Source organism: Anopheles nili, chromosome 2 (assembly GCF_943737925.1).
Source record: "Anopheles nili chromosome 2, idAnoNiliSN_F5_01, whole genome shotgun sequence".
In the NCBI taxonomy this organism is placed as follows: Eukaryota; Metazoa; Arthropoda; class Insecta; order Diptera; family Culicidae; genus Anopheles; species Anopheles nili.
The window spans coordinates 42,811,978-43,037,500 of record NC_071291.1 but is presented as its reverse complement, the minus strand read 5'-3'; the positions used below and the strand labels follow the sequence as shown (position 1 = coordinate 43,037,500).

At 46.4% G+C, this 225,523-nt stretch overlaps 36 protein-coding genes and 2 non-coding genes across 40 annotated transcripts in view; 19 read left to right on the top strand and 19 right to left on the bottom strand.

Moving 5' to 3' along the window:
* Positions 1-574, bottom strand: part of LOC128731752 (putative mediator of RNA polymerase II transcription subunit 26) — a 6,235-nt gene extending 5,661 nt beyond the window's left edge. The window contains exon 1 of the mRNA XM_053824890.1: positions 482-574. Coding sequence (XP_053680865.1) covers positions 482-574 — 93 coding nt within the window. The remainder of the gene's footprint in view (positions 1-481) is intronic.
* A 4,515-nt stretch (positions 575-5,089) lies between these two features.
* Positions 5,090-12,100, bottom strand: LOC128720655 (glycerol-3-phosphate dehydrogenase, mitochondrial). 2 transcript variants are annotated; one of them, XM_053814339.1, is made up of 8 exons: positions 11,918-12,100; positions 9,628-9,764; positions 9,279-9,545; positions 9,086-9,198; positions 7,452-9,012; positions 7,237-7,360; positions 6,299-6,980; positions 5,090-5,775 (listed from the first exon to the last, which is right to left on the bottom strand). In XM_053814339.1, the coding sequence occupies exons 2-7, from the start codon at positions 9,730-9,732 to the stop codon at positions 6,961-6,963; spliced, it is 2,190 nt and encodes a 729-aa protein (XP_053670314.1). In that variant the 5' UTR covers positions 9,733-9,764; positions 11,918-12,100; the 3' UTR covers positions 5,090-5,775; positions 6,299-6,960. The 2 variants fall into 2 exon arrangements, with proteins under 2 accessions (XP_053670314.1, XP_053670315.1); XM_053814340.1 differs by lacking the exon at positions 6,299-6,980 and having other exon boundaries at positions 7,049-7,360; positions 11,918-12,099.
* A 2,377-nt stretch (positions 12,101-14,477) lies between these two features.
* Trnae-uuc (transfer RNA glutamic acid (anticodon UUC)) lies at positions 14,478-14,549 on the top strand. The gene has a single exon. It is a non-coding gene; the product is annotated as a tRNA-Glu (tRNA).
* Positions 14,550-14,884: 335 nt separating this feature from the next.
* LOC128731877 (lipid droplet-associated hydrolase) lies at positions 14,885-15,879 on the bottom strand. The gene is made up of 2 exons (XM_053825029.1): positions 15,681-15,879; positions 14,885-15,617 (listed from the first exon to the last, which is right to left on the bottom strand). Exons 1-2 carry the CDS (start codon positions 15,877-15,879, stop codon positions 14,890-14,892), a joined length of 927 nt encoding a protein of 308 aa, XP_053681004.1. The 3' UTR covers positions 14,885-14,889.
* Positions 15,880-16,373: 494 nt separating this feature from the next.
* On the top strand, positions 16,374-19,613 carry LOC128731382 (histone acetyltransferase KAT2A). The gene is made up of 7 exons (XM_053824498.1): positions 16,374-16,511; positions 16,598-17,043; positions 17,123-17,929; positions 18,008-18,288; positions 18,364-18,814; positions 18,889-18,981; positions 19,056-19,613. Exons 1-7 carry the CDS (start codon positions 16,374-16,376, stop codon positions 19,120-19,122), a joined length of 2,283 nt encoding a protein of 760 aa, XP_053680473.1. The 3' UTR covers positions 19,123-19,613.
* An 810-nt stretch (positions 19,614-20,423) lies between these two features.
* Positions 20,424-28,742, bottom strand: LOC128723564 (uncharacterized). The gene is made up of 10 exons (XM_053817323.1): positions 28,358-28,742; positions 28,031-28,296; positions 27,852-27,978; positions 27,125-27,768; positions 26,560-27,046; positions 22,249-22,605; positions 21,922-22,187; positions 21,743-21,869; positions 21,016-21,659; positions 20,424-20,939 (listed from the first exon to the last, which is right to left on the bottom strand). The coding sequence occupies exons 1-10, from the start codon at positions 28,740-28,742 to the stop codon at positions 20,424-20,426; spliced, it is 3,819 nt and encodes a 1,272-aa protein (XP_053673298.1).
* Positions 28,743-30,023: 1,281 nt separating this feature from the next.
* LOC128723554 (general odorant-binding protein 72-like) lies at positions 30,024-30,673 on the bottom strand. The gene is made up of 4 exons (XM_053817311.1): positions 30,596-30,673; positions 30,363-30,530; positions 30,187-30,298; positions 30,024-30,109 (listed from the first exon to the last, which is right to left on the bottom strand). Exons 1-4 carry the CDS (start codon positions 30,671-30,673, stop codon positions 30,024-30,026), a joined length of 444 nt encoding a protein of 147 aa, XP_053673286.1.
* Positions 30,674-30,957: 284 nt separating this feature from the next.
* LOC128730297 (glycosylated lysosomal membrane protein B-like) lies at positions 30,958-33,129 on the bottom strand. The gene is made up of 4 exons (XM_053823336.1): positions 33,022-33,129; positions 32,668-32,928; positions 32,413-32,574; positions 30,958-31,901 (listed from the first exon to the last, which is right to left on the bottom strand). Exons 1-4 carry the CDS (start codon positions 33,127-33,129, stop codon positions 31,218-31,220), a joined length of 1,215 nt encoding a protein of 404 aa, XP_053679311.1. The 3' UTR covers positions 30,958-31,217.
* Positions 33,130-33,860: 731 nt separating this feature from the next.
* LOC128723543 (5'-3' exoribonuclease 1) lies at positions 33,861-39,805 on the bottom strand. Its single transcript, XM_053817299.1, has 9 exons — positions 39,731-39,805; positions 39,163-39,603; positions 38,519-39,106; positions 38,212-38,444; positions 37,484-38,141; positions 37,070-37,347; positions 36,856-37,003; positions 34,142-36,781; positions 33,861-34,050 (listed from the first exon to the last, which is right to left on the bottom strand). Exons 1-9 carry the CDS (start codon positions 39,803-39,805, stop codon positions 33,994-33,996), a joined length of 5,118 nt encoding a protein of 1,705 aa, XP_053673274.1. The 3' UTR covers positions 33,861-33,993.
* Positions 39,806-40,466: 661 nt separating this feature from the next.
* On the top strand, positions 40,467-42,761 carry LOC128730838 (polypeptide N-acetylgalactosaminyltransferase 35A). Its single transcript, XM_053823918.1, has 3 exons — positions 40,467-40,587; positions 40,681-42,484; positions 42,555-42,761. Exons 1-3 carry the CDS (start codon positions 40,559-40,561, stop codon positions 42,684-42,686), a joined length of 1,965 nt encoding a protein of 654 aa, XP_053679893.1. The 5' UTR covers positions 40,467-40,558; the 3' UTR covers positions 42,687-42,761.
* Positions 42,762-42,941: 180 nt separating this feature from the next.
* LOC128720915 (periostin) lies at positions 42,942-52,697 on the bottom strand. 2 transcript variants are annotated; one of them, XM_053814616.1, is made up of 9 exons: positions 52,430-52,697; positions 50,978-51,246; positions 50,058-50,355; positions 46,473-46,655; positions 46,122-46,389; positions 45,504-46,035; positions 43,966-44,576; positions 43,772-43,897; positions 42,942-43,697 (listed from the first exon to the last, which is right to left on the bottom strand). In XM_053814616.1, the coding sequence occupies exons 1-9, from the start codon at positions 52,534-52,536 to the stop codon at positions 43,197-43,199; spliced, it is 2,895 nt and encodes a 964-aa protein (XP_053670591.1). In that variant the 5' UTR covers positions 52,537-52,697; the 3' UTR covers positions 42,942-43,196. The 2 variants fall into 2 exon arrangements, with proteins under 2 accessions (XP_053670591.1, XP_053670592.1); XM_053814617.1 differs by having other exon boundaries at positions 50,978-51,078; positions 52,430-52,696.
* A 4,857-nt stretch (positions 52,698-57,554) lies between these two features.
* Positions 57,555-59,124, bottom strand: LOC128731789 (dephospho-CoA kinase domain-containing protein). The gene is made up of 4 exons (XM_053824930.1): positions 59,013-59,124; positions 58,501-58,792; positions 58,271-58,404; positions 57,555-58,201 (listed from the first exon to the last, which is right to left on the bottom strand). Exons 1-4 carry the CDS (start codon positions 59,122-59,124, stop codon positions 58,035-58,037), a joined length of 705 nt encoding a protein of 234 aa, XP_053680905.1. The 3' UTR covers positions 57,555-58,034.
* A 530-nt stretch (positions 59,125-59,654) lies between these two features.
* Positions 59,655-61,818, top strand: LOC128723532 (gastrula zinc finger protein xFG20-1-like). The gene is made up of 2 exons (XM_053817289.1): positions 59,655-59,807; positions 59,872-61,818. The coding sequence occupies exons 1-2, from the start codon at positions 59,655-59,657 to the stop codon at positions 61,816-61,818; spliced, it is 2,100 nt and encodes a 699-aa protein (XP_053673264.1).
* A 2,728-nt stretch (positions 61,819-64,546) lies between these two features.
* Positions 64,547-70,946, bottom strand: LOC128720006 (uncharacterized). Its single transcript, XM_053813652.1, has 10 exons — positions 70,706-70,946; positions 70,352-70,640; positions 69,722-69,793; positions 68,661-68,896; positions 68,484-68,569; positions 67,963-68,402; positions 67,640-67,886; positions 66,445-67,536; positions 65,696-66,360; positions 64,547-65,582 (listed from the first exon to the last, which is right to left on the bottom strand). Exons 1-10 carry the CDS (start codon positions 70,944-70,946, stop codon positions 64,547-64,549), a joined length of 4,404 nt encoding a protein of 1,467 aa, XP_053669627.1.
* A 1,654-nt stretch (positions 70,947-72,600) lies between these two features.
* LOC128721596 (60S ribosomal protein L19) lies at positions 72,601-73,866 on the top strand. Its single transcript, XM_053815365.1, has 3 exons — positions 72,601-72,620; positions 73,128-73,234; positions 73,317-73,866. Exons 1-3 carry the CDS (start codon positions 72,616-72,618, stop codon positions 73,817-73,819), a joined length of 615 nt encoding a protein of 204 aa, XP_053671340.1. The 5' UTR covers positions 72,601-72,615; the 3' UTR covers positions 73,820-73,866.
* Positions 73,867-85,183: 11,317 nt separating this feature from the next.
* Positions 85,184-87,601, top strand: LOC128730298 (DCN1-like protein 1). The gene is made up of 3 exons (XM_053823337.1): positions 85,184-85,253; positions 85,436-86,020; positions 86,103-87,601. The coding sequence occupies exons 1-3, from the start codon at positions 85,251-85,253 to the stop codon at positions 86,481-86,483; spliced, it is 969 nt and encodes a 322-aa protein (XP_053679312.1). The 5' UTR covers positions 85,184-85,250; the 3' UTR covers positions 86,484-87,601.
* Positions 87,602-87,829: 228 nt separating this feature from the next.
* LOC128732267 (protein RFT1 homolog) lies at positions 87,830-90,042 on the bottom strand. Its single transcript, XM_053825448.1, has 4 exons — positions 89,908-90,042; positions 89,630-89,838; positions 89,066-89,561; positions 87,830-88,958 (listed from the first exon to the last, which is right to left on the bottom strand). The coding sequence occupies exons 1-4, from the start codon at positions 89,965-89,967 to the stop codon at positions 88,035-88,037; spliced, it is 1,689 nt and encodes a 562-aa protein (XP_053681423.1). The 5' UTR covers positions 89,968-90,042; the 3' UTR covers positions 87,830-88,034.
* A 560-nt stretch (positions 90,043-90,602) lies between these two features.
* On the top strand, positions 90,603-92,486 carry LOC128731192 (uncharacterized). The gene is made up of 3 exons (XM_053824297.1): positions 90,603-90,911; positions 91,278-91,835; positions 91,903-92,486. Exons 1-3 carry the CDS (start codon positions 90,795-90,797, stop codon positions 92,140-92,142), a joined length of 915 nt encoding a protein of 304 aa, XP_053680272.1. The 5' UTR covers positions 90,603-90,794; the 3' UTR covers positions 92,143-92,486.
* Positions 92,487-92,860: 374 nt separating this feature from the next.
* On the top strand, positions 92,861-94,406 carry LOC128731698 (zinc finger protein ZPR1). The gene is made up of 2 exons (XM_053824829.1): positions 92,861-92,997; positions 93,090-94,406. The coding sequence occupies exons 1-2, from the start codon at positions 92,887-92,889 to the stop codon at positions 94,404-94,406; spliced, it is 1,428 nt and encodes a 475-aa protein (XP_053680804.1). The 5' UTR covers positions 92,861-92,886.
* A 98-nt stretch (positions 94,407-94,504) lies between these two features.
* Positions 94,505-95,176, bottom strand: LOC128732167 (dynein axonemal light chain 1). The gene is made up of 2 exons (XM_053825337.1): positions 95,025-95,176; positions 94,505-94,949 (listed from the first exon to the last, which is right to left on the bottom strand). The coding sequence occupies exons 1-2, from the start codon at positions 95,174-95,176 to the stop codon at positions 94,505-94,507; spliced, it is 597 nt and encodes a 198-aa protein (XP_053681312.1).
* Positions 95,177-95,407: 231 nt separating this feature from the next.
* On the bottom strand, positions 95,408-95,480 carry Trnar-ucg (transfer RNA arginine (anticodon UCG)). Its single transcript has one exon. It is a non-coding gene; the product is annotated as a tRNA-Arg (tRNA).
* Positions 95,481-95,799: 319 nt separating this feature from the next.
* Positions 95,800-97,043, bottom strand: LOC128731667 (cleavage stimulation factor subunit 2 tau variant-like). Its single transcript, XM_053824800.1, has 2 exons — positions 96,907-97,043; positions 95,800-96,835 (listed from the first exon to the last, which is right to left on the bottom strand). Exons 1-2 carry the CDS (start codon positions 97,041-97,043, stop codon positions 95,800-95,802), a joined length of 1,173 nt encoding a protein of 390 aa, XP_053680775.1.
* Positions 97,044-99,445: 2,402 nt separating this feature from the next.
* On the bottom strand, positions 99,446-101,134 carry LOC128723520 (probable tubulin polyglutamylase ttll-15). Its single transcript, XM_053817278.1, has 2 exons — positions 101,102-101,134; positions 99,446-101,029 (listed from the first exon to the last, which is right to left on the bottom strand). Exons 1-2 carry the CDS (start codon positions 101,132-101,134, stop codon positions 99,446-99,448), a joined length of 1,617 nt encoding a protein of 538 aa, XP_053673253.1.
* Positions 101,135-101,728: 594 nt separating this feature from the next.
* LOC128723510 (diphthine methyl ester synthase) lies at positions 101,729-102,648 on the top strand. The gene is made up of 2 exons (XM_053817266.1): positions 101,729-101,863; positions 101,929-102,648. The coding sequence occupies exons 1-2, from the start codon at positions 101,729-101,731 to the stop codon at positions 102,646-102,648; spliced, it is 855 nt and encodes a 284-aa protein (XP_053673241.1).
* A 1,569-nt stretch (positions 102,649-104,217) lies between these two features.
* On the top strand, positions 104,218-109,726 carry LOC128723501 (uncharacterized). Its single transcript, XM_053817253.1, has 2 exons — positions 104,218-109,294; positions 109,516-109,726. The coding sequence occupies exons 1-2, from the start codon at positions 104,218-104,220 to the stop codon at positions 109,695-109,697; spliced, it is 5,259 nt and encodes a 1,752-aa protein (XP_053673228.1). The 3' UTR covers positions 109,698-109,726.
* An 8,139-nt stretch (positions 109,727-117,865) lies between these two features.
* LOC128721656 (IQ domain-containing protein N) lies at positions 117,866-119,986 on the top strand. Its single transcript, XM_053815431.1, has one exon. It carries the CDS (start codon positions 118,012-118,014, stop codon positions 118,351-118,353), a length of 342 nt encoding a protein of 113 aa, XP_053671406.1. The 5' UTR covers positions 117,866-118,011; the 3' UTR covers positions 118,354-119,986.
* A 1,465-nt stretch (positions 119,987-121,451) lies between these two features.
* Positions 121,452-123,302, top strand: LOC128731010 (protein max). The gene is made up of 6 exons (XM_053824105.1): positions 121,452-121,537; positions 121,674-121,848; positions 121,938-122,006; positions 122,078-122,185; positions 122,266-122,389; positions 122,629-123,302. The coding sequence occupies exons 2-6, from the start codon at positions 121,750-121,752 to the stop codon at positions 122,808-122,810; spliced, it is 582 nt and encodes a 193-aa protein (XP_053680080.1). The 5' UTR covers positions 121,452-121,537; positions 121,674-121,749; the 3' UTR covers positions 122,811-123,302.
* Positions 123,303-124,158: 856 nt separating this feature from the next.
* Positions 124,159-127,606, top strand: LOC128726052 (solute carrier family 23 member 2). The gene is made up of 3 exons (XM_053820212.1): positions 124,159-124,310; positions 125,643-127,153; positions 127,232-127,606. Exons 1-3 carry the CDS (start codon positions 124,182-124,184, stop codon positions 127,284-127,286), a joined length of 1,695 nt encoding a protein of 564 aa, XP_053676187.1. The 5' UTR covers positions 124,159-124,181; the 3' UTR covers positions 127,287-127,606.
* Positions 127,607-129,604: 1,998 nt separating this feature from the next.
* LOC128723491 (serine-rich adhesin for platelets) lies at positions 129,605-147,210 on the bottom strand. The gene is made up of 13 exons (XM_053817242.1): positions 147,056-147,210; positions 146,579-146,778; positions 143,405-145,744; positions 143,198-143,340; positions 142,493-143,118; positions 142,288-142,416; positions 142,087-142,213; positions 141,886-142,013; positions 141,116-141,228; positions 135,069-135,971; positions 130,583-131,654; positions 129,989-130,075; positions 129,605-129,659 (listed from the first exon to the last, which is right to left on the bottom strand). The coding sequence occupies exons 1-13, from the start codon at positions 147,208-147,210 to the stop codon at positions 129,605-129,607; spliced, it is 6,078 nt and encodes a 2,025-aa protein (XP_053673217.1).
* A 12,806-nt stretch (positions 147,211-160,016) lies between these two features.
* On the bottom strand, positions 160,017-161,540 carry LOC128723482 (RNA-binding protein 34-like). The gene is made up of 3 exons (XM_053817230.1): positions 160,991-161,540; positions 160,592-160,921; positions 160,017-160,527 (listed from the first exon to the last, which is right to left on the bottom strand). Exons 1-3 carry the CDS (start codon positions 161,538-161,540, stop codon positions 160,097-160,099), a joined length of 1,311 nt encoding a protein of 436 aa, XP_053673205.1. The 3' UTR covers positions 160,017-160,096.
* Positions 161,541-162,033: 493 nt separating this feature from the next.
* Positions 162,034-163,539, top strand: LOC128720402 (uncharacterized). Its single transcript, XM_053814070.1, has 4 exons — positions 162,034-162,271; positions 162,335-162,610; positions 162,671-162,961; positions 163,037-163,539. Exons 1-4 carry the CDS (start codon positions 162,034-162,036, stop codon positions 163,537-163,539), a joined length of 1,308 nt encoding a protein of 435 aa, XP_053670045.1.
* A 153-nt stretch (positions 163,540-163,692) lies between these two features.
* LOC128721345 (isocitrate dehydrogenase [NADP], mitochondrial-like) lies at positions 163,693-166,398 on the bottom strand. The gene is made up of 6 exons (XM_053815089.1): positions 166,171-166,398; positions 165,869-166,002; positions 165,098-165,210; positions 164,439-165,022; positions 164,107-164,358; positions 163,693-164,034 (listed from the first exon to the last, which is right to left on the bottom strand). The coding sequence occupies exons 2-6, from the start codon at positions 165,969-165,971 to the stop codon at positions 163,749-163,751; spliced, it is 1,338 nt and encodes a 445-aa protein (XP_053671064.1). The 5' UTR covers positions 165,972-166,002; positions 166,171-166,398; the 3' UTR covers positions 163,693-163,748.
* A 4,668-nt stretch (positions 166,399-171,066) lies between these two features.
* On the top strand, positions 171,067-175,770 carry LOC128727838 (NAD(P) transhydrogenase, mitochondrial-like). The gene is made up of 8 exons (XM_053821788.1): positions 171,067-171,198; positions 171,347-171,565; positions 171,660-171,771; positions 172,123-172,277; positions 172,351-172,491; positions 172,561-173,014; positions 173,271-175,377; positions 175,457-175,770. The coding sequence occupies exons 2-8, from the start codon at positions 171,475-171,477 to the stop codon at positions 175,598-175,600; spliced, it is 3,204 nt and encodes a 1,067-aa protein (XP_053677763.1). The 5' UTR covers positions 171,067-171,198; positions 171,347-171,474; the 3' UTR covers positions 175,601-175,770.
* A 236-nt stretch (positions 175,771-176,006) lies between these two features.
* Positions 176,007-181,658, top strand: LOC128723471 (cilia- and flagella-associated protein 43). Its single transcript, XM_053817220.1, has 13 exons — positions 176,007-176,035; positions 176,111-176,379; positions 176,462-176,835; positions 176,902-178,094; positions 178,161-178,557; positions 178,634-178,758; positions 178,828-179,173; positions 179,247-179,684; positions 179,750-180,252; positions 180,333-180,579; positions 180,652-180,780; positions 180,836-181,251; positions 181,325-181,658. The coding sequence occupies exons 1-13, from the start codon at positions 176,007-176,009 to the stop codon at positions 181,656-181,658; spliced, it is 4,800 nt and encodes a 1,599-aa protein (XP_053673195.1).
* Positions 181,659-194,098: 12,440 nt separating this feature from the next.
* On the top strand, positions 194,099-205,205 carry LOC128723460 (protein unc-13 homolog 4B). The gene is made up of 10 exons (XM_053817208.1): positions 194,099-194,181; positions 197,686-197,953; positions 200,585-200,925; positions 201,608-201,815; positions 201,901-202,718; positions 202,789-203,302; positions 203,381-203,914; positions 203,981-204,429; positions 204,510-204,703; positions 204,776-205,205. Exons 1-10 carry the CDS (start codon positions 194,099-194,101, stop codon positions 204,865-204,867), a joined length of 3,501 nt encoding a protein of 1,166 aa, XP_053673183.1. The 3' UTR covers positions 204,868-205,205.
* LOC128721081 (succinate-semialdehyde dehydrogenase [NADP(+)] GabD) lies at positions 195,611-197,482 on the top strand. Its single transcript, XM_053814795.1, has 2 exons — positions 195,611-195,925; positions 196,037-197,482. Exons 1-2 carry the CDS (start codon positions 195,611-195,613, stop codon positions 197,270-197,272), a joined length of 1,551 nt encoding a protein of 516 aa, XP_053670770.1. The 3' UTR covers positions 197,273-197,482.
* A 1,553-nt stretch (positions 205,206-206,758) lies between the features above and the next one.
* Positions 206,759-217,085, top strand: LOC128723450 (protein unc-13 homolog 4B-like). Its single transcript, XM_053817196.1, has 11 exons — positions 206,759-206,850; positions 210,719-210,932; positions 212,697-213,049; positions 213,144-213,315; positions 213,575-214,167; positions 214,245-214,472; positions 214,549-215,065; positions 215,133-215,753; positions 215,844-216,271; positions 216,340-216,539; positions 216,629-217,085. The coding sequence occupies exons 1-11, from the start codon at positions 206,759-206,761 to the stop codon at positions 216,748-216,750; spliced, it is 3,540 nt and encodes a 1,179-aa protein (XP_053673171.1). The 3' UTR covers positions 216,751-217,085.
* Positions 217,086-217,239: 154 nt separating this feature from the next.
* LOC128723439 (uncharacterized) lies at positions 217,240-219,520 on the bottom strand. The gene is made up of 4 exons (XM_053817185.1): positions 219,082-219,520; positions 217,678-218,142; positions 217,455-217,614; positions 217,240-217,369 (listed from the first exon to the last, which is right to left on the bottom strand). The coding sequence occupies exons 1-4, from the start codon at positions 219,224-219,226 to the stop codon at positions 217,240-217,242; spliced, it is 900 nt and encodes a 299-aa protein (XP_053673160.1). The 5' UTR covers positions 219,227-219,520.
* Positions 219,521-225,523: the final 6,003 nt, after the last annotated feature.

Here is a 225,523-nt window from a genome sequence, read left to right as displayed (position 1 = left end):
AGTAATATGCAACAAAACATTATACCAACAGAAAGATAAAACGTGTTCGAAAATAATGCGAAATGTGAATCCAAATTGATAATACCAGTCAGTCAGTAAGTCAGTCAGTCAGCGCTCCGAGAGGATCCTCGGAATTTTTTGTAACAGAAAGCAATACAAATTATAAACCTTTTTAGAAACGCAATCCATCCACGTACAACTGATTGTTAGCGAAGTAAAGAGAAATGTGCTAGTGCAAAACAACCCTGTTCGTCATTAGTGTTGATTCTGGCGTTATATTTGTCAAATGAATGTACATAGGAGTATGTACATAGGAGTAACAGTTTTAACATTTAAACCAAAGAAATAGAGAAATACAAAAGTATGAATCAGCAAACAAAACATAAAACAAACACAAAGTTAGAACCTAATTCAACCGAAAATGAAGAGCAATGTTGAAAGAAAATTGCGAAGTGTATAAACGCCTCGTTGTTTAACGGACCTGCAATCCTTGGGCCTGCAAATGTGCAACCACCGAGGCACTGACGATTCGTATTTCTTGCCCCGGTGCTAATGCACCCTGGCCGGTATCCATCGCTTCAGCCTACACTTGGTCAGGATGTCGTATGTTGCACTTGTCCATTATATACGTTTAGACGTTTACCGTTCCCCAGGGTCTTTATGTGTTCGTAAAGGTTATCTTCTTTTTCAGTAGACTTTTTAGCAACGTCTTGTTCAACAATTTACTATAATTTTACAATACTTCTAGGGAAAACTCTAGTCCTAGGAATTGCAAGTCCGAGAGCAAGTCACTGCAAAGAGTAATAAAATGAAACAGTTAAGGTATGCTGATAGACCTTGGTTTGTTAACGAATTGGACGGTATTGTAAAAGCATTGAACACGGACAGTTCAATACATTTTATGATATTATAAAATTATGTTTAACGATATTGGATTCAAACACTATTTTTTTTTTTTGGAAACACGAACTTAACCCTTCAATGCATGAGCCATATAAACAAATCTTTCGAGAGGGGGGGGGGGGAGGTGTAACCAGCAAAAAGCACAGTAGAGACGTTCTTCAGCGGAAAATCGTTTGTTTTTGTAGAAAGGATGACGGTGTTGTTGGTGTGCGTGTTATCCAGGCGCGCACATGGACCTAACAGGACGAATGGTTCCGAAAGCGTAGCGTTTTACTACGTTGCCTCTCTCCCTCACACACTTCTTCGCTCTTTCTCTTGTTCCAGCGTGCTATGCTTGCAGGGCTACTGCGATGCTTACGCACGATATGAGTGGGAAAACCTTACCGAGGGGAAAATATTGTACCCGTAAAATTTTCGAAAACCCGTAAACAAGCATCCTAAATTTTCGTAGTCTGACGTAAGAAATGATGATGAGGCTTGGACTTCAATCGGGGAGGGACGTAGCCATTACGGGGAAGCTACCAGGTTGCTTAGCCAGGGACATCCGGAGTGAAACGGAGCGAATAACAATAAAACAACCCCCGAAGATATCTCAGGTACGTAAAGGATATGATGACGATGGTGAAGGTATTGTCACGTAAAGAGGCGGGAATACACCGCGATGCGCCCGAATTTAGAAGATCATTCTATTCTCAGCTCCTATGGAAGAGCAATCGTAGGGTGGGCGAAAAGTGACGGTATTGGTGACGATGCAACGGAGCCCCTCCATTTTTATACTATGATGCTATGTCATTCAGGATCCCTCATCAGCACGATAAGCGAGAGCGGAACGGCCGTCTTTGTTATGCCGGGCAGGATAGAAGCGTTGCCATGAAAACGACGATTTCTCTCATCTTTACCACACAAGCACATCAAGAGGCATATCGAAGGGGCTAAGGAACAGCCACAGAAGGAATGGTTTTTACTCTCCCAGGGTGAAGCGGAATAAACGGATCACAGCAGCATCCCGGTTACTTGGTTTCTATTTCACTGTTGGGCTATTCTTTGTCCTCGGCTATTCTAGACTAATATTTCTGCTCCAACGACGATCCGCGTAGGTCCTTGGAAGAAAATGCTATGTTATGTGGTACCGTGTGCCGTACCGTCGTACCTTTGTGAAGACGCTCTCGGATTTACACACTGCATCCAGCGAATAGGCCGATTCGCCAGGTTCATCTTTTATTTTTATCTTTTTCGGCATCTTTAAAACGATGATTGCACCAACTAGTTCACATTGGCAGTCCGTCTCCTTCTGCGATGCTATACACTAATCATCCTTCGCTACTAGTTTACGATGCACTTCGTTTACAACGCGAAACACTTTCTTCTCTACCACACATCTTGATTGGCCCGAGCTTCGGTTGAGAAACATCGTGGAAATGCACATGCAAATGCAAAGCAGCACACAGTACACTCGATCACTTAAACTCGTAGTCGCAACATAACCGAAATGTTGATGTAAAATTGCTTTATGCGCGAATTGTTTTCGTTTTCTCCGTGTCCACTGCTATTGCAACGCTCGCCCAATTCTTTCGCCAAGTGACAGCTAAATAATACACAGCAATTGTGACGGCTCGTACGCACACCACGGCGCAGCGTTTACGAAAGCGGGTGCAGTGTTTGACCGTGCACATTCATCCCGCTGCCAGCGCTCGGTTGTCGGATTATATGCATCCGTTTCGCACCCACCGAATGCACCGTTGGTGGTGCAGGTGTACGAAAAGCCTAGCCAATGGTTAGCCCTTGTAAATAGCACTGTTTTTGTTCGTACTTCGAGCCGCGAATGCACCGCAATTAACTGACCACTGACGAGATGAGCACGCACGACGAGCGTCTCCTTCGAGAGCGTGAAAAGAAATGAGATTTCACACACTCGCACGGTACGGGGCCGCCCTACTACGCACACACGCTCAGCAGAATTACACCTAAAACCGTTAACGAAAGAAGGGAACGGAACATCCCCTAGGTTCTCCCTTTCGCCGAAGGGAGGGTGCTTTGTACGCCCATCATTCCCATGCACACGCACCCTAAGCTTATGCTGTGATGCGGCTAAGCATTGGATTTATGCTGCACGAGAGCAGCGTTGGTCAGTGAACGCCCCAGGCACCAAGAAACGGTGGTAGTGAGGGAGCACACCTCCTTTTTTTTTGCTATGGCTCACGCAACTCACAGCCCTGCCCTTGTATGGAAGGGCCCAACGTTACGGGAAAAGGATAGCTGTCCTCGCAGCTGCCTCACAATTGATCAAACGCATCGGGAACCGTGTCAGGCTCGGTGTAGCAGTTCAGAATTGATTCGAGTTGGCAACGGATGGCAAGGCGGAGTAAAAGAGAAGCAAACAACAGAGAATTCGTGATACACGCTGCAACATAGCACATGTGCGTACATTATGATTTTAACCATACTGAAACCCTTATGCCAGCGCAAGGACGAAAAAAAAAACAAAATATAAATGAACCTTCATCGAGAGCTGAATTTTACGGCTTTTAGTTAGGCAATAAAAATGATACATTTTTAAATCAGGAAACAGAAAGGATACGAAAAACTTCGATTATTCCACCATGCAATCTTCACCTTTTCGAACAATTGTAACAGTTTCATCTATAAATTATATTGGATGCGGCCTTGTGGTGTAGTTATAAAATGAAAAAAAATCTTTTCCTCATATATTAGCCGCTCTATGAAATATTTCCCCCGAAGGCCAACATACAACAATCAAACACAGCGCTCTTCCCGTGAGGTATGCTTGAGCCACTATTCAAAATGTAAAATTAAGGTCGTCCTCCCGAGAACGCGCGCACATGCCAATGTGCGTCTGTGCGTTTGAGTATGCAAGACCTCCTAGTTTTTGGTTTTCAAATCAAACCTTTCCTTCAGAACGAGTGGTTTCGGCCTGTACCCGCAGGAAGGCATACAGCATCAAGCATAAACAAGAGAGCAGATGCAGCAGCCATAAGCACCCTTGTGAGTCGGGCAACGTTGCCGTTGTTTCGGATCATGCACATTCACCCGTCTCCAGTGGGGGATTCGTCCTGTCTCTTTCACACGTGCGATTGCCGCTGCCACACACAAGGAAACGAGATGCAGCAGCATTATGCAGCTGTCTCATGTAGTCCTCGTTCGAGGGCGTCCTTTTTGGACAAGCCCTCCGGACGACGCGGTAGGCCTAGGCAGCATCGAATGGCATTGGCACCCTCCTATTTGTAATTTTGCACCGACACGGAAGGGGGCACGGCCAAATTCTCCCCATTCGGCGCGTGCTATCACCCTCTTGTTTTCGAGGCCCGCGGAGTTTTAAGACTCTCTGTCGAACCGCCTGCTTAAAATAGCTCGTTCCGCCTGGAGGATGGTTGAAACATTCTCCACTTGTCGCTATTACTCGACTCTGCGTTGGACGCGATCGTTTCAGCCAATGATAATTGTTTCTAACAACCCCTGGGAAAGGGCGCTTTTAAATAGTTTTTCTCCTGTTAAGGATATATGGTTTCAATTATCCAAGCGAGCCGCGGTTAGCTTTGTTTTAGAACATCGAAAAATGTCTTAACGAAGCAAGCTATTGGATAGTCTGAGACTTGTTGAACAAAATCCATTGAAGAAAAAAACACCAATGAAACTTTTTAGTCAATCGAAACTCGAAATGTAGCCTAACGAAACGAAGAGCAACGCGAAGGATAAAAGGGCGATGCCTGTGTTGCTTTTGATTATAATTTCTAAGAGAGAAATGGCCAACGGGATGTAGATAGAAAGTCCATGCGAGGGGCGTGGTAGAGCCAACTGCACAATGTTTAGTCGCATTTAATGAAATGCTAGTACTAGTTATAAAAATAGACCACGAATGTTTTACTTTGATTGGTTTTAAGTGAAAGAGTTTTTTTTCACCAATACTATAAAAACAACATATTTTAAAGGCACAATCCTTAACTTCATTAGCTTTCAAGACCTTTGTTAATACAAAACATTCAGATCTATGGTCAATAACATTGAAGCACCAAAATCTATAATCAATAAGACCGAACATTTTAAATAGGTTGGGAAAATAGTATGAAAGTTTGAATGTAAAAGTAGAATTGTTCTTATCATTATCTAAACCTGTGCAATAAAAAGTTTCTCAAACCAATTTTACGCAATTAAAAAATAAACTGAAATGTAGAGTTTGGTTGGAATTTATTTATCATAGCAATTACTGTGACATTTCATTCAATTATTTCTTATCGATAACAAATAAATCCTTTTGCAACATAATGAAAAAGGATACAGAAACCAAAAACGAGCACTTTTGTTCGTACTTTTTGTTTTGTTTAAACACATTTTCAAGCATGATTGCGAAATAAGAAAACAATCATTTTGTTTCCAACGATTATTTAGCGCTAGATAATAATTTAATTACTTATCATCGTTCATCGTCCTTCGTGATCGATTGTTTCGTACCGATGAATGAGCTTTTGCAGGATGAGGCCAATGAAAGGGGGCGTGAGGTTCTTGTTTGCTTAATCGATCTGCTTCAATTTTCACCCAAAAACCGAACAGCAACAGAATGAAGATGATTTTGAGATACAATTGGCAGCACAAAGATATGATGGCACAATCGACAATCAAGTTGGTTAGCGAGAACCATCTTTCGGTATTGCGAATAACTTTTCTGTTACATATTCATTTTATCCCAACACGCACTGGGTGGCATACCGTCGATCATTTTCAAAAACTAACTCGAGGTTGAGTCGGTTCATGTAGTTCCCAGCATTTTCCAGCGTTTTATGCTCTCCGATGAACATCAATAGATGTGCTGGTAACCTTACGAGAACGGACGCATTTAGACAGGAATATTCGTGGGTGCTAACATCGTTTAGAATAGACAATTGGAAAGAAAATATACAGCAAAAAATTAGAATTGATAGACAACTTAATAAAAATACACACAAAATAAACCCCAACACAACTAATTTAAAACTAAACCAATAAGAACACACAAACACACAGCGTCAGAGATGGTATTCAAAGGATGAAACTATTAATCATAAAAATATAAGGACAGCACACGGGGATACAACACAACAATGAGACATTTAAACACACATACATACGGCAACAATGAGATTTTTAAACAAAAATATAAACACACATGTTTGAATTATAGAATAAACAAGCAAGTAATATAACTGAAACCAATGGTGATAAAGAAACCAATCGTTGTTAAATATTTTCCAACGTATTTCAAACACAAACAACAAAACAAAAAAATGTGTGAATGTTTTTTCTTGCTTTGTTGTCCATTCTTGGAACAAAATAATTTAGATAAATATTGCATTTCAGAAAAAAATAAGCCTTTAAACGTTTAATATAGTACCAAACGATTTACCTATAAATATTTGCATTAAACGATCTTCGATCCACAGATGAAACATGGAACTTCTCTGTTTCTTACTAGTATTAATTACCGATGATCGATTGCATACTATAAATCGGTAAAATGTGCACAAAACTACCGACGTTACTGCTTTCACCGTGTGCTTATGCAGGTGCAGGTGCAGATTTTGTAAGCGTTTTAAACATACGTTTTCGTTTAGTTTCTTTGTCTTTTGTACGAGTTTCTCTCTCGGAGGGTTGAGTTGCCTTGTTGAGTGAAACAGCATTCAGAAAAATGAACATATCGAAGAATTGAGCTAGTTAAATTAACGCGCATGACTTACAACAATTATGTACATTGGTAATAACAAAAAAAGTAGTGTAATTTGGTCGCCTGTTTCGAGCGCACATCAGCAAGGACGACACGCAACAAACCAGACCAGCCTACCGGCACAATACACATGTACAAACAACGCGCTCAAATGCGAGCAGGTTAACGACAGCATGTTCGCGACGAGCACGTGGGGTTTGCGTTATAGGAGTTTTGGGACAACTTTGGTTTTCAAAGATGCAATACACGAAGGCTGCACGTGTAGCCTAGCGTGGATGTTTGGGGATGGATAGGGCATGCTTTAGTCGCGATAGTTGGGAGCTAAATCGCACAGAGTTTTAGTTTTACTTTCGTTGACTAGTGGCTGTGAACGGATAAAAAGAGAGAAAAAAAAGGATCCATTAGTGCGATCCCGCGTTCGATTGCAATTACCTTCAGGACTGAAGCTAGCTTGTGTTCGGTTTGACCAGACCGGGTGACTTCAGTAGCGTATCGATTCGCAAAAAAGCGGTAGTAAGGTCGTGGGATGATAATATGATTGCTTGATCAAATTATGAAGTATTTCCCGAAGCCAACCGGTCTCGGTCAACCGATTCGTCGGTTGAACATTTATAAGCCACCTCCGGAGCGTTCGATGGTGATCTGCTTCTTGAGGCGCTCCTGTTCCTTGCGGATCTCTTCCTGTTCCGCCACGGCTGCGAACCGCGAGTGCGACACAAATCCGGACTTTATCGCCGACATCATCTGCAAAGAGGCAAAGAGTTTCATTAGTTTTGTTCAACTTTAGATTTAAATTTCCCCAACAGTCTCTTTAAGATGCTTTTTGCCTGCATACCTGTAGGTACTCCTCCAGCTCGACTTGGCCGTTCATGTTGGTGTCGATTTCCTTCAGGATGTCGTGCAGTTCCTCTCCGGTGACCTCGGCGTCACCGAACGACTTCATGGCGCGCTTGATGTCGGTGATCGACACATAACCCTTCTTCTCTTTGTCGATCGTCTCGAAACGCTTGACGTACATGTCTGCTTCCTGCTTGGACAGGTTGATCGGTACCTTCTCCTTAAGCGACCGGTTCGCCTGGTGGCCCATCTGCGTCTGCAGGAAGTGCTCGCAATTCTTGATCTGGCGCTCCTTCTCGTCCTTCGACCACTTCAGCTCCTCCGCCATGATGTCGGCGATCATTGGCAAAGCCTCTATGGCGGCCTGCACGTTCAGGAACGACAGCCGGAGTCGGCGCGAGATCATATCCACGCACGTACAAGCGTATTCGCGAATGCCGTACCGTACTTCCGCATCAATGTACGGGAACTCCGGGTGCAGCTTCTTACCGATGATAGGCCAACGTTTGCCGGTGAGCGTAGCGAGCTTGGCAACGGCAAAAGCGCGATCACCGTACGAAATCGCCAGATGTTTGGCGACTTCCACCTCCAAACCCAGATCCTGCACCAACCGGATGTACATGGTCGGCGTCCAGCCCTGAGCACCTTCGATCCACAGACCGTCGGTGACACAACCACGTTCGGGCTTCAAGTCACACGCCTTAATTGCGGCATCGATCGTGTGTTCCGCCATGGCACGGAACGTCGTCCACTTGCCACCAGCGATCGTTACCAGCTTCGAGTCGCTTACGTGCACGATGTGGTTGCGGGCCAGCGACTGCGTGTCCTCCTTGTTCGGGTCGGACACGAGCGGACGGATGCCACTCCACGCGGACAGGACATCACCGCGGCGCACGTCAACGTCCTTGTTGAGATAGTTCTTGATTTCGCTCAGGATGAACTGGATCTCGTCCTCACTGGGGGTCGGTGTACGCGTCACATCACACGGCGAATCGGTCGTACCGGCGATCGTTCCATTCAACCACGGCAGGAAGAAGATCACGCGACCGTCGGAGGTGTCCGGATCAAGCAGACCCATCTGCTGGGGGCTGTAGTAACCCGGCAGCACGATATGCACACCCGAGCTGGGACAACAGATTTCCTTCACCGTCGGATTGTCCATCTTGCGGATCGAGTCGGTGAACGGACCGGTGGCATTGATCACGCACTTCGCTTTGATCGTCCACTCCTTCTTGCTGATGTTGTCGCGCACCTTCGCACCACACAGCACCTCCTTGCCCGCGGTGTCCTTCTTCTTCAGTAGCTCCAGCACCTCGACATGGTTCGTGATGGAAGCACCATGACGGGCCGCGGTTAACGCGATCGCCAGGTTCATGCGGGCATCATCCTGCTGCCCATCGTAGTACACGATGGCACCGCACAGTTTGTCACCGCGCAGCATAGGGAACAGCTCAAGAGCGTCCGCTCGCGACAGGTAGTACGAGCTCTTAACGTTGCGATCACCAGCGACGAAATCGTACGCCTTGATGCCTACCCAGAAGTACGGAATCTGCCACCATCTACAGGAAGATGAAGAGATAGAATTGAGCGTCAAAATGAACTAACAAAACAAACTCCAAACGCGGTACTCACGTGTACACCGGTAGCATGATTGGTAGCGGTCTCGTGAGATGAGGAGCCGATCGCAACATCGAGGCTCGCTCGTGCAGGGCCTCCTTCACCATCCGGTACTGCTCAATATCCAGCTGTGGAAGCACACACGAAAAGAGCAACTCGGTTATACTCGAGGAGGTATCGATTATACACCGGACTTTTTACGCCTTACACCGAGAATAGCCTTCTGCAGATATCGCACGCCACCGTGAATCAGCTTAGTCGACCGGGACGATGTGCCACTGGCAAAGTCATCCGCCTCCACCAGTGCCGTCTTGAGACCACGTGTTACAGAATCAAGCGCACAACCAGCACCCGTCGCACCACCGCCAATGATCAGCACGTCATACTCATCTCCACTTTGGAGGGCCTTGATTTGCTCCGATCGTGGTGGAAGAGTGCGCTTACGCCGTACGCGTTGCATTTCCTCCATTTGGACCTAGCATTTCAAGCGAGAGAAGACAGCATTAGTTTTGAGAGGGAATAATTGTGACTAAAATCGGCTTTTTGCCAGCCTCTACCTGGTACTGTGGGGTGTCTTTGTGCTGAAGGGCATAGGTGGATAGGGCGGCACCAAGCGCAATGCCGGCTGCTGTCACGCCGAACTTTCGAAATCTCGAAGCCATGGCTAATTAGCGGGTTTGTGCAAATGTCTGTTCTGGGGGAGATAAAAAACAATACACGATTTTGAAATAAAAACACCATTAACCTCAAGAAGGCCTTTTTATCCCTCTAGAATTTTCCAATCCAGATCTAATGATCATAAGGATTGAACTTCTGGTCCCCACATTAGGAGATGCATCGTTTAAGTGCAGCGCTTCTGCGTTATAGTAACAAATGCACTTGGGTAGGAAAATTTATAAGAGAATTGTACACTAAAAAGCAAGCAAGTTTCGCTAAGTTCATCTCGTGCATACGGTACTACGATCTGGTGCATACAAAAGTGCATTTCTTATATGCACGGTGGCACTTTAATAACACAACTAACGCTAACACTTGAACTTCAGCCTCGATCGTCATCAATCGTACCGACGTTCCGGCTATCTGAATCACAACAACAATTCATGCCCCAAACGCTCTCCAGACACGACGAGATGCAGTTAAAAGGCATCTAAACGGCCTCTGCCGCTTCAACACATCACACTAATGGCATGTGGAAGCATTGCCTCATCGGTTCTAAATTGTACGCTCATTTTATGATCACCGGGTGCCAGTAAAAGAGCGATAAATGACAACACCGATAGCTCCTTTTCGTGGCGTGGAGGGCAATACTCAGTGCTCAATGGCCGTGATACAGAATGCACGTGATAAGCGCGTGACCACCGCGTTTCGATATCCTCGCGGGGCAACCGTAATGATAGACTGTCATAGCACCTCAACAGCGAGCCGAGCCGTTAGAGGTCATGTAGAGGAGAAATCGTCAAGAGGGAAGCAAAAACTTCTCATTCCGACACACGCACCCATTCCCATCGCTCATAGTCGTGCCTTTTCAGTCCGGTCGGTTGGGTTGGGTCTCGCGCATTTTTTTTCATGTTCTTGTTTGGCCCTGAACATATCCAAAGCGATTCGCGAAGAACCAAAAAGAAGCGAGGCCGGTTCTCGTGCCGTTTTACTACGATATCGGGATTTTTTTTCTTCTTTTACAATCGCTTCCTTTTATGTTGGGAAGCTGGCAAACGAAGCGGAATGTTTACGCTTCCATCGCGTTCATTCGCGGAGCGGATGAGGCCACGCGTGAAACGTTTTGCGACGCGCGAAACAATCGCCAAAGCAATTCGGTGAAGCGAAAAGTGACATCATCGCGACTCCGCTGACTCATTGATGATGCCTGGAGGCGTCCGGCATGATACCACTCGACGAGGACGCATTCCAATTACGCTTATTGCGCGGGAAATAAAAGGCTAACTGGGGTGAAACAAAACACGGCAATTCTTCGCAAAACGTGATCACGCGATCGTCGCGGAACGATCCTTGCGTTCACATGCAAATGGCGAAGGGAATCAGCTGATCGTGTGCATTATGCGCCTGCTGCAAGTGGCGTCTCGCGTAATCGATTAGCGTGACGTTTAACGAAACCAAAAACACGAAAGTAAAGCGGGCAATCTCTTGCGACAGTTCACTTGCCTTTATTCAGGCTTGTCGATCAGTTCAATCGAATACTTTGAGGTAGGGTGGATGTGTAATGGGAGGACAAAAGTACCTCTCATACCTCTATTGCTCCCTCCTCGACGCCCAAGCAGATGCCGGTCGATCGCCGGCTAATTAAGAGACGGAATATATCAACCATACATATATCCCCCCGGTGGCGGTGAACGGAAACATTCCGTTCTATTAATACGTGCACCGACGGGCAGTGGGAGATATATCGTTCGATTCGGTCACAGCACAGAGGGGTTAGAGTGTCACCATTGTCTAGTTGGTTGTCGCGATTATGTAAAGAGATCACTCGAGCCCTACTTGAGCTGCGATGCTCTGTAAGCACTCTTCATTTCACACGCATCCGGAACGATGATGGAAGACCATTTTTTTTCTGTCTTAGTGTTGATCTCCATCGTCCTGATGATCACTCACATGACGTATCACTGCAAGGCACACGTGGCACTCACACTCACTCACATTTCGCACTTGGATGCATTCTACGCCTTGGGAAGCATCATTACATAAGCGAAACGGATCATCTCCGTTTCGAACATTGATCATAAACCTGCACCGTCCTCGACCATATCGAACCGATCCGGTTCTCCCGATCTGGTCCTCTTACGGTGCCCTTCTCCTCACAAGAGACAGGGACATCCTCGACGACCTTGTTACCTTGTTGACTGCTGGACGATGCCCACACCTTGATGCTGCACTGTGCGCGATCACCTACTCGAGCGGTTTGATCTTGTGAACGCTGCTAAAATCCGGCACCAAACGACGGAGCCTTTTTTTCAGCGAGAGCAGTAGATCGCGATCGTGCCCGTGTGGATCAGCGGTCCGCAGCTAAAAAAAACGACTCGAAACGACCAGGTTACGACCAAGAGTGAGCAACTGATCGTGGGTACATCGTCGCTGACACCGAAATCCCTCCCACCAACCACCAGCTGGTGTTGGATTGCCATTCGCGCCCCGTGTGTCTGTGTCCGTGTGGTGCCGTGGTTTGGTTCCGCTCTTGCACTAGCACGCGCCGTCCGATGCCGGATCCGAGCGAACGCCCGAACGGTGGTTTTAGAACCATTCGACGGACACTTCTCCCACCGAAAGCGTGCTGCGCGGTTATATCATATCAAACGGGCGTGCCAAAAGGCCGCCAGCCCCGAATTGGATGCACTCGAATGGATGCTGGCAAATGACAGGTGGGATTTACTATAAATAAGCTGGCGGAGATGGTCCGGCCCGTCCGGAAAGCAGGCAGGAGTACTGGTGCGGGAATTGGTACGATCGCTTCCACAAGCTATGATCGATTCGTACGGACGAGCTTCATTCCTGTTGAATGCACTCGCAGATCGTATTGCACAGAGATATTGGCACCCAACCCAACGGAGGACCTGTAAGGACCTATTTAAAGGATGGAATTAAATACGCGTGCCAGGTAGCTCTCGAAAATTGGGCTCATTGGCGTCAGTAAATGTTACCGAACGGCAGGGCGAACAGTTTCATAATGATTTTTTTGTGCTATCCGAGCTTAAATAAATTCTAAAGCTAAAAAATCGGAATAATGAAACTGCACCCATACGTAAGCATATACGTGATTGCATCTAGCATCTGTTTCCGAATGGATCGCAACCACCGACAAGCTTGTTTTTCTCCCGTTGTGCAGCTGACCGTGAATTAGAAAATGCTTCCCTCGGATGCACCGTTGCACGTGCGTGTGTCGGTGGCGCATCCAGTGGTGACTTCTGTTCATACCCTCCCCATCGTACGGAATCATGTTATCGTGTAGCGTGATTACGATGAGCCGAGTTTGCAGTACTGCACTATAAGTGCATCCATTCTTATGTACTTACGTTTCTCGCCCGGACAGGGCTTTGAATACTAAGGCGCTGAAATGGCGACACGGGAGCGTACGAAACTGCAGTCGCAGTATCGGTTGTGCAATCGTAATGACGCTGTATTCGCTCTGTATTTACCCCCGATACAAGTTTTATCGATAAGAGAGTTAAACACAAGCCGGAACTAAACGACCTGTGAAGTGTTTATTTTTTTCCTATTGTATTTTACAATACAAAATCCCAGGCTGCGAAAATCTTTCAATGTCACCCTTAATGATACTTGAAGTGGTTGATATTTTCGTAGGGCAGGTATTGTCCTGGTATTGTACGAATGGAATTATGGTTTCAAAAGAAACAAAATTCTGTCGGCGTGATTACGCGCACAAGATGCTCGAGAGCTAGACTAACCGTTTAGCGCCGTAATACCAACGTCTCCTGGTGGGTAGACGATCAATAATAAACGTTTCCCACGCATCTCCTTTCCCTGCTACTGCTGGGGTTACGAGGAGCGAACGATACCAGGGTGTGCGATATTAACCATGGGCACACTTTTCTGGGTTGTAGCAAAATGTTCCTACCACGCTTTGTACCAAAAATAGAACCAATTCCACGAGTTGACGCGAGAAGCGAAAACAGCCGAATAATATCAAACGCATCGAAATGGCGAAAAATTATCGCAGCAGTTTTGTTGGCAGCGTACGCGAAATAATAGGGACGAAATGAACCAAGTGACAATTTTATTTCCATTCCACTCACTATACGTAGTGCAAGTGCTGTTTGTTTTGATTTGAGAACGCTTGCACAACACAGCCTACTCTTTTGATTTGTGAGGAAGGGCGAATTGATTATAAAACACAGCACCACACTTGCCTTTGCCCTGTGGAAAGGCAAATCGCTACCAACCGAAACGGGAAACCTGCTGTTCTTCTGCAATGTAGTTTCTGTGTGGCATTTGCAGAAGGATAACTTCACGAAGAACAATTAAATGTTGACATAATTCATCCACAAATTGACATTGAAACACTCCCTATCCTCACCGTCGGTCGTTGGAGGAGTTTATAGTTTCTGGCCACACCAAAGGATCTCTCGCGACTGTCGTATCCATCCATACGCTTGGTGCCTTCAGAGTGTATTCACAAATGGTAAACAGTGCGCATGGTAGATGAACCTGCTTCGTGAGAGCGAGGTGTTCATGAGGTACACTACTATTGTTGTTCATCCAAACAATACTGCGATATCGGCTGGCTGTTTGGAGCAGATACTCAACTGTTGTGGAGCAGATAAAGGAGCTTTTCTGGAACTTAGTTTGACACGCCAGGGAATAATCGTAATACGAGAGAAATATTATTCTTCTGATTTGTACGTCATCCAGCCGTATTTCGTACATCCTTAAACAAGCCTCCCATATGGTCTAGTGGCTAGGATATCTGGCTTTCACCCAGAAGGCCCGGGTTCGATTCCCGGTATGGGAAAATATTTTTGCTGATTTTCATCACCACAATTGGCTTGTATAATATTGAAGTTATTTGCAACAACCATGCAAGTTAACTGTCTTAATTTTAATTCCTGACACGTAAACGAATGATTTAGGCAGCAGAAACAACAGCTTTTTTAGAAACGATTGTTCTTCGTTTCGCATACCTCAATCAAATAAAATTAAATATTATTGATCAAACAATATTCAAGATCAAATGAAAGTCTAAATTATGGGATTTTCTTTCATCTAATGATTGTTGACGTGTAGATCAAACATTCCCAAACCTACGATCACGTTATTATTTTCCTAATATCAAACGTTGTTATAGCTCGTTTTTAAACACGATACTTTAAGATCCACTCACCAACAGAATAGCCCATCTGAGCTGCAGATCGGAGCACAAAGGCGTGTTGGTATTTCCTGGTACAAAGCTCGGCATCAACATCTGGAATTCGTTGTTTCAGTTCGTGATAGTATTTTACCGGTACCCATCCATCCGTGGTGCCATAATACAGCTTGATGCGCTGTTTGTTCTTGACCAGTGTATCGATGTCCAATTGCTTTACCTTTTCCATTTCGTCAATAGCGAGAAACCAAATCTTATCGATGACGTTAGGATTCATGTACTTGAGCCCGGTTCCGAGGTAATGTTTTGGAATGCCGTCTACCAGATAGTACATGTAAATAATCCAAGTACGGACAAACAACGGTAGCATTGCAAACATTCGATAGAACCATTGCAACACAAACCACACCGGATTGATCAATCTGGTGACAATAAAACCGTTTTTCGATTCAGCCATTCGTTCTAGCGTAGGAAACAGAAAATAGCAATGTTGCACGCGGTCGCTTATGTCGGGAATTTTAAGCAATTCTAGTGCCATATATGCTCCGATGGAATGGCCGATCAAATGAATTTTTACTCCCTCGGGAACATATTTCCTTATGAATGCAACTTTGTGTTCAAGCTGCCCATTCAAATTGAAGAGAGGCTCGTTTCCCCTAAGAGGAGGAACAGGTTTTTTGTATGGACTTTCATCTGCTTCATCGTGACCCGCTTGGCCTGCGAAGAAGAAAAAACAGATGCAATTCTAAACACGATACACATTACAGACATTCTACATACCGATCACCCATACTGGTAATTCTTTGTTCAAACATTCATAGACTGTGGATAGGAATTGAGTGTAAAATCCAGGAAGTCCTGGATTGCCGGTGATACACAAGACAATCTCTTTGCTATCTCCCAGCGACTCCTCGATCCATTTACCCCAAGTAAGAATATGTGTGGGCACTTTGGCGATTACTGGATACGACTCTTGCATGGCTAACGATCTACAAAACAGCTTATGAGGCAGGTAAATCGAACGAATTATCGAATAACATCTATTTGCAGCTACACTAGCGAGATTACAAAACATGAGCAATTATAACGCAAAATGCAACGATTTAACCAACTGTCAAGACAACACGCCCAAGATGTAGATAAAAAAATAAACCGTTTTCAAATAATAATCATTTAAAAGAAGTGTTAGATTTGAAAATAGAAAACATTTTGTGTATCATTACAAATATGGTTTATGTACATCATATTTCAAAACATTCTTTTCAAAGGTATATTTTCAAATTTGAGGTACAACTTATTTCCTTAAGCAGGATATCTTTGCACTACATATCTTATGTCGTTGGTGATTGTCAGTGGTGTCTCTCGAAATAATAAATAAACCCCGAATTGTTTGTTTCTATCTCGTATCTCTAAATCAATCAATCTCGTTCAGATCGCCCTGCGACTAAAATAAAACTAGCTAAACAAAAAGATATGAGCGACAACACAAAAACCCAAAACGGAGAAGTGAAGCAAGAGAGGACCGACTCCAATCATGCCAATAATGGTGGTGGATCACAGGAAACAACCCGTCAGGATAGTATCGAGCGGATCATGCAGCGCAAGCAAAAGGTAAGCCTCTGTCTGAATCTGTTACTCTACCAATGATTTAGCATCATCCTTTTGAAATAATGTAATTTTTCCACATTGAACCTTAGGTGTACCAGCTTCCCCGTAATCAAAAGCTGACAAAGCTTTCCATGTACTCATCCTGCCAGGCAAACGAGTGCCGTTGCAGTGGATGGAAAACGCCGGAGGAGAATCGTCATAAGGATGTGGAGGTGGATTATTGTCCCGATTTCGGTGAAGAATGCCGAAATCCAAACTGCAAACACAGCCTGGAAACGCACATCCAGCATTTGGGTGACATCACCGAAGATCAGATGAACGAATTGTTGGGCGCAATAGTTGATGTAGAAAATCTCTACATGAGCATGTTGCGGGAAACAGATACCGACACGAAGAAAGTTTACGCTTATTTGTTTCGTTTGTTGCGGCAGTGCATCCTAACACGTACACAGGCAGTCATTCGCGGTCCTTTGGGAGATCCTCCTTTTGAGCAACCTTCGATATCGAAAGCGGTTACCAATTTTGTGCTGCATAAGTAAATAGTGCTTTGTTCAACCGATCAATTAAAATAACAGAATTTTTAACTGATTTCTTCCAATTTGTTCCGTTCACAGGTATGGTCATCTATCTTCGTCCGAATTGGACACCATGACGGATGTCGCTAAGACATTTCTTCACTGTCTCAATCACTGGAATTTCGAAGCACCAAGTGCACGCCAGGATCTGGTCAATCAAGAGGATGTCTCAAACTATAAAATTAATTATACGCGCTGGTTGGTGTTCTGCCACGTGCCAGCATTCTGCAGCTCGTTACGCCATTTCGAAACCTCGATCGTGTTTGGGCGTACATTACTGAAAGCCGTTTATCAGTATGTATACCAGCAACTGCTGTCACGGTGTAAAACCGAACACGACCGTATGCCGCCGGAGAAGCGCGTCATGATTCTGCAATTGCCAAAATTCCTCGAAGCGCTCAAGCAAGAAGTGGTGAACGAAGATTCTCCCATCTGGTCGTCTAACTTTAAGCCTCCTGCATCGCTCCTGCTGCATAAAAGCAAGCGCCAACACGATGGATCGACTTTGTCAGGGAGTGGCAAAAAGCTGGGAGATGCGAAGCGCTACAAAAAGGAATCCGATTGTGAAGATCTGTCAGACGAGGTTGTAGGGCGTGCGTTGAAACGAATTAACGATTCCAACTACATAAGCCGTGCGGAGGTTGTTTTTCCACCAAACGCGCCCCGCGATGAAGCGGCCAAAGCGGAGGAAAATCGTCGGGAGATTGAATTTCATGTAGTTGGAAATTCGCTTACCAAGCCGGTGACAAAGCAATCGATGCTATGGTTGCTCGGGTTGCACAGTGTATTTGCACATCAGCTTCCAGGGATGCCGAGGGAATATATAAGCCAGCTAGTGTTTGATCCGTACGTCCATAATCGATATGCTGAAGGATTATAACAAATAATTTTTAAATGTCTGTTTCTGATACTTCCACATTGCAGGAAACATAAAACTTTAGCCCTAATCAAGGAGGGCCGACCTATCGGAGGCATATGTTTTCGTACGTTTGTATCGCAAGGTTTTACTGAAATTGTTTTTTGTGCCGTTACCAGCAGCGAACAGGTGAAAGGATACGGGACTCACCTTATGAATCATCTAAAGGATTACAGCACTCAGCGTGGTATCAAACACTTTCTCACGTACGCGGACGAGTTCGCGATTGGATACTTTAAAAAGCAAGGATTTTCCAAAGACATTAAGGTTGCACGTCACGTGTACGGTGGTACGTGCATCAATTTTAAATTTTTTGTAGAGCCGTCCACTGAAATGTGTTGTCTCATGGTCGCTTTTTTCTTAGGATTCATAAAAGAATATGAAGGAGCAACCCTTATGCATTGTGAATTACATCCCAGCTTGATCTACACGCAATTCAGCTCAGTGATTCGGAAGCAGAAAGAGATCGTAAAGGAATTGATCACGCAACGGCAACAAGAAGTACAAAAGGTGCATCCAGGATTGACCTGCTTCAAAGAAGGTGTCCGTAGCATCCCAATCGAGTCGATACCGGGCTTACGGGAGGTAGGATGGCGTCCTACGTTCCGAGCCCAGCGAACGGCACGTCCCCTCGAAGAGTCAGCCGATCCAGATAAACTGGCAAATTCACTGAGCGGAGTGTTGCTTGCTGTGCGGCAACACACAGCCGCTTGGCCCTTCCTGAAACCGGTCAACCAGGCTGAGGTACCAGATTACTACGATCACATAAAATACCCGATGGATCTAAAGACGATGACGGAGCGGTTGAAAAACAAGTGAGTTATGGATGGTTGAAAGCAAACATGCACTGAATGTGCTAATTTCAACTGCATCATATGTCTTTCCATAGGTATTACGTCACGCGACGGCTTTTTATGGCCGACATGGCACGTATTTTTACCAATTGTCGATTGTACAATTCTCCTGAGACAGAATATTACCGGTAAGATTGATGATCACGGACAACCCCGCTTATCAACAGTGTGAAAAAAAAAATGTCTTAATGTATTTCGTCAGGTGCGCCAACACCTTAGAGCGCTACTTTCAAACCAAGATGAAAGAAATTGGCTTATGGGATAAATGATGTCCGCTTAACAAGCTCGATCGCGCAAATCTTCGCACCGCCGGGAAGGATGGAGACGATGACGACGATGATCGCTCCGAGGATGATGAAGATGATGAAAATACCGTAGACGACAGAGACACAGATTGTGATGGTGGTATCGGAACCACGGAAGAAACGGTCACTGATGGCAACAGTAAACGGGAATCGAGTAAGAAACCTTCTGGATCGGTCGGTGATCATCGTAAAACGTACAAAAAAGTCTCCAGTACAGACGAACGTCGTTACGTTTACCAGACGTACGGAAATATTTACAATGCTCCGGATGGCAAAGTAAGTTATGGGAGAAAAAGTGTTCCAGGAGCTGTAGCACGACATCTCAGCTCTGTGGCCACCAGTAACGTGCAGGCTAAAGAAGATGTGGCCATTCTGACCACATCCGACAGCGACAGTGTCCTCGATCGGGGAAATCATAGGGCACAGTAGAAAATTGAAATTTTGTGTTGATTCATAAGGTGAGAAAAACGGAAAATGAAATACAACAAAAGATATGTACAGTAGAAATTGGTGTAAAGTTGACCTAGAAGTCAGACAGAAATAAACAAGCTTACTAAAGTTATTTTATGGTGATCGTTCAGTCAGAATCGTATTCTCATTTTCATGAGCAAAATAACCAAAATAAAGTTCTTCAAATATCAGAATAATACATCATTGCTAGTAATCACAGTTGACATACTAATAACTATCATTCGTTATACAGTCATCTAGACAAACAGAAAAATAATTGCGGACTAGGTGCATCCGGTGGGACAATGTGCCATGTCACGCTAAATCGGTTATATTTCTTCGAATTGATTGAGCCATCATCGAGCCATCGCGATCGTTTAATTACCCTTGTCAACACTATAATTTTTTCCGATGAGGTGTAAATTAGTGTGTTTCATGTGTACGGTACGGTTTACATTGGTAGATTTGTAGTAGAAATGTACCTAATGTCTTGCTCTATAAAAACAACTCGTACAACTCTGTGGAACTCTTAGTCGAGTCTTAGTGAGAATTGCACACACTGTACAAGAAATTAATGAACAAGAAGTTATGTCGTGAGTTGCGCTAATAAACCGCCGAACAGAATGTCCTTTTTAAGGAAGGTACCAACGATACTAGGGAGCATTGTCTTGTTCGCCTTTTTGCTGCAACAAACGCAAGTAAGTACGTTTTGCAATATTACTCCTCATTTCCAGATCCACCTTCAACGGTGTGTGGTGTTCATATTTAATGATAGCACAAAAAACAACATGAATAAGCTCAAAGTCTACTATCACTTAAGAGTAAAAAATTGTCCTGCATTTACTACTGATCGTAAAGCCCCATCTTTCTACGACAAACACAAGAGCAGCGATCAACAACCCATACCCAAGTATAAGGAATGCACCCAAAAAGTGTCCTATCTCGAGCTTTACTGCACCACCGTCTCCGTGCTGCTGATGAAGCCTGGCATTTTCGATGTTCCGTAGCACATCCGTTGGCAAGTACCGGATCGCAGCCATAGTACCCAAATGGTACAGGATACCAGCCTGTTGCATACGCAGAATATATTCGTTCAGATTCGCACGAAGCGGGTTAGTTTTTGTGATAAGAGCAGCGCAATTTTGAAAATAGATATCATCTTTGAGCGGCTGCAGCATAGTTGAAGACTCCCGGTCAAGAAAATCGCTCGGTGCAAAGTTCCCATGTTGTGCTTGTTCGATGATAAATCCGCAGTCTCCTGTATGACTGTGTTGCCTTGCTTCTTCTGGTGGGGCAGCAATATACGTCGTAATGATTTTCTGCAAGTATGGCTATCGAGACGGAATAAAAAAATGTGTGGAATAAGCAATGCAGATAATGAGACACATTCCCAACACTCTACCATACCTCAGTGGCATCAAAAATCTCCGAAAGACAGTATGGTGTCGGTCCGTACCACGTCATCCCCGTGGCGGCAAAATCGACTACGGTGTCGATGGATTTTTCGTACTGCGGGATGGTCATCACGCTAGCAAGCCCTCCACTGTACAGATTGCTCACCATAAATCCAGCCAAAAGCAATGAAGCGAACAGAAAAACACAGGACCACAAATCGTTCCGTACAGGTGATGATTGAGCCACGAAAAAGCCCACCATCATTAAAGCTGCATCACTCAATGTTAGTTGTTCTGCGGTCAGATCTGCATGATCAGCACCACCAAAGTTGCCGTTTTGGAACAGCAACTGATAACGTACTCTTCCGGCAATCCAAGCCGCCGCGATCCCGGCAAAGAAGGTGACTATAACGGCCATCCACAGCAGCATAGAAAACGAGAGAAAAGGTGTCCGCCAGAAGGGAAGCATCTTCGGTTTCGGTACCAGAACGGTCACACCGGATCGGCTGATGGTTGCAGTGTAGGTGGAAAAGTTGTATGGTTTAAGCCAGAGGTAAAATGCTCCAAAAGCAATATCCGTGTGCCGCATGGCTACGCTACCCATCAGGCCGTTACCGGTTCCGTTGGGATACACGTCACCCCACGTGTCTATGTCCTCTATGTCGATGCAAACGAGAATTAGAACATAAAACACTTGTAGCATATTAGCGTATATTGATGGTTGGTTATAACAAACGGACCTGGAATGGTTAATATATTACAATTCCGTCGTTCGCAAAAGGAAACGAGCAATTGCAGCTCTGTACCGTCCAACCAGATGGATCTCGAACCCGTCTCCCCATCATAGGCATTTCCAGCGTCTACTGCCTGGTTTTTAAGGATAAGAAAAGACTTCAGTTTGATGTTATGCATCATCAACGGGATCCAATTTACGTACCACACGCTCGTAACCCGTAAATGGCATGTAGTTTACCACGGATGTACGCAGGACGTATCCATTGAGGTCGCTTGTTTTGTCCGGGAAAAAGGTGTAACTCTCCCAATCCTCCCAATCGATTGATAATGGTTCAAGTGTCACATTGTACGATCGATCGAGCACTCCCGAGTAAGTCAATGCGGTGGTATAGAGACCTACGGCTGTTTCTGTTGCATCGTTGTACACAATCACAAGTACGCTCGGTAGTTCTGCAAGGAAAAAGGACTTATCAGTAGGGCGTGTCACAGATGCAATCAAAAATAAACTAACCACGAAAAACGTCATGTAAAACAAGGCGAGCAAAGAGATCCTCGTGATTGCGTTCCGTTACCAGCAAGATGACGCTTTTATCCAACGATCGCTGAAGTTCCTCATCGTGCACTGGAATGAAGAGATCCAGAAACGCTTCCACACCCGGTTCGTCCACTATAAACGCTTGGCATCCGAGGGAGACAGCGCGATGCAATTGTGCCTCCAGGCGATCATCGGCCGACAACAGAATTCTACCTAACGGGACGTCGTCGAGAAAATCCTGCCCGATAGTACAGAAGCCGTAATATTGCGAGTAGTACTTTAAAACAAGGAAACGCAACAGGATGCCGAGGTTTGGTAACGTCGTGAAAGCGGCTCCATTCGATCCAAGATTTGCAAGCATGCTACCGATTTGCTTGAAGGCTTCCAACTACTCTCACGTAAATGATGTTTGCAGATAGCATGCGCTTTATTTACATGCTTTTATATCGGATTCCAATCGCATAGACCAAGTAATCGAAGAAAAAATATCATTAGATGGTGCATTGATGGTCTGATCAATATGGTATTTAAATTTCATTAGGCTAATTTACTATCATGATCACCGTTGTCATTTCAATTCCTACACTCGTTATTTTCTGTTTTTTGTTTTATTGGTACACTTCATAAGACGTGTTGATAAAATCATGATTCTATCTGTTTACACTGATGATAGGTAAATGTTTGATGAGCACGTGCTTGCAAAGAATTGCCAGAGTTTAGAACAAGAAACGTTGTTCTGCTTCCCATTGATTTGATTTTTTTTTTAAATTTTGTCATGACGGTCGATGGGGGAACATCGTTTGTTCGAGATAAATAGGCACAATTTGCAAAAACCAAAGCGTATTTCCTCCCATTTCTGACCTTATGCCGAGCATACTCGATGAATAAAATCTAAATATTCCATACATTAATCATCAGCAATTATCTGCCACGAATGATTTTGCAGGGTATCAGCCAGGAGCAGCTGGAAAAGACGGCAAAAACATTCAGGCAGGTTTGCCAACCGAAGCACAAAATATCCGACGGTAACGGAGTGATGATGCGCAGTGTGGGGTTGAGAATTAATTCGATTCTAACATTTCTGGGTTATTAATAATTCCATCACCAGCCGTTGCGGACGCCGTCAATCAGGGCATTTTTGCGGAAACGAAAGAGTTCAAGTGCTACGTTAGCTGCTTGCTGGACATCATGCAGGTGGCACGTAAGGGAAAGGTGAACTACGAAAAGTCACTGAAACAAATCGACACCATGCTCCCGGACAACATGAAACCGGCATTCCGGGCCGGACTGGAAGCATGCAAAGCGGCCGGTAAGAAGTTCAAGCGAGTCTGCCACCTATCACGGCCTAATTCTGTTCTCTTACCCATCCGGGACCAGCACATGGAGTCAAGGATCACTGTGAGGCAGCAGCAATATTGCTTCAATGTTTTTATCAGAATAATCCCATGTTTGTGTTCCCGTAAGGCACGGCAATGCAAATGCACCGGTTCCAGATCAAATCACGAAGATTTTAAGGTTCATTGCGTATTCAACAAAACATAAAAAATAAACATCAGCTTTTAATACATCTTTACATCTTTATTTCGTCGTACAATTTACTATGATAGTTGTTTATATAAGGTTCGTTTCCTCATATTCTACCACTACTTCAGCTATGTAGCCGTCTATGATCTTTCGACAGGACATTTTCGCAAAGTTGTAGCATGTTAATTCTTTTGTATCTAATAATACTACTTTCGGATTTGTGATTACTTTTACCTTCCTACTTTTCTGTTTTTTTTTGTAGTTTTTTTGTACACCTTTCAAAAGGAACCTATTCGACAAAAAAATAAGTTACATTAAAAACAAGTCGATTAGTATAATATTTGGCTTGTTTGGTTTTTCTTACGGATCCCCCGGATGGAAACCACCCAGTAAGACACCCCTCCGTCTTCGTTCGTCCGGGACTTTTCACTCCCGGCTCACGAAATCATATGTTCATCAGATCCTCGAGATCAGATCCACGAGGCTGTAGTCCACCGAAACAATTCCTTTTCGATTCCACGCATTTGTCGTATATGATTGTTGTCTCGTGCGTATTCAATTCATATCATCGATCTCTTCGGTGCGTGTATTTCTGTGTCCTACCTTTGTTGCCCTAGATCGATTTTGTTCTAATCACACTGTGGGATATTGGTGAGTATAAATCACGAGATTTCAATTGATCTTGAATCACTTAGCTCCGTATATAAATATCAATTACTACGCAAAACAACAAAGAAAGTTGTGTGTGGCAAACTTCTCGTTCGTGTAATCGTTACTTTATTATCCCTATTCAGTAAGTTTTTTTTGTATGACGTTAAATTATACAAAGTCATAAAATCGATTAATCGGTGTGCATTCAACACACATTCGCTCTATAATGCAGTGATAATCGATCAATCCAATCGCGTTCGCTCTGAGAGAGAGATTTGAGAGAGCGAGCAAGAGAGCATATTTTTCTATTTTTTGGCGCGAACGTCCACGTGTCTGCCGTATTATTTCACGGACACGTGATAGCTGGTATTTCTAAAATAATCTTTTTAAAATACTAACATATCTAATTATCTCTTGGTGTCAATTTGGTGCAAAGCTTGCTTCAAATCTCAACTAAATTAGTACAGCTGAGACACACTGGGTATTCATCTTAAGTGTTGTTATGGACTTGGAGAGACAGACGTTGACTCTTTAAGTTGTTAAATAGTAACTAGCAAACATATGGGTTTTGAACTAAAAGGTAAGGGCCGTTAAGGTCGCGCTCTAACTAATTAAAATTTTCCGATTCAGATGCCCGTGATGTCCAGCCGTAAAATTAACCGTACCACAGCTACTTGAGCGTTTAGATTTGGGTGTTTATTTTTTTTTTGATTCAATGAAATGTTGACATAATTCGCCCAAAATCGTCTTGAATTGTTTGTTTGTACAAGCGGAAACGGCCTTAAGGTTGAAAAAAAAATAGCGCGTGTTCCAACATCGTGCAAAGAGAGCCAGCTCAATCGTGAGTATTTTGAGATCGAAGCAGGCTGTAATACTAACAGCAAATCATGCGACAAAGTGGAAGAGGATCGTATCGGCAAGGGGACTGTTCTGCTCCGTCATTAATACGCCAGCCGCAAATGTTCACTGCTCCGATAAGCCGATCGACCATGATACTTCACGAAAGTAACCTCCTCCTACTTATTGTGCAAAAAAAAGCACTAAGCAGGAGTGAGGCCGCTAGTGCCTATGACGACTAGTAAAGGCACCAATACTGCGTTCTGTAGACCCTATTACAAATATTGACAATTTTTGCCTCTCTCGTTTATTCAGCGGACTCATCTTTTTTCGTTTCGTTTTTCAGCGGACTTCACCGTGTTGAAAACCAAATTGGAGCTAAAACCGGGTTGAAACGGGAAACGAGAAGGAGGTTGCAAGTACGATGGGAAAGGGATTCAGAAAATCCTGGTCAATTGTAGTTGCTCCTTCTTTTAATAAAGCTGTGTTGAGATCTGGAAGGAGGTTAACCGCGTAAAATGGATGCGAATAAGTGGTACCTATTATTGGAAGGGATAAGTATAGCGATAGATATGTAACATAAACGGAAAATATACAGATCAACGTTATTTCCAATATGAAGTTACCTTTGTATTTTATTTCCAATCATATATCTAATCATTACACATACCTAAGCTAAAAAAGAGTGCGGTCATATGGTCATATTAGGAGTGAATCATCATAAAAAGAAGTAGAAAGCTATATAGCATGCTAAAACGTTAGTGTTTCTTCAAACTGATCGAGCGATCGTGGTATTTTATTTGCTTTTATTTACACTCCGACTTATCTGATGACGTTTTTTCGTGTGTCGCAGACAATTTCGAGTGTTTGATTCGTGTGCTTGGCGCCTTTTAATACGCCCTCTAGGTACCTGCAAAAAATTAAGTAGGATTGTGCAGTTGTATACACAGCTAAACGTTATTTGTACAAATGTTGAAGCGTAGCTTAAAAGTGTAACTCCCGGTTCGAAGCAATCAGTTTCGTCGAGCGATACGGTGTCAAACGGTCGAACGGAATGGCTTCCTCAAGAATTACAGCAACGATACTAGGGAGCATCATCTTGCTCGCCTTGGTGCTGCAACAAACGCAAGTAAGTACGTTTTGCAATATTACTTCTCATTTCCAGATCTACCTTCAACGGTGTGTGGTGTTCATATTTAATGATAGCACAAAAAACAACATGAATAAGCTCAAAGTCTACTATCACTTAAGAGCAAAAAATTGTCCTGCATTTACGACTGATCGTAAAGCCCCATCTTTCTACGACAAACACAAGAGCAGCGATCAACAACCCATACCCAAGTATAAGGAATGCTCCCAAAAAGTGTCCTATCTCGAGCTTTACTGCACCACCGTCTCCGTGCTGCTGATGAAGCCTGGCATTTTCGATGTTCCGTAGCACATCCGTTGGCAAGTACCGGATCGCAGCCATAGTACCCAAATGGTACAGGATACCAGCCTGTTGCATTCGCAGAATATATTCGTTCAGATTCGCACGAAGCGGGTTAGTTTTTGTGATGAGAGCAGCGCAATTTTGAAAATAGACATCATCTTTTAATGGCTGCAGCATGGTTGAAGACTCCCGGTCAAGAAAATCGCTTGGTGCAAAGTTCCCATGTTGTGCTTGTTCGATGATAAATCCGCTGACACCGCTACGAGTGTACTCCTTCGTCTCTTCTGACTGGGCAACAACGAAAGTTTTTTGGATCTGTTGTAAGTATGGCTGGTTAAAAGAAGCATGAGAAAAAACATGAGCATGAACAATACCAGAGAAACGATAGTACACCCTGGACCAATATACCTCGGTAGCGTTCCAGATCTCCGACAAACAGTACGGTGTCGGTCCGTACCACATCATACCGGAAGCAGCAAAATCGACTACACTGTCGATTGATTTTTCAAACTGAGGAATTGTCATCACGCTAGCAAGCCCTCCACTGTACAGATTGCTCACCATAAATCCAGCCAAAAGCAATGAAGCGAACAGGAAAACACAGGACCACAAATCGTTCCGTACAGGTGATGATTGAGCCACGAAAAAGCCGACCATCATAAGGGCAGCATCACTCAATGTTAGTTGTTCTGCGGTCAGATCTACATGATCAGCACCACCAAAGTTGCCGTTTTGGAACAGCAACTGATAACGTACTCTTCCGGCAATCCAAGCCGCCGCGATCCCGGCAAAGAAGGTGACTATAACGGCCATCCACAGCAGCATAGAAAACGAGAGAAAAGGTGTCCGCCAGAAGGGAAGCATCTTCGGTTTCGGTACCAGAACGGTCACACCGGATCGGCTGATGGTTGCGGTGTAGGTGGAAAAGTTGTATGGTTTAAGCCAGAGGTAAAATGCTCCAAAAGCAATATCCGTGTGCCGCATGGCTACGCTACCCATCAGGCCGTTACCGGTTCCGTTGGGATACACGTCACCCCACGTGTCTATGTCCTCTATGTCGATGCAAACGAGAATTAGAACATAAAACACTTGTAGCATATTAGCGTATATTGATGGTTGGTTATAACAAACGGACCTGGAATGGTTAATATATTACAATTCCGTCGTTCGCAAAAGGAAACGAGCAATTGCAGCTCTGTACCGTCCAACCAGATGGATCTCGAACCCGTCTCCCCATCATAGGCATTTCCAGCGTCTACTGCCTGGTTTTTAAGGATAAGAAAAGACTTCAGTTTGATGTTATGCATCATCAACGGGATCCAATTTACGTACCACACGCTCGTAACCCGTAAATGGCATGTAGTTTACCACGGATGTACGCAGGACATATCCATTGAGGTCGCTTGTTTTGTCCGGGAAAAAAGTGTAACTCTCCCAATCCTCCCAATCGATTGATAATGGTTCAAGTGTCACATTGTACGATCGATCGAGCACTCCCGTGTAAGTCAATGTGGTAGTATAGAGTCCTACGGCTGTTTCTGTTGCATCGTCGTACACAATCACAAGTACGCTTGGTAGTTCTGCAAGGAAAAAGGACTTATCAGTAGGGCGTGTCACAGATGCAATCAAAAATAAACTAACCACGAAAAACGTCATGTAAAACAAGGCGAGCAAAGAGATCCTCGTGGTTGCGTTCCGTTACCAGCAAGATGACGCTTTTATCCAACGATCGCTGAAGTTCCTCATCGTGCACTGGAATGAAGAGATCCAGAAACGCTTCCACGCCCGGTTCGTCCACTATAAACGCTTGGCATCCGAGGGAGACAGCGCGATGCAATTGTGCCTCCAGGCGATCATCGGCCGACAACAGAATTCTACCAAACGGGACATCGTCAAAAAAGTCCTGCCCGATAGTACAGAAGCCGTAATATTGCGAGTAGTAATTTAAAACAAGGAAATGCAACAGGATGCCGAGCTTTGATAGCGTCGTGGAAGCGGCCCCGTGTGGACCATAGGCCGCCCACATATCTCGAATTGTGTGAGATATTCAAACTCCGTTGTCGCGAATGATGTTTGACGATAAAAATGCGCTTTATTTATTTGCTTGTTTATTGCTCCCGTGTTTGATTATCCCTGCCGCATAATCACATATCTCCGCGCTGTGTACCAATTGTCGATAATGTTATCAGCTAGAGCAATGAAGTATCCATAAGCAGGGTATTTTGATTTGATTGAGTCAATTTAGTTTTGTGATTGCCCCCATGGTACAATGACTTATCTCATTGCCATCAGCATACTCATGCAAATCATATAATTTGTTGAAACAATCATGCTTCCGCTCGCTTACACCCATCGTAGGTAAATGTTTGATGAGAAAGTGTTTGCATAATATTGGCAGCGTTGGAGAACAGCGAGCTTCAGCGGCCTCAACGGTCCACGTCTATTGGGTCGGCATACGGCAATGTAATTTTATATTATAGTAATTGCAAAGTGCACCTACTTATCGATAGGTCGGTTTGCAATCAAAACGACTCAATACGTTCTGTCAAACTCGAAAGAACTATCACCAACTCTCTCCGCTTCATACAAACTCACAGGGCATGCATGTGGACTCGCTGAAGAAGATAACAAGAAGATACCGGCAGGTTTGTCAATCTAAGCACCAAATATCCGATGGTAATGGGAAATTTTGAAGGGCGTATGTATGCTACTGCATTCTAACATGTCTACGGGATACAAATTCCAACTTTCAGCCGTTGCGAACGACGCGAAAAAGGGGATTTTTGCGGATACGAAAGAGTTCAAATGCTACGTGAGCTGCTTGCTCAAATTTATGAAAATAACACACAACGGAGAGCTGGACTACGAAAAGTCAGTGCATCAAATCGACACCATACTCCCGGACGATTGGAAACTAGCATTCCGGGGAGGACTGGATGCATGCGAAAGGGCCGGTAAGAACTTCAAACAAAACATTCTACCTTGCCACGCGTTAATAATTGTTCATTTACCTTTATTGGATTAGCGCAAGGTGTCAATGATCACTGTGAGGCGGCAGCAATAATGCTCCAATGTTTTTACAAGAATAATATCATGTATATGTTCCCGTAAAACATGGTAAGCAATGGACTAAAAAATGGGACAGAGAATATTAAAACCTCAATAAATAAACCCTGATTTGGGATTGCAGAATTTATTATCTTTAACTAAATTCATGTAAAATTAAACCTTTGGCGTACAGAACTCACTACAGCGATATTTCGAAGACCATTTATTGGAGAATGTGTCTAGACTTAATTAATTTTTGTTAAGCGAAAAAATACTTCGGATTATTTGCATGCAAACACTTGAGTAAAACGTACGCTGCCTCGCAGGAATTCTTGATACCGTTTGCTGGAAAAGTGTAATCAAAATTAGATACAGAAATAGGATGAACGTTACAACAAGGGCGTATTCAAATTGTTTCTAACCCGAATCGCGGCAGATATTAAAAGCTTTAATTGTCGGTACGGCTATCTCTTCCGGGATAAGCAAATCCACTTGCCTAATGGCGCTATCCGCAGTGATTTTCCCTTTTTTCATCTAGAATTGAGATCAATATTTATTCATTTTCATATTTGTGATATAGTAAAACTTGTAAAATTACCGCTTGCATCATTTCTAGCACGCAGTTTGTGTAGCACTTTAAATCCTTGTTATCAGGGAATTCTCCCAGACCTAGCATGTTGACTTGGTCCTCGCTGGCTTTGTGTTTTCCAATGCACACCGATCGCATCATGGCGCTGGTTTTAGCCATTTGATCCAATGTGGCTCTCTGAAAGGTAGATGCGATACTATCGATTCACCATGAAAGCGAGCCAAAAACAGCAATTTATTTACGGTCCAACAGCTATCCATCCGTAAGGCACAAATCAGCAGGAATACGAAACCGAATGAGCCCAGCAGCCTCGTTGACATGATGTTGAAAAAATACCTTGCCACTCGTGGAATCGAAAAACATACACTGCCCGCCGGAGGTAATGATGAAATCGATTTTATATCGATGCATGAAACTGCATTTGTCAATCAAAATCGCACCTGCTCGTCTCCACAAGCGGCTATACGCTCCACTCCGACCGGAAGTGTTAAAGTTTTCGCCGTATCATCTCGAAACCTGCTATTAAATTGGGCACACACGCACAAGTTATGCTAATAGACGAGATTCGGAATTTTAATGATTGTTTGCATCTTTCTCGTTTCTATCCCACCGGTTATTTGGTAAATTTTGCTACAAAATTAAACTATTTTATTAGATTAACACAGCTACATACTTTCATTTAGTGAAGGCAAAACAAACTGGTGGCCACTGACACACCGTGTTGTGGTGCATCAACGTGTTCTACCAATTCACGTGTGTTTGGTGTTATTTCAAGGGGATGGACTCGTTATCGTGTTGCACATTTGTGCGAGAGAACCACGGAATGCAAGAGCTTTGCTAAACGAACCAGACAAACAACACATCCTAGAGACGCTGTTGCTGAAACCGGTCCTGATTGCGAAGTTTTTTCGCACATACATAAATCACGCTTGCTACCAGCACAACCAGCGGTATACCGATGCCGATACCAGCCACAATAAGGACGAAGGCGGACAGCTCCTCAACCGGAGGCATACCGTAACCAACCTGGAACGTCATGGTGGTATAGTTCGTCTTTCGATAGAACCCATCCTCGCTGACACCGAATGAAACGTTCATGCCTTGCACGAGAAAGCTGTCCAGTCTTGTGCCATACAATGCGTAGGCAAGAGTCGTGTTGAGGGCCGCAGACGGATATTGCACAGTGACTGGTTGACTTTGGCGGGTTTCCGTCGACGTGGCAACATCACGCTCCGGGTGAGTGTACGATACCGGACGGTATTCGATGTAACCACCAGCAGAAAACGTGAAAGCTCCAGGTGACAGTACGTCAATGATTTCAAAAATCCCGGGTGTATGTTCGTCGTCAAGGGTTTTGCGTTTGGTGACCTCGAACTCCGAACCCACCACAGCCTGCTCCGATACAACAAACAGTAGCTCGACGGCAAATCGGGGATGTACGAATCGGTTCGTAATGTTGTTGAACACGATGTCGATTTGGGTTGAATTGGATGAATGCAATAGATGGGGAAAGTTCATCCCATGATCCTTAGTTGAATATGCATTAAGCTGTAAAATAATCGTAAAAATAGAAAATGTTTTACCAGATTGGAAAACAATTTTGCTTTGACTTAGAGTTCATCTATTTTTTTTTTCTTTTACAACCACTTAGCAAATTGTAGCATTGACTGTAAGAGAATTAAAAACATTACTTGAAAAACAGACAGAACTACTTGAGAAACAGAAACGGGCATGTAATCTTCACGAGGCTTCGAATCCTAACCCAGTGTTCATTTGGCATAAATTAAAAAAATATCGATGCATGCCTTGAAGACCCAGAATATTGATTGGTAGACGATTGCGCTTCTTCAGTAGATCAAGAGCGCTAACCGGTTTGGAACTAGAGATAATTTGGTAATCAATTGATAAATTGTGGCTATGATCTTTACATATTGTGGCTCAGATCAAATACAAATCCCACAACGTGATAAATAACGAACGAAGCAAATGTTAATCTTAAATAAATAAATACAATGCTTAAACAAATGCCTAGGTTAATGGACTACGTTTTATAGCATACCTTGAACAGAAAATTTTCGCCAGCATTAATTGCCATCATCACATCCTTTTCATTCGACCAAAGCAGGCTGCGATTCCAGGTGAAATTGTGTGGATCGTAAACGAATGCGTTTGAGCTCTCGTTCAAAACAGCACGGTCATCACTATCATCGTACTGGAAAATCTGCTCCACATGAAAAAACAATAAAGAACAATGATATAGTGAAAAAAAAATCAGTGAACCCTATACGCCCCCAACTTTACTTTGTTCACGTACCCGATTTATAATCGCCAAAAAAGTGTACTGCGGTACTTCGCTGAACTGTACCGACTGTGGGGTAACGTCCATAAATTGCGACCAATTAATCTGGAATTGGGCATGCTTGCTTGTAAGTGCAACCAGGATGGTGGGTTTACTCGTAAAATCCCACACGTAGTGAATCGTGTCCGTGTCCGACTCCGCTGCAATGTGCACCAGCGTGATGGACGGATCATTTTCGCACTGATCCTTGCAACCCGGGTTTAGTGTAGCCGTTAGCTAGAAATTAAACAAAGAAAAAATATGAATCATAACCTCTGGCTGTGATTCCGATAATTGCCAACGTTGTGACAATTTTTCCAAACGTCCTACTTTTCGATGTAGTTTGCTGGGCTCATCACAAAAGGCTCCGCATAAAAACAGCATCGAAATAACAAAGCTTAATGCTGATAATGGTGCTGAACTGTTTTGCGAGCCCATCGTTATGATGAATACAGCTAGTGCATTGAAGGTTACTTTAGATGAATCTTATGTCGTATTACAAAACTTCTCTACAGATTCTATGTTTCCTTATGCTTAAGGCACTTTAGTTTCGCACTGAATAGAACACAAAGTAACAGAGGCTATTTTTCCTTTAAAAGATTGTATCAAGATTCAAGTAAGTACACTGATCCTCACAGATCATTAGGTGCCTTTCTAACCCAATGTAATACTTCAATAGTGCAGTTGTTGCTGCTAAACGTAACAGACTGATAAAGTTAGCAGTTATAATGAAAGTGCAGCAAACAACTTTTTGTTTTGTTTTGGTATACTTATTGACGTTTGTGACATTCCTCTATAAAAATGTCACATTTAAAATTCACGTTGCTGCCGAGTAGTTTTACGTATATCATAAAAACTAAGGCTCTCACCGGCTGTTGGGAGGAAATGCCTTTCAGCTCAAAAATAACTCTACAAACTTAAATACAGTCTGTCCCTACTTGAATAAATAATAATAATCAAAAAAAGATGCAACGTGCAGCGTTCTTGCTAATTAAAATGTATCAATTTTGTACGTTCCACTACAAGACGAATCAGACTTTCGTATTTGAGGTACAGCATGGAAAGATTTGTTTATCATCCTATAAAATAAATGGCTTGTGATAGTCAACCAATGACGATTAACGCTTGATAATCAAACATGAATGAAAATCATTGTACATAGTGTGGTTTATTTTAACTCTAGTCTTATCGACCGTGAACAGCCGTGTTTGAAACATTAAACCTTAAAGTATATCGAAAGCAATTTACATATTAATTCAAGATTCAAGTTACTATTTTACATATCATGATGGCCGTTAAAACCTAAGACTCAGTGCCAAACTTGGCGGCTATGCGAGTCTTTGGTTTAATTGCGTCATTCTGAAAAATATACATAGAACATGTTGCGTTAGTGATAAATTAAAATAATATTTTACAGCTCAATTGGCTTCATACTGAAGATAACATTTACCTTAACAATAACGATGTCCTTTTTTTCATCTCTGGTTAGTGCATTTTTATTAGATGTATTGTTGTGTCTATTCTTTTGTGATAGAAAGGTGGTGAATCCTTGCTTCATTTCGGCTTGTTTGAGTTCAACTTCTTGTCTTCGACGAGCATTTTTTTCATTAAAGCTGTTCCCATTTTTCGCAGGCGTAGATGAGATCGTTTGTGCAGTCGGAGGCAGAGTCGTTTTGGTGTTCGAACTAGACGGAAGTCCATCGCTTTGTGCTCTATCAACTAAACTTTTATCCATCAGTCCGTCGACATTTGTAACGCTGCCACCGGTTGTCACATTTCCTGTCCTACCAGTCTTTTTCATCACTTGAAGAGGCACAAACGCCCCATTACCGGCAGGATTGTTACGGTTGTAGCTTAAATTCTGAGGACCTTTTGGACCCCGAGAAGTGGTGGGATACTGTTGCATCGTCATTATTTCAGTTTCCCGAGCGTTTCCGAGATGTTGTTGGAATGGAACACTTTGAGTCCCAACATATGGTGGTCTAGGTATGGGTTCGTTTCGGTTGGAAAATGGCATCGGAGGTCGTATGTGATTTCTTGCTGTCGGCGGCGCTATCATCGTAGGTGGCTGAAATGCACCAAACGCCGAATGGTGCATGTTCGGCACGGCAGGTACGAACGCGGATTGCGCGCTCATCACACTAAACGGTTGTTGTTGTTGCGACACATGTGACGGAGCACGCATTAAGGGTGACCTAAAACCAACGGGTTGCAGTGGATTTGCCATCATAGATGCGACTTGCTGCTGGGCCGCATTGGCAAACTGCGCAAAAAATACGCTCGGGTTTAAGCTGCCATTCATTTGTGTCGGTGCTTTTGAAATGTCGTTGTTTTTGAAAGGGCTTGTTTCGACCGCTGGTCCAGCACATTGATCCATCCTTTGCCATTGCAGCGGTGGTTTTGGGAGACTGGTCGGGGCAGGTACAATAATGCTAGACAGTTGACTAGTTTCACTAATGGGCAACATTTGTGTTGAAACCTCATTTCGATTGTCCCCACTTCTTGTCCTAGCATACTCTCGATTGTTGTCCTGTATAATTCTGTTATTTGAAGAGATTTGTTGCGCTTCTTCTGGTGTAGTTGCTTCCAAATTCGATTTTGAACACTGATATTCAACCAATTGCTTAGTTTGCTGGCCGGTGCGTTGGCGTGGGACTTGCACAAAATTTTGGATATCACGCTCATCAAACAGACCACCGGACGAATTCTTCGAGGTTTCCTTCATCTTCTTCCATAATTTTTCGAATTCAATCTTGTTCACTTGATCTTCGTTGTTCAGTTGTCCTTTGTTCAAATTGCTTTCTGCTATAGCTTGTTTGTGTATTCCCGCTGGTGTTTCAGCAGGTCCTTTTGGAATTCTCCAAATGTTGTCCCGTTTACTGATTCGCTCGCTTATACGCTGTTGAATCGATTCCGCAGTCGCAGTGGACTGCTTGTTGTGGCTGCCTGTTGCCGTTATTGTGGCGCTCTGTTGACTGCTAGAACTATTAACCGAGGGTTGTATTTTGTACCGGTGCCCTGCTGCCATTTTCCCATACGAAATATTCAAAACATCGCTCTGCGCTAAACGCAACACCCGTTTCTCGGTGCTGGGAATATTATAAATATTCACCCCTTTGCAGAAGGGTTGGTCAAATAAAATTTCAAAATACTTATCCGCCTGAGTGATCGCTTCTCGTCGCACCGGGTTCGGATCGGTTACGCGATGAATTCCTACGATTGTACCGCGAGCACCAACGGGTACGTTTTCCGTTTCCTTCACCACGGTTACACGATCGAGCAGCTCAAATGTGGCGGCAGGATCAATAACATTCGCCTGTTTCATGCCGGGTCGATACAGCTCTTTCGGATCAACAAACATCGTTTGAACTTTCGGTTTGTGAGTGTCTCGATAACCATCTATGATGTCTACGAGTGTTTCTATTGCCTTCTCATCCAGCATGATGATTCCACAGCTACGACGTTCGGTATTCATGTGGCCCTGCTTTTTGAGCCAGTCTTGCAGTTCCTGCAATTTTCCTTTACTTGTCTCGCCAAACAGATCCGTTTCAAAATGTATGTTTGTTTTACGAGAACATTCCAGCTTTTCGAACAGATTTGGAAAGTGCGCAGCGTACTCTTGCACAAGAGCTACCGTTTTATCAGAAAATAACCAAGTTTTGTTGATTTTGCGACAATAGCCTACGGCTTCCTCGTCCTTAGATACTGCCCGTAACCGCAAACCAATGTTGAAAGTTTGCTCGTCCGTATTCATCGCACGGTGACCACCCGGAGCAACAAGTATGGAGCCGGTCAGCTGCAATAGCAGGCCTACGGATATACCTAGCATGGCAGCAGTATCGTTAGCGTTGCGGTAGCTTGAACACGACTGTTTGTATACTTGAAACACGTTTTGCAAATTAGGCTCTTCGTATACGAGAAACCGAACCTGCACGCGCATTGTTGAGCCTGAAACGTCGGCCACTTTTCCCATGCTACCGTAGAATTCTGTTGCACGCATAAATACTGTAGATTCTTGCGGAAACATTTCATTCATCGAAAGATATGGTTTTTGTTTCTTCATAACATCTTGCAAGCTCCTTACAATAGCCTAAGAGAATGAATAAAATACGTATTGCATCAATGCACTAATATTAATAAACAAAATACACCAGAAAATCTCACCTGAGCGGGGTAAGCTGTTTCGATGTTGTTCCAAATCCTGTTTAATATAAATCCATTATCCTTCAATACGTATTCTGTTCCAATAGAATTTCTAACATGGACCAGCGTTTGAATCGGTCCAACATCTATCGCCAGGCGATTTTTGTTACTATGGAAACAGGAAACAACGCACCATGAAGTCGTAAGATAATTTTACGCTAGTACTCCTACTTACTGTTCGGTAATAGATCCGCACCACATGTTAAAGGATTTTTCATCTGTTTGAAGCGGTTTGCTATTGCGTTCGTATGTTTTTGTTCGGTCGGAGACCCGCACAACTATCGCCTCCATTAGATGAGGCCAACTGACGTGAACGATTTGCCCTAATAATTTATTCGCAAACTCAGACGTATCGGGAGATGAATTTTCTTCTGTCGAGTCCAACATAACCATCATACTGTCATTTTTAGACGGAAAATTGAAAATCTTAACACGAAGCGTCTTAAGCTCGCCCTGCAATGTGAAGAAGATGATTATATAAATAGAATCAATTGGTAACAAACGTAACAGCAGCTTGAAGTAACTCATCATGGGTTGATGCACCACTGCACACAACATTTATTACTAGAGGTGTTAGCGAGCTACTCACATGGTATGACAAATGTTTGAACGTAGGGAATCCTTTTGCATAGCCATGCCAAATGGCCCCCTTAGAAGGGCCGAGTACCAATTTGCGCTCATCCACGTACAGCTCATCGCGCCATATTTCTTGCCTTCTTACTGGCAACATATCAATACGCGCAAATCCATATTTAGCCTCCAACGGTTCGGTTTGTCTGCTGTCGTACCGATATTGCAGCATTGGTCCATGGACGTTTCGCCGTTTTTCTTCATCAGTGAGAAATTGATCACATGGGCCCATCGCCTTGAGCAAGCGCTTCTCATCAATGAACGGAATCAACACGACCGCTTCCCAGGACTGCTGTTTGCCATTCAAATCGGTATTGAATTCAGGGGGATAGAAATCGTACACCGGACTGTCTGGATCAGTCATTAGTTGATGATAGGCAGCTGGCAAATGTTGCTTGCTCGCAGCGGGCAACACACTCAGCAGTTGCTGGAATGGCAGGAAAGGGCTTGCTAACTCGTAGTCAAGCTTGAGGTCGGCGAAATTGTCAATGTCACTTATGAAAGGCGCATAGTGGTGCGGATAGTACCACGACCACGACTGCACACCACGGTAATAATAGTGGAGAGTCCACTGAAGCGCTCGAATGTAGCATTCGGTCTGCTCCGCACGCACCTCTCTGTATTGGGGCAAAGAAAAAAACTATCAATACGCCTGACGCTGATTTGATGATTTACATGGCAACATACTCTGTAAAGTCTGCGTATCCCATCTTAGTCATGTAATAGTTCCGCTTGTAGCTATGAAATTCTTTCTCAAACAGCTCCGGATCATTCTCGAGATCATCGATGGAAACAGGTGCATCTTCTTCATCATCTTCTGCAGCGTTGAGCATTGCCGTCGACATTATAAGTGCCATCAAATCTTTATCCATATCGGCCGAGCCTGCAATTTCTTCCGCAGTTACATCGAAAGCATCTAACTGAGCATAAAAAAGAATGAAATTTAAACCAATCCTATTCCCAAAAGTAGTGGGGTAGAGAAAAGTCGGCGTACGTTATCTTTGCCGCATTTTGCTTCCAAATACTTGAGGTCGGTATAGCGATCTAAGAACACCTCGCGATCGAAGGATGACATTCGCTTCATCAGGAGTTGTAATCGCGGCAAGTTCAGGATTCCTCCTTCGTTTATGTATCCATCCATTTCAGGTAACACATCCATATACGCATTGTACAATGTAGGTAGCGCGTTTTCATTGATATGCAAGTGTGGCAGGTGCGGAATGAAATCGTTCCCCACCAAATAAACCAGCAGAATCCAATCGTCGATAAGTTTTTGTACTTCGAACGGAAACCGTAGTCGATCACGGATGCCTGCAAATTCCAGCTCAAGATACTCGCTCAGTAACGTGAGATGCAACAAGTAGAACCGAATATCCTTCAGGCCGGTTGCTTTTTCGTTTGTTTTTCCAAATTTTACTTCCTCACGGAGCAGCGAGAAGTACCGTTCGTGAGTACACAATCCAAGCATAATTAAATCGGCATCCAAACCGTAAAGGCAGTGTCGTGAATTGGGATTAAACCCCGGCTGCGCTTTTGCGTGTCGGATATACTCCATGATTTTGTGTTCACCCTCACCGGGGGTCTGTAAATAGAATGGATATCAATTTTCAACCATTGCTAAATGTACTTGCAACTCACCTCATGACCGCTGAGGATGACGGTGCATGCTTTCCATAGAAGATCGGTTGCAATTTTCACTTGAATAAAGTGTTCTAGTGCTTTTTGCAGCCGCACCATGAAGGCAGTGCCAGGGGTAATGCAATTACTGTCGAATCTATCGTCCGATGGAACCGCTTCCCCTTTGGCTATGGCTTTGTTAAGCAACTCCTGCGCTTCGAAGGCTGAGCGGAATCGTCTTCCCCGTTGCTGATTCATTTTTGCTCTTGGAGCTACCCCATCGACGGCGATGAAGAAAACTTTTTGTGGTCGGATTAATTTAAAAAGGTACTCCACGTACAAAAAAATGCCTTCGAATATCATTTCCTCGGAAATTCGAAAATTAACATCCGCATCGTTGGGATGTGAACAGTTGTGTATAATACCGTTCATATCGAGATATAAGTTGTCGAATTCTGGCACCTGGCAGTTGACCATCAACGATGATGATGCAAACAAAGAAAGAAAGAAAATGCATGAGTAAATCTCACCTTCCAAGCGATTTCACAATCAGTTGCAGCTGCTGCGCTTGGCGCGCACGGAAGTTTACCTGATTTTCGCGCAGAAGCTCACTCAAGCAAGGATAACGCTCGCTCATGTAGCGGAAGAACTTTGGAACACCCATGGCGAGACTTTGGCAATGATGCTCGTGCTACACCGTGAAAATAAAAGCCTTAATCACTATTTTGGTAAAAAGGCAGAAAGAAAATGGCGATGGTGTCAAACAAAATCTATCAGGTATCAGGCATGAAGAGTGTATTGAAGTTGAGTCTGACGTCAAACTGTCAGTGTGCATCCACTGTTCATCGCTACTCGTGCCAGATTCTCTCAGTGTCAGTAGATAAAGCGATTTATTTATATTTTTGAACCACTTGTTTGAACCACTAGCGAATTTTACTCAACAAATCATATCCAGCACTCTAATCAACAAAACACAATTCGCACTTAAAACGTGTTCGAAAGAAACGAAATGTGCCTACACAATCGGTTGAATTAATCTGTTGTTCGTACAATATTGATAAAATGTACATTTTATAGCGATAGCGTGTCTTCTTGTGAAGCAGTTGTAAAATAAACATTCCAATGATTTCTAAGGGTAGGATTAATTGGCTTCAATTATTGTGTTATTAAATGTGCCGTAACGTCTAGTACCCTATTAAGATTTCCCCATCCATTATGTTTGAATGTTATGTTATGAATCAAGAATTGTCAATTTTGTTGAACTCTTCTTCTTGCAGTGTCAAAACATTCCAATAACAACGGCAGCTATCGGCTAGCAAGGTGTTGAAATACGTGCCGAAATCGGGTGTATCTCATTAATAAAATGCTAATTTCCTAGAGGACGTGGTATTCGGTTGCCGTGCGGCATACGGATGCCATGAGTGAAAAGAGTAGTGCCAAGAAAAGGTAAGTTTCGAAGGTGTACCACTATCTTATGCGCCACCTGTTGATAACATTGCATGACCTTCTTGTTGCGATTGCTGCTTTCGTGTAATACAGAAGCCCCAAGATGACGAGCAAATCATTCTTATGGGGCGTCATAGCGGCTTCACTAACGTGGTCTATCAGCCTCTACTTATACTGGAATCTCATTAACTCCCCGACGAATGACACCGGCGGATCGCGGTCGGTAAAAATCCCGTCATCGGCCAACGGAGTCCAGAGCGATCTGCTGCATTCTGCGTTATTTCATAACAGCATTTTGGACGCACAGGATGAAAAACAACAATACAAAAATGGCAAGCTGATGGAGAAAAGCAAAAGCCTTTTTAAGGAAAAGTACGCGCGCTTTGTCAACGAGAAGGAGAAACGACGCATCAGTCACCGGCTGATCGGGCAATTGCAACCTATCTTACCGAACGGAACAGACGAATTTGGCATGGTGCAAAACTCGGAGGAGCAGTTCATCAGGGACATTGGCTATAGGAAGCACGCGTTCAACGTGCTCGTGAGTAATAAACTTGGCCCGTTCCGGCCAATACCGGACACGCGGCACAAACTCTGCCCGGCACAGGTCTACGACAAGGATTTACCGGTCGCTTCCGTCGTGATGTGCTTCTACAACGAGCATCTCGAAACACTGATACGATCGATTCACACGGTGCTAAATCGCACACCCGCGGACCTATTGAAAGAATTGATTCTCGTGGACGATTGCAGTGACTTCGAAGAGCTAAAGGAAGGCCTAGACGAGGCGCTGCATAAATTGAATGCGCCGAAGGTGCGGCTGTTAAGAAACGGCGACCGCGAGGGTTTGATGCGTTCGCGTGTATACGGTGCCAGAAACGCCACCGGTGATGTGTTAATTTTTCTCGACAGCCACATCGAGGTAAACGTCGATTGGATCGAACCGCTGCTGGCGAGAATCAAGCACGATCATACCATCCTCGCAATGCCGGTGATCGACATCATCAACTCGGACACGTTCGCGTACACGGCCAGCCCACTGGTGCGGGGTGGGTTCAACTGGGGTCTGCACTTCAAGTGGGACAATCTTCCCAAAGGTAGCCTCGAGCGGGAGGAAAACTTCGTAGGCCCGTTCCGTTCGCCGACGATGGCCGGCGGATTGTTTGCGATTAATCGAGCCTACTTTGTCGAGCTGGGCGAGTACGACATGGGAATGGATGTGTGGGGTGGAGAAAATTTGGAAATCTCCTTCCGAGCTTGGCAGTGCGGTGGTTCAATCGAACTACTACCCTGTTCCCGCATCGGGCACGTTTTCCGTAAGCGACGCCCGTACGGTTCACCCGATGGCCAGGACACGATGGTACGAAATTCTCTGCGTCTCGCGCACGTCTGGATGGACGATCACATACGTTATTTCCTCGAGCAGCAACCACAGGCGCGACACGTCGCGTACGGGGACGTCAGCGAAAGGCGCGAGTTGCGCGAACGACTCGGTTGCAAACCCTTCCGATGGTACCTAGACAACATTTATCCCCAGCTCCGCGTACCCGGTGAAAAATCGGCCAACGAAGCCGAGGCGACGCAACCAAAATTTGAACCGTGGCATTCTCGGAAGCGAAACTACGTGGCAAGCTTCCAGATCCGTCTGTCAAACACGACCTTCTGCTTGTCGACCGAGCTGGACAGTGAGAAAAGCCTGTGGAAGAAGGGTTCCGGACTGGCATTGCAACCGTGTCTGCGTGTTAAGCATCAGACGTGGTACGAAACGGAACGATCTGAGCTGGTGCTTGGACAGCTGCTTTGCTTGGATGCACCATCTAGCGCGACTAAGGGTCGCCCGAAGCTGAACAAATGCCACGAAATGGGTGGCGACCAGGCTTGGAAACATCGCAAAACGGTAAGCGATATGATCTCTGGCACAAACAGCCGTAGCTAAGAAGCTAATTTTGCTTTCCATTTCGTTCCAGTCCGGCACACCCATCTACAATATTGCCTCCGGCAGCTGTTTGACTGTGAAAGATATCCGCAAGGGATCTCCTGTGGGGCTGGACCTATGTGTCAGCTCACCACGCAGCACTTGGGATCTGATCATCTCGTGACAATGGGACTGAAGATAAGTTATTTTTGTTTTGTATTGTGAACGTATTTTGATTTTTGGTTCGTTTGGCCAACTTAGCGAATAATACCTTAGATAGGAATTGAAATCAATGAATCACATTCTTTGTGTAACTTACCTCCGTCGTGTATATCATGTTTTCATATTGTTTCGCACTTGATGATTAATGTTTAGAGCTTCCCTCTAAAACGCCAGTTCCATAATTCCCATAAAGTAAAGCCTTCGACACTTTTGTCGTTTAATGCTAACACGTTCGCGTTAAGAGCGAAACGCCAGCAGCTTTTTACTTTTCGTTGTATAAATACAGTAATGTTAGACATATCGTAAAACTATGGCCTTCCTGTGGGGGTTCAGGCGTGCTTGGGTGCACGTTCTGCGCTGCCATCGGGTGGTTCATTGAAATAATTAACGAAACCACCCGCATCGCCTTCGTTTGCCCCAAGTGAAGTGCCTAAAACACTCCTGCTGGATCAGGGTGCACTACCAGCGACGCTTACTTGAACCAGAACGTCAACGGGCGCGTAATGCTACCGAAGCCTTCGAACGGATGGCCACCGTTGGCCCCAGCTGCATCGGTACGTTGCGGCTGCACGTTAATCACGTCATTAATCTCGTGAATGATACCATTTTGGGCCACGATGTCGCACTTGGTGATACCCGCATTCTGCACCTGCGGCCGACGGTTGCGGTTCAGCTTCAGCTGCTGGCCACCGACGGTTTCGGTGGTACGCACAAACGGCCACTCCGACGGGACGATGCCGGTGCAGCAAATCACGTTCGGTAGTACGTGCGCGCGGATGATACGCTCCAGCTCGTCCTGCTGTTGGAGCGTTTCCTGGTACCAGGCGTTCACCTCAAGGAAGACGTCGTTCTTTGGCACCAGCAGGGTTAGACCAGCTTCCGGTGATGCCAGCAACTCCGTCAGGTTGGTCAGACTGACCAACCGCAGGAACATGCTGTACTCTGGGTTAGAGCTTAGCGCTTCCATGAGATTCTGGAAGCGGAATCGAAGGAGATACAGAACGTTTTTTTTTGTGAAACCTCTACTTCACGCCATTAGAAGCTTACCATATTCGGTACGTCCAACACCTTATCGATTTCGTGCACGACCGAACCGCATGTTTCCTCGTCGAAGTGTACCAACCGTGCGCAGTTCACTGTGGCCCGGTTCATCACCGTCTTAAAAACAGGATTCTAAAACACACGAACAAAAGTAGTGGGTCAATGTGCTTAGCTTAAGCTAAAAAACACCCAACCCATACCGTAGTGTACAGATTGACGCGGAGAGTCCGACCGGCCTTGGTGGGAACGGACGTTTCTTCCAGGGCGCACGTTTTGATCAGCGGTTCCGCCACGTGGTACTCGAGGAATTCCTTCAGCGCCGCGTTGCCTCGTAAATTCTCGGGGTGTTCCTTCAGCTGGCGGATCCAGTAGCGTCCTGTTTCCGTCTGCTCGAACGCCTCGTCCGTCGGTACGAAGAACGTCCGGTTCGATAGCCCATCGAATTCGTCCTCCATGCCGGCGTCGGTAATGAGCTGCTTGAACACGGTCAAATTGTGGCTCGCGAGTGTGTTCGAGATCGGCATGCCGCTGTCCGTCGGAAGAACCGTATCGATCACGTGCAGTACACCGTTACTGGCAACCACATCGCTCTCCTCGATCGCTGCCAGCCCGTTAATACGGATGCGCTGGGTCTTTTTGCCTTCGTCGGGAAGTTCGGCCACTTCGCTTTCGGTTGGGACGTGCGTTTTACCGACCATCGCGTACTCGAACTCGAGCCGTTCGTTCAGCATGTTGTACGTCGACGTTTTGACGCCGTTAACGGCGGCCAGCGAGCAGAACGTAATGTCCAGGATGTGATTCTTCAGAATATCTGCGTGATAAACCAAGCGAGGGAGGGGACTGTAATAAAATGGCGTTAATGGCCCCCGGAAAGTAAATTCGGAATTCATATGCACTCGTGATACTCGCTTCTCCCAGTCATTGGAGGGTTTCCTTCAAATGTGTGTGGCTAAAATGGGCCGTGTTGTGCATGCACAAGCACCACACAACGCCCTTGAAAACGAGCCGTGGTAGATGATGTGCGATTTTAAATCGACAGAATTCCAAAACCCACCTGGACTGGAAGCTTATTGGGTGTGCCATATCGGCTGCATTAATCGTTCTTAATTTTATTGAGCCTCAGTGATCGCGTCTCAGTGCAATGGCATTCCAGGGAAGATTTTTGCGTTCACGAAACGAACGACAGTAAAGCATTCTTATGCTCTGTCCAGCACGATCGCGTACATCATCAATCCCTCACACGAATAACAGAATTCGCCGTGGCACTCTACGGCACAAGGGATATGAATTTGATGAAAAATTTACCGGTTTTACGCCATTGTCTCATTACCTACTCGCGCCTGTAAAGCTAATAGAATTAAACGCTCTTATTGTTCGAAGAGCTGGCGACGATCGCGGATCGTGGCGTGGTTGATTTATGCAATTGGCAACAATTGCCTATCCGCCCTCGGTCCTGCCATCCGGACACGGTGGCACGGTCGTCGACAGAACAACTGCACCACGGGGTGCGGTTAGTCACGTTCATTCCGCTCACGTCCAGGCCGGCCGGCAAAACACAATGTGACCCGTAATTGACGTGACGCAAACGCAAAAAGATCCAAAAAAAAGGAAGAACTCCACCCCCTCCTTCGCCATTTAGCCAGCGAGGTGTAAAGAATCGATTTCATCCGGGGAGCACATGCGAGCGATCATTTTGGAGGCAGTGGGTGCCCAACACACACCACACAGAACAACTTACTCATCGCGCAGCCATTACCCGCCTTCAGCTTACGGCGGATGTCTTTGTCGAGCTTTAGGAAAGCGTCATCGTTCGGGGCGAAGACGGTGAAATGCTTGTCATCGCCCTGTTCCCGCAGCAACCGGTCCAGTCCGGTCATCTCAAGGAACGTGCGCATCAGCGTCATATCCTCGCGGGTTTCCACTATGTCCATCAGGGTGGACCGGGCCGGAACGAGCACCCGATCGACGACATGCACGATACCCCGATCGGACACACGGTTCAGCTTCACGAGCGGTGCACAGTTGGCAGTGTACCGGTACGGATGTTCACCATGGGACAAACCCATCATGCTGGCCGGTGGTCCACGCGGGTAGATGTTGATGCGAATGTTCGCCCCCGGCAGGTCCGTCTGGAGCAGCTGCTCGTTGCTCACGTCCTCGATGTGGTACGTCCCATTGACGGTGTGCGCCAGGATCACGTCCCGTGCGGTCATACTCGCGAAATCGATCGCACGCTTAGCACGGGCCATCGGATCGTACGCTACCAGGTTCTGCAAAAGGACAGGCGAAACACACACACACCCATGGCGTCAGCACGCTGGCAAAAGGATCGAGAAATTAGGAACCCCGCACTTACGTTCTCCCACATCTGCTCGGCGAACGCGCTGTACGCTTTGTCCGGGACGACAAACAGCGTCACCTCGTTGTCGAGGGTGGCCTCGAGTCCGCTTTTCTTGAGCGTCCGCAGGAACTCCTTGGCACCGAGCCGATCGACCGTTTCCTCCATCGGGAACAGCTCCAGCTTCTGGCAGTGTGCGTTCGGTGGTCCATTCCGGGGGCGGCCAAATCCGTGACAACACTGTCGCGTAATTTTCTCCGTGCGTTTACGACCGTTGATGTTTTTGCTGATTTTGACGGAAACGAAACCCCGTAAGTACGCGTCAGAGTAACACCTTGTCAGATGGCCTGTGGCTTTTGTTTTACTCACATCGAGGTGCAGATGTATTTGTGTTGCTTTTCGGCACACGACTGTACGTTCAGATTGAACGTGCTGAATCCGTGGAACCCAAAGTTGCTGGATGCACCGGTGCCTTCGTTGACCGACACCTCCTCGTTGTCGTCTGAGTTGAGGTCCTCCTCTTTTTCCTCGCGCTCCGTGCACACGTTATCGCTGCCGCAGGAAAAAAAAGGACATCGGGTGATTTGGTGTTTGAGACTTTAAAAATAATGCAAATTTGTTCTTCCATTTTAACGCAAGAATCAGTGAATGCCCGTATTTCATTCCTTGAGCAGAATTCAGACGAATCAGGACGAGACATTTGCCTGGTTCTGAGATCAGCCTCAAAACCAAAAAAACTCCAGAACGTTAGTGCTGGCCACAAAATTAGCAACCAAACGTGCGTGGCAACGATAAACACAGTAATTCGCTGATTAACGCGCACTTTCCCGCAACACACGCAAGGTTGCGTTGCGGTTGCGGATTTGCATTGTTGTGCTTTTTTGTCTGTTTCTTCTTATTTCTCGACTGTTTGTTAATGTATGCACCTTTACCGGGAAAAACGGCATCAACCCGCTGCGCGTGCTGTTTGCCTTTTGCAAACGTAACGTAACCTGGAACGGGCATAAAACCCCCTCTCGCATCGCTTCACCAGCGAAATCGGGCTAATTTGCGGCATCAAATCCACCCCCGACCGACACGATCTCCAGTTTAAATGCGCTCAAAAACAAAAAAAAGCACCGCCATTTTGTTTCCAGCACACCCCGACAGGGGGCTGCTCTGCTCTGAAAAGCAACAAAGCGTTGCAGTGGTTCGTATCGTGGGAAAATATCTGTCCATTTCCATCCCCTGGGCGGGGGTGCGATAAGCAAACGGCACGACCCGGCCATGGATTTCGAGAAAAACGCGCTCTCAAATCTCAATGCCACACTTTTTGGTGGGTGCATCCGCAAAATGGGGTGCTCAAAGATGTTTTAGAATTGTTGAACCGAACCTTCCGGGCAGCCGGTTGATGGATACCTCACGACTCCAAGGATGACCTGGCCGAGTGCAAGGTGCGATACAAAAAAAAAGCAATCCAAAAAGAACAAATTATACACCTCTAACGCGCGTTTTGATTGCATTCTCAGACGACCGGATGGTGGATTGTTAATTTTTTTTTCTCTCTCTAATGTATTATGCTTCTCCACCAAAAACCACCCCGTAAAGAAGAGGCCGCTCGATCGCTTCATTGGCATCCTTTTGAGGAACAAACCAAAAAAAAACGCGATTCAAAAAGAAGATGAAAACAATGAACAAAGTGGCTCGAGAGAAGCGCTGCTAGTTGTGCATAATTCACGGACATTGCATTACAGCTAATGAAATTCAAACCAATTCGCTCGCGCGTAAATCATCGTCAGCGTGCATTTGCGTCGCGAATACGATTACCAGCAAAGGGTTTGTTGAAGCAGAAGGGAGGTCAGCAGACAACCGATAAGCGCGATGGCGGCGACACCGAATGGGGGATGAATGCGTACTTTGACACGCTGAGAAGCTGCATTTTCTCGTGCACTGATGAGCAGATGAAACGTTTCTCGCTTGCGACCTCGATCTAACCGGCGAAGGATCGTCAGACACACACACACATGTTCTGAATGAGAATCATGGAGTTGTTTTTCTAAGCTTGACATCCGGATCACAAGATGGCCGTTTTGATCTCCAGCGCATAGCAACGTGATTTGCGCCCCTGAAGGGATCGAAGCAAGCGTGATGATTTATTCACCATGCTAAGGAGACAAACCGCATGGACGGTAACATCTATTTAACCTTCTGCTTCGTTTTCGGATTGCGACAACCATTGGATATGCGAGGGATGCTCGAAGAGCCTGGGAAGGAAAGGGTCAATTTGTCTGCACGAGAATGGCCTCTTTTGAATGCGATCGTGCAACGCGATCGACATAGAATTCGGAACGGGGTCTTATCAATAGGGTTGACAAGCGTTTGTTAAGGTTTTTGTCGCTGAGCACCGGTGCCGTAATGCGGAGAACTACAATGTCCGACCCTGACACAAGGGGGATCTGATCTGATAACTTTGCAACAGCGTTTTGCAGTGTTTTTAATGATGGGATCTACAATCTCCGGTGATCGTTCAATGAAAGGACAAGGATAAACCCTCTTGCTTGGCAAAGAAATCCACAAAACGCTCCACTGAAACATATGCCGCCGAAGATCGAAAGAAGTAGTACATCAGCCGCTGGCTAGCTGGCGCGACTTGCATCAAATTAAATTAGATTCCAGAGCGCAACGGAAAGCCCCCGACACTTGCAACACCAGTATCTCGGGCGTAAATGTGCGATCGCGAAAACTGCGCTTTACACATAATTATCTGCTTGTGAAAGCAGGGCTGTTTGGGCCGCAGCTACGACATGTAACGACTAATTGTGGTCTCATAAACCGACCTGTGTGTTGTATCTAAAACCAACCACCCATCGATAGCTGGCACAATAGACCTTTACGTGGGTGTTTTGTTATGGCCAAAAGAGGGGCAAAACGGAAGATGTAAAAAAAAAGAAACCCCCGTCAAAATTCGTATCAACGGCGAGTTTTCTCATGAACGTTTCTGGTTGTAGAGTGACCTTCCCACGGGCTCGAAAATGCGATACGATCGGAAGTACGCCGGAACACAATGGTGTAAGGTCGAATATACATATTTTCCATTTTTTTTAGGGGAACAAACGAACTCAAACTAGCTCAAACCCTCTACCGACCTACAATCCGGTTTTTTTTTGTCTGAGTTGGAATGTTTTGTGCAAATTTCTCTCGCCTTAGCATAAACCCAGAACCTCGTTAATGTTTGATGTGGTTCGGTTGATGAGCAGGTCATTTAGGTGTCATTGTTTTCCCGACGTCCAATGACTCACCAGCACCGGTCCCTTACCATCAGGGGATTAGTGATCAGGTAAAGAGCCTGGTACACTTTCTACCTATTCGGAGAGAGTCCGATAACCGGCTAATGACGTCTAGACACCTAGGTCATTTCGAGCGTTTTATAAAACCACCACAAAACTGATGAGTGAGTCAGCAGCCATCACCCGTTTGGCTGGATTCTGCCCTTTTTGAGCGAAAACCCCACGAACCGATCGATCGAATAGAAAAGGGAAGTCGCCGGAAAGTGAAACGCCTTTCACCCCCGTGACACTTGGCATGCTGACGAATCGAACAAACATTTAAACAGCAACCAGAACAAACACACCCACGTTGCTGGGAGATGTTCCACATGGCGAGTTTTTGTGTGCACTTGCAACGGTTGCAGTTCTTGCAATGTGCACCGGAGGTGTCCAAAGATGCACCGAGCATTGGCCGTAACCGTGTCAACTGTACGCATTCAACCAACCATGGCGGCACCTACTTTGATGCAAATGATATTGATGTCGACGCATGGTCGCCTATGTCGACTCGCGATGGATGAATGTCGACACAGTTTATGCTTTCAGACGTCAGACGCTACGATTCTCATCTCGGAGTGTTCTGAGCCTTTTTTACCTATCCCTGCAACATCACTTTCGTCTTGCACGCTATCATAAACCCAGGACTTACCCTTTCCACCACGGACGGTTAGCTTGGGTGTCGAAAAATCCGAATCCTGGCAGTCCACCGGCACCTCCAAAGAAGCTCGTCTCAAGCGGCGTGTTGAAGAACGAGTTGAAATGATGATGGAACAGCGAACTCGCATCAAAAGCCGGAGGTTGCGATCCATCATCAATCTGCTCCACGTCCGGATGGGGATGACCGGCCGATGGTGGTCGGTAGGGTGGCGTTAAACCTGGCCGATGGGGGTGTTGTCGATCATCCGGATTGGGATCCAACACGTCCACGAGCGTCTCGGCGTCGGATTCTGCGAATGGAATGCAAGCGGCAATGAGCAATCGAACCCTCAAACGAAGGAGAGGCACCCCTTTCGAGAACATGGCACGATTTATGAACCGCAACCCTCCATCGGTCGTCATATTTCACCGCAGAATGGAACGCTTTGTACTGACCGGGCTATTGAGGGTTGGATGTCACGTTGAACGGGGATATTTATGGGCGCTACTTATTAGCCTCGGTTGTGCATCGTGCTTATATAATCCACCGATGTCCTCTTACGTGGGTGCGGGTTCACAGACAGTGTATTTTCAGCGCAATAAAACCACATAAACCTTTTCAACCTCTACTGCTCGTGTTCCGTGTTACAACGGCAAACGGAAAAAAGAGCCCATATTCGGAAAAGTGGTTGTTGTTTTTTTTTAGAAGAAAAATAAAACCAAAAGCTTCATTTAAAACCTCACACAAGTTCAATGCCCATCGAAGGGCACTGAAGCGTAACGAAAGGTTTCCACCGTGCTTGACCGCTGAAAAACCCGCCGTTAATCAACACCTTGCGAGCTGCGAGTGGAAAGGCTGGGTGAAAAATCTCAAAAACAGGAGCCTCGGAACCCCACCTTAAAGCTATTGACGCCCCCCGAAACGTTACTTACCCAACGATTCGCGGTTTTGGGCATGGTCGAGCCCAACCACGCCATCGATCGTTGCTGTTTCCCGATCCGGACCGGCGTACGATCCGATACCCGCCGGTACCCTGGAACGGCGATGAGGATTGATACGGTCAGGGTCATCGATATGATGCAGCATCCGAAGGAACGGGTTGACATCGGTCGCAACTCGCGACAGTTTGAATTGTGCCGGCCAATCGGCCTCACTATCGGCGAAATATCCCGGCAATCGGAAAATTTCATCCCCTAGCGCACTATGGGCACACAGGGGTGTGGTGGCGAGGGGGGTGGGAGAGGGTCATGTCCGTTGGCCACGGCATCCGGTTTAGTGTGTCGGGTGTGAGTTTTGCGTATATATGTGTGTGTGTGTGTGTTCGTGTGTGCGAATGCAGGTGTTTTATTTACGTTTTTCCAACCCAACCCCAAGAAGCCACGTTTGTTGGTGTTAGGTGAAACGAAAATATAATAAAAAAAAAGAAGGAAGAAACAAAAAACCAAAACCATTTACAACAATTACACATTTAGTTGCGACCGGCGATGGCCGCTTGGTTAAACAAACTCCTCTTGGTTAAATGACCCCCCCCCCTCCCCCTGCGGGAATGAACGGGAAGGATGTGTTAAAATTTGGGAAATTCCAAACCATTTCCGGGACAGGTTTAAGCATTGGGTGGAATTTTGGAGAACGCACAGCAGAGGTAAGAGTTTTCGCGTTTACAAAATGGAGACGGTTTGGGAGGGGCACACTTTCGCGTCGCGGACGTGGGATTGATGCTAGGCTTTTTTTCTGTTTGTTTTACCAATCGCCATTTGTTTTACCCTCTTCTCGCAAATTTCTATTCAAAACCGCTCCAGAACAAATTCATGCCTTGCCTTGCCAACGAGCGCAACTCGGTCCCGGGTCGCCATTGCTATGATTGAATAATGAGGCCTCTTTTTAACATTTCGTCGATCGGGGTGGGGGCGGAGAGAGGATGTGCATCTTCCATCACCTCCAGTGGCTATCCACTCGCGGCCACGATCGTGTCAACCACGTTACCAGTTAAAGCTTCTCGAGCAATTGAATTCCCGAGGGCACGCGCGCGGTTCTGGCCACCGGAGGAACTTCTACGCAGAAACTTCTAGAAACCTGCGGGCAAATCTTCCCAACTCGAAACAGTGGAGTAACGATCGTTAGAAGCAATAGTCTCCCAGGGACCGACGCTCAACGCACACGGCAATTACAGAGCAACAATTAACGTTCGCTCAAACGATCGCTTCGACTGGATCGACGATCGACGATAATTTGTTTCCACCACCGCACGCGAAGGAATAGCACGATCGAGAAGAACAAGATGAGGCGATGGCGGGTTAGCAGGGTTGCAGGTTAAGGATGGCAAGGATAGCTTCCGCCTAACGGTACACCGGTGGCAAAAGGAGGAAAAAGAGAGCTCAGCTTACTCGAAACAGGTCACCGAACGGGCGGTGGCGATCGTCAGCAACACCAGCAGCAATCCGAATGGAACCCTTGCCAGGGGGCGGCGCGGGATGGTGGTGTGTTCCACCATCGCGGTGATCGTAAGCGATGCGTTCGGTGGAGTTAAAAAACACAAAACTTAAACAAAAACAACCACACAGTTTGCACTTATTTGCTCGTGCACAAACAGCTGAGCGCAAGCGATCGTATCTTCACACTACGCACTCTTCCCTGACGAGGCGATCGCGTCAGCGTCGCGGTTTCTGTGCTTTTCCGTCCTGACGGGAACGGCGGCTACGACGAAACTAACGATGGGCCCTGCGGGTGCACCCGTATTTATAAGTTCCCACCCCGTTGGTCCGTTAACTGACGCGCGGCGGTTCGCGATCAATGGCGGCGGTCGCGATCGGTACCCGAAGGAAGCACACACGGTCACGTCTCGGTTGGTGGTTGTTTGGCCATCGTAAACACCGCAACAGATGTTATTAGTATTGCTATTATTATTATGATTGAGTTTGTGGACGTAGCCGGTGCGGTAGGGCGTGCGGGAAGCGCAAAAGGGGGAACGATCAGTGATCGCGACGAAACCGCGAGAAGAAGAGCATAACGATCCCGGTTTACCAACACAGTCGCAACTTTCGCTTGCTGGCTCTACGGCACTGAGAAATTGCTTTTTCCATGCGCGGTCTGAAGTGGGAAGAGAAAAGAAATACTAACCAACAAACTGTGCTGCTTTTTTTTCTGGAAATTTCACCCTCTTTCAGGGCGTATGGTCACCACCGTCGCGCAGGATGCTACGTGCGAGGGTCCGTGCCTTTCTCCGGTGCGTTGCGATTTGTTGTTCTACGGCGCTTCTGATAAGCCCAAGAAGAGAAGAACGACGAAGCAGAGGAGCGAAAGCCAAATTTTGTTTTTATTTTGTTTTTTATTTTTTGGGGAATGTAGCTGACGTTTGGGCCGGTAGGAAGTGGAACACTTGCAACAGGTTGACTACCGGAGAATGGCCGTTGAGTTGCTAACGAATGGAGAAATTCTTTTACTCGAGATATTCACTTCGCTGTACGTTCGAAGATAAGAAGTGTAGCATTTTCTTGCTTCGAGTGCGTTCTTTTCAGGACAAGTCAGCTGTAATGTGGTGAAACTTTACCTTTGCATCAAATAGCACATGCATTGACATTAATGCATCAATAGTCGATAATATCACATCGAGCGATCATATCACATTGGTTTGATCATTTGGAGCAAGTAAGTATATACAAAAAGATGGCTGTTTGGCAAAATTGGATTAGGAAGGATCCAATATTCTAGTAGTCGATGAATCATTTGAAACGTATCACTATGGCAATGGATCGGAACATATCACTATGGTAATGTGATTGTTTTCTTTTCTTTTATGCCATCCAAAGCGAGGCTCTCGTACAATATCCTCAAAAAGGGACATAAAATTGGGTCCATATCTAGTAACAGATTCAGGAGCAACCCTTGCGTGATCTCGCTTAGCTGGAGGAGGATTATCAAATTTTGCTAACCAACACCGTCCAAAACTAACAAACGAGCATGAGCCAAAGATGCTGCATTCAGTCGGAGCAGCTCCACGCATCCTTCTCGCTTCCACGCATTTACCAAAGCTGATCGCTCTCTCTCTTTATCATTTAGCGTTATCATTCCATATCGATACTCTTTTTGGTGCTTGGTTATCTGCATTTTATCTCCCTTGCTCTCGATCGCTTTTGTTCTAACCGCACTATGGGATCTTCTGTGATGGGTAATCGATCTTAAATCATGTAACTCCATACATAAACTTCGTTTTCAACAAAACAAGAAGAAAGTTTGCGCGTGATAAACTTCTGTTTAATATAGTAATCTTTCTCATGGCGTAACTTAGTAAGAGGCATAACTGAGTAACTTTGTTCTACGAAATCATCTGGTAAGAAAGCGTTGAATAAAACCTTTGTCAGTTTATCACACATTCTTTCATAGTTCAGTGATAATCAATAGATCCAGTCGCATTGCTCGCCCATGAACAGGTGAGAGAGTATCCTTTCTCTTTGTTTTGGCGCCAACCTTGTTTCACCCACACACAGTGGGCACTCCCATGCAAGCACTGCACGTTGGGCATTTAGCGGGATAAACGTGAGAAATCCAAAATCGGACATTTATTAAAAAAAACATGATTTTACATGGTTTTTTTTTTCATACGTTCGCATTTTTTTGATAACGTAATCGTTAAAAAATTGAAACATGTTTAATTTTATAACAACAACAACTGAATTAACTTTCCCAAACAGTAATGGTTATAAGTTTTTGATTTTTAGTAAAGGAGAAAGAAATATTAAAGTTAGCACTCGTAAATATTTGTGGCTTTGAAACATGAAGAAAGATCATATGGCGGCTATAGGTTGTAAGAATTTGAGTCTACCGTTTTAGACGTTTTCTTAAGCATGAATTCCTTCAGATTATACCGAGCAATGAATGAATCCGTTCAAGAAGACATCAGGGTCCGCAAGGTTTGACCGTGCCTAAAGATAGGCGATACATTTATGATAGGTAACCAGACAAACTAAACAAGGAGCACGGTTATTGTTTCATCTTGCTGTAAGTCTTCCAAATCATAGATAGTTTTTTCAATGTTCGAAACGATATATACGTTGGACTCGTGGGATAGGTGATATGAATGGGGTACATGTATTGCTTTATGATTATTGTTGATAGGATAAATGTGAACTTTCTTATACATTTCTTGTTTTAGCCGTGGAATGCTTATTATTAGTATTGGTTCGTTATTACTTCTTGCAAATTTTGTTTTGGTATACGTTAGTGCTTCGATAGCGGTATGTGCAGGAAGCTTATTTTTCTGAATATCTATCATTATTGTATCCAGTTCAGTTCGACTTAATAATCGTATATTAGTTACGCCTAATTTTGCTTTGTGTTGAACTGTTTGTTTCTGTTGTGTTTTGTGATATCAACTTCCATGGGGACTGGTAAGTTGTTTATTGATACTTGTAGAAAATGATTAGATTGAGGAAAACGGTAGTTTGGATTGTAATTTGGAATTCGTGGATGATACATATTTTAAGGAATGTTTTGTGGGACTCTGTTTTCTGGTTGCACAACTTGTCTCGGATGTGTGAAATGTGTTGGTTTGAATTGATTAACGCGATGTTGGGCAGGTGGGTTGTATATGTCCAGATCTACAGGTTTTGGAATTTTCAATATTCTCTTGTCCCAAAAGGGGACTGATCTCATGTCCATTTTATAATAATCTAGACAATATTGAAAAGCACTGCTCAATGATTTGGGGTTGTAGTTTTTCAATAAGAGGCTAAGCGTTTTTTCTAGTCCTCTAATGAAACAGCCATAAGTTTTTTTTAGAAAAAGCATTAATGTTTTGCACTATTTGAAGCATACTTGGGGTCAAAATGAATTTGAGTTACTATGCCAGTTTGGAGGTCATTGACTCTACTGAAATAGCTACTAAGCGATTTAGAAGCTCTTTTTCTGATTATTGTTAGTTCGTGATCAAGTGTCTTAAGGTCTCTCTCATCTTTATAATAAAGGAGGAGGAGAGTCCGTTTTATCGAATTCCAATCGCCTGCTAGACAGTTGGAATTTAAAACATCCGCTGCTTCACCCCTGCTAAATTTATATACTCCTCACGAGTCATAGGATTCGGAACTTGGGTCGTGTTCAACATTCTGTTTTTAGGATTGTCGGTTGCTATAAGAATTTTGCTTTCTGCTAACTACCTGTTAATTTCTTTCGATATTTCTTTTTGATTCTTGCTAACTTTAACTTTTTTAGAACTTGAACTCGTCTAAATACTTATGTTTAAATCACTAACTTACAGATTCGATAGCAGCAAACAGTAGTTCAACAGCATTATCTGGTTAAACTCCGATCGCTGGATCCGTCTACGAGAAGTGTGTTGTTTCTTGTTGTACGTCCAATCTTCAGGTTTTCCTTTTTGGAGTGGTGATCTCCTACTGGGAGCCATTGGCTTGATCCGAAAGAGATGTTCCGAATTTGTTCCGTATCGTTGTATGAAATTTTTTCGCTATCCCACAGACACAGCTTGTGCAGGTTTCACCTCACTTTTTATTCGGGTCCCACTGAATCGGGAACACACTGAATGACAGTTAAAGAATGATTCTTTATTGAACATAGCTTCTGTTTTATACGAAGAAGGTGGGAAGGGAATTGATGAGCCGGTAGAATAGATTTGGGTTCGCGCAAATATGCAGCCAAAGAGCCATCGAAATCGTGTGGATTTTGAGACCGTAGCGAGCAATGATACTAACAGGCGATCATGCGGCAAAGAGGCTGCATGCGTTCGATCTTATCGGCGATCAGGCTGTCCTGTTCCCTCATCGACAGGCCATCGGCCATGGCTCATCACACCGATAAGCCGATCGGCCATGATACTTCCCCCAAGTCTCCTCCCTCTTCACATTGTGCGGCAAAAACATTGCACCGAGCAGAAGTGAGACCGCTAGTACCCCTTCACGACTAGTAACTACTACCTCTTCGGTGTTCTGCGATCCTGTTACAAATCTCAACACTTTTAGCTCGTTTCGTTCGTTCGGTGGATTCAACTTTTTCCGCGTTCTCTTCCAAACCATGTTTAAACCGAGATTTATTCAATCGAATATGGACTGTTCTCACTTTTACCAGTAATCAACAAGCGGTGAATGGAAATAGTTTAGGTTTTGATGAGAAAAGGATTTAAAAAAACCTTTTCTAACAGAATTATCAAAAAAAACAATCAAAAACCTTTGACTACCGTTTTAGTGTTATAATTTTAGTATATTGATCCCAAAACTAATGATCTCAGAATTACCGAAAAAAAACTCGATCCGGATAAAACTGCTATTAGTAATTATTAAAACTTTGGTTTTCAATTGGCATTATATATTTCATTTTCGTTTCTTATTTCAAATTCTTGCAGTTCTTGTTCTAGTTCTACTAATAATCAATGAATCCAGTAGCGTTCCGTGTCTCGCAGTTTGATGGCGGTCGAAAACGTTTAATAAGGTTCTTAAAATTAAAGTTTCCTTCACCATTGGTGGAATATAAATGATAAACACACTAATGATTTTGTACGGCTTATGTAAACCCTTATTTTTTATTGTATTTCGTTTTCTTTGCTTCGCAACACCGAACAGTCGGAGGCGAATGAAAAGCGTGCATTTTTAGATGCATTTTACACACATATACCACGTACCCGTGCAACGCGAACACATAAGTTGTCTTCTTCTTCACTATTCGATCTGCAAATGCGATTTGTCTTTCTGCATCTTCCTAGGGAAGACGCGCGTACTACTATACTGATTGCTCTATAAATCTCATCGGGGAGCGGGCAAGATATTTACACGCGACATTAAAAGTTGCGTAGGTAACAGGATAAAAAAGCTGAAAATGTAAGCACTACACAATAATCACCGGGGGCCAACGCGAGGATGAAAACATTAAACAAAACAATACGATACATTAAAACATCGGAACCCTATGGGTGTGGGAGGATCGAGAGGTATGAGACCGAAATCGGTCAACCGGATGTTGATCACAAGCTGGGCATGCGCGAGGCGATCAGTTTGCAGCGAACCACTTGTACTTGTAGTTCAGCAGCCACGCGATGCTGGACACGAGCAGAGCCGCAGTGGCGAAGATAACACCCCGAATTTTCCAGTGCTGGTTGCTGTCCTGCAGGATGGAGAGGATTTTAAGCGTTTGCTCCTCGGTATCCCTCAGCGTGCCTGCGGGTCAGAGAAGAAAGCAAATGGGGGTAAAACGTACTACTTTTGCAAACGGAACTGGCGACCAACCTGAGTTTTCAATCACGAAGTGAGATTGCTCACATTTCAGCTCTAGTGGCATCTGTGCTTTGATGCGTTTTTTTGCTTCTGCCTCGCTGTAGTGACTGCGGTCCATCAGTCGAGTGACCTGAATATCTTCCTCGCTAGAACGAATCAGCGAACATTGAGATTAGTTAACGATTTTTTGATTTTATTGTAACGTCCTGTAGGCAGTGGATTCCTGCAACCGCAATACGCACCAAGTGACGGTTATGATTTTGTGGATGTAGCTCAACATCACCCGAATTTCGAACAGCAGCGGAAGATCAAGTACTACAAAGTTGTGCCCTAGAAAGAAACTCTTAATGACCTCCTTATAGATGCAGCGATGAATTTCGGGATGCGTGATTTCGTTCAACAGTCTTCGTTTCTCTACGTCATCGAAAATAATGCGCCCCAGCGCCTCTCGGTTCAGCTCGCCGCTGTCGTGGAACACGGTGTCCCCGAAGGTGGCCTTTATTTTATGCCACGCCGGTCGCCCCGGTTCGACAACTGGAATATATATGCGTAAAAAAGGAAAACAAATCATCAGCTTCCGGCTTTGTGTCGCTGGAACAGAAGTGGACGATCGGGACTGGCGAGCGACCACTTATTTGCTTATGCAACTGATATGCTAAACGAAACGCCCATCAACCCCACGCTGGCCCTCACTGGGCTAGTGCGCTCGGTGTCAACGGCCCGCGTAGCGTTCCGCTGGAAACCGATAGTGTACCTTGGCGGGCGATGGCATCGGCATCGATGACCGGAACACCGTTATCACGGAATATCTTCGTAACCGTGCTCTTTCCGGAGGCTATGCCACCGGTCAGACCGACGAGAAACATTTCACACCGTCTGACGCGTAGATATTACCACCCGATCCAACAACTGTGTAATGTTGGTGGTTCGAAACGTGGCTATTTGCGTTGGTTGGACGGAAACGGTACAAGCACGGGGTAAGCTATTTCCTAAAAACCCCCTAGTTGCTCGCAGTTTGCTATTGCGATTCACTAGCCGATAATTACTTTAGTTAAGTGGAAAATTGGACAAAAAGAATTCACTAGCCAACCCCACAACACACTTGCTTCCAAAATCCGCGTGAAGGCTGCTGTCAGTTGACAGATGTGGGCAATCGTGTGACAATAAGCAGAAATATAATCAAAACAAAATCAGCTGTCAAAACAAGGATAACTGCGGTTTGTGTACATTTTTTTTCTTCTATGCTCGGTAAAAATGTTTACTTTCAACTGCGATTCAATTTATGTATATAAGAGCAAATTCTGAAGCTAGTCAGAGCCACTAAGCGGTGTATAATGAACAGAAAAATTGTACTAAAGTTGATCTTAACATAAAGTGTCTGTTTTTAAACTGCAACATGTGTCCCAAGGATAAAATGCAGTTAGACGCGAGGCGGTGCAAATGTTGCGGCGAATGCACAAACGACTTGCGAACCATCAATCAGTGCGTAACCGTTGCCGGAAAGAATATTGCCATTTGGAAAATGATGGAAATTTTCCAGCTCCCAGAGGTATGTAAAAAACGAAAAAATCTCACCATACATCTAAAACTTAACCTTCTACCGACGCTTACAGGACTTTAGTGTGGCTCAGGATGAAGACATATGTGCAAAATGTTTGGAGAAGCTTATATGTTGTTATCACTTCTACGATATTTTCGTTGCTGCTATGGTCCAAATGAAGGAGACCACCGACAATTCCATCCCTGTACAGGTTACTGTCTGTCACTGCAGCTTCTGCGAAATGTCGTTCACAACCAAGCAGGAATACGAGAAGCACCTAAAATTGCAACATCCCTCCAGCTCAACGTACCTGTTCTGTGTGCCATGCCAGCGGTCGTTTAAAACCACTCGCGGGTTATTGCAGCATAATGCAATGTACCATGAGTCGAAGGAAACATACACGTGCCACATTTGCAATCGGTTGTTTATCACCCAGACCAACTATCAAAATCACATGCGCTATCATCAGGACTATGTTTGCAGCTTTTGCAATGGTGGATGGAATGGAGAACCGAAACTGCTCGATCACGTGCGTACCGTTCACGCAGATAGGCAATTTGTTTGTCGATTCTGCGACAAAACGGAGCGACTGAAGAAATGTCTCAACAGACACCTCCGCTCAGTGCACCGCCAGATGGCTAATCCGTATTTTTGTGGCCACTGCGGGAAGGACAGCTCATCTTTCGAAAGCTACGAGTTGCTTAAAGATCACTTGCAAGGGCAACACGCCGAGGACGAGAATAGCACTCCGGAGAAAGATTCATACGAGACGTTGCTGAACGATTCTCTGTTCGCGAAAGAGCTAGTACCGCTGGAGTTTCATGAAGCGGATGGAATCGATAAAGAGCAGGATCTGTTCCTTCAAAATTTTCATCTCATCCGTAGCATCCATGAAAAACACGGAACATCCACGCCACACACGGAACAGCGTATCGATCGTAGGATGGTGCTGGAGGACTTTCTTGATGAGGCATTCGAAAATGATGAAATATGGAAAAAGTACATCGAAATTGGAGAGGAATACTTGATAGACGATTACGATTTCTGCCTTAAGGGAATTGTGGGAAATTCGCAACAAGAACCGTACAAATATCGATGCCCTAACTGCCAACAAGGCTTTCAAAAGCAGCTTCATTTGACCGTGCACCTTGCGGAGAGCCACAACGTAGCCAGTTTGGTGTGCAATGATTGTGGTGCTAGCTTTACACACGTCCAAAATTATCGCACCCACCGAAAGGAACACATGAAAGAGAATGTGCGCTTCCGCGAGAATAACATTCCCGAAGTGGAGGAGGCGCTATCGCTTGTTCAAAGCACCCCACTGGGCTACACGATCCGCGAGGAGGAAAATGGGTATCGATTTACTTGCTGCTATTGCGATCGAAGCTTCCAACGAAAGCACAACCTCGAAAAGCATAAATGTCGGTCGAACAAACGCCATGGACCAACTGGGGCCGGAATCGATGGCGAAACGTCCCAGATCCAGTGTGCACACTGCCAGTTCCGAACGTTTTCGGCCGAGGAGTTAGACAAACACCAGCGATCGCACCAGTCGGAAGTATCGCCAGTGGATGAGCAGGAAACCATCTACTGTCTGCTGTGCGATCGTCGATTCAGCACCACCAACGGACTGAAGTATCATCTGAAGCGCCATACCGGGATCAAAGCGTTCACGTGTCTGTACTGTGGAAAAAAATTTACCGCCAACTCGAATCTGAACGCACATATCAGGAACGTGCACAGCGAGCGGAAAGATTACCAGTGCGCCGAATGTACCCAGTCGTTTACGACAAAAGATCACCTCAACAAACACCAACGATCACAGCACCGACAGGAGCGACCATTCGCATGCGGTGAATGCGAAAAAAGCTACATTCAGCGATCGCATTTGAACGAACACGTGGCCGCGTGCCATCGGCAGGATCGGTACCTCTGTAACACCTGCAATGTTTCGTACGGTTGCAGAAGCTCCTTGAAACGTCATCACCAGCAGAAACACGGCGCATCCAGCATGGCTTGAAGATGAAAAAAGAAAAGAAGTGTTCAAAATAAATTGGTTCATTTTTCATGTACGTAATGGAGAGCGTTGATTCCACGGCATGGTACATTCACACACAAAAAGCTTGTCTTTCTTTCCTCCGCATTAACCGACGCATCAGAGAGTGCAGTAGTATATTGCGCTAGACAAACGAGTGTTGCGTTAAATTCATTATATTTATGCGTTCTTATACTCATTCATTTTATGGTTCTCTGGGTTAAATAGTTTATTTTAAATTACGGAAATGGTTTTCTGGTTGCAATAGCATAAACAAAATGCCGCCGGGCACGCATTCCTTTGCAATCTGCTCCATTCGTTCGTAACCACTTGTTCACTGCATTATATTTTCGCGCAACGTTTGCTATACATCTCGAATGACTACGTTTTGTTTTATCGTGAACATTTCAATAATCGTTGAATAACCTAGTAGTAAGCAAACTTTGCGAACGGTTCCGTGTTTCCTCGCAGCAGAAATATTAGTATTTACGAAACACACTAATTTGAGCGATTCACTTGCTTACTGGATTCTTGGATTGAGATGATTTGCCGGTGATGCCGGCGTATTGTTATGCCTACGAGATTTTGCTTTTTCACAAACACGAATGCCACAATGTGTCGCTTGGAAAGCTCAGGAAGAGCAGATGCATGATTTATATACAGTGAATCTACTTTCATAGAAAATATTTCGGGCCGGCCTGGAACATGAAAAGGGGTTTTGTTCAACGCATAAACATCTTTTTAAAAATTACACAACAATAAAAGATTTAAAAGAGATTATTAAGACGATTTAAAAGCAACGGAGATACTTTGTTCATAAATGATCATATAACTATGGTTGTTTTTCTCTTTTATGCTATAAAATATTAGGTACCGTAGGAGTAATAATCAACGAACGTTTGAAACTGAATTCGGCAAAAGGGACTTGCAGTAGGGTGTTAATTCCACCCTTACTGAGAGGCAAAATGATCTACACAATATAGCAAAATAGAGAGTCGGTTGTTCAAATATGATCGTTTCCTCTTTTCTTTGGTTTGTGTAGAGGTTGCATTGGAGCCAGTATATATTATAGCTGCTTTAGTCTGCCGTTAATTGCCGTAAAAATGATATAATTTACGTAGGATAAAATCGATAAAGGACATTACGGTGAACAAATAAAAGAACATACAAAAGGCAAGTGAACGTAGAAATTCACTATGAAATAAATTTAGCCCAAGATTCGATCTGTTTCATTTGAAATGATCCAAAATGGATTCGAGCTGTATATATATATCACAACAAATACACATGGAATAATAGCAATTGATACTTAAACTAATCATTAACCGAATTTAGATGGTTATGTTAATCAAAACGTAAGCATTGTGGAACGGGATGCAGGAGCATCATAGATATACATATTGTACCATTACGCGACGATTTCGTTCGAATAAAAAGTGAGCAAACTAAAAAAAAGGTGGATTATTTCGAATCATTTGAACGCGATAGCTTGTTTGTGAATGCTAACGATATGAATTAAATTATCGTCAATATCTTTGGCTGGAAGGTTTTTGCCTGTTGTTCTGCAGCTCGTTTGATCTGTTCATGTTTCTGCTATTGTGCATTATGTAATCCCTGTAATATGTAAAAATAAGTTTCCAAGTGTTTGCAAGCTATGCAAGCATTCAATCAAGAGAGCACAAAATGTCGCTAAACGTCCGTATCTTGCCCGTTTTTTTCAAACTGTAAATGCATTACTTTCTATGCGTGTATCTAATGCGGTTGGAGAATTTGATTCCTCAACCGTCTGCTTCTTCTTCTCCTGTCCTTGATGTGAGGGTGAACAATCAAAAGTATTGTTTTGTTAATTTGGTTCTTGCTTGGTTGCATCGATTTGTTAATGAATATATATGTATATATAAAACTCTATTCGGGATTCAATCGGTGTGCTATAATAATCTGCTAACGTTAGACGACTTCCTACTGGGTAGTAAGTATTAGAGTTGGTATATGTTTTTCGTTACAACAATGCAGTAAACGAGATAAGACCGATAGAAATCTCAATGAGGAAAATAGAAAAACACAATATAAATACATTCATTGGTCTAATTCTCTCAATTTACCCTTGAATGCTCTGATATGTGACGAATATTTTTCGATTTTTTACCTACATTCACTGCCATATTCCACCACTGTTTTTTTGGCTGCATCATTGTGAGCGGTATCTTTCAGACACGAATCAATTCGTCACATCTCTTTATCATCATTCCAACTATCTCTTATGAAATTCACCATCGTAGGATTGACAATTAGTATCCTAGATGAAAAAATTAATTGCTGCATACATAGAAATGCGTATTTGTATAAATAGGAAGAAAAGCTATGATTACATCCTGACGAGATGCACTTTTGGGTGTTCTATCTGAAGCAAGTTAAAAAAAAACCACGACTCAGACGAACAACGTTAACTCCGATAAAACAAATCATAACGTAACAAAAGTAGTAGAACCTGCTAAAAAGAATGCGACTAGACACAATTAAAATATTACGTAATAAAGCAAAATCAAGCCTATTTACCAACTAACGACACTGAGTGCGTTTGTTACTGTACAGCGTATGTAATGCAAGAAATATGCATCGTACGCTCGTATCGTAAATGTAAACATAGTGTGAAAACGCAATGCTCACCTTTCGCTTCCGTTTTCCCACAAAATGTGCTGCCTAAGGCATCCGCTCAAACGGATGTACCATACGCAGCGGTAAACATCGCCCGGGAGCTGTCCGTATCAAGCGAAATGTCCTCGGGGCTAGCTAAGTCAACGCGAATTTGATCCAGCTGGCTATCGTTGGCCGAATTATTGCCGCTACCGCTGTTGAGCTGGCCAGCTCCTCCGCCACCGCTAGTCGTGGTGGCGCTGCTGAACGTGTAGCTGGTATTTCGTCGGCGATTTCCTTGCGCCCCCGTCTGTCCATTTCCTCCGCCCCAGTTCCGCAACGTCCAGTGGAAATGCGTCGGTCCGGTGGTGGCAGATGACGGCGTCGATGCTCCTCCGGTGCCTCCACCGACATTAGCGACCGTCGTCGTCGTTACGCTGCCAGATCCGTTTGTCGAGGGCATCATCACGACGGTCGTATTAGTGGTACCGAGTTGCGTTATATCACCGCCAGTATCTGTTCGTCCTCGACCATCAGCGCCAACGACATCATCATCGTCGTCATCCACTCCGAGTACGGTCGTAGGCATGATGATTGTTACCTCGCGGTTCGTGCACGGTAGCGTTTCCGTTGCGCCCGCCATCATGTCCATGCTGTCCTTTGTGCCAGAGTTGGATGAGTTCTGCGAGTCGAGCGAATCGATGCTGCTATCTATAGCCGCCAATCCATCCACACTGATTCCCACCGAACGATTCGGGTGGGAATGATGGTGGAGATGGTGATGATGGTGATGTCCACCATCAATGCGATCGCCAAGCTCTCGGAAACGCACGATCGCCTCTTGATCTCCCTGGCATTCTTCGATGGAACGTAGAATTTCCCAGCACAGATCTGACTCGACCGGAATCGGTTGATCCGAATCGCGGTTGTAGATTGATATGGCAATGTGTACCGGGTGCGGAATTGGCAGCGGAATGAGCATTTTATCTGCCGCATGCTTCGGTTGCTGTTTCCGCTTCCAGGGCTTCCAGCTCTGGGTTTTTTGCTTCGGCGATGGCATTGGCGAACGACGTGCTCGCACGCGTGGCGTTGTCAATCCGGAGGAGGACGTATCACTGCGTACGAAACAAATGCAAAAGAGAAATCGAAATTATTCATCAATTCATTACCGCGAAGGTTTTTCTCGGACTCGTGACATTTTCCGCTCCAACAAAAAAGATTTACTTACTTGCGTTTTTCTGCTCGGCGTGAGTTTATCATGACACGCGAGCGAGGATTGAATGCGGACACCTCCAGGTACGGCGAGTGTACCTGAATATTGCCACGGGGCGCATACACATTTCCTAGCAAATCCGGTCCATTGATGCCCATGATGTCACTCGTGTTTTGCACCATTTCGTTGTACCGGTTTAGATCTAGCTGCGCGTGCGGTTCCAGCTTGAACTGAGTGTCCGTATCGGTGAGAGGTGTCAAGAAATCCAAACTGAAAATGTCTGCGTACAACATGCCGGCCAGGCCAGCCCAATCTCCCACCGAAAGACCCTTGGCATCCCAAAACTCCTCCTCGCCGATCGACAGGCGTGCTATAACATGCGAAGGGTAGAATTTCTCTAGCATGTACGCCGATTGCTGGATGACGATCTTCAGCTCCATTGTGTTCAGCTTGATACGCGATTTAACCGCCGTCGTGAGCCCTGTCTGCAGATCCCGACGACGCTTTTCGAGTTTTTCGTGCAACGACGTCATCAGGTCTTGACCCTCGCGCTCTAGCTGACGGTACGGACCAACACTTTTCGATAGCTGTGCCGAGAACGGTCCAAAGCAAGCTTCCACAAACTGACTAAAGTCCTTCTGTGGTTGGCAGATAATCGTCTCCATCGAATGCTGGAACGCCTGAGATTGCAAAAGGGAGAACGAAATAAAGTCATTTCTAACAACTGGTATTCCTTTATCTGTCATAATGGACGTTTTTCTTACCTGCAACTCGTCGAGCTCCATCTTGGCTTCAAATGCGGCTAGTGCTTGTTCCGGTTTGATTGAAAAGTAATAATCTAGTGCCAACCCAGGACCAGCTATACGACGAACAGCAAAGCTGTCGCTCGCCGGCACGCGACCGCACTTTTTGATGAACAAATGAAAGGTGGCCGCGTCCCAAAACAGCCTTACCCAATATCGAACAATGCCGACAAAGAACACTAACACGGCTATTAACGGGCATACGACGGACGCAACCAGCACGGCTGCCAGCGGTTGCAGCAATCCTTGCACACCGATGTTCCAGCCAACGGCCTCGAGAAATATGCAGTATCGATTGCGCCGGCTCTCGTCTGGACAATCCAAATCATAGACCAGCATCATATACAGATGCAGCGTAACGGTAATGAAGGGCATCCAAAGCGGTGCGGTGATGGCCAGTGCCATGCTAAACGCGCTCACCGTGAAGCAGAGCAGCGGAAACAACACCAATATCGCAAGCGTACCGAGGAAACCCTTTATGAAATAATTATACAGCCGGTTCAAGTGGCGCGTCATCCCCTTGCCGATAAAACCCGTGTCCGGTTCGGTTTCGAAATGTGTTCGTGCTTTCGAAATGTGCCGCCACAGTTCCATAAGACGCGAAATCATAGTCTGCGTGATGCTGGTTTTACGTGGAAATAGTGTCCCATTAACCTGCGATAGTTCGAGGTCCGCCATGAACGGTTTCTTGCAAAATAATGCACGCAAACCTAACGGGCTACACCACGGCACTATAACGCCGAGCAGAAACATTATGTTCCATGTCCAGGTCCAAGTGCGCTGGAAGAGATTCAACAGCCTCCACATGGGCCATCGGGTGCTCGTTGACCGGATCAGCTCCTTTTCGACGAGAAACACCGGTTGGCTGGGATCCGACCGCGGCGTAACGATGGAGGTGGCCTGCTGACAGATCACGGTCGGTATCACTTCCGAGTGTCCCTGAAAACTGCGGCGAATGATCCACGATTTCGGTGACCAGATGCGGCACGCCCACTGGAAGTTTCGTGTTGGTGCTTTGGCATTTTTCAACTCCTTCAGCAGAACCGGTTCACGCTGCAAGCAATGAGAAAATCAAGAGAGGAAAAAAAAGAAGGATATCAGCACAAACCACAATATCTTGATCTTCGGCGAGCATTAATTGCAAAATCATAGCTACCTCTTTCATGAAAGCCAAATCTCGGTTGAGAAAGTAAACGGTTTGATGCAAATTGTGTCTTTGCGCGGCGCGCAACGCTTCTTCATGTGCACCCCAGGTGATTTTCGACAATTTCGCCTGCTCACCGGCATTGAGTTTCGCGCGTAACCATGGAAAGACACGCGACAGCACAGGATGTTGCTCCTGCAGCGTCTTCTCCATTTCTTCACGAGACTTTTTCAGCTCCTTTTGTATTTTATCTGCCGCCCTACAACGACAGGGACAGAGAACCGGAATATTTACCAAACCCCATCCACCGAATGACAAACTCGTGTGGTGCTTACTTGTGCATAATGACCACGGATTGGGCTTGCTGCACAAGCAGTTGTGGTATTCCTTCGCCCAACTCGGTCAGCTCCGGATTAGACAGGATGGACGTGTAGACGCGTTGCAGATACTCTTTCATGACCGCTTCGTTCACTTCTTCCTCGATTTCGGCATCCGACATCTTACGCTCACGCAGCTCGGCAATAAGCCGCTCGCGGAAGTGCAAAAACCAGCCGCGTGTTTCCTTCTCCAGGATACCGACCAATATCGGCAGAGCGCGACGCATCGTGTCCTTCGAAAACAAGCGTAGATCGATGTCCTGACCGTTGGGCGTCAGGTACAGATAGGGGATCGGTTGCGCTTGGTTGCAGTTAACGTCGAATTTTTCCATGGTTGCCCGGCGAAGCTGTTGGCGCACGTAGCTGCGCAGCGAATCTAGACAGTCTTCATACTCACTCTGATATGGGAGAACAAAAGAAGATAGCTAAGTTAGTGAATCCTTCATAAATCAGCCGATCATCAATTGTTTATAACTTACTCTACAAACTAGTTCCGCTACCAGAAACCGACAACGCTCTTCTTTAATTTTATTATCTAAATTATGCGCTAGCAACGAGGGAACGCCTGCATGTAGCAAAAAAAAAGTTGGAAATAAATTTAGAACCACAATAAGGGCGAATGCATGGTACAAATGTCTGGAAATGCAAATACTTACCGACAACCATGTCTACCAATTTGATCAATCCGTGTAGCAGTGCACGGATGGCATGGACAACGGAGAAGAAATGACCAGTCAGTCGTCCCTTGGCAGTGATAACAATAAAGCGTGCAGATAACGCTAAATCGCTAAGCAGCGAGTCCCTCGTTCGTTCGGAGCCCTTTTGCAGGAATTGCGATAGTTGCCAGCGGTGTACCTGGCCTGGGAAGTTCAGACTAGGTACTTCAAATTCACTGAAATGGAAGCATTTCACAAAAATTACATATTTGATAAAACTGATCAATGTTCAACATTTGGCATAGCCCATGCAACACATTTGCTTTAAAAAATTACTAAGATAATCTCTAGCCTGATAGGGATGGAACAAAAATCTACCCAGAGATGTTTCAATGATATATGCTACATACGCGTTTTTTATTTATATCTACCAATGCATGGGTGTTTAAAGAAAAAGGCTCGCTAATGTTGCTAACAATCAACAACTACTGGTGAATGAGCATTAGATGTTTGGTAATTTCTTTGTTTCTGATCAATTCCAAAACATGAAAACAATAACGCAATAATGTATAGAAAAATCGTCGTAACATCCCTCTAAAGCAGTAAAAGGTGCTTTTGTATAAGGAATATCAGAATATTCTCTGCACATTTTAAACAGCAGTTTTAAACAAACAAATCAAAATCCTCTGTATCGTTTATAACATTAAACTATTCTAGAAGGGTTTTCGTTACAAGAGATTATTTAACATTAATACACCATAAAAATGACAAACATCAAACAAGCACTATCAAACCGAATCAAACAATCATTATTAGATAAACACAACCTGGTGTGAACTTATAAGAAAGACATTGTGTGATTGTATAAAAAAAAATTGAAAGGAAAACATTACTTTCAGGGAACTAATCCTTTTTCGTCAGTAGCTAAACTATCAAAAATCTTTGGCGATATAAAAGTAAATTATACACGTACATAGGAACATACAAAAAGGGATATGAATAGCACACTATAAGGAAGAGTAGGAGGGAGAAAAACAACAAATTATATCGACTCCATTTACCCAGTACACTGTATCGTTTCCAATTGTTCGCAATTCAATTTCTTCGGTTTTCCAAATTTGTCCTTTTGCAAGCTTTCAATGAAAACATTTACAATTATTGGATTTGTTTTTGTTTGTTTGTTTCGTGGATGCATGATGCCAGCGGTGAAGCTTGTGTGCAAATGAATGTAAGTTGTATAAGGTTATCCACCAGTAAAATAAAAAAAAATACGAGTGTGAAAAAAGTACGAGAGAAATGAACAATAATCGGAACCAATAATGATCATTATGACGATAATGCGAAACACCAATTTATGGTCAAATAAATGCACAGGAAAATTGAGTAAAAAATCAATTGTAAGAAAATTTGTTTCGACCATTTCAAGATACAAGAATCAATCATTTCAAGATGTATCAATGTAAAATATACGATGAAATTAAAATGTTACTCAATTGCAAATGCAATGTTAGAAGCTTTTCTTCGAAAGCAGTAGAGATATGTGCGTTGTCCGAAATTCGTTCGTAATGGTCACTAATAGAAAGCATTTAATCAAGTGTAACATATGACTTAGATGAGAAGCAGAAACACATGAAAACATGAAAAAAAAAGAAATGAACCAAAACTCCCACGGTAATAAACCCTGTACTAACCCACGTTCACGTAATGATCGCAACTGGGCGTTGGTAAGCAACCGTGGCTCTCCACTGCCATCCGCGGCGACAGCGTCAAGCTCGTCAAATGGAGGTGCAATGAACAAATCGCGCAGATTGATAGGACGAGTCTTTCGGTTGCCGACGGCGTTGTTCAGATTGACATTGCTTCCACCACCGCTACCGGGAACTGTTAGAGATGTTGCATTTTGGCCGGTTGCAGCAACGACAGCTGTTCCTCCATTACCAACACCACCGCCAGGTGTCACCGAAAGTGGAGTAGGTAAATCTGAAACAATTAGACGGAATAACTATTTAAACCATAACTTTGAGGTTATACAGGTGTACACTTACTGATAGGAAATGTTTTCCAATGGTACAGAAACTGTTCAGCGACGGATTTTATATGTTCGATGAGCTGTTCCACTTCGGGCGGAGCACCTATGAGATTGATTTGGAAATTCACCGGCTCCCGTTCCGGAGGTTGCAGCGAAGTTGGCCGCACAAGAACGGGTCCTCCGCTATTGTTTGACGAACTGCGAAGCATCGGCTGTGTCGCCGTTCCATCACCATTTCGTACCGCTTCGAGAACCATCTCTTGTCTATTCAATCTTCCGCTTCGTTTGCGAAAGAGTCCAAGCTACTCTCAAATCAGGCGTACGTACACGCACGATCGATGAATGGAGAGATTCTCACGTTCTGTGAAAAGATCTGTGCTTCATAAATTGTGTTGCTCGGAATATATGCTACAATACTATGGCGTTCTGGCTTTGGCCATGTAGTTGACGGCGGCAGTAGCGATAGTAACGGCAATGGTCACGACGGATGGCTGACATTTGTACTCTTTAGTTGTAGTTACAGTATTTCGGCAATGAATTCGTCCTACTAATTAGGAATTGGTTTGCAGCTTTTTATCAAATCTTGTAAAGCATAACCATATGCATCGTAGTGTGGGGACAATATTTTGCAGCCTAGAAAGAGAAAAAACAAGTGTTAAAAAAATGCTCCATTTGTTGAATTTCGTTTCATAAGGTATTCATTTTATTTGAATCATAATACGCGATCATGTATATGAACCACAAAGTCGTCCTTTTCTTATATCTCGCGATAAGCCCCAAAAACATGTACAGGAAAGGCGAAATGAAGGAAGAATTAGCATGCACCACGTCGAGCTTTAGCTGCATTATATTATACAGGTTGCACGCAATTCCTGGTAAATGGAGATTACGCATACCAACCCTTTGAAAAGCAAAAAAACGGAAACAATACAAAAGAAATTATGTTGCTAATGACCTTGAACGGCTCATAATAATAGGTAGGGCTCTTTTATCATACCGCTTACTAAACACTGACTAGTTCAAATGTTCATGAGTGCATCTGCATACAGACCACAAAATATCACTTCAATTGAAAATGATCTAATGATGTTACAAGATCAAAGTTTTACTATCCTAGGATATCAACATTTTTTTTCTATCAACCATATATGTTTGAAGCCCTGATACATACGCGCGGAGTTGTTTAACACTTTCATGCTATAAATTTGTGAAGAATGGAAAACAAAATAAGCCCGAGCAATATGTAGGACATGCGTCTCCGAGAGTTTCGATACCATAATCCATTGGTTTCTTTTCCCGCCTATAACTTAACAGGTTAAAATTGGTTCATCGCGCTGCATTACCTACAAATGTGACGAACAAAGCCCTCCATTGGAATAGTACACATAGCTCTCCTGAATTCTGCTGGCTCTTAAAGATAAATGATGGAGTTGAAAGGTGGAGGGCTGCTTCATGCCACTCGAATATGTGAAGAGTGGAAGATATATCACTATTCGAAGCAATCACTCGATACACAAAGATATTTCTCGCAAATTCTACATTTTGCATCCACAGCAAAGCAGATGCAAACTTCACTTTAGACAGCTGACTGTTTGTACACACCCATGCACACACATTCACTCATTCACGGAACATGCAAAATAAAAACAAATGTCGACTGGTATAACTGGTATGGCTACTCAACGTTACTGAATTAAATACGAGCATTTATATATTTGTTAGTTTTATTGTATTGATTTGCTCAATTATTCGCATTTATTTAAAAAAATCACCAACATGGTATAAATTGGCTGACACATTCGTACCCCCAAGCAGCAATGACAGCTAACGTTCCCACTAGATGGCGCACCGTGCCGATGACAGACGAGCTTCCGCCTGGCAAATCGCAACTCTCTTTCTATTCGATCCGAGGAAACAAGCAGCAGCATGAGGTGCGCTGACCGTCGAAATATCGACGAAAAGACCGGCTTAATGGCTTAAAACGCTTCTTCAAGTGACGAAAAACCGTGCGGCAACGCAGCAGTTAGAGAATGGATCGTGATTTCGTGTGCAATTGGCTTAAAATATTCCAAAATCACATGTGTATGTGGCGCGTCTGCTTTGTATCGATTCCTCGGTCCCTGCAGAGTATGTAGCGAGAGCAGGAAAGCAACACACAGTGACAAGCGACATGGGTCCACTGCCGATAGTGAGCAAAGCATGGCATTTTGCGGTGAAATAATTTACCATCAAATGCTAGCAAATATTTCAAGAGTGGTGTAATGTGTTCCGCGACGGTTCTTCGTCATTTGAACGATGCAGTGTGGGAGATGGAATTCGACGTGGCGCAGACCACTAAGCTTCGTTCACCGTCGAGAAGAAATCAACAACCATATGCGTTGCATGTTTCTGAAGTGCTTTTTCAACTGGTAACAAATGTGATGTGTTTGTACTTTCAGTTCCCTCAAGCTTCAGAAGAGGCTGGCAGCCTCGGTTATGCGATGCGGCAAGAAGAAGGTGTGGTTGGATCCCAATGAAATCAACGAGATCGGAAACACCAACTCGCGTAAGTAATCGTAACTCATAGCCGATGCCCCCGGGAATGTGAATGTAGTGAATGCTAACGTGTTCTGTTTCTCTTTTCACAGGACAAAACATTCGTAAGCTCATCAAGGATGGCTTGATCATCAAGAAGCCGGTGGTAGTGCACTCGCGTTACCGAGTACGCAAAAACACCATCGCTCGTCGCAAGGGCCGTCACTGCGGTTATGGTAAGCGAAAGGGTACGGCTAACGCCCGTATGCCCCAGAAGCTGCTCTGGATGAACCGCATGCGAGTGTTGCGTCGCCTGCTCAAGAAGTACCGAGAGGCCAAGAAGATCGACCGTCATCTGTACCACGATCTGTACATGCGTGCGAAGGGTAACGTATTCAAGAACAAGCGTATCCTGATCGAGCACATCCACAAGCGAAAGGCGGAGAAGGCCCGTACCAAGATGCTGAGCGATCAGGCTGAAGCCAAGCGTACCAAGGTGCGCGAGGCCCGTCGTCGCCGTGAGGAACGCATTGCGACCAAGAGGCAGGAACTTCTGCAGACGATCGCCAAGGAAGAAGAAACCGCACAGCACGTTTCGGCTACCGGAAAGAAATAAATCCATTTAACCTCGTTCAGTATAATTCATCTCGAGGAACGTGAAAATGTAAACCGTGGCTGTGTTATGATTGTGTAAATATTCCTTTTAAGGGATATACATTAGAAAGAAACAAAGTTCTTGTTCAAGGGATTAAAGCGTTACCAAATGTACAAAAGTGTCGCGAACTGTGGCGTTTTGCCCCAACATAAAATAATTTGTTTAGGTCAAGTTTTACTCCAAAATCCTAGCTTGTTTGAAAGAGTAAGAAACAATCTTGTGCACATTGGTTTTTTATTTCTTAATTGAAAGCTGCCATTAAACATCGGCTTTTCATCTTTCAATTGAGAAAATCTGCCCTGGGACGATTTTCATCTTTTTGATACAAAGAATAATTATTCTAACTCTCCTTCGTCAGTTACTAAAACATGTAACACGATATAAATTCGTTGGAAAGGAATACACTTCTAAAAGATCACCAACATGTGTGTCTGTATAAAAACACAGTTTGATTGAACTTAAAAGAAAATAAATTGAGACGCCTATTACCGCAGGCAATATTCTAACATCGTTTTATGAAACATAGAAACGATCCTGAAGACGAAAAAACTAAAATTCAACAATCGAACAATTTATTTGAGTAGATTGTATTGAAGTTACGTTAATTAGCAGAATACTATTCTGTGATTTACTGCCAATCACAAGCTTGGGCAATTATAGCGAAGCCATTTATGATAAGCAATAGATTTTCCGTTGATCTTGAATGTTTGCTTCTACCTTCCAACCAACCCGATTGCCAGAAGGAAGTATTAAACGGAACTAATGGCATATCCGCGAAAAGCATCTTGTTATATTATGCTAAACAAATTAGCTGCTGGGTTGTCTAATTGGGAAAACAAACATATTTCAAACTACCAATAAATGACTCGTACAGTTACTTATTGGTGCTCCTGCCAGGAGGGGTGCACGCTTCCGCTAACTACCGAGTGGTGTCCTCGAAACGTAGCGGAAGGAATGGCTGCACTAGTTTCACTTTGCAAACGATTACAAACGGAAATACAAAAAAAAGTTTCCCACCGCAGCAACACAACTAATTAGACGATTTAAAAGGCTTCCCAGTGGGTGTGAACGGCGAGGAGCAGAAAAGGACTTTGGTCAAGCAGGCACGATGCAAAGCGAGCTATTAGCTGCACCATTTTCCCGGTTGCTGTGATGCTACTAGCACACGACTCCTCCAAAAATGGGTCAGTTGGCAGTGGCAACAGGGAAAATGAATATCACGCACTCAGCCACATGCACAAACTCCAGGCTTATGTTTTCGATTTGGCTGCAGGATTTTCCTCCCTCCAAAGGCGGTGCCGCCAACTGTTGCAGGCAAGTGTGTGTGTGTGTGTGTGTGTGTGGGGGGGGGGGGTGACACGCTTCTGGAAAATTCCACCCATCGTGTGTCTGTAAACAATTGCAAACGGAACGAACTATGCTCGGGTGCCGGACTTGGATGCCATCCATGCATTTTACATCCGCAAACAAACTACTCCAGACCCGTTTTTTCCCCCAAAAGGCAACCCCATTTCCCTCCAACCGTTCTTGTCAATGCGCGTTTTCACACGGCGAGGGATTCCTTCGAGCATCTCGGAATGGCAAGAAGTAGGTCAGAACCGATCAACACATATCTATCCAGCTGGGGTTTGTCTTGCTACACACTCTGCTGAGACCTGCTCTTTGGTTTGATAGCAAACTCGTCCAATCTCCATCGCCCATTCAACCCGTCAAGTCGAGGCGTCATTCACCGTACAACCGGGGCGGTTAGAATTTCAAAACTAAAAGCCACCGTTGAATCTTCCGACAGTGAAGCGAATGGAACAAAACATTCATTATGAAATGCTTCCAACTCTCGCCGTCTTTTTGTCCGCCCCGTTCGAGGTGTGAAAAAAATTTACTTGCAAATTTATATAGAGAAAAATGGAATTCTACCCAAGAACTCTCCTTGGATCGTCGTTCCTTGAATGGACTAGTGATGGGTTTCGGTGGTCCCCACGAGGTCATGAATAAAATTACTCCATTATACAAAAACGGCATGCTTATACCCACACACCTTCGCCGAAAACTAATGGCCAGTGGAAATGTGCGAAACGTTCGCGGCAAAAATCGAGCCGAGGGCCAGACCCTGCCCTGCTCATCTCTCTGGCCACCGTGAAAATGATCGTAGGGGCTAAGCTCTTTTTTTCCACAACAGATAACGAAAAAACAACACCAGACCGTGATCCTCGACGACAATCCGTTCTCCCTCCTCTCAGCAGGATTTGTTCGCGACACAATTGAAGAAGTGTGTCTGCTACCAGTGTGTTTGGGTGTGTTATTGTGCGCCAACCCGGTGATGGCATTCCGGGCCACATTGTCTGCATCAGGCTCGCAGAGCAGCGAGAATGATAGAAACAAATAATAATCCGGACGATTCTGGCCAGAGGTTCGTTTCCCTTCTGTCGCCGGTGGCGGATGTACATTAAAGATAAAGGTGTGCGTGGGAGGGGTGAGTCTCGCCGGGGATTCGTTAAATGGGCTGTGGGAGGATGAAAAGCGTTCATCAAAACCCGCCATTACCCCGCAATTGTCGTCCACCGGACAACAGAGGGAGCAGAGAGAACTCCGGAACCACCGAGTTGCCTAGACCGATGTACGCGGGTGTGTGTCAGTGTTACCGGAAAGGAAAAACTCACCCATTCACTGCCAGAGGGTTCGTCGAACTTTCGGGTGGGTGGACAGGCAAGCGATTCCGTGGTCGTGGCAGTACATGGGCTGAGGAAGCTGGGAATTTCATTTACCAAGTTATAGCACTAATGTAGGCGTTACTCAAGGCGCGACACTGTAGTGCGTGTATTTTTGTAGAAAGGCTTTCTTTTCGGGAATCGGGAATTGACGAAGGACTTTTCTACCATCGGAACTTATATGTTATTGTCCGCCCGTGAGGCTAAAACAGTGGCATTAACCACATTTGAGACAGGGTGTAAAACCAAACCAATACCGATGAACAAAACGTTGTTTTGTTACCTAAGATACGTGCAACTGCAAGTGCAATTGCAAGCAACAATTAGCCATGTCCACAGCACACACTCCCACACCGGGGAATGCAATCCAGGAGAGGGGTCATCACACAGACAGAAGTGAAACATTCCGTAACCGGTCACGTCGATTATCGTTCTGATTTAACGCGAAAAAAGCTAGCGCAAATTCTTCCCGCCTATCGACAACACACGGCAAACGCCCACCACTGCAGAGCTTGGAATGAGACTCACGTGTGTGTTTGTCCGACGCACGGCTAAGATATCCCGTTGGGGCATGCCAGGCGGCGTATAATCCCGTTAATTAATTCCTAACCCATTGCTCGGTTTGGCACCATATTTCTCCCACCGTTCTGTCCCGTACTGGAAGAAGGCGCACACGAACGTGCGTGCCGGATCTTTTGTTGTTTTTATTTTTTTTTTGCATGCGGGACCCTGTTTGATATGAGAGCCGTTGAAGCCACCCATAAAGTGGGAATCGCTTGTCCTGCGCTTTGAGTTAAGTGAAACGACATCGGGAACGGATGGCTCACACGAGGAATGAACGGACGTTGAACAAGCCCTTGCCAAGTGCCAAAGAGTGTCGTATTGCGTTTTAACATTGTTTGAAGTATTAGTTAAGAAGGATGACTACCATGTCTTGTCCTTTCCCAATTATGTTGCTGGTAAAGGTGTAAAAGTAACACGGTACGTTGCTTATGCATACTAAATCTACGTCCCGGAAATGTTGTTAAAAACTCACGAGCTCGTCAGGTCGAAAAAGAGAGATGCACATTTTTTGTGTGGCGAAGATGCATCGCGATTTGGTGTACTAATTTTGTAAAACACCCTACCGCCTTAAAGATTACAGATCAAACGTATAAAATTGGCTTTAATAGACAACCATCGCACGGCACATTTGTCATATTTAATGTTCAAGAATCATCCACAGTATCATTTTTTATTATTCTCTTTTTTTTCATCATAAAATTACATTATACATGCATGAACGTAATGCACCTCCAAATCACTCACAGTTTCACATCCCAAGTGTACAAAGAAGGTCCTGGAAAAGCTGTAATGAAAGCACGATAACGAAGCATTCAAAGTCCATGGCCATTCACAAAATGCCCAGAACAAACAGCACGATCCTTCAGCAGACACAACACTTGATGCTGAACCAGGAGGGCTAGGAGACTTTGCAAATCCACCCAGAAAATGATGCAAACCCATCACCCCCCATTGTGTTCTCAAACGAGGAAGACGAAGCCCTCGGGGGGCCGGTGGCGAGCGATTCACTGGAGTGCTAATGTTCGTTCAGCCCTTGAAGATGGTTCGACTCTTCTTATCTTCGTCTACCATTTACTCATCGAAAGGTGCGCGCGCTTCATCAAAAAACTTCTTGAACATCTGTTCTTCAACTTCATCGTCGATTGGCGGTAGCGGGAATTATTATTTTCATCTTTTTAAACCAGAGGGTGAGTCTCAAAACAGCACGGGGGAAGCGATTTAAACGGAAAATTTCAATCCAATTCCGGACTATTTCCTACCCGAAATGGAAGGAATTAGCATGAGTACACCACCCTACGCACATACGCAGTTTGGAAGCATAAAACAAATACTTCAAACATCATCTCGAATTACTTCCATATCGATTTTTGCAGCATTTTACCGGGCTGCCAGAGCCACGCAAGTGATATGTCGTTGAGATTGTGCATTTCCAGAGAATTCGTACTTCTCCTGCTTCACTGCTTTAAATAACGTGAGGCTATTCACAATATGGTCTTTATGCGCTCATGCTCCTATTGTTCGTGTGTTCATCGTGTGGATCCACGTGGCTGAATCGAAGAACATTCACGTGTGACATAAACGCAGGAAGCATAAGCCAATTCCAAGGCAACCCATCAATATCAGCCAACAGAATGTGATCTGCTGCGGGCGGCAAGAACAAAGCGCATCATTTACCCAAACGCTGATGATCCCAACCCATTGCTAAAATCATCATCAGCCAGAGTTCAGCTAAATTTACCCGATTCAAATGAATAAGGCCTGGTACTTCGTTGACTTATGCCAAGGCGTGCTTATGGCCTGGTATGTTGGAACAAATTTGCGTACAATCATAGCTTTCAACTAAAATAGTTATTTAGTAAGGCAGACCTTTTAGGTCAGGACGATTTTACTATAAAAACTATTCACCTCCAATGGCTGACGCAGCGTGTATTTATGACATGACACATCAGCTAACATTGCTGCTCAGTATTTGATAATTCAATATTTTCGCAAATGTTGTATACAGTGGGTTTATCTTTTCACTACACTTTTTCGAACCAAAAACACAATAACAATAACCGAAATAACAGCGGGGTTTGTAACTTAGAGATTGCGGATAATGATTCACGCTGATTAATGTTGATGAAGTATGGTATATTTTTTAAACAACAATCTACTGACTAACTTACATCCAACTTGTTTTTAAATACGTGAGAGAGATAGAGAGAAGGAAAAAAAACCCATCAAACGTGAACGTGATGTCTGGATCGGGGCTAAAGCCAATCGAGTGAGCAAAAAAAAAATCAAATTGAGCCACCAAACGGGCCAACTTACTTTCCTTAAACTTGCTTTACTTTCCTTTACAGTGTGAAAAGTGCAGTCAATCTAAAACTAATCATGCCGCAAGATGATTAATTCAATTTATTTCGTTGCTTTTTTGCACATTTTTAGCATGTTGTTTTACATTCCGATCATTGCTTACTGCTTATGTACTGTACTGTAGATAACATCATTTTGGAGTGCTTTCGTACAAGTAAGATTGATAAATTGTTGTGCTAGTAAATCAAACACAGCCAATCATCAACGATGACTTATGGCCGGTCACCCAGGACCTAGCGGACGAGAGAACAGACTACAGTCCCGAATCCGAACCGAACTGTCTAACAGACAGCGAAGAGCCAATAATCAGCTGTGCGAATTTGAAGCTGGAAGAAAAATAAACAAACATAAACATTTCTCCCAATTATCTTGCTTTTCGCTCTCTCTCTCTCTCTGACTGTCACTGTCGAATAAATAAAAAACACTGCAGGACAATTGACGCTGGCCAGCGTATCATCAGTAATAAGCCTCGTTGTCGCGTGAAAACCACACACACATAAAACACGACAAGATCAATGCCATAGACATGCCAAAATGGAAGCGAACAGAGGTTACAAAACAACGGAATCGTCGATTCCCTCTGCCATGAGCTAAATCTGGGCGAGCAAAAGAGAGAGAGAGAGAGAGAGAGAGAGAGAGAGAGAGAGAGACGTGTCCCCAAAAATCGGCGAGATATGCTTGACTTTACTTTTCCTTCCTTTTTTTTTCTTTTCTCCGCCAGGCTAGCAGTTTGCTGCATCCGGTGCAGAAGGTCACCGGGTCACATGCCGGTCAGGCGTGTGGCATAAAAGGATGCTTGGAGTGAACAAAAGCAGACGGCAGCACGAAAAAAGAGTCCTTTCGAACGTCACCATCGTATAAACGGCAGGTCCGTTGATGGGAGGCTCTCGGGGATGAGACCGGATGAACATCATTAGCATTCCGGTGTGAGGCACAAACACAGACACGCACGCACGTACATTGCGTGTGCAAATCATTTCACGAGACAGTGGCGACAGTTTGCGTACGGGCTGGGGCAATAGAAGTTGATTCAAACCGTTCCACTGGAAGCTAACAACATTATGCAATCGAGAAAGGTATCCATCTGGATCGAGCAAAAAAAGGGACATTTTCCGTTCCAAAAGCCCTTTCCTTTGGTGAATAGTAGAGTTTAAAGAACAGGCAACGGTATTCTTATGGACAAAAATTATGTTTTTAAATGTCTGCTTTTAAACCTGTACGAGTTTCTAATTGAAAGTGAGTGATTGCTTTCTACTGAAGAGAGAGGGGAGCTACATGTTGCAAAAAAATTCCAGAAACAGAATAAAAACGAAAACAACTCCACAAATACACCATTGGATTCGTTGAAGTAATAAAAGTTTGCTTCATAAATTCCACTCCAAATATGACGAGTCCCTTGTATATTCAATCACACAACGCACAGACGCATTCTTTTACGATTTCTTAGCACTTTCCTTGCTTTCATTCACATCTTCCAAGTATATGGCATTTTTGTGTTATCATGCCCATACATTCGATACGCATTCGAACATATGAAGAGTTTTATGTTGAAACGTTCTTCTCCTTGGCCGTAAAATCGACTCAAACAAAAAAAACACAGAACCCGTTGCTCCGTTTCCTCAAGCTTTTCTCCCACACATTTCGGGACGGGTCGGGAGACCAACATAAAGAGGTTTATTTCGCTAAATGATTAAAACAAGAACAAAAGCAAACTATGCTCGGGATATGTAATCTGTGTCCCGCATTTGTAACGCTCGGTTGGATTTACGCCGTGAGGTTCTGAGATGGATGGAAAGGCGAATAAGGATGGCTCTTTGGTTGAAGGTGTCGTCCTGTGGCACAAGAGTACTAGAAGACTACTCCACAGACCGCAACAAGGCCGCGAAATGAGTGTTGCAAAATAAAACGAATTAAGCGAAGTGTTCCAAACCGCTCGGGAAATAAACCCTCGAAGAACCTCCTGGTCGCTGGTCAAGCAAAAGGAGCCTATCATGGAGTGAGGCGTCAAAAGGCTGATTTGTGATCAATTGCCACAAATTGGCATGCGGTGGCATATACCAACCACAATTAAACGTTCCGCCTCGTGGCAGTTTTTCGCTCATTTGGCGACAAAGTTGGATTTTCATCCATAAGTTTCACGGGGAGGGCCAAACAAATTCGTGTGGGATAATGAATCAGAATGCCAATGAAGGAAATTATCCAAACTTACACTTCCAATCATCAAGGGCGTTTAATTTCCAATCAATAAACACTTCCGTAAGTAAGCATATTTACCGACGCGGGGAGGCAAATGAAACTAACACGTTATCGAAAATGAAAATCCCCCCGCCGAAAGTACCGCTTGCATTTCATGGAATTTTCGTGAAACACCCCCACGTGTTGGTGGGGGCGTGTGAAAAGAGTGAAACTGTAAACACGAAATCGACAAAAGGGAAAGTAAGCAGGGAAAACTGCACCAGGAAATGAATGCATTCCGCCGGCAGATGTTTCGATCGCTTTCGGTCTGAAGAGGTAGTTTTAGCGTTTCGCTTTTTTTTTTTCGACCAACTCGCGTCTATTTATACCTCCCCGTCGGGTGTTTAATTTCCCACCCGAGGGATATGGGAAAAAAGCACAACGTTTGTGACAGTCCAAGCATGAAAATGCACATTGTTAATAATTGTAAGGCCCATCGAGAAACCCGTTTTCAGCCTGGATAATCGACACCCATGCAATGTGCCATGTAATGGTCAGCTAGAACATGAGTTGAGGAGGAAGTTGTATTGCCGATTGGTACAAAAAAGGAACCTGGTGGCGTGGGCAAGCTCACTACTGATGCATATTCTTCCCGCCATGCACCCGATGCACCGGAATGCTGCACACCATGTTATTTTCCGTTTGCTCACGCTCTTCTCAGCAGCGTTTAAAGGGCATTCGCTTGGCAACTAAACGCCTTCCCAGTGCCCTGTATTCAATCGATACCAGCTGTGTGCGGTTTGGATGCCTCCATCGGTATGGCGAGGCAATTAAAAACGGGGAAAACAAATTCACCAGCAGCCAACCCCCCGTTTGGGGTATGACATAGGTGGAATTTTTCGCGGCTTTCTCGCTGGTGGGCCGAAGGAAAACCAGCCACATACATTGAGCCACGGTTTTGAGAGCACACCAATGAAGGGGTGAAATTACTTGAAGAAATCCCCCCGTCCTGATTGATCACCGTTTGATAGCAAAATCACGTTCGATTGCAAAAGGGGAAGGAAAACTAGCGTTGCAATTTTGTGTGTACACTTTCGTTTCAGGCTTCCCGCGGGTCAGTTTGCATTGGGTCGTTTTTTTCTACGAAAATCTTCAACCCCTGCACACGCAACACACACCATGTTCTCCACTGAATGGGGATATTGCCCGAAGCTGAAGGACTGTTTGCTCGTTGGGGATTAGTTTGATTCTCGAGTGAAAAAGGAAATGAAAACACTGACACACACACACACACACACACACACTAACAGATTCGCCATAAAAATGCTTCTTAGGCCATTTGCAGTACTTTTTTTGAAGAGGTTCCTTATGTTGGACTGTGTTTAGAGGCACGACGAGAAAGGACCATCGCTCTGGCACTAGTTCGTGGTCACATTTATCGGTTTTCAACGCCACCTTTTTAGTGCTAATTTTACTGATCTTCTTCTTCTTCTTCATTACGATGTCCAGCTGGGCCTGTGTTGTGAACGACTACAACCATCAATCGACCAAAAATGGTGAAAACAAAGAAGTCGCACCCCGAACGGGTCCCATGTCGCAATGGCCAGAGCATACCGAGCGGAGGGTCTCTTGGGACACGAAATGACCGAAAGTGTAACGAAAGTAGCCGTTGGACGGCGAAAAGGTGCCTACCTTTCGTTCTGCTTATGCTGCACGCTCCAACAGGGTCACCATGGAACTAGGCCGATATGTCCGTGCGTCAGTCCATATTTTAGAGCAAAAAAAAGAAATACCAAAAACCCTGCACAAATTCGGACGAATCCTGTAGAAACCGCTCACTCATTCGCTAGAACCTGCCAGCGGAATGCTATCACGGGCGTTTACACTGACCGCACACTACTGACGGGGTGTTGCTGACGGATTTTTTTCCTCACATTCCAGCCCGACACAGATCGCAGGGAGCGCGCACTGTTTTTTCATCATGGTAGGCCTAAACGCCAACCACCTCCTAACGAAACGATGCGAGACGAGCCAACTTTGATCACTGGGGCAATGCAATGTAAACACTGGGACGCGTTCGAGGTATTGCTTCACGCACTCTCACTTTTTCGATGACAAGATTACGTAGATTAGCCGCATTGCAAGCCCTAGAAAAAACGGGCCCTAGATGCTCAATAATTCTCGGACGAACTCCGAAACAGCGAATCCGTAAATGCTGCGCAGCGATAACTTTCGCGTGTCACGAAACGAGAACTCCCGCGTGCTGCGCGCTCTCGCTCACTCCTTCGCCGAGGCGGGTAAGCCGATACGTTTGCGTGTCTTCCGTGGGTTATCGCTCTCACTCGCGGACTGGCGTGCAAATTTTCTCACTTTCCTGTCGCATTGTTGCGGCGAGTGTAATTCTACAGAATTTTTTCTTTTCTTCTCAAGGGTCGTGACAAATTTCTGAACACACATCCACCACCTTCCGCGCTTCTTTTTTCACTGCGGCAGCTGCACCCTGAGGAAGTGTAGAGCTGCTAGAACTACTTTCAAGTTTTGTTCGTTGATCTCACATGCTGCTTATACTGCACGGCTTTTAGTAATCGATCCATCGCCCGAATGGGGTATAGAAATGATTTGCACTGCACTGTTAAGGGTGTTTCATCGTCAACTGAAGCCACACGTTCAATCAATTGTTAAATGATTTATGCAAAATACTAAAAACAAAACACGCACACGCAGCTCGCGATGGTCGTGTGTCCTTCTTCTGCTTCTTTGTGCATGAGCATGCACTTCAGTCAGACTACAGAAATTGGATTTCTTCTGTTCTACATCTACTAATGAACTGAGATCAAAAGTCCATATGTTATCTTTCTTGTGTGATGATAAATTAATAATTTTAGTTCCAAGAATTTGTAAACAATTTTCAGTTTTGTTTTGAAAATTTGACAATACTGAAAGGGACGGAATATTTTACCCCAAAATACCTCTTTGAAAAATTTATACTATCTGGCCAACGAGTTTAATTCTTCCAAGGAATGTTACATTCGTATTGTTTTGAATCACAAAACCTTGTTGAAATAGGCATAGATAGATTATTTATCTGTTCAGTTAAATTCAGAATTTTTTAAGGCGAGAAGATCTGTGAATTGAATATATATTATAAAACACAACAGAAAAACACCATGTTTTCTCACCACCCCGATGTACATGTTTTGACATTTATTAAACAGTTAGGGCTGCATGTAATGCCTACAATGTAGGGAATTTATTTTATAATTTCGTTTAAGTTGATCCCTTTGTCCGCTTCTGATTCGATCAAATATTGCTTGTTAGATTAAAAGTTGCATATAAAAATGCCCACATCCTATATAAAAAATGTTGCAACCCAAGTTTAACCAATTTCTGCACAAACGTACGCAAACTGGCCGAGATCATTACGAGACGGTGAGTGGCGAGACAGTTCGTGAGCTCCTTATGGCTGTCACATACCGTCCTTGTTTGTTTCTTTCTGGAATCAAAATTAATAGACACACGAAAAAATAGTTTATCGCAGCTAAAAATCATTTCCACCGTGCATCTTGATCATTATTCTGCTGAAATAAGCTATGGTAAGTAGGCGGTTTTAGACAACACGCACGATGACCCAGTAAACATTCTAACGGGGTCGCTGTTTTCGCTGCCACTATTATGATGGAATGTTTTCGTTTTGCGCTGAGAATTCATTCCAAACCAACAAAGTACCACCAGCCCTGGCGGTCTACAGTGCTTACCTTCAATTCGAATTTTACAGAACAAACTAAAGCTCAACCAAAAGGTGAAAGTAAACAAATTCATTTCACTCACACACACCGGAGAGCAAACGGCCATCCGATGCCTTCAGGACAACGAATGGAAGCTCGATCTGTCCTGCGACACGTATTTCCAAAATCCGGATCTATACTATCGCGAGCTGGACAAGAAGAAAATCGAACAGCTGTTCAATGCCTACCGGGACCCGTCAGACCCGAACAAAATTAACTCGGACGGTGTGGAGCGGTTTCTCGAAGATCTGCATCTAAATCCGGAATCTAAGCTGGTACTCATCATTGCCTGGCGATTCAAGGCGGAAGCGCAGTGCGAATTTGCACGGCACGAGTTCATCAACGGGTTCTATGATCTCGGTGTGGATAGTATAGAGAAGCTGAAGGAAAAGTTGCCGCGTATGGAGCAGGAGCTAATGGATCCGGGTCGGTTTAAAGATTTCTATCAGTTCACCTTCAATTACGCCAAAGATCCTGGTCAAAAAGGGCTGGATCTCGAGATGGCGATCGCGTACTGGAACATTGTACTTAAAGATCGATTTAAATTTCTTGATCTTTGGTGCAAGTTTCTGGTGGTATGTAGCTTTATCATGCCTACTCGGATGGAGGTGCTAGTTTAGGTAATATTAATATTTCCCACATCTCTCTCATCGGCAGGAAAACCACAAGCGATCAATCCCGAAGGACACCTGGAACTTGCTCCTCGATTTTGCGACCTATATCGACGACAGCATGTCCAACTACGATGCGGAGGGTGCTTGGCCGGTGCTAATCGATGATTTCGTCGAGTGGTGCCTAAAGCAGAATAAAGTTACTCATCCATCGGTGATTACATCCACAACAGGCGGCCACAGCGGTGGTGGGAGTGGGTTTAGTTCCCACTCTATGCAGCATGTCCCATCCACCTCGGCAATGATGAGCAACGTTCCTGTTCCCGGATCGGCTACGGCAACCTCTACAACTACCAATCCGTACGGCGGAAGCCGGTCGAGCCCATACGGAACAGCGACCGGCAGCACAGCCAATATGTTTTACTAGACACCATCATGTAAGTCAGCTAGTGTGAGTACCAGTTCGTCTCTCTTACTCTCCTCTTTTGCCCACACCACAGCTCTGGTTTTAAGGTGTCGGGAAATTGGATGGACAATGGTGGGTTTCAATATTCATTTTTCATCATTGCTCGCGTTACGTTTGTTCAGGAAAAGCAGGCAAAGAAGTCAAAAAAAGAGCAAAAATCTTAGCAATAATGATATAAACGAGAGAACGGCGAAATAGGAAACCTTTTTCATTCCGATGCAGTTGCAAAGTTTCCACCGTACAACAGAGAAATTGTAGAGAGCTGTCCCATTAAAGCTTAATCGTTTCAACATTCTCGTTCATTTAATCCCTGTTTTCATTACAATCTTCTTCAAAACTATAATCATTTTTTTGCCGCCGTAGCGACCAGAGGGCAAACAGAATGGTTGTTTACGTGTCCGAGTGCAATGTGCTCCCGTTGGCTCGTACCGTCGTACGATCCTCGGAAAGATGAATGAGATATTACTCTAACCCAGGAATGGCAAATGACCGGCCGGTAAACAATTTTGTAAAACATGACACGCTTTTGTGTGTTGCAAAATATTTTCAAATGAGTTATAGTTCAAACGCAAGCCGGACTCCGGACATGTCGAACCTACAATGCATCTAGCGTGTGTAGCGATAGCTCTTGCTGTTCATTGAACAAATATTTAATACAGATATTCCATACCTGGGCCGCATGGCCTGCGAAAAACTACAATGACGCAATGAATAACAAAGTGGCCCGCTAGTAAAATGTGTTTGACAGACCTGCTCTAAGTGATAATGCACCCAAGTGAGCGAACCGGCGCTGGAGCGCGTGTTGAATGAGGGAGGGTTTTCATTTCATCGTTTAGAAAATGTCTTATACAAATTTCGTTATTGCATTACATTGTTGCATTATGCTTCGGTTTGTGTCGGTTCCTCTAGTCAAGAAAAGTGCGAAAGCAGATAAAAAACGAAACTGTGCGAATGGATGGTATAGGAAGAAAAAAAAACATTTCAAAAATAGAAAATGATTCTACAAAAGCAGTAGTGTAATTTTGAACGCAGGAATACAACCAAGAATAACAACCATCAAAGACCCGACTCAAGATGAATTACACCAATAATTAAGTTACATATATAAGATACTGCTCTTCTTGCCTTGTTTGTTTCGTCATTTCTAGTTTCATTACACTCTCTTTCTATCATTCTTTTGCAATCCAAGAACATTTTATTTTCTTACATTCATTCCGATGGAGATGGATTTTAACGTATATGATTCATTACGTTAAAGTACTTTAGTACCTTGCGTCAAGTTTACCATTACGTTCTTATGGTATATGGGACATGTATATCACATTCGTTGCTGGATATGGGCGAAGAGAGGCCAAAGCAAATTCTCTAAACTGCTAGAGGGACGGAATTCTGAGTCGTTTACCAGTTACCTGTGTAAACGAAAAGAATCCCAAGCTTTTCTGATAATTGAGCTGCTACGTCTTTGGTATAGATTCAATATCGGCAAGCGAATCAAAAACAGCGCCAATAAGCTTAGCTTGGCGTTAGGCTCTGTTTCCGAGTACGATACCGTGCCAATCCCGTGCGTAAAAGATCTCGATTTTCAAAGCTCCACGTGCCAATTGATAGGCCGGTACAAATTGCTCCAATCAGCAGGTGACAAAGGATACAGCTATTGCTAAAGTATGCCTCGGACACTTTGCAAACGATCCCACACACAGCCAACATGCTCAGGTACATCGGACCGGGCAGTGCCTTTCGTAGCGGGCTCAATCCAACCGACCGAAAATGCTTGTTGATGTAGAACACGCTGTAGCTGATGCGGAAGCTCATGTTGCAACAATTGGCCAATATGAACCCGACCGGTCCGAACCAGTTGGTAAGCTGATAGGACAGCAGCAGAAACGTAACGGAAAAGAAAGCCATATAGTAGTTGTACGTATCGATCTGCTTGGAGGTGTTGGTCGCAAACATGTATCCCTCTGTGATGCCGTTCGGTGCCAGTAGCACGATCGCCAGGCTGTGCCAGCGGAGCAGCTGCTCCGGCAAGCCACCTTCGACAAAATCTGCTCCACCGTACAAGAGTAGCACGGTTCCCGAGTAGCTCTGAGCGAAGACGAACGCCAGCAAACCGATCGAGGTGACGGTTTTCATCACGTATGCAAGAACGTCAGACGCTTCCTGCACGACTTCACGCTTCTGTTCCGTGAGGGTTGTGTCGCGGGCGATGGACTGCGTGAAGTAGAAATAACTGCTATCCTCTATAGGACGGAATATGAATCGAGCAGCTAGGCTGCCCATATTGTTGACCACATCGTACGTGGCCTGCTCGCTAAACGTAAGCACGGGACTGACGGACATGACGTACTTTTCACCTTCGGTAAGTACCTGTTTAAGTATGCCTTGCTTGGCGAAGCTTAGAACAAGAGTTTGCAGATCGGAGTTAAAGACAGAGTTCTGAAGAGGTAAAATAAAGAGATAAATTAGTAAGAGCGAGAGAGAGAGAGAGAGAGAGAGAGAGAGAGAGAGAAATGCAAAATGTGACTCTGTGCTCGGTAACTTACTGGGTTTGGAAGCACAGCTGGAAGCATTTGTTTGATGGACACAAAGGGAAAATCGTCCATGTTTTCGTAGTTCTGGCCGTACCGCTCGCGTAACACGTATTTATCGTCCACCTTTTTAAGCTCAGCTCGATACCGTAATAATCTCGGTATGTAGAAATAATAGAATGCATAATTGCCGATGATAATAGTGCACGCGCTGGTGATTTGTGCGATTCCGAAGGCATAAATTGTAACGTTTTTGTTTAGCAACACGATTACGATGAAAATAAACGATCGTATGAAGATATGACCGGTGTCGAGAACGACCTTCAGCTTCACAAAACAAAACACTTGCCCCACGAAGATGGGTGTCTCCGCGGTCATCTCTATGATGCATGAAAATGCTATCGCAAAACAACCAAACCGGTACTGTTCGGCGTAGATTGCATCGACCGGCGATAGCCAGTTGAGCCAAATGTACAAACATGGGACGGTTAACGTGAAGCATACCGGAACGCTAAAACAGACAAGCGGTTGGAATTAGTTTTTATTTTTAAAAGAAGAGACAGTTTTTTGCGATGTTACGTTATCCATAGCTGGTTAATAAGCTGCGCCCAGCTGCATTGTTTGTTGTGGCGAGAGCTCAAAGCCGAACGGATTATCGCTTCTTTTGAGAGGAAGAGCAGCGTACTTTCTAACAGAAGAAGTCGTACATTCGTTATGCCTAGTACTTCGCGTCCAACGTTCCTCACTATGAACGCATTAATGGCAAACGTGATACACCGGCAAATTATCTGGCATTACGGCGAGAAATCATGGTTCAGAATATACACAAAATACCTTCAAAAATGCTATTATCCCACCTGGAATATGATGCTAAACGACGCATTCTGCAAGCTACTAACTAGAACATTTCGACCCATAACGATTAAAAAATTGTGCGTATTTGCAGACAACAAACAACAAACAGATAACTCAACACATGAAACGTTTATCACAACTTATGTTGTAAGGGGGAAAGGTGTTTCTAGTTGCACACACGAAAAGCTATTACATTTTCTTAAATCCGTGGCGAACAGGAGAGCCCTTTGAGCCAAAAATGTCTAATTCTACGCAACCTTGAGCGCAAAATTTTTGTCCAACTGAGCGGAGATTATTTGTGTGTATGTTGTTATTTTGCTGCGGCTGGGCCAGCTGATTTGTGCAGGTGTCAATTGTTGTGACGTTGGTATGTTCGAAAATGGTGGATTCGATTCCAATGTCGACTCGACTTTGAAATGGAACATTAATTTCTTCAGTCGCAGAAATAAAGCATGAAAATAAAATAAATGAAAGCGCGAAAGTCTATTTTAACTTCGATCGTTGGTGAGTACATTTTTTACTAAATTACGTTGTAACACTGGATGAGAAGATATGTTTTTATTTGTAACTATGCAGTTCACCATTTGACAGTTTATCAGAATCAAAACATTCACTCTTCTTCCGTTGCTTCCTTTCGTTGTTCCATACCTTCTTTACACATCCCGTCCGGCAAATAGACCGAATCCTGCAAAGTGTTCCTAAAAACGCGTTTGTTGTTGTACTCCGCAAATAGCAGTGATTGTCCAACTCATTATCATTTAATCGAAAATTTTTGCTGATATTGGGCGTTTCAAAAGTAATAATTAGTGGAATTCGCTCAAACGCTAGGTTAGGTTACAACATAAAAAAAAACTAAAAGCTTCAACGCAATCTGCAAAGCTGCATAAAAATGCCTGCAACGGTGGCGCACGTCTCAGGAGATAGCGATAAACACAGCAGTGATACAACGGCGATCCTATTCTTCAATGATCATGTCTTTAGTGCTGGAGGTGATGGGAAAGTTAAGGTAATTAAGTTGATTGAATGTGTTTTCATTTGGTTGGTACTCACTTTAACGCGCTGTTTATGCGTTCTCAATGAAAATGGTTTCTAGAAAAAGATCATTCTAGATGACGAAATCTACAGTCTAAATTTAGTTCTTCATTTTTTGTCATTCATTTCTGATCATCGCAAACAGAGTTCTGCTGATGACGAGGTTGAAAATAAAAACCACATGAATGATTGTACAAAAAAAGCAAAACCCTTTTCGCTGATATGCCTTATCTTTGAAATATATTTTATCTTGCACAGTATTGCATACATAATAAATGTCCTGTGGTGATTTACATTAGTTTACATATCAAAAGTATTTTTAATCGTTTCAATACTACAGATATGGAGCAAAGAGTTACAGCTTGTAAAAGAACTGACACCGCACGAAGGATACATTTATGCCATGGCCATCGATTCAAAAGGTCGGCTTTACACCAGCAGCAGCGACGGTACAATCAAATGCCTTATGAACCCTTTGGTCAGTGATGAATGCAAAGAGCTGCTGAAATGCAACGACGACATCGAATGCCTGTTTGTTGATGGCAAAGATAATATGTACAGCGGTGACGACAAGGGCATCATTACAATGTGGATCGATCAGCGAATCAAGTACAAGTTTAACGTTGTGGAGCAGGTGCGTTCGTTGGCCATACAACACAACATAATCTACTCTATTCGGGATAATGATCTCACCGTGACGGAGATCATCGAAGGTTCCGCTTCTGGACGGTTTATGACAAAGGCTACCATCCCGGGAAGATACCCAGTAACGCTGTGCGGAAGCTGTAGTGAAGATGGGCTTTATAGTAACGTAGCTATACTTACGCGAGATGGTTTTGGTGTTACTATGATCGGTAATAGTCGGAAAGAGCACTATCCCATCATGTGGACCAAAGAGGCATGTTTCACTGTGTAACGAATGTAAAGTAAACCATATCGTAATGATTTTTTATTATTACCAACAGAAAGCGCACGGCATGATCATAAACGCTATGGGAGCAAAGGATGAGTATCTTTACACAGCTGGGTATGACGGTACCGTAAAGCAATGGTCTGGATTAAACGCTCATGAACCTACACTGAAGGGTGAGCTGGCATTGGGTTCTGGTGGAGTTTGCATCAACTCTGTCGCTGTTGGTGCTGACAAAACCGATGTGTACGTGGGATGTAGCGATGGAACTCTTCAATTGGTGAAGTTTGGCTAGGTCTCTTGTGCAACTGACCGGCCTTTGAGGAAAACTCGATTAGAACGTGGATGCCTTGTGCTATCGGGAACTGATGCGAAAGCAACCAGGCTAGATGAGTATATGCTTGCCTACAGATAATCTACCTATCAGAAACAGTTACTATAACCGTCGCTTCCATTATTTAAATGCAGCGAAACGATGGAATGCATTGTGATTGGAAAGCGGTTCGGTTTTAACATTAGTTTATATCGTTTAACTGTCTGAGCCAAAGTAATCGCAAGTACTAGAGGCAAAGAGAACCAAAGTCGAACGGTTTGCTGTGAAAATGTGAAATAAATGCAAACTGATTGATACCATTTTAAAAGATATCTGCAAAGTTTAGTTTTTAAACAAAACTGGCAAAACTGGATACTGTATACTACTGCTGCACTGGCTATTCAGTATGAGCCTTGTTGCTTTTCCTATTTTATTATATTTTTATTTCTATTACTATTTTCATTTCATTTTTACTATCTGAACGTATTATAAGAAGGCCAATCGTAGATACCCATATCTTATGTACGTGTGCATCTAAGTCTTGTAACGTACGCAGCCATTTAGGATTCGAATTGGTGGTGACTTTTTTGACAAGATCATTGACAGATTGTTTTTTGTTTTGGTTTTGCTCCTCGTGCGTGCTAGCGAAGCGATACTATTGTACGAGGACAGCGATATTGTACGTTGCTCATTAAACTTACAGTACTGAACTGATAAAGAACAAAAATGGAAACTATAGCGGAACAGAATGGTATATTTCCGAAGCTAAACGTCGAAGAGGAGCCTGAACTAAGTGCCACGGAGGTGGAGTCCATGTGCATGAATTGTCAGGAGAATGTAAGTGCGCCGGGCGTTCATATAAGTTAGGTTATTCGTTCAAGCCAAAACTCTTGATCTTGTTTACATATCGCATGACGATGATGTTTTAGGGTATCACTCGACTACTGCTTACTCAAATACCGTTCTACAAGGAAGTGGTCATCATGTCTTTTTCCTGCGACAACTGCGGATATGAAAACAATGAAATCCAACCGGGTGGTGAAATCGCCCCAAAAGGGATTGAAATTCGCACCACGATCGCGTGCGCTCGCGACTTGAATAGGCGCGTTGTTAAGTCTGATTATTCCAGCATTCGGATAGAGGAGCTTGATTTCGAGATACCTGCCCAGTCGCAAAAAGGCGAGGTAACTACCGTCGAAGGTATCATTGATCGAGTGGTGCGGGGCCTGGATCAGGATCAGCCCGTACGTCGGATACAGCACCCGGAGGCTGCTGAACAGATCGACAACTTCATCGTAAACCTACAGGGGCTAAAGGAGTTGGATAAGCCGTTCATGCTAACGATTTCGGACATTTCGGGAAACAGCTTCGTTGAAAATCCAAACGCCCCGCAAAAGGATCCGGCGACGACGATATCGTACTTCCAGCGTACTAAGGAGCAAAATCATCTATTGGGCATTTTCACGCACGACGAAGTTGCTGATGAACCCAGTAAATCAGATGAAGCATCATCTAAACGGGAAGCTGATAGTGGGGAAGCAAACAGGCTGCTCAAGCCAATCCAGGAGGGTTCCTGGCCCCTTGAAGAGCTTCAGGGAGAGGTGCTCCAGTTCCAAACCCAGTGTCCCGAGTGTGCTGCTGCATGCGATACCAACATGAAGGTCACCACTGTGCCGCACTTCAAAGAGGTCGTAATTATGGCCACCGTTTGCGATAACTGTGGGTTGCGCACGAACGAAGTGAAACCTGGTGGCGGAATCGAAGAGCAAGGGGTAAAGATTGAAGTTACCGTACGAGGAAAGGTAGATTTTGCACGTGATGTGCTTAAATCCGAGTCCTGCAGCTTGATGATTCGCGAGCTGGAATGTGAGGTTGGAGCTGGAGCTCTTGGGGGACGGTTTACTACGATCGAAGGTTTGCTGACGGCCATGCGGGAACAGCTAGTCGAAAGCACGGGTATGTTCATGGATTCCAACGACGTGGAGACGAAAGAACGGATGGACAAGTTCTTTGGCCAGCTGGACACGGCTATCGCGGGCAATAAGCAGCTGACGATAGTGATGGACGACCCGACGGGTAACAGCTACGTGCAGTCTTTGAATGACGATGGAACTCCGGATACGGCTTTGCGGATAATTCGTTACCATCGATCGTACGACCAGAACGAGGAGCTGGGTTTGAATGATATGAAAACCGAAAACTACGGCGAAGAGGACATCGATAAAACAGAACAAGGTGATTGCTGATTAATCCAGTTGAAATATAATTTAACCTAAACATTTTTAAAGATGATGATAAAATGCCGCAATGCAGTTTTACTCGTGATGCCCGAACGAATGGCATTTCATTTTTCTGGTTGTCCCGCTCCTTGCGGATTCGAGTTTTCGGTATCTTCTCGAATGACCGTTTCACCGTCCAGCTTTTTCAGGGATAGCAATCTCTTGCTTGCCTCCGCTCGCCAGATGCTCTCTTCCATCGATTCCACCAAAGGATTGCCGGCAAACAGCAGATCCTCCAAAATGGGTAGATCGGCAAGCCGATTGAATTCGACCCAATCCTTGACCAGATTGTTGCTCATATACAAAACCTTCAGCTTCTTCAGCACGCTTATGCCTTTTAGTTTCTCCACTAAGTTGTAGCTTATCCAGAGTTCCTCGAGAGTGTCGCTTACTCCCTCCAAACCGGAAATGGCCTTAATATAGTTGCGTCCCAGTGAAAGCACGCGAAGATTCTTCATACCGCTCAGTCCATAGATTTTATCGATCATATTCGTGGACAGCGACAGTTTTCTTTTATTGAAATTGATGAAGAAAGGCTAAACATGTGGTCAGATAGTTTAGTGCGAGTCAACCTCGCATACTTACTGGCAGGCGGTCAGAGTCGAGAAGGTAGTATCCATTTTTTCTATCGGAGGCCACTGGAAGCAGAGGTCGATTTCTTTTTCATCGCAAGAATTTGTTTTTGTACGATCTTCCAGGCGTTTTAACGCTTCTTTGATGGTGGTTGCCTTTGCCATAGTGGCTATAAAAATGTGATTCACTAAGTTTAAGAATAAGCCTTCGTGATAATTCTCAAATAACGGAAGAGAGAAATTTTTACTAGTTACAACCAAAATCAACAAACAAAGTCATGGCAACAAACCCACTCCAAAAATAAAAAAAAGTATCGACACAAAAATGTAAGAACGAGAGAGGAGGCGGAGCTACTTATTTCGTGGCAACTATTCCAAAAAAGTATCGTGAGTGTCCGACCGTGACAGGACTCGAACCTGCAATCTTCGGATCCGAAGTCCGACGCCTTCTCCATTAGGCCACACGGCCAGATTGGTGGGGAGGCGGAACTTACGCTACAAACATTACAAACCTTTTTTCCAGTTTACGAAGTTTTTTTTTCATAATTTTTGTGTTTTATAGGTTTCATGTACCAAGTTAACAATACTTTGTAAATGAAAAAGGGTACAGTTTACAGTATAGGCAAGTGTTTTGTTTGATGAGCCTGTGAAAATCGGCGTATTGTTTAACAAGCTACGAAAATGAGAAGCATACATACATTACTTTTTACACAGATACACAATTTTGTTATGTTTATTTGGAGATATATTTACTTTACGCGTCTCCGGATGCAAATAGTCATTACAATTCATCTTATTTGTGAGCTTCGAACAATTTGTTCCTTCAGCACTAGGATACTGTTGCGTTGCTCCGGTGGTAACAGATTAATCTGCTCATCGGAAAGCTGCAGAACCTGCATGATTAATGCGGCTTTCTCCTGATCAGTGGCATCACTGGGTAGCGGATCAAGATTCAACCCGGATGATGCTGCCGATAACGATGCTGCGCTGGGTGGGAACACTGCTGACCTTCCGGCACCCGCTTGGGGTTGATTTCCATTACCAACGAAGTGGCCACCACTTCCGGAGTTCATTAAACGCGGATCCTTGCCCACGCGGGGATCGATGGGTCGCTGTCTCGGGTCAGACGGGAACGGAGGATTATTTTGCGGAAGTTGCGATGGTCTCTGGGGTGCTGGACCACCCGCTGCAAAACGATTCCTCGGATCGAAATCATTCGCACCCGCAGGCGCTTGTCGTCCGAGTCGGGGATCAACATTTGGACGAAAGTTTTCAGCGTTTCCGTTGGCGCCATACGGTGGCATAAATTGTCCCGCGTTACTCGGCATCCCACCTGGCGCTTGTGAAGCTGCAAACGGTTCGCTGAAGTTCGGCGATGATTGCGTTTTGTACAGGAAAGAGTATGCCGCAGCCGGATCGATTGCTTTGGTAAGCACCTGCACTTGTAGGAGTGCATACGCCAGCTGAGGGTTTTGTACAAGCATATGGCGTGCTTCGAAGGGATTTGTTTGCACTAGTTGCTTCATCTGTAACATCATTTCGTGCAGTCGTTCTGGGGGCAAACTACTGACATGCTTTGTGATAACCTCCGGTGCATGCTGCGGCGAGCAGTGTTCACCGTAAGGGCTTTCAGCGCGCGTCACATGCAACAGAGCAGCCATTTCCATGCGTGATTTTTCCGTACACGCGTTATCTACGCGTAGCGGTCGTCCACCAAAAACATACCCGTTCAAGTTACGCATTGCGCTGAGGGCTGTCTCCTTGTCCTTGTACTCACAAAAGCCGTAGCCCTTTGGTTTACCAGTTTCACGATCGTATACCAACCTAAAATTGATAAAAGTGTTAGGGGTCTACCAGATGGCGTAGAAAATACAACAACTTCATGGTTCGCATACTTCATGGACAGCACCAAGCCAACCTCGCAGAAGATTTCCTTTAAGGCATCCTCGGTCGCATCGTAAGGTATGTTTCCGACAAACACCGAACGCATAGACTTGTCCATAATACCCGGATCATGGTTTCGATCACCCATTGTGGACTATTTAATATAAAATTCGAGTGATGCTGAAAACTCCGCTATTTCGGAACGCTTCTTCTTCTTCTTTTAGCCCCGTGTCGATTGAAGTAGAACCTATCACGAATTCCGCAAAAGGGTTTCGCGATGGATTCACGAACCTATGCAATAGGGAGTCACTTTTCAAGAGATTTCTAAAAACCCGAAACAGGTAAAACAGACTAATCTCAATTTTAAATCAACTTCTCTGCTATGTGCTACGAACGGTACCCAACAAAACAATCTAGCGGAAAACACCATATCGCTTTGACGGATAAACGTCAAACGTCCGTTGTATGTCCCTTGTCACTTTAAAATCTCAGCCTTCAAATTTATGTTCGTTATATTTCCTACTAACAGAGTTGTATTTCAAAACAAGCGAGCTGAATGATAAAAATTTGTAGCAGTATAACAAATTGTACACCTTTTACTAATGCCACCAAATTGGAGTAAAATTAAATGTAACTGGTTCGGCAATGAAAGCAAAATTGAGCGCTGATTGTAAAAACTGCGTATGAACGAGCAATGCAGCAGCGGCTAGAGTATGAGCAGCATACTCAAGTATCACCTATTACCAGTATTACCACGTGTCCAATTATATTCGCAGACGCTAGTGTATTGATTGTTGTAAAATAGTGAGAAAATCTCTTATTTGATTGAATAAATCTCGGTTTTAACACGGTTTGGAAGAGAACGCGAAAAAAGTTGACTCCGCCGAACGAACGAAACGAGCTAAAAGTGTCGAGATTTGTAATAGGGTCGCATAACATAGAAGAGGTAGCAGTTACTAATCGTGAAGGGGTAGTAGCGGTCTCACTTCTGCTCGGTGCAATGTTTTTTTCGCACAATGTGAAAAGGGAGGAGACTTGCGGGAAGTATGATGGACAATCGGCTTATCCGTGTGATGAGCCATGGCTGGTGGCCTGTCGAAGAGGGAACTGGACAGCCTGATCGCCGATAAGATCGAACCCATGCAGCATCCTTGTCGCATGATCTCCTGTTAGTTTCGTTACCAGCTACGGTCTCAAAATCCACACGCTTTCGGTGGTTCTTCAGTGGCTTATTTGCGTAAATCTTTGTGGTCGGAAAACGTCTGCTATGGGTAAAGCATGTCTAGCTATGCCAAAGAAAACAGCAAACACGTGTGTGGAAGAAGATTGAAAAAAAAAACGAAGAGAACGATACCCGATCAGGGCGTACCGCGTAATGTGCTTAATCGATTATCGCTACACTATGGAGCAATGTTTTAACCGGACACTGTTTTCGTTCATCTCTTCCTTCCAATCGGATTCGTACAACAAACTTACTCAATGTTGTGAGGAGCATAGTTTTATATCACAGAGATATATCACACACAGCTTTCTTCTTCGTTTGATGTTGAAAATTAAATTTATAGTAGGAATTAAATGATTTGAGATCTGTTCAAATCTCCTGTCTTATGACTATCAAAATCCCATAATGCGCGTAGAACCATTGGCGATCGAGAGCAGAAGAGAAGGATGGGGATTACCACGCACCCGGGATACCGACAATATGGATTGATAACGCTAGAAGGAGCGATCAAATCTGGCGCTTGCGTGGTGGCGAGAAAGAACTGCTCCGATTGAGCACACCCTCCTTAGCACGTGGTTTCCTGTTATCTAGTTGTTACGCGTGAAAGCTGTAGTAATGCGTAGAAGCGAGAAGAAACTGTTTCGGCTGAATGTAACCTCTTCGATTCATGTTCTCCTGGTATCTTTTGCCGCTGGTAGCAAAATTTGGCGTCGAAAATTCTTTCCGCTCAACGACGCATCGAGGCCTTTTTGGAGTCTGACGTAAATAGGCGCCGTGAATAAGGGGACGAATGGGATTGGAGAGTTTTTGGAGACAACTGGGGAGGACTTTAGGGGTGCTGAGCTTTGGAATTTGCTTTGGTTTTTGTGGATTATTGCAAAAAATTGCATCTTAAAAAGTGCAACAATGCAAGGCAGATGATTTGCGAAGCGATCTTTAATGCTTTTGGTCAATTTTTCTTTCGATTTTCGGTCCAATAAGTGGTCAATCGTTTATCATATCTATTTTTGAATTATTTCGATTTATTCGAGTTTCTTTTTAATTAAAATAGTACTTAACTTAATGTTTTCTTCGAAATTCTACAGGTAAACGTCGTTAAAATGAAATGTTTGTGTAATGACCCTTTCTATGTTACGTCCTCATGTAAACAGCAAATTAAGTTAAACTATTGCCTCAACGCAATATAGTATACTGCTTGTACTATAAACTAATAATAATCAGATAAAATGAAAGGACACAATCACTCATGATTGCAGCAATGAAAAGTGAAATAATTTAAGGCAACCAGCACCATATTTCCATCGTTCACAATGACAATTTTCAACAAACTAACAATACGATGAATCTAATTTGCACTTTTCCTCAAACCATCTGGACATGAATTGATTTTTTGCAGATAGCGTCTCAAAATTCACTCGATGGTTGTCGGCTTTTGGCACAGGAAAAATTCGCTTCATATCACCCCGATTCATGTGTTCGCGGTAAGCCCGTTGCAGATCGTCCAGATCGCTTTCCTCTAGGCAAGTTCTGCACAGTTGGCACTCGACAGGAGCGCAAGATTCCACACAGGGTACGTTTGAGCACTGATTGGCGCCGGTAGCGAGGTTCTTTATCGACGACAGCATCGCTTCCGTGTCCGGGTGACGCTTACGGAACGAATCACGCCGAATGCTCGTTCCCACGCCGATGAGTTGGAAAAGATTGTAGATCACTTGTTCGTACAGCAACCTGTTGGGTTTAAAATGAGCCGACGAAAGATTGGGGCTCATGTTGGCTTCCATTAGATATACCTTGAGGTTATTATCGACCACTAAATCAAAGCGCATCATTTCGAAGAAGTTTCGTCGATTAGCATAACGCGGCAGAAGAGCAGTGAACAAGGGCTCCTTTTTGAGAATCAACAATCGAATTGCATCTTCAACTTGCTCCCATATGACGGAGGGATCCCGACCATTTGCTTTGATGTACGCGTCAAAGGAATCTTTCATTCCAAATCCGTACTTTGAATAGTATTGTTTCAAAGATGGCACTTCCCAGGTCGGCAGATAATCATCACCCACGATGTACTTGTCCACGTTTGATGCATTAAATGGGTAGTAAGGCACAGGACAGTACCGAAATAGGATATCTCCTTTGTAAATATACACACGTAGGGGATCAACAGATGTAATTACGGTGTAAACTCCGATATCAAATTTGAATCCGTCTACCAACAGTGGATCATCGATAAATTCTTGAATGAAAGTTTCATTACTGTTAAAGTCGATCTCCTCGAGGCCTTTGATTTGTATATGGCGGTGTTGGTTATGTTTTTGCACGAACTTTTTATCCGGATTATCAGTGGCATACTCTCGGAAAAGTGCAGTTTCAGCAGGTAGCTTAAATGCGGCCGGTATATACTGTAACTTGGTGGTGGATAAATCCACTTTATTCGTTATGTAACCCGATCCTGGAAAATGGTTCACTAACTGGTGGTGTTTCATGCGTTGCAAACCTATCTTTCGAAAAGGATAATCATGTGCCCAAAGCAAATCCCAGTCATTGGTATTGTTATTCGTTTCCTCCATACCCAGCCGTTGTAGTACATTATGAACATGCACCAAGTGGGCCCCGGTTGGGTTTCGTCCATAAATCCAATACTTTGGGCGTGGCTCATGGGAAATGATTTCCTTCTCAATACGTTGCACTTCGGGTTTACACTGTTGTGAAGGTAATTGCAGGTTCAGTAAAGACTTTAAGGATCCCTTCGGTAGACATTGCACCAGCGTTACGGCAGCTACAGTTACGATGATAAATAGCGCCTGTCCAGTAGATGTGCGCAAATCAAAAAAGCTTCCACGATCTTCTGTTTTTCCTCTGCTGCTCAGAGCTGGCGCTTTAACGTTTTCCGGAGATTTTGTACGATCATCAACCTGAGAAAAGAGCAATAAAACAATAAGACAAACGTAAGTACATCTATTTTGTCTCTACGTACGCTGACCTACCTTTTTCGTGGCCTCTTTTCGTTTATCGGTCATACTTAATATTCAAGGCGCATGCAATTTGAAATTTCTTAGCACTGGATAGAATAATTTTTTGTTACAAGAGATAAATTATTTTTGAATTTCATAAAATCAGTCACTTCACTGAAATTAATTTCTTTTCACTGAAAAAAAATGTGGGGTTCGTCGCTTATGATCGATGCATACAAAGAACATTCTTTTTCGGAATGTCAATTCAACAGTCATGCAAATCCAACCAGTGTTTCTTAACCGGAAACGTCGATGCTACTACATACCTTCTAATACAGCAACCATAAATGAGTGGGGAGGATACGTTGGTTACATAGGAATGTATTTAACAAAATATTCAGATAATTACTCTCACTTCAGAAAGTAACGTTTAGAATTGTTGAATGTTCCAAATTGAGAGCCACTGATGTTTTACACCAAGAGGTATGTAATGTTTGACAGATCTGATGTTATTGTTTTTCGATCAGCTGTCATGCGGCACATGTGTTTTTGTTTATGTTTTTGCCGGTCGTGTATTTACGGGCGGTGAAAAGGATCTGAAATTGTATTTATGCATTAGCGAATTTTGAATCATAAATTAGTGCAAAGCTAAATACAAACATGTTTTATATCATTGGGTTGGGCCTCGGTGATCCGGAAGATATAACCGTGAAGGGATTGAATGTAATTAAACAATGCGATCGTGTTTACTTGGAATCGTATACGTCGATTTTGTGCTGTGGACAAGAAAAATTGGTATGTAACGTTAATATCAATATTGCTCAATAGATAGTGAACTATGTTGATATATCGTTTTACAGGAAGAATTTTATGGCAGAAAACTAATTTTGGCCGATCGAGAAATGGTAGAGCAACGGGCTGATGAAATTCTGGACGGAGCCGACAGTGGAGCGATTGCGTTTTTGGTGGTTGGTGATCCGTTCGGGGCTACCACTCATACCGACCTGTTGCTTCGAGCGAAGGAAAAGGGCATCCAAACGTCTGTAGTTCACAACGCGTCCATCATGAATGCCGTAGGGTGCTGCGGATTACAGCTGTACCATTTCGGCGAGACCGTATCCATTCCCTACTGGGACGACAATTGGAAACCGGACAGTTTTTACGATAAGATTACCGCTAACCTAGAACACGGCCTACATACGCTGTGCCTATTGGACATCAAAGTAAAGGAGCCTACGCTGGAGTCGCTGATGAAGAAGAAACGCGAATACATGCCGCCCCGGTTTATGTCGGTGAGCGAAGCGGCTAGGCAGCTTTTGGAAGTTGTTGAGAAAAAAGCTTCACGCGATGGCGACACGGGGTCATCGAGCGAACACAAACTCAACGCAAATTCGCTAATTGTTGGTCTTGCCCGGGTGGGCCATGAAAGCCAGAAAATTGTAGCCTGTCCATTGAGAGAGATGGAACACATCGATTTAGGGCCCCCCTTGCACTCTCTAATCATTCCAAACGGACGCCTGCATCCTTTGGAGACAGAATTTCTTCAGCAGTTCGCCGAATTGGAACTTCAGAAAGATTAAACAAAGCGGTTTTACCCAATTCCATGGAGACTGTTTATTTCTAATTTGTGTTGCAGCAAAGCAAGAATGCCAAACGAAGGAAATATATGCATGTAAATAACCATCAAATTAACAAAGAAACTGTATCTCCGCAAAGGTGTCTTTATTATGCCCATTTCATTTTTTTGGGCGGGCAACAGAGACGCATTAATCATACGCTGGCAAGATTGTATCGCCAATTCACCCTCGTTGGATCAAGACGGTCAAAGTTCAAGGGTATCGTTTGTTTGGTTGCTTGTCTTAGGTGTCGTGCCTTAAGGCGTGGCGTGCTGGATTAATCATGAAATCTGAACCCACCCCAGTTCAATGACTTTTGATTGGCGTTCGCGAGCCATGAATGGTGTCCTTGAAATCCTGCCAACAGTCGAGGTTGTTAATGCGTCTGGTGGTCAAAGGAAGGTAGTGATAAAACGACCCATAACTAATGCTAACAGTCATGGCATCGCTACGTTTTGAACAAAGCGTTTATTCCATTCGACAAAGAGTATATTCTAACCATTCTTCCACAATGATTATGTTATTTTATAAATAACAAATTTTTTAGCAAAAGCAGCAAGTTATCGTGTAAATTATGTATCAATACGTTGTCCTATCAAATAAGGAATTTCTTTTAGTGGGTCTTGCAAAGAATACACCTGTTCCATGAATTTCATAAGTTCACCAACAAAATGAGTCCCGAATGTTTCTCGGATGTTCGATTCACGGATCCTGTTTAGAAGCTTTGCGATAAATAATTCTAGGCTCGACGTTGGAGCTAGTTTAGCAATGGAACGTAATAATTGTGTTTTGTTACAGTGAAAACCCCGCACTTCAGTACTCTCGTCTAATATCCAAACAAAACAGAGGGGGGAAAATAAACATTGACGCAATGTTGGTATAATGTTTTTACCTTAAACAAAAACAAAATTAGCCACCATTTGTTTGCAGCAACTTTGCACGAAAGACAAACCAAAAACTAGGCACCTCATAGGGGGTTAAACTTGAATCCTAATTTGTATAATAGTGTTATTGTTGGGAGTGCAGCAATTTTCTTGAGCGTTGACCTCTCACGGCTTTTTTTTTATTCTGAGGAACGAAGATTCTTTTTGCTCTTTCTGTTTGGTTAAATTTGGCTGCCGCACGAAGTACGGCCTGTACGGAATGTGGCTTTTTGTTGTACCTCAGCGGTTGCCAGGGCAACACGTGCTTAACCCTTAAAACGGACGGGTGGTGCCGGGGCCTGGTTGGCCTATGTACAAAACCCCGTGCGCCATCAGTAGCGAACCGTAGTGCGGGTCGTAACCTTGCGAACAAGAAAAACACCCTTACCGTAATAGCAGCCAGCCACTCCACACGGTATCGATTGATTCGCCTGGCGTTACACGGGTCCCATTGTTGGCCAACACTTCGGTACAGTACGCAGTCAATGCCGGAGAAACGGTCAGATCTTCCCGAGATCCCGAAACAGAACGTTACGATTGTCGTCTCCTCGGTGTGCAACAACAGTGCAGAGAGTTATCGTGAAGGTGTGATAGTGTCGTTAGCAGCACAATGCCGATTTCTGCGCCCAAAATCCCCGAAGGCTTGCCCGAGCTGATGCGTGGGCTGGCCAAGAGCGTTATCAAGGAAAACCCGGAAAACTTGTACGTACACGCCGCGGAATACTTTGAGAATTTGATCCGCGAACGCGACGGCCAGCTCGGGTTGGGTTATCAGGCGTTCGACGCCTACCAGGTGTACGCGGATCATAAGGAAAGGACCCGCGAAAAGTTGGGCCTCACGAAGGACCCTTCGCTTAGTGACGGTATCGGTGGCGATGGTGATGAGAGCGGCAGTGGTGGAAGTGAGTCGAAATCGCGGGGTCGCAAACGGCGTCGCGCTCGGAAACCATCGTCGAGGGAGAAGGACATTCCGTTGACCATGGTGGGGAAGCCACCGAGCAGTGAGGATGGGGATGCGGGAAAACCCGTGATGTCGCTCTCGGACGAAAGTGTCCCGGTGCCGGTGGTGGAGCAGGAGATTGTGAAGGTACACTATAACCCTCCGGAAGCGCCTCCGACACCGGCCAGGGTTGTGAGCGCACAGTCCATGGAAGCGGAACAGGCCGTTTCCAGCGTCCTGGAGGATGACCAGATACTGGATTCGGAGGGTACGGGTGGTAAGGAGACCGGTGACGAGCTGGCGGATAATGGGGACGAGATTGGAACGGCTCCCAGTACGGCCGAAATTACTGAGCAATCACGTGCCGTGATTAGCGAGGCGGAGCTAAACGAGGCGATGGCCTTGCAGGATATGGAAACGTGTTTCATGCATGCAAACGTGGATGATATATTAGAGAAGGGTCCGGAGGAACCTATGGTTGTGAATGAGGAACCAGAAACGCGAGCAAAAGGGGCAAAATCACCCAACGCTCTCGAGGGAGAGGATATTCCGGAGGGACCTGAGACCGTAGAAGCGCCCGGCGTCAATGTTGCAGCCGATAATGGTATTGCTATCCGTGAGGATGATCCGGAGAAAAGTGTTGGTGATAGTGGCTTACCTGATGATGCGATTCCATCTGAAAAGGTTGCCGATATAACGCCGGAAAGAGATCTCACTCCGACGGCACCGGAGGAAGCCAATGTTGATACCGCAGCGACCACTGCAAGCCTCGAAGAACAGGCTACAGAAGATGTCTCAAAACCTTCCGAGGAAGTAAACGAAGCGGGTGCTGAAATTGCAGAAGCAAGCGATACAAAGGTTGATGAAGTGAGTGAAGAACTACAAGAAATGGGAACGAAAGGTGAACTAAAGGAGGCCGCTGTCGATGAAAGTAGCATAGAAGGCCCACCAGCAGAGGAATTGCTTAAGCCTGTTACTAAACTGGACAACGAAAGTAGCGAAGATCAGCCGCAGTTAGAAGAAACGGTGGAACCAGTGATAACTCCAGTGGCCGTTGAAGACAGTGAAGAGCAATCCGTTTCTACGGAAACGCAAAGGCCAGTAATTCAGGAAGTCGTTGAAGGTGTTAATGAATCGACGTCTGCTGCTGAGGGAGAGAATGCAAAAATACTAGCTGCAACAGTATCCCCGGAAGCAGCTAATCAAGATGAAGAAACAGCTTCAGCTGATCGTGATGATCGGAACGAATCCGATGGGACAATTGTACCAGAACCAGTGATTGATCAACAGGACGCATTGATTGAGAAGGCAGCTGAGGATTCGCCTTCACAACAAGCTGAAGAACCGCTAGTGATCGCTTCAAGGTTAGGAAATGACGAGGAACAGGTTGTTGATGAAACTGAAACAAGTGCATTGCCGACAAACAGCGGTTCTGATCCTGTTGAGGAAGCGGTAGCAATTGTAGAATCACCACTAGGTACCGCTAGACAGGTAACCGAGGAGAGTGAACCTGAACCTGCACAAAATGAACCAGAACCAACTAATGAAGATGAAGGCGATGCAGATACGAATAAAGCAGAGATTGAAACTATTGCTAAAAATAATGAAACTATCGAAGACGCACCACAAGAGAACGCAATCAAATCGAACGATGACGCGATAGCAAACTCGCAAGAAAAACCAACCGATGAAGATGTCGCTACGGCCGATAATGGAGTGGTCAATTCAGGAAGTGATACTTCATCACCAGAGAGCACTTCTGCAGAGAAGAACGAACACGTAGAGCCAGCAAATGCAAACGATGTGGAACAAGACATTAAAAACCCCTCTATTGACGAGGATCCTGAGACAAAAGTGAAAAACGTGACCGGTTCAAAGGAAGAAACCCCCGAAGCAGAAGCTGTCGATGGTGAAAAAGGTGTTGCAGATCCTCCGATCGATTCACCAGTACCTGAAGCAGAGAGGAACATTGCTTCACCTGAAAGTTTAGAAAAACAAAACCTCTCAGAGTCCAAAGACGATGCTACGGTACCGGACGCGGAGTCATCTCAGGCTTTACCCGATCAGCCATTTACTCCCGAGTCGGAACAGTTGGCAGATGAATCGAAGGAGCAACAGGAATCAGGCCATGAAAAAACTGTCGATTTTGAGGCTGTTAGTGACGAAAAGGAAGCTGGTGAGGCTCAGGTGGATCACCAGCGGTCAAACGATGGAGAGGTAATTAAAGATGAAACTGTTAAAGATGGCGATGATTTGCTAACTAAGGCTCGATCTCTTGAAGATTCAGTCCTCGCCGACGGTACAGTAGTTGTGCCTGAGCAGGTGGTTAGCGGGGAACCGAACGGTGAAGAAAAGATACCCGAAACGGTTGGTGGAGATTCGGCTGCTGAGGGCGCGGTGTCTAGCCAGGGAGGCGTCCAGGAGGCAGCAAGCCAGGATGCAACAGCCAAAGAGCCGGAGCAAGAGCAATCTTCAGTGGATGAGACACAACCTGCCGACGATGCTGAAAAGACAGAAGAGGGAACAATCGCGAATGCTACTGACGATGGGGAGAACGTAAACAGCGAAGGACAAGTTGAAGAAATCAAATCAAAGTCCTTAGAACTACTCGATGAACAACCGGCGCTGAATAGTGCTTCATCAGAGCCAGCGTTGAACTCGGAGGAAAAAGTCGAAGACAAACAGGGTGATGAGAAACGTTCAGAATCTCTCAAGGATGTGGATGAAACTCAAGACCAAAGTCCTGCAAGAGACACTGCCACTAGTGCCGCTGAGAGTTTGGCGGATGGAGAAGCTGAAGCAAAAGACTCGAATGAGGTTGTTGTTGAGCGTACAGACGGTAAGGATGTTGAAGATACCCCTGAAGAAGATAAATTAAAGGACAAAGGTACGTCCATCTACGAAGAGGCGAGCCCGGAAAAACCGGCCGATGATGAACAACACGTAACGGATGTCGTAGAAGCGGAAACAAAGGAACCAGTAGCTCAGGATACTTCTAATTCGGAAGGTGCAGATATGCCTGTTACAGATGCGCCTGAAGGTGCAGACAGCCCAAAGGAAGTGGTTGAAGAGCCTTGCGTGAAGCGTGTAGTGACACCCTCGAAAACAGGCCGCCTCGAGCGGGCCGATAGCTCCGACAAGCAGGTGGAGGAGCTGGAAGAAATCAAGAAAGTGGACCTGAGCCAGCTGAGCAAAAATTCGGCGGAAGCGTTGTTCTACAGCCTGAAGAAGAGCGAGCTGGAAAATCAAGACCCAGCCGATGCTGTGGAACCGGAAGAAGCCAAGGGTATGATAGATCCTGAACCCGAAGAAGCCAAGGGTATGATAGATCCTGAACCCGAAAGGCAAGACACCGTTGAAGGTGATGGAGACGATGACAAGGACGTCGTAGTGAAAGAGGAACCACACCCGATCCAGGGCGCAGAAAGTCCGAAACGTGGCTTTACGGATGATTTTTTAGATGAAACCCCCATCACGGAGGTGGCCCCGATGGCAAGTGATGGGGTAGAGCAAGAACCGCAACGGGATGCTCCCGTTGAATCCTCGGTTCTGGAAGCGAGCGAGCGACAGGACGAGTTTAACCCGATGGTAATGGTGTCGATGCGATCGAAGCAATTCCAGGAGCAATTACACGGACGCGCTGTGGCACGGGACACGGATCAAGCAGACACACAGGACATGCAGACAGAGGACTGTACACCGAAACGACCCACAATGCGTCGGTGCATGACCGAGATGTCGGGATTGCAGCGGTTTGACACGCTAGCGATCGAGGACGAACCGGTCGATCCGGATTACGTCGAGGAAGAGGACCAATTCGATGGGTACTACATTGGGCACATCAAGAACAAGATCCTTGCCTCGTCGGTGTCCGTCGCCGATTCGGATTGCTACGATGCGGCTCGCTCATCAGTGGAGTCGGTTGATGAGAACAACGTGCGAACGGCGCTAGAAACGATCGCATCCACTGATACCGAGTCGACGATCGCTTCACAGGCCACCATCCAGCAGGCTGCAGGTCGGCGTAGTTATCTACGGAAGCACTCACAGAACGCGTCCTCCAACATACCGTACGCGTCATTCGGGAATGCCGCCATCGATCGATCGCTGGATGAGTTTATCGAGCGTGAAGAGCGCCACAAACAGGACGAAGCGTTGGCCGAGGCAGCCACCAAGATCCAGCGATCCTACAGAACACACAAGAAGAAGTTGTTGCGAGACTACCACAGCACCATGCGAACCTTTACCGAGGATCAATCGGCTGAGAGTGGGGAAGAGACCGCTGCGAACGTGATCCAGATCAAGCTCGATCAAAGACGCACACCTGGCGGGATCGCGGAGGAGACAACACCCGTGGAGGGTGACGTTGGTGCGGAGAGCGATTCTACGATGGCCACTCTGCCGGTTGGTCCCGGGAAACGCCCGATGTACAGCTTGAACATCGACGAATACGATACGGTAGCTCGACGCATGACGCTAACACGTGGTGTGGCGATGCAACGCAACTCCACACCGGAAGATGACTCGGGTAAATCAGCGAACGTGTCCACCGACCGGAAACCATCGTTGGGTGGTGCTCCAGTAGCTCCAGAAACGCAACCAACCAGTGGTTCCGGTGATGCTCCATCTGGACCCGAACGGAGTTCTTCCGACTCGTCGGAGGAACGACCCGCTGCCGTAGGTCCAACCGGAAGTTCCAGTGACGAGCGAGATACCAAGGACGCAACCCGCAGTTCATCACGATCAAGTTAGTAGGACTTCCGGTGAGCCATCTGACGTGGCTCAAATCCGTTCATCCGTTTTCATCTCTGACATTGCTGCTGGCGCCTTAAATGGCGCTTTCACCCGTGTGCCGAAATTTGAGTGTTTGTTCTCTGTTTTTTTTTTCTGTCTTTCTTTCCCTGCTCTCCCCGTGCCCACCCCCCCTACATTCGTCCACGTGACCTACCGGTGCGTGCGCTTCCGCAGAACCGCTCAGTACCGGCCGGACCACGTACGCCCAGCTGGACGTGCAAAATTTGCTGCTAATCGCGCGGCAACGCACGATGCCAGTGCAGATCGACTCGTCCGTCATCCGGGTGCTGCCGAAGCACATGCGCAAACGGATCAGCAGCGCCGGTATGCTGCCTGGCAATGGCAAACGCAAGTAATCGGAACCGGAAGTTGGTTTCAACTAGTACCCGCAGTATCGCAGTAGGTCGGCTGTTAACAATGGGGCTAAAGACAGAGAGAGAGAGAACCAAAGCACGTGATGTGTAGTTACCTTTGAATAGCAAGAACTAAAAAAAAATACCGTGAACAAATATAATCCGCTACCGGCTAATGACTAGTTTAGTGCACATCGCAATTGTCGAGTTTTTGATTTTTTGCTTTCGCTCGCTCTTTGATTTCGCGTCGGTATTCCGCTTTTCCCCCGGGTACGCTGTCCATTTTTTTTCTTTCATCACGGCCTGCTTGCTGGGTCATCACCGTGCTGCATGGTAACGCTTCCTTTGACATATGCCAGAGTCATTGTTAAACAAAAGTCATCTAGTCGTCTATGCGCTTCGATGGGTGCATTTTATGCATCATCATTGGAGCTACTCGTGCGTGATACCTAGCGATACCGATGCCCAATTGGTTTCTTTGCCGTAGATGTAGATGAACCGGCTTGTAGTTTTGTAAAGTTCACCCTCTGGACTAGATTTAATACAACTTTTCCTTTCTGCTTTAGCATGCAAACTACGCTGCTTACCCTTCGGGACATACCAATCGAGACAATCACATGTAAATGATTTCATCTTTTATCCATCCATTATAGACCAACAGAAATCAAATAACAAAACTATGCCTTAAACTTTACCTCAGACATATAAAAGTTTTACAGATCACATCAAGAAGGTCGAATGCGTTTTCTGGTGATGATTATCCATGGCTTCGAACTAAGGTTATCAAGGCACGAAATTAGGGAGTCACTACAGTGACGGCTATTTTCTGCTGCGCATTGCTTCCGGTGGCCACATTTGGAAACGACCGCCAAGGTCAATGACGTGCACGAGGGAAGGTAAATCTGTAATTGGACATAACCGATGTTGGGTTGCGTTTGAAGGTTTTGGGGTGTCTCTCGTTTCGTTTTTTTTTTGTTATCTACAACTAACCGCTAATGACCGTCCTTCTTCGTCAGGCTGGGTATGTTTGCACGACACAAATTACCGCTCTTCAAACTGATAACGCTGTGCCGTTAGAGGTGGGTCATCATTTTGAATGGGATATTTTTTTCTTTGATAAGACACGATTTACTTGAGCAGGTACAATTATATGGGCATTGCGTAAGAACCATTTCAACTTCAAAACACCACAAGGCCAGAAACGGTAACATGCAGAGCTCGGACAGTGTCCTTGCATGCGCGTTTGTCGAATTTTGTTTACAACTCTTCCCGGTATCGGTGCTGTTTGTACAAAAGCAGCTCTTATTCCCGCCAATTTCTTATCTGCACATTTTATATGCTGGCCTAAGCGCAACACAACCAAACAGGTCACAAAGAACATTTCCATTTCTCTCATGGTTGAGTGATGGGTGGCTTTGTTTCCTTGTTACAATGAAAGTGTTTGCCAGCTTCCACCCGAGCGGGTGTGAGAAATGGGTCAGTTGGCAGCGAACCCTGAACACCTTCGCTAATGCATTCTGACCTATTTTTTTTTGGTGTGTGAACTTATCGAGCTCAACGTGCTCATTTTCATTCGTTCTCTTTAGCCCTTCCGTGCTGCTGTACAAGAAGGGTTATTTGTGAGTAAAACATAAAATCGAATTATTACATATCACCCCCAGAGGTGGGACTCAATTTACGTGCTCCTGGCTTGATTGGGTCCGTGATTTGTTTTCCTTTTTGTCCTTGCTTCTTATCCACGATGTGCTGGATCGTGCACCAAAAAGGGCCGTATTACTCAATCGTTCAAACGACTGGCCGCGAAGGGGGAGCGAAAAAGGTCAATAGAAGCCAAGTGGCGACGGAAGTTCCGTCGTTTGGACGGTCTGCTCTGGTCTGTCTCGTCCATCCGTTGATGCGGTGTACGGACGGATACAAAGTACGCACGCGATCTCGCACTACGAGCGAAAAAAAAACGCAAGCAATGAAAGAAACACCGTCACAGGCCGCGAGAGAAAGAAATGGAGAGACAGAAAAGAGGGAGAGAAAGGCAGGCAAAAGCAAAAAAAAAAACAAAGGACAACCAATGGCTTAAATTCCTCATTTAACATATGACCATCGCCCACCGGACGTCGCACATACGCGAGTTCGTCGCGAGTACTGACGTCAATGCTCTCAATTGGGTACGTTGTGTCGTCCGTCCTGCTGTCAGTTGGAACCCACATTTTGAGTGTCCAAAACACGCCATGGATCTTCTCCACCGTGGTGCATCCGTACTGGTTGGTGTTGTTGTGCCAAAACCCCGGAGCCGTAACCGTGGCCATTTTCCAGGCCAGATTTTCCATCTACCAAACCGAACCGAACCGGGTTTCGACCTTGGCACCTACGAAAAATGTCACCTATCGTTCGTAAGCTGTCCCCCTTTCGTTGCTCTTCCCTCTGGCCCTTCGTTCCACCGACAGGTTGCGGTTTAATGGCGCATTAACCGTACGGTGTCAGATGCTCGCAGAAAACAACTTCATTTCCCGCCAGTTTGCTACCCCTTCTATTTTCCTCCACTCATCGGGTGCGATAGATCGCCAATGACCGATGGTGCGATGGTTCCTCGACTGGCTCGATCCCCAACGCCCTTGCGATGGTCCCAATCGAACGGTGAACCTACTGGCTTGGGCTATTAATAGGTACCACGCGGCAGCAGCTAGCAAACGTCGAGGGCCAACACAATCGGCTGCCCTTGCCCTTAGGGTGTTAGAAGGGACCACAATTGACCCCCCAGGGATTTTGAGCGTCCTTAGGTGGTTTTCACTGTTCTTTTAGGTGCACCTGAGAGCACAATCAATAGCACAATGGGTTACATTTTTGCATCAGACGCCATTTAAGTGAGCCTACATGCGATGAGGCAAAAATTCACGCGAGAAAATAGTCGCAAACAAAAAATTCCCATTCCACAATGCTACAGTTGTGTACCACACTGTGCGTGATCGCAGATGCTCCTGCCATGCCGTGAAATTTATCCCACATAGCGCAGCATCTTACTCATCATCCAAAAACTCCGTGCGTTGCTCGTCCGTCGTGAAGGGGTTTTGCTCAAAATTTTCACGGCCCTTGTCCTTCCACACCCAAGTGCACTTCCGGTTTTGCGTGAACCCAGAGAAGCGTCTCCAATTCGCGGTCAGTCAGCTCTTGCCCCGGAAAGTTCAAGTATAACCGTACAGCACCCTAGGCATCGATCATCGATCTATCTTTACCGTCGGGCGTCGAACCGAGTGGGGCCCTTTCCCCACTGCTTAGGCCAAGGGCCAATGGGAATAGTGAAAATAAACCGACGGGGGCTAGAAAAACTGACAGAATATCGTCGTTGACGACGAGCCTGTGGATGACGATTATGATGGTGCGAAATGCCGATGGACAGGGATGTTTGGTGTCGGTGCATTAATAGTGTGGCAGGTTTTTTCTTATTGCTCTCTCTCTCTCACACACTTGCTTGCATTTCCCGCTCAAACCCCAGTTGACCTTGCGACGATGAGTCCCCCTTCGGGTTGGCATGGATTAGAATTTAGCCGGGTGGAAATAGTCTTCTCTTACACCCAGCGCATACACATGCGGGTTGACTACAAACACATCCGCTCGATTTCGTATGCAACACGCGTGCACACCGGAATGTAGCAACCTTGGTCGTCAAAGTAAGCTAGCAAATAGCGCAACCTCAAGTAGGCTATTTTGGTGACGTTTTTTCGCCACCAAAGTTGCGGAAGCAGCCGTTAATTGTATATTCACTCCGATCCGACTTCCCGTTTGGATGGGTTGCCAAAAAAAAAATACAGATCACTTATTTGAATGCACCCAGTGGTCACAAGTGGCCATTGGGGGGGCGCTTGGCATTCCGAATCCCCTCCCCCCACAACCCATGTAATTAATTACACGTACGAATGAGTGACACACACACACACACACACACACATGCAGCAACATCAGCGTGCGGATGGAATTTTTATGCGCATTTCAGCGGCCGAATTTTGGAGCTCTCGCCCTTCTGTCACTGCCACCGACAGATATTGGCCGGGGTTTATTTTTGTGCCGTGATATAATTTGGACCCTGCTGTGGTGGGTGGGGGGGGGCATCGGGTGCGCAGGTCGAGGAAGGGGGAGGGCACATTAAAACAATTTCATCACGGAGTAAAAAAAAAAAGAACTAACCAGCATGCGTTGTTTGATGATGGTTTATGACAGACGGGCTTTTACAGGCGATAATACCTCGCAGCCATGTGTCGTGTGTGGTGAATGGCTTGATTCACTTGTTGCTGGTGGGTGGGAGGGTTTATTGCTTTGTTCTACTGCAATTGTCGCCATGAAGGAAACAAAAAAATGAACTGCGACTGGTTCGGCGTTTGTGTAGTTGTTTGTTTCTCACGGCCAAAACGGCCGTTTACATTTTTAAGTCGTCATTTTGAGGCACGATAGTAAAGCCGTCATCCGTCCGTTAGATTCGTCGCAGATACCAAGCTCGCTTGATAGATCTTACTGAAAACGATACTAAATTCATTGGAATAAACGTCATTTCCAACCATTGCGTTACGTTTTTTCTCAGATAATCCCCTCCTTCCGGCCGCACAAATAATGCAATCAAGTGAGTGCTTTAAATTAATTCATTAAACTTGCCTGCACGCTCATCAACATCGCTCGCCGAGAGTTGCATTATGCAACACCCTGCACCCCATTTGATGCCCCCCTTCCCGGCGACATTATTCTGACCGCTCACCAAAACCAAACGTTCAGAACGTTCTCCGCTCGAATCGAATTGGATCATCGATTGTGCGATTGTAAAATTGCTCCTCTCGAATTAAAGCCGGAGGCTGGACAATTGACAAAACCCCCCTGCCTCCGGGGAGGATGCTTTCGTAACAGCAGGATTAGATCGAAGGGTATGGGCAATTGAATTATGCAACCTGAAAACACCGTCACCGACGGGCGATTCTGGAGTGCGGTTTTTAAAATAAAACCCATCGATTAGGCCACAAATCTCACGAATGGCAGAGGCTGCGAAAGCGAGTCATTGAAATGTGAAAACAACAAAAAAAACCACCGGAGGTCAGCAAAAGCATTGACGCACCGATGACGTACGTTTTTCAATGGGTTGTTGCTTTTTGTGTTGTTGTTGTTTTCCTTCTTCTTGCATCAACCACACAAACGACTGCTCAACGAACTCAAAACCCCCCCATCGCCCGAACGACGCACGTATCCAATAAAAATGCAATGTCCTCTTTGGGGCAAAAATAGACTCTTCCCTTTGCTCGCGATGGGCTCGTTCTAATCAGTGCCACTTAAGAACGCCATCAGCTCACCTCTCGCGAGACCTGGTCATTGGCTGGCAGTGTGAGTGTTTTGATTAAAAAAAAAATAAAAAGCACTTACAAAAGAACGTCTCTGCCGGCCGTCGGTAGCCTAACAAAAGCCGCACCAATTTAACCATATTTTACCTACCTTTTTGATTGCCGCGCTTCACGAGGGACGTTTCGTTTCGTTTATTCCTTGCGAGCAAAGAAGGGAATTTGAAAAAAACCGCACCAATGCACCGGGATGAGTGCAACAATGCACCACACGCTCTGGATGGGGGATGAAAATTCATCTCGTGTCGTTTTGTTGCAAAGAGCAACGTGGGTTTGATTTTCTCTTCTTCTGCTTCTGGGTTTTGTGACGACGAAGCCATCCAGCCGGTGGTGATGTTCACGTTGCACGTGTTTGGTCGACCATCACATACGAGATTCGACGCATTTCCACCGAGCTCAACACCGAGCTGAGGAAGAGACAAATGGTGAAGCGATCACACAAGGGTCCATTGTTGATGTTGGGATGGGGTAAAAATTGATCGTTACCGAGTTGATAAGGGTGTTTTGTTGGGGCAATAGTAAAAAAAACGATATAGAACCATCCAACAGAGAGTTTTATGTTTGTTCAATTGCCACCCCGCGCGAGATGGTGAAGTTCAATTCCATATTGCAGCTGGGGCGGGAGTTGGGCCTTTATTTTGTTTTCAATTTAAACGCACCATCAAAACCGACGGTTAGTGTGAAATGGGAATGAGTAGAGACCGATTTCAAAACGATACGGGGTAGAGTCGATCAAATCGAATCAAAAAACACTTTTTGTGTTGATCGTTACCTATAACATCTCGGATAGTGTTGCCAGGTACCTAAGTCTCGCGCTGGATGACCGCAGGCCCTTCGCTTAATTAGCCGAAGCCGCCAAAACCAACGCACCAGCCCATATGCCCATAAATAGAGACAACTCGTAAATCAATCGATGAAAGGCAGGAAAAAAATAGCCTAACAGAGAACAACCACCAAATACACAAAAAAAAGCCCCCACACATCTTTGACCCTGACTCAAACCGACAACTGGCCACAACAAGCGGGCTTCCGAGCCAGGTTCATCTAACATGCTTTCGGAAGGCTCTCCGATGGATTCGTTGCATTGGCGCTAAAAAAAAAAAAAAATAAACCACCCCGATGATGTCATGCGCAATTGGATGCATTGACGCCAACGCCGAGAGCTTCCCATTTTCCCCCAGTTTCCCAACGCAAAACCCGATCGTTCCGGGTCGGGCATTCCGGTGGGAATGTTGGAACCACGATGACTGCGTGCCTGCGTATCTTCCCGCGTCAGTGCGTCTGCCAACCGACGGGCGGGCGTTTTTGCTCGGTATTTTTAACTTTTTCCCTCTTTTGGCCTTCGTTTTTGGTAGGGGTTCAGTTATCACTAGCGAGTGGGCCCTTTGCAACGTTTGATAATGGCCGCCCTGTTGCCGTCCCTGAACTCCCTCGGGGCGAAACGTGGTTTGAAAATGGGATCACGAGCGTTTTTCACACGCGGGCTCCGGGTTCCAGCAGTTCGTGAACGTTGGTAAATGGCCTTACGCTGGAAAAGCGAATAGTGACAATTGAAAAAAAAAACCTTCCGTCAAGTTTACTGCGCCTCAGAGCCACGTGACGTAATCGGCCTGCTTCGATTGTCAAGGATGCATAGAAATGATCGATTTGTTTTTGATGGTTAAGGCACGATCTAAGCCGGATTTTGTCTGGAGTTTTAGGTTGCCGGTAACGGTAATACGTACGGCATCGGTTTACGCTTCAGGTTTAAATACCTCCAAAGCGCTGGAGGAACTTCGCTTGGATGAGCATCATTCGTAAACAGCAACCTCCCGCGTTGTTTGTTTGTAGCAATTTTGAACTGCTTTTTTCGGGCATTTTCCGCACTGCATGACGGCAACGATCATCGATCAGATTGGGGTGATTCGCATCCACCCTTTTCGAGCCCTCCCAAAACCTACCCCACGTCTATCCGGATGGCGCACACATGCTTGTTGTTTGTTATTTCTTCGCTTTTTTTCCATTATATACCTACACACATACAGCAGCTTTTCTCACAATTCTCTCCCACAGAACAACGGTGCGGAATGGTCAAGTAAGTGAAGACGCGTTTTTAGGGTGCATATTTTAGTGCACTTACTGATCGCGCTTCCAAACATCCCATTCCCGTTTACCACGATGCTTCCCATGGGGTTGACACGCTTTTCAAAGGCACCTACCACCTCTCGCACGTGTTCTGGCAACTCTGGAGGCATCAACTCGCGGCGTGTCAGCGTGCAAACGAGTCCATGAAAACGAGCATCCTATCGATCGTGCGCAAATGCTGTGGCACACACTGTACGCGCACAGCATCATCTCGCCCAGCAGCCTGTGTCCAGTCCTGTGTTTGCTCTCTCTCTCTCTCTCTCTCTCTCTCGTTCGTGTGATTTTCCTCTCCCGGTATCTTGCGCCCTTGTTCCGATCGCGATCTCGCTCACTCAGGGTGTGTGTGTGTGTGCTTTCCGCGGTTGGGGTATTTTTCTTTTCTTTTTGTTCTTGTTTGTTGTCGTTCGCCTCCTCACAGCTGAGCCATACGCACCCACGACGCGACGACCGGTGGCCCTTAGACCTGGCATCCGCTCAGAGAGTCAGCCAGTCCCAAAGACACCGTTCGGCAGAGCAGACGTGTGCGCGACGACCTCGCCTACAACAAAACGATCCCCTCAAAAGCTCAAGTTTACGCTACACGGAAATTCCATTCCGGAAAAACGCATTCACACCGTGCCTTTGGGCGGCTGGTGTTGACAGTGAAAGTTAAAGGCGGCACACCTTTCGCAAATTGTGTGACCAATTGTTGCAAGCGCACACGCGAAAGAAAAACAAGTGCGCGTGAGCGAGAAAAGAGCGCGAGTGAACGCATCGATCGGATCGCGGACTTTAGCGGGACACTTCGACCGCTTGTGGCAGCCTCCCGAAAACCGGTTCCACACGACATGCACATTCATCCGAGCTCCCCGAACTCGTCCCAATCGGAGGACGACGCGGCCACAAAGATCCAGGCCGGATTCCGTGGTTATCGGGTGCGCAAGCAGATGCGAGGCCAGGATTCGGCCACTTGCCCCCACTCCGGTGGGGTGGGTGGTGGCCCAGGGTCTGGTCCGGTCCCATCCGGTACGGTTGAGGATAAATCCGCCACCAAGATACAGGCGAATGTGCGCGGGTTTCTCGTACGTAAGAAGCAAAAGATGGCCACCGAAGCGGCGACCAAGATTCAGGCCAGCTTTCGGGGTTTCAAGACGCGCAAGGAGCTTAAATCAATCAAAAAGGACAAATAGAACCTCCTCGCAGCTGTGGTGATGGCGGTGGTGATGAACAGGGAAGGGCATAAGCAGCAACAACACACTTGCGCGAGTTGAGGACGACACGAAAAGCTTTCCCTCCTGCTGGGAAAGGTGGAAAAATTCGCCCTTTTTGCAGCTCGAGAACGGTGATGCGGGAATTGATTGTCCCCTCTCGTGCCCTTTGCCCATCGGAACCAGCTCGTGGATGGACGTGTGGTGGAATTTCGTGTGATGGCTCATTGTGTCTGGTGAACTTTTCGTGAACATTCTTCCGGCAAACTGTTTACATACGGTGGGGGCGGCCTCGTGCGTTAGTTTCTATATCCGTACCATCGCCACCGTACCATCCGTCGATCGCTGCATCTAGCGTTCCACCATATCCTTCCGCCTCTAGAGTAAATGTGTAATTCCCCCCCGTCCTTTCAGCTAATGTTTTCCCGCCGAGCGACGGGAAATATGAGCAACGGCGCGCTCGGCGCATCAAAACAAACATCTGCCTCATAACGGTGCAGCTTCGCGCTGTAGCGAGCACGGAACACGCTAACTAGACACGTCTCATCTGCACGCACAAATTAAAACACACGCCAACCCCCGAACGAAGAAGATGGTGGCCAGGAAAAGTGTAGCATTAGTGTCCGGTAGAGGAGGAGCAGGAGAAGGAGGAACAGGGAGAAAACGGGGTACGGTTTGGAGCGGAACACTAAGCGAGAGACCCATCGAAGCATAGGATCATTGGTTTCTGGTGGAAGCCCCGTTCTGGGGGAGAAAGAGAGAGAGAGAAAAAAAAAGGAAAAAATGCCATCCCGGGTGCTAGAGGCAATGGAAAAGAATGAAAAACCATCGCGCGAGCAAGGTAGCAAAGAAAAGTAAGGAAGAAAGATAGAAAGAGAAAGAGAGAGAGAGAGAGTGAGAAAAGAAGAAACAAGAGAAGCAACAAACTGACTGACAGCATCCAGCACGAATGTAAAGGGAGCGAGAAGAAGAATAATCCAACACCCAGGAAAAAAACTCCTCCGTAAACCTAGACGATCCAAATTTTCTCCGGCACTCCACGGGTTCGGCTTGGTACGCGGGAAACTCCTACAAAACTCTGGAACCGGCCGCTCCAGAAAAGTGAAAGCAATTAACTCGGTGGGGCATTCGTCCGGTCACCTTCTCCCATACCCAACACAAACGTCTACAAACCCTGGGTATCGTTTATGCCGACGCGCACCAGAACCAGACCGATCGAGAAAACGCAGGAGGCGGTGCTTTTCAAACAACATCGTAGCGCGTCTTTTTTTTATTTTTGTATAATGTTGCGCTCATAACATTTAGGAGGAATGCTTGGGCACTGGAAGCTCCTTCCTGCTAAAGTGCACCCCCCCGTAGGGTCATCACGTTCGTGTTAAACAGATGCCGATCCGTTCGCGATCGGCAGGGCCGAAAGTATTTTAGAATCGTGCATTGCTACTCTTTTTTAAAACTAGTGATATAGTAATAGATTTTGTTTTCTGTCTTTGGAGAAGTAAGGGCCAGCGAGAAAGGATAGAAACCATAGCCGTAGCGTATGAAGGCGATTCGTGGGAGATGAATATGATATAATACGTTGTTAATAAATGCTACATTATTAGAGAATAAATCTGAATATGAATCAAGCTGACTTTCTGTGCTTCAAAGAGATGCATCCATAACAATTCGTTCTCGTTTCTAGATTAGGAGATGAGTAAATAAATGGTGTTGACTTGATGTTGAAAAAAACACACACACACAGGAGGATGATCATCAACAAGGCGGGGGGGTGTTGTACGTAAAAACTGCGAGGACTACAACGAGAGGATGAGGCTGGCCGGTGATTCTATTTCGATTTCGCATATTTTTGCCTGCTCGAAAATAACTCCCTCATCGCCTGCTTCAATGGAAGGCGAATCCATCTCTCATTTCACCCCGTCGGCAGCTCCCAGCCACCCCTTCCACTCCCCCATTCGCTCCTTGCTGCACACTACAAATGGCCAGGAGAAATTAAGGCCGACAAGAACACTCCCCTACTTTGGTGCCGATTGACGTGTTAATGTGTTTTTTTGCCATTTTTTTTCGTGTTTTTAAAATCTCAAACGAAGTCAATACTAAGCAGACAACTGCCCCCTCTCATGCCGTTTCCGAAATTGGGAAAAACGACGGTGCTTTTTAAAATCCCGAACCATGTCCATGCCTGTGCACACACATACACACACACACAAAAGAAAATATTCAATTTTTGGATTCATTTTGTACAAAAAAAAAGTGTACAGGATGCTCATCTGCTGTGGCGTGTGGGAAAAATATCTTTTTAGAGGGTGTATTTTTGATGCATTAAATCCATCTGAATCGGAAATGATCTGCCGTGAGGAAAGCGAAATTGGCAGACTCAGTGGGTTCAGGATAAGGTTACTGATTGATGATTAAGCCATCCATGATGATCTAAAAATCGATATGCTGCGCTAAAACTAAAATAATTTCTACTAGGATGGTCATTTACGGCTCCGCTTTACGTTTGGATCTTTCTTCAACTATATATTCTGCAATACACATGACTTCATGTTATAATGTAAACTGAACGAAACAAACGTATGTTATAGATTTCTATCAATCTATTGATGATGTTACTACAATATTATTATCATATTTAGTAAGCATCACTTGATTGAACGAAGAATGCATTCTGTTAAGCTACACAGTTCACGTTTATTAGTGATGACTCACAAAGCGTATGCACCAGTATGTTCATAAAAAATAACATTATTCATACAAACCTTTCTACAAACATATAAAACTCGATGACACAAAGCGCACATCCTTTTCACGCGTTTTCGAAAATATTTTTAATTTTATCACGTACAACGGACATTCCGAACTTTTGAAAAGACACTCCATTCGAACGTCATGTTTGACGTAGCGATTGCGACTTGGGTCATGCGAAACGCGTGAAGGACATGCTAGGTCCCCTATCAACTTGCGATAAATAGCCCAACCTTTGCGTTCTCGCGGACAGAAAATAAAAAATAAAGTGTGGTTCACAGGAATTTTGAAGACAGCTTTCAATTGTTATTTTTCCTTCTTCGCTTGGCATACAAGTGAAATCATAACGTGTTGCACTGCACCTGCGCCGCTAAAAGAGGAAGTGCGTGGTGCGTAATTCGGTAATTTATGCTACTCTGAGGTAAGTGTAAACAATACAAAACTCCCTTGGTTTGTTTTTATGTACGGTATCGATGACCGTACTTCAATAACAAACTAAGGAAGGCACGAAAGCTCATTAAGGATGACGCAGTAACCGGAACACATGGTTGGATTAGTTTTGTCAGCTCGATCGACCGCCTTCATCTCGGTTCGCCTGCATTGAGAACCATCGTAGAAAGTAACAGCCCGTGGATGCGCTTGCACGAGGATAACCAAGGACGGAAGCAAAGCACCGGCGAGTGGTACGACAATATGAGTGATGATGACCGGGACATCGACATAGAGAGCGACGTAAGTTTGGGCCTGATAACGAAGCAGCACACAGCTTGTTGGGACCGTTTTTTTTAACCCATTACGAATACCGTACCATTTCATTGCAGGATGGGGATGATTCAGACAACACCAAATCCCAATCTCGCTCTGGCGCCGGCAGTCACTTCTATTCTCAGGTCAGCACCACGACGTACTGGGATTGAGATCCGTTCGGTCCCTAATTCTGTTACTATTTGTTTTTTTGTAGGCAGAAAAACGCGCCCACCACAATGCCCTTGAACGGAAGCGACGTGATCATATCAAGGACAGCTTCACATCGCTGCGAGATTCGGTACCATCGCTGCAGGGTGAAAAGGTACCGTACAAACTGCCTTTACAAGCCATCCGGTGTAAATACAACTTGCTCGTATGGCACATTTCTTCTCATCGTTGCAGGCTAGCCGCGCGCAGATACTGAAAAAAGCTGCAGAATACATTCAATTCATGCGGCGGAAGAATAATGCGCACCAGCAAGACATTGACGACCTGCGTAGGCAAAACGGTATGCTCGAGTCGCAAGGTAAGTTTACATTTCTAAATGGTAGGAAATCGCTCCAGAACGCGTGATGACATCTTCACGTTTGCGCGCGTTTTGCAATACATATTAATGCACGGGCTGTTGGCGCGGCTCATACATATTGCATACGCACGCCGCCTGCGTAGAGTGTTATGCTTTTACGCGCTATTAAAAAAGCCGCATACCCACGTGAATGCACGGACTCTGATTTTAAAATGTACCATCTATCCCCCGCAAACCAGTTCGCCACCTGGAGCAGGCGCGGTCCACTGGGAACTTTGCTGATGGCGCCGATCTGGGCCACGCAATCAACGACAGCTCCCGCGAATCCGACAGCTCCGACATCGACGAGGTTCCGAACAACAACAACAACGGGCTTGGCATGCGACGAAACAAAAAGATGAAGACCAACTCCAATTACTGAGGTTGCTCAGGCGGGCGAAGTTTTGGGCGCAGTTCGAGCGGTGGCATTGTAACAAATCAAGTTACATACGTTTCAACATCGGACGGGTCGCCCCCTCTTTGGAGTAATTTTAAGTGATAGGCAGTTCTCTTTATAGCTCATCGAAAAACTCATTTTCTCTATTGTGTACCGTACCTTAGCAGTACGAGCTCAAATATAGAACTACAGCTGAAGGCTGTTTACTGTATTGTTTACTATACGAACGTTTACTGCGAACTACAACAAAAAGGTTGCTGATTGCAGCGTATCAATCGGATGGATTCGTAAAACAAGTTTCAGTTTTGTGTAAAGTTTGTAAATTTACTTGTGTATTAAGGATTTTTTTGCCACATACTCAGAGACCAGGGAATATATTCTTGTACAACAAAACACGTAATCACAGTGTCAAATAATGTTTATATTTTAAACAGATGCACGCTGGACAAAACAGAAATAAAACGATATTTAGTGATACGAACCAAAACAAAAATTTCTGTGCACAATTTTATCTTATGCAAACGCGTGACTATTATCACATCAAAAGGGATGCACAGGAAGAAAAGCATCGAAGGTACAGAATCAACTTTGCATTCCTACGAATGCGTGAAAGTGACACCAAATTCAGGAGCAAGTTCAAAATTGCTCGCTGTACATAGAACACCCCGGGTGCCGGTAGTATTCCGGTTGGAGCTCGATGCTGGATCCGTCCTTTTATCGTTGATAAGCCCTGGTGGTCTGGAGGAATAATGACATGCAGCATATTGACAGTCGTCTCAACATTTTATGGCCATTGTCGTAAAGCGTAGCAAGTTATTTCTCCTTCCGCATCCAACGTCTAGAACTAGACGGCGGATCGACGCACGAAAGCTGGACGGTGCCCGAGCCGGCGGCCGTGCAACACACTGGTGCCAAATAAAATAAACGGTCTCGGTCCCAACGAGTTAGTTGGGTGCGAAACGTGTTGGCATAAAGAGAAACCACGAGACGATCGGGAGGGACACCGGCAAGGGTGTCTTATCGGAGAAAACCTAGACTGTTGTCTGGAGAGGTTTGGTACTTCTAAACGTTTGCCTTTGAGCTTAAGCGTTTTCTAGCCCCTATTGTGAGCAGTTCAAACTAAACTCGATACTTTGCTCATTCGGTGTTTCTGTGATAGAATTGTGCCACAAGAGTTAAGGCAATCTCCAGTGGAAAAACGGTGCTACTGATGCCGGCCGGTTGTGCGCAGTGTTAGAAAACTGTTTTCTCAATTTCTGTCCTTTTGAATTTACCCATATGACACGCTAATCAGAAGTGTGAGTTTGTCGAACTGCAACTAGTATTCGCCTGCCTTAGTGCAATCAGTAAGTCGTGATGGAACAGAGCCACAACGAACAACCGGAGCAAGAACACAAAAAACCCGAGAAGGCTCGGGGTGCCGACATAAACTATGGCATCGACGATAATCCACCGTGGTATTTTTGCATTATGATGGCGCTGCAGGTGCGTATGATTTAAAATAAAAATGCGTAGCTTTCGAGATAGAACATCAACATGAGATAGCGTTGTAGAAGGTATGTGGTATAGGCAGTACTTGTCCGGTGTAAACTGGAATTTATCAATCAATGTACTATTGCCATAGCGTTCAATAACAATCAGAACAAATTGGCTGAAATGTGCAGGAACAGAATGCATTGATAGTCATTCGCTTATATGCTTTACTTAGTCCGAGTTGATTGGTTAGTAGCAAGTTGTACTTAGTCCGACTAGCTTACAAAATAGAATTAAAAAAACTGATCAGAATGTTTGCGTATCTGAGTACCCTGGCCCCATGTTTTTTAACAATATTTTGTAATATTATAATATAGTTTTCGATAACCCCATTTGTTGATATTGATCAGCGTTAAACGTAGCGTGCAAGAATGTATCAGAGGTTTCCGATGGGATAAACATCCAGAGTTGGTGTACTGGCAAAAGCTTAGCGGGTCATAAGCGACCAGCATCCCATGTTTTTCAGCAGGAAAATGAGCTGACTCACCTTGTTAAGCATATTGCTAGCTTTAACATGTTATCCTCCGACTCCATCTTCGTTGAGATCAATGATGTTTCGTTTGACAGAATGTGCTGCGTTTCGGCTTCCTGTATCCGGAAGTCGCTATTCTGCACGTATTTACAGCCCTGTTCTTTTCTGTTTCACTTCTATGAATACTTTGGGCATATTTTTCTAGCAATTTGATGGACTTTGTTTATCAAACAATCACGAGTTTCACTATGGTTGCGATTGTAAGATATTGCGACCGATTTATAAGAAAAAAAAGCCTGCTTGATCGTATGTTTGATGTGCACGTTTTCTTTTATGATTAGATGCAAACGATCAACATATTTGAAGTAGAATTTCCACAAAGTTTATTAGTTTATTTTGTGTCTTTTTGGATAACACTAACACCTCCCACGCGCACACTAATTGCAAATGGCTTAAAACGAAAACAAACATATTGACAGAGTGCTTCCGTTACAAGGTGATACTATTTTTATTTTGCTCGTATATTCATGAAATGTTCGACTAAAATGTAGAAAGTACACAATAACAAACTTCTAGAATAACTAAAAAGCTTCCAGACAGGTGCTCATACTGAAAATATCCCAATTATAAACATGAAAAACATTGTTAAAACACGTGGTTTTTCTTTTTGTGATAACTTTTTCCTTGGAACGAACCAAAAGCTTGTACATTTCAGACATGCAAGCTTGAGTCATGAACTTGGTTGTAGAAACCCACCTATAGAAGAAGTAGCTGACAAACTGAGTCAATGTAACCTTATCATCCTTTTACAGCACTACCTCACGATGATCGGTGCGATCGTTTCGATACCATTCATCCTAACCCCGGCCTTATGCATGCGCGATGAGGATCCGGCCCGTGGAACCATAATCTCCACCATGATATTCGTGACCGGTCTCGTCACGTACCTACAAGCAACCTGGGGCTGCCGGCTACCAATCGTCCAAGGTGGCACCATCTCCTTCCTGGTGCCGACGCTTGCCATCCTTAATCTGCCCCAATGGAAGTGTCCACCGGCCGAAGTGCTGGACGCGATGAGTGACCCCGACCGGACGGAACTTTGGCAGGTGCGCATGCGCGAATTATCGGGTGCAATTGCCGTTGCAGCCATCTCTCAGTGTGTGTTGGGCTTCAGTGGGCTGGTGGGTAAGGTCCTGCGCATAGTCACGCCACTGACGATTGTGCCGACGGTGGCACTGGTGGGAATAACGCTCTTCCGGCATGCCAGCGAAACGGCCTCGAAGCAGTGGGGCATCGCAATCGGTACAACAGCGTTGTTGACGCTATTCTCCCAGGGTTTGGCCGAAGTATCATGCCCGGGTTTGGTGTACCGGAAAGGACACGGCTTTCACGTGACCTGGTTCCCATTGTTTAAACTATTTCCGGTGCTGCTCACGATCGCGCTCATGTGGACGGTGTGTGGTGTGTTGACGGCAACCGGGGTTTTCCCCGAGGGTCATCCGGCTCGTACCGATGTCCGGTTGCGTGTACTGCAGGACGCACCATGGTTCCGTGTGCCCTATCCGGGTCAGTTCGGGTTACCGACCGTATCGCTGGCCGGTGTGCTCGGTATGCTGGCAGGTGTGATCGCGTGTACGGTCGAATCGATCAGCTACTACCCGACGATCTCTCAAATGTGTGGTGCTCCACCTCCGCCATTGCACGCCATTAACCGGGGCATAGGGATCGAAGGGTTGGGTACGGTGCTAGCCGGACTATGGGGTTCCGGCAACGGAACCAACACGTTCGGTGAGAACGTGGGTGCAATCGGTGTAACGAAGGTGGGTAGCCGGCGGGTGATTCAGTGGGCAGCCGGTGTCATGATTCTGCAGGGTGTCCTGAACAAGTTCGGGGCCGCTTTCATTATGATACCGGATCCGGTGGTCGGAGGCATCTTCTGTGTCATGTTCGGTATGATCACGGCATTCGGGTTGGCCGCACTGCAGTACGTGGATCTACGGTCCGCCCGGAACCTGTACATCCTTGGACTTTCGTTTTTCTTTCCGCTCGTGCTGTGCCCTTGGTTGCAGGAACATCCCGATGCGATCCGGACCGGTAATGAGACGGTCGATTCCACGCTGTCGGTGCTGCTCGGAACCACCATTCTCGTCGGAGGTGTGTTGGGTTGTGCGTTGGACAATCTCATTCCCGGTACGCGGGAAGAGCGTGGGTTGGTCGCGTGGTCGAAAGAAATGGCACTGGAAGTGGATCCTTCCGATGAGGAGTTACCGGGTGAGCAGAGAAACACGTTCGATTTTCCGTACGGAATGGAGCTGCTTCGACGGTGAGTTTACACTGGAGAGGGCACTTTGAATGAGGAATGCGCGTTAATTGTGTTAATTGTGGCGTTCTCTACTTACAGATGGAAGTGGACCCGTCACGTACCGTTCCTTCCGACGTACCGGATGAAACTGTAAAACGACGCTAAATCGCCATTCCGATGAAAGTAAACTTTTCTCACAAACAACAGACATCGCAAACGCATGGTCGAGTCGTTCAATCTACTTTATTTGATAAGTCCACAATACTGCTACCGTTAAATAGCATGCCACCGTGAATAAAGGTACCCACTAACCTGAACGATTAAAACTGGTCAACTCTACTCGATCGAACCAACCCTTACACCGTCGCGTACGGTTTGCTTATCAAAAAACAGGACCAAATAAATATTGCTAGTGTAGTGGTTGCTCGGTGTGGGTGTACATTTTTGGCATCCAATGATTACTACGCTGATACCCGCAAACGCTTTGGCAACTTATTTTTCCCCCTCCCTCTTAAACCCACTCACTGTCTCTCGGCGTGGTAAGGTAACAAATCTTGATCCCGAACGTGCGGACGTTAATTTGAAAACAACTTTCCACCAACAACCTAACGATCCCAGCAGGAAGCTCTAGAGGGTTTCATCGAAACTATCTTGCTACACTCTCCACTAAGACAACGGTTCGCTAACGCCTGTCGCGAATTCTTTGCCGGAAACGAACGGTTAACATTTCCTTTCCTCCCCTGCCATAAATCACAGAACATTCGAAACGTAAAACGTTAACTAGTTTTCACAGACCACCGTGACAGGGCGGTGGTGTCCTTTTTTGATTCGATCGTTGCCTTCCAATTCGCTTGCTAGCGCAAAACGCTCCACCACTTATTGCCGTTGGAAAAAAAACGCTTGTAAAACCATTGTGCCGCTGGAATCTGGTGACGCCTTGGAGCCATCTGCTGTGTGCGTGTGTGTGTTACTGAGCCAGCACGACGGGCTTATAAATTGTAAAAATATTCTACTAATAACAACCACTAACCACCCTTCAGACTTCCATTGTTTTACCAGTCCCTATCCCTATTTTCGTTGGTATCTCAAACTCTACGAATTTCTTCAATTTTTTATTGTATTTCAAATTGGCTAATTGTGCTACAGTTTGACTCGACAGTAATGATTGGGTGTGTGTGCGTGAGTGTGTTTGTTTCCCGCTGTGATCCTTTTCCGAATGGCACAAATTTGATCTATCATTTCACTCCGAATCTGATACGTACCATGGCTTCTATTTAGAGACTAAACAACCGTTGATCGCTGCTTTCGCTTACCGGCGCTTTTGAACGCGCGACGTTCCTTCGACTTTACGATAACTTAACTCCTACACGGGTATAGTGTATCATGAAAAGAAAGGCACCAGAGTGGCGAATACATATGCGAAGTTCTACGTGAGGTTGTAATGAAGCACTCATAGCTGCTCACCGTGTTCCCGGGCCGGGATCATATCGTCGTGACACAGATTGCACCGCCTTACGTGGCGGTGTTGCGCAGAGTGAATCACACCGTCCCCGGGAATCTTTTGCCTTCTGTCCGCAGGACCTTAAATGCGGTGGCTTCAATGCAAAACCGTACCTCAAACGGACGCATCACGGATGCGTCCATTTGCAACGCAACACGTGCACACGAAAAACCGAAAAAACGTGACAGCATGATCGATGCACCATGGAGGCGCCCATGGTGATCGTATGACGTGCACTGCTTTCTCTACTTTAAACTACGCTTCCAACCAAGAGCAAAGGGCTCTTCTCGCCGGTGGTGCGATCGATGGATTCATTTGTGCCCTTCTTTTCCGAGAAAAACAAAATACAATAAACGATAATGGCACCTACGCTTGCAGTCTGTGACACAGGATCTGGCACACAGGCCGATCGTGACACAGGATCTGGCTCCCAATAAGGACACGCAATGGCAATCAAGAGAACGAGGGCAAGACAAACGTGATAAAATACATTTCTTTAAAAATCCTTCCACTGTGCCCGCACAACGTACGATCAACCTTTCTCTCTTGGCCCTTCTTTCTCGCTAACTTACGCTAGGTTCTCAACCTCGGAAGCTTCCTGTGTTTGTTTAAAGTGTTCGTTTGTTCCTACCATTCGCACGTGTGCGAGGAGTAAATTTTTGGCGCTAATGTATATATATATATATATGTTTTGGCATACTCTTCCCTTCACGCTTCATGCTAGTGTACCTGACCTAAATGCAATTTGTTTCTAGTCTGTAACGTTTTCATCTAAAAAGAAAACCGCTGGTTCATTTATATATATTTCATTCTTGATTTTTTGGCTAGACATCTCACACAAACCATGCACCAGAGTTAGCAGGTTTGGGCCCACTGGTTATTATGCTAACTGCTGCCGTAGTTCGCTCAAGGATTCCACTTCGCCGGTTCTACGATACTTCCGGCCACTCACGGGGCCCCTCATCAGACGCCTATGCATTGTCGGTGGATTTGGACGCGGACGTGGTTCTTGTACGATAGGAAGTTCTGTGGGAAGATACGGTGAGATGAGATACGGTGTTAGACGCAAGGACGATCTGCTACAGAACTCTGCTCAAACTCTTGCAAGCTGCTGCCACACCCGTGTACGATCGTTCTGCCCACCCACCCCTACTACATTACCTAACGGTAGCCCTGGCAAAGGGACCGGGATATGGAAAGCAGTGAAGTGCGCATTTTGCAAGGAGAAAGAAGCGAAGGAACGTCTGCCCTAAGCGGGTCACTCTAGCTTAAGGCTCATCATGAAGCACCGATAGAGCGTGGAACGTTGGCAAGATGGTGGGCTGGCGGAGGAGACGCTTCACCATCGGTCGTACGTGTGACGGGGACGTGGGCGATTGTTGACGGTCGAAACCCGAAGCAAGAGGGAATAGAGTCGGCTTTTGATTAGTTGCACTGCTTTGCTAAGGATAAGTGGTGGGGTCAAAAAATAAGGATAACGTTTTTTCTCACTATTTCCGGTACGCTTGGCTGAGTTTGCTGCTTTAGGATACGGGCTTTCGAACGAGCAGGCAATAAGTGACATTGGGAACATTCTGAACCGATTGTTTGGTAGTGTTGGAAGGTGAGTCAAGGATATGCAACGCCAGCAGTCTCAAGGATATGCAATGATTCGCCCGATTGGCCCTCAAATTTAGAGCATTACACGAAGGATCATTGGAGAGTTTTACAAACATCAGCTAACCAAACAAAATGGCAGTCATTGCTTCAGGACATGCGAGTCAGGCTCGAGAACAGAGAGATCTCATGCTACGATAGAGAGTTTGCAAGCATCAACGCCCACGGGAGAGTCACAAAAGGCATGCAGAACGGGCGCAACAAAAACGAAAAAGCAACGCGAGCTCATTTGGGGACATCCTTGGCGTGGGTACGCACCGGACAACCGGGTATTTCCGGTAACATCCACTTACTTGGTGAGTGTGCCACTGTCGTACCGACCGCCGTATCGTCCCGCTTCCCGCAAGGTTGCCGGTGTTAGCAACGAACTGCTGCGTGCCTCGTACGGTCGGATGTTGCGGGATGTGACGCTACTGCTGCTGCCACCGCCACCGGTCACCCCACCGTAGTTCTCCGACGCGGACAGCGTGGTCGAGGAGGAGGAAGATGCCGTCGTGGCGAGATTACCCTGGCTTGCCGACCCATCCCGATCCCGGTGGTCCTTGAGCAGATCTAGTACGATCGACGAAGAGGAGGAAGTGACATTAGACGATCCGTATCCAGTTGCGGCTGCACTGTGGCCAACGAACGACGAGCGACGCCTTGGCGTGTATGTCCCCCCGCCGTACGGTGACGGACCGTTGGTGGTGCTACTGTCGTAGTAGGTGTTGCGCGTGTACTTGTGGCTCATCGTGTTGTTGTTGTTGTTGTTGAGGATGTTACTGTACGCCAAACCGTCGGTTAGCGGATCGTCGTCGGTGGCCAGAAGGCGCGAACCCGTACGCGATAGTGACACCACCGGTTGCTGGTGGTGGTGATGGTGATGGTGATGGTGGTGGTGTGGTTGGTGAAGGTGATGGTGATGGTTCAACACCGGATAGTCAGCACCACCGGGAACCACGTCGAGGCTGCTGTTACGCAATCGAGCTGCTCGATTCGCCCGCCCAAGGCTCACCATTGTCGCGTAACCCCGCGGATGTTCCGTACGCCCGACGGTGGCATAACCTGCCGTATCGTACTTACCACCGCCACCACCACCGCCAAACGATGTGTCCCGGGTGGTCGGACGTTGCAGGATGTACGACGAAGAGCCACCGCGTGAGAGTGACTTTTCGCGCGTTCCAACACCGGCACCATAGTATCCGTAGCCACCCAGATCCTTACCGTGGCCGGATGGGCTGTTGCGACCAGTGCCGGTTCCGCCACTACCGCTCATCAGTGCGCCCAGGTTGCCGGCAGATGCGCGCTTGGCCGGCTTCTTCTCGTTGAACCGCGTGTAGAAGCTCTTGCGCCGGATACGCTCGATGACACTCTCGGCGTCCGGATCTACTGGGGAGACAGAGGAGGGCACCGGTTGGTTCGGGGTTAGTAGTCGTACCGAGTGGCGTCGGGTGACCGGTGACATGGTACCGCCACCGCCACCGGTTCCTGCCAGCTCGTCCGAGCACACCGACCAGCTGTCAAAGTACAGCTCGCGCTCTTCCGACGGTGAAAGGAACGTGCTGGATGAGTTGTCATCGTACGGGCTACTTCGCGAACCAGACGAGTAGTTGGTAATGCTATCGTACGACGGTGTGAGTGTGCTGTAGATGTGATGATGGGTGGCCATGTTGCCACCCCCATTAGCCCCATTGTTGTTGTTGTTGTTCGTGCCTCCCGGCGAAGCGACAATTTCGCTCGGTAGCGGTGGCGGGTAGCTGTAGTTGCTGTTACCGCCGACAGGTGTCGCCACTGGGTTAGGGCTACAGCTTTGGGTGTTGCTGGTGCCGTTCAAGACGGGTGGGATGATCTTAGTACTAGCGCTTAAACTACTATTGCTTGGGTTGTTGATGTAGTTGTTGTTGTTGTTGTGGTTGTTGCTGATGTTGCTAATGTTGTTATTGCTTTGAGGTGGATGTTGGTAGGGGTGTGCCTGTGTCGGTGGTATGTTACTGTAGAGTGGGATGCTGTTGGCCTGCTGGAGGCGTTTCAGCTTCTCCGTCGCCGAATGGACGGCCTGCTCGAGGTCAATGGTGAGGGCACGGGCGCGGCCTCTCCGATCGTGCCCACCACCGTCCACTGCACCCCGGATCTTTCCCGGATCGGGAACCGTCCCATTGCTGCCCGAGCCACAACCGGGACAGCCATACTTGACCGGTATCTGTGACTGGGGTGTGGCCGCCACCCTAAACTTACGCTGCTCACCCTCACCCTCACCGCCCCCATTCGGTAGCAGGGTGTGGTGGTGGGGCACCGGCAAGGCGGTGTCGCTACGTGCCCCACCATACAGCTTCTGGCGTGCCGACGACACCGGCACCGGAAGACCGCCAGCAGCGTGCAACGACGGGGAACCCGCGGCATCGCGTGGGAGGCCTGGATCTCGCGATGGCTGCGTCAGATCGGGCATCACCATCACCGGCAGGCCCTCGTCCGCCGTCCTTCCCCGTCCGCCCGTCAGGATGTGGCTAGATGACTTGGTATTAAGAAGACGGTGGTGGTGGTTATTGCGCGAGTCTTTCTCGATCTTCCTAAACAGACCCAGTACCTTGGTGACGCCGCAGCGGTTGAACGTGCCCGGCATTTCCTCCACGCTGACGGCGCGCTTGATCAGCTTCGATTCCGTCACTTCCGGCAGCTTCGGTACGGTGGACAGCTCGCGCAGGTTCCGTATCACCGTGTCGATGCGCGATTTCCGCTCGCTGCTCGTCGTCTGGCCCGCCTTGTTGGCTGCTTCGCTCGCACCCGCACCCGCAACCGTGTCCGGTGCCGTGCTTTTGCTTTTCTTTTTCTCTTTATCCTTTTTCCCAGTCGTCGGTTGGTCGGTCGAGTTCACCACCAGCACGTCCGGGGTGATGCCCATCCCGTCCAGCCCCGCCGTCACAGGCACCATCGCGGGAACGGCCGTATCCGGGAGGGGGGGTTCGCAGGATGTCACGGTCGCTGCGGTCGTTGCAGCAGCGGATGCCGCAGCCGCTGCAGCTTTCTTCTCTTTGTTGCTTTTGCTGGTGTCACGGAACTTCTCGAACCGCTGGCCAATACTGGCCAGGAAGCCTTGTTTCGGTTTCTTCTCGGGGGATTTAGACTTCTCCTTTGTGGCTGGCTTATCCGCCGGCGACGAACCCGACGTACCGGCCGGGGATGGGGGGTCCTTTACTGTGACCGTCGTTTTGGATGCCGTTTCCTTCGTGCCACTACCACCGTCCTTGGAGGACGATTTTACCTGATCGACAGGGATCGTGGTGGTCGTTACGACCACTTTCCCATTCGAATCCGTCGTTTTCGTCACCTTCTTCACGATGCGAATCACCTTTTTCACCTTCTTCGGTGGGCTGGTGACGGTTGATGTGGGTGTCCCTGTAACCTCCGCGTTCGAAGCGTCCTGTAAGCTGCTAGTTGTCGCGGTCACACTAGCCTCCGCTTTCGCAGGTACGGTTTTATCCACATCCACGTCACTTCCCGGGGACTTCAACAGTTTCAGTTCCTTCGGTGGAGTGAGCTTCGACGATGGAAAACTCTTCGGTCGAGCTATCTTACTCGACGTTGTGCTGACCGCCGCCCCGTTGGTACTTCCACCTACACCGCCATTTGCTTTTTGGACATCGCTCGTGGCCTCGTTAACTGCAGCACCGGGACCCACAACATCGTCCTTCCCATCCAACTCCAGCGAAATGTCACCAACGACGGTTAGCTTCGCATCCTGAACCGCTTCCTTGAACGGGTACGATCGGGGACGCATCAGTTTGGATTCCTTTTTGACCGTCGGTGGCGGATCCACCGTCGTCACCACGTCCACAGTCACGGTCGGTTCCAGTTTCTTTGTCTTTTTCACGGTGACGGTCGCTTCCGGTGGCGCTCCATTCACGGTCGGTTGTTTGTCACCCGGTTCGGACGTTCCCACCGCAGACACCTTTTTGACCACCTTCACCTTCTTCACCTTCACCACCTTCTTGACGGTGGTCGGTGGTTGTACGGTCACATCCTCTTTCACGTTCTCCAACGTGCTCGTACCATTCGTCACAGGTTCCGTGGTTGCTTCGACCGGCTCTTTAACGAACTCTCCACAATCCGTTGCTCCTGGCAACGGTTCGGTGGTGGTGCTCGTGCTGTTGTCACTCTCCCTCAACAACTTCGCTCCCGCCAGCGAACTCATGCTGGTGAGATCCTGCAACTGTTCCTGCAACAAGGATAACGTTTCCGCCGCCGATCGGCTCGCTCCATCCGTGGCCGTTTCACGTGATCGCGAAAGGCTTCGTCTCGTCCGGTCACCGATCAAACCCGGGGGGGTTCGCTCGTGCGGGTCATCTCCGGATTCGGATTTCCCGTACTTCTCTAGGAAATAGCTCAACCGGTCCGTGATCGTGTCATTCGCCAGCTTCTCACGACGCTGCTCCCGTCGCCCGGATGCATCCTCCCGCAGGGTCACTCCACTCGCGAACGGTGACACACGATCGGTGGGCGTTGGAGACAACCCGCCGCCACCGCCACCACTCGGTTCCGTCCGCCCGCTCGATTGCTCCTTCGGTGGATCGAAAAAGTCCGGCCGCAGGAAGCGTGACAAACGCCGGGATGGACCCGTCGTCGGATCGGCCATTGCCCCAGCACCCAGCACGGTGTAACGGTGGTGTGGTGTTGTGCCCGTGTTGTTGTTGTTGTTGTTGTTGCTGCTGCTACTGTTGCCGGAACTCGAGCCGGCACCCGTTACCGACCCCAGCAGGCGTGTCCCAGTGTGTGGCGAACTGCGTCGCCCGAACGAAGACATACCGGAGGAGTCACCGCTGATCGCTGGAATGCTGCTCGATCCGTACGGGGCGTACTTCTCGTACAGGGGCGCTGGTGGTGCTGCTGCCGCACTCTGGTACGCCGGCGGTGGGGACACAATATCCCGCGGTTGGCTACCAGCTCTTCGACGCGCCTCAACACCACTCCCACTCCACACACCGTAATCGCTGGTAGCATCCAACGATCGATTACCGGAACTGTTGCTGTAACTTCGCCGGTAAAGCCGCTGGTTCGCCGCCGAAGGTCCTGTCCCTGCAGGACCAACGCCACCCGCTCCATTCTGCATCGAAAGCGTACGGGACAATTTGCGGGCCTGCTGGGGAGGAAGTTGCGCCAACAGTTGCTCCTGAACACGCTGTGAAAGGGCAGGTGTGATGCTGGACAGTGTCTCGAGATCACGCTTGGATAGACGCAACTGCGATAGATCGAGATCCCGTAGGTCCAGGTTCTCCTCCATCGTACCCGGACCCTCCGTGGCCTCACCCGGGGACGTATGGCGCGTGTGGAAGCCATTACCGTTGAGGGCCGCACTGGTGCTGGTGGCGCTGCTCGATACACTCTCGTCACCCCCACTCGTGGGAGGGCTGGAGCAGCTGGCCTCCCTGCCACCACCACCACCGTTACCGTACGCGGCCAAGGATGCTAGATCCTTGTAGAAGGAGGAGGAGGAGGAGGAGGAGTTGGTTGTGGAGTGGGTTGTTGGGAGGTGGTTAGATGCGGTTGGATGATAGCTATATCTATTGTTATAACTACTACGGATGCTGTTGCTGCTGCTGTTGGGTGGCACTGGTGGCGGTTGCTGATGGTGATGATGGTGGTAGTGGTTTTGGTTGCTGCTGTTATTACTATTCGTTACGTGGTTACTTTGTGTTCTGAGTCTAGTGCCTGGGGAAGAGACAGAGACGGAAATGGTGGAGTTGGTTGGAGGGACACATTTAAAGGACACAGGACGAGGAGCAAAGGATGAAGGAAGGCACGTGTAAAAGGGGGATTAAGGAGGGGGGACAGCCACACACACACACACACAAGCACACACACGTAGGCGCGCGGTGGGGTGATCATCGGCCCAGGGATTGAGAGCATTAGGAAGAGAAAGATAGAGAGAGAGAGAAAGAGAGAGAGAGAGAGAGAGAAAGAGAAAGAGAGAAAAACGAATACAGTTCGCAAACGGGGTAGTACCAAAAAATTTTGCAATAGCCAAAATGTGAGAACTAGATGGAATGTTGTAAATTGGTTATTCCTTTTTGGTTTTGTTTGATTGCTGGTATGTGTGTGTGTGTGTGTGTATGTGTGTTTTTCGATTTTATTTTTGAACTAATAAAAACGGCACTCTTCCAACGACTCTCGACGGATTGGCGGGATGGTCGGCTGTCGCACGGGGGACAGAACACATTAATTGGGCAGCTCTCCAAAGCAGCAACCGATGGCGTCGTCCAGGGAGAAGGGGCAAGAAGGAATCGTGGCCACCAGTGTGGGGGGAAAGGGGAAGATTGGAGATTGTAACATGAACATGGTGGAAATGATGTGAGAAAAGCCATGATCGCATGATCCCGGGCCAAAGGAAGCTTCTGAGAGCACACGGAGCAGCTGCTGGGAAAGGACGAGATCAAGGCTCATACGTACCTGCCTATGTTTCGGGCCTTTGTTTGCTGCTGGACTGCCGATTAACTACCGGCGTTGATAGTACAGTGTGTACCACTTCGTTCGTATCACTATGGTTACTTTCAAACGCAAAAGTTGTGCATGCAAACAACAAGTGTTAGGAAGAGTGGGTTGCAATACAATTGGCTTGACAATGAGTAACACACGCAGGAGATCGTCGAAAGAAGATAAAGTGGCACTTGGGGTGTCTAAATTCTTGCATATTTTTCTTTTAAAACGTTCAAACAAGAAATAAATGTAACATTTTAGGTTTTTTTTTTATTTTTATACTCGCACAATACGGCATCCACTAACGGAAACGATGGAAGCGACAACTGAGGATGAAACTTACGGCCCTCTTTCACACATAAACCTGGGATATAGCTACCATATAGACTACGAGGGACTTTCTTCGCAGTATTTTAAAAGTAGCCTTCAATCGGCAAGCCATGCAACGCTAGCATAATATTAGAGGTTGTAAAGTAAGGTAATGGGAAACAAAAATAAAAATAAACGCAAAATCTGTTACAAACGCATGCTCCACTAATCGACTGAATGACTCTAGGCGTTCGCCAAAGCAAGCTTTGTGTTCTTGTAGTATGACGAAATAAACTTAACAAAATATTTCTTTTTTCTTTGTTTGGTTTTTGATGTTTTTTTTTGTTTCAAATAATTTCAGCCAAATAGTTAACTCAGGCAAAAAGAGTATCTAAGCGTTTCCTTTTTTTGAGTATTTACGAATAATCGGTTGATTCACTAATGAACAACCCAGCACACTATTACCGCGTAGCTAACAGTTAATTGATTACTGATTGTGAGGTTGTTTTTGGTATTCAAACTGTTACCAGCATGTTTCTCTTACATCATACATATCATGTTACATCCATTTTTTCTGCACAATTTCGAACAATTTGCTCTCTGAATAACGCACAATCAAAAGCGTATTAGACGAGACAGTTGTAAGTTCAGCCTCGCTTGCCAATCGAGCAGTAAACGGACAACGGTCGTATCCTGGCACTCTCTGCTTTGGTTAGTTTGCTCATGATCAGCGCTTGGATCAAGTACGAAAGCGTTAGTGCACTACAAGGCATCAAACGGTAAGGCATGGGGGTGCTAGTGATTGTTCTATTCTGTCGTTATAACACTATTCCTATCGTACTACTCTCTCCTGCCTCTTTCTCGCTTGTGTTTCTTTCCCTCTGGGCGCTTTGTTTGCTTTTTTCCAACGCATCGTTGCTTGACGAAATAATAGAAGGCCCATTCGTTTACTTATGAGTTGCTGTTGCTGCTGCTCTTTTTCTTGGATGAAGAAGGATTGGAGTTGGAAGTATTGGTGGTATTGTTGTTGTTGTTGTTGTTGGTAGTGGTGGTGGTGGTTGTAGTAGTCGTTGTCGAAGTTGTACTAGTAGCTAGGTTTTTCGGCAAAGTAGACACCGAGTGGGAGCTACTCGCACTGGATTTGGGTACATGGGATAACGTAACGCGGAAACCCACTGCAATCACATAAAAAAAGAATAACACGCAACCATGAGCACGGAATGGGTAGTACACAAACAGATGCTAAAACGTAAATGTAATGAGACACAGACTTCCCGCAAAACAAAACGGATGGGACGGATACATATTTGTTCACGTTTAGCAGTTTGCAACATAATACGAAGGTAATAACATACTAAATGATAAAAAGATACTGTTGTGGCGCGTGCCATGCTCGAGAGGATATATGAAAATACAATACAATGAATGATCACGATGATCTATTACAGTGAAAAACATTGATGTGATTGCGGTGGAGGCGCATGGTGTTGCACAGGTATTACTTTTCTATGTTTAGCAGCAAGGTTTCGTCCTTTTTGGAGCTATGTTAGTGAGTAGAGCGTTATATGTCGTTACATAGAAGGAGTTAATTACTCTACAGTCAAATTAGCCTACTTGCATTTCGCAAAGTGTCATATACGAATCAGTTTATTTGAAAGCACTGGGAATCTTTTGAATCTAACACAAATTGTTCGAAATTGACGTGTGTAAAGCATTAATAATAGAAAGTTTTATCTATACGCCTTATCGTGCGTAAAAACTATCGTTAAAAGAATACAACGTTTTGATAGCTATGCGCTTGATACTTTGTATAGTAATCTTCACTAATCCGCGTGTACAAAAAACATCAAAAACCAAAATATAATGTTTTGCTCAGAGAAAAATACGATAATAATTAGACATTTTTCCGCACATGTATTGCAAAAATCGGGCTGAGAGTGAGTTTATTTGCATACACAAATTGGCTAGTAAAACACAACACTACGAAAGCTTAATAGTGAACACACAAATAATAATAAAAAAAAGGACCAAAAACACATATTGACAGATGGTTAAAGTTTGACAGAGCTTAGAGGAATGGTGTAGGCGACGTTCGACGCGCTTTCTCAGACGAGGGATAGCGTTTTGGTTCGGAAGTAAAACTTCGCAATCAATCAATCAAAAATATTCCTTTAGTCTACCTCTCAACTGATCGGCAATAGTGACAGAGTTAAGGCAGGAGAAAAAGTTATTTTTGCGATTCGTGGATTCACCAACATTCAGAGTTGCAAAAGTTATTCTTGTGTTGTGTGCTTTTTTTTTGTTCATATATTACTTTCCATTTTCTGAGCAAACTTTAACCATCCTACACGCTATATCTCTGTCTTCCTGTTTGATGAACGCTAGTAAAATGAAAAGAATAATGTTTCCACCATGATCGATTGATTTCGCTATTCATTCGAGCACCGATTGAGTCTTGAGTGCTTGATTTTCTATTTCAAAAGCATACAATAGCAACGTTAACATCTTTGTCGTCTATTATTTAAGTGTGAGAGGAGCACTAAACAAATATTTTAGATTGATACGGGAAAATCGAAACAAGACCAGCGAAGAAGAAAGTAAAACTAGGGAAATGGAACGAACTAGCGCGGAAGGAACAACAGGGCATTAATGCGCACTAATCATAAGATAACAGTAAAAAGAGTCTGAAATTCAACGATTTTTTTTTGAAAAAAACATTTCTACTTTATTTAATTGACATCTATCATCATTTCGTGTATCATTAACTTCCCTCTCATTTTTCATAATTATATTAAGCGATTACCTCAGTTTTCATCAGCACCCTTTCACATTCTTTCCTAAAACATTTTCTTGTTTTTTTTTCTTTTCTTTTTGTGTGTGCCGTAATCATCATTATCATCTGTATTTTTTTTTTATCATATCTCAAGCTACCGATGGGGTTGGAACATTTTTCTTTTCCATTTTTTCTGGTGTTCAATGTGTGCAAGATAACGTAAAAAACAATAGTACACAATACCAAAAAAAACAAAAACAAAGAACACTCTACGAGACTACGATCATCAATCCAGAAACATTAATATTCAATGCTGTGTTTTGTGTTTCGCCAATCACATTGGTCACCGGAGAGTAAGGCACGAGCAGGGCCTTTTAACGCACCGCCTCTTATCTAATTAAGGGTTATTGTTTTTTTTTTATTTCGTTTTTTAAAGACAGTTGTGTGTATGCAATGAAGTAGTGATTGTAATAATAATAGTAATAGAAATAGTAGCAACCGTATAGTGATAATGAATTTTATAATAGAGAAAAACCAAATAACTACCTTCGATCAAATATCCTTCGCCGGTCGGTATAGTAAGAAAATTCTGTGCACATTTTGAAAAGGCAAACTTTAACAATCAACAAGCTAGGGCGCGGAACAAGTAATTTTGAACGCATATAAACAAATACGTATAAATATATAGATAAATAAGCAATCACACTCTGCTCACTCTACAATGAATGATCTCTCATTGGTTCCTGCTAATATTTCCTTTTACTCTTCTCCTACGGCGCGTCGCGTGGAAAGTCTCACAGAAATATAAGGAAATGTCCATACCACGCGGATAATCGAAGCATTCAAAACAAAACTAACAAAAAAAACCATCTTACAAGCTATTTGAATAGCAGGAAAAATTCGTCCCGCGACTTGGCGCTGTTGCTGTCATTCACCTGTGGCGGTTGCGTCTTGCAGTTACTGTTACAGTCAACAGACTTTGCCAGCTGTTCGCTCTACTAAACCGGGTTGCTGAGGTTTTGCTTTGTTTTGCATCAAAGTAAAAATTTAAAGCGATTCTTTGCTTCTTCAGAGTGTGGCGATATATCAATTTGGTGGAAAGTGCAAAAAGTAGGGAAACACATGAGTTTTGAATAACACCATATGTAGCGATAAATGAAAGACGAGCTATCGTTAGGTGAACGGATATGTTGCTGATCGGTACGGAACTCAGAAAAGTGAAGTAAAAAATAGCGGTAGGAGCAAATTGTAATCCTTACTGCTAATGACACCTACTTAAAAAAGCTACGATATTCACCTCTTGGAAGTGTGGCTCCGCTACGTGAAAACATTGAATCGATGTCCGTGCTCAAGTCTCGCGACATACTGTGCCGCCATGCGTTGGCAGCGTTGGTGCCTTCGTTCAAGTGCCTGGTGGTAGATGGAGTAAAGAAAAAAAATTCAAGTAAGAACCCAGATCTAAGATCCTGCCGTACACGAACATATGATGGCTAGTTGATACAGGGACAATTGCCGAGATATTTGTAAACATAAAACAACATATTATTTCAAATCTACAGTTCCAATAAATGGAGCTTGTTCGGCAATCGCTTTAAACTTTACATACAACAAAATTAAATAAAATGGGCAACATATTATATTATTATCGCAACAACAACAATAACAACCACTGATTATTAACAAACCTGTTCCGAACATTATACCTGCATTTCATAGAAGATGCTATTGAAGATACTATGAATATGTTCTAAAAATATCAGTACAATAGTGAATTCAACTTTAAGAATGCTTGTAATGTATACATCATGTAAGCACAACAAAACGAATTTTTCAATTATGCTTTAACAGCTGAGTTCGAAATCATTTTCAATTATTTTACTTAGGAAGATTGCTTTGTTGTTTCATTGGCTGCGTCACGATCGTCAAATTCTACAATATATGATCAACGTCGTTGGACGTTGGGGAAAACTAACGCCAAGATTTAGAATTGCTGAAAGTTTTGTCTTGCTCAGAAGCTCTGAACCTTTTTCCTTTTTAGTTTAAATATTAAATTACATTAAAATCTACCTTCCAAAGGGATCCTGATGTTGCCAGAACGGTGCCTGCGTTTGACGAAGATTGTTCATGAAGCGCGACGCCGGGAATCGCGGTGAGTTCACGTCGTTCACGTTTAAGCGATTAGTAAGTGCACGAACCTGTAGAAATAGCAAAGGAAAGGTAATGTTTCAGCCCACTCTTGTATTTATGCATTTATATGTATGAACTCACCCGCGAGAGAAGAGTGGAGAACAAATTTTCTGCGGTCAGTATTTCGAAACCATCATCGTCGTCCTCTTCACCAGAACTGGCCGACTCATTCGGATCAGCTGTGCCGCGTTTCGATGGCCGTGAGCTCCTACGAGTGTGGAAAAGTGACACAAATGGCGTTTTATTCGTGCTTCCATGTGGAGGTATCGCAAAATTTCCTACCTGAGGCGATGCATCATGTGGAATTTCGGTTCCTCAGAATCGCTTTCCCGTCCCAGCGAAGTGTGCCGGTTCAGTCGTGGGAAAGACGTCATATCGCCCGATTCTCCATCATTCTCCGTCAAAAGCGAGCTACAAATTGCATTAAAAAAGCAAACATTAGCATAACTTCAAGTTAAATTAGATGAACCTTAGTCTCGTGGCTCACCCTAATCGACGTGGCCGTGCTAGGCGTGGTTTCATGCCAAAACCAGCAACTCCAGACACGCCGGATGATGCGTTCGATTCGGACGGTTCCAAACTGTTGGCACGAGGCGTGACAAAACCACCGCCTTCGACGGCGATCGGGATGATAAACTCCCGCGGACTCTTCTTGATCGGCATCGTGGTACTACCGCTGGTGCTGAGTGTGCTGGACATTACGCCCGAGGCGTTCGTTGACATCGGACCCTGTGAGATGGTGTTGTCGGAGTCGTTCGATTCGTTCGTCGACTGGCGGGACAACGTGCCACGGCTAGCCTGTTGACCAGCAGCTGATCCGTATCCGGCACCGTACGCACCGGACATCGTTCGCTGATATGTGGGAGGCTTTTGCTGGCTGGCGTACGCCGATGCAGCCGCTGCTGCCGCCTGTTGGTCCTTGCCCTGTGGTTCTAGGCTATTCGCACGTTGGTGCAAATGCTGCTGGTGTTGATGGGCCATGGGTGCGAAGGCTGGCGGATGTTCACGTCCGATCGGTGCGCTTCGGAGATCCGGCATCTGGTGTTGTATTTCGGTCGAGAACCGCATCGGCGCAAATGCCGGAGGTGGAGGCTGTTGCATACGATGATCGATCTAGAAGCGAAAGAGCAAACTCATTACAAACAGCCTATGGACGGTTTTCGGATTTGCCAGTAGCGGATCCATCACGTACCTTCTGTTGAGCATCACCCAGCAACTCCTGCGGCTTGTTGGACAGCTTCCGCCGGGGAAGAGTGGCCGATTTAAGTGTGATTTCAGCATGCGATGTTTTTGTTTCATCTTTTGGAGGGCTCGGGATGCTTCCAATGGACACTTCTGCAAATAAAATGCACATCTTGTAGTTTCTTCAACATCACAGAGGACCACAGCGTGTACTCACTTCTCGGGATGGACATCGTATCACAACGCGGTTCCGGCGTTTCCGAGCCCAACCGGAACGGTTTGTTGATACCGAGCGTACCCGTCGTCGAGCGCCCGTTGGCACCAAATGGCATCGGTGGTTTCCGCAACCGCCCAATCGGTATGGCGTTCCCGATGATCTCCCGGGCATTCTTAAGCTTTCTCTCGCGCTCGCTGTCCTCCATCATCGAGACACTCTCGGTACGCGCGCACAACTGGTCGATCGATGTCGGCGTGGAAGGAGCGCTCGAATCCGCCGGTTTCGCACGGTTAAGCATCGCGATCGAGTTCTCCATCGAACGGCGGGCATCCTCGAGCGAGAAGCTACCGATCGAGCTTTTCGAGTCGCTTTCCTTCACCTCATCGTCCGACTTCGTTCCGACCAACGGGGATTCCGTCGATCGACCGTGCTCATCGTACGCCTGCTGGAAGCCTGCTAGATTCTTGGAAGAACCGGTGTACGCCGGTGGTGTCCCCGGTGTGGAACCGACCTCTCCTTGATCCGGATCCTGCTCGTAACCCTTCTTCTGCTCCACCGTAACCGTTTGCGGTGGCGGCGGTTTCGTGAAGGTTGCCGATGTGTTTAGACCAGTCTTGCGTTCGAACTCCTTCTTGTAGTTGCCAACGGTCGGGACACCACCGCCCGGTATGACGAACTTCTTGAACTTCTCACCGTTGCCCGCCGTCTGGTTCAGGTTCTGGAACTTCTCAGCCGTTTCGAGAATGCGTGACTTCCGGCGTTCGGCCGTCCGGGCCAGGTTTTCATCGGGCAGGCTGTTTTTACGCTCAACGCTGCTTGCCGAACGGTGTGTCACACCGGCCACGCGTTCTCCGGTCGGTTGGTTTTCATCACCACCACGCCGGGAATGCACCTCGTTAATCGCCGACGTCAGGTCGGTGGTTTTGTTCTTTCCAAACACCTTTCGCATGGCGGGAATGGCCGTGGCGGCCGGTTTCTGCTCCGTGCCTGCTTTCTCCAGCTTTTCCAGCTTCGCTCGAACGCTCGACACTGGCTTAGTTGGGGTTTCCGGCGTTCCAACCTCGGCACTAGCGGCCGGTGTTCCATTAGCAACCGAGCTCTCGGGCTGCACCGATGGAGGATGAGGTTGAGCAGCTGCTTCCAGCAGCAATTCGTCGCACATGTTCTCAAGATTCTGCAAATCATCCAGCACTTCCTGCGCCTGGAATTTGTTCGCTTCGCCGGCCTTAGGTGTCACCGGTTCACCTGGTTTCGCCGCCTCTGCAGCAGTTTGTTTCGACTCGTCCTCACGGTTCTGCTTCTCTGGCTCACCCGCACGCTCAGATCCTTCCAGCTCTTCCACGTCCATATCCTCGGGTATACGCGGTTGTGCCGGTGACGGTGGATCAGCTTTGTCCTTTTTCTTCACCGCACCGGTCGCGTTCTCCGTCGAAACCGTCGTTTCGAGTTTGCGTTTTGCCTGCGCAGGACTTCCGGTGGCGGATGTCTCCGCCGGAGTGATGGTTCGTGTGGGTGATGGCATGAGGGCAGCTTCACCACCTGCCGCCACCATGTCCAGGATACGGCGCTCCGCCTCCGTACCTCCCATGTCTACAATCGAACCCATCGAGTGGCTGCGTTGGATGCGATCTTTCGACTTAGCGTCCTCCTGCCCATTCCCGACAAGTAGCTGATCGGCTGTAACCGAAGGTGGCGCAAGGGATAGCAACACGTCCAACCGCACAGGTGTCTGGTTTGCAAGTTCCTCGGCCAGATCCAGACAGGACTCGTCGTAGCCCTCGTTCACCCACCAATGGTTGCAGATCTGCTCGATGTTCGCTCGGTGCGAAGGACAAACGGTCAACATTTCACGAATCAGTGGTGACGCCCGGGAAGGTTTCTTTGGCTCAAAGTAGTCACCTTGGCTGATCTGTTTCACCAGCCGCTTGAAATTGGCACCGTCGAATGGCATGGCACCGTACACCAGCGTGTAGAGCAGGACACCGAGCGACCAGCAGTCCACTTCCGGTCCCTGGTAGGGCGTACCCTTGACGATTTCCGGTGAGGCGTACAACGGTGAACCGCAGAAGGTGGCCAACAGGCGCTGCTCGTCGAACACGTTCGATAGGCCGAAGTCGGCGATCTTCGCGTTACCATTCTCGTCCAGCAGGATATTCTCGAGCTTGAGATCGCGGTGGCAAATTTTGTGCTTGTGACAGTAGTAGATGGCAGTCGATACCTGGCGGAAGATGCGCCGTGCTTCTTCCTCTGCCAGGACCTTGCGCTCGGAGAGGTAATCGTACAGTTCGCCCCCGGCCGCAAACTCCATGACTAGTACCATTTTTTCACGGTTTTCAAATACTGCGGAAAATTAAACAAAAGAGCACCAGTGTTACATTCGGCATGTAAAGATATCGACATTCCCTTTACAGTAAGCTTGAGGTCAGTTAGAATCCCTATGCTTCTTCAATACCGATGTCCAAGTGTGATCAGTGTTTCTAAAACAATCCCAAATTCCTGCTAGAAGAACCAAGTACTAAAGATCTTAGAAGTAACTCACAAAACAAAACGATTTAGCGAGAGCATCAGTCTACATTCCGTGCTACCAGAAAGCTTCGGCTGTATAGAAACGACTGATTACCATACTCTAATTATAATCGCTTCTGATTATATCATAGCACCCAGACATCGCGGGAACTATCTCCTCGAGCGTCTTGTCACGGTTGCGTTCCATCAAAGCCAAAGCGCTATGCCCTAAATGAATTTGGACGATAAAATATTCCATATCTCTGACGCCCACTCCATTCTTCTCTCTCTCTCTCGATCTCTGTCTGCTAATCATAGACCGGTTCAATGTTGAGTGGATTTCCCCCAACGCGGCGGGCGAATTCCATTCGCAACGGTTCGCAATTTAATTATGTTTCGTCCTCGCAAATAGCTCCAAGGCCCATGAAGTGCCCTAGATTGGGAGGCTTATGGTGTACAGCCTCTCCGGTGACCTTCCGGTGAGCTTGGACTGTCTCGCCGTTGGCAAAAACAAAGAAAAAACCTATAAAAAAAAGCTACACCCAAAACTGACTACCAAACACACATGAGTTTAGGCTGCCCGACGATGGTTACACAAGTTGTACACGACTCGCAAGGCCAACCGCCTCTGGTGAAAAGCAATGTAGACAATCCTCCCACGTAACGTACCTTCGTAAATGTGTATTATGTTGGGATGCTGGACCGAGCTCATGATCTGCACCTCGCGCCGTATCCGTATGAGATCAGCTTCCGTCTCGATTTTGCTCTTCTTAATTGTTTTGATCGCAACCTCCTGGCCGGTTTCCTTGTTGATGCCCAGCTGCACCTTGCCGTACGTGCCTTGACCGAGCTTTTTTATTATGTCGAATCTGCGGTCACCCATTTAGCGGATCGGGGGTGGTTGTTGGGTGCGCGACAAGTCATGGAATTGAGAGTATAAACCAAAAAGAAGGAAACAAATAAATCCCTCCATACGAGAGCGTGTACATTCGTGTAAAGAGAGAGAGAGGGCACAAATAAAATACCAGGCAAGTTTGCGAAAATTAAATCAACATTTCCCTCCTCTCCCCCTCCTCCTTCCCACCCACGCCGGGTGGGAGAAAAAGTTGTTCGACTTTTCCCAACCACGGGCGCTATACTACTAACCTCTGGCGAAGTTTTTTCCTATGATTGTTCATCCTAACCGCGCCCGTGTTTTCGATGCCGCTCATGATGTTCTCGATCGTTGCCTTCTGTGGTGGGTACTGTTGAGGGGATGGAGGCGTCGCCTCCCCACCTTCGACCTGCTCGCCTATCACCATTTTGTGTTATGCACTATATATATATATATTTATTTTTTCTAATTCCTAAATTCCTCCCACACACGCACGCACGCACACACGAACACACACACACACGCACAATGTTCTTCACTTTGATCGGCTATCTCAGCGATCAGCACACGTTGGCTTTGTATGACCGAACGATGGGTTGTGGAGGGGCAGGGGGGCACTTAAATTAAAAACTTTCCTCCCAGCTCTCCCGATCGAAGGGTGTGCACACGCCCGAAAAAAATGTCTATTTCACGTTTCATAAGCACCGTCACACACATACGCACACACTTCACGTAGCGCTTTTCACGAAGGAAAAACCCGTGGCCGTTTCACTTCTGTGGTGCTAAAATGGCTGTTGGAAAGGCGAAGGAAATTATGAAAAATTGCGAAGGTCAAATCTGCAAACACCGCGATGGGTTGAGAAGTATAATCCTCTTAATAGCTGGTGGCATTTTTTTTGTCATAAATATTAACGCATATTCTGGCACAAAATTTCACTAATTTTTTTTTCTGTCTATCCATCACTTCACTTTACAATCTGGATGAATTCCAGATATCCGATCCAGTAATTTGTATTTCTACATTTTAATTTAATGTTACCACTCTGTCCATTGTGCTGCGAAGTTGTTCAATGTCCCATAACTTTTGACATGAGATGACGAATTCCACTTCAGTCATTTATGTTCCTGCATTTCAATTTTATGCTTTCATACACTTTTGCTGTATTGTTGTGGTATTGCACAATAGTTGTAAACTCTTCACACAAGTTGACGAATATTCAAAACTATAGATAAAGCATAAGGTGGCACGTGTACGTTTGGGGGGTGCGACTAAAAATTGTGACGTTTCGCGATCTATCAAGCAAACTATTCTTCTAGCGATCGATTGGAACCTCAGTCCCCGGGTCAGCCAAACCCAAGCATGATCGATCAAATAACCTCCACAACCCCGTACGGAGGAGGTAAATTGAATTGATTCCCAAAAATGACCTTAACAAAAAAAAATGGAAACCACCCATTTCGGGCTTGCCATTTCCATGGCACTGACAAAACGGAGGAAAATCCAACCGAAACCGTGAAGAAGCTGTGCCTCGGCACACGCCATACGAGGGACGACGGTGAAGAAGAGTCAGGCTTGAATTTCGACCACGACAAAGATGACGACGAAGACGACGAAAACGACGACAACGACGACGATGGCAATGTATGCATGGTCTCGCCGTCGCAGTGTTACTAACTACGGTATAAATAGATCGGTTTCATCGCTTACGGCGAAAGCTTTTGCGTGACCGCGGCGCCGAGAATGGCCCCTACTGTACCACCCTCACCAGGCCCCAGGCGTTCCAAACGTCCTGCGTGTCCTCTTCTCCGTGTGTTCTGAAGGGGTATGCGCGCTCGCAAACACTTCCCACATATTTTGCTGCAACTCTGATTCGAATGTCACACGCTGTCGTCCTCAGGCGATGGGAGAAGAATTTTCACGAAACCACCCCCTCGCACGCACACACCCACGCATGCACGCACGCACAGTTTCTTCAACATGAAAGGCTTCAACTCGGTATCGCACAACAATCTGAGCGATGTTTCACAAAATAGTATCTCCTCAGTAGGTCTTTCCACGACTCTACGGCACAGGATCTTTCCCTACACACGCATACACGCATCGAGCAATGCCAAAAAATGCCAAGAGGGGTCACCAAACGCACCGAACGAAACGAAAATACACCCGAGGAAATAGGATGGGCGAACGAAAGGGAGACATATTTGAGTTGTTCTTTTTTTTTGTTCTCTCCCCTTTTTGCAACAACACACCGCGCGCGCGACCGCCATTTTGTGACACGAAATTTTGCATGCACCGCACAACCCATCGCATTTTCAGCATCGCCCCGCGATCACCGATCGCCGCGAGGATGAACGGGTGTCCATTTTCTTCTCCACCATCTTGAACACACACACAGACAGAGAGAGAGTTTAATCGCACCTTTAAGGGACGCTTGCGTGATACACACACGTGGTCCACGATCGAGTGATAACGAGGCACCTTCGGGTGGAGAGACACAAAAAAAAGCGTGCTTCGAACTGTGCAACGGAAGGGCGGGAAGGTTTCGTTCCACACCCTTCCCCTCCTTTCCACAACCGGCTGTTAATGACACCGAATCACGCTCCGTGCCGTGCCGTGCCGTGCAACCCGACGGTTGAAGGACTTGTGCACGCAAAGAAGTGTGTCGCGCGCTCGAGCTCGTGTGCTCCGAGTTGCTCCCGGTGTAGAGGATTATCTTCGATCTGATGCGTAGGATGCACACGCACACACACACACACGGGGGGTTGTGGAAATGAGCGCAAAGTCACCGCGAGCGGGCGAGCCCCGCATCGGGAAAATATTTTAAGCGAATCAACCAAAAGCGCGAGATCGAGAGAATGAGAGAGTCGAATGCCGTCGCGATCCGGTACGCTCACACGCAATGGGGCTCGATCATCACTACCACCATCACAGCCGCAGTGATCGTGTGTCGGGTTTTTTTTTGGGGTGGAAAACGTGCATTCAATTGGGGTTTGAAAGAAAATTTAGGTTCCACTTAAAATGATGGAAAATCTTCCAAAATGATTTCGAGTGAGACGAGCTTCAGCATCACTAACCGAAGGAATAGAGGCCCCCTCAGACAGCACCACAAATTCCACTCTTCGACGGGTATTTTCGCGGAATTATTGAGCACAGTAAAGAGGGGAAAAAATCTCAACACTACCCATCACACAAATGATCCTGTGGCCGTTCATTTACGGCCACTACAAAGTAATGGGAATTTAAAACGCAGTTAAATCTTTCTCGTAGGCGTGCGACAAACCCAACGTAGGCGTGCCAACGTCGTTGTTGCTAGTGTTCGTTACGACAGTTTTGAACCACCGCTAGACTTGAGCCGTTCATCGGCACATATTTCAACGTTGTCAAAATAGAGCTACAATTACAGCCAGCATCGGGGGAGGGGGGGCGCAGCAGATCAGCTCTAACAGGTCAGCAAAATTGTCAAACATTTTCTCGCACGATAACAAATACGCGCACTTTTCAAATTGATCACGGTGGCCATATTTCAGGAACTTTCGCACTAAATAACCGATGAACCGACCGATCGGGACCTGTGAAACGGTGAAAGTGCATGCAACACCATGCGCCTCCATCGGGGCCATCGTTGGACAAATCTGTTTTCCATGGTGGGCGAAAACTTTCCCAATGTGACCACCATAATCACCGGCGTGATGAATGGGAGTTTGGGAAAATTGTTTCAATCCCCAATATCACCAGCCGAATGGGGTTGAGAACGCGTCCCGGGCCATCCCACGAGGAGCTTTTCGCTTATTGCAACAGGATTACGCCGCCATCAAACGATAATTAAATTCAACTGACCAAGAGTGCACCCGTGATGGCTTGGGAAAGCGCTTAAGCGCAGGAAAAGTTTCTTGGCCATCGTTGGGGCACGGATTCACATTCCATCGGGATTAACCCTTCTCATGCAATTAAAGTGCAGCTTTAAGCCGTAAAACGGAGCGTATATACTTTTTTAGCAGGGGATGGATTTAGGCAAAAGTGTGCAATAATGAAGAATAAAAAATCCACTATTATTTTATCATTTTTTGAGAGCACTTTAGATAGACACATGCGTTCCTGTGCCGTAGAAAATTGCAGCTCAATCCGATCAGCGCTGCGTGGTTATTAAAATCACATCCACCGCGATTCCCAGCGATAATCAACGTTACCAAAACGAACCTCGAGAATTAGGTTACGCTGCTGTGTTGTGCTGTTTTATTATCGTTGTTTTTCTAGCCCCTCTTCTTCCTGCACACACTTTTCAGCCACATTGACGCGAAAACGCGTGGTAGTCTAACTGAAATTTCCCGATTGCATAATGGGGCTTTACGTTTTGAAAGAAGAAGAAAAAAAATCAACAAAAAAAAACCATCCCACGTTCGCCGATGGTGTTGGGGTGGTGCTTTACTTTTGTCTCTCATCGAAACCGTCCATCCCCTTTACCCTGGCCCTTCGGTACCACGTACCTTTACCCTTCGCCTGGCAGGGAGCCCAATGTCGATGTCATTAGTGACGCGTGAGCATCACATGAAAGAGGTTTACGCGCGAGCACGCCTCCCAGAGTGCTGTTTTTTGGGGGGTGTGCATTTCTTTTTTTTTTCGCACTCTCTCATCAGTTCATTTCCGCCTTCAGTTACCCCATTTTAATCGTTTGATCGTGTTCAGGTGGTCGGTGGAGTTTGCAGAGACGAGAAAAAAATAACATCCGAGCCCGAAACCTACCATGTGGTTCATTTTTGGTACTTCGACAAATGCTGTGTCGAGCCCACTTCCTTACGAGACCGCTACATGCTACAGTTAAGTTCCATGAATAAGCAAAATGAGCTACAAATTACAGCCCAGCAGTGCGCGAACGAGCGGCAGAAAATATTTACTTCCACACAAAACCTACCGAGAATTCGTCCTTCACCGAGCGAGTTTAATTAATTCATGCAATTTCGGTTCGTTCAGTTTGGCTAATGAAATTGTTTGGTAAACAGGTACGCTGCTGCGCCCCAATTAAGTCGAGGATCACACCGCACCGCAGCAAAAGTCGGTGCCATAGATATTTGTCTTTTTTTTTGCTTCCTTTTTTCATTCGCTCTCCCGACCGACCGCACCTTGAGGCGTTAATTATTTGCGCTACTTTCTCACCCGCCCGAAACTCGAGGATCCTCTGTGACACGCATCCCGATGGGTGGGGTGTTTTTCCGGAAAACAAGGATCACAACGCCCACCCCCAAAGGCGTGTGCCTGTCGCGTGAGGTTTTCAATCAAATTGAAAAGCTCCCATCACCACACTGCGTTTCTGTGCCGTTTCCCTATCAAGTTATTTCAGGGCATTTTAAAGCTCGCCTTTTTTTTGTTCCACTTGAGCAAAGCAACCGACAACAAGCGTGGCTGAATAAGCAACCGATACTAACGAGAGCTGGAAGGGGGCCTCGATTGCGTGGCCATGATTGAGAGACCGCAGCGTTCCAGCAAGGGATGATTTGACCAAGGCCACGATGAGAGTTTGGTACAAACAACAAGCGCAAATAAACAACCACATCCGGTCAGGCGAACGAGATGAAACGCCTTCAAGCAATCGCTCTTCTTGCAATTCGTTCTTTCTGACACAAAGAAATTGTTATTTTGACTACTTATTTATTCGCGAGACTGAGCTGGAGCTGGAACTGCAAAAAGGGTACGCTTTCAGGCTTCAAATCGAATGAGAAAGCCAACGCTAAGTTGTGCAAATCGAAGGGGCATTTGAGCAGAAACAGGAAGCCGTTAGAGATTGATCTCCTGCATTGTGCGCGGATAGTATTACAATCAAATTTAATTTGCAAACCGTCAAGCCGTTCACAGCAGGGCGAAATAACGTCCCTGAAACCGTGTACACAATCGTACGATTTCACGCACCCACGGCGATGGTCTCCTACGCGAAATTCACAGCCCCATTCACCAGCATCCTTGTGCTGGGACGCTGGCCTTGGCTTGAGGGACGGCGAGTTTTTGTGCACATTTTGTGTGGGTGGGTTTCAGTGAAATTCCCTCGCCAGAGCGTCGAAATGACGCTGGAAGTAGGGAGAGTGAAGAAAAAAAAACGCCCAATGCAAGCAACGCCTGATTATAAAATAATCGCTTAGCGTCTTCGCGAATGATAACAGCGTGTAGATTAACGGAGGAGAAAAGAAATAATTAACACACACACACAGGCACTCACACCCTCTCCACTTCGAGCCCAAACAAGGATTAGCAATTCCGGCCCCGTTCGGGCGAAATACGAGCCGAGACAGGACGATAAGCTGAACGGCAAACAGCGCGAGAGAGATTGTGGAATTTTATCAGCAAATAAATTCACCACACGGCAGTTGTGCTGGCGCATCGAAACAAAGGCACCAATCAGCCCTAGCACACAAGCACACAATCGCCAGCGCCAGCAATGTTTGCCAGCAGTCTGAGCTTTGGGTTTTGAGTCCCAGCTACGCGCACGTTCGGGTTGCATTTTGCACGTAAATTGCATCGCGAGGAAAAGTGCATCGAGCTGAGCAGCGAGCGTCAGCGCTTTTCCACTTTCCGGTGGGTGGATGACTAAATTGGATAAACGATAAATTCACCAGGGATTGCCAGACGCCACAAAAAGGATCTCCCCCCTATTGGGTGTGGGTGCGCGAGCTGGCAATCATTAATCGTAGTCTTGGATGCGAGATTTGTGAAAAAGTGATTTTCTCCCTCGGCTCAAAATTGAGTTCACGACGTTAGGGAAGCAGTTGCATAAGTTTTCCACCGAAGCTGGGCGCTTTTGCCGCCATTCGTGTGCACCACCGCCAGACGCGTCCGGTGGAGCGTGGAAAATTGCTTTCAACAAATGCACTCGGAAAATCAGTATTGAACCCACGGTGGGAGGAGGGGGGGGGTGTAGTGGCGCGTGATGGCACGCGCTTCGAGGGTGTGCTTTTCCATTCCTTACCCCACCCGGTGTCCTTGCGCTTCCACGGGAGTTTGATATCGCGTGCTTCCTTCCTGCGATAAGGCACGATTTTTCCATGCGAATCGGAAGCACAACTATTCGCAGCTCCACCAGACTGGGTGCTACTTCGGGGTTGTTAACAAACCCTCCCAAATAGCTGGTTAATAGCCAAATAGATTGCAAATTGAAGCGCACAAATCCTCACCCTAGAAGCGACGACACTACGAATTTTCCACACGACACAAAACCGGACCTGATCCTTACATTTCTCGACGAGGTTTTCTACGAACTCAACGCAGCTAAGCAGCAGGCCTTGCAGGATGGGCCGGTTATAATTAGCGAATTCCAAGTCCAGACAAGCACGCTCGTGATCGCAGCAGGCGGAAAATGGACCATTTTCCTCGAGCCCTTGGTTGTCAATTGGATAGACTACACATTCGGTTTGTATGCCTGCCAAGAATTAGTTCTATATTTGAGCTCGTGAATCGCGCAGCGTGGCGGGAATTTTGTCGCAATCCTGCTTTTGCTGTACCTTTACTGGGATCGGTACAGTAGCGTGCTTATTTTTTTCGCCACAAAAAACACCAACGAATTGCGTCCATCGAAAGCAGTTCGCAACAAATTTTGCTTGTAATTCCAATCATCTAACCCAAAACAAACATTCATCGAAAGTTTCCCAATTTAATTGACCGACCCGTCAGAATCGTGACTACATCGAGCAATGTATCACACCAAATGGATAATAAACTGACGTTCTCTCTCTCTATCTCTCATTTTTCTCTCTTTTTCTCTAACATTCGCTCTCACACACCTAAGTTCATAAAAGTTGTATTAATGTAGTGCAATTGCGTTTATTGCTATCCTAGTATCCTGGCGCGACCACTACTACGAACGCCGCCAGGACATGCCCGGACGACGCCGCTTATGCAAAAAGAGAGCGAAGAGCGCGATCGAATCGAGGGTGTGAGGAATTTTCATTTAATTAATCTCCATCATTAGCAGACAGGCAGCTTCTTGCAGAGCTTGCAGCTAAAAGTACGCTTCCACGCAGGACAAATTATTCAAACTATCACGGCTGCCGGGACCCATCTCGTGCCGCCCATTAAAATGGCCACCCAGGCCCACCCACGGTCGTAGGACCTCGAGACGCCAACGGAAACGAAAGTTTAACGATCATATCTCGGTAACTTTGGTCCGCTGTAGCCCAAACGGCGTCTGAAGGGCTTGATTATGAGTTCATTATGGGCTCAAGGGTGCCTTCCGTTTGGGGTTGGTCCGGCGCCAGAATGTAAACTACTAGCTTGCCTGCAAACGCGCCAGGGAATCGATTTTGTTCACAATTTCATGGAGCAGTTAGTTTAAATTGCTTCGACGTGTTGAGTATCACGAGCAAGGCATGAAGTTAGGCTGAATTTAAACAGATAAACTAACTATTGAACGTTAGCATTTTGATCGAACAAGGAGCATTTTAGATGAGCAAACATTACAATTTATGAAAGTTCGTTGCCAGCTCACGAAAACCGACAAATAACACCATTCCCTCATTTACTCCAACTCAAACTAGCTCAAGATCCTCCAACACCCGAGGGCTTAAATGAGAAAAAAAAAGAAAACTCGAGCGTGAAAAAGGGACACTAATTTATCTTTCCGGTTTGATAGTGGCTAATTAATTACTTGATTATTTTTGCCCCTTTTTTCTTGTCTCTCTTTCCCTCTCTGGAGGTGGGAGTTTTCCCGACGGCCCATCATACGGGTGCTGGGTGCAACCGCTTCGGAAAAAGGGTCATTATTTATCTGCTTTACGAGGGACTTATCGTGCACCACCCACCACCCATCGGTCGGTGCTCTTATCAGCCCTGCACGAACCGGAACCGTGACAAGGGCGCCCGGGTGCAGTTTCGAGCTGAAAAGCCGGAGAACCCGCCCCGCTCCTCTAGGACCCCGCGTCTTGTCCCTCGGTACAATAAGGGTCTCGTCTAGGAGAGCCTCTAGAGCTCATCTTCCCCCCTGGGTTTGGGGAGCCGACACAGGGAGTGACGGGTGTTTCTCGCTCGAAAAGAAACACTCTGGCGTAAAGCCTGGTTCGCCCTGGTTGTGGGAAATCATGAATCGAGAGCTTGTGGGCCTCCAATGAAAGTGCACTAACGTCCTGCCGGGACACTCCGTGTGATGTCACTTCCGTTTTTTTACCTTCCTTCTCCTCGGATCATCACACACCCCTGAAAGGGCCTAGTTTTCTGATGACCACGGGGTTGTACAGATTTTCCAATTTTCCCTCTTCACACGAGCGGCACTTCTGGCAAGGGAACGTTGATGAGAGAGTTGGCTTTCTCGTTTGATTTTTTTTTCGTTTCGTTTCGTCACTCAACACGATCTTCTTGCACTTTCCATTCCATTTTCCTTGTTGTTGCGTTCACTCACTTCAACACATACCGACGCACGAACGATTTAGAGACCCTCCTTGTCAAAGGGAGGAAGCACGACCGTTGGTAAAAGCAAAAAGAAAAACCCGCCACAAGGGTAGTTCCGTTCGTTCGAGGGGCCCCGTTTTCCTAGGAGGAAATGGATGGGCGGGGGGGGGGGGGGCACTAACACTCGCACCACCGGTTCCGAACCACATGCACACAAACACAGCCACAGCTCCACGCTACTGGGAGAACCTAAGGATTTCTAGGGACCAGACCCTTTTATTCACAGTGCGCACGAAAACGTGCCTTCTACCCCGTTCCCCACGAGTTGCCTTGGATTTCCCGGCATTTTTTATTGGGATCCCACCGGCATTAGCATGTGTGTGTGTGCGTGGGTGTGTGTGAGCGAGTTTTCCTTTCCATCCTACAGGCGTTGGTGTTCGATTCACGGTACGGAAAAGCCCTGCTAAGGAAATTATCACACGCACGTACGCAGGCACGCACAGACAAGGACACGCACACACACACACACACGCCCGCATTCACACGATCCGGCTTCTGGTTCCGGCGGGGTGTGTGTCTCGATTGCAAGTGACACACCACGAATAAACCACGGGGAAAAACATGCACAGCACCAGCGGGCCGTGGTCTGGCGCTCGCGCAGCTCGAAGAAAGAAGCGAAGCAAAGAAAACAACATTTCCAAAAATAAACGTGAAGAAAAATGAGTTTTCCACCCATTTCCTGCCGAAAGGCGATGTCCGCGAGAGCGCCGTCTCTCCTTTTGGTGTTTTTCCCGGCAGCCTCTCGATTTCAGATTCCGATGAACGACCGAACACCATCACGCTTGCTCTTTCACACACTCTCTCGCGGCGAGATATCTCGCTTGCACACTCAATGCATCTCGCTCTTGCACCGAGGGCGTCGAATTTCCACTGGTCGAAGACGACCCCAGAATGATTATTCTATTTCGTCTTCAAACCACACGTGCATACACGGCTCCTGTGCTCATTGTACCCGTCTATTGCTCCTTCACACATGGCTCTCCTTCCCCAGTCCCTTTGCGATGCACCTATTTTCCCTCATCAAAAGAAAATTCGCCCGAAAACCCACGGTCCCGGCAGATGTTCGTTATTTTCTCACCCAGCATCACGTCCTATTTGCGATCGCTCGGAAGATGGTGCACTAATAACTTCCGAGAATGGCCATTATCTTGTTTGCAAAGCCTCCTGCGGTCGTCCTGATGTCTGTATACAAAACAGCTCAAACTTTTCCGCAGAACGCCTACTGGGATAACTCGATGGGGGCGTTCTCAAGCGTCTCAAGCTTCTCAAGTGTGACGGTACAACACCCTAAAGCGAAGGGCATGAATATTTCATCCAATTCAGCCACAACCCAGTTTCGACTTTGACGACCCTGTTTGACTTTGCTCCATCGAATTACGTGTCCTGGTTTTGCTCTTTGTGGATGGGTAAGCATCCTTACAGCACACACAAAAACAAGCCATTGGGCAGGACCAAGGAGTCGTTTCCTCGTCGCTACGATCGAGCAGCTGCTTTGTGCTATTATTCCCCTGAAACAGCCGGAGTTCGTTACCCACACGCGACCCTTCGAAAGTGCAGCATCATCACTGCCGTCGTTGTCTCTAGGGAAAGGAGGCTAACTTCTTATCACCTGTCGTTTGCAAAAACAAAAGAACACCAAAATGCAACGCTTTCTCGTGGCTATTTTGCATCTAACGGCACTAGAACATTCTATCGCTCCTCCGGGAGGCTTAATTTCGCTTTTCGTTGCACAGTTGCACCAACACACGTCGCGGACACATCTGATGTCGTTTGCTTCTTCTTCTTCTTCTTCTGGTTGTTTTCATTTTCTTCGCCTCTTCACTCTGGCGCCGCGCAGTGACGGGCGCACGGATCACGCACGCACGAAGCACACGCACTAGTATTCACTGGCACACGACGGTAGTGCTTATCCACGCTATTTGTGACAACGCGTACACGGCAACGGCGGTGTGTTGGAAGCGCAAAGAAGCGGCTGTCGGCCATTAAACCAGCGGGTCTTGTGGGCGCGCGTGCCGGACGGGTGGGTTGAAAATCTCTGTGACGCGCACATACATATGCGTAGGCATGTATTTTTAGCACGAGCAACTGCTTTCGTTTCACCCAAAGCGAGTCGGGGGCGATCGCTGTGATTTCGGTTCGGCCCATGTGCGCGCAAGATGGTGGTTAATGGCGGCGATCCGCGCGGTGATCGGTGTGCTATTTTATGCAACTGGCCAGAACCGTCGCACACCACCACGGGGCCACGGATGATCATGTCCACAGCGAGAATGTAGCACGATACGCGCGTGCACATCGGAAGCTTAGAAACCGACGGTGAACAACCGTTTGCGATTGGGGGTTCCAGTTGGAGAACTAAATCTTACCGTATAACCACCACAGGGAAGACGAACACGGGTATCGTGCACCGTACTGATCTCACGCGCGAACGAATGGGCGCTAATAGACCGCAACGGGCTGATGGGGTTAGCGCGGAAGCCGTTTGGAGGGAAGTGCAAAATCAATCAAAACTTTTTATGAACAGCGTATTTTGTGTGCACACACCGCCTACCACGATTGGGCGCGACCTAGTACTGGCACTTTTACCACCACCAGCTCGCGATACCGGCCACGGAAACGGTCCGTGTGCGTGTTTTACGGCTTTTCTCGCCCAAAACGCAACCAGACGTCGCCACCGGAAACGCACGACTAGTAGCACAACCGGACCGCACCACAAACTCACACTCGCTCTCTCTCTCTCTCTCTCTCACTTTCGATGACGGATGTGTGCGCGCTCTTGACGCGAGATTTGGCCCCGGAGTAGCGGCCTCGGAACCCAAATCCGCCCAACAAAACAGCCGGCGCATTCGCAACCGAGGGCGAGTTGATGACGGAAGGTATGATCTCACCACACGGGTGCTGGAACGAAAAGCGCGCCCAGACGTTGGCGGATCGGTTGCGAAGGCAACGGTGACGGCTGACACACACAACACGGCCTACGCTGTTCTGCCAAATGCGCGCCGTGACCGAATGCACCGCACCGTCTCTCTCTCGCACGCACACACACACACTCACGCACCCGCAGATATGGGAGGCTCTCTTTTGTGCCGTGCTCAAGGTACGTTCTTGGAAACCGCCTCCGCATGATGACGATGACCCAAGACTGAGGGAGCTGGTTGGAGACCGGGCGCACTTACTCATCCAAATAAAAAAATGACTCCGTGTTTGCCCATTGATGGTGTGCCGTTTCTTCGTTTTCTCCTTCCGCTACACACGCGCTGGGAAACGCCCGTGCACGTCAGGTTACACCAAGGACACCCGAAATGTGTGCTCGCAGGTCCGCTGGGGCGCAAAGTAAACACCCGGAATTAATTTCCCGGAATTATCATTTCACTCGATTGCACACACGCACACGCGGGTCTGGCCGCAGTCTAGCCGAATGACCTGCTGTTGTTGCTGCTGCATTTGCACCTTCCTCTCCGCTGAGCAGAGCAAGCAGAATGTGACAGGTTTCGCTGTCTGTACGCGGGTCACTTTCGCTGCCATCACGCGCTCTCCCTCACTCACTCTCGCGCTATCTCTTTCTTTCACGCCCGTGAAACGGTAGAAATGTAAACAAAAGAAACGCACCCCTTACCTGGGCGGCATTGCGGGCGCGGTTTACGTGTGGTTGTGAAAAATGTGCAGCTCCGTATGGCGATGATGATGCCGTTGTTCCGGTTTGTGGAAAAGGAAATAAATTCTCAACTAACGTTAATGAAATGTGCGAGATTGCGCATTGAAGGCGAAGCGTCACTCGAGCGTCAGCTTGTTAGAGATAAGATGACAACAAACATCTTCAATCGGGTTTATTGCCGGTAAGTGAGCAAAAGTTTACATTGTAAAGTTTCGCATTACTCTACGGTGCAGTTTCCTACTGCTTCTTCCCTACCATGGCTGCCTTTAGCTTTTCCGCGAGACCCTTCTTGAACTTTTCCGAACCCTTTCCGGCGTTAGTACTTTTCTTTTTCTTCTTCTTTTCGGCTACTTTTCCGTGAAAATCACCTTCCTCGCCTGTCGTTGGCTTTCCTGCGGCTCCGTTCTTTCCGAGTGTAGATCCCGGCGTTTTGTTTCGCTTTACCAAGTTGCCTTTCTTGTTCTTCTTCACATTGCTGCGGTTTATGTCGATCTTCTGAACTCTCAGTGGGCGATTGTGGAGCTTGGTTTGGTCCAGCTTCAGGGCTTTCTTGATTGAGACGCCCTTTTTGAAGCAAACGTACGCTATGCACTTGTTTGAGATTTGTCGAACGTACTCAATTTCTCCGACCTGACCGAAAAACTCATACAGTTCGTTGTCCGTTGTCCCTGGAAGCATAGGTGAGAAATTAATCGTGCTGTTTGGCAAGTGACACCCAATGGGTAAACGCACCTCTGTAAATGTTTCCTACAAACACCGTAGAGCAGACCTCTCCAAATTGTTTTTTGTTCTCCGGAGTAACTCGAATGCGATTTTCACCCACCATCTGCCCATTCATCTCGCAAGCGCTTTCCATTTCCTCCTTAGCCGAAAAGCGAACGTAATAGTTTATAGCTTTTAAGTTCTTCAGCTCTTTTTTGTACATAATCTTATTCCCGTCGTATGCTCGAGCTCGTGTATTTAATATAGTACCATACTTTTTGAACATCTCTTTTACTTCGCTAGCTTTCGTTGTAGTCGGCAAATTTCCAACAAATATGCTATACTCTTTTCCTCGTTTAACTAATAAAGAACAACAATTCAATTAACAGGAAAGGTTCATGTAGTATTCTTCTTTCGGTCGTAGCTTACCTTTCTCCGATTCTTCTTGCTTATCTTCGGGTTTGATATCTTCATCGTCATCCACTTCGCTATCGGACGAAGCTTCTGTTTCTTTTTGGGGTTTATTCTGTTCCGATGTTTTAGAGTTTTTCGTCTTAGTACCATTGACATTTTTCTGCTTTGGGTTGTTTGCAGGCGAAGAAACGGCTAGCTCGTTATCTTCGTCATCATCCAACTCTGCTTCTTCGTGGGTTTTATTCTTTTTTGCTGTTTTGGGGTTTTTCTCCTTAGCTCCATTCTGCTGTGGGTGTTTTTGTGGCGAAGAAACGGCTAGTCCAGCTTCCGTTTTAGCCTTTAATTTTTTGGCTGTTTTTAATTTTTTCGCCTTAGCTCCGTTTACGTTTTCCTGTACCTCATGGTTTGGTGATGATACCGGGCGCACCTTCTTTTTCTTGTGCTCTACGGCCTCTTCATTGGCGGATGGCGATGCTAACAGCTTCTTGTCCTTTTTAATTGATTTTGAACTGTCGAGAATTTCGGATTTAGCTTTTGTAGATTTCTTCGCGGTTTTTAATTTCATTGTTGGAGAATATTCCTTTGATTTAACTGACGATATGCACCGGTATTTTAGCACTGAACACAACAATGCTTTCTGTATAATAACATGTGCTCCTCTGTCAAATGTCAACGCTATTTATAACGGTATGAACGAATACTTAAGTAATTCTAAAGCTTTGCAATATTTCTAACAGCCCATAAATTCTGCATTGCTGTGAAACATTTGATGCAGCAAATGTAGTAGAAAACATTGAGTCTGGAAAAATTTGTTTTATTTAAAAAAAATCTGTTTGCATCGACTGTTTTGGCATTTTTCCCGATTGTTGTATTGCTGTACAAACCTTGTCGAGAAAATGCCGACACATGTAAACAAAATATATGAATCTTGAACGAAATGTCGATCAAACGGGGCTGGTTAGGTAGCAAAAAAAAATAATACGAAAATGAAGTTTATTAACAACAACAGTGAATGCAGTGAGCAATTTTGAGGAGTAGTTTTAAAACAGCCACATATGATGAATTCTTCCGCGGGGACCGGTAGTGAAAGAGCGGATAATTTACCGGCAAAAAAGCGACAGAATAGACAGAGTGTGCTGGGAATGCTAAAGAAGGTGGACATAAAAAATAAGGGCTTGAAACGATTTTTCTACTTCACTTACGATGCTGACTCTTCGGTGAAGCAGGAGTGTGTAAAAAAGCTTTACTTCAGCAATGGTGAAGTATGTGAAGGAGACGAATATTTTCTGCTGCATAGTAAGTATGTTTGATGCGTGTCTTGTAACGGCATTAACGTCCTGCTGTTTCAAATTTGTGCAGTGAAAAAGAGTGTGTACGTGAGCAACATTCCCGGAGGCACGAAGAAATCGGAAATATATCAGCTTTTTCAGCGCTTCGGTACGGTTCTGTCAATTCAGCTGCGTTCCCGTGGCGGTAGAAACATAGTGGGACGCCAAGCCCAGTACCCATTTGAGACAGGACCCTACTTGTGTAGCACGATCGAGTTCGACTCCCCTGAAAGTGCCAAAAATGCCTGTGAAGTTAAAACAGAAAGCAACTTTTCTGCGACGCCCATCGTGAAACCGTCGATGCTAGGTAATCTGTCCGTAGTCTGTCTCCAATTCAGCGGTGCACTTATACCTTGGCCATTTGTAGGAACAGAAAACTGCGTCTATGTTGAAAATATTCCAGCTGCAACGACGCGCCAGGAATTGTGGCAACACTTCAAGACGTTCGGACCTATTCGCTCGATACGGATGGAATTTCCCGACGGCACGCTAGTTCTCACGGACGGAGAATACGCGCAGCTTCGCTCTGTAAATTGTCATATTCGATTCCGTCGAAGAGCTGAGGCAAGGACTGCCGCGAAGGCACTTAATCGAAGCACGTTCAAAGAGCGTCACATATCTGTGCAGATGGCTTACCAAAAGTACTGTAATCCAGACGGTGAGTGAGCGTTTGGATCTTTGATCAAAAGCCTGCGTATGGGTAATGAATGATCGATGTTGTTTTTCTCTGCAGAACTGTCCAACAATGCATTGCGAATCTTCTTCCAACCATTTGGCGACGTGGTTGCTCTCGATCAAATTCCACACCAACGAACCGGGTACGTTTGCTTCAAGCCCCCGGTTCCGGTGGACATCCTCAAACGTGCCAACCAGCAAACGTTCCGGAATCGGCGCATAACGCTCGAGAAACTGGATCTACCGGGTGTGGCGAAGGATGGCAAACCGACCAAGTCACTTGGGAACGGTAAAACCGGCCGGGTGGTGGTGGAAGGAAACTCTACGGGCCAGAGCGGACCCATCGGTAACAGTGGCAATCGGGCTGGTGCGACAGGGCCGGGTGCATCAAGCAAAGCTTCCACTAATCACGCCATTCAGATCAAGCTTGGTCGCAAAATCGCCCGCAAAGGACTACCAGTGGGTCGCAAACCGTTAGCGAAAAAGCTGAACGAAGGAGCCAAATCTGGTGGTACGAAATCCGCGGCTGAAAATGCGAAAGAAAACAGGGCTACATCGTAGGTCGAATTGGTCGAGGATCGCTTTGACGAATTCCTTCCACAGACTAGACATAGTGCAACAACATATAGCGTAATAAAACATTTTAACTTTATCCATTTCAGCTTCTCGTGATATGTGTTCGTAGGCAAACGTAGGCGTGGGTGTTATATCGGAATCATTGTTTTTTATATGGTACAAAAATGCAAGAGTGTAGTTGCCAGTGGTAGAGTTTACTTTTTCCACGTGCGTTCCAGCTGCTCGGAGATGGCTTCCAGGAAGTCCTGGGTGTTCAGGTACATGCTATCCTTGAGGTTGCGCGAACCGTGGATGCACAGCGCCAAATCCTTGGTCATCTTACCCGATTCCACAGTGTCGACGCAGGCCTTCTCGAGCGCCAGGGCAAATCGCGCCAATTCCGGGGTGTTGTCCAGCTTCGCACGGTGCTCAAGACCGCGGGTCCACGCGAAGATCGATGCGATCGGGTTGGTGGAGGTGGGACGGCCTTTCTGGTGTTCACTATGGGGAAAAAGGTGGTTTTCAAAAAGAATTCCAAAATTGCACGCTGCCGCGTTGGTTGGCATCGCTCACCGATAATGACGCGTGACGGTTCCGTGGGCGGCTTCCGATTCGAGCGTTTTTCCGTCCGGACACACCAGCACCGACGTCATGAGCCCAAGCGATCCGTAGCCCTGCGCCACGATGTCCGACTGCACGTCACCGTCGTAGTTTTTGCAGGCCCACACGAACTCGCCGGAAGATTTCAGCGCTTGCGCTACCATATCATCGATCAACCGGTGCTCGTACCAAATCTTGGCTTCCTCATACTGCTTCTTGTAGTTCCTGCGCAGTGTGACACGAAAGCGAGAAACCATAAGCAAACGAAAATCGTCTCGCCTGTTGGCGGCCGCGGTGGTGCATACTTTTCATAAATCTCCTGGAAGATGTCCTTAAAGCGACCGTCGTACCGCTTCAGGATCGTGTTCTTGGTGGACAGGTACAGCGGCCAGCGCTTGCTGAGCGCCACCTGGAATGACGAGTGGGCGAACGCTTCAATCGATTCGTCCGTGTTGTACATGGCCAACGCGACACCGGGTGCCTTGTATTTGTACAATTCGATCTCCTCCACCGTACCGTCCTCGCCATTGTACACCAGCTTGACCGTGCCCGGTTTGCGGACGACGTAATCTTGTGCCTTGTACTGGTCACCGTGCGCGTGACGGCCAATCACGATCGGTTTCGTCCAGCCGGGCACGATGCGCGGGATGTTGCTGCAGATGATTGGCTCACGGAACACCGTACCTCCGAGGATGTTACGGATGGTTCCGTTTGGGCTGAGCCACATTTTCTTCAGCTTAAACTCCTCCACGCGCTGTTCGTCCGGCGTGATCGTCGCACACTTGATGCCAACGTTGTGCTTCAGCATCGCGTGTGCTGCATCGATCGTGACCTGATCGTTTGTCTGATCGCGATACGGAAGACCCAGATCGTAGTAAAGCGCTTCCACCTGTTTGGGAGGCAACGGTATCGCGTGTTTTAGTGATTAATTTCATCGGCGGAGGTTAGTATCCGTTGATCGTACCTTCACGTACGGAAAGATCAGCTTGTCCTTGATGAACTGCCAAATGATGCGGGTCATCTCGTCACCGTCCATCTCGACGACGGGCTTAACGGCCTGGATACGGGTGTCGGTGCCTGAAAGCATTCCAGGTACCAGCTAAATCAATACGCTCTATAGATACCAGTAAGCCAAACACAGCGTGAGGAAGAAACATTGCGCACATAACATTTGGGTCAGGCTGATAGGGCATCGGGCTACGTGCCATGTTGCACTTCTTGCACTACCGCAAACGTATCAGATTCAAATCATGGGCGGAAACACACATTCGCCGGCTGATAGCGGTAGGAAACAGACCTTTGGAATTGTTGTGATTTTAACCGCCACTACAAGTCCAAATATACAGCACCCCGGACCCGGCGTAAACATTCGTACAAAAGCGATAGGGGCTGCGATTCAAGAGGATTTTTTTGTTGCTGTAAAGCTCTAATGTAATCTATCACAAGCCGCAATTTTGTTCATCGCGCAACAAGTGAGGATCCTCGAGCGCAAGGCCGGAATCCAGCCAACACCGGAACGTAAAAACCAGGTCATGATCTTGCCATTTCGATGAAGTCATGCGCAAAATGTCTTTCTGCCCGTCCACGAAACCGTGTTCTCACTGGATCGCTCTCACCAGTTCCACCAGACCGAGCAGATAAGGCGATTCTTCCATCCGGCATACCGAATTCATACCGTTCAACCCTCGGATGACGTACGACACATAGTGGGTTCGCGTTTTAGAGCGATACTTACTGCGGGCTCGCGCCGGTACGATCGATACCGCCGGCAGAAGTGTCCTGGGAGCGTTCCCCTGCACTGGAAGTGCCTTGCAGAAGCGAGCGAGAAGACGTGCCATGGTCGTTTCGTTCGGGATTACGCACGATGCTCTGTAAATGGGGCCAAACCGCGAGAGAGTGTAAGTGACAGGGAGGATCTCTAACCCAGCGCGGGCGCATCACATTATCAAGCGCAGCAGGTTCACCGATAAGGACGCGCGGAACGCGTATACTTTTATGTGCCGGGGCCAAGGCCAAACACCGGGGCCGGGTACTTACCGAAACCACACTGAGCGTTTTGACAGCAGCGGCGATAAACAAAAACACACAAATTACCCGTTGACCCGCCAACCGGTTGCTGGATGCGTTGTTACTGCGCGTGCACCGGAACCGGAAGAAGCCGAACCGTAAACGTGTTTGGGTGGGTGGTGAAAGCGAGACAAGAACACTTTACCGGCACACGGGTTCACGGTGACGACGACGACGGCGCAAAGCTGATGTTACTTGCACGGTTGCCACGAGAAGAGTGCCTCCCACGGCTCGTGTAGAGGTCGAGTTTTCTCTTGGTGCGTGTACCACGGGACCTCACAGTCTTGCGGCGCCCCCACGGAGTGTATGAGAGAGCGCGATTGAGAGCATGAGAGTGCGAGAGGCGAGTTCGTCTCCACTGGGAATCAGAATACCGGCAACAAAAAAAAAGAAACGTGATAAGCATCACGCATTACTTCAGTTCTGTTGTCTGGTGCTGAGAGGCGAAGATTAAAATCGCGCTCGCTCTCTCTCCTTTTCTCTCTCATATACCGCGACCGTGAGGAGATCGCAACCGGCTCAATTTTTTTTTTGTTTTTTCGCCAACGGAAACGCCGGCCCGCGAACTCCGTAGGCGTACTGCGTACAAAACCAGGCCCCCACGAATCACCCTGCGGTTGGGGCGTTCTCTTTCCTTGCCACGGCCACGGCACATAAGCGCGTGCTACTCACACGCGCGTGAAGGGCTGCTGCGTTGTTTGTTGTGTTATTTTTAGCGCACCCAGCGTCCTAGGCCGCATGGCAATGGCCGCGTTCGAGAATGTGCAACGGTTGTGCGTGTGCGTGTGTCTCGCAAATGCAACTGTCAAGCGGCCTCCAGCAAGCGGGAAGCGAATGGGAAAAGTTTTTTGCCCGCAACCAGGATGAATGTGATCATCCACAGAACGATCGATTGGAACGTGGAACTGGCGGACCTGTTCTACTAATGCCGGCCGGCTTTCTGCCACGATCGTTCTGTAACTCCATGCTGCAAGTGTGTCCTTATCGTGGTGCTTTGAGGCTTTGGCCACCGTGATCCGGTGATCTTGGAGCCAACCAGACACAACGTTGAAGCGCGCGCCTTCCCAGACAAAACGAATACCATTTCGACCGGCGGTAGCGATTTGCTTAGGGAAGCTCAACAGATTTCTGTTTTATTTTTAGGCAAACCGCACGCATTCGAACCGCCGGTTCGTTTATTACACACATTTCCGCGAAACTTCACCGCGGGCCAGACGACACATTGCGGAAGGGACGGATTAATTTAAAAGAAGATGCGAATGCCGTGACGTGGCGTATGGTGTCGTATGTCCGCCAGCGGCTTTACGCAGTGCTTCCGACGTGACTCGAATGTGCTGAATGCTGAGTAATGTTTTTAGTCGAATGTGTCCCTCGATCCCGGTGCGGGCTGGCAAGAATTGTGGCCTTTCGACACGACGACGAGCAAGGATCCAGCACCAGCTCAAGGTGGGTTGGATTCCAGTTTTTCACTGTCTCACAGTCTGTAGCCTGGAGCGGGTTTTTGCTTGCGTTCAAGGCCGTCCAGTTGGGCGTTTTGAACGCGTCCGATGTCATAACAAGCGCATTGATGTGCGTTCTGAAGGCTCGAGATTCGTTTGGCGAGTGGTGGAGCGTAATTTTTGCGACCATAACCACGCACGTTGATCGGGGCGTGTTTTCTGCGGGAAAGCTGAAACAGCTTTGCTCACTCGTGACCCATTTACAGTGGAGCTAATTACAGCGCATGATCGCGATGGTGATACAATGTGTTTGGTTGCGGAGCGATAAGCTTTCCCTGGAGCAGAAAGAGCATTCGTTTTCGTGGAGTGGGAACTACCCTGCTTCTTTTGACCTATGGGGATGAACTGGGAAGAAGCCATTGTAAGGCCTCCAAGTGGATGCAAATGCAAATAAGCCACTTGGGTGAGGGGCAATCACTGCCGTTCGAATGGTTTTGATTAGGTTCAACTTTTACTCACTGTACGGCCGACATATGGACCGTAATAAGATAAGCTCTAGCGCAGATAAGACCGTGTATTTGACGGTGAGCGATTAGGTGGAGCAGCAAGTTTTGCTAGCTTCGGTGCAGGGTTCTAAAGATGTTTCTCATACAAACGGAAATGGGATGTGTGTGTTTTTATGTTTAATCTATACACTGACTTACGTTAGAAGATCTATCGTTTGGGAAGTCTAAGATTGATTGATTGAGGTGATGAAGGAAAAAAAAATTACAGGATCTTTCTACACGCCAACTGATAGTGATAAGCAACTAACTTTTTTCACATTTCACGGCGATAATTTAAAAATTTTCAATAATAATTTTTATATTACTGTTGATTTGTCCATTTACATAAGAACAGCAGCTATATCAGAAAAATAACGTTATCGTTATAAAATGTTATCTACAAAACTCCGTTAAAAAGTGCATCCACGTTGACATTGAAAGCATGCGTAATATTCAACTCCCCATAATTCAATATATTTTGCTATGAGAATATGAATGAAAAAAAATTGTTTGCCTTTTTTTTTGTCTCGAGATGCTACTACAGAGAGAACACAATCTCCCAAGTTCAATGAACTATGCAGACGTAATCACCCAAAACTAGAGACAACTGGCCACCAGTTTTCGTTGGCAATCGTTGTTAGACGTTCCTCAAAAAAGGTCTGCCGAAAGATAACAGCTGGTCCAGAAGCCGTACAACATGTATTCCGTTTGCCTGAGGCAACTTTTCCCCTTCTGACATGGCACAATATGAAATACAATGGTTATGTTGTGTGGACTATAAACGTCACTTAGATTAGACCCCCCGTTTGTTATCTCGGTTTCCCTTTCGTTGGCATGCGCCAGTGGAGAGAATAAATACGCTGGGCAGATAACTTTGGCCAGAAAATTACCTAATACCACCGGAGTTATTCGTTTGGCCTGTAGTTCGTGGAAACCCTGACCGCCAAAAATGGTAGTGCATTCTCCCATCTTATCAACCCTTGATGGGGCCAGCCAACGACACAAAAAATAGCATGTAACTGTTTTGATAGCGCAAATCTGTCCCGTTGGCAAATGGGGAACCTTTACGTAACCAACGTGTGCCGCAGTTTGTTGTTTTTGTGGGTTTCTTTTTTGGATCTTATCATCGCGCTCTTATCGCGTTTCATTCGAATGGCTGAGAATAGGCGCTCATTGGGTCTCAAAGTTTGCCAATGTGGCCGAAACAATCAAATTCGAACCCCCGCGGATGGAAATCTTATCAGCGAGCTAAAAAGCTCCATCGGCTCGTTGGGGTGAAAAGTCGGCGCGGCTCAAAATCCTCGTTCCGGGGCGATAACTTAAGCCGGAAAAGGGATAGAATATTAGAAAATGTCATCTTGCCATTTCCCCCATGCGCACGTATCACACGTAACGGCTGGAACACACACACTTTGTGCGTGTGGGTAGTGGAAAGGGGATTAAGAATTAATTTCGATAACTCACATCAAGCGGCCCGATGAGGCCGTGCTGACGTAAATCCACGCGAAAGTGATCTATTCATAGACGCCGAACGATGCACGCTTTTCCGAATCAATCTACCGGTCGCTAAATAAGGCATCATTGCACAGATGAGTTAATCGTTGGTGAAGCATGTGAGCTGACAAAAAAAAAGATTAAAATAGTTCAAATAAATTATGAATTATCATACAACATATGGGGCTGTCGTCCGATCGATACCACCCCCGCGGTATTCTCGGCTTGCGGGAAGAGCGATCACTCCTAAAAAACCCGATTCCATGCACACCCATGCAAAATTTACACGTCAACGACATGATAAACGTTGGAGCTGGTGTTTTCTCACGCAGGCAGGCCTATCTGTGGGAAAAGTACGACGCAATTTCATCTGGGTGGTTTTTTGTTTTTCGCAATGCCGCGGTACGAAATAATCAATATGCTCAACTAGATTGCAACGAGAGTAATCTGACATGTTTTAAACAATGGCGCTGATAATACGGTACGCGGAATAATTTAACGCCGATGTTGAATATTGCCCTCGGATTCATGCTCTCACAGCTCACCAGTGTGGCTCCATGCATCGAGATGATCTACTACATGATCAAGTAGGTGGCATTTATCCTGTCTTGATATTAATTGAAAGGCACGCTCGTTTCTCTTTCTTCCCGCATTAAATGGCCAATGTCAGCGTTTTCTCGTTTCTCGCCCCAACCGCGAAGTTTATTCTGCACGCGTACAAGATCGATCGTTCCGCTCATTCTCCCATTCCGCTCGATCGGTATTTTTATATCCATCTCGCTTCGCAGCGACACAGAGCGCACCGGTGGGAAGTAATATAAATTAAACATGTTTTTAACATGCAAAAACCCAACCGGGAACAACATTCTGCACCCCCAGAAACCCCAACGCCGATCGGTGCGAGAGTGTGCTGGTGGCTGGCTTTTTTCGCGCGCCACCAACTTCACCACATGCGTACGCGCTCTCACACGCGGGCGTAAGGCGCGATCAGAGTGCGTATGTGGCACTGGCACCCACCCCGGCTGAGCGCGATCTCTTCACGCTATGCATCTCGCGGTTCGCGAATGCTCGGTCCCTCAGCATCACCGAGTGGCGCTCTCACTCACGCTCCATCGCTCTCCGGCTCGCTCTGGCTTTCGATCTCATGCGCGTCCACTGGGGGGAGTCTGCGTGTTTCGCGCTGGGGGCCGGAAAAGTGAACCAACCGAACCGGCCGGCTGCCAGTCCGTCGGTGTCCCTCGCGAGCGGCTGTCACCACCGTGCACGGTGTTTCGGGTTCGCGTACGCCTGTCGAGAGCAGGGCGCTTATCTTTGTTGTCGTCGTTTTTTTTTCTACTCTGTCTGTCCCCGTTGCGGTTGTGATCGCGGTGCGTGGTTCTGACCCAGCGTGTGTGTGTATAGTTGAGAATCGCGAACGAACGATCCGTCCCACCGGTGGAGCCTTGTTTATTTCCTCCGCTCGACGGCAGGTTTCCGTTCCTCAGCCATTGCTCAGTGGGTGTGTCAGATAGTGCACTGCTGTAAGTGTTCATCCCCAGGAGGTTTGCTTTAGTGATCGTGCAATGCGATGGTTCTGCTTTAGAAAATTAAACAAAGCAAAGAAAATGGCACAGATCACAGCTGCATTACCATTTTTTTTTTGTTTTGCCACGTTGTTTCCCGTGTCAGATTGTGATAAGCCGGCGAGAACGACGTATCGGTTGCAGATCACCAAGGAAACGGTGACAGTGAAGAAGGGCATTGCCGGCTACTACGACGACGACGACGACGGCAACGACTGAACGGCGACGCACACCATGACGCGTGGAGTGCTGCGATTGTGCTGCCAGCGAGGAGATGCACTGCTGCAAGTGGCGAAACCGGTGCATCCGCTGCGTTTGTTTTCAGGTTCGGTTGCCACACAGCACATGGTTTGGACCGAAGTTTTCGGACGTTTAACGCCTATCTCTGGTTGGGTGGGGTGGGTGTAATGCATTTGTAGGTAGTGTCAAGCTACTGCAGAAAGATGGAAAGCCGGCAGCGGCCGTCAAGGGTGTTCCGTACAAGAATCTTGTAATCGGTGTGCCGAAGGAACGATGGACCAACGAAAAGCGGTAAGTATTATTTATTTCGAGTACTTGTAGTTGTGATTTATATGTGATTTTGCGTTTCAACAAAAACATACAGCTGTTAAATGTGCTAACATTTTTAAATAGTATTTTATTGATATTTAGTTTTGAAATTGTTTTGTGTGCATTGAATAATAGAATGTTTAAAAAATGTTTTTTTTTGTTAATTTTTTTTAAAATTACGTAAAACACCTTTCTTTACAAAAAATCATAATTTTTAAACAAAGAACGAATGCTTAAATTAACTATTCCTAGACTCGCTATCTATTATTATTGTGATATCGGTTTGTACGTTGATACTAAAATAGCTAAATAATTCCCCCCCGCTTTCCATAGTGTCTCCGTTACACCGGTGGTGGCTGGAACACTCATCAAGAAAGGGTTCAAGGTGCAGGTCGAAAGCGGTGCTGGTCTGAATGCAAAGTTCCGAGACGCAGACTACGAAGCAGCCGGTGCCAGCATCGTCGATAGCCGCCGAGCATTTGACACCGGTAAGTATAAACTTGTTTTCGCGCCATAGTGGCTCAATTCAAACGGAAAGCATTTCTCTACTTTCCACCGCAGACATCGTGCTGAAAGTACGACAACCGTCAGAAACGGAAATTCCACAGCTCAAGGATGCCTCGACACTGATCTCCTTCCTATACCCCACCCAAAACAAGGATCTGATCGATAAGCTTGCCCAGAGGAAAATCAACGCTTTCGGTGAGAATAACAAACCAATTTTATTCACTTATTCACCACACTAACGGTTGCCTCTTTTGCCTCTTTTAGCAATGGATGCCATTCCGCGAATTTCACGAGCCCAGGTATTCGATGCACTCTCCTCGATGGCCAACATCTCGGGCTACCGTGCCGTCATCGAGGCTGCGAACCATTTTCCGCGCTTTTTCACAGGACAAATAACGGCCGCCGGTAAGGTACCGCCGGCCAAGATCCTCGTAATTGGAGGCGGAGTGGCGGGTTTGGCCGCGATCGGTCAGGCCCGCGGTATGGGTGCCATCGTGCGTGCCTTCGACACCCGGCCAGTCGTGAAGGAACAGGTGGAGAGTATGGGCGCCGAATTCCTCACGATTAACATGAGCGAGGATGGTTCAACGGCGGGCGGTTACAGTAAGGAAATGAGCAAGGAGTTTATCGAGGCGGAGATGGCACTGTTTTCGAAACAGTGCAAAGAAGTGGACGTGATCATCACGACCGCTCTCATCCCCGGAAAGCGAGCCCCACTGTAAGTGTTGATTAGCGTATAATCCACCTCCTCCAAATTTCCTATTTCCTCTCCAAAAGGAAACCCTCGAAAACTGTATCAAAAAAAGAAGTAAAATCGTTTCCACACAAGCTTGCGTACAAGCACGATGCATACAATATTACACGCAACATTCTCCACAACACTTGCTAACGAATCGCTCGGTTTTGGCATCTACCCGATGATTTGAATTAGCTTTTTTGCTTGTCTTCTTACTCATCAACGTCGCTTTTAACAGGCTCATCACGGAGGAAATGGTCAAATCGATGAAACCGGGCAGCGTAATCGTCGATCTTGCCGCGGAAGCGGGCGGCAACGTACAAACGACGGTCCCAGGCGAGATCAAGGTAGTGCACGACGTCGTCCACGTGGGTCTCACCGACTTCCCGAGCCGACTACCAACGCAAAGCTCCACGCTGTACGCGAACAACATCTCCAAGTTCCTGCTGTCGATGGGTGAAAAGGATCACTTCCACATTAACCCCGAAGATGAGGTGGTGCGTGGCAGCATGGTGTTGCAGGGCGGTAATCTAACCTGGCCACCTCCGGTCATCGCGGTGTCAGCGAAACCTCCACCAGCCGTACCCTCGTCAGCCGGTGCCGCTATCAAGGTCGAAGCCCTACCTCCAAACCCGTTCAACGAAACCCTCCGCAGCAGTCTGATGTACTCGGGAGGACTCGGAACGTTGCTAGGACTCGGTGCCATAGCACCAAACGCAGCCTTCACCACCATGATGACCACATTCGCAATGTCCGGCATCGTGGGCTACCACACGGTGTGGGGCGTAACGCCAGCCCTTCACTCACCGCTAATGTCCGTTACGAACGCAATCTCCGGCATAACAGCCGTCGGTGGTTTGCTGCTAATGGGAGGCGGTGTGATGCCATCAAACACGATCGAAACACTCGCGGCCAGTGCGGCCCTTATCTCGTTCGTTAACATCTTCGGTGGATTCCTGGTGACCCAGCGGATGTTGGACATGTTCAAGCGCCCAACGGACCCGCCAGAGCACAACTACCTGTACGGCATTCCGGCAACGCTCTTTCTTGGTGGATATGGCGTCGGTGCCTTACAGAACCTGCCCGAAATCCACCAGATGGCGTATCTGGCGTCGAGCTTGTGCTGTATCGGTGCCCTCGTCGGGTTGTCCTCACAGAAAACCTCCCGGTTGGGTAACGCGCTCGGTATAATGGGCGTAACGGGTGGTATTGCGGCCACACTAGGTGCCATGGCACCCAGCACGGACGTGTTGATACAAATGGGCGGTGTAGCTGGACTTGGCGGGTTGCTTGGATCGCTCATCGCCAAACGCATCCAGATCACGGACCTACCGCAGCTGGTGGCCGCTTTCCACAGTCTCGTCGGTGCTGCGGCCGTGCTGACGTGCGTGGCCACGTACATGCACGATTTCCCGACACTCGCAACCGACCCGGCAGCGAACGTGCTCAAGACAGCGCTCTTCCTGGGCACCTACATCGGTGGTGTCACCTTCAGTGGATCGTTGGTTGCGTACGGAAAGCTGCAGGGTGTGCTTAGCTCGGCACCGTTGTTACTACCAGGTCGGCACTTCATCAACGGAGGTCTACTAGCGGGAAATCTGGCCGCAATGGGTGCATTCTACCTCGAACCATCGATGGCGGGTGGATTGGGATTGCTCGGAGCCACTGCAGCCATGTCGACGGCCATGGGAGTCACGCTGACGGCAGCCATCGGTGGTGCGGATATGCCGGTCGTAATTACGGTGCTAAACTCGTACTCAGGCTGGGCCCTGTGTGCCGAGGGTTTCATGCTAAACAACAACCTCATGACGATCGTGGGCGCGTTGATCGGATCGTCCGGTGCGATCCTGTCGTACATCATGTGCAAGGCAATGAACCGTTCGCTGCCAAACGTTATCCTTGGTGGGTACGGTACCACCTCGACCGGTGGTGGCAAACCGGCTGAGATTGTCGGAACACACACGGAGGTGAACGTGGACGGTACGGTTGAGATGATCCGCAACGCCAAGAACATCATCATCACACCCGGGTACGGGTTGTGTGTGGCCAAGGCACAATACCCGATCGCGGAAATGGTTAGCATGTTGAAGGCACGTGGAAAGAAGGTTCGATTTGGAATTCATCCCGTAGCCGGACGGATGCCGGGACAGCTGAATGTGCTGCTGGCTGAGGCCGGTGTACCGTACGATGACGTGCTCGAGATGGAGGAGATCAATGATGACTTTGAGGAAACGGATCTGGTGCTGGTGATTGGCGCGAACGATACGGTAAACAGTGCTGCTGAGGACGATCCGAACTCCATCATTGCCGGAATGCCCGTGTTGCGTGTCTGGAAGGCGGACCAGGTGAGTGAAGGACCGGCAGCAAAAGAAAACAGCAAAACGAACATTTTCTCTAATATCCTTTTTTATTCCTCCCCAAAAGGTTGTCGTCATGAAGCGTTCGCTAGGTGTTGGATACGCGGCAGTGGACAATCCGATCTTCTACAAACCGAACACCTCGATGTTGCTGGGAGACGCCAAGAAAACGTGCGATGCTCTGTTGAGCAAGATCAAGGAGGAAAACTAAGATGGCAACTATCCACCCGGACCGGTTCATGGGCATTGGTATACCGTGTACCAACGGTAACGACGAAACAGTGCTTGCATTTAATTAAGAAATATGTAAGAAGCGTGGCCATACATGTTAATACTTTACGGTTAATGTAATGTGTAAAATAAAGCTCTTTTTCCTTAACGGTGTAATTTTGGCGTTGGTAGTAAAAGTGATTGTGTTCTATACGGAAGGTTATGCTAGTTGTCACAATATGCTAACCATAAGGACGCCTTGTGTTGCCTAGCAATCAACCAAGCAACCCGAGGAGTTGTTTATCGAGTCAGTTCTTTTTGCGCCTTTCAGCGTAGTAGGTGACGTTCTGCTTTCCGTCCGTCTTTACGTGTTCGAATAGGAATTCCAGCTGCAGTAAAGCTTTATGATGGAGCAAAACGTTCGAATGAAACCACTGTAAGTAGTTCTGCGCTTCCGGATCACGTTGTGGGAACAACGGTGATATTTGAACGTCCTTTTCCGCTCCCTCAGATGGATGAAACCGGGCTCGGTGGATATGGCGTGCGTAGTTGGTAACGTTGCCGTTGCCGTGGCACTTGGCGGTCACATACTGTTCGTGAACTTGAAAACGTCCGAAACAAGCCACTACCTAGCTGATGGGGCTCACGCTGGAAACGGCGTTGCCTGTCTGACCGGTCACAAGCTGTTCCCTATACTTGCGTTTGCGGAGAGTTGCGTCAATCCGCGTATAATGCTCATATCTTACCCAGCTAAAACCGTTCTATCGGTGCTGGAAGGAGGTACATTAGTGGCGAGCTCCGGCAAGTGTTAGAAAAGCTTATCTAACTCTATCTTTCGCGGATTGTGCGTCCACTTTTCCAGACCAAACTGAATGTACCTACATAGCGCTATGCTTTTCGGAGAGTGAGCTTCTGGTCGCCCTGACCGGAGTACCAGATTACTCAGTGGAGGTGTACGCATGGAGAAGCAAGGAGCTACTGTACAAGAAGTCATCACCCATCATCTGCGACAATCAACGGCTCATCTGCAGTCCGTCAACGGTGTTCGCCGTGTGTCAATATGCTCCACGAAAGCCCGAACTGAAGCTTTGGGAGGTGCATGGGAACATTCGAATCAGTCGGTTTATTGAACGAACCATTCAACTGGAGCTGGAGAAAAGCGAGCTGCCACTGTGCGTTAGCTTTCTTATTGACGGCAACCTGGCGGTAGTTAGCCAAAAGGCGCGAGTATTTATCGTAAGCTAACCATATTCTTCCTGATAGAATGCAGCAATATACGACTGATCACCTGACATTTCGTAGGTATCCTCCACAACGGGCCAGATAAGCCAAACCATAAGCACTAGCGATAACGCTGTGGATGATCCGTTGTATATTCCGTTCATATTATACTGCAAAGGTGGCCTGTTTGCTAGCGCCCCGGATGGGCAGGTCAACTTTTACAAAAAGCAAAAAGGCTCCTGGAACCAGCTGTGGTCAACACAATCCGATGTTCCGTACAGCCAGCTCCTGCACTACTCCACCTCAGAAGGTTTATTGGGCATCACAACGGATGGAATGATTATGCGAACGTTGTTGGATGCTGACGTGCGTAATGTTGAGTTCAAAATACTAAAAGACCTAGACAATGGGTACATCTTTCACAGTTTGAGCCGTCAGTACGCTGAGAAGCTGATAGGTATCAAGCCGAGCGGTACTGTACGGTTGTTGAGCTTGAAAACGGGAAGTGCAAGCTGCTCGATAGATGTTGGACCTCTGGAATGCATTGCAAGTCACCCAGAAGTAACGTGCCTTGCCGTAGGCAACCAACATGGCGTACTGCAGTTGATCGTTGCCAATGAAGACCAGGCAAAAGTGACGGCTCGTTTACGTCTCTCGAGGAGTGCAATTGTTACGATTGTGTTTGCTATTGCAGATAGTTGCTTCTTTGCCGCCTGTGACGAAGACGGCCATGTAGTCATCGTTGAAGTTACAGCGGAATTTGAGATGAATGTGCTGCAAGTCCTGAGCGGGGTAAAATGTACAGCTGACTTGTTTCTTTGGTGCAGCACAGAGGAGGTTCTGATTGTTCAGCCAATGAATGAAACGGGTGGTATTAGCATCAATGAGGTTGAATTTATTGTCCGGCAACACTGTGTGCAAGAAGTCAAGAGGACGCTTTTAAAGCTACCTAACAATTATTGTCAAATTGTACCCAAACGAACCGGAACCAGAATGTGCTTTTACGCTCATCAAACCCGAACGAACATTATAGACCTGCTGGAGATTTCCCGAACAGAAGGGGTTTTGGATGTTGTTTTAATCAGAACGATCACGACCCTCCAGTCGGTGTTACATTTGACATTGTGCGTTGACGATCGCTACCTGTACGCCTGGTCAATGGATGGTAAGATCACGCTTTTTGATGGTGCTGAGGAAAATTATCTCTGCACGATGATCTTTGACGGGCGTTTTAATGAAGGTATTAAGCAGCTCTCCTTAAACATCCACAATAAGTATGTAAGAAAGCTTGAGTAAGAAGAATGTTGTTAGGCAGTGCTGTAAGTTTGCTTCTTTTTCAGCCACCTTTCGATACTTTGCCACAGCGGAATGTTGATAGTGGCGAATCTTTTGCAACCTATTCCTGATGCGGTGGTAAATGAACACAGCAGCCCCTCGCAAATTCTCGCATTCCCCTTGACTGGTGACGAGCATGAGGTTGATAGTAATCTGCCACCAGAAGTAGAACCTCCCACCGAAGGCACTGTACCATGGATAGAGAAGCAAGCGATCGAACAGCGAGCCGAAAGGGGAAAGCTCTACGAACCGGAACATGCAGCAATATTTGCGGAATTTGCAGACATTAGGCAGCATTTGCAGCTGCTTGTCGATAACAACGAAACAGCCCCACAGGAAGAGCGATTTCCATTGCAGGTGTTCAATCTCAATGCGGAAGCGACCGATAAAATTACTCGTGAGGTAACCGTGGTAGTCGCTAGCAAGGATCTGATTTCACTAGGGGCTAAACTATGTTTTTGTGTGTGATTTTGATTAGGCCAACGTATCAAAGGACGATGAAAGACGGCGTCTGCAGGAATTCATCGAATCGCAGAGCAAAATAAACGACAGACTGATTGAAAACTGCTGGATGATGATGAGCAAAAAGCCGTGGAAAGTTAGGTAGGTTTTGCAATGAAAAATGGCTTTAAACAGCTGGAATGTTTCTATTGAAACATACATATATTGTAGGTCGATGTTCAAGCGTTCATTTGTAGAGAACTATGGAATGATGTCGAATAGCCCGTACAGGCATTACATGCTACAAATTCGCGTCTACCGAGAAACGGAGTTAAATGCTAGCTACGATGCTCTATTGCCGTGGAAACCGACACCGACATATCAGCTGGAATCAATCCTGAATCGTGATCCTGAATACGGCAATGTGCTAGACAAATTAGCTCGGACTTCAGTCAAGAAATCGTATGCCCTTTCCGGAACCACTACTCATAGGTTTTTTGAACCTTACTCCCTTCGCTACGATCAGCTGGAGGTGGTGACGTTCGGGCAGTTGTTTTTTGAACTTGTCTGTGGGGATGTAAGTTTTTTTTAATTATTTTTAAAGAATATCGCTAGTATTTTCTTAATTACTTTTTAACCTACAATCGCAGCTCGATGTTGAAAAGCTTCGGTCCTTGTTCAACGAGAAGTTTGAGCAGATAAAGACCCTTAAAAACGAAGAGATGGATTTGGTTCTGAAGCGCAATCGAAGAGCTCGTTATGTACAGGAGGAGCTGGTGTTTCTGGCAAACCTGATGTCAGATCGCAGCGCAGTTGAGGTGACTCAAATCGAGGATCCTAAGTACGAAGCGGACGAACGACCCGATACCATCATTCATACAGAAGATAGCGAAATACCGGTAGCACCGTACATCAGCCCGAGTGTCGAGCAGTTGATGGATCTGGAGCGAAAAGAACGCGAGCGAAGACAGCGGGAACTGCTGGCGGATGACTTCAAGGATCGCGCCCTCGTCGTCATGATGGATGGTGTTCTTGAGCATCGCTGGGAAGACGAAATTAAAAAGAGCTTACCACTTCCACAGTGTTTGGTGGGTGAGAGTTCTTTTTCGCATTGAGTACACCCGATTTGAGCAGGATGTTTCCTTCTCCACAGGAAATCGGTAAAGATCCACAGCATTACAACGAGACCGACATCCGGGAGATGAACGAATACGAAGAGCAAAGAAAAACGCTGCATCAGGAGCGGCTACGTTATCGTAAAATGCTGCAGGATGAGCTACAGGAGCTTGCCGCTAGTCTCGATGATCAGATAAAGCGGTTCAACACCTCCGTGGCGAAGCTGACGTTGCAGAAAATCGTTATCGAATCAGCCATCCGGCAGGAGGAGATGCGCATCTTACGTGCTTCACTGTACAATCACGGACGCTTGATTTACGAAGCAAACGTGGGCCGTTTGCGGGATCAAATCGAACAAACGACGCTCTACAGCGAACAATTGTTGGACATGATGGACGAGTTCCAAGAAAAGGCTGCCGACTACCGAAACACTTACGAAACGTTACGCGGAAAGGATCGTTTGTTGGACAAGCAGTTCAAGATCAACTTTTCGGATACGGCTCAGTCGGCACTCGTCGATCAGGCGTATAAAATATTCAAGTAACAGCGATCTATCACTAACCATTTAGGATGTAATAATTTCCAATCTAATGGAGATATCTTATCGGTTTGTGTTCTAGACGACGACCAAAGACCCAGCTTCGCTCGATCGTTACGGTGTCCGTGTTTCAGGACATGGCGAAGCGCATAGTCGCAAAAAAACCCGCTGGACCACATGGAAACATGCTGCTACCGAAGGAGTGCCAGGATTATCTGACACATTGCGAAGCGCTGGATCAGGCGTCCAATTGTCCTGCGGGAATGGACAGCAGTCTCTGGCAGACGTTGGTCAAGATGCGCCGCATAAAGATCGAGAGTGAATTTAGGGTGCGTAAGGGGGTTTAAAACATATTTGAGGGGTTTGGTAAAAACTGCCATGATTAAATTTCACCATTTCAGCTGAAAAGTTGCGAGCTGATGTTGTCGGATGCTGAGGCAGCTATCGGAGCGTTTCAACGCGAAATTACAAACAAACGCAACAACGTGGTTTCTTTAGAGCAGAACCTGGAACAACTTCATAACGAACAGGTATTGCTGTAGTAGATTGGATTTTATGAACAGTGTACTTCAATTTCTTTTGTAGTTTGAATCCGCCACAAACAGAACAGTTCAGCTGGTCATGAAGCGAGGTTGGATCGAAATTCAACAGTCGGGCAGGACTAGTGATTTCGAGCGGTGTGTTCTGATCCATCGCACGGATGTGGAAGACATAAACGCGATCATTCGACGAGCCGGTACGAAGAAGCTGAACGCGATGGTGAATGCGGCCCTTTTTCGACGCAAGATCATCTACCAAGAATGGGAACATCGGGCGTTGAAGCTACAATTGCGCGATCTTCGAGACCAACTGGCGACGGTTGAGAAGTGCAAAATCACCAAAGAGGTGCAGAGCTGGCTGAAGATGAAGGGAATGAAGCGAACAGAGGACTTTAGCCAGGTGGCACTGGAGAAGAAGCTACGGAACGCGATCCAGAATGAGGAAGACGCGTTGCAGGAATTGTGAGTGATTTGTCCGTCAGTTAGCCGGAGATCCTGGCACGGATATGACATATTATTATTTTAATCTCAACAGGAAAAATACCCTAGAAGAGATCGAACAACGCATCATGGCGAAACGCCGAGAAAATAAACATCTGGACCAGCAAACGCGCACCCTGAACATTGACGTTACGGAGCAACATCTGCTGCGAGATACCGAGCTGGAACAAACGGAACAGAAGGCGATCCAGGACCGGATGACTGCAATTGTCGAACGGGCCCGGTTGGTCCGTTTGGTACAGGCTCAGCACACGCAGATACTTGAACTTGGCACGATGCTGGAATTGCAGCGTCTCAAGACGTATCCCACGCTGACGGCTTCTACGAGTGTCATGACGCACAATGCCCACCATTTGTTGGGTAATTGAATGAATTAACTAAAGGTTTCTCGTGCGATTTCTAACTCTAAATAGAAACAATAAAATTACATTCATAACCCGTACCATTGGGAGGAGCGTGGCTCTAGTAGAAAATTTTAACAAAAGTTATCAAACTCATTTGTTACGATAAAATAAGAGAAGTGGAACAAAAGTAATAAGTCTATTATTAGACGATGACTGCATTTTAAGCTCATTCTTATAACCTTCCACTAAAGCTCTCGAAAAGCCAATCTTCGACTTCAGACATCGAATGGGTGCAGAAATAAAGCATGAGGTTACTTTCTTGATTCGTTCTCTTTCATACACAATTGAAACGTGTGAGCCGACAAGTGCCGTGGCCGGTAACGGAATGTCAATCCTTAATATTGGAGCATCGTCACAAATAAAACGTGTGCGGCTCACAAAGTCGTGCTATCGTGCGCTGATTAATTCATCCTGCCATCGGACGACGCCGTACATGAGCCAGCGTGCGTTTCGTTAGCTGCGTTTGAATATTTCAAACCTAATTGAAGGAAAATTCGGCTTTTCAGATGGGGAGGGGGGAACAAATTAGAGCCCATCCGGAGTGGCGTTAGTTCACTCTGCCAAAGGGCCCCATTCGGGGCGGGCGGGAGTTTGAATCTTTACCCCCATGTGCAGCACCGTAGTTCCGTCACGGTTCACTGACACCGCCCTCGAATGCGACGAGCCCTTCATCGTGGAAATGCAGGTGCCCATTTCCGGTCGCCGGCGGTCGTGACTGGCAAAGGTGCTAGTGGTACTGCAAGCCGCCCAGAACGCAGCCATTTCACAGAAGGCACGTGTGAAACGTGCCCTTAAAACGAAAAACCCCCAAGCCAACTCTCGCCAGCATAGCCAACAAACCAAAGGTAGGGTTGATGGGCTAGTGTGTTGGGCAGCCCTCCGTTCGTAGTGGCTATTGTTTTGTTGTCATAGCAACCATAGAAGCGTGACAGCGCCCAAGCAGCGTATTTTGTGTGTGTGTGTTCATTTCCGCTTCGCTTACCACGCGTTGTGGGGTGGTTTTGGGTGGATAGAAAATGCCCCACAATAGCGCGAGAGCGAGACATCCCGTGCCAGTGTTCTGTGGCGCGAGTCGCTGTGGTAAAGACCTCCCCGCCCGGCGGACTGCTCAGTTGAAGTATCATTTTGATTCGTCTGATCCTCTCCGAAAACGAAACCAAGCCGCCAACTGACAGGTTGGTGTTTGTGGACGCGCGGACAGTACATTCGATTCAGTGCGATTGTTGGCGTCGGTCTGAAGGGGGTTTTCCGTATGGATATGGCCAACTTTGATCACCTTCGGTAAACCATACGTCCCAAGTCGTCGTTCTCCGTACCGGCTGGTGTGTCGTCATGCAACCGAGTGGTCTGTGTTGCGTCTGTTTAGTTAATTAAGTTCACTTCTCGCGCTAAATTGAAGCCATCCCGCGGAGTGCGGAGTTGCAAATTTCGTGTGCGAGTTTCTCGTAAAACCCATGTGAGTGATTCACCATTTACGAGCTTATCATGCCACTTCCCGGGTCATCTTGCTGGGTGCTCTTGCGTTGACGGTGTGCAAGCGCCATCTTTCACCATTTCACCAGCGCCATTTTGACGTGCAGTTTGCTTAAAAACCGTTTGCATCCAGCCGACCAAGGCGCAGTTCTGTCGTGTGAAGAAGCCGGTACGTCAGGTGCCGCGTGTGAGCTAGAATCCGCATGTGTTTTCAGAGATTGTTTACCCCGTGGGGTTGGTAGTGATAGTAGAGCAGCAAGAAGGTCGTATCCAAAAACGAAAACTCCCACACGTACGTGCGTGGAGAGGTTGGATGACCTCGTGGTACATTTCCACACCACAGAGACGCCACAGATAGTGCGTTAGTTGTGATAAACGGGTCGCTTGTTGGTTGCATTTTTTTGGCCGCGATAAACCTCGATTAAAGTGCGATACCGACGAATTTTCAGCGAGGAGTGTGCTGGTTACGGTAAACAAATACAAACCTGAACCCATTATTCGCCCCTTGAGGGTGGAGATAATTCTAACCGAGTGTAGGACGTGCGGGAACCGTCCAGTGATCATCCATTGTGATCGTGCCGGAATGTGGTGGTGCTTCTGTACTTGTTGTCGTTCCCTATATGCTGGTGGGTTGGCCAAGGGTCAAAATACAGGCCAGGAGAAACACACGAGGCGACCCTTCTTTAGAAGTGCATCGAAACGCGGGCGGACGAGAAGTGCATCAAAACGCGAGTAAACGAGTAAACGAGTTTGTACTGTTTGTAGTAACCGGGTAACGAGCATGAGTTATATGAAGTAACGAGTAACGAGTATGAAGGTCACTCGTTTGGTTATCTGTGCTAGGATGTAATGTGTGTAAGGTAGAACTGAATGTGATGCGATAACGAGATACCGAGATCCGAGAAGTAGTTCTTGCGATGAGTCGAATCTGATGTGTCTCACTTGTTGACTCATTTTTAATTAATTGGCAACTGTCATCATGAAGGTCAGTCGGGAGTTCACCATGTATGGAAATCATTGGTTCCTGTCCAAATTTTGTTAAGATGACAAAACGTAGTAGCCTTTGTACGTCAATTTTCTTGCGCTAAACCTATTCCAATTCCCACACGGGAAAACTCAAGACACGGCGTACCATTGCGTGCTATGCCAACTTTTCCAAACCCCCAGAACGCCAGGCGGCACATTGGCGGGAACGAGCGAAACGGCAACGAAAATCGATCCATTTCTCGTGGTGGCGAATTTTCCAACCCCACTCCCAACCACCCTTTTTTTATCATCATTCCAATCGATCACGCTGTGCCCATGAAACCGACCAGAAACCCGATGACTCACACATTCTATACTGGCGCTAGCTAGCGCTGTTCTAGTCCACGGTGATGAGCCACCTTCGGTGGTTTGTCTCTCGTCTTTTCCCTGCCACCCGATGCAGACTGTGGCGTTACATAAAGACACATTTTTCCCAGGCCCCAGACGTACCGGAACGCTCGCGGTTCGTGAGTGAAGAAGCAGGGAAATTAATTGGAAAAACGCACCCCATCCGTAGCGCATCTGATGGGGCGTGGGTGTGTGTCTTTGCGATCGCGTCCTCAGTGTCGATTGGTGGCTTTTCCACAACGCATCTTCAGCAGTGGGCCACGAAAGTAGTGAAACCATCGTAGTAAGCGTTGCGCACGTCTAGTTTGGATCGATTCTTCCCGTTCACAGCTGACAGGTTGCTAAAAAACCGCGTGCCATTTTCTCATCCTGCTCGTGTCCCTTTGAGTGCAGGTTTTTGTTTTTCTCATTCGGCAGCTTTAGAGTGTGGTTTAGTGGCTTAAAACAGCGACGGTAATGTGAGTTTTCCGCGATGAAAAGTGCAAATCAACCGACGCTGGACGTCGCCATCGTTCAGGATGGAGTGAAAGTGAAGAAAAAAGGGTCGCGTAAAATTAGCGCTCCACCTTGGCTGAAGGGCCGGCTTGCTGGAGCGCGGTCGAAGGTGGAAAGAAGTCCTACGGTACCGTGTTGCGGGGTAGACGTTGCGGAAGGTCCTGGAGTTGGTGGTGGTGAGGACGAACGCCAGTTTGAGGATAAATCGGTGCAATGTGACGATTTGTTGCCGTACAGCGAAAACCATCGGATGGGTTTTCATCGCAACAGGTGAGCAGAACATTTCGTGGTGGCCCTTTTTCTCCCTCGTGAAGGTGGAGCTCAGAAGTATAATTGTGTGTATTGTGGATGTGGGTGTTTTATAATAGAATAACAAATATAGAGTCAAGGGCAAGTAAAAAGGGTTCAATGATTGGAATATATGTTCAAAGTGAATTAGAACGGATCGTTTGTTGGCTTTCTCCACACTCCTTCGACGAAAAAATGTTCAACGATAATCATACATGAATTATTTGAACCCTTGAGGATTAATTTGAGCAACATGAACTAAAGGGTTTCCAACAAATAAAGTTATCTTTTTGAGTTATTTTACTCATTTAATATAAAATAAAATTCAACTTCTTACAAAAGGGTTTTTAAAAACCCCATAAAATCTTCAAGGGCAGGGTTTTATGCTTTCCATCTGAGAAAACCATTAAAAAGGTCTTGTATTGAACAAAATAACTATGAATAATTGTATAGGTGATTCAACAGCCCTCTCTCTCTGTCTCTCGTTCCTCCCTATCAAACAGTCACCTTCCTTACAGTAAGAAAGTTGTTGAACTCTCTCCTGCTATTAAAAACTAAACAGTAATTACATCGCACCCACCACTACCAAACCACGGAGTTTGCCATTGAACTTGTCCCTTGCCATTGGAGCGGTTTTATTTATCGCTAACCTGTTTCGATACGGCACCGGCTTCGAACGCCGACACCGGAAAAAATAATGCTGGTGGTGTCTCACCCCTTTTGTGGGCTGTTGGAAAATGTCTTCTCCAATCGGCCATGTGCCCTGGAGCGCTGGAGGTAGTACCACCAAATGCTCATATGCTCAGTTCTGCAGTACATTCGGTCGAAGCGACAGGTTTGAGAGGGCATCGAGCCGTAACGGAAGTTGATCGTGCGTATCGTTGCCGAGGGCGCATATTTGAAGTATTTCAGTAAAACCGATCCTCATTCGAAGGGTTGATGTTGCGAAAGCAAAACACCGTGTTAGTTATTTCTGTGGCATGGCAAATCCATCGAGTGGAGGTGTTTGAAATGATTGAACACTACGTAAAATGGGAGCCGTCTAAAAGGCAACAAGAACGCGGATATCAAATTCTTACTTAATGTTTCTATTGCGCTGAGCAGTGTTAAACAGGTCGGTTTCTGAAGAAATTGAAGAAGACCTTTAGCGTGAGTGTTAAGCAACATAGTTTGTTAGACTTCCCCTTGTTAGCTGGGGTATTCCCAGGGCAAACTGTGCTGATAGAGCTTTTTGATTTGTGAAAAATCCCCTGCCATTAGCATGAAGAAAGTGGCAACTTTGGTGCGCATATCAGTGACCGATCGTGTATTTTTATCCCGTTTATTTAAGTGCAATTTTACGCATAGGGTTGAAGTAGAATAGCGCACACCGCATAGTGATCGTAGTCTAAGATGATGAATCACATTCAAACGTTGCCATTCGTCGTCGTTATTTCACGCATCGCTGCTAAAGGCATCGTATAACGTTTGGTCGGTTCATGGCCGGAGTGTGATAAGAAGCTTTATTGTGTCCTTGATGTGGCACAACCGGAAAATTAACGATGCTTGTTACACTTTAGTGATGCGTTTTAGAATGATGAATCACTAAAAAGGTACAAATTTCCGTTCTAAATCCACTTTACTCAGAAGAGAATCGTTTTACTGTCGGTAAAAGGTAAAGAAATTCATTTGGGGTAGATAAGTTAGGCAAACGAAAATATGCTTTTGGAATTATACTTGAAGTAGACCATCGTCAGTATTCTGCATTATGATATGTGTTTTTTTAATGCTGAAAATGTGATTAAGAGATGGCTAATTAAGAGGCACGATCAAGTTCTAATATTGTAAAAACATATTCATCCTCTACCACGGAGATAATTTAGATAAGCACGCTTTGTTTTACTTCCAGCTCCGAACTGTGTGTTAGCTGTTGTCATCCAATGAATCCTACCTACCAGACCAACCTAATCATTAACCAAATACCCTATGTTGATGACGAGCCGGATGAGGTTTCGTTGCCGGCATTTCGTCGCACTCACAATCCCATTCGCCATCGTCGAAATTCCCTTGCTGACCATGCACCCCAGGCCCTGTTCCGGAAAAACAACCTCTTCGCAGCTGCGACCCTTCGTGATGCAGCGATGGAGCAAATTTGTGCCTCTGGAAGCTATAACGATGCCCAAGACTGCACCAAACCGTGGGCCCAATCGGACATTTCCATACCGAACTCGATCGAATGCGAGACGGAACGCATGAAACCTAAGGTACCTGTGAGACGAAGAACTGGAGCTTACGGAAACGTGACACTAAACGTTCAAATTGCCAACGGAATCACTGGCACCATTCCGGAGGTGGAAACAGATGAGAACGTGCAGCAGCCAGTACCGAGAAGAAGGTATGGCGTTACCGAGAGTAGAACCGACCTTCGAAGGTCCTGCCAACAGACGAGTCAACCCTCCTGTCTGGTGCTTGGCATGAACAGTGACGCGCGCAATCCACTCAACTACAAAATGTACACTCCATTCTACAACAAACGTCAAACGATGCCACCGGAACACTTCAAGGTAAGCTCACACTTCAAGGTAGAGTGTTCGCGTGTCCACGCTAGCGGATCTGCACGCTGGCTTCCCTCGAAGGACTACACCGTCGAGCGACTGTCGGTTTCCATTATCGTGAGTTTGTTTTCAACGTGTTTCTTTTTCAATCCTTCCACAATCGCACCCAGAATTGGCCATCCGAATCGCAGTACGACGGTGAGGAGTGCGAGCTAAATTCCCGGCCACTTAGCTACTACTCCGAAGTGGCCAATCAGCTGGAGCAGTTCGAGAGACGCAGCTTCGATGCCGGTAGCTCGACCATCCTGAACGCTATCGACGCCAACTCCATCATGTACCGTGGAAGCACGGGTAGTCTGCCGAAGGTCGGAAGCATCCCCGAAGATGGCTCGCAGGAGTCACGATCGAGGCGTTCCGGGGAAAATGGCGTCGTCGGAAAAGCGGCAGCAGTCGGATCGCCCAACCGGCGCACTAAAAATAGGCCAAACGATCGAATTCCGGCACCGACGCAGTCGAATTTATTAACCCCACCGGCGGCAAGTACGTTCGGTCGGTGGAGTGGAAGCATACAGAATCTGCTCAGCATTGCTAAACGAAGCGCGGGCACAACCAGTCGGTGGAGCAAAAGTGAAAACTGCCTCAACGAGGTCGGCCACCAGCAACAGCAACAGCAGCAGCAGCAGAACAACTCACAAGGACCGTCCAAGGTCAGCGATCGAGTGCAGTGGTCGGATCGGTTGTTTGGGAGATCGACTGGAGCAGGACGTACGGCACGGAACGGGCGTTCCCGCAGGACGAACACCTTCCAGACGAGTGGTGGGGGCAGCTTCTTCACGTACAAGTACGACGACGAGGAGGAGAGTGCCTGGCAGAAGTATTTCGGTCTCAACATGTTGCGGAAACTACGCCCGAAGACGCAGGACAAGCAACCTAAGGGAAAGGATCGCAGGTGAGTGGGCGTTTTTTTGCTTTTAGTGTGTGCATTTAGAATGTAGTGTGAGCGATGCGTGTCGTTCTGCAAGAATTCCTTTATTTTGTCGCATTTCCTGGTTGTCCGTGTCCGTGGTATGTGTCGTGTTATTTTACGCATAATTAACTTGCTTAAAACTGGATTAAAGATCCACGAAAAATACACAGCGCACAAAGTTCTGATGTTGGATAACTAAGAAAAAAATTTCTACCGTGCGGTTGCTTGCGTTGTTTCGTCTGGCAGAACTCTTTGTTTACGTTTGCAAACCGAATCGCATGCCGACTCGGTTCATCAGGCCTTTTGGAAAATTGAGTGTGAAAGAGATACATGTTTTCCAAATTATGTGGCGGATAAAGGAAGATAGCGTAGCACTCTGATGGTGGAAAGGAGAAAAGTGGCATGATCCGAGAGAATCACCAGCCGGATCGTATATTTACAAGAATATCCCGATGAAATTTCCCAGCAATTTTTCGCCGTTGTGTGTTGAGTGATCTGCTTTCTGTGTGGTATAACATTCTCTCCCTGTTGGAGCTTTTTGTGGGGAATTTCAAGATTTAATAGGATTATGTTTGCGATTTTTTACAATTTTACTTTGCGGTGCTACTGTCTAATGCCGGAAAAAAAATCTACATGTATAATTTCCTTGACCTTTCACTTTCTTCTTCGCCTAAAAGCATTTTTTAAACTACAAAACGTGGTTTTATAAATTCTTACTGACATCATTGTACTGTTGTTTGCTTACGTATCCATCAAATAATTTGCATCTCGAGTGCATTATTTATCGTGTTTCTTTTCGCCCGTCACTGGTAGGTCTTCCGGTAACACTTGAGGTGATCTAGTGCATGCCCGTTTCATCGGAGGAGCCAAGATAAATGATTCAAAATCAATCTATCCACCTACCATCTGCACTATACTGTAACTACTAGCGTGTAGTGTGACGTCATTAATGCTTTCCCTTCTCTTTGGCAACCGTTCGCCACTATTTTGTGATCACCAACACGGAGGCAACTTGCCGGTCCGAGATCACGGTTTCCGCGTGCGTGGATTTTCCGCTCTTCCATCGTGACCCTTCGGTACCGACCGTGCAAAGCGACCTTGTCCGCATAATTAGCTGTTGTGACGCGAATCGGTGGGGTTTGGTTGAGGTGGACTTTTCAAACGCGCCAACATGAAGCCGGCATTACCATTTCTGACATGTGTTGTGGAAAATCCGCATCCCAACGTCATCAAACATGCATTGCATATAGACGGCAGTGTAATTAAACTCACAGTAGTATGTTAGTGAATCGTGTCCTTTATTTTTGTTTGTTTGTTTTTTTATACGGCATAGTTAAGAATCCATGTAAATTTGTCACTTTTGATGTATAGTTTAGCATATATTTTGACTAAATACGAAGATGTTGCCCCGCCGGTGTACCGGAAACGGAAGATAGACCCTAACGCGCCTTATCAGACAGTAATGAAGCCTTACAAATCAGATCACCTTTCATGTGCATGATAGTCTAGATGGTGCACAATTAAACCTTATTTTTTCCCATTTCTAGCCGTGTAGTAGCTCTATTACCCATAAAAGTATTAGAAACCGGTTCCACAAATGCTCGCGCATTTGTTCAGTCCGCCATGCTTTATGGTATCGTGGTCGTTCGAAAGCTTCCTGCGTACGATCACGTTCACCCTTGCGAGACAGCATACTGCGTGTTTCCACTGGTTAGAATAGCCTCGAAAAGTATATTTTTTTCCACGCCACTTTTGTAAACGACCCACGGGACGACGCGTGGTTGTGTCGACTCGGGATGACCTCGTGAGAATCGTTGAATTTTCGTTCCAGTAAAGCTCATATTTTAACAATTCATTGCGTGTACCTTTTATGCATGGGCTTCAAGCGGCATGCAAAAGCCCTTTGCTGGCAGGTAATTTTCTTAAGTGAGTCCAAATTACCGCCTGCATTAGACGCCTTGGTGGCGCCGTATTTTCCAAATTGCGATCACAACACAGACTACGCACCTTTGCAGCTGAATTGTTCATTAAGCGACACATTTTGGAGAACCCTTCGACGCATCGCTGAACCAGGACGTCACGATCAGCGTACTGATTTGACAGTCCAAAAGTGCTACCTGCGTCAACATGCGGTTCACATGAAAGCCGGTACGTTTGTAAACAAAACAATGCCTTGTCGATACAATTGCGCATCTAAACATTACGCATGCAACGCTCGGCTGAACCGCTCGCAAACCCACCCGGGGATATCCCCATCGCGTCTTAGTGGTCTTTCTCGTGTTGGCGTTGTGTGCAAAGGGCCACTAGACGTTTGGATCGCCCGTTTGTGGGAACGTGTACAGGCGAACGATCGTATGGCGGAATAGAGCGCGCTTTTAAAACCTGAGCCCAGATGGCGCTGTGTTGGTGTATGCGACCGCGTTCAGTTAGCTTCCCTCATCTGGCCAGCGGCGTTTTCATTCGACGTTGCTGCATCCGACAGAGCGGTTGAGTGAGCAGCTGACTGGTTGGAGAAGATCGGGCTCGAACCGGGATCGTGTAAAGTGTGTTAGTCTTTTGTGCCGTGACGTGTCGGTGTCGAAAATTAGCGCCTAAGTGCCTAAGGTTGTGTGCACTCGACGGTGGGTCAGAGGTGCATAAACCGGATACAGCGGAAGGAAATTTGTTGCCAACCGTGTGAGTCAACGTTTGTCGCTTTCGTGTAGTGTTAAAGTGCTCTTAAGCTACGTGCCAAAGCAGGGAAAGTGTGGTGCATGAAAGGTAACCATCGTGATTCGTGTATAAAAACTTGTCCCCAAAAAACGACTAAAAAGCACTCAGAGGTCGCACTGTCGAACAGCTAAAATGCGCTTACGTCAGCTTACGGTTGTAACGCGTTTTTGGCAGCAGCAAGCAGTTTATTCGGCGTCTGTGTGCGACAGTGTGCGATCGAGAAGAACATTGCCCCCAACGATCAGTGCGCAAACGCTCGAGATGCGATTCGATATGTCTTCTCGTGGCGGATCGAAAAAACAAACAAATGCAAACTAAACGTGCAGGCAGTGTAGAATCAAATCACCTACCCGAACGTGGGCAAAAACCAGCTTTCGAGCACGAAGTCACAAGTTTTGCACGAATTTTCAAAAAGATCCTCGAAAAAGGTGGCGAATGGGAAAAAGCTGAAACATCACACCAGCTTGCTATCATAAAAATTGCAAACTGGTTTGAATTCAGATTGGCTAGCAGCAGGCATAAATGCTCTAAATATTTCACTTTAACTTTAAGATTTTTTCTGTAAAATATCAACTACTATGAGAACTAATGACTCACTTATTTGCTTGATCCGGAGAATGGTCTTAAACATCTGGAACACATTTTTGGTTATCGACTCTCAGCGCTCTAGCAAGATTGATAGTAGAGTAAGTGTTTCGGTCAGCAAGGTTAGTTGCTACATTCACGAACGTCAATGGATGCTGTTGTGTTGCATTCGTAGCCGGAATCAAGCCACAAATAGGACTTGCAATAAGTCAGCACGGTATCGCTTAGTCAACGAACCGAACGAAGCAAATGTTTATCAAGCGCAGTGTGACTTCAATGTTCCATGACCGAGGGCAGTTGATAGCGGATGCGTTTCTGAGCCGAGGCAGAGATGAACTGACCGACTTTTATTGGGATGCCATCATGGCAGCTTCGTTACTTGAAGTAGTTGTCTCGATATGCAAAAAAAATCAGCATTGAGCGAGTGTTTTATTGATCTTTATATGGAGTATTTGTTGGGTTATGTGGGCTAATTCTAGCTCACGTTGCAACGACGCCTTATTTGGGATGATTTAAAATCCAGCATCCTAAAACTCCATTCCACTACCGATCGGTTGGTGTGTATACTACGTAGGCGAATGTCGAAGATATTTGGAACTCGCCACGATGATGAATCATTGAATCATCGACAGAAACTTTGTTGCAAAGCTCGAAACGCACGGTAACGCTGAAGGAACTCGACACTAGACGTGAGCACAAACATTTCCGGTGGGGCACTTCCTATAACGTGATGCTAACGGATACGCTTCGCGCTATTCTGATCATGCCCTTGTTTGCCTCGCGCCCATATTTTCATCCACTCGTTTGTAACACACAGAGGCCGATTGAGATGAGGTTGCCGGGAGTTTTTTTAGTTGTTGCTATTGGCCATCCCACAAAAAGCCCACCATTGTGCTGGGTTGTGCTTTGGCTTCTCGCCCAAACCCAAATGACATCACCCTTGCGTTACGATTACCCTTTTCCATCAACATGCAGCATTACTAAGCAGCACGCTATTTATTGTGGTGCATTGTTTAGCGATGAGTAAATCTGTGCTTAGCGGGGGCCAGCTCTTTGCAATGTGGCTTAGTAATTACGTAGATCACTTGCGGCTTTGGAGATCACTTTTCGCATCTTAATCATCACCCAGCGCCGGAAGGTCGCCAGTTGTAGGTGGAGTGTAACTCGATGCCGATGGCCACATTCTTCAACATACAAGATTGTTTCTAGTTGCTTCCGACGCCTGGAAATACTAGGTACCATTTTCCGTAAAATGAAGATAAAAAAGTGGCCCCTTATATTGTTTTACCCATGCAAGTTTTTCGTTCTAGATTCTTTTTTGAAACTGTTGCTATCTTTTTTACCTTTACCTTAGCTGAGGCAAAAGAGACATTTAAAACATAAAAATTACATTAAAGAAATGTACAATCGTACTGTATGTACGAAATGTTCGAACTGTATATATTAACGATGGCTTAGTACAACTTTAATTTCTAGCCACCTTTCGATTACAGTATTGCTAATTTAAAATTGTAATCATTGTCTGGTTGAACGTGTCGCCATGTGTAATGTTAGACCGATTGCGTTGGTTTTGCGAAACACAGCTTTCTGGTGTGTGGTGTTGGCAGCAGGTTTTAATGCAGCGTTTTAAAATGCTTCAACACAGGAAGCTGAACAAAATTTATATGCAGTGTTGAAAAATAATTATTTAATGCAATTTCTTCGTTGTGCAAAATGTTGGTTATGTTTGAAAACCGTCACAAATCGATAAAAAGCGCCGTGGGAAATGTTCAAAGTTGTGCGACGATTAATTAAACCACGTGTCCAATAATCATATTCTTGTAAATTGAAATCCACTCTAGTGCGGCATTTTCAAGAACACATATTTCTTGGCGCCACAGGCCTATAAACGTCGTACAAAAACGTTTGTGTGGGGTAACGTGCAGCTATTTCATAGCAAGTGTTCTCAGTGTGCATCGATTCTCGACGGCATCAAGATGGACGAGGAAGCGATGTGGAAAGGTTTCTACGACAAGATTCAGGAGGAAAAACAGAAACCACCGACCGCGACTCAATCCACGTACGTATAGTGTTGGAGGTGATAAATATATTTGTGCCAGTTTTCAATTAACATCTCAGTCGCGAAACAGGATGGATGAACGAGAAAATTGTCACAAAATGCAATACAGTGCGAAATCTCTGACTAATGTTTATACAAGCAATGAAGAATTTCTGTATAAATCCTTATAACTTTTATCGCGAAAGTTAGCCTATATTGTTGTTTGATTGGCTCGTGTACGAAAATGTTCATCAAATAATGTTCGTATAACGATAACACGTTTCTTCTCCCAATAAATCAAACTGTGTTCAGATTGGGCGGTGTGTCATCGTTGCATCTTGTTCAAAAGGCATGCGCAGTGCAACGTTTTTCCATGTGACAGTGATTGCATTCAAATTTCCAATTTTGAATGCATCACATAGACATTACATCATTTACGGTTAAGTCATAATTTGCTTGTAAAGGCAAGAAAGAGAAGCTCGTAGTAGATTGATCGCCAAGTAAATTGATCCTTTCCGTAAATTCACCTTACGCCGGAACAACGATCTTAGTAGAGATTGATCGTTTCAATTGATAGGCGTACAAAGCAGTCGCAAGTTCAAAGTCGAGATCAGGTGATAACCCAGTCCATATGTAAGCCAACTTGTGTTTGTGCTATGTGCTTTCATCTGTTGATGGACTAGCGCAGTAAAATACCTGCAAATGTGATCTTATCGAGATGGAGCGGAAAGTGCGATGCTTGCTGTATAAAAACTAGCATCGTTACCGTTTTATCAGACATAGATAGTATCATGACAGTCTATTTAATTACGCTTCTATTACAGGGTAACGAGTTGAGTTAAACGTTCTTTGATGAATTTGTAATTGTTGATTTTCATTCATTAACACATAATTTATTTGTTCAAATACAAACTATTTGTATCGGTTAATGGTAAACTTACTGTACTCTCTTCGAAACGAAGTGATTCAAATCTCGCTTTAACTTTTCAACCGTGCTATATATACACTGCCGGAAAAATAAATCGCAGTGCTGTGAGTTTGCTGTGAGTTTGTTGTTATTGTTTGTGTGTTTTGTTTTGATTTTCGTTCGTCGTTCAGAGTTGCGCAACCTAATTTTGCGTGTTTGAATGTTTTCGGAAACAAACGAATGTGTATTTGGTGTATTTCATATTATTTCTGAACCCGTGAGTCATAATGCACATTTTCGTTCGTTCTATGACAAATAGTGTATGAAAGTAAACACCTCACACGTTTGTCGATTGGTTGATCATCCCTGATTGCGTGAGCGAGCAGCGAACTCGAGAAAAAATCGTTGATTGACAATCCGCACAAACCGACCCGGGGCGCTCCTGCAATCGTCAATATTGGCGTACTTTGTTTTCGTTATCGGTCGCCAAATAATACGGTTAGATAACCTTCGGTTTCACGACTCGCCGTGCCGGTCGCGATAATGTTTCGTTCAGTGTTGCTGGTGCGCCATTCAGGCAAGTGGTACAGTACCGGATCACGGTTAAGTTCGATTGCTGCGAGAACGATGCATACTAATCCGCTAAAGCAGAGCCAGGCGTACGTGAATGGACGCTGGGTTGGGGCCCGTACGGGGGCCACGTTTGAGGTGCAAAATCCAGCCAATGGTGAGGTGCTGGGAGTGGTACCGGATATGACCCGTGACGACGTGCAGCAGGCCATCGATGCGGCACACGAGGCATTTTACGAAAAAAGCTGGCACAACAGCACCGCCAAGGAGCGAGCGGCCCTGCTAAAGGTTTGATCAATTGAAGATTATTAACTTCAATTAAGCGATCTGCTGCTGTGCCCTACCGATAGACGACACGCTAGAGTGATATGATTGTTTGGGTGTGTGTTTTTTTTACAGAACTGGCACGCACTAATGGAAAAGAATCGCCAAGAGATCGCTAGCATCATGACGGCGGAATCGGGCAAACCCCTGGTGGAATCCCTCGGTGAGGTCGCGTACGGCAACTCCTTCGTCGAATGGTTCGCCGAAGAAGCACGTCGCATTTACGGTGAAATCGTTCCTTCACCTGTGGCCAACCGACAAATTATGCTAACACGCAACCCAGTCGGTGTGGCCGGGCTCATCACGCCCTGGAACTTTCCGCATGCGATGATCACGCGTAAAGCGGCCGCTGCCATTGCAGCCGGCTGTACGGTCGTTATCAAACCGGCCGAAGATACTCCGCTGACCGCTCTTGCTCTGGCCCGGCTGGCCGAGGAGGCTGGCTTCCCGAAAGGTGTTATCAACGTGATAACCAGCAGCCGAACGCACGCAGCCGAAATTGGTCAGCTGCTCTGTGGTAGCGATAAAGTGGCGGCCATCTCGTTTACTGGCTCGACCGAGGTCGGGAAGCTGCTGTACCGGCAGTGCGCGGACGGTGTCAAGCGTATCGGACTGGAACTCGGTGGCAATGCGCCGTTTATCGTATTCAAATCGGCCGATATGGAAAAAGCGCTGACCGGTGCCATGAACTCCAAGTTCCGCAACTGCGGGCAGACGTGCATTTCCGCCAATCGGTTCCTGATCCAGGATGAGGTGCACGATGAGTTCGTGGAGAAGCTAATCGAGCGCATCGGGAAGCTTGCCATCGGTGATGGTAGCCGGGAAGGCATTCAGATCGGGCCTCTCATTAACCAGGCGCAGCTGAGCAAGGTCGAGCGCTTTGTGAAGGATGCAAAGGAGAAAGGAGCCACAGTTCGCTGTGGTGGGCGTGCATTACCGGATCTTGGCCCACTCTACTATGAACCCACGGTAGTAACGAATCTACGAGATAACACCCTGCTGTACAACGAGGAGGTGTTTGGTCCTGTTGTGTCGGTGGTGCGCTTTAAAACTGAAGCTGAAGCACTAGCCATTGCAAATGGCACACGACGTGGGTTGGCCGGATATTTCTTCTCGAACGACCTGAACCAGGTGTTCCGGGTGGCACAAAAGCTAGAAACGGGTATGATCGGCATCAACGAAGGACTCATTTCGGCCACCGAGGCCGCTTTTGGAGGCATTAAGGAGTCGGGAATTGGGCGTGAAGGCTCACGTCACGGCATCGACGAGTATGTCTATATCAAGTATCTCTGCTACGGAAATCTACAGTAAACCACATGGCGCAATAATTAGACACTAGGTAGATGCTACTAGTCAGCTTATCGATACGACAAATACAGCGGCATTATAGCGTCACGCGCACTCCGAAACGGAAAACTCCATTATACGTCTTCCATTTGATTGGACAAGAAATTTCCATTGCTAGAATTAAGTAATAATTGTAAATGTAAGCTGAACTGTTTAATCATCCAATAATGTGTAATAAAGCTTCTGAGCCGTATCGTTGGCGTATCCGTGGGTCACATTGAAAGAAACGAGTATTTAACACTGCGTTTAAATGGAAGTTCTTTTACAGGTACATTGCATTCAAATTGTTTTACATCGTTCTCTTTCCAATAACAATTAACATGGGCATGACGATGCATAATGCAAATTTCTTTCTCCTTTTCCCAATCCCGACGTAGAATTCAAGAGCTCGATGGTGGTTTCTTCGAGAAGTTTGGCTCAATCTTGCGCCAAAAGTCCATCCAACACGATGAAAGCGTCCAGGCCCGGCTGGAACCGTTCCCGGACGAAAACGAAGCGGAAGATGAACCGCAACCGGCGTCTTCCACGCTTCCACCCGTTGCCGAAGCGGACGACAGTGGGAACGAAACCCTGCTGGACGAAAGCGATTCCGAGGACCAGCAGGAAAAGCAGGCCCTGTTCATCGAGGATGTGTTTGGATGGAACGTAAGTAGCGACATGTCACTCGTCGAAGGGACATAAATTAATTAGCCGGTCGGTTGTTACGAATGGTCATTGAATGGACGTCGGCGTAGTTCAGCATTCGAGCAGACATTAATGAACGTTTCGGTGGTCAGATTTCCTCGGTGTGTGGAACGTAACAGCTAAGTCGGTCGAGCTATAAATACGAGCACGTGCTCTTGAAGCATATGCTCGAGCTGGCGCTCCGTTGCTGGTGCGTTCCCTTTTTGGCAGAATGATCACTAAATTAACCTTGATATTTTCACAAGGTCCTCTGACGGTCGCCTTGTGCAGCAATAGCGAGGTTTTAGGTTATCTTTCGGCAATAGCATCATTAGGATCTAATGGTTGGTTCGTCATAGTTAAGCTAACAGAATTGTTAATGAACTGTTAATGAACTGTGGGGCTGGGACTTGGAAATTCACTTATGCTCTATGCTTGGAATTATGAAATTTTGAAAAGTGAACCTCTAGGAAGCTGTGGATCGTTTCGACGAGCTCATGCGTGAACGTTATTTATTTGCATTCTTGCATTAACGATCATCGGTTTTGAACGGGTAAATAAATCATTCCGAATGCATTTGCACCATCGGATGTTAATTTGATGCAATGTTTAGAAAGTAAGCAATCGATCGCCTCGCAATGGCTTTCGGTGTTTAGTTTACGAATGTCCCTGGAGCATTCTTTTTGTCTCTCTCTCTCTATAAAGCAAACTCAATGGCCAGATCAGTCGTTTGGTCTTTAGACAAACCAGCGGCTGTGCATAACCTACTCCAACATAACCTACTCTACCGTTGGCCCAGGCTAAGCCACGGTTCCAAACCATCGCCGCTTGGCAGGATCTCGAGACACGGTCCCTTTCGGCCTGCGGTCTGATCGGTTAACCAGGTTTTGGGGCCGGCTTGGTGGTAGGGTGATTTTTCCGCGCAGGTCAGCTGCGTTCTTATTTATATCTTCGTCAATGACGAATCGAATCCGCGCATCCGTTCGGAAATGTGCGTGGTGTTGTCTTTCCTTTTTCGCGTGTTTGTACAACGTTTTTTTTTTCGTTTTCCCATATCCTCCGTCGCTTTCGCGTGTAGTCATCCTGTTCACGCTCGCGCGCTCGACAGTTCGCTTCCGTCGGCATTTTCCTTTTTGTTTTTCCTCTACTCGACGAGGATCTCCCCAGGCGACGGTGCGCATCGGTATGGCGCTGTTTTTCCGTTCCTGCCGCAGACCGGGAAAGTCGGTCGTCCGTGCTGAGTGTTCGTCCGTGTTTCCCGTTCTGTTTCCGTCGGCAAGGCAAACGGGGGTTTAAATTAGCTTAGTCCGGTTGCTGGTGGCTGTGCAAGTGGATAGGATCGGTTTCTCCGCCGTGGCTACAGGATCTACCGATCGAGATATCTAACCACGAAAGCGGCGTCACACGGCGATCAACGAAAAGCCAGCAGCAGCATTTGTGCAACGATCCCTACCGAAATAGTACCATAAGCTTTCCACCGACATCAACCAATGATTGAGTAGTTATTAACGGAAGAATCGAGAGTGCATCGCGAAACCAACTAAACCGCCGCCACCAGAAGTAGTCAGTAGTCCCAGCCAGGGGTTCAATAATATATCGGCGATGTTCTGCAACGGTGTTATGAAAATAGAACGAATCATTTCGCGGCTTGCGCTAGAATAGAGTGAATGTAAAAATAAAATACTCAAATTTCGCGGTCCCCGGCTGGCCCGAGGGATTGGAAACCCGGTACGAAGCGGGCGGGGTGCAGGTGTTTGGGAAAGTGGGGTTTTCTTGGGTGAACTCTCGGTTGATCTTGGGGCGGTGAGCAGTGCCATTAAAGTGCCGTCTTCGTCGGAAAAGCGCGTGGATCTTTTTCGCGTTGTGTGGATCCCTTCTGTTGGTGCGCAAAGTCCAAAGCGAACACCTTTAAACGACAACAATCCTTTGAGACATGTGAAACACGCGCCCGATCGGTTTTGTTGATTGTTAAACGACGATCGTAGCCTTGTTGTCCTGGGTAATGGCCGTGATTTTGTTAAGCTAAACGTTCGGCCACTGTGTGCAAGGAAGCTTGGAGTTTTATGTAACCGATCGATCGTGTTCCGTTCGGTGTGTGTGTGTGTTTTTTTGTGTGTGCTAAACTCTCGGGAAAGTCCCGGTTCACTCCATCGAGCAGGCTTTTCCGATATCGACCTAAAACCATGAGTACTTACTCGTTACCGCGGCTTCTCAACGGTGGTGGCTTGAGTGGGAACAAACGGTTTAACCTAAAGTTCGGTACACTCCGGTTGACAAAATCCTTTCGTTCGCTCGATCGACGAGCCAAGACCTCGGCAACTCAGCAGCGGCTCGAGCGTGACTACGGAACAACGTCCTCCGTTAGGCGACCGTCGGAACATCCTTACGACAATTCCACAACGGTTGGCCTCGTGAATCGACCAGGTCGAGTTCCTTATCATCCATTTCGTGGAGTTCGCAAGGAAGAAATCGACCACCAAGCCAGCATGATCGTCCATTCGATGACCGTAATAAAATTGTGTTTCGTTCTCTGGGCGGATGTGTTAGTTCTCGACGATTTCTGATCAACCGTTTTTTGTTTTATAATCCTCGCGCGTACTGGTGTGGGCTTAGATTGAGGAGCTGTACGAAGAGATCTTGTTCGAGAGCATTCACAATGTGGGCTGCGACGATGAGGAGCTCAACATGGACGTGCTGATCCCGTACGTGCAGGAAGCATTTAAGATGTCGGACGAGAAGCACAACGAAATCATGCAGATCGCGCGCAACAAGGAAGCGCCCGAAATTCGGCTGAACGTCGAGATTGTCGAGGCGAAGGACCTGGAACCGAAGGACTCGAACGGGCTGTCCGATCCGTTCGTGACGATGTACATTGCGTCCAATCCGAACCATCGCTACAACACCTCCGTCAAGGCGGGAACGCTGAACCCAACGTGGGAGGAACATTTTTCACTGTAAGTATCACCCGAACGGTTCCTCGCTCCAAGAACCCGGTCATTCGGTGAGTGAAAGGAGTAAAGTGGCATTGGATGCACTGGACGTTCATATTTACGTGGAAGAACAATGGCGCACAGGTGGGATGGCGTTGGATTGGGGTTGATTGGTAGAAATGGTATGATTGGATTGGGGTTGGATTGGGGTGGAAATGGTAGATTCAGCAATGCCAGTTGCAATATTATTGCGGAAAATTTGATGCATTGTGTTGGTAATTTTCCCTCAGTGCCAGTGCCAATGTGTCACTGTTATTCTGCATTCCTGTAACAAAGTAGGCATGGTTTTGAATTCGCCATTAGGTGTTAATAAATTATGGTGGTTTTACAAATTGTTTCCTTCCATCATATATTATTGGACAAATTGTTCAATTACTGTTTGCGGTTGTGGTGAGGTTTTCTGAAGCAGTGTTGCGTGCAGGAAGTTCCAGAATACTGGATCCCTATATTGCAACAATTTATCACCAAAAATAGTAAAGAACTGAAGGGAAAAGTTAATGAAGAATCAAGTTATGAAGATTCTAATGTGTGACGTGATCGTCAATACTTCGCTTGGGTGTCGTAATTAGATATCTGTTGAAATCTACATAATCTCATAATGTGAATTTGTATACATTTATTGTACTACTGTTTTTCTTGTACACAGGCCAATCGCAGAAGATGCGAACGATGCTAACCTTATTGTGGAGGTGTGGGACTTCGATCCAGCAGAAACGGTAAAGGAGAAGATGAACAAGTTGTTTGAGGTTAAGGGCGTGCGTGGACTGCGGAAACTCATGAAGGAGATCGCACAAACTGCTTCCACTGGAAAGCACGACAATGAACTGATCGGTCGTGCGAGTATTCCACTTAAGGTAAGTCCACTTGGTCGATCTTGACTTTTGAATCGATATAGAACGGGAGCATTTTTGAGTAATGTTTGTTCTCCTTCTTCCCCAGTCCATACCAGCGTCCGGGATGCTGATGTGGTACAATCTGGACAAGAAGAACAAGCTACGTCGTCAGGGTACGATACGCATTAGACTGAACTTTAGCTCGGAGAAAAACAGCCAAGTAGCGGCTCAGGAACATAGACATTTGTTGCGCATTTTGCTGCTGCACGAGCTGGAATCGTCGAAGGTGGCACCGTACTGGTGGTCCGGCAAGTTTACGATCCAGGGCGATGCTGTCCTAACGCAACATTCGGCCCAGAGCGGTCTCTCCTCGACGACGGAAGCCTTTATTCAGTGGTCCGTCTTCGCCACGATCCATCAGGATCATCCGCTGTCGTTCGTGTTGTTTGACACGCTGCTGGAAAAGCTAGTCCGCCCGATCCAAACCCTCTCGGTGTCGGAGGACGAGCTGAAGACCTTCTGGGAGGCCACTAAGAAACTGTTGCCGTCGTGCTTCTCGGCAATTCGCAAACTGCGCAAGAAAAACACGAGCGATAAGTCGATTATTAAAACACTACAGGGAGTGCTGAACATTATCGCTAAGGTCGCTCTTCTCGAGCCACCAGAGGGCACGGATCTGTTTCCGGTGCAGACGTACGGATGGATCCGGCGAGCGAACGACAACGAACCGAACTGGGACATCCGTGAGGCGCTTGCCAGTGCCGTCGTTTCTGGGGCGGAAGATTGGTTCGGTAGCATCAAGGAGGGACACTTTTTGCAATCCGGTTCGGACGAGGATCGACTGCAGAACTTGATCAAAATCATTCAGCTCGTACGGTCGGATATTCAAAAATCGATCGAATACTACGACAAAACCTTTCAAGAGTAAGAGTGACTGTGAGAAAACGGCCGGTTTCGTGTGATTTAATGCGATGTTTTTTTCGTTTTTTTGTAGAATTATGCATTTTTCATACACCAAGGAACTGTACATTACGTACGAGTTGAAGCTGGCGGAGCTCATCAAACCGACGGTGGAGGATATCTGCCGAAAGCTGAAGCGTATCGATCTTCCCGAAACGACATCACGCCGCGGTGGAGATAGTGGTTTTATCGAGTACGAGGATATCAACATGGGCACGACGCTGTTTGAGCTGTACCTGGTACTGAAACGCTTCTGCACGCTCGGAACTGCGCTTAGTCCTGGCGAGAACAACTTTGCCATCGACGAGTACCATCGGTGGTTCACGATCGGCGTTACCCACTGGCTGGACATTGCCGTGTATAAGGCTCTAACGCGCATCCAAAAGGCGATCGAGCTCGATAAGCTGCAACCGGAGGACGTGACGGTCAAGTATTCGTCCTCGGCTGTCGACACGCTGGCCATTTTCTATCAGATCAAAATCTTCTGGCAGCAGTTGGCTTGGCCAGACGTCGAGGGAGCGTACATTTTTGTGGCCAAAATCGTGGACGTGAGTACCGGCCAGAAACGTACTGCTTTGGAGGTTTCAATTCGATTTATATGATACAATTACTCATCAATCTTTCAGGACATTTGTCGGTGTTGCGTGTTTTACGCGGATCGTATGTCTGCGCGTGTGGAGAACCTTGGCGTGGTAGAGAACGTGTACGAGAAAAAGTTCGAGGTAACGACGGAGTGGTGCCTTGCCATCAACAACATCGATTACATCCGGCAGAGCCTTAAACCGTTCGCCGCGGAACTCGGAGTGGACGACATAGTGACCAAGCTGGGCGATGTCCAGAGCAGCGTCGAAGCTGACCGTTGCAAGGAAACGTTGAGAGCGGTGCTGGAAAATGCGATCGATACGGAGCGCAACAAAATCCTGGATCTGGTGGAGAAGCTGGCGCGCAAGATGGTACCGGTGATGCGGCGATTCCTGGTCGAGGGTGCCGAACTGCTGCAGCAGGACTCGAACTCGCTTGATCGGTTGATGATGTACATGGAGGAATCGCTTAGCGTGCTGCACGCGGAACTGAACGAAACAAACTTTGAGCGGGTCCTGGATGCTATCTGGGCCGAGTTGACGACGATCCTGTACGACCTTATCCAGAGTAATTTGGACGTAAGTATGGCATGTGTTTGCTGTGGTGCGGAACCCATTACTGATGATTTAATGTACGTGTTACAGAAACGACGACCGCCATCGTTCTTCGCGAACCTCCGCGATACGCTCCACCTGATGGTGGCCAACTTTAAGACGGCGGAAAACCGTGAATCGGAAAACGCGACCGACAAGGACACGCTCGTCCACATCGAGCGGTTGCTGCAGCTGCACGGGTACGAAACGACCGATCTCATCCATCAGTATTACTTAGATAGGCTAGAGGAGCAGAACCAAACCGATGCTTCGACATCAGGCTACGGCATGCTGACGGTGCAGTGCTTCTTCAAGGAGAACGTGCTCGAGCTGGAGATCGTGAACGCCCGCAACCTGAAGCCGATGGACGGTAACGGATCGTGCGATCCGTTTGTGCGCATCCACTTTCTGCCCGAGGAACGGTTCGTCGGTGTGGCAAAGCCAAAAACACAGTGCCAGAGCAAAACGCTGTTCCCACTGTTTGATGAGAAGTTTGTGATGTAAGTTATGCCGCTGGGAGGAACGGTTTGATCCTTTCTACTGGTACTAATTGCGTTATGTCGCTGCCGTTTCTTCTCAGAACCTTCACACCGGAGCAGCGTGCTGTTTCGAACGCAGTGATTATGTTCAGCATCAAGGATAAGGACCTGTTCGGTATGTCGAACCAGTACCTGGCCGAGTGCTACCTCAGTTTCAACGACATCGCGGACATTTCGGGAGACACGGGCAAAATCGAGCAGAAGCATCTTGTCCTAACTCGGCCGCAGCGCATGGGTAAGTAAGGCGTGGAATTTAGGCCGACGAACGATTCACTGAATTCTCAACAACCGTGTTCTCTTCCACCAGATATCGATTGTCTTCGCGCGCTCGAGTACCGCCAGGGTGATAAGCAAGCGAAGGAGTTTATCAAAAAATTGAAACAGAAAATGGGCCAATAAGGAGGGCATCGCTGCGCCAAGGTATACGTTGGGATTGATAGCAATACCACGCAGGGGTGATCTGTTGGTCGTATTTATTATTGTCTATGGTATCGATGTAGAGGCATAGAAAATATAAAATTACTAGAGCAGGATTACGCTGTAAATGACGGCGGGCAAAACTGTCGAGAAATCGTGTCCACTTTCGTATCCGGTAGAAAAGATTTTGTACGAATTATTGGAGAAGTTGATGACTGTGAAATTTCGTGTGCGGTGACGGCTGTGGGTGAACAAAAATTGTGTGTAACTTGACGAAAATAAAATATAATCTGTATAGTATGTGAAGTCTTGTTTTTAAAAATAACGACAATGAAACTCTTAATTTAATTTACAATTTGTATGACAAGTAATTGTATCACAAGTTTGATGACAATAAAAAAACACAACTTTACTTAATGTGTTGGCCTACATTCACATCAGAAGGATATTGAATCCTTTTTTAAATTACGAATAAATTGAGGCCTTAATAAAGATAATAATGTAAATTTTAATACTGTTATTCGAAATACGTTGCTTTTGAAAGCATAGAGTTTATGCGCTAAAAGACTTTCATGTGTGCACTGTAGCACGTAGAGCATGTTGGAAACCTAAGATAATAGTATCTAAAGCCACTCGTAGAAAAATAAGAACGATTGTTTCTTGGGTATTAATTTCGTTAATGCCTTTGTTTCAATTTTTCTCTGATCCTTTACGTCTAACTGCTTCCGCTTGATAGGCATTAGAATTTGCAGAGAGATTATTGAATAATTCAACCATTCGCCAATGCATTCAAACTGACATTTCCCTCAAAGCCCACCACCCACGTGGGCGATCGCGCGAATGTATTCGTGCTTACCTGAACAAAAACCCGATCTCCCCACCATCAAAACCGATGAACGCGATCATTCGGCTCGACGCTCAAGCGCGCGATGGCCGACGATCGTGTGCCGTTTGTTGGAGTGCTTCCGCCATGGCGAGAAGCTGCGCGAACGGATCGACTTGCGGTTTTGCGTTTGTGCGCGTCATCGAGCATTCGTCCGGGTTGCGTGCAGCGCAAGTGCCGTTAACCTGCCGGTGAAACGCCCGTCCGATAGCACACCAGAACAACGGCCGGGACACCGGGAAATAAAGCCGCCCCCCGTAAAACGGAAAGTGACAAAAGTAAGACAAAGTGTTCATAGCCGCGTGTTTGTAACCATTCAGCCAGTGCAGCAAAGTGACCTTCTCGCCAGCAAACCACGACCAGCCAGCCAAAAGTCACCTCCCGTTCGGCAGGGCTGTGGAACGAGAAGACGCATACAAAACGGAGGGCAAAAGATTGATCTTAAAGCCCTTCTACCTGAAGGTCACGGATCGCCGTGAAGCAGGTTCCATTCCTCCAAAGTGCTTGCGCGTGGCTTTTCGGTGTCGAAATATTGTGCTGTCGTTTGGGTTTTGGGGGGCATTTTCGATGGTGAGTTCTTTACCTGCGGTTCCGGTTCACGGCGCAGTGTACAGTGAGTCTTAAGCGTGTGTGCCAGGTTTGCCCGACCGAGAGACGTGAAAGGCAGCATTACTGCTTTGCATTTGCTCGGCGGCGACTTGCAGCGGTTGAGGAAAATCCCGCTCCCGATTACGTGATTTGTGCCGATGTTTGGTGATTTGTGCTGATCTTGTAAAAATAGGATTCGCCAATCCGTTCGTTCGTTCGTTCGTTCATTGCGGTTGCAACCCCGCGGTGGAAAGGCTCTTTCGTCTCACCCAACAGGGTGGGGAAAAGCATAGAACAAGCAACAAAAAAATACACAAAAAAAAACACATAAAGTTGAAACCGAAATCGGTTCCCGGTGAAATACGCGCGAGTGCTTCCACACACACACACACGTTGGTCGAAATGTCAGTGGTGAATGATGAAGATCGCGCTGTCAAAGGACCGCCAGGAGGATCGACGGCAACGGTGGTGGCGGACAATTCCTTAAGCAATGGGTAAGTGATCACGCGAGAAAAGCGGAAAAAGTGTGTGTGTGTTGATCACCTTTGATCAGCTTCGTGTGTGTTTGATGTTTTGGTCTTTTGTTTTGGTTTTTCGCCGTATTCGTCTCCTTTCAAGACGCTCGAGCCTCCTTCAACAAAAGAACGGTAGGAGGCCGATTCAGTATGCGTTTTCTTCATTCCTTCTCGCTTTCCCTGTTTTCGTTTTGTTCGAATTTCCCTATTTCTTCGGCATTCCTGCTCGGTCCCGGCATTCCGTTTCGATCCGTGCAATCGTGTGCTTCTTTATTTCGGTGACAGTAATTTTAAAACCCACGTTGCCGTTTGAACTGATGCACCAACGCAACTGAAACAATCTCTCTCGAGGATGCGGCTCGGTGGTCAACGTACTCCTCTTCGAACCGTCCAGAAGGGGACCGTTTCGTGGGCAGGAAAAGTAAAAGTTTTACCCCACACCGTGACACCGATGCAAATGAGGTTCAACACCGTCTTCACCGTGCACAAAAGGTGTGCGAAAAGAAAATCCAAAAATCCGTGCTCTCGTCCGGCGTTCTGTTCGCGCAACTAGCCGCTTTCCTGGGGTTTCGTGTGGTTGATCCAAGTAGGCGTTGAAACAGGTTCTTTGGCATCGCAAGGGGTTACTCAATCGCACAGCCCCCTTTTGCCGGTTTACAATGGCTTGTCGACCGGTTCACTCTGCCCCCGCCCCAACCAGCAGCAGCAACTCCTCCGGAACCTTATCCGAGAGCGTCACATCATCACGAATGCAACCCTTATTTGCAAGTGATGGAAAAGCGCCACCACACCCGCCCCCAGTAGCAGTTGCAACAACAACGAAAAAACAAGCCGTGTTTCTCTCGAGATTCCTCGCTCGCAATGGACGGCTTAGAATTATACGTTAATGGGACGCGTGTGGTAAGGATGGGGGTGTTTGACCATTTTCTCGTTATGATTCCGTCGCTCCACCCCTCAAGGGGGTTTGGCTGTAATTCTCTTGCGTGTTTTTATACGCGCCAAAGGCCTATTTTTACGTGATTGAGTGGCTCACCCTGCTTGGACGGGCTCGCTAATTAGACGTCCGTTCGGGTCGTTCATAAAAACCAAATCCACTCACCCATGCGCATTCTTTATCTGCCGCATCTTCAACCCCCCCTGCTAGTTTGTGGGGCTCAACGCGAATCCGATAAAACGGCCGCTTTGATGGCTCTCGCAAACTGCCCTCATCCTGAGCCGAGGGTGAGTTTTTTAACCGCTTGCAGCGCCCCTTTTGGAGCTTGTGAAATGCGATGTGCTCAAGAACCGCTCGATCGGGGGATAAGGAATGTTTGATGACGCACAAACCCACCCTCTCCAGGGGGGGTGTTAGCATTGTTATCATAACTGCTTCCAGATTGCGTAATGGTCATTTGCATGCACATCGGCGTAACGGCCGAATCGAAAGGGCGCCAAAGTATCGTCGCCTAAATGTATTATCCCTTTTTTTCCCATCCCCTATCGCGGAATTGCAATCGCAGACCCAAGTGGGTGGCAAGTGGGGAAGGCATGTCTTACTTTTACCTGACGATGTGTTGCGATCAAAGATGCTGGCCGGGGAGATAAGTTTTCGCAAAGTTTTGCGTACGAATATCGCCACGTTTGTGAGCGCGAACGCGAGTACATTGCGTAAGCCATGCTTGATCGTGTGCGAAAAAGGGGTTGGGAAATTCGCGTGTGTGTGTGTGTGTGTATGCACTAAAAGACGATGCTAAGTGGCCGTTTTGGGCTGGTCGACGGATAACCGGCCAGTTGTTGATGGAGTGATTCACGTCCATAAGTCATGCGACAAATCTTTCAGCAGGGTGCCAATTGGGTGCCGTGGAAGATAATGAGCTGCTGGAGGCTGAGATTTCCATTTTAAACCGCCGGGGATTTTGCACATGAGCGGCTGGGGAATATTTCTACGGCTGATTAGCAAACAGAGAACGACAAAGCAAATGCAGTTAACTGAAGAGACGTTCCTTACTGAACTGGAATTTTGGGAGAGTTTGTTTCGTTTCGGTAATCCTCGTTTACAGTTCAAATAGAAAGTCTAGCGCATCGGGAAGTTGGGACCTATTGACCGTTTCAACGATCGTCTGGAAGGAGTATTGGCAGCTTCAGGGGGAATAAATTTGAAGAATTACTTCAATCACAACGAACCACATCCATTATGGTGTCTATCATTACCTTCACGTCCCTCTCTGTTTCTTTTTTACCCTTTTTTTCCCCTCTATCTTTCCCATGATCAAAGACTCATCTCGCTACCATATCGATTAGCAATTCATATTCGGAAAGGCACCTGATTAAATAGAGTATTACCATAAAATCGATTGTTTGTCAGCCCGCGATACCTTCAACTGCGATCGAATGGGAATATTTCCATCGACCGCCTGGCGAATTCCGTTGAGCCGTTTGCTCCTCACCATCATTAAAAAAAACGCTACAAACAGAGCGTCTCCTCAAACATTAGACGAGCCGATTTGCTTACGCTTGTTAAATATTGATTCCCTTCTCCCCTTTGGGCTTCAGCCCTTCGGTGGTCCCTTCCGGAAAAGGGTGACTCAACGGTGGCGAGTGAGGAATTATCGTCTGAAATAATGTGGCTTTGATTCCTTCCTGAAGCAATGGAATTATAATCAACCACGATGCACTTATCAATGCAAGCCCCGACCCAACTAGCGATGCTGCCAATCATTATCGCCCCCCCTCTCCCCCACACCTGGTCTGGCTTCCACCCAACCCGTGCCCACAAACCGTGCCACCAAGAGACCGGGTTTGACCGTCGAAGGTTTCACGATTGACATTTCCTGACTTTTGCACTGACCGCGCGGCCCGAGCCGCGGTCATTGCGCATAATTACGCGCCTCTCTAACCCACCGAACCGGTTTTGGCCGACCCTTCCTTCCTCTCTGGACACACACACACAGGCGGTTGTTGAGACCGGCTTTTAGTTGCACGATCCACGAAATGAGTGGGCTGGAAATTTTGGAAAAGGAGCTCGTGGGTTTGTGAACATGAGACAGGATTTTGTTTCCCATTTTTTTCTCTCGTGGACAAAGAGAGAGAGAGAGAGAGAGAGAGAAATGTCACGTCAACCCACGCCAACGTGTCCAAAACCAGGCCCAGTGGAACGTGTGTGAGCTGAATTAATAACCGAACAAGGACACCGGCTTCTCGAGAACCTGCACTATATCCTTCAGCTTTCAAGAGGTTTTGGCTTTCGCTTTTTTTTTTTGTTCGCTTCTTTTCTTTTCTTTCTCCAACTCCCTCCCACGCAACAACAAAAAAATGACGTACTCACACGCGCCTGGCCGATGATCGATGAAGCCCTGCACCGTGAAAATGAAGTTCAAACGATCTTCACAGCACATCAGGCGAGATAGCATTCCCTACGGAGGGGGGCCAGAGAATGGGCATAAACCACACCTCAAGTAGTTTGTTGCGTCTTGAGCGAACTGCAAAGACTGCAAAGGTTTTGGGATTTTTCGCGTTTTTCTTGTCGTTCCCATGCGCCCCCATGCAGCCGGGACATCATCGATCAAACTATTAAATTAATCTTGCAAACGCGCTTTCCCAATCGCCCCGTTGGTGTTGAATTTTAGCATGTTTAACCTAGAGCGTTTCGACGTATGTATGTGTGTGTGTGTTGGTATTGGACGCATAAGTTTTCCGCGTTTTCATCGCTTCACGTTCTTTCTTTCTCTCTTTCTTTCCCGTTGGCCGCTTTCGAAACCGCATTTTCCAGCACACCCAAAGTTCACACCACTGCCACTGCCACCCTCCTAACCGCGAAGCTCTCTCCTTTCTTTCTTCCCCCCACGCCCCCGATTCGGCGACCCCGCAGCCGCCCGCCACCGACCACCGCCGTCGCCCGCCGGAAGCCATTCTTCGAGAAATTCGGCACCCTGCTGAAGCAACGCTCGGACGCATTTCTGCTGCACGTAAACAATCCCGTTCAACCGCACGGAGACGAACCCCCGGACGCACTGGTGGCGTCCAACGGGTTGGCCACCAATGGAGCCCCACTACCCCCGGGTGCGACGGAAGCGGTCAACTACGTAAGTGTTCAATTCCCATCCGCCGTCAATGCGGTGCTTTGTGTGCCCGTGTCCATAAATAGTCCCAGTCCCTTTTTGTAAAACAACGGGCAGCGAGCAACGAGTTCTAAGCGAAATAATTAACGACGGACAAGATTAGCGATCACCCAACCCAACGCGTGTCGAAGTAATGGAGCGTAATTCAATTCACCCAGCTGGACCTATTTTTACCGACGCAAGATGGGGCATGGACGTGCTCCAAACACCTCCGGAAAGGCATTTTTTTCGCTTCTTCTCGATCTCGTTGAGCTAGCGATCAGCAAGACCGTGGAACTGCTGCAAAAACGCCGGAGCGTGGGAGCCTGGAAAGGGGCCAAAAGATAACGCCAACATACGTCGGAAATTGCGTACGATCGGGGGGATTTTCTTTTTGTGGATTCATGTATAATACACCAAGCGGAATAATGCACCAAGCGGAATGCTACATTGTACCGCCTATGCCACTTAACATGGTCAGCACAATCTGCATCTTACAAGTGGGCCAGATTCCGGAAGCCCAGCACGAATGAGTCAAAGCTGTCAAAAACCTCGGCTGGGTCGTTGCAAAAGTGCAGGAAACACCCGAGCATGGTGATAAGTCCGGTACCGTTTATCTCTTGCAAATAAGCAGTCGTATTGTGCGGAGTTTCAGTCACATGGCCAACATCATCGTGAAGCGGGGGTGCTATTTTTAATACGCACTTTTAGTCGCCCTTCGCGAGCCGTCGCCAACAGTTACGAACAATTCCATCTGCCGGACTCGCTTTCCTTTCTTCGATTAGATCCGATGCGTGATCGTGAAGTCCGTCCAGTTAGTGTCGACGGAATTTCCGCGTACGGTGGTTTTCCACAAACAATTAGACATCGCTGGGGCAAAAAGGCCAACCTACGGTTGGACAACTACGGTGTGGACGTGCTGCGGGTGCTGCAAAGATGGTAATCAGTCAAAGTGCTGCTGGCGTGTACGAGTAAACCTCGTCGAGTAGACCGTTCACGTCCAAGTAGGCCGGCACAACATCTGGATGCATTCATCCGTTGGTGTAGGGCTTGGTCGCTGTTGGAGTAGAAAAAAAGCGGATCACTTGAGCATGTTGATAATGTTCATTTGCAAATAAGCGGGAGGAAACACACACACACACACACATACTCACGCCTGTTTGAGCAATGAGATGTGATGAAAAGCAAGCAGAAGTTCTCATCTGATAAGGTCTTCTAAAGACGGTTTAATAAGCCAACTAGTATTCTGTAATTGATGGGAAACCAGATTGACGTGTAAAAGCTAGTGAAGTGGCCGCATTCTTTGCAAACACATTGCGAATGGTTTGAGTGATCTGTTGTTAAATGTGGAAAGAAAATTGGCGCCCAAATACGGATGGGATTGTGTGCTAAATCTAGGAACTTCATACCACCAGATCACGAGATCAGACAAGACAAATTACAGTGCTCACAGGAACAAATGTTTACGTTACGAATAGGGCTGCTGCGTGTGATTTGCTGTCGATTGTAGCCATGGTAACGAGAGCAATGTCTTTAGTGTAACGAAAATAAAGCGGAATGGACAAAGCAATCTCGATCAATCTCCCTCTCATGGGGCGGATTCATCTTCAGAAACTACTTTCATACCGCTTGGGGTGCTATAATGGGTTAATCCATCCATGAATCTATCGTTTAATATATGGCTTTTGAATGCTCTCGTTAATTCTATTAGTTTTATACTAATTATTCCACGCTTTCATCACGTCACAGGCGGAGGTGCTTTACGAGAAGGTGCTGCACGAGATCAAGCAGGGTAACGTCGTCGACCGGCAGAAGAAGCTCACCCAGAAGGGCTTGTACTCATACATCCAGGAAGTGTTCGGTGTGGACGAGGCCAAACATGCCGTACTCGAACAGCGCGTTGAAAGCATGCTTGCGCAAGACATCTTCTTGCGTGTGGAAATTTTGGAGGCGAAACTTACCACCGGACAACCTGACGCTACTGAGCAACAGCTACCGAACGCGTTTGTGATCGTGTACCTGCAGGAAAAGCCGCGAGAATGCCACCGAACGGCGACGGTACCGGGAACGGTCAATCCCACGTGGAACCAGCAGTTTCCGGTGTAAGGGAACGCAAATTTGTACCACGTGGCAAGCGACTAGCAGCAGATTTTGATTGGTGTTTTTGTTTCTATACCTTTGCATTACCACCCGCAGAGCCGTTAAGCAGGATACTAAGGAAACGCTCTTGATCGAGGTGTTCAACAACTGCAACAACCCGAATAAATTCTTGCGAGCGTTCCGCATCGCTAGGAAGTATCTGCTTTCGCTTTTTAAACCGGTGGCGTCACACGCGAAGATGATTGGCCGAGCGAGCATTCCTTTGGAGGTAATTATAAATGTTCTTAATTATGAAATTTCATGTAAAGAGTGCATGTGGAGCTAGTAATTATTCTGAACATCGCAAGAAAAACATTCAGTCGCTAAAAATCGTTCAACCCAAGATGGTTCTCCTATCAAAACACAGATGGCGCTGCGCACTTACATTGCTCGAGCTGGTGTTTGACGTTTTTCATCGATTCTCAAATTTAGTTTTTCTCACAGAAAAACGCCTCTGAAAACTAATCGCATTCCTGTTTTTTTTTCAGTCCATCACCTCCACCGGGCTGGTGTCGTGGTACAACCTGTCGAAGAAGAAAAATCCCAATCCGCAAGGCACGATCAAGGTGAAGTTTTTCTTCACATCCAAGCTGGAAAAACCGACAGCCAAACGCGAGTACGAACAGATGCTACGGTGCATACTTCAGTATGAGCTGCGTAGCTCTAGCGTAGCGCGTTACTGGTGGGCTGGGAAATTCACCAGCGAAGGTGAAGCCATTCTACAGCAGTACACCAAGTGCGCCAACCTAAACGCCACCGAGCAGACGCTGATCGCGTGGTTCGTTTACACGCAGATCCACCTGACGTATCCGCTGTCGATCGGTTTGTTGGAGAGTGTGCTTGATAAGCTGTGTGTGAGTTATGATGTTGCGCTTACTACGGATGAGGAGCGTGAACGATTCTGGAACGGAGCTCGTCAGCTGCTACCTTCTTGTCTGTCCATGATCGTGAAGATGCGCAAGCGGATTGCCGGCGATAAGGACATCGTCAAAACGATCACATCCGTGTTGCAGTTGCTCACGAAGGCAGATCAGTTGGCAACGCGAAAGGGTGCGAGTCTGTTTGTTGATACAACCGTGAGGTAAGTGAACAGGAGCATGGACATCGCCATAGAGACATCCAGAACAAAAATGGACACTCATCTGACCACGTTTTCAGGAGCCTAAAGCAAATGTCGTTGGACTGCACGAAACATTCCACCATGAAGGACGCGATGGTGCTGGGAGTTCAGCTGGGTGCAAGGACATGGTTCGAGGCGGCACTTGCGGCCTCCATCGAGGGTAGCCAATCGAACGAGGACAAGCTGCGTTCGCTGATCAAGTTCGTACAGCTGCTCCAGTCGGATCTGTTGCGAGCGAAAACCTACTACGACGGTGTCTTCAAGAGGTGAGTCGGTTTGTGTTGAAATTTTATCAAATGGAAACACGAATCGAAACACTGAGATCATTTTTTATTTTTGTAGCGTGCTGGATATTGACTACAGCAGGGAGATCTGCATCCAACACGAAACACGCATCGTGTCACATCTCCGACCGATCGTACAGACGATCTGCAATGGATTCAAGAAGATCACGCTCCGTATGGAGCAGCTTGAGCGGCGTGCTGAGATGGAAAGTCTCGACATGAGCTCGACTCTGTTCGAGCTGTACCTAGTGTTGAAGCTGTTCCTGCAGCAAACCGACACGGTCGTGCAGTGCGCTCACAACCCGTACATCGTCGAGTTCCACCAGTGGTTCCGGGGTGGTATCGTTTACTATCTGGATGTGTTCGCGATCAAGACAATTTCTCGTGTCGTTACGGTGCTCGAGGAGGATGATCTGCGTCCGGTTGGTGGCACGTCCACCGGTGATCGACCAGCGAAGTGTTCCTCCTCGACCGGTGAAATACTCGAGATCATAGCGCAGATCAAGATCTTCTGGGATCAGCTAGCCTGGCCAGATAAGGACGAAATGAAGAAGTTTCTCAAACGAAGCATAGGCGTAAGTATACGTCCCGTGGAGGTGTGAATGAGTATTGATTTTTCTTTTGTTTTCTCGCTCTCTACAGGACATCTGCAGCTGTTGCATTTTCTACGCCGATCGGTTACTCTCCAAGGTGAAAGCTATGGATGGGTCACCTAGTGGGACGTCGACTGGTTTAAACGGCGCACAGTTAGCAACATTGGCACGATCCCTTACGGTGCTATCGAACGTGACCATCCTTACCGAAAGCCTGGTGCGATTGCCACAACAACTCGGTTACAGCCAACAACGCACTAGCGGTGAACCCATCGATTCCGATCCCACAAAAACCCGCAAAACGTCCCTCGAGCAATTGCTGGCCGACGAGATGCTACCGATCGAGGGTTTGTCGAGCTGGCGACAGAGATGCGTTCGCTTCATCAACGATCACGTGTCACAAACGACTCGGGCGCTTGTGGTGACATGTGGAGAGGTTGGTATGAACGGTGGAAATCCCGGTGCGGCTTCCGGTGGAACTGGAGGGTTCTTTTCGAGCAAACCTCACCCAGCGCCGGCAGAGAACGTGGAACGCTTGCGACACTGGATCGTGCAATCGTCCGCGTTGCTGCGGGAAGAACTGTCCCAAGAGGACTTGCACACGGTCGAGCTGGAGTTGTGGACCATGCTCGAAGCGACGATGGACGAAATCATCAAAAAGCTGTTAGAGGTGGGTTCCCTGGGTGCTCTTTATAGGACGCCTTCCACTTAATTTCTATTCAGACTTCCTTCTTTAAACACACGTTTTATTTTGTTGTAGAAAAAAGACTCGCTGGCAACGTTTCAGCGGCTACGGGACTGTTTCACGCATTTCACGCAGCACTACTTCGGCACGCTCGGTGACAAGGTGGCGTGTTCGATGATCGGTGAACGGTTGGAAACGTTCAGCTGCACCACGAGTGACCTCATCCAGCGGTATTACCTCGAGCGCTATCGCCAGCAGGAGCAGCTCGAGGAACCCGAGAACGGGTTGCTAACCGTGCGATGTTGGTTCCAACCAGATGGGCTCCAGATCAAGGTGTTGCGGGCTGAGCAGTTGCGTCTGCCGAAGGACTACAAGCACTCGTGCGATAGCTACGTTAAGATCAATGTCCTGCCACCCGATCGGTTTGGTGCCACGTTGCCCGAGTTTAAGACCCGGACTAAGTCGAAAAACTTCTCCCCTAACTACAATGAATCGTTCACTCTGTAAGGCGCAGTGGTGGCGTGGATCGTGTGTGGTGCATCAGAATTCATGTGTTGCTTTTGTCTTGTAGGAAAATCAACCCGGTCCAACATTCCCTGAAGGACGCGCTGCTGATGCTGAACGTGAAGGTGTCGGAGCTGCTTGGTCTAAGCCAGAAACACATTGGCGAGTGCTTTCTGCGGCTCGACGCCATCCCGGTCGTGGGTGATGCAAGTGAAGCGTACGAAATTGCCCCTCTCAGCCTGCCGCTTAGCCTTCCCTTCACGATCGGTTAGTCTCGGTGACGGTATCCGGATGTTTCTGCTGCACGCTTGCCTCGAGTGAATCTAACCCAGTTAAACCTTACATATCTTTTACAGCTTCCTACTCCGTGACGGCACTCGAAACACGCACCCATGACAAAGTGGCCGCCCAGTTTCTGAAGAAGTTGAAGCAAAAAATGGGCATCGCACCGTACACGATGAGCACGCTCAGTCTTTGAGAACCGCTGCACGCAATCTCGCGTCGTCCTGCGGCAACCGGTGATATTGTCTCGATTGTTAGGCTAATTATTCTATGAGATTTTTTTTACCTTTTTCGTGCCTTCTTACATGGAGATGTATTAGAGTAAGTTAGTGTAATTAGTTCTACGATTAATAATAGGCGTTAAGATACATTTGTAGCAAGCAAGTGTAGGTTAGGATTTCGTTTGAAAACAAACTCGGTTTGACTCAGCTTAAGCGTGTTTTATTTTTCTTTCACATTTCTACGCTAGTTCTCTGATGGAGACGCATGGTGCCGCACGCGACCCAACTGGCTGCGTGCGTATCCGCTAATGTTCATAGCAATTAAACACATTTTCTCGTAGGATTTGGTAATAAATTAATAAATACTTTACTCAACAAAATGCTATGCCCTTAAACAACACCCCGTTATATCCGGTTTTCCCTATGCGCACTCAAATCCGGAACCTCCAGCGCTTGGCGCAATGCTAAAATTGTTCCTCCTGCCCGACATTGGCATCGACATGTGCACCCATTCGATCGTTTTCCTCCGAGGATCGTGACGCAGAGCTGCTGCTGTCATTCGTGGCTTCCTTTGGAAGGTAGATGGAGTAAATCCTTATGAAATGAGTGAAAGAAAATAAAATAAAAACCCATCAGTAACTATTATAATGCAGATTCCCTTGCGTACACTGATGACTACCTCGATGCAGGGTAAGACTCATCGATCACGTCGAACATGCGCTTGAATCGGCAGGACAGCAGGTTCTCCTCTGGGCAATAAAGGGCATTGTCAACGGTAAAAGCCTCCAGCGCGGTCAGAGCGAACTGCGTCATGTTGCTAACCCGCCGTTGGTAGTCAACTGAATCGAACACGAGTGGAAAGAGATTATTTATGTTCAGCACAACCGCCGTTAAAGACTCACATTTCATATCATACGACCGTCGGCGCTCCTCTTCACTGCTCTCGTCGCTGTGGCCACCACCACCGGATGGTTTGAGCGTCGGGATGAAGAACAGCAGGCAAAGCAGGGCGATGAATTTTACGATTTTTTTGAAGATAACCAACTTCAGCAGGATTTTTGCGACCGTGAACAAGTCGAACTTAAACTTCAGCTTGCTGAGCAGCCAGTTCTCGGGGCTGAAGTACGGCATACCATGGCTCATGGGACCGGATGGTGGTGGTGGTGGCGGTGGAGGAGGTCCGTAGATCGGTTTCGGTGGTCCGTATACGGGTTTCGGCGGGAGACCGTACTCTTTGTGAGGAACCGGCTGGTACAACTCGTTACCGGTTGCAGTGGGAGGACCGTAGCTTCCCGAGGGAAGACTGTAGTCGTAGGAGCTGGACGGGGCAACATTGTAGTCCCCACGCGATATCCGAATCGGTGTGCCTGTGGAAAAGCCGTCAGTATTTAAAATATCGTCGATAACATAAACGAGTAGCGCACAGCCATCAGGAAATTGGTTGAAATATCTTGCATGTAGCTTATGCAAATGATCCAACACGTGAGAAACAAATGGCAAAATAGTATACGACAAAGTAAATTCACATAATTCATTAAACACGGCAATGGGTGACTTATCATTCAAGTAGGTGGAACGATTCATTTCGAGATCGCTTTGAAATTAACCAAACGAAAGCACGCAGCCACTTCAATCGAGCCGCGAGTGTCGGGGATGCGAAAAATTTGTTCCTCCGGCGAGCGAAAAATGTTCCGCTAAGTAACAGGGTCGCAGAACACGCAGCAGGTAGCACCTGATCCCGGATAATCGAGACAAACACAAACTGCCGGATAAACGCGACAAATTCGGTGTGCCGTATAATCGAGTCGAATTTTAAATGCCGGATAATCGAAGAAGTAAATATCGGTTGAATTATTCAATTACCCGTATTAAACTTTGAGTATTATTCAAATAACATGAGAACGCTTTACGATCAGAATAAAACATGCACGATAAAAAATAGGATAATTAACATTCGGAGACCCGTAATTCTGACGTTTTGAAGTACATTGTAAACTATTACCATAAGAAAAATCTAACTTTTTTCTAAATTTACGCAGAATAAAGTAACGTATCGCAAGAATGCACGTATTTAAACAATCAATTCAACAATTTTCAACCTCGAACTCTTAATTTTGATGGTGAAAAGCCCTTGTAAGGCTCATCAACAAGAGCAGGCCAAAACCACCGAACACTCGAAGCCAACAATTCACAAAATAAAGAATATTCTCTTCGTTAAATTTAACGCATTGTTTATTCAAATAAACCACTCACAGCACCGCACAACTTTCACTTTCCAGCTGCAACAAATCAGCGCTTTACGTTACCTTTGAACGGTTGGGCGTTAATTTTGTGCGAGTTTGTCAACGCCACCAAATACGAATCCTTCGCCAGTTTGGCCTCATCCTCCGCGGCTCGGACCATCCCGACGACGATAATCGCCACCAACACGATCGGGACGAATTTCCACATTTTTCACCAGAAAACCCAAGGCCTCCCAACCCAAGGATACACAGCCACTTCCCAAAACAATCAAACTCGCCGCTACTGCTGGTGCTGCTGCTGCTGGCTCCACCTGAAGCGCGTCCGGTTGGCACAAAATCACTCAATTAACTGACGGCTACCGGATCGCCAAGGGTCGCTAAAATAAATGCCACGTTCCGGTGGCTCACACACTCGCCCGCCCACAACTGTACGTACCCGTGGCCCTTCTAGTGCCCTGAACCGGCAACTGAGAAAGTGCCCTGAACCATTGTTCCGGCTTCGAATCGATGCTCCAAACGCTTGCCATCTCAAACGCGCGAACACAAAACAAAAACTCCACCCCGCCACCAGTCGGGGCTTCTTTTCTTTCCCGGCTTTCTCGACGTGAACCACCCGGGAGTGGGCCTGGTGTCATGGGCTATGGCCCCTGCAAATCGATGTCATCTACATAACCTCAAACACGGGCTGGCGGCTCTAGAATTCTGGGGTCCCGCTCACGATCAAAAAGAAAGAGAAATTTTAACGGTCTCCAAATTTTGTGGCCTCCATCCCCTCGGAACGTTTTCTTAGCGCGCGCACACACACACGCACACGTAAAACAAACAATCAAAGCTCTATCGAGCGTTTAATAATCGTGTCGTCTGAACCTGAATGCCGCCACGCCAAAGAAAGCGCACGCGCGCGCTCGCGCAATGTTGAGGTTCGCTTGCGCACGTTGGAACTGTCACGCATGCTTTGCATGCGTAAATGGTGCTCATACGCTTTAAGCGCAGATGACACTGTGGCCTCGGTGGCCTCCACCAAAGATCCGGAAATGTTGGTTCCCGTGTGGGGAAGAATTGAAAGCCCTCTTTCGATTGTGGTCGATGGCCTCATAAAATGGAAGGCGCGTTCAAGCGATGCCGAGCACGTGCGCACGCACGCGGCTGTCGAATGTCGATCGACGTGAGTGAGCGATATTCGCTCTGTCTCTCTCTCTCTCTCTCTCTCTGTTCCCTTCCAGGGGGACAGAACCACAGAACCGATCGACTCCTCTGGGGGCACGTATCCGCGCGCAAAGTGCAATTTGTCTCCATGGCGCACATTTCACTAGCCCAAAAGGACGGCCGAGTAGGCGAGAAAACTATGCCACCGGGACACCGAAGCGGAACTCCACCGTTGTCGTCGATCGGTGCCGATAAGTCCCACCGACTGCCACCGAGTCGCGATCGGAAATCGAAAGTTGCAGAAATAAAAAAAGGGAAACTTTGGCCAGTAGCTTCCCGGTCCTAGTTTAATGCGCCATTAGTATACAGCGGCACGTTCGCAGTTTCCCGCCACTAACAAAACTAGTGCTGATTTTGTGCGATTTTAGGCTTCTTTTCTGCACGTTGCATTCTTCAGGCGACACATGACTTATTGCTCACATCGTGGGCGACTCGTTGGTAACCTAAACGTGCTGGCAATGCTGTAAGAAAGAAGAAAAATAAACCATAACGAGTACGAAACACCCAATACAAAAGGACACGTGTTTGGTTATTTTGCTTTCCATAAGAAAAATATACAAAATGGTTTATTTCAGCACTTACTGTCAACAGAGAATAAGTAAGACGTTCCTTTCCCCCATTTTTCGCTTATTTTTCGTTTTCGTTTTGTCTGCAGCAGAGTTTACATTTCTCTCTCTTTTCTTTTCTTGTTGTGGTTTCGTTTTTGTTTCTCTCTCTTCCTTCCTCTCTCTCACTGTTTTTCTTTTTGTTTTCATTGCAATTGTATTAACTTTTCGCTTCATCACCTCGTTTGTGGGTGCCTTTTTTCCATCTTCTCCTATGATTTGCTCCTTCGTTTCGTTTCGAGTCGCAGTTTTTTTTTGTTTTGTTACACCTTTGGTCGATCGATCGTGAAACATGAGTACCACCTTCCTGACGCGCAATGTGCAACGCTTCATCCTTACTCCCTCTCCACCCACCTCACACAAAAAAAATAAAGGACATCCTTCTCACTCGTCCCTTCGTTTCGAGTAGCTCGAGGAAACTCGACCGAATTTCCGCAAAGGAATTGGTTCAGTGCGCGATGGAATGTAGTATCTTTCGCCTCAACAAACACACCGCCCACGTTCTCTTCAACCTCCCCATATTTTTTGCCAGTCCTCTTAGCTACTAGCTTAGTTCAGTTCAAGTTCAAGCATAAAGAAATTTAAAAAAAAAAGGGTGTTCAAACAAACAAACAAAAAAAGCAGACGGAGGTTTTCTTCTTAGTAGCAGGGAATCAAATAAAAAAAAAAACAAACGAAAGAAGAAAAAAAAACAACAACGGTTACATTTGTTCATCCTTTTTCCCGTTCCCGTCCCGAACCGGGGCGGTGGAAGCCGTTACTAGTATGGCAACAAGCGAAGTTGTTAGTTTGGAAAACTAATTTGGAACTGGATTTGCTCCCTTCCTCCCTTCCCCATCCCTCCTCCCTCCTACTATCGATCATCTTTTTCTGGCATGGTTTTCCTCCCACCGGGAAACTGTGCCATCAGTTTTTCTTTTTCGTACTCGCATAAGTAAATAGTGCTTTTGCTTTGTTATTCTTTGTTGAGTTGTTTCATTCTTGTTTTGTATATACGTGTGGGTTTTGTTTGTATTAAATGAGTATGAGTGTGTCTGTTTGTGTAGATTGATCACTTTTACTTCTTCTCCTTTTTTTCATGTATCTTTTTTTTTGTTGGTTTCTTTTTTTTGTATCTCCTACGCATGAATCGTGTAGTGGTGAGTTTTTTGCTTCATGATTCATAAAAATATATGTATATATACTTTCTCTGCAACATCTTGCCCCTTGCGTTTCAGTTTGATGTTTTCATTTGTCAGTTGCTTTCTTACTTGTTAAGCTTTGTTTTGTGTTTGTTTGTGGTTTCATTCTTACTTCATTGGAGGGTTGCGCGCACATTGGGGAATCCGTAACTGCGATTTTCCACCCACAGTTTATGCCCACGCACGTTACGTATTCCAGCAGTAACTGGGTGTGTTGTACCATTCGTTAGTGTCATTATTTCTCATTTTGGCCTTCCTGTATTGAATTCGTGGTTTGCTTGTAATCTCCTCTCCACTCTCATTGCTCTCTGTGTGGCTCGTCTCAAAAGACGTTATGTATATGTATGTATATATATATATATATTTATATATGCCCGTATAGTATAGTTACTGAGATAATCACATCCGACGGGGGGGACGCATACAACAATTTGTTTCTTCCACCGACCATTCCGCTGCTTTGCTGCCGCGGCACGTCTATTTTCTCACTCTCTTGGCTCTTGCGCTGTTTGTTGGTTTGTTTCAGCATTCACCCCAAACGGTGGACTTTTGAGCATACTGTTTTTTTTTTTCGTTGTTTTCCAAATGTGTCCTTTGCCAAAATGATGCACCAACGGTGGCAGCACAAAGACCACGCCACCCGCGTGTGCAGTATTAACGTTTTTGTAAATGTTTCTTTTTTTCCTTGTTTTCTTCTCCATGATCGATCGAGTGAAGGACGAAAAGACGAGGCAGATAAGAGAGCCCTAGAGCTTTATCTACGTTCTCTAAGCGCTACACCGCGGCGTTCGAAGCGACTATTACTGTTTTAACGTTCTCTAGTGGGGGGGAGGGTTCGCTTTCGTACTGCTCCCAACTGCTGATTTATAGCGCTAACATGACAACATCTCCAACCAAACAAGCAAAACCCAAAATATTCCACCGAATTCAAGCGCCCCTATCTAATCGGAGAGGGTGTGGTTTATTTGAATATATGTTCGTTTCTGTTGCATTTGCTCGCCCCCGAAGTTGCGCGCACTGCCCACACGTGCTGGCATGAATTTGCAACCTGCTCAGTATTCAGATGTGTGTGTGTTTTGCTTTTGTGTTGTGTTCGTTTAGTTTTCTTCTTTTTTGTTTGTTTGTTATACCAGTCTTTTATGTCGCGGTTTTGCTTTCCTAAAGCTCTTTCCGCTATTCTTCTTTCCTTTTTTTTGTTCTCTTTTTCTTTTCTTCTAACGCAACAAAACATGAAATGAAAAAAGTTTCTACTAGTAAAAGAAAACTATTTGTTTCTTCTTACTCTTTGCTTCATAACGTGGCCACACGGGTGCGCAAGGGTACCGTTTTTTGTTAGTAATTCCCCACCCATGCCACTAACGCACGAGGAACATTTTAAGGTTGTCACACCTACACACGTGCTACAAACCTCTGGTTTTCACTTTCAGAATATTGCTTCTCAACTTCACGAGTTCAGCATTTTATTGCTATTTGTGTGGGCATGTGTGTGTATGTGTGTTTTTTTTGCGATACTCTCCACCATGCAAGGTTCGTATTCTCATATTATCAAAGGCAAATGAGGCTAAACTAAAGGATCCGTCTGCAAAGGTAGATTATGGGGCTTTTACCCAATCATCAAAAGCATCAACCTCACAGAGCTGTGCTGGCTCTTCAAAGGATGCCAATCAAATTCGTCCCAGTTTCCACGCCGTATTGCACCCACGTGGCTGGATAATCTCCGTTGCAGACCGACACTACAGCTTGGGCCATCTAAATCTCTTCTGTGTAACCTTCTCTGCAACTGTCTATTAAATTGTGTTCTCGCTTCTCACTTTACGCTGAGCCTCAGCTGCTTAAATCTAGGCCTTGTTCAGTAGGGAGAACATGTTTAAACAATCCCTAGAGGTTTGATTGCCTTGCCTTAAGGGGTGGGTAGACGATAGATAGCGGTAGAATAGTCGAGTGTTAAGAAAACGGGTCTATAGAATGAAACGCGGAAGTAGGCGTTTTTATCGAGTGATCATGAAATCCAAATGCAATCGCTCGACGGCGCTAGTTGTGAGAAGTGGAAGGACCATAAGGCCGGCTCCAGTAAGGTAAGTTTGTTGGAGTTGTGTGTTTTGTTTTTTTACTAAAGTAAAACGTCCATCTGCATACGATGCATTACGCCGCGGAAACTCGCAGCACACAGCAAACTCGAATGCAGATAGATGATTTAGTTTAGTTGCTTTTAACCACTGGTGCAAATATGGTTGACGCTTAACAAACGCGTCTAATCACCAGCAGTTAAACATTGGCGCGTTATATTGTTGCTCCATCCATCGAACTTCATTTCGAACAAAACGGACGTACGATCACTTCCGCTTGGGTGACAACTCTACTATAACACGCTCGCATCCTTGTCTCCGCTCAAACTAACTTTCTACGAACGTGCGCGGCACATTCTCCGCACATTCAAACGATACTGATATAAAAAAATATGAGAAAGTTATTACAAATTCAACAACATCATTTTTCAACGAAAAAACGGGAGGTCACATCGATCGAGAGCCGTTCATCGATCGCTTGCCCAACACTTGTGTTGGGGGTCAGAGAATGTGCAACATACATTCGTTCATTCTTCCTCTTCTTTTTATGTGCGCACTCAATGTGCGAGCTTTCTAGGATAAAAAAGTAATAATTGCTCTCTCTCTCTCTCACAAACTGGATAAAAACTTCCCTGCTTGCTCGTACTTCCCTCTGCTTCTTCACTGCTGCTGTACAACATTTGGCCCGTCTGCACAGGATTTGTGATGCACGTGTGTGTGTCTGTGTGCCGTTATTCGATAAGCTTCGCTTATAGCCGCTCCATTTGCATCCGTAATGCACAATAATATCTCCCTCCGCCTAAAGGTAGCTAGGTGGTTGTTTTACATATGCGTCGCCACAAATTTTCGCACATTCGACTGCAGGGCAGCACTCACTCCTGGCAAAGCAGTCCCAAAACAGTCCCCCGACTAATTGACTGCACACACAACGGCACAACAATGCGACTTTCTCCACCTGCAGAAGGTGGATGACCAACCCCTCCCGCTTAAACGATCCGCCGATGCAATTGAAACGAGCCGCATGGAAATGAGTGCAGCTTTGCAAAAGAAGGGACACAAATCCTCGAACTGCATACTAATCATTGTAACACGCCCGTAACAAAAGTCCACCCCAAAAGGGAGGGGTGTGTTTCAATTTCGACAGATTGTGGTTTTGTAGGTTCGCGAACAGCAGACCAACAGTTTGTTCTTCAATTTGCATCCGATCACCTTGCAATACTCGAGCGTCCTTTCGTCTCCTTGAACGATGGGATACTTCCACGAACAAACGCCAGTAGCCACTTCATCCCTTTGGTAAAACACACTCAACATCGCATATCCACCACGGAACCTAACCGCGTACGACGACTAGCACTCCTTTCCACACTGATTGACATACACACACGCTTTGCCATTGAATCGATCACTCTTCACAAATCTCTCCCTTGGCGTTACACATCCGGGATGA

Bases quoted from the DNA above. Each gene is read 5' to 3' on its own strand.
- LOC128720655 (XM_053814339.1), bottom strand. From the start codon at position 9,732: ATGGCTTCGAGATTTCGAAAGTTCGGCGTGACAGCAGCCGGCATTGCG. The intron at 9,013-9,085 runs GTGAGTACCGCG...ATCTTCCTGTAG, and splicing joins ATCATGCTACCGGTGTACAC to ATGGTGGCAGATTCCGTACT. The intron at 7,361-7,451 runs GTATGCAGGCAA...GCCTCTTTGCAG, and splicing joins AGCTGGAGGAGTACCTACAG to ATGATGTCGGCGATAAAGTC.
- LOC128731877 (XM_053825029.1), bottom strand. From the start codon at position 15,879: ATGCAAGAGTCGTATCCAGTAATCGCCAAAGTGCCCACACATATTCTT. The intron at 15,618-15,680 runs GTATGTAGAATG...TCTTCTTCGCAG, and splicing joins ATTACCAGTATGGGTGATCG to GCCAAGCGGGTCACGATGAA.
- LOC128731382 (XM_053824498.1), top strand. From the start codon at position 16,374: ATGAGCGACAACACAAAAACCCAAAACGGAGAAGTGAAGCAAGAGAGG. The intron at 18,289-18,363 runs GTACGTGCATCA...CTTTTTTCTTAG, and splicing joins TGCACGTCACGTGTACGGTG to GATTCATAAAAGAATATGAA. The intron at 18,982-19,055 runs GTAAGATTGATG...GTATTTCGTCAG, and splicing joins CCTGAGACAGAATATTACCG to GTGCGCCAACACCTTAGAGC.
- LOC128723564 (XM_053817323.1), bottom strand. From the start codon at position 28,742: ATGTGGGCGGCCTATGGTCCACACGGGGCCGCTTCCACGACGCTATCA. The intron at 27,769-27,851 runs GTCCGTTTGTTA...GCATCGACATAG, and splicing joins TAATATATTAACCATTCCAG to AGGACATAGACACGTGGGGT. The intron at 21,870-21,921 runs GTTGATGATGCA...CTTAAAAACCAG, and splicing joins TGGTACGTAAATTGGATCCC to GCAGTAGACGCTGGAAATGC.
- LOC128723554 (XM_053817311.1), bottom strand. From the start codon at position 30,673: ATGTCAACGAGGCTGCTGGGCTCATTCGGTTTCGTATTCCTGCTGATT. The intron at 30,531-30,595 runs GTAAATAAATTG...TCTACCTTTCAG, and splicing joins GGATGGATAGCTGTTGGACC to AGAGCCACATTGGATCAAAT. The intron at 30,299-30,362 runs GTAATTTTACAA...TCTCAATTCTAG, and splicing joins TGCTAGAAATGATGCAAGCG to ATGAAAAAAGGGAAAATCAC.
- LOC128730297 (XM_053823336.1), bottom strand. From the start codon at position 33,129: ATGGGCTCGCAAAACAGTTCAGCACCATTATCAGCATTAAGCTTTGTT. The intron at 32,929-33,021 runs GTAGGACGTTTG...TTTAATTTCTAG, and splicing joins CCAGCAAACTACATCGAAAA to CTAACGGCTACACTAAACCC. The intron at 31,902-32,412 runs GTATGCTATAAA...ATTATTTTACAG, and splicing joins GCGAAAATTTTCTGTTCAAG to CTTAATGCATATTCAACTAA.
- LOC128723543 (XM_053817299.1), bottom strand. From the start codon at position 39,805: ATGGGTGTTCCAAAGTTCTTCCGCTACATGAGCGAGCGTTATCCTTGC. The intron at 37,004-37,069 runs GTAAGTAGGAGT...CTGTTTCCATAG, and splicing joins TGCGGATCTATTACCGAACA to TAACAAAAATCGCCTGGCGA. The intron at 34,051-34,141 runs GTAAATGTTATC...TATATTTTTCAG, and splicing joins AGGACATCGTTATTGTTAAG to AATGACGCAATTAAACCAAA.
- LOC128730838 (XM_053823918.1), top strand. From the start codon at position 40,559: ATGAGTGAAAAGAGTAGTGCCAAGAAAAG. The intron at 40,588-40,680 runs GTAAGTTTCGAA...CGTGTAATACAG, and splicing joins AAGAGTAGTGCCAAGAAAAG to AAGCCCCAAGATGACGAGCA. The intron at 42,485-42,554 runs GTAAGCGATATG...ATTTCGTTCCAG, and splicing joins CTTGGAAACATCGCAAAACG to TCCGGCACACCCATCTACAA.
- LOC128720915 (XM_053814616.1), bottom strand. From the start codon at position 52,536: ATGGTGGAACACACCACCATCCCGCGCCGCCCCCTGGCAAGGGTTCCA. The intron at 51,247-52,429 runs GTAAGCTGAGCT...GTGTGCCCATAG, and splicing joins CGTTCGGTGACCTGTTTCGA to TGCGCTAGGGGATGAAATTT. The intron at 46,390-46,472 runs GTGAGTAAAACA...CGTCAAAATCAG, and splicing joins AAATACATCTGCACCTCGAT to CAAAAACATCAACGGTCGTA.
- LOC128731789 (XM_053824930.1), bottom strand. From the start codon at position 59,124: ATGTTTCTCGTCGGTCTGACCGGTGGCATAGCCTCCGGAAAGAGCACG. The intron at 58,405-58,500 runs GTGCGTATTGCG...GATTCGTTCTAG, and splicing joins AAAATCATAACCGTCACTTG to CGAGGAAGATATTCAGGTCA. The intron at 58,202-58,270 runs GTTGGTCGCCAG...TCTGACCCGCAG, and splicing joins CTTCGTGATTGAAAACTCAG to GCACGCTGAGGGATACCGAG.
- LOC128723532 (XM_053817289.1), top strand. From the start codon at position 59,655: ATGTGTCCCAAGGATAAAATGCAGTTAGACGCGAGGCGGTGCAAATGT. The intron at 59,808-59,871 runs GTATGTAAAAAA...CGACGCTTACAG, and splicing joins AAATTTTCCAGCTCCCAGAG to GACTTTAGTGTGGCTCAGGA.
- LOC128720006 (XM_053813652.1), bottom strand. From the start codon at position 70,946: ATGGTTCTCGAAGCGGTACGAAATGGTGATGGAACGGCGACACAGCCG. The intron at 70,641-70,705 runs GTAAGTGTACAC...TAATTGTTTCAG, and splicing joins TTGGAAAACATTTCCTATCA to ATTTACCTACTCCACTTTCG. The intron at 68,570-68,660 runs GTAAGTATTTGC...TGCTACATGCAG, and splicing joins ATTGGTAGACATGGTTGTCG to GCGTTCCCTCGTTGCTAGCG.
- LOC128721596 (XM_053815365.1), top strand. The intron at 73,235-73,316 runs GTAAGTAATCGT...CTCTTTTCACAG, and splicing joins GATCGGAAACACCAACTCGC to GACAAAACATTCGTAAGCTC.
- LOC128730298 (XM_053823337.1), top strand. The intron at 86,021-86,102 runs GTATGTAGCTTT...TCTCATCGGCAG, and splicing joins TTTGGTGCAAGTTTCTGGTG to GAAAACCACAAGCGATCAAT.
- LOC128732267 (XM_053825448.1), bottom strand. From the start codon at position 89,967: ATGGGTCGAAATGTTCTAGTTAGTAGCTTGCAGAATGCGTCGTTTAGC. The intron at 89,839-89,907 runs GTGGGATAATAG...CCGTAATGCCAG, and splicing joins CGTTTAGCATCATATTCCAG to ATAATTTGCCGGTGTATCAC. The intron at 89,562-89,629 runs GTAACATCGCAA...TGTCTGTTTTAG, and splicing joins ATTAACCAGCTATGGATAAC to CGTTCCGGTATGCTTCACGT.
- LOC128731192 (XM_053824297.1), top strand. From the start codon at position 90,795: ATGCCTGCAACGGTGGCGCACGTCTCAGGAGATAGCGATAAACACAGC. The intron at 90,912-91,277 runs GTAATTAAGTTG...TCAATACTACAG, and splicing joins GAGGTGATGGGAAAGTTAAG to ATATGGAGCAAAGAGTTACA. The intron at 91,836-91,902 runs GCATGTTTCACT...TATTACCAACAG, and splicing joins CCATCATGTGGACCAAAGAG to AAAGCGCACGGCATGATCAT.
- LOC128731698 (XM_053824829.1), top strand. From the start codon at position 92,887: ATGGAAACTATAGCGGAACAGAATGGTATATTTCCGAAGCTAAACGTC. The intron at 92,998-93,089 runs GTAAGTGCGCCG...ATGATGTTTTAG, and splicing joins GCATGAATTGTCAGGAGAAT to GGTATCACTCGACTACTGCT.
- LOC128732167 (XM_053825337.1), bottom strand. From the start codon at position 95,176: ATGGCAAAGGCAACCACCATCAAAGAAGCGTTAAAACGCCTGGAAGAT. The intron at 94,950-95,024 runs GTAAGTATGCGA...TTTCAATAAAAG, and splicing joins TCGACTCTGACCGCCTGCCA to AAAACTGTCGCTGTCCACGA.
- LOC128731667 (XM_053824800.1), bottom strand. From the start codon at position 97,043: ATGGGTGATCGAAACCATGATCCGGGTATTATGGACAAGTCTATGCGT. The intron at 96,836-96,906 runs GTATGCGAACCA...TATCAATTTTAG, and splicing joins GGCTTGGTGCTGTCCATGAA to GTTGGTATACGATCGTGAAA.
- LOC128723520 (XM_053817278.1), bottom strand. From the start codon at position 101,134: ATGACCGATAAACGAAAAGAGGCCACGAAAAAG. The intron at 101,030-101,101 runs GTAGGTCAGCGT...CTCTTTTCTCAG, and splicing joins GAAAAGAGGCCACGAAAAAG to GTTGATGATCGTACAAAATC.
- LOC128723510 (XM_053817266.1), top strand. From the start codon at position 101,729: ATGTTTTATATCATTGGGTTGGGCCTCGGTGATCCGGAAGATATAACC. The intron at 101,864-101,928 runs GTATGTAACGTT...ATCGTTTTACAG, and splicing joins GCTGTGGACAAGAAAAATTG to GAAGAATTTTATGGCAGAAA.
- LOC128723501 (XM_053817253.1), top strand. From the start codon at position 104,218: ATGCCGATTTCTGCGCCCAAAATCCCCGAAGGCTTGCCCGAGCTGATG. The intron at 109,295-109,515 runs GTTAGTAGGACT...GCGCTTCCGCAG, and splicing joins CCGCAGTTCATCACGATCAA to AACCGCTCAGTACCGGCCGG.
- LOC128721656 (XM_053815431.1), top strand. From the start codon at position 118,012: ATGCACATTCATCCGAGCTCCCCGAACTCGTCCCAATCGGAGGACGAC.
- LOC128731010 (XM_053824105.1), top strand. From the start codon at position 121,750: ATGCGCTTGCACGAGGATAACCAAGGACGGAAGCAAAGCACCGGCGAG. The intron at 122,007-122,077 runs GTCAGCACCACG...GTTTTTTTGTAG, and splicing joins GCAGTCACTTCTATTCTCAG to GCAGAAAAACGCGCCCACCA. The intron at 122,390-122,628 runs GTAAGTTTACAT...CCCGCAAACCAG, and splicing joins CGGTATGCTCGAGTCGCAAG to TTCGCCACCTGGAGCAGGCG.
- LOC128726052 (XM_053820212.1), top strand. From the start codon at position 124,182: ATGGAACAGAGCCACAACGAACAACCGGAGCAAGAACACAAAAAACCC. The intron at 124,311-125,642 runs GTGCGTATGATT...ATCCTTTTACAG, and splicing joins GCATTATGATGGCGCTGCAG to CACTACCTCACGATGATCGG. The intron at 127,154-127,231 runs GTGAGTTTACAC...CTCTACTTACAG, and splicing joins GGAATGGAGCTGCTTCGACG to ATGGAAGTGGACCCGTCACG.
- LOC128723491 (XM_053817242.1), bottom strand. From the start codon at position 147,210: ATGGTGATAGGCGAGCAGGTCGAAGGTGGGGAGGCGACGCCTCCATCC. The intron at 143,341-143,404 runs GTGAGTACACGC...TTTTATTTGCAG, and splicing joins TACGATGTCCATCCCGAGAA to AAGTGTCCATTGGAAGCATC. The intron at 142,214-142,287 runs GTAGGAAATTTT...CCACACTCGTAG, and splicing joins CACATGATGCATCGCCTCAG to GAGCTCACGGCCATCGAAAC.
- LOC128723482 (XM_053817230.1), bottom strand. From the start codon at position 161,540: ATGAAATTAAAAACCGCGAAGAAATCTACAAAAGCTAAATCCGAAATT. The intron at 160,922-160,990 runs GTAAGCTACGAC...GTTCTTTATTAG, and splicing joins GCAAGAAGAATCGGAGAAAG to TTAAACGAGGAAAAGAGTAT. The intron at 160,528-160,591 runs GTGCGTTTACCC...CTATGCTTCCAG, and splicing joins TGTAGGAAACATTTACAGAG to GGACAACGGACAACGAACTG.
- LOC128720402 (XM_053814070.1), top strand. From the start codon at position 162,034: ATGAATTCTTCCGCGGGGACCGGTAGTGAAAGAGCGGATAATTTACCG. The intron at 162,272-162,334 runs GTAAGTATGTTT...AAATTTGTGCAG, and splicing joins CGAATATTTTCTGCTGCATA to TGAAAAAGAGTGTGTACGTG. The intron at 162,611-162,670 runs GTAATCTGTCCG...GGCCATTTGTAG, and splicing joins CGTGAAACCGTCGATGCTAG to GAACAGAAAACTGCGTCTAT.
- LOC128721345 (XM_053815089.1), bottom strand. From the start codon at position 165,971: ATGGCACGTCTTCTCGCTCGCTTCTGCAAGGCACTTCCAGTGCAGGGG. The intron at 165,023-165,097 runs GTACGATCAACG...CCTCCCAAACAG, and splicing joins TGATCTTTCCGTACGTGAAG to GTGGAAGCGCTTTACTACGA. The intron at 164,359-164,438 runs GTATGCACCACC...CACACTGCGCAG, and splicing joins TTCCAGGAGATTTATGAAAA to GAACTACAAGAAGCAGTATG.
- LOC128727838 (XM_053821788.1), top strand. From the start codon at position 171,475: ATGACGCGTGGAGTGCTGCGATTGTGCTGCCAGCGAGGAGATGCACTG. The intron at 171,566-171,659 runs GTTCGGTTGCCA...ATGCATTTGTAG, and splicing joins TCCGCTGCGTTTGTTTTCAG to GTAGTGTCAAGCTACTGCAG. The intron at 171,772-172,122 runs GTAAGTATTATT...CGCTTTCCATAG, and splicing joins CGATGGACCAACGAAAAGCG to TGTCTCCGTTACACCGGTGG.
- LOC128723471 (XM_053817220.1), top strand. From the start codon at position 176,007: ATGGAGCAAAACGTTCGAATGAAACCACT. The intron at 176,836-176,901 runs GTAAGCTAACCA...GACATTTCGTAG, and splicing joins AAAAGGCGCGAGTATTTATC to GTATCCTCCACAACGGGCCA. The intron at 178,558-178,633 runs GTAACCGTGGTA...GATTTTGATTAG, and splicing joins CCGATAAAATTACTCGTGAG to GCCAACGTATCAAAGGACGA.
- LOC128723460 (XM_053817208.1), top strand. From the start codon at position 194,099: ATGGACGAGGAAGCGATGTGGAAAGGTTTCTACGACAAGATTCAGGAG. The intron at 194,182-197,685 runs GTACGTATAGTG...ATCCCGACGTAG, and splicing joins CCGACCGCGACTCAATCCAC to AATTCAAGAGCTCGATGGTG. The intron at 204,430-204,509 runs GTAAGTTATGCC...GTTTCTTCTCAG, and splicing joins TTTGATGAGAAGTTTGTGAT to AACCTTCACACCGGAGCAGC.
- LOC128721081 (XM_053814795.1), top strand. From the start codon at position 195,611: ATGTTTCGTTCAGTGTTGCTGGTGCGCCATTCAGGCAAGTGGTACAGT. The intron at 195,926-196,036 runs GTTTGATCAATT...TTTTTTTTACAG, and splicing joins AGCGAGCGGCCCTGCTAAAG to AACTGGCACGCACTAATGGA.
- LOC128723450 (XM_053817196.1), top strand. From the start codon at position 206,759: ATGTCAGTGGTGAATGATGAAGATCGCGCTGTCAAAGGACCGCCAGGA. The intron at 210,933-212,696 runs GTAAGTGTTCAA...ATCACGTCACAG, and splicing joins CGACGGAAGCGGTCAACTAC to GCGGAGGTGCTTTACGAGAA. The intron at 213,316-213,574 runs GTAATTATAAAT...TTTTTTTTTCAG, and splicing joins GAGCGAGCATTCCTTTGGAG to TCCATCACCTCCACCGGGCT.
- LOC128723439 (XM_053817185.1), bottom strand. From the start codon at position 219,226: ATGTGGAAATTCGTCCCGATCGTGTTGGTGGCGATTATCGTCGTCGGG. The intron at 217,615-217,677 runs GTGAGTCTTTAA...TGTTCGATTCAG, and splicing joins ACGGTCGTATGATATGAAAT to TTGACTACCAACGGCGGGTT. The intron at 217,370-217,454 runs GTAGTCATCAGT...TCATTTCATAAG, and splicing joins GAGTCTTACCCTGCATCGAG to GATTTACTCCATCTACCTTC.